Consider the following 226,316-nt stretch of genomic DNA (forward strand, 5'->3'; position numbering starts at 1 on the left):
ACCCTTAAAATGTGCATGACAGGCAGCTGTTAAAGGCAAGATGGGCACGCAGCCCATAGCTTCCAGAGGGACTTGGGCAAAATAGCTGCCAAAAGCAGTAGGACTGGATTTGGAAACCCACTGCACATAGGATCTGAAGGCAGTTGTTATAAAACAAAAGACAGGGGTGTATTCTGCAAATCTTGTAATGGGAAACAAAAAGGGGCAGAAGTGCAGAGGTTTGTTTCTTAAGGTAACACACAGGATGGTCATCAAGTTCTCTTGGTATCCTCTGTTAATGAGGAGCAGGGTGAGGAGACTGGTTTAGCATGTCTGGCAGCTTCATTGTTTTTTGCCTTCAGGTGCTAGGATACTAATCTCCCAACAGAGGGCAATTCTGGGCGGGTGCCTAGTCCTAACAGCTGCTGGGCACCATTTCTTTGAGGGGTCGGCCACTGCCATCATGACAGCCACAGGCAGGCAAAATGCGAAGCACGTTGTTGGCAGGCTTTCCAAACTGGTGTGGTGATGCCAGAAAGGGCCACAAATGACCCCACCCCTTGCTCACTGCAGCTGCTACGGGGTGGTAAGAGAGAGCATTATGGGAGGCAATGCTCCACCATTAGCAAAGTCAGAAGGATGATGGGGCGGAGGTGGCTTGCTTGAAGATCCAGCTCCGAGGGCCTCCTGGTGGTTCCCTCATTGAGAGAGGTGAAGTTTCAGAAAACCAGGTAGAGGCTATTTTCAGTAGTTGTGTCAACCCTGTGGAACGTCCTCCCAGCAGATGTCAAACAGATAAACAGCTATGTGATTTTTAAGAGACATGTGATGGCAGCCCTGCTCAGGGAAGTTTTTAGTTTGTGGTGTTGTATTGTGCTTTTACTGTTTTTTTGTTGGGAGCCGCTCAGAGTGGCTGGGGCAACCCAGACAGATGGGTGGCATATAAATAATAAGTTATTATTATGATTAAAGAGAAAATTATGTAATATTGGAAAAAAAGCAATTTAATTCAACACCTTCTACAAGGGCCTGACCACACTCCATTTCTCTCCTATCATAATGATACCCAAATGCCTGTGCCAAGACACTGGGTGATCTAAGAAGAGCTGAAGAATGCCATGGAAAATTAAGCCACCATGTTTGAGACATCCAGTATTTTACACCCACTGGAAATCAGAAGTTCCATGTATTTTATGCCAATGCCAGTAGTCGACATAGTCAGATACAACAGCAGACCAGAGCCCCTGAAACCAAATGATAGCAACTTCACCACATAGGAAGTTACATCAAACCTAGTCAGACCATCGGCTCATCCGGTTCTGATTGGCAGCTGCTGTCCAGGATGCCAGGGATTGAACATGGGATCTTTTGCAGGCAGAGCAGATGTTCTACCACCAAGCCATCACCCTTCCTACAGTGTGGCACAAACTGACAGCAGCTATGCAGACAAAATGTGCCTGCCCAGTAAATAGCCTCATACAAGTGCACAGAAAGGCCAAAGGCTGCCAGGGCCGCTGGCCTGATGGAGGTGGTGGTGGTGGTATATCCTCCATAATTTTTGAATTCTAATAAGAAAGAGGAAGACTAAGGACCCACATAGTGAAGAAGGGCCATCACAAAGGTGTGCACGCATGGAGAGAGAAGCAGGAATTGGCTGTCGGGAAATGTAGAAATTACATTCAATTGGCTTCAAAGAACTAGTCTTCGGGGCAAAGGCAAGAGCTCCCGAGACAACACTCATTTTTAGAGGGGTTTTTAAAAAACAAAAGACTGAGTTATTGAGGAAAAGGTTAAAGCGACTGAAGTTATAATAATGACCAACACAGGATGGCAAGTCTTTTGTTTTCAAAAGCTTTGCATATGTGGGAGGGTTGCCAAAGGAATTTACTGGGGCCACAGAATCTGGCGCAAGCTCAGATTAAGACCACATCCGTTACATGCATCTTTAGCTTTCCCCGCTCTGCCACAAGTGTTTTGATGACTGCAAAAAGAGAAGGACTTGTTTGCCAACCGCTGTGGAACAGACAAAAAGATATCCCCACCAGGTGTTAAGGTGTCAGGCACAACCACGCAGAGACGGAGCTGTCGAGAGATGTCGTCTTTATGTGTAGCTTTTGCACAGGGCACACAGAACAGAGCAGTGGTGGGCTAAAGCACAGCAGCCCCTCCCCACCCCTGTGACCTCTGAGTGTCCTTGTTGGTCAGTCGTGCTGCTGAAAGGTTGGTCTCCATCAGAATCATGAAACCCATCAATGGCTTTGGATGCTAAAAGCTGATCCTTCTTACTCCATCAGGCACCCCCTCACCCCTCACTTGTTCATGCCTCTCCCTCAGCCTTTTTGCAACCGGGGGGAAGCAGAGGGAGGTCAGCTCTGTCCTCTCGCCATCAAGCATTTTGAACTCCCCTTTCCCCCTACCTCCACCCTCATCTGTGGCCCCTCGTCGGGGTGGGGCCCACCTGCCGTAGACTTTTCCAGACTGGCAGCACCGAAGGGGCAGAGTGAAGAAGTGATTCCATCTCGGTTCAAAGCTCTACTCCTCTTTGAGGCGTTTCTGGAGCAGGGCCCAAGCCTTTTCTACCTGTGAAGAATGGACAGGTGATTGATTATTCGATAAGGTTGACATGGAAGGGGCTCAGAAAAGGGATGCTTATAAGGGAAGCCGTGGGGTGGTCTCTCGAGTAGCGGCAGCGGCAGACTCTTACCAGCTCACAGGTAACTGCTGGCTCCCACAATGTGGAGAGAACCACGTGGGACTGTTTCACGCGCTGGCTATTGGACATTTGGTTTTGCAGACGCAACCTGGCAGATTCCTCACTGAGCCTGTCTCTGGCTACAATGCGTCTTAGGGCCTGAAACAGAGAGAAGACAGAAACTGATTAGAAGCGTATCTTTCTACAGGGAACCAGGCAGAGGGCCTTCTCGGTAATGGCACCCACCCCATGGAACGCCCTCCCATCATATGTCAAGGAGATGAGTAACTATATAACCTTTAGAAGACATCTGAAGGCAGCCTTGGATAGGGAAGCTTTTTAATGTTTTATATATGTTGTAGCTGCCAAGAGTGGCTGGGGCAACCCAATCAGATGAGCAGGGTATTATTATTATTATTATTATTATTATTATTATTATTATTCAGAGTAAACATTCTACATATGGAAAGCATTTCTGCATACACTCATCTATTTCACTGTCATGTACACACAGCAAAGTGCATGTTGTAAAATAAATAAATAAAAGGTTCCCCAACCTATAATCTAAAGGCAGTTTCCATGTTTTCCCTGCATAGAAGTGCTTTCTGCATAAGAAAGCCACAATATTTGATGCAGCCCTCATGGATTATATAAGCTTTGAGGTTCAGGTTTATTACATTTGTAAGTCTCAAAGTGATTTACAACCCACGTAAACACACAATGAGCTTTTGAGTTTGAGACAGTCTTTGCCTAGCTGGGTCCCTGCATACTCCAGCAAGTTTGTCCAACCAAAATAATAATAATAATAAATCACTAAAAAAATCAGTGCGTGTGTGCTACGCTTTTGGTCCAGCATTAAAAAATTCATGTACTAAATTGTTGAAAGAGACAGAAGTGGAATTGTTTTGCTTCAGCTGCAGAAATGACACAGAGAAAAACAGTACGTACCTCATCCTCCGGGATGATAGTCGTCCAGACCTCGTGCACCAAGTCTGCCCAGCCTGCCTCCAACAACATAGCGGCATCCAGCACACACACAACCTTTCCTGCAGAACAGACAGGGGCAGCTTTGAGAAACTTCCAAGGACAGGCAGGAAAAGAATTCCTTCCAATGACAGAAGGGACGCAGGACTCGGGTTTGCCCCACCTTATGTGGGAAAGGCTCAGTGGTAGAGAACTTGCTTTTCATGCAAGACGTCCCTGGTTCAATCCCAGACATTTCCAGGTAGGACTGTACAATACCTTCGTCTGAAACCCCACCAGGATAACCGCTGCCAGTCAGTGTAGGGAGTACTGAGTTATATGAGCCAATGCCCTGACTGGGTGTGAGGTACCATCCTATATTTGTGCTACTATTGTCAGGCTTCAGGGAATCGGCTTCCTCCCCCACGGCAGTAGATAAGCAGAACAAAGGAAAAGGAGTCTTCTTACCAGTTAGAAACTTTAATAACCACAGTGAGAGAACAAAGAGCACATCTCCCAGAATGGCAGTGCTCCCAATTAAGGATCTGTCCCTTCTACATCTTGTAATCTGATCTTGTACCCTCTGTGCTTTGTTCTGCCACTTTCTGAGCTCTCAGTAACTTTGGAGGGGGGGTTGTTGAATGCTTTCCAGAGACTGTGAATCTGTTAACCCTCTCCCAGTGTTTCTTCTCCTAGCTGTTCCCCATCCAGTATTTCCCAGCTTCTGCCTTCTGAACTATGCCCCTCTTCAAACCACTGTTCCAAATCTATACTCTCTCTTGCTCCTGGTAAGATTCAGGATCCGGATCAGGAGCAGTGGGAGGGGGAGGCTCCCACCATTCCTCCTCAGTGCAGCCCTCCCCAGCACGGTCCTTGACAATTATTATTTTAAGCCAGGGGTCAGCAAACCTTTTCAGCAGGGGGCTGGTCCACTGTCCCTCAGACCTCGTGGGGGGGTCGGACTATATTTTTTGTGGGGGGGGGAATGAACAAATTCCTATGCCCCACAAATAACCCAGAGATGCATTTCAAATAAAAGCACACATTCTACTCATGTAAAAACATGCTGATTCCCGGACTGTCTGCAGGCCGGATTTAGATGGCGATTAGGCCGGATCCGTCCCCCGGGCCTTAGTTTGCCTACCCATGTTTTAAGCCATTTCCAAACTGACTGGAGGACAGTATTTTAAAAAGATATGCCAGGAAAAGCTTCTTTGGTGGCTAGGCTCCATGTTAAATTATTGGAAATAGATCTGGTAGATTACCAACACCTGTTTGAAAAAGCCAAGATAGCAGCCCCTTCATGCACCCATTTATCCCTGAGTCCCCACCCACAACTCCTGCCAAGAACCCAAATCACTCCTCACCCTGTGCAGCTGCCTCATCTATCTTTTCTTTTGCTATTCGAGCCATCACTGGCCACATGATATTGTTGAGCCGTGTCAACTGCTCCTGGGGAGAGGGAACAAAAGGGGCTGCAAGTAAGGAACCCGAGGCAAAGGATGGCTGTTGGTCAAGAAACTAATCAGGGTTGTGTGTGTGGTAACAGCCCAAGATAGGACATGGGTGGGCAAGGGGCCAGAGAAAAACATACATCAGTGCAAAAATCCCAGAGCAGAGCACCTTCGGCTAACAGATCAGTGGGCTGTGATACATGGTAAAAGAGAAGAGGTGTCCCAGCATGCACTTGCACTATTTCTCGCACTGAAGTGCCCAGTCTAAGGGTCAAACTGTGCATACTGTACAGTGAGAAATTGTTCCAGCATGCACTACTCCCCAGTGAGTACCTTTCACCCACAAAAGAGGGAAAACATTCTGAGAAGAGAGGTGAAAGGGTTCTGTTAGTTTTGTGGACTGAAGAGGCAAGCTAGCGTCAGCGGCACAAAGGGGAACAAAACAAATGATGGCCAATTGGGAGCAGGAGGGGTGTGGTGGCTGAAGTTAAACATTGATCCCAAACCCAGAGGGCTTTTTTACCTGGTCTCTAAACACTTTGGCCCCCAGGATTTGTCTGTTGATGGTTCCATCTTCTTTCAAAATATCTGCAAAGAAGGAACAGTGTTACTTGTTCTTGGTTCCATACAGCAGGGGATCTCAAACTTTCTACCCAAGGCCCCACTTTACAGGACTGGAAAATTACTGAGGCCCGCAAGTCACAAAAGAGTGGTGCAAGAGTGAATTCAGTCACAACATGGTGACAATGGAAGCAGAGTTTGGCCTAATCAGCAGACAATTATGGACATCATTTTTATTGGTATCTAAACTCTCTTTGGAAATGTTTCAGCATTTTTCTGGTGGCAAGGGGTTCCTTAGCTCAGCTTTCCCAGAGCTAAATGCAGGCATCTGATCAGGAGGTACTGTGACTTAGCCTCCATATTTCAGGCAGAATTTGCTAACCCAGAGGTAATAAATAAAGAATATTTCTATTTTATATTTTTCCTCTTCCCACCCTCCTTCCCTGGCATCTCAAAGTATTTTTACTCATCTTCTGTAATTTCTTCTCCTGTTCTCTTTTCACTTGGCCCTTATTCCCCACCCTAACCTTTCATTCCTCCTTCTAGGTCCTTTCACACTCAAACACTTCCTCTTACAGCAGCTTCCTCCCACCATTCCTTTCTTTTCCCTGGCCCACCATTTTAGAAACACTGCTATACAGTTATTAACATTTTACCTACAGTGGTTCAGTCTGCATATAACATGAAGCCATAGTTTAAAGCAAACCATGGTTTCATGTGACCCAGAAAATTCCTGTGATCCTCTCCCACTCCTCCTGTGCCGCAAACAAAACAAGCCAGAGCCCAACTTGTATTATCCGAACTCCAAGGTTTGCTGCTGGCTTTCTGCTCGTAGTTTGTTTGTGGGAACAAACCATGAGTCCTGGTTCAGACAACATAACAAGCCAGACTCTGTCTTGTTTTGTCTGCAGCACAGCAGCAGTAGGAAAGGAGAGCTGCAGAAAATCATTCACATCAAACCATAGTTTCAATGTTCACAAACTTTCTAATTGTTCGGGGGAAACTGTCAGCAATAACAGGTTGATGAACAATGCAACTTTTGTTAAAAACAAAAAGAAGAGAAATAGAAAAGGGAAAACTAGGTGTGGAATTGGGATGGGGGCACAGGCTGTGGGCTAGTGGACCAAGAGGGAGAGATAACCAAACATTGTTTAGGTGTAATTCCTGAAGCACTACCTATGCAACTTAATCTACTAGTCCCCCTGACTTTAAAAAAATGTTTCCCAGGAAGTCTGAAATACCTGTTCCAAATGTTTCTACCACCTGTGCATACACAGGGCCTCCTGGATGGTAGATGTTGTGTCCAAGACTGTCCATATCCAAGTGGAAAGCACCGAGACGAACCAGATGTTGCGCAATGGAACTCTTGCCACTACCGGACCCGCCTGTCAGCCCAATAACATAGGGGTGGCAAGGGACACCTGGATCTTTCTGGGGGTGGTGAAGGAGAGAGAGTTGTTTGGGGACACAGACACAATTATGCACATCCTGTTATAACTGTTGGTGCTCACTCTGAGCCACTCGAAGACGTTACAGCAGAGACGTGGCAGCCATTGTTCCATGGGCTCGTCCTACAGCACTGCTGTAACACTGAAAGGCCTGTCACAAGACAAACGTCTGCTCATGTTGACTCAGGCGGACATTCCAAGTTCTGCACTCTCTTCTGTGGGCAGCATCCTCTTTATCTGGGGAGTTTGTCTGTCGCTGTCTGTGCTTACTCAAGTACCACACTCAGTGGCGGAGCATATGCCCGGAGCAGTGCACACATCCTGCAGCCAGGGACGGAGCGAGCCGCCCATGGCAGACATTTGGCGAGCCACCCACCCGCGACTCACAAGCCTCCCCCAAGCTGTCAAAACAAAGGGGGAAGGGGGGAATGCCACCAGCAAAGCGGCACAGCTCCCCCCCCTTACCTGGATGGCTCGGGGGAGGCTTGGGAGTCGCGGGCTGGTGGCACACCGAATGTCACCCCCCTCCGGAATGACCCCCAGGGTGGCGGGCCCCCCCGCCCCCCTTCCTACACCCCTGACACTTGATGACACATGAGGACCCTGATCTTGCATGTTTGCTCCCCATCCTTGAGTCCTCTAATCCCTTTTAAGCAGCACACAGAGGAGGAAAGGTGGAAAGGGAGAGACAGAAAGGAAGAAACAGTGGCTAGAGTTCATAAAATGGGGAAGGAAGGAGGTTAAACTAACTCACCTCCAGTCTCTGCCCACTTAGCAGGCCAGACAAAAAGTGGCCTTCCTGGCTGAAAATCAGAATTTGCTCCTTACCCTATATGTGTCATCTTTTCTCCCGCCACCTCGTTATTCTTGCAAGTAAGCCTCCTCCTGGAGATCCAACAACTCCCCCATCTAGCCAACCCATAACCTATCCAATTCATTGCCACAAGATATTACTCACATGTGGGGAGCGTAACAGAGTCCCAAGCAGCCTGTACCGCAGGCTAGAAGAGCTGATCTTCTCTTCCTCATTCCTGCCGTGCTGGGTGTCAAGAGCCAGCTTGATGACGTGGACAGCCAGCTCAGGGAGACCCTGCAAGAGAGCATGGGTCAGTGAGGAAGGAGGAGCAACAGTGAGAAAGGAAACCAGAGGGCATTTTCTCTACCGCAGTTTGGCAACCAGATGCAGGGTGGGTTCTGCTGCTCCTTGAAACACAGCCTGCACCTAAATTTACTCAAACAAAATCAGGCTTGTGTGCTGCACATTAGTGGATTGCTAATTAACTTCCTGGCTCCATCATTCCCGGCAATTAACACAGATGTGAATCTGAAGTTCACCTATAAGCAGGTTTTGAAAATGTGCAAGAATCCCTCCTTTGACCCATCGCTTAGTTATTGTATTTACATCCCACATTTATTACAACAGTCCTATGAGGTAGGTTAAGCTGAAGGATTATGACTGGCCCAAGTGTATTTCATGATGGAGTAAGGATTAGAGCCCGGGTCCCATCAGTCCCAGTCTTGACACTCCCACCACCACACTATACTGCCTCTTCTCTGGTTTCTCTGCCCCAGTGGTGAGAAATTGGTAGCTAAATTATGTTTAATATTTTGTAATGTCTAAGACAACAAACTAGGACAGGAGAGAATTTTTTTAAAAAAAATCAACACCCCCCCCAAAGGCTTGAGATCTGTATAGTTATGCAACTTTGAATGTGCAACAAGACCTTAAGCTCTTTTACATACAGAATGAAAAATACTTCTTCACCCAATACATCTTTGACCTTACGGAATTCATTGCTCAGGATAAAACACAGGGGTTCTTAAGAGAAAGTAGTAAATGCAAGAGCAGCCAATTAGTGGCTACTAAACCCTCATCGTTAGAAACAGAACTTCTATTTTCAGAGGCAATATACAGCCAGCTACCAGTTGCAGTAAATTAACAACATAGGGATGGATGTTGCTTTTGCCCTCTGTTGGATTTATCGAATCAGGGTTGAAAAAGTCTAAAAGGACATCTAGTCCAACTCTGGCAGGGATATCTATGTTCTCAGTTCAGATTGCTACAAGCACAAAGCCGAAAGGAGGCCCTTATACAGAGCAGTTTGAGATTTGTCTCAAGAAAGTGAGCCAGGCCAAAAAATTCCTACTGTAGCCACTTTGATTAAGGGTATTAAATTCCAAACTGGCAGTATTTCTGAGCAGATATGCTGAGGCGTATACACGGCCACTGTTGATAAACAGGAAGCCAAGCCACATCGCTTGTTTGCCTGAACCAGGTGGACCATTCGTATGCCCCAAGAGCAAATCTCTGAGCAAAAATCATTGTGACTCAAAGGAAAATAAACAGAAGCAGTGTCAGAACACTGAGAGACTATGTGTTAGGAATGGAGGTCAGAATTTAGCAGATGGCGCTCTCCATTGCAGGATGCTAGCAAGAATGGATTTAAAAAGAGACGAGATAAATATATGGCTCAGCCTGTCCAGGGCAGAAAAGCCTGTTTATTTCATGCACCCCCAAACTTCTTGATGATCCGATTTGTTTACAAGGCTGGGGCTCCCAGCACACTTACATTTTCCACCCTCTTCCTGTTGACGGCAAGACCACCCTTGAGGGTCTCTTCGCTGACTATGATGCACTTCAGTTTGCAGTCAGTGATGGATGGGCCAAAGTAGTCAAGCAGGGGGGAGATTTCATACCGCAAGGAGGGCTTGATGTCCACCAGGAATTCACTGAGCTGAGCCACACGCTGCTCAAAGGGCAAGATCAGCTCTTTCAGCATCTTAGCTGCAGGTGGCGAAAGAAGGGGAAAAGATGACATTTTTAGGAATGTGCAAAGAACCCGGTAAGTTCTCCCACATGTGCTGCAGAGATGCCTCTCACACACCAGTTAATCTAGCTGCCAACATCCAACATAGTATCTGTCAGGCACAAGGATGTTATCACACCAAGCGACTTACAGAAAAGGGCAAACCATCCATCACAGACGTATTTTGAGCCTGATAAGACCTGCCACCTCACTGTGTCTGCTGCTGTGTGTAAGAGGCACCCAAAGCAATACTGGAAAAACAAAATCCCAGGCTTGTTAAAAATATACAAATTGGGGGGGGGGGGTTGCTTGTTTTGCTGAGCTAGCAATTAAAAGGTTTCTCTTGCTCATAACTTTTCCACATCAGAGTAACATAGGTGCATCTGTGATGAATCCAAAGAAGTATAAGCGAGCTCTGTTATAGCTCCCACTTACAGTTCTCCAGTTTTCCTTTTCCTGTCTTGTTGCCTATATGTGTGCAGGGCTTGGGACAAACAAATGAGAACTAAAGTGCAAGACCTTGACAGGGGCTTTGGCAGGATCCTCTTTGCATGTTCTGTTTTGTGTGTGGCCCGTGAAAGGGGACATGCAGGATTGGAGGTGGTTCTTCCTATAGCTCAGTAACAGATCACATGTATGGCAATGCAGAAGATCCCAAGTTCAATCCTTAGCATCTTCAGGCCTCAGCTTGAGACCCTGTGGAGTTGGTGTCATTCCTAATAGATAATGTTGGTCTAGAGTAGACAAACAAATAGCTCCACTTGCTATAAGGCAGCTTCCTACCTACAGTTCCTGTCCTGTGCAGTAGAGACAGGGAGGCTGAGCTGTTTGCACCGTGGTTTCCTCAAGAGGCTTCTACCCTGTTCTACCTAAATCCTATTCAGATCTGCTTGCTATTCCAACCAAAGCAAACCTGGAGCTTTTGGGCACAGGGACATTCAACAGTTGCAAATGTCACCAAAACAGCCGAGTGCCAAACATATTTTTAAGCATCACTGGACTTTATCTCTTCACCTTTATAAACCATAGCCAAGTGTGGGTAAAAACCAGCAACAAACCCGAGGATCCAACATCACTTTTAAAGACATTACTTTTAACAAGTCTGAAAAAATATTTCAAATTCCTAGATATCAAGCTTTGTATGCCTGGGCAATCATGTGTGTAGGATGTTCAAGTCCTATTTTTAAAAACAAGCCTATCCGTGTTCTTGGTTTACTGCCTGTGGTTGAGCTTGAGTTTAGATGTACGGCTAAGCCAAACTAGCTCTGGGGAGCACAGCAGGACCAGAGGAGGAGCTAAGCAACTGTGATTTTTCCTGTGAGTACCACTGCTGCATGTTCACATTAATCCATGCCTTGGTTTAATGCTGTGTGTGAACTGGGCCTTTATCTTGTGGCTCATCAGCCTCATTTCCAAATTCACATCCTAGCCTCAGAAAAAATAGAAGGATTAAATTTCTGATCTACAAAAAGAGAGAAAACTAAAATTATCCAGCTCATATCAAAACAGAAAAGATGTTGTAGGGTCAAAAACATCCCAGGCATATGAAAGTCTCTGGGTAGTATTTAAGGATTTGGAATATTTCTTCATCCTGTTAGACCAATTCTTAAACATTTGTTGCTAATGTTTAGATAATCTGAATTCTTTTTTCAAGGCCTGAAAATGTAACTAACTGGTAATAAATAGTTCCAGTCAGGGCTAGAAAATGTTTTAAGTTCCTAAGCACCAAAATAAATGTCTAGGCCAGTGTTTCCCAACCTTGTGCCTCCAGATGTTTTCGGACTACAATTCCCATCATTCCTGACCACTGGTCTTGCTAGCTAGGGTTGATGGGAGTTGTAGTCCAAAAACATCTGGAGGCACAAGGTTGGGAAACACTGGTCTAGGCAACAAGGGAATTATCCCACTCACTCTCTCACCCAATTCTGGGCTTTTCCAGCCCTGATTCTAGTCACAGCATTCGCTCATTCAGTGCTCTTGGTTTGTTTAAATGGCATTACATAAGAACCTACGAAGAGCCTGCTGGATCAGGCCACTAGCCCATCTAGTCCAGCATCCTTTTCTTACAATGACCAACCAGATACATGTGGGAAACTTGCAATCATGACAAGGGTGCCCTGCCCTTCTACAGTTTCAGTAGCATTGCCACCTCCAACCGTGGAGAGAGAGCATAGCCATCATGGCTAGTAGCCCTCAATAGCTTTATGGGACCTTGGAGAAAGGGCATACATGGATCAAAGGGACCCACTTTCCAGGAGATCTCTGTCGGAGACGCCCACCAGAAGCCGATTTTCTGCCAACATGCAGCACACACTCAGAAGGATCTTGTGACCGTTGTGAAGTCTATCGAAAGTGCCCCCTACGACGACGTCACTGTAGCTCTGCAGTGGCTCCTCAGCTGCATCGGTCTCATGCTGTGCGGACAGCTCCTCATCGCTGACTTCTAGCTCATACTCAGGGTACAACAAAACAGAGATGAGATTGGGGCGACAGCTGTAGCAGCTGGTAGCGTAACGCTCCAGCCGCTGCTTGACTGGGTTGGATTGCCCTCCATCTCCGGTTTCAAAGTCAGTAAGCACCACTTCAGGAGGCTGGGAGAGGTTCTGCACGGATCCAAGTGCCGGAGGAGCAGCTCCCTGGTTGAGGATGTTGGTGAGCAGCACCCGGACATTGAGGTGGTGATGGATGTCAGCGTTGGCATATAACTTGCTGATAAGGGTGTACACCTCAGATGTAGCAGGGACATACGTGGAACGGGGCTGTGTGGAGCCGGTCAAGCTGAGCCCTGGCTGCAGGTGAATATAGAGTGTGTCTTGTACCAGCCGGGCAGCTGAGGCGAGAATGGGCACCAGGCGCAAGGAAAGTGCTGACAGTGGTGATGTCAGAACCAGCAGGCCTGAGCGGAAAACCGACATGCTGTCCAGCAAACACAGGCACAGGCAGAGGAGGGGGGTGCAAAAGAGAAGAGAGGCAAAGGTAAGTGGGAGGCAGCATGTTATATATAGGGAGACCTTATGCAACAATCCTACCAGAGTCACCATCCCAAAATGAAAAATCAGATCCTGTACCCCAGAAGTACTTTCCCACTAGCAGGGTGGAATTGGAGCCCCCCAAATTGAAATCACTAGCATTGGGCAAGTCACACAGTCTCTCACAGCCTAGTTTACCTTGCAGAGTTGTTGTGAGGCTGCAGTCCTGCTCTGAGTTTATGAAGAGGAAAGGTTGGATAAGCATGCATATAGAATTACCTTCACTACTGCCAAAGAAATGCCAATCCCTGTTTTAATTTCCTTCTCCCCTGTCCTACTTTTTTTTTTGCTTGGTTTTTAACTTCAACGTTTACATTTAGTTAATAGGCAATACAGCATGTGCAAATGAGTAACAGCCAACATTTCTTTCTCGATTCCTCTGTGTGTATTAACTCTCAGCTGGCTGGGAGGAAAGAGGTGAGAGACAGAGAAGTGGAAGGGGAAGGTGTCTTAACAAGTAATCACTTCTGCCTCCTCTTCCCAGCCAGCAGCAGTGTTGCAGTACTAATGTGTTGACTATATCACATATTTTTTTCAACAGCTCAAGCAAGGAAGGCTCCATACAGTTCCCCAATACAAAAATGAAAAATGTGCTTTGCATTTATTACTTAAAACTTTTGATGTGTAGCTCAATCCCATGTTTGTTTGGAAGTAAGGTCCAGTGGTTCTATTTACTCACATAAAACATTTGTAACCTGCTATACTTCCTGAATACTCTCGCTGCTTACTCCTATTTAATTTCACCTGGACTGAGATCTAAACATTATAGTAATAGTAATAAAGATTCCAATAGACATGCCAACTAAAAAAAACCTATTCACACAAAGTAAGAACTGAAATCCTTAGTATTTTAACACAGTATATATAATGTCAGAGGGATGTACTGTTATGCTGTTTACTAATTTCCAAGTTACGGTACTTTGCAATGGGGCATTAAAATTTCAGACAGTTCTTTGAGGAGATCATGCATCATATCTTTACTACCTGGGTGTCTCTCCTTTCAAATGGTTTCCGGCTCCCAAACAAACAAGATACAGTATAGGTACATAGATATCACCTACCCTGTCCATTTTAATTTATATGACTCAGACAGCAATCCTATGAACAGTTACCCAGGAGCAAGATCCAGTGAATATAGTGGGACTTATTTCCTAGCAGACAGGTATAAGGATTTGATGTTATTTGTTTTCTATTCTAGCAAATCTGCAGACTTAATTAATCTCAATGGGTCAGCTCTGGTCAACACTCAGTAAGTAGCCTCTCAAATCTGAGAGTCGGACTAGCCTTGGATAAAACCCCATATATTTATTGGCCCACCTTTCTTCCAGGGGCCTTAAGATGGTTCTCTTCCTTGCCTATTTTATTCTGAAAACAACTCTACGAGGTAAGTTGGGCTGAAATATAGCGACTGGCCTCAAATTGCTAAGAAACCTTTATGGCAGCCTGGAGATTTGGACCAGTTATCACCCTGGACCACTGCCCAACCAGTGGCTCAGCTGGTAGACACTTCATCTCAAGGGTTCATGGGATTATTCCAGCCCCACATTTGGGCAAAAAGATTCCTGCATTGCAGGGGGTTGGACTGGATGATCCTCGTGGTCCCTTCCGACTCTTATGCCACAAGCCCCAAATCTCAGCTGCTTCATGGACTCTGCCTCTCCGTTGCCCCCTGGTTACCTCCCAGATCCACCAACCACCACCTATCGCCTTTCACTCCCTCTGACCTCCATATTCTCACTTGGCTGAAACACCCCAATTTCAAAGATCCTGTCCTTCCCCCAGCCCAGCATCTATGTTTCGGAAACGTAAGAAACATATTTTCAAAAATAGCAAAAACAATAAGCCTCTGCTCTGTGAGGTGGGGACATAATCAACGGGCGACCTGTCAATTAGAGACAGGCTGCTGCCACCTCTGCAAAAGGAGAGTGTGCGGCGGTTATTTCCTTCCCCCGGGTTTGCTCGCTCCCTCCATTACCCAAGCACTTCCCCTGGCACTCCCACCCCGCCCCACGGCTCCCCGAACCGCAGGCCGGCCCCGCCCCATATCCCCCCCTCCCTGGCATGCAAGGAAGAAGGAACGGCGAGGGTCCGGGGTCTCTCACCCACCTGCTGGGAAGCCCCAGCTGAGGCGCCGCGTGATCCGGAAGCGTTTCCTCCCCCAACCGGAAGTGCCCCCTCACTGACGGGAGGGGGAAAAACAAACAAATAAATAAAACCGCAAAAAATAACACTATGTTTTAAAAGGAATAGATAGGTTTAGGCGAGACTGGGTTTCATTTCTGTAACCCGAAAACGTTTAAAAGTGGCTAAAGACAGCTAGCCCGGATTTCTTGAAGAAGAAGGCGGCGCGGGGGCGGGGCGTATCTAACCGGAGAGGGAGGGGTTTAGGGAGAATGGCAGGGGCTGGTTTACATGTGGGAGGAGCCACAGAGGAAGAGTGTCCGCACCCCCCACGTTCGGTTCAGTACTTCCTTGTTTCTGAGGGGGGAAGAATGCGAGGCGCGTTTGAAACAATGCATTGCGTACAGAATTGTTTCCTTTTGTCCCCCCTCTTCCCACGTTCAGCTTCATATGGTCTGATATTGCGATAAAGGAGTGATAAACTTATCCCTGCCCACTTTCTCCAAACCATGCATGATTATGTCTCTTTCTCGTGTTCCCACTTACTAGCCACCTTTTTTTTCTAAACTAAATGGTGTCATCTTCCCTCATAAGGGAGTTGTTCGAGCCCCAGGATTTTATTGTTTGCCTTTCCTCCCCCCAAATTCTATATCCTTTTTGATGTGCATTACCCAAAGTATTCCAAACGTGGCCTCATGTTCCATAATTTGCATAACAGCATCATATTGGCAGTTTTATTTTCAGACACTTTCCTAAAGATCCCTAATAAGGAATTCAGGGTTTGTTTGTTTCCAACTGCTGCACAATAAGTCTATATTTTCATTCCACCACAACTTTCTTTCCTGCTTGGTCACCAACAGTTCAGATTCTATAAGCTGTTATGTGCAAACTCACCATATTTTGCCTCACCTCAATTTTTATTGGAAAAATGTTGGAGGGTATGTTAGCATGATATTTTTGGTGTTCCACACAATCCCTTTTTGTTCCTACTACCTTGAACAAGTTGCTTGTTCCGAAGACCTGCCCATCTCACTGCTCACTCATAATTCAGGCTCATTTATAAACAACTTAAATAGTATGGGTCCTAATACTGGTCCTGAAATGCTTGGTGTCCATATTAATGGGAATGTTTCCAAACACATGTAGAAAGTTTTGTTTTCACCACTGAGCATCCATCCCTAATAATGCCCACCCATTCCCTCACTCTTTGGATCCAGACGTAAAGCATGTCAGCAGATTTAACCCTCTGCCCCCACTCTGCAACATTTGGGGGAAATAATTTCCTCTTTCTCCCCAAAAAAGAAGTGTGATTATTGTGATGCCTGTGTTTGTCCTGTGGGGGTTCATTCACAAAATGCCAGAGAGATCAAACCGAGATGATATGTGAAATAAAGAAAACATTACCTCTGACACTAGACAGAATGCATTTTATAGCCACTATTAATGTGCAAACTACCACGTACATAACTTTTCACAAAGTACAGTTTCCAAACTGTCTTGACCCAGCAAAACTACTTATATGATCGCACTGTGCCAGTCCCCTCCCCTCAGGGGAAGGGCCATAGTTCAGTGGAACAGCATCTGTATTGCATACCCCTGGCATCTCCTGGTAGGAGTGAGAATGTCCACTGTCGGAAATGATGGAGAGCCTTCTATAAGTCAGTGTTGAAAATACTGAGCTAGATGGATCAAACAAAGTGGGAAGGAAGGACAAGCCCCTCTCAGCCAAAGGTACATGGTTTTTAGTACTGATGACAAAGAAGGCAGTTTGTTTAACATTTATACCGTATCTTGCCTTTCCTGCAAAAAGCTCAAGCATATGGTGCTCCCACCTTGTCTCTTGATATTGGCACAGTAAACCTGTGAGACAGGTTAAGGCTACAAAGAACAGTCATTGGCCCAAGGTGACCAAGTGGCCAAGCTTCAGCTGGGATTTGAACCTGTGTCTCTCCACTTTTAATGTGCCTCTCTGATCACTACACCACACTGGCCCTTAGATTCAGCTTAGGCAAAATCTACTGAGGATGTGCCAATACATATGATGAAAATTATCTAACCATCAAAAAGCAATTCTCTGGCAAATGTAAGAAGAATGCAACATCAAAAGCAGCAAATCAGAGATGTTCAGGGGATGACCAGCTGTTTAAAGACAGTATTTCACCTGAATGGATAAAAAGAAATAACAAAGTATTAGCATTTAATTAGCATTAAAATGTATAACTTAGTGAGCAGAGAAGAGAAAGGATGGGAACCAGAATCATTTGTACTTGATTTTAGTGGGCTGTATTATTATAAGTAGTAGTACAGTAAATCTCTATACTGCCCTTCATCCGAGGATCACAGGGTGCTCTACAATGAACTCCCAAACCTTTCTGCTTCTCCCACTTCAACCCTATGTTGTACACTAAGAACTGCTCTCTTTTTTGCCAATTTTTTAAATTGATATTCCATAATTTTAAACAAATTATCACCAAATAAATACAAATTCAATACAAATTTAAAAGCTAACTTCCCACCCACCCCAGGTGCCTCATCTATTTTCCTCCCTCCTTTGCTTCTCCCAATAAAATAACTCTTCCAACTATCATTTCAAAATACCTTCATTCCTTCTCTCTACACATCACCTGTTCAATTACCAATTTCTGCTATGGCTTTTATAAATTGTTATAACCTGATGTTTTAGACGCTGTTATAGACCCTGATGTTGGGAAAGATTGAGGGCACTAGGAGAAGGGGACGACAGAGGATGAGATGGTTGGACAGTGTTCTCAAAGCTACTAACATGAGTCTGACCAAACTGAGGGAGGCAGTGGAAGACAGAACAGGTCTTTTTAAGCAGAGGCCTAAAAGGGGGGGGGGTCTCAGTGGAGAGAATTCCAAAGAATTGACACCACCACTGAGAAGACCCCATCTGATCTCATGTAGCAACAGGCTGAAGAGCAAGGCCTCTGACGTTGGTCTTAAAAGCTAAGGCAGGTCAATATGGATTGGATGAATTAGCAGTCTTTTATATCATTGTCTCCAAAGTTAAGCAAGTTTATTAAAAAGCTAAAATGTAATGTGCTGTGGATCTGCAAATTTGCATCTAACACTCAGGATCTGAATTTTGGATTTGTGCCATGCTTCAACCAACAGACAGTGCACAGTGTTGAACTTAGCAAATGGTAAAACAGAAGTGTGGAAACGTTGCCAGCTATTAAAAATAGAAAGAGATGGGGGTACCCTGATTACTACCCTAGCAAGCCTGTGGGGCAACAACAGGACTGTTGGTTGTAGTTCTGTGTTGAGATGCTCACCTGCTGTTCATGCCTGTTTATTCATTCATCCACCCATCCATCTCAGGCTCCATGATCACCAGGTCTTGCCCTTCCAGCTCCCCATGTGTCCCAGTGTTGTGATCCTTTGAGAGAAGGACAAATGGTGGAGCAGTTCTCTCCACTTGGATACCCTTGGTGCTGAGGTACGACTGCAGGGCGCTGAGAAACTGCGGGGGCAGGAGACAATAACAGATGAATAATGTAAATTTATTGGTCACTCCTGACTGGAGCCTAATTTTTAAAGGGTCCCTTTGTTCCCTTCATGGGACCCAGGTGGCGCTGTGGTTAAACCACTGAGCCTAGGGCTTGCTGATCAGAAGGTTGGCGGTTCGAATCCCTGCAACGGGGTGAGCTCCCGTTCCTCGGTCCCAGCTCCTGCCAACCTAGCAGTTCGAAAGCACGTCAAAATGCAAGTAGATAAATAGGAACCGCTACAGCGGGAAGGTAAACGCCGTTTCCATGTGCTTGTCTGGTTTGCCAGAAGCGGCTTTGTCATGCTGGCCACATGACCTGGAAGCTATACGCCGGCTCCCTCGGCCAATAATGCGAGATGAGCGCGCAACCCCAGAGTCGGTCACGACTGGACCTAATGGTCAGGGGTCCCTTTACCTTTTACCTTTTGTTCCCTTCACAAGCTCACACCAGTTTGTATTTCCTCTTGCAACTGTGGGAGTACCAGATAAATGATCAGGGAATATAGCAAGCTGCCTTATATTAAGTCCTAGTTACAGGTAGGTAGCCGTGTTGGTCTGGCGTAGCCGAAACAATTTTTTAAAAAACAATTTTTTTTATTCCAGTAGCACCTTAGAGACCAACTAAGTTTGTCATTCGTATGAGCTTTCGTGTGCATCCAGTCTAGTGTTGTATACTCTGACTGGCAGCCACTCTCCAGGGTTACAGGCAGGGAAGATTCTTAGCCTAGAATCCGTTGGTTCCTTCCAATGCTACTACAATTCTATTATTCCTGCCTGTCCTTGAACTAGATGGCATCGCTGGGGCATGTCACTTATTCCTCACTTTGAAAAAACAAAGCCTTCTTGTTGGCTAGGCACTGTGTAGAGCCCTCAAAGTCAACCGGTAAGCATTAAGAAGGGCTCTGGGGAAGTGGAGTCTTGACAGCATGCCAAGCTCAGAAAGCTCTTGACTTTTAACTTGAGTATTTCTTGAGAGATCAGAGGAAGAGCAAAAGGGGAAAACAGGGTAGTGAAAGGAGAGTGGCACTCTTACGTTTGAGAGTCAGTTACCTAATGGAACTTTGTGGTAAAAATGGGCCCTGTGAGTGCATGCACAAGGGTGCATGTGTGTGTGTGAGAGTGCACAAGCACAGCAAACCACAAATCCTCCATCACTACAGATGCAGCAGCCAGCATCTTCACTGCGGGTATGACCTGCTCACCCCCACCCTTTTGGGCACTATTTGGAGTAAGATGTGCAGGACTTAATCTAGCGCTGTTCAAAATGTGGTGAAGACATTGATTGGTGACCTGTACGGCAGCCCAACAAAGAACGAACAAACCTGCTTTTTTCAAAACCAGTAGATTTTGTCAGTTTGTGACTCCTCAGTGGGCTGCATTTGGCACAGAATCGGGCTGGCCTGCTTTAACTGTTTTTGTTTTTTTAATGGTAGGTTAATCAGATGACATATTAAGGGACAATTTTTATTTTGCAGTTTTTTTAACCAGTGGGGCTGTAAGTTAAGGGCACCTGCATTCCAGCACCTATCCCCACACCATGCTTCTGGCTCACGAGAAGACTCTCCCTGGAGCGCAAAGAGGACACCCTCTATGGGCACTGGAGAGGGTCTTCTCATGATCCAGAGGTGCAGTGGGGCTTTAATTAGGCTCTTCAGCCTCCCAGGCTAACAGTTGACACATGGAAAGAAGTCTGCCCTGCCTCAGCTCTGCAAGACGTCCTGTTTCTCTGGCTTTTGCAAGCAAGCAGAAGGGAATAAGCTTCTCTGCACTTCAGCTCTGCCCGTTTACGGAGCTGCCCTGTCCTTCCTGCTTGTGTGCGGAAGCAGGAGGGACAAGGCAGCGTTCCTGCACCTTTTTCCCCTAGAAAAAAAGCACTGCTTGAGACTTTGTTTCCAGAAGGACAGCCACATGAATCTTCTGCAGCAAAGTGAATGAGAAGTATTGCAGCGCCTTAAAACAGGGGTGGCAAATCTGTGGCCTGGCCCACAAAACCACCTGCTGTGGCTCACCACCTCTCTGCTTAAAGGCTACGGATTGTACGTTGGTTGGACTCAGAGCAGACCCACTGAAATTAATTGGGCATGACTAATGTAGGTCCATTAATTTCAATTGGTTCACTCTGAGTAAAACTCAGTTGGGTCACGTAATCCTATCAAATTTAAGCTTTTGTGGACCTCAGGCCACTTTATCAAGTGGTGCATCACCACATATTGGGTTTGGTATGTTGCTTCAACAGGGAATGTTGAAGAAAATGCAAACATTGGCCTTTCTGCTTACAAGTGGTAGCTTTTGGTGTTTTCTTCTTATTATTTATTAAATTTGTTAAGCACTTTCATAATATCCAAGACAACCCACAGCAATCTACAAGCTTTTTATGCATTAAATGTATTAAATTGTCCCGCAAGACAGACAGATGTAAACGATGTATTAAATTGTGAGTAATTAGAGGCTTTTTTTGGGGGAAAAGCTTGTTTTCCAGAGTGGGCTGGGGTTATGCTGTGCTCTGCCCATTTTTTTCAAAGGCACTCCTTTTTGCTAACTCTCCGGGTGTTTCAGAGCAAATTCCAAATAAAACCTCGCCTCCCATTCCCCAACAAGAGCCCTCTTACCAGCTCTCTGTTCTGCAAACGGTCCAGCATCTTCCACTGCTCATTCTGGGCGGGTTTCTTAAGGACCCAGCCCTGCACCGGCAGACACAGGAGACTGAGGAAGGTGAATAGCAGAAGCAAGTGCATCCCTCTTCTTGCAATAGCTGCCTTTGAGAAGGAGTAGCTGGGAAAGAAAACATGGCAAGTCACAGCCAGAGAGGCAGGAGGAGTAGAAGATGCCACATCACCAGCTGGAACTGGCAACAGGAAGATCCCTGGGCCAGCTCACAGTTGGGTTTGTGGCAAAGGAGAAGATGCAGCCAAGCTTTTAAATCTGAGCTGGGGCTGACCTGCAGAATGCGCCTAGTCATTTAAAAGTGCCAAGTAAATCGCAATGTCTCTCAGCATGTGCAGAGTGCCCCTCTCCCTTCTCTGAGAATAGCACAAGACTATGGGATAATTTCCAGGCAATCTTGTTAGTCCAATATCTATTCTTTTACATTTCTTAATGCCAAGTCTTGCCCTTGAAGCATGTGGGGTCTTAGTAATTAGTTAATCTACATGTGAAGATGGCATTTCTCTCTCACACCCATTTGATAACAACAGAGGTCTGCTTCAGCCTCAGCGCAGGTCTTGTTAAATAAGAATCAGTCTGCAGTCCCAGGTTCTGTTCTTAAACCAAGAACAAATATGGGGGAAGGGGCAATCCTCAATCAACTCAAATTAAATCTAAACACGTCCAAGCTTAAACAACCAATCACTGCCTCCCTGCTTACTCCTGCCTCCATCTCTGTCCCCTTCCTTGGTTTCCCTTGTGTTGAATTTTAGATTTTGAGCAATTTTGACCTAGCCTCTAGTACGCAGTAAAGTATTGTGTACACTAATGGCAGCATCATAATCTGATCAGGAATTTTAGCAATTTAAATGAAATCACGACGGTGATTTCCATTGATGGAAGTTGCTGTTTGCTTTTTTTAAAAAAAAAATTTGGAGCCTTGCTGGTAGCATTTTCCGGCAACTTTTAGAGAGAAGCACGCATTTTTACCAAAGCAATAGTTCATACTCCCTATTTTCCTTAAATGTTTCAGCAGCTTCCAACACCCCCTTCCCAATGCATTAAGTATGAATTTGAATTTATTGCGAACAAAATCAAATTTAGGTGACCTTGCTTGAGACCGCCCCCCCCCAAAATAAATCATTTCTGCTCTGCTCTGCTTTGCCATTAGGATTCCTGTTGTGCTAACTGACAACGCTCAATGATGGGATCCTTGCAAAAAGAGGAAAAAAAGGGGAGACAGGGAATCCGTACCTCTTTCTCCTGTTTTGTGTTTCAGGATGGAAAGTCTGCGAAGTATGGGGCAAACACCTTTCCCCCCACTCTTTTTATGTAGTTCAGCGGCTAGAGTGGGAGGGGAGCGAAAGAGCAAAGGTATTGCTGTTACCGCTGGCATTCCCTGCGTTTGGAAGTACGTGCCGTACCACTGCTGCCCCCCATCCCCGGTGATTCTGTAGCCCCCTCAATACTTCTTAAAAGCTTCCCTTCGTTTCTGAGCCCTTCGATGGCACTTCACGTCTAATCTCAGAGCAATGCTAATGCATTTTTATTTTATTTTTACGTACTTTTTAAAGATACGACCCTTGAAGGGCTCTTGCCAAGCTGCTTTGCGCAGGCTGGCGTCACAGCCAGGGCCCTCCCCATCACAGACCACCCCACCTGCTGCCCTGTAAACAAAGAGCGCATATTCTCTATCTATATATGCTACAACAGCAGCAAGAATATTAATAGCTAGAAATTGGAAAAGTGAAAAAAGGAATGGCAGGATAAATTATTTGAGTATCTCGAACTGACAAAAATGACGGAAAATAATAATAATAATAATAATAATAATAATAATAATTTATACCCCACCCTTCCCAGTCCAGGGGAAGGGCGGCTAACAACAAATATAAAACATTGATTAAAAACTACTTAAAAACAGCTTAAAAACAACATAAAATACAACATAAATATAGCATCGCCAGGGCTAACTAGTCAAGTTAGTCCTGCTAAGGCCAGCAAGGAGACATGGGAAGTATTTAATTGTGGGGACCCGAAAAGGTTTCTTCATAGAAAAAGGGAAGGGAAAAAGGAATGGAGGATCAGGCTAAATTGAAGGCCAGGCAGAATAGCTCTGTCTTACAGGCCCTGCCGAAGGAGATCAAGGATGCGATTAGGAGACAGTCTAACCAAAAATTCCAAAAGGAATGGGAAATTTACAGAGATTATTTTTTAAAAAAACAGTGTCCCCAAGTCAAAACCTGTCTGGATTTGCTTTGATTAATTTTCGCAACACACAACGTGGATTACAGTACAAGTATTGTATTCGGGAAAACAGTAGAAATGAAGAAAGGATAAAAGGAGCAGTTTTAAAAATAGACAAAATAGACCCGCGTTGAGAAGGACGGAAACCTATTATAGAAGAAAAGGAATTGGGATTAAAGAAAGGGTAACAAGTCCGTATATAAGGACTTACGGATTTATGGTTTTATGTATGCTTTTTGTACTCCCCCCCCCTTTTCTTTTTTGTTTGATGTTGCCATTTTACTATTTTGGTTATTTTATTGTCTGTGTTTGTTCATCAAGTAAGAAAACTAATAAAAAAGCAAAACAAAAACAAGAAACAAAGAGTGCATATTCCAGGCAGGAAATGAGACAGGTTAGAAAAGGTGGTGGAAAGGCCTCTAAGGGGACAGGCAGCCTTCCCCACCCCCAGAATTATTGCACCCACAGCAGCACTGGCTCCAGGTTTGAGGGGCCCTCAGTAAGGCACCTGCCCACCAGTGTGGCTCCCCCTAAATGAGTGCCCCCACCCCTGGCTGGCTGCCCTACCAGTGGCAGCAGGCAGCATTAGCAAAACAATGAAGGCTTGGCAACAGCTGCCATGTTAATTTCCCACAATGCCTTGGAGCCACTCTTCGTCTTGTTGGCTCCACCAAGCTTCTGGTTAACAGCCTGACACACTGACCCATTTTTGCCTTGGTAACAATGGGGCCTAGAAGGGGCCAGCTTCAGCCCAGAGTTTTGAGCAATCAATCATCAATCATCATCATCATCATCATCATGATGCCACCGGGGAGAGCCAGATAGTTGATTGATGCTATGGTAGGATGACTGGATGAGGACATGGTCCTCCCATTGTTAGAGGAGAAAATGTCTGTTTGCATCCTGCCAAATCTGTGCTGGCTTCTGCCTGGCATACAGTCATACCTCGGTTTAAGTACGCTTCGGTTTGAGTACTTTCAGTTTAAGTACTCCGTGGACCCGTCTGGAACGGATTAATCCACTTTCCATTACTTTCAGTGGGAAAGTTCGCTTCAGGTTAATACACTTCAGGTTAAGTACAGACTTCCGGAACCAATTGCACTCATACTTCGGGTTAAGTACGCTTCAAGTTGAGTACTCCGCAGACCCGTCTGGAATGGATTAATCCACTTTCCATTACTTTCAATAGGAAAGTTCGCTTCAGGTTAAGTATATGCTACAGGTTAAGTACTGTACAGACTTCCAGAACCAATTGTGTACTTAAACCGAGGTGTATTCAGGCAGCGGAGCCATTTTGGCTTGTTGAGAACAGAGGCCCTATATAAAGGGAGGCCAGCACACAGCAGACGGCTCAAGCCAATGAGCCAAGCCCCATACTGAATAGAGGGTGAAACAGTCCCAGAGTCACTGCCTCTCTGACTGTGGGTGGGAGAGTTTCCTTTCAAGACCGCTTCCCCACGCCTGATGCTTTAGCTCTTGATCGTGAGGTTTATATTTATTTATTATACAGAAATTCCCAGAGATGTCTGCAAACTAAGAGATTATGGTGAAATGCAGCTCTTTGAACTTAAGCAACGCCCAGTTGTCCATAGGGTGATTGTACTGGGTGCAATTCCACATCACTCAGTTGGGCTGTGCGATACCAGCTTTTCAACATTGCAAGAAGCAGCATTCAATTAAGCCGACCCGTCAGTGCAAGGATTATTGCTAGCACTACATGATTTCCCCTGTCTCCGCCATGTGCTCCTGAAATCTGCTCCAGAGGATCGTGGGAACCCCTAGATTTAGGGGGCCACACATGGGGGAGGGGAAAAGATCTGTGGTACAAGCAATGATCCTTGCATCAATGCAGCTACTGACTTTGTTAAATACAGCCCAGTTGCAATTAAGTGGTTGATGGGGTGGAACAGTGCCAGTGAAGGGCGCAACTTGGGTGGAATCTAAAGGTAAAGGGACCCCTGACCATTAGGTCCAGTCGTGACCGACTCTGGGGTTGCGCGCTCATCTCGCATTATTGGCCGAGGGAGCCGGCGTATAGCTTCCAGGTCATGTGGCCAGCATAACAAAGCCGCTTCTGGCAAACCAGAGCAGCACATAGAAACACCGTTTACCTTCCCGCTGTAGCGGTTCCTATTTATCTACTTGCATTTTTGACGTGCTTTCGAACTGCTAGGTTGGCAGGAGCTGGGACCAAGCAACGGGAGCTCACCCTGTCACAGGGATTTGAACCACCGACCTTCTGATCAGCAAGCCCTAGGCTCAGTGGTTTAACCACAGTGCCACCTGGGTAGAATCTAGACACATATAAAAAAGTCATGAAGATGCTTTTAAAAAATTGTTTTGAAAAATATATATTGAATTTGCCATAGCTCACAATCGCCATCTAGTGTCACATTTGTATAATGCACTTTACAACACACTTAAAACGTTTTATTTGCAAAACCCCAAACCCCGAAACAGCTAATCAGCACGAATTATCCGGAACTCAGGTTGTCTTTTTAATAAAGCGTAATAAAGTACACCGACCCCTCATTTGGCACGAGAGGGCACGTTTTTATACAGGTATTAAACCAGAAATAATTATTCAGAGATCAGACATCTTTGTGAACAAAATATATATACACATACACATGTAAACTTACTCCTGAGTCACTCAGGGACAGTAAAGGCACTGGACAAAGTTAAGACAGGCGGAGGGAGAGAACTCTCCCGAGGGAAAAGGGAATGGTCTGAAGCAGAGCTTTTTCCAGGCAGAACTCAGGTGGCACCTCTCAGGTGGGCACCATTGCCATTCTAAGAGAACAAGGGAGGTGTTCAGAGTGAGTTCTGGCACCTCTTTTTCTAGAAAAGTAGCACTGGTCTTAAGGCACGTGAGGCTACCGCCTTGCTGAAGCTAAGCAGGTCTGGGTCTGGTTGGTGCCTGGAAGGAGGACCACGTGGGAGCCTCGGCTTCCATGTTGGGGTATAAATGTAATGCAGGAAAAGACATGTTTGTTGTTGGCCCTACAGTTTCACTACAGTTTCACAGGAGGTAAAGAACCCCGAAGGGGTGAATGCTCCTTGGGAAATCTGCCCTGGCCGGCTTGGCCTTCCTCCTACATAACTTACCAGAAGGGGCTCACCTTCCCTCTTTCATTGCCACCCATAAGTTTCTGAGGAAGAAGCAAGGCTATTCCCCCAACCCCACTTCATGCTCATCACATCCCCATGATTCCAAAATGACAATGTTACTGATGAGGCCTGTTCCCTTTCCCAAGGATAAATCAACCTTTTCCCTCCCTAGCCAAGCATTTCTGTTAAATGAACCCCAATGAGCAACGGATTTGTTGTCAAGGGTGCCTTGTGCCTTTTTATATGTAGAAAAAGGCACCTAATAAATTCAATAGGCTAAACCAAACCGCAACCAGTGTAGCGCCGTCGCGTTTTCAGTATTTAACCCCATGGGGAGGGTGAGAATCTGGCTGCATTGTGAGGTGGGGTTTATTGCATTAATTTTACTAGGGCTTCTGTTTACTAGGGATTTCTGATGTTCCTAATACCAGCTGCTGTGGCTCTTTGATCGATAGATAGTGCTGCCGTGCCAAGCTAAATGTCAAACAACAGGAAAGACCTGTATGCTAAGGATGCCGCCCCAAATTCCTTCACCTGAAATTGCAACACAACACACTCCCACAAGTTTCCTGGTTAATGGGGCTCCAAGCCAGAAATTTCCTGGAAACAACTAACATGGAAATGAGCACTAAATTGCCACTAGGCCACAACGTTTTCCCACAACTGTCTTTTGCCTCTTATAGGATTATCCCTTAGAAACGCAGAAATTACCTGGTAAACAGGAAAAATGGACTAAAGATGCTGTCTGAATGCAGCCAAAGCCTAGCTTTTTTGGTGGGAAGAGCCCTAAGGATCCTCTAGCGAGTCTAGCCCAACTGCAAGGAATCTGTGGCTCTTCAGGAATAGTCAGGGGTGCTGGGAGTTGGGAGTCCCAACAATGTCTGGAGGGCTACAGGTTCCCTGTCACTTCATCTGGTCTCTTCAATGCTTCAAATGCTTGCTTGCGGAAGGCAGCTGGAGCAATCTCTTCTGTAGCACTTCTGCTTGGGGGTGAGCAGGCGAAAACACAGACCACATCTGAATACGATCCAGCAGTGGTGGCTATCCACTTCAGGGTCCTCCTGTCAAGGTGGGTGTGACCAGTTTTGGATAGTTGATTATTATTTTTAATGGACTTATTGGGAAGTTTTAATGGGGCCACAAAGCGCTTTTTGGCATCATAGAGTCACAGCAGCAGGGCACCTATATGAGTGATCAGTGTATGTGTGTGTGTGTGTGTGTGTGTGTGTGTGTGTGTGTGTGTGTGTGTGTACAGTGGTGCATCGACTTACGAATTTAATCCATTCCGAAGGCACCTTCGTAACTCGAAAAATTCGTAAGTAGAAAAGCGCCATTGGAAACACGATTTCCCATAGGAATGCATTGAAAACGGAAAAATTCGTAAGTCGAAGCAACCCCATCTAAAAATTCGTAAGTCGAAAAATCCCTATCTAAAACCGCCACAGTTTTTTCCAGATGTCGAGACATTCGTAAGCGCACAGCCATTACCCCCATTCAAAGTCGAAAAATTCGGTTGTCGAGTCGTTCGTAAGTCGAGGTACCAGTGTGTGTGTGTGTGTGTGTGTGTGTGTGTGTGTGTGTATATATATATATATAAACTTAATTATTATCTTTTTTGGGGGGAATAATAAGACAAATTGGGGCAGGGGACCTCAGAGGGGCCTTAAAACATTTTGTCCTCAGACTATCACTTTGGAATACCTATGAGAGCAGTTAGTAATAAAAGAATATAATAATTATTTTAAAGGTTTCTTGTTGTTTTTTAAATGGGGAGCCTTGGAAAGCCCCCCCCCCTACACACACACACAATTTTATGGCACCTCAGATTTTTAAATGAAATTATAATTTTTTTAAATGATAAATGTTGGAGTTGCAGAGGCTACACAAAAAAAACCTGGGGGGAGGGGCCTACAAGCCATAGGTTAGCCACCCCTTGCCTGTGTGGAGGGAAGAAGGCTGCGATGCGGGTGGTCTTTTGGCAAGGAGCTGCGTTGCAAAGCCTCGTGACTGTGCGCTTCCGTGCCCAAATTAAGGCAGTGGAGTCCATCTCCACCACACTGCTAACCTTTAGAGCTCAATTTGAGCCAGCTCTGGAACATGTGAAAAACAAGACGTGCCCACCCCCCCTGGAGAACCATGTGCTGAGTCCCTGACAACAATCCCTCAACCACGACTAGCCTCTGCACCCAGGCAGGCTTTATAAACTCTGTCCCCTCTCTTTCTGACCAGAAGTCATTCCCATTCCCACCACCACCAGCTCCTGTGCCACTCGAACAATGGGAAAATGTGCATTGAAGAAGAAGCTGTTCAGTAGTCAGATCTGGAACAGAACACCCAACAAGGGACGAGTGCAGTGGTTGGGACTGACAGCAAGCAGAGAAGGGGGCCTGCCAATAGCGAGTCTCTTCTCACACAGCCCTCAAGCGGTTGTGCTGCACTGCGGAAGGGTAATACTTGAGAAATATCTTCCTGGCTATGTCCAGCGTGTTGCCCGTGGCCTTGGCCGGGTACCGCTTCCCGTTGTAGATAAAGCCCCTCTCCACTTGGAAGACGGCTTGGTTGAAGTGGCTCTGGTGGAAAGGGGTCCCGGTGTTGAGGCACTCCACCAGGGTGGACACAAACAGGCTCCAGCGCACCCCATAATAGTCCAGCACCAGCCCTCCGAACTGCTTGTTGGCGTAGTCCAAGATGTTGCCGTTGGGCCCCCAGAGCGTCAGCTGGTTGCGTGCATTCAGGTCGTAGAGGCCCGCCTCCTGGTCGCTGGTAGCCGACAAGCGGGCGGCTTCCAGCCACCGCCCGAGCAGAAACCGCCTGTCGCTCGACAGGAGGCCGTCCAGCTCCGGGAGGAGGTCGTAGACCAGAATGCCGCCCGCTGTCAGCAGACGGGAGAGCATGTGGCTCTGGAAAGCCTGCTTGATTTCCAAGTAGTACCGGCTCACCAGCTGCTGCATGGCCTGGCGCGTCACGTCAATCAGGTCGTAACAGAAGGTGCTGCTGGCACCGAGCACGTCGACAGAGCTTTGCAGCAGCCGCCAAGCCTCGTAGACGTCGCTCTCGTTGTACCAGAGCGCTGTGGTCATCCGGAAGGAAGGGCGGTGCACCAGCGGGCTGCGGTTGTGGTTGGTGTACGGCCCCGAGCAATTGTAGGCACTCTGGAGAAGCAGCTGCCAGGCCATGGTGACCTGGGCGTTGCTGGCCCCGTAGCGTTGCGTGGCGTAATCGGACACCCACCGCCGGAGGTCCAGGGGCTCCTTGCGCCAGCCCAGGTCGGTCATGAGCTCGTACATCACATCGTTCTGCTCGATGCCTTCGGGGGTCAAGCCGATGCCCACCATGGTGGAGTTGGGGAAGCCCCGGGCAGCAAAGGGGCCCCGGTTGACGCTCTCCGCCGTGCCGAAAAGGCCGTGGTTGCCGCCAAAGTTGTGCAGCATGCACCAGATAAACGGCTGCCCATAGAAGGACTCTGTCCAGGGGTAGACGGGCTTGGATTCAGCAAAGAGGTCCAGCACCACCATCCTGCCAAGGGGCACGCCCTGGAGGAGGGCGCGGACTTGGGCCGGCTGCCAGAAGTCGGGCTGGTGTTGGAAAAGCCAGCCTTGCATCAGCCATACGGCACGGGGGTCAGCTGCGGAGAAAGACATTGCCAATTAGCGCAAGGCAGAGGTGCTGACAGTTGCTTCTGCTTGTGGAACCTCTAATGTACTTCCACCCTGGACTCCTTTCATTCATTCATTGAGGACATTGACTTCAATTAAAATTATATAGGTTACCATCCTGGCTTCCTGCTGCAAAATGCATGCAAAATATGGCTAGCTCTTTGGTGCCAAATTCTCTGCAGGAGATCAAATACTCGCAGAACAACAATGTCTAGGAGATGCAGTGGAAAGCTATGCCTTATCTAGTACATCCCATAAACATAAACTGAGAGGCTACAATGCTGCTGTAGAAGGGCTTGGCTGAGAAGACCAGGGCTCAAACCATGAAATTTGGTGGCCAATGGCAAGTCACCTTCTCTCGGCCTAGACTACCGCAGAGGGTTGTTGGAAGGATATACAGCACAGTGACAGGAAAATGCGAGGCATGCTGCTCTGAGCAACTTGAAAGAAGGATGATATACGAATGTGGTTATAAAGAAAACAAATAAATGCAGCCAACATCTTGTTCCTAAGCATAAAAAATGGGAGATAAGCTAGCCATGGTATGATCAGGATGATATCAACAGTGGATGGCACAAACATGGGGTTTGGAATGATGCAGTTCCCAAGTTTTGAAAAATAGCGTGTTAAAAATAATAATAGATTTTTGAATTTGAAGCCCAATACTTGAGGCTTAGAAAATGTGTAGTGAGTGCCTAGCAAAATCTTTTTTAAAAAGGGTGGGGGGCTTAGCCACAATGTGAAATTCTCTGCAAGACAGAACGGCTCCTTCAGCCTACTAGGTAAAGGTAAAAGTAAAGGACCCCTGGACAGTTAAGTCCAGTTAAAGGCAACTATGGGGTTGTGGCGCTCATCTCGCTTTCAGGCCGAGGGAGCCAGCGTTTGTCCACAGGCAGCTTTCCGGGTCATGTGGCCAGCATGACTAAACTGCTTCTGGTGCAATGGAACACCGTGACGGAAACCTGAGCGCACGGAAAAGCTGTTTACCTTCCCACCGCAGCGGTGCCTATTTATCTACTTGCACTGGTGTGCTTTCAAACTGCTAGGTTGGCAGGAGCTGGGACAGAGCAACAAGAACTCACCCCGTCGCAGGGATTGAACCGCCAACCTTCTGATCGGCAAGCTCACCCCATTGAAGGGATTCAAACTGCTGACCTCCTGACCAGCAAGCCCAAGAGGCTCAGTGGTTTAGACTACAGCGCCACAGATACCCAAATGTGGGCTAAAGTGAGAGCCAGTGTGTCGTCACGGTTAAGAGTGTTGGGCTATGACCTGGGAGACCAGGGTTGGAATCTCCACTCAGCCAAGAAGCTCTCTGGATGACTTTAGGCCAGGCACCTTTAGCCTGACCTACCTCACAGGGTTGGCGTGAGGATGAAAAGGGGGGGGGGAGGAGAACCCCGTACACCACCCACCCTGAGCGCCATGGAAGATAAGCATAGTATATAAATGTCATAAAAAAACGAGGCGCCTAGAGGAGAAACTTGTGTATGTACGGAGGGGAACCAAGAGAACCTGTCACATCCTACCTCCCGTCATGGAGCGGAAGACAGCTGCGCTGACCTGGGACAGGTAGGCGGGATCCGATGAGAGTGGACGCATCTCGTTGAAGGTGTCGGCGCTATACACGTGATCCGTACCAAACTCCCTGGTCAGTTCTTTCAGGAAGAGGGTCCCGATGACCTGGAACATGGGGTCTTCGGGCGACAGGAGGTAGGAGCAGGAGTAGGTGCAATCAAAGTGACTCCAGCTCCCCATTCGTGTGGCGTTGGCCCGGGGGAAAACCCTTAAAGCGCGGGAAAGAAATCCAGGAAGGAATTGTGGCACCGACCACTGTTTCACATTGGATCATGCACTAAACGCTGTACAGCTAAACAGTTTCCGCCAGAGAGCTCAGAGCAGGGGTAGACAACATCGGGCGCCTTTCTGACACAGCTGGACTACAACTCCCATCATCCCTGATCAGTGAGCATGCTTGCTGGGAGTTGGAGTCCACTGACATCCAAAGGGGAATGCAATAGCTCTCTCTGCTTTGAAGGGGGAATAAATGATGATGATAAGGATAAAATCATATTCCGCCCATCTGCCAGGGTGGCCCCAGCCCCCTGGGTGGCTTCCAGCAAATTAAAACATCTAACACAGTCAAGCATCACACATTAAAAAAGATGGGAAGGGAAGGGAAGAAACGCCCCCCCCCAAAAAAAATCCTTCAGGACTGTGCCAAAATCACTGCTGTAGCTGAAGGGCTGTAGCTGAATGGCAGAGTTTCTGCTTTGCATGTATAAGTTCCCAGCATCTCCCGATACAGTGGAACCTTGGTTGTCGAACGCTTTGGAAGCTGAACTATTCAGAACCCAAATGCCGACAACCCAGAAGTGAATGCTTCCATTTTAGAACAATTTTCGAACGGCTTCTGAACCGCGTTTTTCACCCCCCCCCCAATTGACTTTGCCACTAGTCCATTGATCCTAGGTTTTCAAACTTTTCGGAAGCCAAACGGTCTTCCGGAACGGATTAAGTTTGAAAACTGAGGTTCCGCTGCAATGCTGGAAATGTCCCATGTCTGAAACCGTGGAGAGCTGCTGCTGATCAGAGTAGGAAATGCCGAGCTAGGTGGATCAATGGCCTGAATCGGTGTAAAGCAGCTTCCTGTGTCCCAACCTTCTGCCCTCTACCCACCCCACCAACTGCAAACCCTCCTCCATCTCTTTCGTAATGATTTTGCAATCAGCCATACCCTCCATGTGTTCTGATCACAAGTGTGAGAGAACTGGCTGCAGAAGTGAGGAGCAATACACACTTGGCACAGGCTCAGAGGCCTCTCAAAAGTCTCTGGGCTACAGCCTCTTCCACTTCCCATGGAAAGAGGCCATACTTTGGATTCTGAATGTCGGGTGGGAAAGGCCCAGGAGAAACATCCTGGTGGGTCAAATTAAGAGGCCTGGAGGGCCTAATGTGCCCTGTGTCCCTGCAGCTAGAAAGGCATCCCCAAACTGCGGCCCTCCAGATGTTTTGGCCTACAACTCCCATGATCCCTAGCTAACAGGACCAGTGGTCGGGGAAGATGGGAATTGTAGTCTAAAACATTTGGAGGGCTGAAGTTTGGGGGTGCCTGAGCTAGATGATGGCTTGATTTGGTACAGTGGTACCTTGTTAGACAAATGCCTCACAAGACAAAAAACTCGCAAAATGAAAGCGAGAGAGTCGCAAGACAAAGTTTCCTATGGCACGCTTCGCAAGACGATTTTTTTCGTCCCATAGGATGCCTCGCAAGACGAATTTTTCCCCCCGTCTTGCGAGGCACCCTATGGGAAACCGTACTTCAATGCGTTCCTATGGGAGCCACTATGCAAAACGAAATTTTCGCTATACGAAGCGACTCGCGGGACGAAATAAATTCGTCTAGCGAGGCACCACTGTATAATGTGGTTTCCTATGTCCCTTTGCTGCCTGCATTCCATTCCTGCTTGTGAAGCATGACCGACCTTTACCTTAAGATGCCGCGAGGGACATATCCTGAGAAGGCAGGCAGCACTGTCAGCATCCCCAGGCTCCGCATTCTCTCCAGGATCCTGTACTGGGAAGGCAAAGAGGGCAGGATGGAGCAGTGTAACGAGGCCTGGGGAAGGGTCCATACTGTGCCCCGATATTCCCACCCACTAGTCCCAGAATAACGCCCACATTTTAGGTAGGCCTCTGTCGATTCTGTTGGCTCAGCTGCGCATGGTGCCAAAGATTGATGATTTGCTTCCCCCCCCCCATTTCTTTCCCTTCCCTCTCACCTTCTCTTTTTTTAGGTCTCTCCTTTTCTCGTCTTTTCTGCTTTCGGACTTTGCTCTTTTCTAGGTAGCTGTTTCATCTTAGTATATTATAAAAAGTTACTTTGCAATGGGTATGAATTTTGTATATCTATGAACATGTATAAACAAATAAAGGCTTTTAAAAAAAATTATCAGGTGTTTCAAAATTCAAAAATATTGGAATTGTATTAATGAAAAGGCAACTGGCCTTTGGGCTAAAAAGTGTTATACAAATATACAATAATGATGACGGCTTTAAAAAAAAAAGCAAGAAGATTGATGATTTGGTCACCTGAGTTTTCTTTTTACCCAAGTGGTGCCACAAATTAGCTAGGGCACTAGAGAATGGTTGTGTGTGTGTGTGTGTGTGTGTTTCAAACCAGGAATTGGGAACCTGTGGCTCTCCAATTGCTATTGGACTACAATTCCCATCATCCTTGACCAACTGCCATGTTAGCTGGGGCTAATCAGAATTACAGTCCAACAATATCTAGTGGGCCGTAGTCCCTCATTCCTGGTTTAAACCTTTCCCCTTGTAGTTTTCCGAAACTCAACCACCTTCCTGACCCCAATTCCTCTTCTGAAACGGTTGATAGCCCCACAGGCAAAATAATATATAGATTTTAGACCCCACATATCCTGCTTTATAAGTGAATGGGGCAGATAGGTGATTAAACAAACATGGCTGCCCTTGGGTCAAGTTTGGCTCTTTATTAGCACATTACATCATGCTTCTGCCACCTTGGACTGAGACAGCGGTGGATCTTTCTACAACTACAGATGAAGGGGGGAAAACAAGCTCCAAAGGTAAGAACTAGAAAAGGAAATGTAACGTAAGAATATAAGTAAAACCCTACTGGAAAATAAGAAAAGGTCCATGGAGTCATAAAATCATAGAATTGTTATAATAATTTTAAGGTATAAAATATAGAATAAATATTCATAAACGCATACATATCTAAATATATGAACAATGTGTCTGAAATAGTATGGGAGAGCAATCCTGAAGCCATTTTGACTCTCCCATTGACCTCAAATATTCCTCTGCAGTAAAGGAGGCAAATGGGGAAGGCCTTCCCATTGTCTTTTTGCTTGCAAATTCTGCCTTAAGGGCATATTTGTGTATGAACAGGGTGAGCCTGTGACCTGGATTCAGGAACTAAAGCATTACCATCACAAAAGAATGGCCAGACTGCCCAGGTAATGCAATCAGTGACCATTATCAGGTATCCTTCTGTGATGTATGTATGTATGATGTTTTTGGGGTAGGGGTCATCTTGGGCTACAGGATGGGCAATTTCAAAAGTCTATATAAGGGCTTGCGCACCATTGTTCAGGATTCTCCTCCCTCCTGCATGTGGTGGGTGGGGACCCTGTTGCAACAGTTCCTTTAATAAAGATCAGGCTTACTAACCGCTTTGCTTCTCAATATACTGTACTCTGGTTGGCCTCTGTTATTTTCTCCTACCGATAGGGAACACATTTAAGGGCTCTAAAAGGCAGGCTTCCTCAAACTCGGCCCTCCAGATGTTTTTGGCCTACAACTCCCATGATCCCTAGCTAGCAGGACCAGTGGTCAGGGATGATGGGAATTGTAGTCTCAAAACATCTGGAGGGCCAAGTTTGAGGAAGCCTGCTATACGGGCTCTGGAATACCCCATAAGGGAAAAAGGAGCAGTCTTTTTCTTATAACAGAATCATGAAGCTGGAAGGGACCCTGAGGATAATGTAGTAGTCCAACTCCCTGGTAGTCCATCAACCTGTTCTCACAGTGGCCAACCACATGCCTATAGGATGCCTTAAAGAGCAGGACCCGTGTGCCATTGTACTCTCCCCACCTGAGATTCCCACAAATGGTGGAGGTAGGACTCAGCTCACCATGGCTAGTAGCCTTACCCTCCACGATAAGCATAAGCCTGGCGCCGGCGCCGGCGCCACAACAATCAGGCCCAGTTACCTGCAAGTAGAGCTGCTTCAGTTGCCACGAGAGGGGCAGTGGCCCTGCCCAGGTGTGCAAGTTCCCCATCCGGTTCCAAGCCAGAAATGCCGGTCCAGTGAAATACTCGTCAATTTCTGACTGGTTCAGGCCCAGGGACAAATATACCTGGAAACAAGAGAAGGGAGGATGTTGAACTTCAGTTGCCATCAGCTGCGTTGGGCAGGCAATCTTCCGTTCTGAAAAGTGCTTCTAAAATATTATCACGGTTCATGTTTAAACGAGATACTCCACCCGCTGCCAGACGGCTTCCTGCCCGGTGAATGCCAGCGCCATGTTGATGCCGTGGAGCGCCATCCAGTCGATCTCCTGTTCCCAGCGGTCCCAGTTCCACCACACGTAGGAGTAGCTCTGGGTGCAGACATTTTGGTAGAAGCGGAACCTTGGAAGAAAGAACAACGGAACTCTGAAGCACTTGCAAGCTGTTTATTATCTATCCATTCGTTCGTCTTTCTTGTCTTGGGCTTGTCTGAGATCAGGGACTCCTTTGAAGTCATTTTTCTACAAGCAAGCCTCTTTATGTTTAATGGGGCTTACCCCCAGGTAAGTAGGTGCAGTGTCGCACCCCAGGCTTTGCTTTAGGGCCTGCACTGGGGGAAAGCACAGCTATTTCACCTTTAACAGCTGTGCAGCAGGCAGAACTTAATAGGTTCTGTATTTTCTAGTATGGAACTATAATTATAGGGAAAGCATTGCCACTTTGCATTCTGCAAACATTTTATTACATATGTGGCCACCGGTTTACCTTTTGGGGCCTTTCACCCCACCTTCAAACAATGACACCTATTTGCATATAACACAACACAGATATAATAAATGTGTGTCCTCTTTTATGAGTCAGAGGGCCATATAATGTACTGGGGCCATAAAATCCTGTTCTGGGGTTAGGGCAGGGCCGGTCCTACGGCAAGGCTGGGTGGCGCAGGGCGCCAGGGGGGCGTCGCACTGCTGCGCTGCACACTGCGCCCACCAGACAGCCGTGCTGGGAAGTGGGGTGGGGTGGAGCCGCTGGAGGGATCTTCGCACCACGGCGCCAGATATGCTTAAGACGGCCCTGGGTGAGGGAGAAGGCAAGGGAATAACAAGATGCACACAAGTTGCACACAAAGGAGGGATCAACAAAGGAAGCGGTACAGTGGACTCAAAGTCAAGGCAAGTCTCACTGGGCAGCACTTGCTAAAATATCAGAAACTGGGAGGAATATCTTAAGATTGCCAGTAGTCGGGGAAAGCAAATTGGCAGAAGCTGAATAGTGCTACTAATAAATATTAGATTACTAATAAATATTAGATTGCGTTTTAATGCTGACGCTCCTAATTATCACTTCCTGAGAACCAGCAACCCTTTGAAACCTGCACTTCCCCACATTTTGTGTTTTCCAACCAAAAAGAGTGTGCAAAAAAAAAGTAATGCACTATTAGCGAAAATTGCATATAGAACTACATTACATGAAGGGAAAGTGCTTGCATAAACATGCACATCGCAGACAAATATGCAAACACGTTAGGAGAAAGGTACCTCAGAAATGTGTAAGGAATTTCCAAGCAGAGATTTAAAAGGGGGGATTGCACACCGATCCAGAAATGGGGGTGAGCTGCCTGATCTCAAGTTTTTTGGGAGGAGCAAGCAAGCTGAAATGGACACATTTGTCTACCCTTAGTGCCACAAGTCCTTATACAGGTCAGTTGCACTTGCAAGCACGCCACTGCTGCAAAACACAAAGGTACCACGGCGCAAGGACTCCGAATTTACTTTCGTCTGGCGCGGGTTGAGAAACTGGGTGGCAGCAGGAGTGCAAGAGTGCTGCTAACTACGCAGTTGTCGTCCACAGTGCGGTGTGTGTTATGTAAATAACACAGCTATGATCGGTCCAAGTGCTTGAGATTAGCTCCTTGGCTCAGGGGGGGCCAAGTCCCCAGGTTGAAGCTATTCTAGAGTTCTCCCCCATCCTGCCAATTGGGTTTCCTTTTCAAGCGGTACAAACAACCGAGTCACGCAAAGACTCTCCTCACCCTGCCAACCTCTCTCTGTCCTCGCCAGGACCTTTGTCCGCCTACAAGCCAAGGGACAGCTCCTCTAACGAGGCCCCGGGTCATTCCTCCCCCTTCCGCCCACAAAAGAGTGTCAAGATTAATTGAGCTGATCTTCCAAAGAGCGGGACCGACGGTCCCCGACTGACGTGACATCCAACACGCAAAGGAGCACAACTGCACAGATGGAACTGCTGGACCCAATCGAACGGTGTAGAAAGGGAAGGGCAAAAGCAGCCGCCACCCCAAATCCATTTGCTTACCACTGCCATTCAAAGCAGGCAAGGTAATGGACACAGGATGCCCTACAAATGGGGGGAACGGGACGGTTCCTCTCCTCTTTAATTTTAGATTTGCTAATTTAGAAACACTATAAACATCCACAGCTAAGAGTAAGCTAACGCGCTACAAACAGAAGTGATGCTGCTGCCTTCTTTACAAAACATGTCCCAGACTTAGGGTGCAACCCCCCCCCCCCAAGGTCATCTCTGGATTAGGTATGGTCAAGGCATTGTAAAATTTCTGATACAGGTAGGTAGCCGCGTTGGTCTGACGAAGTCGAAACAATAAAATAAAATAAATTCCTTCCAGTAGCACCTTAGAGACCAACTAAGTTTGTCATAGGTATGAGCTTTCGTGTGCATGCACACTTCTTCAGATACACTGAAGCAGAAGTCACCAGAATATACTGAAACAGAAGTCACCATTGGATTCTTATCTCATTATACATGATAAAGCTTTCTTTAGCCATCTCACCAATTGCAATTGCTTGTTAACAGTCATCAACAGGTTTACCACTCCTATCAGCCAATCACCCATTCCCACCACCCTTCTGAGTAATACCCCTCCCCACCCTCTGACTATACATAAGGGTCTGGTGACTTCTGTTTCAGTGTATCTGAAGAAGTGTGCATGCTCACGAAAGCTCATACCTATGGCAAACTTAGTTGGTCTCTAAGGTGCTACTGGAAAGAATTTTATTTTAGTTTTTGTTTTAAAATTTCTGAGCAGTTCATGAGAATGTAGAAGAGCTGTAGCTCTGCATGTAGAATGTCCCCAGGCTCAATCCCCAGCATCTTCGGAGAGGGCCGAGAATGTTCCTTGTCTGAAACTCTGCCAGCTAGGGCAGACAACACTGACCTACATGGCCCAATGGTCTGACTCAGTAAAAGGCAGTATTCCATGTTCCCTGTAGTTATGTTTTAATAGCCACTCCATTAGAAACCAGAAAGATGATAGTTATTTTCTCTTTGAAAACTCGTGGTATGAGTGTGACTTATGACTGTTCTTTCCTCTTTAATGTTTAGAGACATCAGTGTGCATTGCGCTGGAGACAGCAACATTAAGCAAGAACAGGCATCCCCAAACTTCGGCCCTCCAGATGTTTTGGACTACAGTTCCCATCATCCCTGACCACTGGTCCTGTTAGCTAGGGATCATGGGAGTTGTAGGCCAAAACATCTGGAGGGCCGCAGTTTGGGGGTACCTGATTTACAACCTAATAAATCCAGATGTTGCACACCCAACTCCCAACAGCCTTAGCCATCATGGTCATTGGGTGAGGGATGATGGGAGCTGTAGTTTAGCAACACACAGAGAACTGCAGATTTTAAGTCAATGATACACACGAGGGATCTGTGCAGTTGTGATGGCTACCCCCCGCCCCACAAACACAACACATGCACTGGCAACAACCCCTTCACACAGTTAACCAGTGTGTACATCACTTGGGCAGAACCAGGTGGTACCATGCTATGACTCCCTGACGTGTGTTTTCAACACGTGAGGGGTGTTGTGTGAACTCAGACCTAGTGTAGAGTGGTGGCTGAGAAAAGTGAGCAGAAAGTCATCAGGTTTTTTTTAAAAATTAAAAAACTCACTTCCTCCAGAAACCCAATAAGAAACTTAGTCAAGCCACTCTTTCATAGCTCCAGCATTTTCCCCGAAGGTAGGTATAGAGAACCTGCGGCCCTCCAGATGAACTACAGCAGCCCTTAGCAAGCATGGCCAAAGGATGATGAGAGTCGTAGTTCAACAACATTTGGGAGACCAGAGCTCCCCACACCTGCTCTAAGGGGACGCTAATCCTGACCTACCTTACTGGTTTGTCGTAATTACTAAGATCATGTCTGTGAAGCACTTTTGCCATTAGTGCTTTATAATTGCTAAGTATTATTAAAATTTAGGTGAGCACATGCTATGGGAAGACAAGACAGGGAAGAAAAGAAGGAGCATTAAGCAAACGTAACTATTGTACACATATTTAGGCTCCCCCGCCCCCGTTGTGGATGGAGACTAAGGAGGAAAATTATGGAAATTGAGCTAGGATTAGAAGGAAGAGAGCACTTTCCTGGGGAAGGACTTCTTTTCTTTTTAATGTCCGAGCAAACCAATTCAAACACACACAGCCTGGGTATGGCCCCAAGGAGAACTGGGCCAAATGCTTTTCTTTCTAAAATGTTTAATCAGCACCTCCCAAGAATTTTCTGCAAGTGGGCAAGCAAGGTTCTCTTTCATAATGGGAACAGCCGGGAATATAAAAAAGGATTGTGTGTTCCTCCCCCTCCCCCTTTTAAAAAAAATGTAGGTTTTCTAATAGATCAGTTTTATATCTACGTTGCAGTATTTGCCACCTGTAAACACTGCCTTGAAAAAGAGGTTTAGCAGATGGGGCAAGGTGTACAAAATGAAGTTGCAGCTCAGTGGTAGCTTGGTAGAGCATCTGCTTTGCATGCAAATGCTCACAGGTACCAACCTCTCTGCATCCCCAGGTAGGCCTAGGAATGTCTCATCTGAAAGCCTGGAAAGCTGCAGCCAATCTATGTAGACAGCGCTGAGCTAGAAGGACCAACGGTCTAGTGAAGTACAAGGCAGCTATCCCATATCTCTATTTCTTTAAAGAAAATCCGCCGCCCCCAGCACATACAGTTTGTTTGAAAAAGCAGAACTTGAAACTCCAATGTCCCCGTGAAGTTGACCTTGGAAAGCATACTAATATTTATGTAGCAAATATATACAAGCGGAGGGAGAAGTCACTCTGTGCATGCTCAGAGGTACTTCTCTCCCCTCCCTCACTTCAATCAAAGCTGGAACTAGGATTGCCATGTTGTGGATGACAAGACACTCTGTGCCTTAAACAACTACTTAACAGTCAGAAATTCAACAAGTACATCTTTCCCGGTCACTGCATCAAGGAAAGCTGCACCTGTTGGATTTCATTTTTACCTGAAGCTGTTCAAAGGCTCAAAGTTTCAAGTCCGATAAGACCAGAGGCAAATTTAATTGGAACAGAGCTCTGTTTTCTGGACATGCTCAAAGACTTAAAAAAACAACAACACTTCCCACGTGCAAACAGGGAACACAAAATCCTTTGCTCTCCTCCTTCGCCATCGAATCACCTGTTGGGGCTGGTGACGATTATCTCAGTGGGTACCGGCGGCAGACTATCCGGCAGTCGGAGCTGCTTCCCAGACCAGGAGACATGGCAACCGCAGTAGTCCTTTAGGTACTGGTAGATTCCCGAGGCGGCGGCCACGCCGCTGGATCCAGCTACGTTTACAACGCCCGGCGCCCTCGAGCTCAGCCGGTAGGTGTCAAGCCCGCCGGGCCCGGCCAAAGACCGGTTGACCGACACCGAGAAGGCGGAGGCAGCCCTCGGGCCCAGCAGCCGCTCCAGCAGCTCCCGCACCGCCACTGCTTGCCGTGCATCGTCCGTCCGCGGCTGCAAACGGGCAATCGAGTCCCACGGGGGCCGGGATGCAGCAGCAACTGCCGCCACCGTCGCCCAAAGAAACAACAACCGGGGTAGCGCCATCGCAAGGCCCCCGCTGGGAAGCGAAAACGGAGCCAACGTTCCAAAGAACCGTCCTCTCCCGCGCGCTTTAGCCAATCGCCGACCGAGCAGCTGCTGGACGTCCTTCTTATGAGCCAATCGGGAGCCCACGCCACGCCCCTGCCGTAGGCAGACCTGTGTAAACGAAAGTGCCGACATTCGAACTACACAGAGTTCTTCAACTCTCTGTGGAAAGGGCAGCTCTCGGCCTCCTTTTATGTGAGAGGGCAGGACGTGAACTCCAGTTCTGAACGCGAGGAATAAAGGAGGAGGTGCCTCTGAATATTTGCATACTACGTTTCTCTCACCACTGGAGTAATTGCTCTCTCTCACATACAATTCCTGGGTTAGAAAAAATGACTAGCAACTTTAGTAAAAACTGATACTGTCAGTCAGTAGAGCATGAGACTCTTAATCTCAAGGCTGTGTGTTCAAACCCCACATTGGGCAAAATATTCCTACATTGCAGGGGGTTGGACTAGATGATGACCCTTGTGGTTCCTTCCAGCTGTACAATTCTGTGATTAATGACTAGAGAATTAGATAGCAAATGTACTTTGCAAGTGGTAAGAGTTGCTCCCCCCCTTTTTTTTACTGCTCCCCACATTGTGTTCCTCATTTTGGGCTTCCCCAGTTATTTGCTCACGGCAATTTTCCATCAGAGAACATATGAGTAAATGCTCGTGGAATGCAGTCGCCGGATGCTGATCACAGAGGAAGTGGAAAGAACCAGAGAGAGAAGTTCCCCATCCCTCTGAAAATCGGAATCAGCATGAGCAATGTGGAATTCTGCAGCATAACTCTCCCCACACCTTCCCTATAGGGATCTGGGCATGAACTCAGACTTTGCACCAGTCAGATCTGGTATGGCTTTTTGATTTCCCTTCCTTCATGCCTACCCTATTGTAGAAATTTAGATTTCAGGATGTTTAGGGGTAGGGGCCTATCTTAGGAAGATGGGAAACTGCCCAAAAGTCAGACTATTGATCTATCTAGCCAGACAGGGATTGTTGGAGCCGTAGCCTTAACATCTGCAGGGCACCCGATTGGTGAAGTCTGGTTTACACTGACTAGCAGCAGCCTTCCAGGATTACTGGCAGGAGTCTTCCTCTGCTGGGGATTGAACCAGGGTCTGTCTGCATGCAAAGCATGCCACTGAGGTACAGACCTTCCCCACCTGTCTAATGATAGGGCTGGCCAAGATACAGTACCGGATTTGAAAAGGAATTTAGGCCTGGGAACTTGCTATGACGACTGTATGCACCCCAAGAAGTGCTGTAGTAATAAGTGGTTTCAGTCACCATCACATAGACTATGTAAATGCATGTTCAGGTCACAGCAAAGGTCAAATTTCTATATATTCTAAGTGACAGAACAATACAAAATAAGCAAATGTGTGCTATCTACACAGGTGTCAGAATCAAGCCTTACTTTGGATATAATACTTTCTGTATTCACTTATGCAATGTATGTATGCATAGTTTTAAAGGCTCCCCACCCCAAGGTACTATAAACTGCCAGACTTGGCTTTACTTGAAGTCTAGTACTGTCCTCTGCATGTTTACTGCCATTTAATCAAAGTTCTGTGACACTGGCTATTTCAGGATATGAACCAATCCCAAATGCTTTGCATGGTGTGGAAGATGGATTTATTTGCCCTAAATGCTTACAAGCCATGTCCTCTGTAGGTTTCCTCATCTTGAGTAGCTGTGTGAAAACACTAACATTATTGTATTAAGAGTATATAATATATTAGAGAACATGTGTGTGTCCCCCAGCATTATGTAAATATGAAACATATCAGTGCCAGAATTGTTTGTTTCTTTGAGCAATGTTTTAAAAAGCTATCTGTTCTACTTTAGCAAACTACATATGCAAACTGGCCCTAGCTATGACAGGCAAGTTTCCATAAGCTATTTCATAGTCAGCATTGGGAAAAGACCAAGCAGACTCTTTTTCTTAGCATTGTAATTTGTGTTGTGAACCGCCCTGAGATCTATGGATACAAATTATGAACAGATGACCTAGAAAAGAAAGAACCCTGGCTTATTAAATAATTTGGGTATTTAACCAAGCCTGCCCTCCGAAAAGCCAGAGCTAATGAAACATATGCAATCACTTCGCTATTAAGGGTAAAGTTTCCAACAAAACCTACAATAGTTGGTCAAAAAAGAAAGCAACACACCTTTTATATTTCAGACATATTATTTTTTTGTTTCCTTTTATGTATTTAAAAAAATGGAATGGCAACATTATTGAAAGGCCCAGAGTGGTAGAGTCAGGCCCTGCAATTGTACAGGTTAAGCTCACAAATGTGGTGGACATAAGGCAACAGTCACTTAAGAGAAGGCAAGTGGATCGTCACTCAAATGCTTCCCTCCCTCTCTCCACTCCCCTTTTATAAGGTTCCTCAGAGGCTTAAAGGACAAACAACAACTCCTCTGTAATTGAGAGGGGGAAGGGTGATGAGCATGCACAAGGTTGGAGGAAAGGACCGGGATGAAGTGGAAGATCTTTGACTTAACTTCCCACAGCAACCTTTTTTTCTTATTCAAATTTGCAGCTGAGGGGGTTACGTTTTACACCAAATACCCCAGAAAAAGTGTTAACCAGACACACACAGCCCCAACAAAATGATGACACTGACAGCAAGCACTTAAAACAGAGTATATTCCACCTGGGCAAATCCCCCAGTAGCAGGTTGGATAACTGAACACAATCTAGTTGTCCACCCACCCCAACTTTCCAACCCTCCTTTCCCATTACCCTATACCAGGCATCCCCAAACTGCGGCCCTCCAGATGTTTTTGCCTACAACTCCCATGACCCCTAGCTAACAGGACCAGTGGTTGGGGAAGATGGGAATTGTAGTCCAAAACATCTGGAGGGCCGAAGTTTGAGGATGCCTGCCCTATACCTACTGAAATCTGGGGAACCTTCAGATGTTGCTAAACTACAACTCCCATCAGCCCTAGCAAGTATAGTCAACGGCCAGGGATGGTGGGAGGGGGCTAAATGTTCCCCACACCTGTGCTGGAAGGGAAAAAGTGAGTGTGGGTGGGCAGCTCACACTCCCTGTATTAAATATACAGGCCACCAATAAAATGCCACTATTATCTAGGGCAGCATCTCTCAACCTTGGGTCCCCAGATGCTCTCATTATCCCTGACCACTGGCCATGCTGACTAGGAATGATGGGAGTTGCAGTCTATCAATATCTAGGGACCAAGGTTGAGAAAAGCTGGTCTAGGGTGTTACACATTTGTTTTTCTCACCACAAGACCCCAGAAATTATTGCAACAAAGGCCTGCAATTCTTAGTACAGGGGGGGGGGGTGAGTGGGGCTTCCAGATGCTGTTTAACTACAACTCCCATCACCCCCCGACCTTTGGGCCTCGCTGACTAGGGCTGATGGGAACTGGAGTCCAATAAAGTATCGAGGGCCCTGGTTCCCCATGCGTGGCTTAGGGCATTTAATGTCCTCACAATTGTACTCTCATGGCCAAGAGGAAAAACAACTGGGCTATAATTTTGTTGCACCACATGGTGGCACAGATATTAAGCACCACAAAATTTATAGGGCGCCTGAGGAGAGCGGCTGTGCCAACTTGGCAACTTACCGCACGTCATGATCATTTTAATGTATCTGGTTAACAGCAAAACTGACTGCCTCTATTTGAGATCCTCTCTATACCTCCTTTAAACCAAGGCATGGGAAACAGCAAATATGGCAGACACTCACAGATATACGTGTAGGAAAGTGTGTGTTGAAGACAGGCAGGCGGGTGGGTGGAGCTCCAATGAGAGGGACGGAATCATTGACACTACCGATACCGAGTCAGAGTTGTATTCCTGATTATTTCCCCCCACCAAAGCTTGGCTAGTCTTGACAGAGGGGGTGGGAGAGTGTCTGTGTGCAAAAGTTGTTAAGTGCAGAGATGAACACTAAACTCAGATGCAGCAGATCAAATAGGTGTGGGGACGTAAGTGCAGGACAGAAAATAATCAGGAATGGGTCATACGTTGTGGATAGAGAGATCAGACAGCCAAGCCAGGGGTATCCAGCATTGGGGAGGGGGGGTCGCAGACCTGCTAATTCTGGCCTGGTGTGTGGAGAATTTACTACTACCGCCACCAAGCAGAGGGGTGTAAAATTCCAATCCAATTTGAGAGGGCAAAACCTGGCAAGTAAGCAAGGGGGTTATTCCCACCCCCCCTCCGTACCCTTTACTTGTTTGCCTGCCTCCTGCAGCTATATACTGGCTGCATTCGCCTGGCAGTTCATTCAATTTTCATGACATTTTCCTAAAAGTTTACTTTCCACATTGTATTTGCGCTTTCACACAATGTAATATCCACTTCCGGAACCACAGTGGAAAGTATAGGGCAAGTTTAGCACTCATTTCCACATTATCTGCAAATAGCCCCCCCCCCCCCCGTGTGAAGCAAATTACACATAAATGAGCACTAAACTTGCACTAGAGTTCTGGAAGTGGCTTTTTAAGTCAGGTGAAAATTCAGATATAAAGTGGAACTTAACTATTAGGGGAAAGTCGTGAAATCGGAATGAGCTGCCTGGTGAATGCAGTCACAATTTAGCCCAGGCATCCCCAAACTGCGGCCCTACAGATGTTTTGGCCTACAACTCCCATGATTCCGAGCTAGCAGGACCAGTGGTCAGGGAAGATGGGAATTGTAGTCCAAAAATCTGGAGGGCCGAAGTTTGGGGATGCCTGATTTAGCCTAAGGTTCGAAAGGGGTCCTTTCCTCTACAGCAGGGTTTTCCCAAACATGGGTCTCGAGCTGTTTTTGGACTACAACTCCCATCACCCCTAGTTGGCAGGACCAGTGGTCAGGGATGATGGGAACTGTAGTCCAAAAACAGCTGGAGACCCACGTTTGGGAAACACTGCTCTGCAGGACAGGCCAACAGCATTCAAACAGGATAGTGGGAAAGTTGTGAGCTAGCCAAAAACAAAAAGAAGGGCTTCTGTTTTTCATGGTCCCATCAACGACTTTTTTTTTTGGGGGGGGGGGGAGAAACCTCTTTATTACTCGAGTCTGTAATAAAGTCTCCCCCAGTCTCCTGCTCCTCTTCTACCCCTCAAGTGCTCCTTTTCTACATTCATATGTCAAGAAGAAATGGCTGAATTTTAAAGCAAGGATGAAGTGCACGCAGGTGAAAAACTTACCCAACGCATGGAAGCACAAGAAAACCCACAGACATATACGGAAAAATGGGGGCGGGGAAGAGGGCTTCTCACATCCCTCGATACATGTTTCAGATGCATAATGAAAGGATTCAGAATCTTTTTTTCGTGTGATCTCCCAGACTACTCCCACACGACTCTCTTCTAAGAAGGAAGACCCAACAGATGGAGTGATAAGGCTCGGAAATTCAAGAGGGCCGATGGCAGATCCCAGTCTGTTCAGGGGCAAGGAGAAGCATGCAACAGAGATGGCACCCGTGCGCATCCCACGCCCCCTCACATAAAAGGAAAAGCTCTTTTATCCAGCCAACCCCACATGTGGTTTGTGCGTGAGAAGCGGCAAAAGGCAGCAGAGAAGCGGCCAGCTGTTCGCCACAAGCCAGAAGAGAGTTCCCACAAGATGGAAGGACGGAGGTGTGTGTGGGAGGGAATAAGCCCAGATGCTACTACTTGTCGATGAGGCCCCCTTCCTTGAGCTTGAAGTAGAAGAACTTCTCCAGGGTGTTGGCGCACTTGCAGTAATCGCTCTCGGGGGGGTTGTACTCGCGGCAGTTGGTGATTATGCGCTGCAAGTCGGCGATGAACAGCTTCTTGGTGACATAGTAGCGGTTCTTGAGCCGCTCCGTCATCGTCTTGAGGTCTGACGAGGCAGGGGAGGAGGCAAGGGGGTTGGAGGGGAGAAGGTCACTTATGCAGGAAGCATCACCAGTGCAAAAGAGTTTTTTTTTAAAGGGGAGATTCTAGCTGGAAACTGCTAATCACAATTCATCCATTCTGTTGCACATGGCTTGAATCAAGATAGTGGGTTTTTATCACATCTAGCTTACCAGTACACCAGAATGTTTGTGTTATCAACAACACTGCTTTGTCATTTATCACTGGAACCATTTTGCTTTTATATATAATTGCCACTGAGGTTTTGTTTTGTTTTGTTTTTTTGGTACAGTGGTACCTTGGTTCCCGAACTTAATTCGTTCGACTCCCAAAACCATTCGAAAACCAAGGTGCAGCTTTTGATTGGCTGCAGGAGCTTCCTGCACTCAATCGGAAGCCGCATCTGACATTTGGCTTCAGTAAAACATTCGCAAAATGGAACACTTACTTCTGGGTTTGCGGCGTTTGGGAGCCGATTTGTTCGGAAGACAAGCCATTCGAGTACCAAGGTACCACTGTACTTTGATCTCACTCCTCTCCAAACTCAGCAGCCACATGCATATATATGTCTACCAGTTTAGGATCACAGTTGAGATATCTGATGAAATGGTTCAGAAAGCCTTTTCAGTAATAAATGTGATTTGAGCTTTATTCAACAGAGCAGTAATGAAATACAGTGGTACCTCGACTTATGAAGACGATCCGTTCCGTGGCGCTCTTCGTAAGTCGAGGTCTTCGGATGTTGAAGCGCCTGTTCTGCGCATGCGCAAAGCGTGATTTAGCACTTCTGCGCATGCACGTACTGCGTGCGCCACTTCTGCGCAGGCACAGAACGCGCGTGTGGTGAAAAAACTTCCGGGGTTGTCGACTTCGTAAGTCGAAACCTTCGGAAGTCGAAGCATTTGGATGTCGAGGTACCACTGTAGTTCTGTCAGTGCAAGGATTTCTGCTTGTGCAATGAACCCCCCCCCCCGCCAGGAGCCCCCTAAATCTGTTCTAGGGTTTCTCCCAACCCCTGGAACAGATTTGGGGACAGTGAAGAGGGAGGAGAAAGTTCTGTATTGCCAGTGGAAATCCTTGCACACTATTTCGCTGTATACCACCATAAAGGTGCCACAAGACCCTCTGTTGGGTTTGTGGCAACAGATTAATGAAGCTAGCCTTCTGGAATGTCTGCAGGGTATAGTAAAATAAAATGTGGATAATGCATGGCTTCATTGCTCATGAAGCTCTGTTCATCATCAAGAGAAATGGGCAGCAGCTTATGTGACAAATAGACCAGGTGGAGCAGGGGGCACAAGAGGAAAAAGACACAAAAGCAAATTATAACAAGAACAGCAGGGCTGTTTAAGAGATGTCTGTGGCTGTTTGCTCTGAGTTCAGGTGCTAGTCAGATTTATTTGCTACTAGTCATCACAAAAATACAGAAATACAAATAAGTACACTTCAGCACAGGTGTCCCCAGCACAATGGACCCCATGCTGTATCATACAACTATAAACAGCTTCCCCCAAGGCATCCTGGGAACTGTAGTTAGTTAAGGGAGTTGTTACGAGACTCCATTCCCCTCAGAGAACTACAGTTCCCAGAGTTCCCTGGGAAGACGAGTTGATTGTTAAACCACTCTGAGAGCGGCAAGCTCTATGAGGGGAATAGAGGTATCCTACCAACTCTTAAAATCCTTACTAACTACGGTTCCCAGGATGCATTGGGGGTGAAGCTGTAACTGTTTCAAGTGGTATGATAATGCTTAAAATTTATAGTGCAAATATTTACAGCAATAAAAAACGTTATGTAGTGTGTTTATCCCTTTCCATCAGCAAATGACAATTTGTATTCCTGTAAGAAGGAAATTCTCTGAAGTTTTTTTTTTTTGGGGGGGGGGAGAAATCTATCCCTAGGAAGATTATACGGGGACAATGCAGTATGTAATGAACAACAGTTTCCACCTCTTCATAACCACAGATACACAAGTGAATGCAGCCAAAAATGTCAAGATCACACTGAATTTACCTTTCTAAGCTCATTTCTGCCCTCAGCAGAGTTAGGAACTCTTTTAATGCACTCAACAGAAAAGCGGTAAGTCTCAGGAATTTGAAATCCACACCCCTCACCCCTGTGGCACTATTACGATCCATGAACTAATCTCCATCGATTCTGCCATCTGAAATATTTTCACAACAGCCATACTGACTCCATGTTACTTTGATCAATCCTCCCACCAAGAGCCAAGTCAAACTACCTACCAATGGGGAAACGGATGATCTCATAGTAGTCAGGAGCCTCAGATTTCTTCACCGGTTCCATGAACGGCCAGGCGCTGGGATGGGTCTGGCCAGGAGGGAGAAAAAGAGCCAGTTAGCTAGAACATTGATACCACCTTTCCAAAACAGAGAGATTAAAGATGTTTATTAGAACTAACTGAGATTCACAACATGGTGTGCAAGCTTCTCAAGTAACACAGTCCTCTGGCTAGAAGTTAAAAGAAAATTAAAAATAGAAACGGTTATATTGGCAGAGGGCAGGACTCAGCCAGAAACAATTTTTAAAACCCTCTTATCCCTTTTTACCCTTTTAAACATCCAGCCAGAGGAAAAGTTCTGCGTAACTCAAAAGCATGCACACATTATGAACCTCGCTTTTAATAAATGGAATAGATTTATTCTCCCTGTTTAGATTTTTTTTTTAACGGCTTTTAATCTATTTTGGAAACGGTCTCCAGTTCATAAAGTGTTGTTGTTGTTGTTGTTGTTGTTGTTGTTGTTGTTGTTGTTGTTGTTGTTGTTGTTGTTGTTAAAATATGTGTACAAGAGCTAAGCAAGAAGGTTGATCTTTTAAGGCCAGAGAAAAAGCTAGGAAAAACAATAATAAGTGGGCTGGAGCCTGAAAAAGTTTTCAGTTTGCGTTTATAACAAAACAGCTTTTTTTAAATTTATTTTTTTTAAAAAAACCTTAGTGCATCTTGCAAAACTTGTAAAACAAAAGGCCCTTACACCACCCACAATCTGCCTCCATTCACACCGTGAGCCGCGGAAAACCTCCAGCGCAGGAGCCTAATCATCAAGATCAATTTGGTCCCGTTCCAGCCCACAGAGGAAGTGGTTTTGATTCAAACTGCTTCCTTCAAATGCAGTATTCTTTCCTCTGCAGGCTGCTGCAGAGAGCTCCTCTGAAGGTGTGCTCCTAGTGCAGGCATAGGCAAACTCCAGCCCTCCAAGTGTTTTGGGACTACAGTTCCCATCATCCCTAGCTAACAGGACCAGTGGTCAGGGACTACTGACCAGCTGACGCACACTTACAGTGATGCCCTTTGAACTTTGGGAGGTGAGTCAATCACCTGATGCCAGGTGATTGACAGGTGAGCACTCCCACCCACCTCGTCAAAGCTAGCCTTCTGGTGGGCAGGGGAATAAGGGATTCAGTTTGTCACCCCTGTTACGCACAAACCAAAAATGCCCCAAACATATTCTGAAGATGGGCTGGGCAAGGATATATTTCCGCAGTTGAGTGTGGGTTGGGCAAAACAGTGGTACCTCGAGTTACAAATGCCTCAGGTTGCAAACGCTTCAGGTTACAAACTCCACTAACCTGGAAGAGTTACCCCAAGTTGAGAACTTTGCCCCAGGATGAGAATGGAAATCATGTGCTGTCGGCCCAGCGGCAGCAAGAGGCCCCGTTAGCGAAAGCACACCTCTAGTTAAGAACAGTTTCAGGTTAAGAACGGACCTCCAGAATGAATTAAGTTCATAACTAAAGGTACCACTGTACTGAGAAACTAGGACTGTAACATGCAACTATTCCTCTGCTACATCAGCTGGAGAAATCTTCTTGCTTGCACCACCAACTCCCTGCACCGTCCCCCCACCCCAAATTGTCATTCAGACAAGTCACCTTGATTTGCGCTAGGAGGTTTTTCAAGGTTGTATACAGCTGGTCAGGATCCCTGAGCTCCTTCCTGCAAGATAAATTCATAGTCTACAACATCAGCTAATAAGAGAGATTTGAATGACTCTCTTAAGGTAGGGCCAAGTTCTTGCTGCTGCAAGAGAGAGGAAGCATTGCGAGGGGGAGAACATGAAAATTGCCACACGACTTACCCTTTCTCCTTCCCCAATGGCTTCCATCCCGTCTCTCCTGGAAAGGAAGGAGAGTCCCCATATCATTACAAAAGTAACAAATGACCCAGGACCAGCTCAGAAACAAGCAAGCAAGCAAGCAAGCAAGCAAGCAAGCAAGCAAGCAAGCAAGCAAGCAAGCAGCAGTCCCCACAGTGCTAGAGTCAATTTGTAAAAACACCACATTTTCCCACACATAAGATAATGTTTTCCTTTAAAAAGAATTAGGCAAAATTTGGGGTCCGTCTTATATATGGATAGTGAATGCAGAGAGGGGGTTGCGGGCAATTGGCTGCAGCTGTGGAGAGCGGGCGTGCAATTTGTGGCTGCACCGAGGTGGGTGGACAATCAGCAGGGACTGCGGCATGCGATTGGCAGCTGTGGCGAGGCGTGTGGGCGATTGGTCACAGCGACTTCCCCAACAAAAGGGCGACCTCCCTCCAAAAACCTCAACAACTCAGAGTGATCTCCCCCCCCCCCCATATTGATTTTCTTAATTTTGGGTGTGTTATACACAGAAGTGTTGGGCTTCATATTTCCCTGTGTCTTTTATCTTCCAACACAGGCATTCCTCCCATCTTAATCCCAGATGAGTGAGTGCTGGCTGAGGTCACATCCCCAAAAGGTGTCCTTTGCTGAAAATTCACCAGTCTGCAGTGTCACCTGGGGAAAACATTTTCTCCAGTTTTATACTTGGCTGTTGACCAGACTCTGATGAGAAGAAAACACAGCTAAAAAAAGCAAAACACAGCCCATGTGACCCCAAATTAGGGACCTGCTGGGGATCACAAAAGGCCCTCTACCTCCAGCTGCCCCCTTACACACCACACACTCCTTGGCTGGTCTTCTCTGGAGGAGAGGTGATGAAGCCGCTGAAATAGGTACCTCTTTAGAACAGAGGAGTATGGCGCCATCATGGTGGTGGCAATGGGGAGGAGATTATTGGCCTCTTCTGCTAGAGATCTGCCACCATGCCTTCACAAGGATGTACAAAGGGCCCTGCTGGATGAGGCCAATGACCTATCTAGCCCAACGTCCTGTTCTCACAGTGCCCAGCCTGATGCCTGTGGGAACCCCACAAACAGGGCATGAGTGCAACAACACCCTGCCCACCTGCAATTCCCAACAATTGGTATTCAGAGGAATACTGCTTCTGACAGTGGCACAGAACATAGCCATTGTGGCTACTAGCCATTGGCAGCCTTGTCCTCCATTTATTTGTCTAATCCATTGTGTTTCCCAAACTTGGGTCTCCCAGTTTTTTTTGGACTGCAGTTCAGGTCCTGCTAGCTAGGGATGATGGGAGTTGTAGTCCCAAAACGGCTGGAGAGCCAAGTTCAGGAAACACTGGTCTAATCCTCTTATAAGAACCTAACAAGGGCATCTTGTTTGCCCCAAGTCAGAACCCTTTCAACAAGCTTGTCATTGTGGCAATCCCTGATGCCTGAAAGCAGTGAAGGGTTGCAAGGTGAGAAAAAGACACGCCCAAGTTCAACCTTCCCCAACTTGGTGCGCTCCGGATGGTTGTTGCTGGACTACAACTCCCATCACCCTTGACAACTGGAGACATTGGCTGGGCCTTGATGGGAGCTGGGGTCCAGAATACCTGGAAGGCCACAGGTTGGGTGGAAGCTGCCAGAGACCATGCAAGAAGTTGCTCCCATCCCAGCACTATTCACATTTACTTGATACATCGCCACAAGCCATGCCCACTAGGGTGATGACTTTTTCATTTTTTCCCTCAAAAATTATTTCCTGTAGCACAAATGGATGAACTTTTGCCTATTAATGACTAAAATGAGGTATATTCCATTGAAATATTAAAAAAGGTCACGCACAAACCGTTTTTGATTTTTTTTTTGTATGCCGTTTTACCATTTCATAAAATTGTATTAACAATTCTATATATATTTCGTATCAAATTTGGACACAACACCACATTCCACAATGGGGAGTGTTCTTAGCAACATAGGGTATACAAATGTCACACCTGCGCAAGGTAAAAGCCCCTTTTTGGGACCTCAAAACTCAGCCAGCAGACCCTGCCGGGCATGCTGGAAAAAGAACCTACAGGAGAGGTAGCAAAACATCGTCCTCTAGCGGCGTCTATACTGATACTGCAGCTACAAAAAGCTTCCTTGTGTCTTTGATGACCCTATATAATGTTGTATATATGTGACTCTAAAGCTTGGGTTCAATTTTATATCTGCTTACAGTGACTTCAAAAATGGTCAAAAAACTGATAAATAATTTTTTAAAAATCATTTTGTGCGTGAGGGTTTTTTTTTAATCAAATCTCTTTGAAAGTAAGATTTTATCTAATCTTTAATGAAAGCTCATCAAATTATGATACAGGGAAATGAGGTTGTAAAAAAGTCATCACCCTAAATTGCCCACTCTCCCAAATACTACCCAGCTACAACCCAGCTGCACTCACGGATGCCTGGTATGCTTTCGATAGGGATGTGCCGAACACCTTCCTTGAAGCAAGTGAGGCCGGGGTAGACTTTGCGGATCTGGGCCTGCTTCCTCTCTATCAACTTCTTGATGATCTGTAGGGAGAAAAGAGCAGGTGGTGTAGCTTGGACTGCAACCCCCACAGCACACCCCTGCAGGACCAGCTCCAGGGGAAAGGCCGTAATGGACCACCCAACTAAAGGCTTGTTAAACTTGTGTCTTTGCAGAGCAGAGAGCGGGCGACAGGCCAGAATCAAAAAGGCATGTTTCTCTGGGTTGGTGACATTCCGAATTCAACACAAATACAGCACGTGGCGTTTTTTGTTTCATAATAATTTGTACTTCAGGATGGGGTGCACAGGAAACTGCCTTCTACAGCATGAGAGCATTGGGACCTTATAGCTCAGAATTGTCTACACTGGCAGGTAGTGGCTCCTGTAAAGGTCCTTCCCACCTGGGGATGCTGGGGACTGAGCTGAGATGCTCTACCACTGATCTACAGCCCCTCCTCGAAGCAGCCACTGGTAACCTTCTGAATAGTGAATTCTGGGCACAATTGCACATTTCACCTTCCTCCTTTTCTACCTCCTCACCTCCTTCTGCTTCTTGATGATATGAGAGAGCTCTGTGTAAGGGATCCGGGGATTCAGTTCGCACTCCATCAAGGTGGCGCCCTCATAGTCCTTGATATAGCCAAGGTATCGGCTCTTGGGGACTTTGATGTCTTTGGAGAAGCCCTGGAGGCCAGAGATGAAAGGTCCATTCATTTTTCAGAACAAATAATAATAATAATAATAATAATAATAATAATAATAATAATAATAATACCACCTTAGCAAAGAGAGGCACGAACCTATTCATGTACTGAGATGGTGCCCTTCTCTCGCCTGAAAGCTTTGACCCTAGCTCCCTCTTTCCTCCCCAACACAATGGAAGTATCTAGTCCTTATGAGAATGGAATGCTGACTCAAAAGCCAAGGCTCCAGGTTGCTCAATTAGCTCTGTGCAAAACAGCCACCTTTTGCATTGCAAAATGTACGCATGCTGTCTTTGGCATTGAGCACCGAGGAAGTCATACCTAGTCTGGTACACGTTGAGCATGTCAAAGCTCACATTTATATGTATGAGATTCGCAGGCTCAGAGTCAAATACTTGCTTTTGAAAGCTCCGCGGACTTCTCCTGCCCAAAAGCGAATGCCTCGTCTCCCCACAGACATACACGGGCTCTTTTATGTGGAAGAACTCATTGGTATGGAGTATCAACATCTCTTTTTTTGTTGCCCTTGGCAGCCATTTTGTGTTGGTACTCACAACACTCTAACACCACAAGTACCGGCACCTCATAAATATTTTTTTCTAGCAAAAAAAGCACTAGGTCCTCCCAGTCGCCGGCCCTGACTTGTGCCTTTCTGTTCGAGGTTGAAAGTCCTCTGGGGAGCAACTGTGATCTTTCTTTCACCACAGAACTGTGAAGAGCTTCCCAATCCCACAGGCCAGGCATGAAAAGGTTCAGGTGGCAGTTTTTCATTTCACTTAATAGTAACCACTCACTTCTCTCTCTCTCAAAAGGAAACCAAAAAGCAGCTAACAGAAAAGACTGTCAATGCAGCCAACATAACAACAGCTTGGAACCAGGCTAAGGCCCCATCTGCACTATGCATTTAAGGCAGTATCACACCACTTTTAAACTGTCATGGCTGCCCCCTAAGAATCCTGGGAACTGTAGTTTAGATTTGTTAGGATACCCCTATTCCCCTCACAAAACTACCATTCCCAGACTGGTGTAACATTCAATCCCCCTTCCCAAGAAACTCCAGAAATTGTAGCTCCATGAGGGGAACAGGGGTCTTCTAACAACTCTCACCTTTAACAAACTACAGTTCCCAGGAAGTTGTGACTGCTCTAAATGGGGCCTGAGTTAGCTGCACAACACTTTTGCCCTACCAAATTAGCCACTACTTAAGCCCCACTGATTTTAACATGAACCAAAAACAACTGATTAAGTCTGCGTCCAACCTAATACATCAAACTACAGGCGGTAATAAATGCAATTGGCAAACAAAATTGAGTTTCAAAGCAGTACCATGTGGCAATATACCTCATAACATTAATAAGGAATTGCTTGACAGTGCCTCAGTTCAACAACAGAATGAACAAGATTTCAATAACCATGATAAATTCACTGCAAGTCCTGTCACAGAGACTATTGGAGAGCCACTTCTGAATTCTTTATGGAACCATGAAGGCAAAAGCTGGTTCTATATAAATCTTCACCAGCGATTCTGTAGTACCTGCTTCTTGAAATAGCCAATGGCATATTCATCAGCATAGGTAAGGAAGTACAGGATGCTGTGCTTGATGTGGTATTCTTTCAGGTGATTCATCAGGTGGGTCCCATAACCCTGCAAGGAGACATAAGAGAGAATGCGGAAATAATGAGAGTGGCAAACCACTGGGGAGGAAAGAATCTGATGACTTGAGGAGTCATGCAGGAAAACCCAGGGTATCATTAAGCATCACAAAAAATTAAATGAGTTCCATTTAAAATTGATTCTGAGGTAAGTAATGACCGGTAAAGAAATTCTGAGGTAATAAATATGGAACAGTGAATGCCATAAGCATGGGCACATTACGTTACCACTGATTTTCAATTAATTCTGAGGGGGGAATTTTAAAATTCTGAGGAAATTAAATTACTATTCTTCTGGCATTAAGAATCTTTTTTTAAAGGGAGTTATCAGTATAATAGGTAGATAGATACATAACTATCAAACTCGTATGGCATTAAGCCGTCCCTGGGGGCCAGTTGTTAGACTGGACCCACAGAGCATATTGCGATTGCTCTCACAAACGTGAAGCACAACACACACAAGCCAGTAAATAAGGCTTAACTGCTTTATTTACATATAAACAAACTGGGAGCTCTACATTATGGCTCCCTCTCTCTAGCATCACAGCCAGTAAAGAGAAAGAACAAAGGAGACAACAGTCCCACTTAGGAACACAATAAGACAAACATCCTGTCTACGTCACATCCACTTTGTGGGAACAAAACACATACAGTCATATGATATAGAATAAACCTATGACTGCAGACGGGGAATGAATCTCCCAACAGCAGTTACAGGTAGGTAGCCGTGTTGGTCTGACGTAGTCGAAACAAAATTCCTTCCAGTAGCACCTTAGAGACCAACTACGTTTGTCATTGGTATGAGCTTTCGTGTGCATGCACACTTCTTCAGATACCAGATAGGAAACAGTTCAGTGTGGACTGAGCATGCTAAAAGCAATACTTCTGAGCAATCATTGTAATGTTTTCTATTGGGGAAAGAAAACCAGGAAGGGATAGGAGGGGAATCCTGAACAGCAGAATGCCACATAGTAAGTTGCAGGTCCCAGTTGTACAGGTATGTAGAGACAACATGCATATAAGTGAAGTGTGGTTTGCTTGAGCGGGACATTAAAACCCAGCCATTTTTTGGGATAATTCTGGAGTCCCTTGGAATTAAATCATAATTTGTACCCCGCCCATCTGACTGTGTTTGCCCCAGCCACTCTGAACACCTTCCAGCATATATAACCATAATAAAACATTAAACATTAAAAAGCTTCCCTAGACAGGGCCCCCTTCAGGTGTCTTCTAAAAGTTATACAGTGGTACCTCGACTTACGAATTTAATCCGTTCCGAACGGACCTTCGTAAGTTGGAAAATTCGTAAGTCGAAGCCAATGGGGATTAAAAAAAAATTTCGTAAATCGAAAAAATCCTATCTAAACCGCATCCAAAATGGCGGATGGAACTCTGTTCATAACTCGAAACATTCATAAGTCGAGTCATTCATAAGTCGAGGTACCACTGTATAGTTAAATTTATTATTATTATTATTATTATTATTATTATTATTATTATTACTTGTAGGAACCCATTTCTGGCCTATCCCTTTCCCCATATTCCTGCCCAATATGCCCATCCATTCACAGAGCAACCTCTTTATTAACAACGACAGCAATATGGTTAGAGGGGGGAATGGTGAACGCTTTCTAAATTTGCTCACACTTTTCTGGATGCTTTGCACTTGGTTACAATCGACTGCAGGATCTCAAATGTTACTGTAGAGCTCAGTTCCACCCCTTGCCTTGGACTACTGCCCTTCCTGGCCAGGTAGACTCGCACATACACATAACACATAACACACACACACACCCCACATCGCAACACAATCCACCTCCAGCAACCCTACCTTGACTTGCTCATTGGACGTCACAGCACAGAAGACAATCTCTGTGAACCCCTGGGTAGGGAACATTCGGAAGCAGATGCCGCCGATCACTCGGCCATCCTTGATCAGTGCCAGAGTCTTGTGTTTGCTGTGAAGAAAAGAAAAGCAACGAATGGAAGCGTCTGGACTGCAGAAGAGCCGTAGCGCAGGGGCACGGCATCTGCTTTGCGTGCAGAAGGCCCTAGGCCCAAACCCTAGCATCACCAGGTAGGGCCAGGAAAGATTTCTTGTCTGAAATACTGGGAGAGCTGCTGCCAGTCAGCATAGCTAATTCTGGGCAAAATGGGCCTACAGACTAATTCAGTACTGTATAAGGCAGCTTCCTATATTCCTATGAGGGGAATGCTGAGCAGCATCATTATTCTCTCATCCCACTCTATACCTTTCCTGGACTGAATTGAATAAAGGAATATACAGCAGTGTTGCATAGTGGTCAGAGCATTAGACTAGGACGTGGGAGACCAGGGTTCAAAACCCCCACTTGGCCATGAAGCTCACTGGGTGACCCTGGGTCAGCCACTGCCTCTCTGCCTAACCTACCTCACAAGATTGTTGTGGGGACTAGATGAGGAGGGGGAGAAGAATGGACACCACCTTGAGCTCCTTGGAGAAAAAAGTGTATTTTAAATGCACCAAATAAATAAATAAATAAATAAATAGGTGACTGCCCGTAATCTGCAAACAATCTCTCCCCCCCCCCACTTTTAACAGTCCTAGCTTCTCTTATAGAATTCTGGAAATTTGAGGGATCTTATTTTGTTTTCCTTGCTCCACCTGAACAAACTGAAATATCCAGGGAGGCAGGAATGATTGTTACACAAGGTTAAGCCTAAACGCGGATAAACCCTCTGTCCTTTTATTAGAATAGACAAGAGAGGCACTGCCGGCAGTATGGCACAAACACCTCTGCCTACAACCCAGGAAGAGTGAGCTGCTGCAGAATGTTCACAAGCATTCTAACATAGGGATGGGGGGGACCAGTGGCCATCGAGGTGTTTTTGGGGTACAACTCTCAGCAACTCCCTACAGCTCCTGACCACTGGGGCCACGGTGAGTCCTCATCCCTGCTCTAACACCTAAAAATAGCCTTTTGGTTAAGATGGAAACAGCAGTGTCGGGCGCTGGGCTATATATTGCGCCGAACACTAAAAGAAAGGAATTGTGGATTATTATTTTCTGTTTAAGCATGGTTTTCTTCTGTCAATCAGGTGGCATTTCAGCAGGAAGGGTCAACCACAGAACGCTGCGACGGAACTGTGTCCGGTCAACGATGTTGCACAGCACAGCAAGGGGGAAAGAAGAGACTAAGCAAGAGGTTTTCAACCTTTGTGAGTCCACAGCTCCCTTGACCAATTACATTCTTTCTGCGGCACCCCTGTGGGGCTCAGGAGCCCAGTTATGTCACCCCTTGCCTGCAGAGCTGGCAGTCCCACACACACCCCGGGAGTCCTCTGGGCAGCCGCAGCCGCCACCCCTGGTCTCTGAGCTGCCCACCCTGCCCCAAGGAGAGATGCCTCCTCACACTGCCCCACAGGGGCCTGGGAAGCACCCCCTGACCACCGCCAGAGCACCGTTCATCTGGGGAGCTTGTAGCCAGGGCTGCTGCAATGAATTGCTGTGCAAGCCTTTGGGAGTTGCAAGAGGGCATCAGAGGAGGGAGGGAAGGAAAGAGGCACAAAGGACAGTGTTGCCCGCGGCACGCCTGACCATCATTCAAGGCACCCCAGGGTGCTATGGCACACTGGTTGAAAACCACTGGACTAAGCTGTTGAGCAGAGGCTCAGCTCACATCCTGATTTGGTGGCAAACCTTTTGTTGAAAGTTCTGGAAACAAGTCCCTACGTTCATAGCCTTCGAGACTTTTCTTGATAAATCTGCACTGATTTTTAAGTTTCCCCAATTCTAAAGACTCATGATTTTTTTGGGGGGGGCTGGTGTTGTGCTGTTGATACAGCACTTGTCTTTATGACACACCCGTTCCTACCCCCAACCACTGATGAACCAGGGCCGTTGCTCAACCTACGGATCAAAAACCAGACGGGTAATGTACTCCTTGGGCATTCGAGGCAGCTGGTGTGAAAATACATTCTGCAGCCCAACCAGCCACATGAGAATCTTCTTGTTGGATTTCTGCGAGAGTGAGTTGCCGATGACATGGAATTCGATGATGCCGCGGCGCTCCTCTAGGCGGGCAGTCTCATCCCGGGCTGCATTGGCGGAGAGCAGGCTGGTCTGGGAGTGAAGGAAAAACAGAACACTGGCGGAACTTGTTAATGCTAACATGCAAGGTCTGAAGGAAATGGACCATTATATTAAAAAATAATAAAAAAAATTAAAACCTGTATGTGGTCTGTGGATGATGGGGTTAACTTGTGACCTGACTCATGGCTTTGCCTACCTGGGGGAAAAAAACAACTTCGAAGGCGCCACAAACTAATTAAGAGAAGATAAAGTCAGAGAAAATTGTTTTCCTTGAATCTTTGGGAAGTGTATGTGGACTGGAATGCAAATCGAAGGCAACACCAAGCTTTAATTAGCCAAGGAATTCTTGATATGTTTATTCTTTTTCATTATGCTACACTCTTTGCTCTGTGTGTGTATTATCATTCTTAGGTTTAGGCACTTTCCTCCACATATAAAGAAGAGTTTGAACTTGATATTCCGCCTTTCTCAAAGCAGCTAACAATCTCCTTTCCCTTCCTCCCCCACAACAAACACTCTGTGAGGTGAGTGAGGCTGAGAGATTTCAGAGAAGTGTGACTAGCCCAAGGTCACCCAGCAGCTGCATGTGGAGGAGCGGGGAATCAAACCCAGTTCACCAGACTACGAGTCCACCGCTCTTAACCACTACACCACACTGGTGTACGAGGACCAGTACCTCTTGTTGTTGTTTTTAACCAAAAAAGCACTAGTTCAAGATAATGTTATTTCATGTGTCTCAACCCAGGAAGTCTCCCCCTAAAGTTCCATGAGTACTTGGGGCTGAAGAGCTGCTTGGGTTCATGCGACGGGCCGGAACTGAACCATACAATTGGCGTGACAACTGCTGAGATTGGTTTGCTGTATTTTGTGCCAATGTGCCTTACTAAGCCTTTCTATTAGCCTCACACTCTCCCCAGGCCACACCCCTTGCTGAGGGGCCTGCACTCTTCTCAAAAGTCTTTTGTTTGGCTGGAATGTGTCAATGAATGCCCCTTAGCTTCCTGGCATGGAGGATAAAGAGGAGTGAGTTGAGTGCGAGTCAAAACCTAGCGCTGCTGCACAAAGGTAAAATTTACATTCAATGATCTGCTCACTTTTGCCTTTGGCCCTGGCCAGCAGTGGCCTATGAAACCTGAAATGTTGCCCCAAAAAGAACGTGTCCCTCAGACTAATAATTGATTCCCACAAGGTTGGTGAATATCCACTCCTTTATGCCCCTCCTGCTTGCCATACCTCAGGTCCCAGCATGGCTGCTGGATCTGTGATAGTCAACATCACTTCATTTACGAGCTCCATCGGGATGTCGCCCAGCACGCGAATCCGCTTCGCATCCTCCAGCGTCAGGCTCTCTGGGAGCTTCCTCTTCTCACCTGTGCGACAGGGAAAAGGAAACAGGCCTCAGGCTCTATCTACGCCTATGCCAAAAAAAATTATAGTAGGCTGAAGGGATTGATGTAACTCCTAGAAACGTTAACTTCTAACTCTTTTTTAACATACAGCATATGCATAAATCTGATTCTGGATTTTACTCCTACATGACAGGTGGCTTTGAGCCGCAGGGTCAAATTTAAGACACGGTTAAATATAGCTTAGGAATGGATTGCAAGTGAAACAATACTTGGCCTCGTGGGCATTACAGATCCCTTAGATCAGGCATGTCAAACCTGCGGCCCTCCAGATGTTTTGGCCTACAACTCCCATGATCCCTAGCTAGCAGGACCAGAAGTCGGGGAAGATGGGAATTGTAGTCCAAAACATCTGGAGGGCCGAAGTTTGGGGATGCCTGCCTTAGATTATGCCTACCAAGGCCCCCATCCCCCCAATGTTTCTTTATCTTTATTTATTAAAAGGAAGGGTTTTTGGTTGGGGGTGTTACCTGTTTTCTTTTGTCTGTTTTCATTTATTTATTTATTTGGGGTGTGTTTGTGGGTTGCCTCTCACTGGAGTGTGGGTGGGTGGCTTCTGAGCATCACCAGTTTTTCTTCTGTGAAATGGGGATTTCACAGTTTTCACAACTAGCCATGATGGCTATGTTCTCCCTCTACCGCTGGAGGCAGTATGCTTCTGAATGCCGGTTACAGTACTGGGAATTCCCAGGAGCGGGTGGCGCTGTGGTCTAAACCACTGAGCCTCTTGGGCTTGCCAATCAGAAGGTCGGCGGTTTGAATCCCCATGATGGAGTGAGCTCCCGTTGCTCTGTCCCAGCTCCTGCCAACCTAGCAGTTCGAAAGCACGCCAGTGCAAGTAGATAAATAGGTACCGCTATGGCGGGAAGGTAAACGGTGTTTCCGTGCGCTCTGGCACTCATTACGGTGTCCCGTTGCACCAGAAGCGGTTTAGTCATGCTGGCCACATGACCCAGAAAGCTGTCAGTGGACAAATGCCGGCTCCCTCGGCCTGAAAAGCGCCACACTCCATAGTCGCCTTTGACTGGACTTAACCGTCTAGAGGTCCTTTACCTTTACCTACAGGGAATCCTCAAGTGTGGAGTGCTCTTGCACTCAAGTTGCCCTTGCAGGCTTCCCAAAAGGCATCTGGTTGGCCACTGTGAGAACAGAATGCTGGACTAGATGGGTCATTTCCCTGATTTAGCAGGATTTCTTTTCATGTTTCTTGGATTTCCAGCTGTGCCCCCAGGCTCAAGGAGGCTAGGGATGAACCAACAGCTTTCAATTCAGTAGAAAACCTTCTGAGTTCACAAAACTCTTGTGTGGCTGTTCAAGAAACACTTTGGGCAAGGGCTTATTATTAAGCCCTTCACTGAAGATGTTTGGCTTGGACATTCTCCAGATACCTCTACACTACAGGCTTTACCTGGCACAGAATCCAATGAGCTGCCATCCAGGTTAATGGAAGCCAAGGAGGAACTGCAGCTCAGAGATTTGCTGAAAAGCGGAGTGCTGGCTGCAGGAACGGTGCTGATTGCTGCACGGAAAAAACAAGAACACACAGCCCTATTAAGACGCGAAGTAGATGCAGCAGAAAATGCAGGAGGAATCGTTTGACCCACCCACACCTGCCTCAAGTACATAACGTATAGCCACAACAAGCAGCCAACTTACACCGTTACACCTTTATTTTTACCTCATTTTAAGGGGCTCAGGGTGGCATGCATGGTTACCCCTTTTTACTAAGGTTTAGATAGCACCCAGGACCAGGTGGCGCTGTGGTTAAACCACTGAGCCTAGGGCTTGCTGATCAGAAGGTCGGCGGTTCGAATCCCTGCAACGGGGTGAGCTCCCGTTCCTCGGTCCCAGCTCCTGCCAACCTAGCACGTCAAAATGCAAGTAGATAAATAGGAACCGCTACAGCGGGAAGCTAAACGGCGTTTCCATGTGCTGCTCTGGTTTGCCAGAAGCGGCTTTGTCATGCTGGCCACATGACCTGGAAGCTATACGCCGGCTCCCTCGGCCAATAATGCGAGATGAGCGCGCAACCCCAGAGTCGGTCATGACTGGACCTAATGGTCAGGGGTCCCTTTACCTTTAGATAGCACCCACCCACGAGTGCTGAATTGCATCCCTCTCCAGTCATGCTACCTTCGGGTGTCTGTCTATCAGCTTTGAGTGCTTCAGGATCTCCTACAGTGCTGGAGGATATGACTGAATCTTTAAAGAAAGCTAAACCCACAATGGTTGTTTATAGATTCTTATTGGACTGCTGTAATGTGGATGTTCAGGATCTTGAGACAAAATGAATAGGGAATAGAGAGCCCAATCCACACAGCCCAATCAGTAGAAAGCTGCTTTGGAATTTATGGGTTGTCCTACTCAGAGCAGACCTATAGGTGTGGGTTTTTTCCCCCTTTTGATTGCAGCAGGCACCACGTACAAACCACCACTTAATACAACCTTGGGTAGCAAGACTGGGCAAGACACCTGCCTGACACTTTGGAGATCTCCTGCAAGTCGGAGCTTACCAACAAGCCAACTCGGCGTAAGGCTGTGTCACAGGTTTGAATGAGTACAGACGGCTGCCAAAAAAGGGTTCTAAGAGATACATACCTGGCCGGGGAACAAGTGGGGTTCCTTCTGACGCTGGCATAGTAAAGTCAGCCTCCCAGATTGGTGAGCTCTCCCCATAGATTTCTTCCTCGAGCATGGATAGAAACCTGGGCAGGGAGAAATAGAGGGGAATCAGCAGGGCAAAACATATACAGGAGAGTCTCATGAACCCCAGTGTCAATGTAGTGGGGGTGGATTCTTCAAGCTTTAGCCCTGGGTTAAAATCCCACCTGGGTTAAAAACCCCACCTTTAAAAAATGGAGACGATGCTCAACCTTATGCAGCTGTGAGTGAGTCTCCCTCAAGCCTCCATTCTCACATCTTTTTTGAAAACAGGTCAAAAGAGGTCATTGGGGAAAAGCAATGTACCGGCCCCCAGAATTGCCTCACCCCCCAGGAAGCTAAAGAGATGGCTAACCTAGCAGGCCACCAAGTCACCAAAGAATAATCCCATGCATGAGCTGGAGCCAAAGTATCATGAAAGTGAATGAGAAATTGGGACTGGCCACTCCTGCACCAGATTTAGGCCTCATCTGTGGTGTACATTTATACTAGTGCCCAGGGGAGCTGACTTGGACCCCAGGTTACGGGTGCCCATGATGTCATGCTGCGATATGACATCATGTGCACCCCCTGGCCTTGGAACCTGACTTCCGGTGGCACCAGAATTCAGGTTCCGAGACCTTGGACATGACTTCCGGTGCTTTCCGAGGCACCGGACGTTGTGCTGGGGGGGTCCTGCAGTGTGGGTGCTGAGAACTCACAACAATTTTCTGGGTGCTTGGGCACCCAGAGCCCCCTATAGTTGGCGCCCTGTCAGTGCCACACCACTTTAAACAGAGCTACAATTCTCAGAGCAGTTTAACCATCAACCCATCTTCCCAAGGAACTCTGGGAATTGTAACTCTGTGAGGGAAATATGCCTTCAGACTCCTCAGAGCTGCCATTTTTCACCCAAAGTGTTGTATCCAGCTAAATTTTACTCAGAGTAGACCCTACGCTAGCCAAGCCTATTAATTTCAAGTTGGGTACCAACCCGCGGAAGCTGCATGTCCCCCTTTCCTGTAGCTTCATGGAACTGGCCTTACTTGGGGAAGTGGGTGAGGATGAGGGTCCGTTTCTCTGGCACCAGCTTGTCCTTCTCCACGCGGAACTTCTCCAGCAGCTGCCGGCGAGTTACCGTGAAAGTGGACTTGAGGAGGTTGCGCCCAAACACCTGGGTGGTTTCGTAGCGTGGGAGGCTGTCGCAGCTTTGGGGGACATGGCAATAGCACAGCCACCTAGGGTGAGGGGAGGCCAGAGAAGGATCACAGGCAGCGAGGACTTATTAGCACAACAGGGGGAAATGGATTAGGTCACGGCAGTGTTTCCCAATATTTTCTTTCCGAACTTGGGTTTCCTCAAAAACCTCCTCTACCTCCCCAAGCGCACATGCCTCCAGGTGAATGGGCAGAATCCTGACATACAACTGAATCAATGCAGTCCTCCATTCACTCTCTGCCTGTGTGGACTAGGGGACCAATCCAGCACCGTCACGGGTGGAGAACGAGTACAGGCCATCTCAGACGCCCTCTTAAAAATCAGCCGACAGGGGTAGGCGGCAAGAGGGGGGGAGAAAATTTGCTGAGGCCAGAATTTCCCAAATACTCCCTTCCTTCCCTGCAGCTTTCATGATTAAGACAGCGCAGTTTGGGCGGCCGCTATGACTTCTTCCACTGATGAGTGGAAAGTGATTTTGCATGCTGCAGGATCAGCTCCTTCACCTCTGGCTCCCACCTAAGAAGCACTGAGGAGGGTTGTTGTTTTTTTTGCTGTACGGTAGTTATTCAGGAAATAGGGAAATGCAATTGCCCAGAGGCATTCATATTTATAAGTCACCAAACCACACTTGACAATGCAAATGAGTCATTGGAGATTAGCCCTACTACTAGCCCTACTACTAATAGTAGTAGTAGTTGTTGTTGTTGTTGTTGTTGTTGTTATTATTATTATTATTATTATTATTATTATTATTATTATTATTATTATACCCCATTTAGCTGGGTTTCCCCAGCCATTCTGTGTGGCTTCCAGGACATATAAAAACATAATAAAACGTCAAACATTGAAAACTTCCTGACATAAATTAAGACTTGGGCTCTGCTTTCTTCGCTTCCCCCCTTTCCCTCAGCTCACCGGGTGTAGTTAACCTTGTACGTTGCCACATCGTCATTTTGGGAGCGCTGGCGGAACTGAGACGGCGTTTCCAGCTTCCAGTAGTTTAGGCACAGAAGGAACATCTTAGACAACTCAAACATGGTCTGTCGCTCCTTAGGGGGCAGGTGGCTGAACTTGTACTGCACAAAGTTTAAGACGCCCTGAGGGGGAGTACAGAAGGTCAGGTGAGCTTTAGCAGCTTTACACTTCTGTGGGGGTCTCTAGCATATTGGGTTGTCATCTGAGCCCTACCCCGCCCCCAAATTATTATGATTTATAAAGTTGTTAGGAGGCTCCCTAGTTCCCCCACAGAGCAACCATTTCCACAGTTCCCAGTGAAGAGGGATTAGTTAAAACTACTCTGAGAATTGTAGCTCTGTGAGGGGAATATGGTGGCCTTTTTTCCTCTAGGCACAGGGTTAGGGTTAGGGTTTAAGATGCACCCTGGGTTTAAGATGCACCCTGGCATTTTACATCTCTCAAAGCATTTTTTTACCTGTTCAATATTTGGTTTCTCAAAAGGGGGGCTTCCGAGTGAGCCCTCAACAACTGGGCGGCTCATCTGCAGGATGCATTTCCTTAGGAGCTGTGGAGAGGGGGGAAAGAAATCATTTCAACCTCAAGAAAAAAGGAAGGGGAATCACCCATTATTTCCTTGTGGGGTTTTTTTTGGTAATAAACTTTTATTGAATTTTCAAAAGTTTGACATATATATTTCAATAACTAATAGATTTTGTAAGGGGGACTCCCTACAGGGAGCCAGCCCCCATCATCCTAACGTCCACCTCATCAAGTACAGAGAGCACCAGTGGTTCTGGAGCAGCCAGAGGGGGAGGAGGAGACTCGGAGAGGGAGAGAAATCAGAGTGAAGAACAATGGGAAAGCTCGGAGGCGGAGGGATGCAGGCAGACGCTTGGGAACACTGCAGTCAGGGAACCGACTGCTGAGGAAGGAAACTGAAAGGGCATCACTCCTTCCGGCGCCAGAAATGAGGAGAGCACCGCAACGCAGGTCAAGGGGGCGCCGTTTTGGGGTGCCCAGACTACTTTGCTGGTGTAGGAACAGACGTACGCCATTGCCGGATTCTGATTCGGGATGAGGTCATATTTTTAAGCTGTCTCTACACTGTAAATAATTAGCACAATAAACGTCTTTGAAGACAAACTGGACTCAAGCAGAGTTACTCTAGAGTAGCCACGACGACCCTCTGACAGATTTATATTTTCTTGACTTCCCACTCCATTTTCCATGTTGTTTTAATTCCTCCCCCCCCCGCTGTACAATACCTTCTCTCTCTTATACCAACACGTCTATACTATATTCTTCTATTCCTTCCGTCGCTCATATTTCAAATCCTGCTGGCAAGCTCCTTCAGATGGTTTTACTAGTTCTGTCTAAGATACGGTTACCAGATTTTTTTTCCAATGAATCCAGGGACACTTTTCAACTTCAACGGATATTGCATGGGGACTGATCTGTAAATACAGGGACTGTCCCCGGGAAATGGGGACGTCTGGTAACCTTAGTCTAAAACGTTCCAAGGTATGTGGGATGTCCACAATCTGTTCGGAATTGCTTCCATCTAAGGTGCACAACAAGTCCATACCAGTGCATTGCAAGTTCAAACCCTGGCATCTCCTGGTAGGCCCGGGAAAGACTGGAGAGCTGCTGCCAGCCAGTGCTAGGGAACCTGTGCTCTCCAGGTGCTGCTGGGCTCCAACTCCTAGCAACCCCAACTAGCATGTCCAATGGTCAGAGATGACCGGATGGTAGCCCAACGCCAACAGGCGAGCCATAGGCTGCCCAGCCTTGGCATAGAGTAGACAATGCTAAACTCAAGGGACCAGTGGTCTGGCTCAACGCAAGACATCTTCCTAGGCTCCCCCACTTTCCCCCACTAGTCTCCAATTATTTCTGCATTAGTATTTCAGAGCCAACTATTGTCACGATTAAGCAGACAAGGAAATATGGGAATTAATATGACAAGGAAAACAAAACAACAACAAAGTTGGGGGCAGGGGAGTGGAAAGCATAGGATCTTGAGCAAATGTAAAATGGTATCAAGACACAAAGCTCATGCAACCATCTTTGCAAGTCCACACCCTCTGAAATAAAAGCAGGACTTGCCCCTGCTGATCTGCAGAACTGCTAAGACACATTGCAAGGGTGGTGGCTGCAGTCTCCTTTCCATACTTTATGTATTCTGGGAGCACTCTTGCTATTATTACATTTACGAATTTATAATCTGCATTTTCATTTAAAAAAACACAGCAAGGCATAGTACAACATATAAGGATAAAATCAACAACAGATCCCTAAAACATCAACTTACTCCAAGCTTATATATTCAAGGTTTGTTTCTGTGTGTACTTCTTGAAAACAAATTAAAAATGCAGTTTAAAAACCAACAACAAAAGCACTGGTGTGAAACAGCCACTTAAAAGATCTTGAGAACTTCCTTGTAGTCAGCTGAGTTTCTGCTCCCCCCCTACCCCCGCCCCCCCTGAAAACCCCCAACCACCACTGTGGACATTTTGCAATGCACTATTCCTCTTTGAGCTCACCTTAAACAGGTAGAAATAAACTTGCTTGGTGTCTGTGTCCTCTTCCTTGTGCACTGACATGAAAAGGTTCTCCACATCTACCACCATCCCCAGAAGCCGATTGATCTCGTCCTCTGAGACATTCTCCAGGTGAGACACATGGTCAGCTGAGGGCAGGTGAGAGAAATCAGGTCATGGTCAAACCCAAATGGGATGGAGCACAACAAAGGCTCACCATCCATCAACCTCCCACCCCACCACCATCCAGAGACTCTCTTTATCTAGCAACTGGTGGGGCTTTCTACATTATATAAGTCTGCTATGTGCAAGATTCTGTCCAGGAGGGAAGGGGGACCTGTGGCCCTCCAGCTGTTGCTGCACTACAACTCCTTTTGGCCTCCTCCTTTTTCTTCACATGCCATGTCTTTTTAGAACAGGGTTTCCCAAGCTTGGGTCTCCAGCTGTTTGGTTTTTTTCCTACAACTCCCATCATCCCCTAGCTAGCAGGACCAGTGGTCAGAGATGATGGGAATTGTAGTCCCAAAAATAGCTGGGGAACCCAAGTTTGGGAAACTGAGTTTTAGAAACTTCTCCAGCCTGAGGGCCACATTCCGTTGCAGGCAACATTCTGGGGGCCAACATGCCAGCGGTGGGTGTGACTAAAGCCAAATGAAATCTAAGCAATGGGTGGAACTCTTACCTTTGTACAGTACGATACATGCCAGCAATCAGAGATTTCAACACACACACCTCCACTTAGGGAATTCAAGGCCACATTTCTGAGAAGCAAAGCAGTCAAGGAGGGTGTAGAGCAGGACTGGTGAGGGGTGTGACCTAAGGGGGGGGGGCTGGCCCAGGGAGAGTCTCAAGGCCTGGAAGACCGCATCTGGCCACTCTTGGAAGTTCTTGGTCCCGTTTTAAACCGTGAGCAGTGCCAGCACCATATTAGTAATGATTTTTGTAAGCCACTGTGAGAGACTTCTTTTGGCTACAGAACAGGGTATAACTGTCATAAATAGATGATACACACAAACATTTGAACACCACTCACTGTCCACCCCTGCTGTACAGTATAGTGGTCAGAGAAGGCATCCCCAAACTGCGGCCCTCCAGATGTTTTGGCCTACAACTCCCATGATCCCTAGCTAACAGGACCAGGGTTGGGGAAGATGGGAATTGTAGTCCAAAACATCTGGAGGGCTGAAGTTTGGGGGTGCCTGGGTCAGAGTATTGAAGTAGGACAGAGGGCAGTGAGTTCAGTCACAAAACACATTGGATGACTTTTGAGACAGTCACTGCCTCTCATCCTAACCTACTTCATAGGGTTGTCATGAAGATAAAATGAAAGGGGGAACCATGTCCACTGGCCTGGGTTTGCTGGAGATAAGCTGAGATAAAAATGAAACAAACTGGTTTTTTTTAAATTAACCACCAAATTTGTCTGATATCCAATATGGAATTTGGCACCCGAAGAACAGGAGCTCTTCTTTTCTTTTTCTTTTAAATCTTCATATATAATACAAATGTAAGGATGTTGTCATGTAGCAATTCATCATAAGGATAGTGGGGTGATGGTGGGGGAGTGGGGATTTTGCACACCAAGGGGAAAGTAAGTGGGATTGGTGGGCAAAGCGAGCAGGGACACGGTCCCTTTTTTAAAGAGAAGGTTTTTTGTACACTGCTTAGAGACAATCATAACTAAGCAGTACTGTATATAAACTGTCAAAATGAATACTAACAAATAAATAAAAGTAGGAACAGCCAAAAGAAGGCATTCAGAAGTAACAGGGTCCAATCTTATTGGTCAGGGAAAGCCTGGGCAAAAACATATTTCCACGAGATGTCTGAAGCAACTAATAAAGGATGCTTCATATATGGCAGAGGAGAAGGGCATTTTTCACAGTACAGCATCACTTTTGCTGGTGGTAGACTTGATGGGGAAGTCCCCTTCCCGACTCCCAAGTGCCTTCACCTGGGCTGGGAATAAAACAGCCTGTGTGTGAGATAGAGGCTTCCTGAGTTACCTAGCGTGTGCCCACAGCTCCGGCAGGGCTCGCTGAGGTTGGTGACCGTCTGTTGCAGGTCCATACGGGGGGCTGTGGGAGGGTTTGGGTTCTTCCACCCATTGCATTTGCAAGAGTCATTAGCCTGGAGGAGTGGGGAGAAAGAGAGAAAGAGAGAGAGCAAGGCTGCTATGTGTAGAAAAAACTGGGGCAATGCTTACATCCATGAACACCATAACTAACATGTTACAGGTAAAAAGCTGCTTTAATAAAAGCAGAGCCATACTGAATTTTCACTCAAACATGTTTAAGGCAAAAAGAAAAGGTGCTTTCTAGGGATGTGAAATGTACCCTGGAGTGGGTTTCAGGGGAAGCACACAAACTTCACCCCTTTTTGGGCTTCATTTCCCCTGGCTATTTACAGCCATTGTTCTGATCTGCTTCTGCACCATTTTTAAAATTTTATTTAATGTACAGACCTACCTCTTTTCCCTGCACTGCGAGATCCCATCCAATCAGAAATTTATTGCAGCTCAGATGATGACATATCATAGAGCTAGTCAGATTTGACTATTTATTGAGACCAGTGTGAGTAAACAGAGATGCAATAGCATCTCTCTGAAGCCCCTATCAGGCTCCAGTTGTGCCAGAATGTGCTTTGGCAGGTGCAGCATGCACCCCACAGACAGCAACACAGTGCAGACAGGCAGTACCTATACTTGGATGAGCGTCTGAGCAGACACTTACCGCTTCAGTGTGCTGAACTGCTGCAGCATACAGCAGAGTTGGCTCAGGTGGCCAAGGCAATGGGAATGTGTTTCCTCCCTCTTCCTGTGCCCATTTTTGCTTCCCATAAAATCACAGTCACTAAAAATGGGGAGTGGGGGGGGGATTCAAAAATGTTGATGCAACTTAAACTGTTCCCTCATTGTTTTAAGGCAGAACTGTGCCATTCTATGTGGTGCCTGTTACTGAATGCACAGTCGCTTCCCACACATATTACTATGTTGCTGCAAATGACTGCAAAAGGAGGTTTGCAAAGATAGAGTGGGAATGACTTCATCTGCCTGACTGCAGAAAAGAGACACGGGAATCCTTGGGCAGAGATGCACAACTACCAGAAGTGGGAAGCTGAAAAAGCCAAGTTCCATTTCATCACTCACAATTACCAAACTCCAGATACTGATTTCCTTTGATTCATCCACATATTTAGTACTAGATCAGGCATAATGGGTTGTATCCAGTGCTATTCCTACTCAAGAGTAGACCTACTGAAATTAATGAATCTTAGTCAGTCATGCCCATTAACTCCAGTGGGGCCACTCATGATTTGGAGTAGCACTGACCACAATTGGAAGTGCTGCAATAGCTTCACTTTTTGTGGAAATGAATTTCATGATTAGAATTAACAGCTATGACCAAGGGCATGCTTCCTGCCATAAAGCTCAGTACTGTACTGCTCTTTCTGGTGGGGCAGACACAAGGCTTTAGAAGAGTTGGAAGGGAAAACAAGAATCATTTAATCCAACCCCTTGCAATGCAGGACTCTTTTGCCCAACGTGGGGCTCGAACTCATAACCCTAAGATTAAGAGTATCATGCTCTACCAACTGAGCTAGAGATACTGGTACTACATATTTCAAGATTCATTTCATGGTTGTTTTTTAAAAATGCATAATATAACAATAACTGCATTATCATTTTAAAAATGGGGCTATAGCTGAGCAAAATATAATAAACAGAAGATTCCAGGTTCACTCCCTGGCATCAACAGGCAATAGATTTCAGGCAGGCATCATCCAAAAGACTTTGCCTTAAACCATGAAGGCCCGTTACCAGAAAATCAGAGCAGACAGTGTGGGCCACATGGTTTGTTAGGCAGCTCCTTACACCCAAAAACATTTTATTTCCAACTGTTGCTATTTGCCCGTAGAATTCTGGGATATGGGCGATTAAAAACGTAAACGAACATCCTGGGCAAATACAGCATCTATGTCTGCAACATCTTTTCTGGTCCAAAGAAAGGATGCAGCTATGGCTGGACCACGTACACGGGAGGAATTCCCAGTCTTTTGATCCCTCCGGGCCCCCGTACCTTGCAGGCTGAGAACACCCCTAGCTTTTCCAGCTTCTTTGCCCGCGGGAAGCTCCGCGCATGCGCCTTACGCTGGCTCGCGCGCTGCTGCTGGCTCAACCCCGGGCGAACCGGATCGCTGCTGCTTCCTCCGGCTCCGCCTCCACCCACTACCGGCGGAGCCGTGGCTGCAGACACTGTGGAGACCGAGGGAGCGCTAGCCTGCGGGGCCCGGCTAGCCTGCGATGAGACCTCCGGCTCCGCCATGATGCCCGGGACCCCTCCGAGGCGGCGTGGGCGCGTGGGCGCCACTGCGCATGTGCAGGATAGGGGTTCTCTTGTGGCTATTGGCTGGATGCTGCTACGCAGCAGCTCCCCCCGCCACCAGTTGCATGCTGGGTGGTGTAGTTCCGCAGGTATGGGCTACTTGAAAAGGAGAATCAAGGTGCGGTGGGAAAAGGGGAAACGTGACCTCTGTTTCTACTGAAACAAAAAGAATGAAAAAAGAAAAGATGAATGCTGTTTACTTGTGTAGAAATATGGGATAGGTTCACAGGAGTGAAAACACGCAACATAATTTTGTTTAAATTAAAATATGTATGTAATATGTAAAATACTTATCGCGATCTTCGTATATTGCAGGTTGAAGGAAAGGGGTTTTCCTCTCAGAAGGCTAAGTTTAAGGGGACTGCTAATAGCTTTGAAATGACCAGGTGAAAAAAATTGTTACTGAAATGGGGTACTTTTATGTGGCAGGGCTCGGAGCCTCCACAGGTTGACTGCAGCTCCTGTCTCACACAAACAGGCAATAATAGCTTGGGGTTGATGGGAGTTGGGAGTCTCAAGAACCAAGTTTGTTTTATTAATGGGATCATCGCTATTACTGCCTTGAATTAAATGAATGCATGTTTTGTTACAATAAAACTTACAAAATCTAAGAAAGTCACAGGAAAAGATGCTTATAGAAAGTGACAACCCTCTTGCATTTTGGGATGGCTCTGAACTTGTGTTGAGTGACCTAGAATTCCTTTTTAAAAAAATGTTACCTGCAAAGGTCAAAATGCCTCAGAACACATGCCAAATGCTGCTTCTCATGAAAAGAACCAAACGTTGAGTCTTTTGTACATTGCTGCCCAGGAGTGAAGCCTAATAATAATAATAATAATAATAATAATAATAATAATTTATTATTTATACCCCTCCCATCTGGCTGGGTTTCCCCAGCCACTCTGGGTGGCTTCCAACAAAATATTAAAATACAATAGACCGTAAAACATTAAAAGCTTCCCTAAACAGGGCTGGCTTCAGGTGTCTTCTAAGAGTCTGGTAGTTGTTTTTCTCTTTGACATCAGGTGGGTGGGTGTTCCACAGGGCGGGTGCCACTACCGAGAAGGCCCTCTGCCTGGTTCCCTGTAACTTGGCTTCTCGCAGCGAGGGAACTGCCAGAAGGCCCTTGGCGCTGGACCTCAGTGTCTGGGCAGAACGATGAGGCCGTTTAGGGATTTAAAGGTCAGCACCAACACTTTGAATTGTGCTCAGAAACGTAGTGGGAGCCAATGTAGGTCTTTCAAGACCGGTGTTATGTGGTCTCGGCGGCCGCTCCCAGTCACCAGCCTAGCTGCTGCATTCTGGATTAGTTGTAGTTTCCGGGTCACCTTCAAAGGTAGCCCCACATAGAGCATGTTGCAGTAGTCCAAGAAGAGATAACTAGAGCATGTACCACTCTGGTGAGACAGTGCGTGGGCAGATAGGGTCTCAGCCTGCGTACCAAATGGAGCTGTTAAACAGCTGCCCTGGACAGCTGCGAGTCCAAAATGACTCCCAAGCTGCACACTTAGTCCTTCAGGGGCACCGTTACCCCATTCAGGACCAGGGAGTCCTCCACACCTGCCCGCCTCCTGTCCCCTCAAAACAGTACTTTTGTCTTGTCAGGATGCAACCGCAATCCGTTAGCCGCCATCCATCCTCCAACCGCCTCCAGACACTCACATAGGACCTTCATAGAGAGGTAGAGCTGGGTATCACCCACATACTGATGAACACCCAGCCCCAACCCCCTAATGATCTCTCCCAGTGGCTGCATGTAATGTTAAAAAGCATGGGGGAGAGGACAGAACCCTGAGGCACGCCATAAGTCTGAACAGTCATCCCCCACCACCACTTTCTTAACATGCCCCAGGAGGAAGGAGCGGAACCACTGTATAACATTGCCCCCAGCTCCCAGCCCCTCTAGACAGTCCAGAAGGATGTTATGGTCGATGGTATCAAAAGCCGCTGAGAGATCTAGCAGAACTAGGAAACAGCTCCCACCTTTGTCCCTAGCCCGCCGGAGATCGACCAGTGTGACCAAGGCAGAAGAATGCCTCTCACCTTTACGGCTGAACCACTCCTACCTGGCTCTTAAAAGTACAAATATACAGTGAATGAAAGAATGCCTTCAGTCTGACTAGATACAGGATTGCAAAACTACAAGCACAAAAGGCCTTCTTTGTGGAAACTGACTTCCTGGATCTACTGGCTTTCCTAGAGAAACAATGAGTAAAAATGAGACTAACAGTTTAGCTGAGATTTTGGCTCTCAGTTCTGGAAACTGATCAAGATCTGGGGGTAGGTGGCAACACTATTCAAGGAAGGCAAATGAAGTTGCCTTTTACTAAACCACCACCAGCCCAATGCTGTCCGGTAGTAAATTTCAGGTCTTTTGCAGTCATACTACCAGAGATGAAGGCTGCTGAGCCCTCAGAGTATATGCTCTTTTACTGACCTCAATGGAGCATAAGATTTAATATAGTGTGAACACCATCCCATGTTTTTAACCTATTACATACTGGAGGTAGGCATGCTTTCCCAATGGAAAGCCATATTAACCAACATTGGTGTTTAGTTCTGGGAATAGTCTATACATCTATATTTGAATTCTGACTGATAAGTCGCAGATCTATTTTAATTTGTAAACAATATTTTTCTTTCTTTGAAACACCCTCTCCCCCCGCAATCACTTGTTGCAACCATTTCCAAGGGGAGGAGGAGGATTCCATTCCTAATATCAAAAACTTCACTCAGCATTATGTAAAGATTCTTTACCAGGCAAACTGACCTTTTACTTCCCTTACAGAAATGGCACTACTAACGCTTTCTTTACAGAAGCTTTCTCCTGGACAATTTGGATGCTCACAAACATTCCATGATGTCACAGCAGCTCAGTCCACAACTCAAGGGCACCTACAGGCAACAAGCCATGTTTCACCCACCCACCCACCCAAGTAGTCCCTTGTTTCCTTTTCCAGATACAGATTCATTCTTGGAAGAATATTTGTGATCCAAGGATAAAGAACTACAATACTTGAAAATCTAAGAATATTAGCAGTGTAAGCCCAACAATTGGGAGTGTAACCATCTGAATTCATCCGAGCAATTTGTAAAATGCCCCCCAAATTTTGGAGTAAAGAGTTATCTTACTCCCAGGTGGGGAGTTTAGTGGAGATGCCAGACATTAATGTGGCTGATTTATACAAAGACAGAAGCTGCTTTTCTGGTCAGTATCTGATTTATAAAAAATTTATTTTTCAAATCATACACAACTGGAGCTTTGCATTGAAGAGACTGACAGACTCCTCCCTTTAAATACCAATATGAGTTAAGACAAAATTGCCTCAGGCACTAGATCAGAAACAAAATCTGTGATCTCCCTTCTGCAGTTTTATTTAGTGGAATTACCAATATTTCATCTGCATGTGAATACATATTATTGCCCCCCTCCCCACATCATGTTCATCCTCCCCACCCCCCCGCATCTATACATCCACCAACATCATACTATAGGGTTATTAACAATGGCATCGCGTTGCTCAAAAGAAGTGATAATTTTAATACAATTTTTCTTCAACAGGCTGAATTAGTGCATTATATCCAAAATGTAAATAGGGAAAAAAAATATTAATGCAGAGTTGGTATACCCAAAGCCCAATGCAAACTTAGGTGGGTGCAAGGCTAGTTGGTATATGTGATTAAAGAGATACTGATTGGTTATATGTTGAAAACTAGAATACAAAATACAGAAGAAAATCAGTTCCCTGCCCCCCCCCCCACAATCCCTGGCAATACTCATAATTGTGATTTGGTCAAAACAAGGCTTAAAGGCCAGAAGTTCTTCCTCAATCTAGCATTACTGCTACCGTTTCATTGAGTGGTTACCTGTGTGTTTCGTTACAGTACTTGCTTTTTTATAAGAGCAAGTCTATACTGTATCTAAACCAGGCTCCTGGCCAAGGAACCCCGGGAGTTGTCGTTCTGCCAGCATACAACTCTCAGCGCCTTCCCCGGCTTACGGCAACCACATTTTCTTTAGGGTTAAGCCCTACTGGTGGAAGTGACTTAGAATCACCAAGCAGGTGTTCCAAAAGTCACTTCTGGTTGAAGTAAGGCATGTCTTCCTTCCAAGCGGCTGCGAGCAAATACGAGGCTGTAAGAACCCTTCAGAAAAGGAAAAGGAAAAGGAAAGGCAGAGATAGGAGAGGCCAAAGCTCTGGAAATGCACATCACCTACCCATGAAGAGTGGTTGAAGAGGTGTGCCACAGTTCCTTTGTGTGTTTGTGCTCTCTCTTTTTTTTAAAAAAAAGAAAAAGGTGACTAAGACTTTTTTTAAAAATATGAATTCATCATTTGTACAGAAGAGGGGGAAGGTGGTTTCTTGCTCCCTCCATTCTGCAACCAGAGGGAAAGAGAGGGGAGGAGACACAGCAGCAAAAAAAGGGGGGGATTGGGAAGAGGTGGGAAGAAGAGGGATCCTGGCAGCTGTTCTTCCGTAAGTGCGATTGGTTCAGGCGCATTCCAGTTGGGGCCGCCCAGAGGGGCAGGCAGTGTGGCCCCTTCAGTTGCAACACGGCCCCTTGCTGGGTTGGCTACTCTCCTGGAGGTCGACACCTCGGTTCCTGCCTGCTGTTCCCGTTGGGCACTGCGGTTCGTTTTTGGGGAGCTTCTTGGCTGAAGGGGGGGGGGGAAGGAAGAGGCACATCCAAGTGAACTGGTTTGTAAGATTCACCCTGTGGCAGGAGCAGGGGATTAAGAACATGCCCATCCCAGCTCCTGGAAGCTAGCATCCTCTCAATTTCTTGCTGCTTTCAAAGGGGTGACTGGCACCACTATATTCAGCTGGTCAGTCAAGATGGGTATATTCAGCTTCTCTGTCTCTAGACTCTCGTACCTTTCTACTCCACACACTCCTTGCCCCCAGCTGCCTTGCTTAACCACTGCCTCCTGCCCACCACTCTGGCCTTTCTACCGTACTTCTTTCTCACATCTCTCTCTCCCCCGCCCCGCCCCCCAATTTCTCAGCACACTACCCACTCTGTAGGCCCTTATTTCAGCTCCCCTCCCTTGGGACCTCCTTCCACCTGATCTTCCGAAGCCTGTATTCCTCCTACCCAGCACTTTTGGCAACAGAGAGTCAAGGTGCTGTAGTGGTTAAGAGTGCCAGACTAGGACCTGAGAGGCCAAATACCACCTTGGACATAAAGCTCACTGGGTGACCTTGGGTCAGTCACTGCCTCTCAGCCTAACCTACCTCAAAGGCTTGTTGTGAGGATCAAATGACCAAGGGTGGGGGAAGAATCAAGCACACCACCTTGAGCTCCTTGGAGAAAAAGGTGGGATAGAAACTGAATGAATCCCCACATGGCCTTTCCTGGACCTAGGCCTGCAAGTTTCCTCAAGTCTGAACTGGCCAACTCTGCAGCTAACTGCCCCCCCAAGCTGTTCAGGAACCCAAGATTGTGATGTGTGTGTCTATTTATTTAACATCACTTTGTCCCCAATATATGACAGTGTGGAGGGTGACTCACCACCCTGCGTCTCCCCACCACTTTACTAACCTATCGCCATGAAGGTCTCATTCACATTCATTGCCGTCTTTGCGGACGTCTCCATAAACAGCAAGCTGTTGTCATCTGCATAGGACTGGGCTTCCTGCAAGGGAATGTGTCAAGCCAAATCAGAGTCTGTGCAGAGACATGCACTCAGCCAACCTTTTGGCGGCCTGATCTGGTGCTTCCTAGAACCACAACTCAGTAGCAGAAAGGAAGGGACATGGCAGAAGTGGAAGACTGCTCAGCGTGAGAAAAGAGCTATGATTGGAGCAGGCCTGGCAAGGGGCGTCATGTTCGTTGGGTGTCCCAGCTGTGCTTGAAAAACAGAGTTCGCTTAATGGGGGAATAACGACAGCCTTGGCCACTGCCAGCATCATCCCAGGGGGTGGCACGGTGGAGACACTCCAGTCTCCCAGGACGGCATGACTCAATGGTAACTGAACCTGGCATGACAGCTGTGGGGCAGCCATTGATGCCTCCAAGAAGCGAGAGCCTCCCCACCGCGCCACACACTCTTAAGATCAGGCAATCCCAAACTTTGGCCATCCAGATGTTTTGGACTACAATTCCCATCAACCCCAACCACTGGTACTGTTAGCTAGGGATCATGGGAGTTGTAGGCCAAAACATCTGGAGGGCCGCAGGTTGGGGATGCCTGCTTAAGATCTACTCATGAGGCCCTTTCTCCAGAACTCCATAATATTGGAGAACTATTACTCTCTACCAGGATCTTTTTTGTTGGCGCCCCAATACCTCTGGATCCCCCTTCCAAAGGAGATTATAACAGCCCCCTCTCTGCTGTAAAACCTGGCTGTTTCAGTTGGTCTTTAATAATTAACTACTACTCTGCCCTGTTTTATTTTGATGATAGCATTGTCTTCAGTTCACATTGTGGTTTTTCCAATGGTTGCCTCTACTGCAACACACTATGGAACTTGACTGAATGACTGTCTGTCTAATATGACACCATCCGTCCTGTGGGAAGAACATACGACGCTGGTTCTTGTTTGAGTGCGGCTGGTTGTTTTGGGGGGTATCTGTTGTGTTTTAGAAATGTCATTAGCCACTTTAGCGAAAAAACAAGACGTTAATCTACTAAATAATTACAAGTATTTTTAAAAATAATAATACATAGTAGCATCTATTACAAGATACTTGACAATCCCCAGAATTTTGCTCACACTGTCATGATCACTTAGCATTTATAACACATCCCTAAGACTTTCAAAGCTATACAGAGTAGTTGTACAGATTACCAAGCAACTGTAAGATAGTTCAGCATCTGCTACGGTATATATGTTGTAAAGTTGTATGTCTGACTATCTGTCTGTTTTCTATAGGTTTTGGCCACCTCTCAAGGTATCAACATGGGGGTCCATGAGGCGTGAGTTCCGCCATTTTGAATCAAGACAGTGGACAGAAATGTGACTTTGGCATGACTTCACCCCCCTCAAGTTGATTCAGGCCAGGTCACGTTGAATTCCTGGGTTGGTTGGATGGTTGGTGTGTGTGTGTGTGTGCATGCAGCCCTGAAATTCACTAATTAAACTATCAATTTAAAAATCACAATATTTATTGGTTTCTTTAAATTCCCATGCCACGCCAAGCACTTCCCACTAGTTACATATACATTGGATGAACAGGAGAGGAAAGCTGTTGGCCTAGCCATGTTAGCAAGTTCATGACAGCAGCTTCCTGCAGTCACAGGACGACTACAAGGAGGTTTATTTCCCAAATCAATGAATGCCACTCACCTGGAAGTCAACAGCTCGCTTGCTGGCCAAGTCAGCCTTGTTCCCTGCCAGGGCAATGACTATGTTAGAGCTGGCTTGCCGCTGCAGTTCCTTCACCCAGTTCTTGGCTCGTACAAAGGTGTCCTACAAGAAGGAAGCAGGCAAGGAAAGGGGGAAGTCAGCTCAGCAGTCAGTTCAGTGCAAGAAGAATACCAGCTCTTTCTCACTGGAATGCCAACACACTCTTCCCAACAGGCAGAACAACATGTTTACTGGCCTGTCACATCCACCTTAGTTTTGCATATCCAAGGCTGGGCAAAGATTGACAGCGGGGGAGGAAAAATTGCTAGCAAAATTGACCTTTTTATAACATTCAGAGTTATGGGTGCTGCTGGATTTTACATGTAAATGAGTGTGTTGGACAGGTTTATGCTTAACAAACATTGCATGGGGACATTAAACTGCTGTATTAAGACCAGACTTCAAAATTCCTCAACATCCAATTTGAATCCCAAGATTTTAAAATGTTAGGATTTGGCTAAGGTTCAACAGCTCACAGAACTGTGTCTTTTGGGGCTATCGCCACATGCCTTAGTATATGGAAATGAAATGAAATTGACACAAGAACAGTAAGCATGGAAGTGTTCCAACATAAGGCAGCAGTTGAGTCTGCTGTACTACTACAGGCTGCAGGCCAGCGCTTCTAGCTTCCCCCAACATGCTACTTTTCCAGATGCAGAGATTATTATTTTTATGGAAGAATGTTGCATCATGGAGACGATGCCATCCAAAGTGGTGAAGCCCAGACAATAGATTTACAGCCTCGCTTACTAGACTCAACAGTAAATTCCAATTGCAACTAAGGTCTAAAGAGCCCAGCCTGTTTTCATACCACCAAGGAAAACCAAGCTTTTTTAGTCTTAAAGCAAGCCCAAGGGGCTTGGTTTTTATTCAAAGTTACACCCTGGGCATTCGTCAAATGGATTCACACACGCCCAGGACTTCAGGCATTCAAGATTATCGGAACAACAGAAGAGGCTCTCCTGGGTCTAAGCTGACAAGACAGAGTCAAAAATCCTCACCATGTTGGTGATGTCATAGACAACAATGGCGGCTTGGGCACCCCGGTAATACATGGGTGCCAGACTGTGGTAGCGCTCCTGCCCAGCTGTATCCCAAATCTCAAACTTGACCGTTGTGTCATCTAGGCAAATGGTCTGTGTGAGGAAAGCCGCTGGAAAAGAAACATTAGCTCAGAGTTACAGGAAGGTGCAACAAAATCTTGGTTTGAACTCTGCACATGTTCTGATACATTTCCTAGGTACCATTGTTTTACTTGCACATTCAAGTACAAGTTTTACTTGTAATTTTGGAGATGATTAATTTTTGCTATGATCGCTATTATGTTTTTGTCTCTTTACTGTTAAACGTCACTATCAATTATCTATGGATTGTTTAACTTTATTGTATACTTTGAGATATTGTTGTTTATGGCTACTTAATTCAAATTCTGTTGTATTTTTTGTAATTATATAAAACTTTTATAACCCCAACTTTCCTCCAAAGAGCTCAAGGTAGTGTAAATAGCTCTCCTCCTCCCCATTTTATCATCGCAATAAGATGGGTTAGGCTTAAGAGTGAGCAACTAGCCGAAGGCCACTCAGAGGGCATCATGGCTGAGTGGGGATTTGAACTCAGGTCCTAGTCTGACATGCTAACCCATGGGTAGGCAAACTAAATCCGGCCCAATCGCCTTCTAAATCCGGCCCGCAGATGGTAAAAACAGCATGTTTTTACATGAGTAGAATGTGTCCTTTTATTTAAAATGCATTTCTGGGTTATTTGTGTGGCATAGGAATTCGTTCATTCCCCCCCACAAAAAAGTATAGTCCGGCCCCCCACAAGGTCTGAGGGACAGTGGACCAGTCCCCTGATGGAAAAGTTTGCTGACCCCTGCAGCAGCTAACCACGACACCATACTGGTTCCTGCAAATGACACTGATGTTGTAAGCCACTCTGAGCTACCTCTGGGAAGGTGGCATACAGGCAGAAGATGCTGTGTGATGTGGCTCATTCGCTGGGGTTGCTAATTTGTGACTTTCCAGACTAAAACTTCCATCTGTCTCCAGCAGCACACGGATAATGGGAGTTGTAGTCCAAATCAAACATCTGAAGGGCCACATTTAGCCCTGCTGCAAGTGATTAAGATACCGGTACTATGGTACTTTGCTGCAAAAAGAGCAATGTTAGCCATTTGAGGGTGGGGGGAATTTGTTAAGTAGAAGCCCTCCTTTTGTGCAGAGCTTGGACAGAAGATCAGTTCACACGTCCCTTTGGCTTGTGTGCAGGAGTTAAGCTTTGGGCTGATGTGATCCACACCAAGGGATGCATGCCCAGTTCAAACAGGAAGGGCACAGGACAGCTGCCCTCACATTTGTGCAACTGCCTTCTTCTTCTAGATGCCAGGTTCAGAACCCAAAATGCTTTCTGGAAGAACTGCAAAGCTTTCCGTTTTCGGACTGGCATTTGACAACTGGGGTAAAGCCAAATGTGGGTTAGCTAGCAGAGAATTTTGTTGCGGCACCTGCATCCCTGTTTGTTCTTACCCATCCCAAGCCTGCAAAACAGGCAAAGCAGAATATGAACTAAAGAACGTTAAGGTGAACCAGGTATTCTATCTGTAAGCAAGTAGGCTCCACCTGTCCATACCTTTTGCAGCATGAAGTGCAGCGGGTCTACAAAGCACACACACACACACACACCCCACACATACAAGGCAGAGGTCAGGTCAGTCCACACTGAGTCCTATGCCCCACAGCATATATACAACAACATGTACCTGGCAGGCTGTGGGCAAACCAGCTCCTAAGCAGCCACTGCTCTATTCAGATTCTGTAGTCTGATGAAATCAAATAGGACTTGACATCACTGACTCCAATCAAGCCAGAAGTCCCCACTTTGCAAAAATTGCACCAGAACTGCCAAGGTCGATCTTGACAGAGGGGCATTGTAAGAGGTGAAGCAAGAACTTGGCGTCAGGCTGGCTAATCTGCTCAGGGCAGAGAAGACGCTTTTTCCAAACTGACATTTTTGCAAGGATAGACAAATGCATAGCCTTCTCTTCCTTTTGCCGTTTCGTCTGCAAGTTTCAGCCAGAAGTGGCATTGTGGCTCTAAAAAAAAGTCTAGAAGGAACTGTTGAAACAGATTAACCCCCGTTAGCCCCCACAGACAACTGCATCCTTCTGCCAGTTTGCCTCTGTTTGGAAATATTGCTGGGTAGGAAAACACTGTCAGAAGAGCAGTGAGAATTAGCAATGGCAGAAGAGCTTCTTTAATGACAACTTGGTCTCTGCTGCCAACTTCCTCCGGTAGTTTAAACCAGGCTTTTAGTGTTGCAGCCCCAGCTCTCTGGAACGAATTACCAGCTGAAACCAGATAAGCAGCTAATGAAGACATTTTTGTTTAGGAAGGCTTTCCCTGTCGTTTATGGAAGATTAATTATACATCTGATTAAATTGTATTGTTGTTTCAGAGTATAAATGGTTTTATTGTTTTAGAGCTTGCCGAACTGATTTTATTAGTCTTGGAGCTTGCGCTTTATTCCATTTTGTACCATGTATGTCTATAAATCTATTTAGTAATTTTAATAGTTTACAGCTGTAAGTGACACTGTTTAGATATGTAGGGAATGCATAATGTCCTAGGTGGGAAAAACAGGGCCGACCAACAGGCCTGGCTAGTGCTTCACTTTGAAATGGAACGGGCGCCTTATTAGGCTCACTGAGAATTCTTTGCACCATATCGGTGTGGAAAGAGCTCCCTAATCACAGAAAGTTTGCAAGCTAGGGGGGGGGGGGGAATCCTGCAAAGGCCTGGGACTCTTCTGTAACTTAACCCACAGCTGGAGTCCACCAATACTCACCTCCGATTGTGCTCTCCTGGTACTCATGGAACTGTCCTTTCACGAAGCGCAAGACTAGGCTGGACTTCCCAACAGCTGACTCGCCCAGAAGAACCAATTTGAACTGACAGATCTTGTTCCCGGCAGCTGGCCCGTTTGGCCGTGCAGCTCCACCGCGGCTTGCCATGGCCTGTTCCAAGGGCACAGGCTCCAATGAGGTGGGACTGTTGGCGAGGAACACAAATCTCCAACTGAAAGAGAGAGACATTTCAGTGATGTGAAACCGACTTTTGAGCTAGCACAGAGGTGGGGAAACCCGTGGCCCTCCGAGTATTCTTGAACTCCACCTCCTGTCAGTCCCAGCCGGCACAGGTGCCTTGCCCCTGCCCTGATCCAGCAGCTCAAATGTGGAACTGGAAGCTTCACTCCTGCCACAAGCTCTCCTGGGTGGCTTCAGGTGAACTGCTCCCCTGTCGTTCCAATGTACAGAGCATCTTACCTGAAGTGGCTTCTTAGTCCTTCTAATAAGCGCATGCACTGTATTGTTCGCCACCATTACAACAGCATTAGTCTGCAGCATTAAAACTTCCGACATGATCAGCTGGGTTGAGGGGTGCTCCAGCCCAGTGGATCAAATATCAAGCTATAAATTAGGACGTCTCAATCTCACATCTTCCATAACCCACTGGGTGGCCTTAGGAAAATAGTTTATTCTTTGTGTCTACCAACAGGGGGACAATACTGATACAATTTGTGGGGTTTTTTTTTGTAAGGATTATAACAAGGTAGCTCTATGTTGAATAGAGGTGTAATATGCTATACAGAGTACTACATTTAGGCATCAAGGGTTAGTATGCCCAGAGCAAAAGAGACTGTGGACCCCATCTTACTTTTTTTACTTAGGTAAAAAGTTACATTAGCCTTCCACACTACACTTCTCTGTGCCTCCCTAATATGGGAGGAGAAGATATAGGGGAAGGATTAAAATAAACAAGGTAAATAAGGAATTAGGAATATAGTTGAAGCGTATGCTGATCTCGTGATTTCGGACATGATTGAATAATTGAATGAGTGTTTATTTTTGTTTGTTGATTGTATTCTCTTTATTTATTATGTTTATGATTATTATAATTATTATCATTTACATTATATTATTTGTAGTAGAAGCTATACGGTATTATTTTATATGCCTTATTATGGTTATTTATATATGATTTTGTATATTATGATTTCTATATTATTGTTTTGCTTTTTTGTATGTCATTATTTCTATATATAGTTTTGTTTTTGTGTGTAAATGTATTTTAATTTAAATTCCAATAAAGTTAAATTAAAAAAAACTTTCTTTTTAAACATAATTTTTATTAAGCACTTTCTTTGGTTACAAAAGTAGGTGTGCTATCTCTTTTTTCAGGTCGTAGAGTCTTTTTAACCGAGCAGTTACACTGGATGTGCGACATTAAGTATTGAATACAATATAAGATTGGGGGAGGAGAAATTGGGGGTGGGGTGGTTAAACTTATATTCTTTTAGTTAGTGTATGCGTGGAGCTTTTGTGTCAGCATCACTTGGGTATGTTCTCTTTCTATTCATTTATTGTTTTTCTTAGGCAGTGAGAGAGGTCGGTGGGGTGTGTGTGTGCGTGAGAATTGTTTGCTTGGATTGTTGGGGGCAGCCGGATTGGTGATGCCCCTAACTTTCTCTGCCTAAGGATGCTAAATATTCAAACCAGCTGATCTTTAGGCAAGGCACTCAGCATTTTACAATTTATACTGTACTGAGTATACTGAGCAGTAACTCAAAAGTGAAAGAGAAACGAGTTACTGTTAATCAGTAGTCCCTGATATATCTGGGAACAACCATCCTGACTTGGTTACTGCATTTATAGAGTTAAGCTATTGAAACGAGATGCTTCTTTTCACTGCTACACGTTTAAAGCAATAAGATGGGTCTGTCAGGTTACTTTGTGTACTGACTGCACACACTGTTATTTAGTGTTTTGACTGTGGCATGTGTGTGTTTTTACTAAATACTGCACAGGCTAACCCTGAATAAATATAAACAGAAATCGTTACCGGCAACTTCTCACGTCACAACCAACAGCACAACAACCAGACAGGGGGACCTTCCTCAGCCTGGATATGGATTGTGAGAAACCATGTAGCATTTTACAGACACACAAGAGTCTTCTTAAGGCACTGAGGTCTGGGGGATATGATCTAACTTCAATATGAATCGCATATGTACTCCATTGTGCCCTAAACCTTTGCCAGAGAAAAACCTCTGGTGCCTTGCTATAATACTAGCACAGGGCCCACCGATATGTTCATGGAAGGAGGGCTTGTGAATTAAAAGAATCTCATGGGGATGCATGACCCCAATGTTGCATCCAAAATAGGAAACTTCTCCTGTGATCCTTGACCATCGACCATGCTAGCTGGGGCTGATGGGAATTGGGAGTCCAAAGGTTTCCTCATCCCTCCCCTACATAATCCCTATCAGTGACGGACTGGCGACCTGCAGCAGGGGTGGAGCACAGGTTTTGCTTTGAGAAAGCCAAATGTAGCACCTGCTCTGCATACAGAAGGCCCCGGGTTCAATCCCTGGCATCTCCAGCTAGGGCTGGGAAGGCTTCCCTATCTGAAACCCTAGAGACCTACCTACTACCAGTTAGCATAGACAATACTGACTGAAGATATAAAGCAGTTTACTGTGTTTCATCGCTATGTCAGTGTTCCTAAACACAGCATTTCCATGAAAGTGAATGCCCACCATTCACTTACACAAGAGAGAGAAGAATTGCACTCACACTCCAATATTAAGAATTAAGCATGCTCCCATCTGCATAGTTTGCTTCTTGGCATGCTGGAGTGTAACAGAATGCTGGGAGCTAGCTACCCCTCCCATCTGGCCATGTAGAAGGGTAGACCGTTAAAGACACATATCCATATATTCAGGAAAATGGTCAAAGGAATTACATTATACATCAGCTTCCTGAACTGTGGCACAACTAACATTTAACAAGGATTTAGAGCATGGGGGGGGGGGAGGAGAGAAAGATATTGCTGAACTACAACTTCCATCCTCTGTGGCCATTGGCCATACTTCCTGGGGCTGATGGGAGTTGTAGTTTTGTAACATCTGGAAGGCCAAATGTTCTCAACACCCGGTAGAAGGGCAGGCACAGGAAAGAGGAAAGGTGCCTTAAGTTTGGGGACAGCAAACATAACTTTGACAAGTACTGTACTGTAAGTCTTTTACATTCAAGCAATGCAGAATGTTCAGGCAACATTGTTCCTGCATACAGGCTTAAGAGAATCTGCAATAGAGAGGCAAGGGGTGGGGGTGGGGCAGGGCTGCAGTGATGACCAGGGATTGAGATAAAATGGTGGGAGTGGGGAGAAGCCAAATGGCAAAAGGTGGGGCAAGAAAGAGAATAGGGAAATTGTTACACAAAGGAGGGGCCTGTCCCCTTTGGTAACAATAATATGAACTTTCATTCACATATACAGTAATCCATCAGCATTTTTACAGGCTTCAAGAGGCAAACCAGATCCTTATATGTACTGTATTGCCAAACACCGAATGGACTCATGTGGGAGTGAAAATTTGAGTCACAGTCCACTTTCTTAATCACTACACTAACTTCGGAGATGTCTTTCAAAGAATTCCATGCAATATAATGGTAGTAGTAAGAAAAGGGATTTGTCATAAAACTGCTGGTTATTATCATGTTGGTTTTGTCTGATGAGGAAAGTACTGAACCTGTTAAGTTCAGACGACATACAAAGTTCACAAATTATTGACTCTCAAGATAGCTCCCTGAAAAAAAGGCCCATAACCAAGTCATTTTTATTACAATCCTACAGGCTGATTGTTTTAAATGCAGCCTTTATTTGCAGCAACTATGATCACAGATAGAATATGTATACTCATAGTCCAAGATACAGTAGGACAGAAAGAGAGTCTGATAACCCCCTCTGCTAGAATCCACACCCTAGGTTAGAATATCATAGCTTTAGGGATAGGATATCTTATACAGGAAATGTCACACCTGTTGAACTTCTGCCCGACAAAGCTGATAAACGTTCACTCATCCCCTTAAGAGGAAATTAACTGGCATCTCCAGTTAGCAGCGCACCAGTACTGTAAAGAGCTCCTCTGTCCAAACGCACATATTCAATGTTTTTCGTGAACACCCAATCCTCTGGGAGCCTTGCATACGAAATGTGACTACTACCGCTCTTAGACTGCAAGCCTCAAAGGGCAATGAGAACCGTTTCTCCTTAAGGCGCTTCCACAAAGCGCCGTGCAGGGCGGAGCAAACAACAACCCTGCTGGGTCGGCCACAGCGGTCCTCCTAGTCCAGCATCCTGTTTCCAAGAGCGGCACACGGCATGCCTCCAGGAAGCCCGCAGGCGGGGCTCGAAGACAACAGGTGCTCGAGAGAGGTGCACTGCCCCTAGCCATGGAGGCTCTATCCTTGCTCGCCACGGCCGAGCCAGCCCCGCTATGGCCAGCAACGCCCATCTGCGAGGAAGGCGAAGCCGCGGGGCTCCTTCTCCGAAGGCAGGACAGCCTGCGCTTCCCCAAGCCCAGCCCAGGCCAGCCTCCTCCGGACCCGATCCCCATCACTCACCCGCTCCCGCCTGCGGGACCGCCGCCGCCGCCACCAGTCCTCCCGCTGCTCGGTATCCCCCTTTACCCACCACTCCAAAAATCTCAAACGGCGCCACTTCCGCCCTCGGCTCCTTTCCAGCTTCTTCCGCTTCCGCTAAAGGCTCCTCCTGGCAGCGGGGGCGGATTTTCTTTTTGCTTTTCTACTTCCGCTCACCTTGTGACAGGCTGCTCCTTCCACCAATCGAGAGGGGGAAAAAAAAAAAACCACCAGCAGCAGCAGCCCCGCCTTCTTATCCTGCCGTAGCTGCGTTTTAGGGCACAGGGAGGGAAGGTAAATTGGTGGGGTGATATCCTCCAAAGGGGCTGCTGTTCTTTTTCTGCGTTCTCTCCGTTAATTACCCCAGGGTTTATTTGTTGCTTTATATATATGTCATAAAAGTTATACGCCGCTCGATTGTTTAAAGAACAAGAAAAAAGCTACCTCAAAGCGGTTTACGAAAGTGAAGTCAATTTGAAAACACAACCCTGTTTTTTAAACATACAAAAGTTAACTCACGGAAACCGATTTTTAAAAATCACCTCAACTTTTGAAGGGGTTAGTGATAGAACCAGAAATTCAGCAGTAGTAACAATAGCTAATGCCTTTGAGGGTCATACATCGAAGGAGTAAACTTGCACAGGATCGGGCAGCAAACGCAATTATTATTTGAAGACATTCACATTTTCAGATTCCTTGAAGACGTCACTTCTAATTTCTCTCTCTCTCTCTCTCTCTCTCACACACACACACACACACACACTGGTGTTGGGTTGTTGTTTTTTTGTTATTTTACTTAAGTAAATTGTTTCTATAATTAATCAAAATGGTTTTTTTTCTTCTTTAACAATTCTGGTCCCCGGGGGACTTCCGGCGAGGCAAGATGGCGACGGGCACGCTGGCACGGAGCTCCTAAAGACGACCAACGTGCCAGCGCCGCCAAAACAGCCCCCGGACACCGAAAAGCCACCAAGACTGCAGCAGCTGCTGCACAAGAACCCAGTGGTCCCGGTGGACCACCTGGAAAGCCGACATCCCTCCCCAGCGACCACGTCGGATCGGCCCCAAGGACACCCGGCCACCGGCGGAGCAAAGCTCCGTGGCGCTCAGGGAAAGCTACACCGCGGAGCGCCGACGCTCCGGCGAAAAGGAGAGCGCTGAAACCTGCATCCCGGAGCGCCGACGCTCCGGTGTAAAAGGAAAAACCCCCGAGCGCGCTGCCGCCGCCGCCACTACTCTCTCCCCCCTGGGACATAGGGAGGAGAGAGAGAGAAAAAAACATACCGGAGGGGAAGGAGAGTCCCCACGTGCACCGCCGCGGCTGCGGCTGCAGCCGCCCTCTCCCCCACCGGGACGGAGGGAGAAGAAGGAGAAAGGACCCGTCCTGCTGTCCCCACCATCGCGCTCTGGACTAGCAGCCCTACCGAGGGATCCCCCACCACTAACAAGGGAGAAGAGGCGAGGTAGGAGGACAAAGGCCGTGGGGGAAACACGAGGCCAAAAAACCCAGGCCCCAGCCCAGCTCTCATCCCACCAACGAGGCCCGTCGGAAAAGACATTGCGTTTGCAATTTCTTGAATTTATTTTTATTTTTATTTTTCATTTTATTTTTTCACTCTTTTTTTTTCTTTATAAATATTTTTCCTCCAATTTTTTACTACTATTACTATTATTTCCCCCTATTTTTTCTATTTAAAAAAAAACACTCTTTAAAACCTGATTTTTGTCGTTGCTGTCGTTTTACATATATACATATATTAATTGCTGCTCTCAACGGGCGAGACCCAGAGAGAGGCAGCGGGAGATAGGACTCCCGAAGGGAGAAAGAACACTGCTTGAGATCACCCAAGGAGATCTCTGCTTATTTTTTGTCTTCGTTTTTGTTTTGTATTGCTTCTCCCATTTTTACCAACTATCTTTTTTAGCTTTTCAATTTTTATATAACTCCCATTTTGCAATCTCTATTGTTACATTAGCCCCCCCCCCCCAGCACTCTCTAGTCCTTCTAATTTGGAAAACAAAATAAAAACAGGAAAGGCCCCCCCATTTCCCCCCTCCTTTTCCTCTTCCCCCCTTTTTTTTTCTAGTATCCCCCTTTTTAAGGGAGGCGCTGCCATTGCAGCCACCTCCTCCACAGAATTTTGCTTTTTTTACCCCCTTTTTGGCTCTGTCTTGTGTGTGTGTGTGCGTGTGTGTGTGTGTGTGTGTGTGACCTATAATTTTTATCTCCATTTTACCTTTTAAACCCACCTTACTCTTCTCCCCCCCACACCAGCATCTTTACACCACCTATAACATCCCACTCCCACCCTTAACATACAGAACCCCCCCCCTTAGTTACTAATACCCAATCCCCCCCTTTATGCATTTCCCTTAACTCTCCCTCCCACCACCCCAGCCACCCCGCTTCCCGCCCCCCACATGCTTGCACGACCACTTTATTTTATTTCTTAAATCCACCCCATACCTAACCCCAGCACCTCTCTGTTTAAAAGGGGACCTCTGCCACTGCAGTCATCCCTACTTTGATTTATTGCTAATACCCCATCCCTCACACTTTCAAATACACTGTTCTCCACCCCAGCCCCAGCCCCCAACCTATACCTCACCTAAAGTGTGCCTGCTCCCCGCTCCCTCCCCCCTGATCCCCAACAACTACATACCTATACCCCCACCCACTTTCATCAACAACCCCCCAGCAAACCCTTACCCCACATCAAACCTAAAAGCACCAATACAATATACCACCACTGCTACTACTTTCCCTCCTTCCTCCCTTCCTTCCTCCCTCTCTCTCTACCGCCCTTTCACCCCTTCCCTCCTCCCCACTCCCCCACTTCCCTCCAACCCCCATTTACCTTCCAGTCTCCTCCCCCTCCCCCTTCTTTTTCCCTCCTCCTAAATCCCCTCTCCATCCTCTTTCCCACCCTCTGACACTATACAGTTCTGCTTAAATCTACCTGAAAACGACCCTGCCAAGCTCAAACCCTTTAATTACCTGTTGTGGCTCCACAACTCCACCTTCCACCCCCAACTGGACCCCAACACACACACCCTGAACACACGAGGGCGCACCACTGAGGAGAACGCGAGAACTCCAGAGAAGCCTGCAATACACAACCCAGGCGACACACAAATGACCGCCTAATTCAAACGCTCTGAATAGCCACCAATCAACGCCTGATCAATCCAACAACCTAACACCACGACTCCCAATCACAACAAACCCCACTCCAAGAAGTCACCAAGCAGACCCCAAACCGAAAACCCCAGGGAAACCACGACAACACCAACCGGGAAAATGGCAAACAGCGCTGAGAACGCAACGCCCCTCCAAAAAGACGACCACCCAATGACTAAAAAAGATCAGAGGGACCTGGAAACAAGACTAATAGAGAGAATAACGAAAGAATTAACAAAACAGTTCACAAAGCAACTGGAGGACACAGTGGCCCCCCTACAGGCACAAATCAATGAACTAACATCCAAACTGGTAGCTCTGGAGAATGAGAACCAAACACAAAAAAGGGCAATAGAGCAACACCAGGAGGAAAACACACATATAAAAAAGAAACTGAACGAACTGGAAACAGAAAACGAAGAGCTGAAAATCAAACAAGCGGACCTTGAAGACCGGAATAGACGCTGCAACATCCGCTTTCGCAACTTTCCGGAAAAAGCGGAAGAGAAAAGCCCAGCGAACCTAATAGTAAGCTGGCTAAAAGACACAGTGCCAAACCTGAAAATTGAGATAGACGACCTGGAAAGGGCGCACAGAGCTCTAAGACCCATGCCAAAACCCAACGACCCCCCAAGGGACATCATCGTGTGCTTCGCACGCTACAAAAAGAAGGAAGAAATCTGGAACTACCTTAGAAATTCGACCAACCTTCAATACAAAAACAATCACATACTGGCCTTACAAGACCTGTCCCAAGATACCCTAAACCGGAGGAAAACCTTACGCCCATGCACCCGAAGCCTCCAAGAAGCAGGGATCAAATACCGTTGGGGCTTCCCCTTCCGCCTCATTGCAACAAAAAACACAGAACAATACACAGCTACCAACAAAACAGAAGCCAGGCAACTACTGAAGGACCTCGGACTCAGCACCCCACCGGAATGGCTCCAAGAGGACCCACCAAGCGTCAGCCAAGACCAAGACAATGAAACAACAGCAAATGGCTGGACAAAAGTCCAAAACAACAAGAAGAAAAAGGCAAAGAATCGAGAGCAACACAAAGCGCGCCAATACAGCCAAACAACACCATCAGGCGCGAAACCTTCCGGCCGACCGTACGACACGAGGAGCCTGACCAAGACCGACCAAGACAACACAGCACAGAGGAACGACCTTACTGCAACAACAACCGCAGCAAAATGAAGCAGCCGGAAGACATCCCAAACTGAAGGACTGGTGACTCTCCCCTCCCCCCCCTCCCCCCTAGGCTATGAACAACACTGACACCAACAACATTCTCCCCCCAGCCCCACACCCCCACAGAAACTGCCACTCCAACACCAGTCCAAACAACCTCAACCACACCCCCCATCACCCAACAACTCACAACACACACCCTCAACACACACACCCCACCCATTCTAAGGAAAAATAACAAATGCAACCTACACTACCCAACCTACGATCAGGCTAAAAGATAAAACCCAATCAGCACAATGGTGGCACCAGAGAGCGCACCAACACTCACACCTACACCCTAACACAAAAATGATGTTGCTATTAATACTGGCAACATTGTTCCCAAACCTTATACCCGACATCCATGTCGCAAAGACGCTTTACATTGTCTCGCTGATCACCCCCCATCGTAAACGACAAGGGGGAAGGCCTGTCTCTGAACACGGCTCTCCACATCAGTTGAGACCCAGGGCCAACCGGCCAAGGGCCGGACGGCCCAAAATACCCCAGATGAACACCCATAAGACTACACATAGGAAACTCTATACAACTTACTCCCTACTCTCTAACCCAAATCTAACTCTAACCCCACTAGCCCCCTACCCACCACACCCTAGGTCAGCGAAACCCCAATGGTTCAGTAAACAACACATAGTGAGAGACACAGGACAACCTGGACGGGTTGGCAAGGAATCGCCTTACACAACAGATAGACGTGATGGCTAGCTTAAAAGCGATTACACTAAATGTGAGGGGGTTGGGAAACCCCATTAAAAGAAAACGCATTACCTCATACATAAACACCATGAAACCACACATCACCTTCCTACAAGAAGTACACAACCCCCCCAAAGGGAACAAACTTCTGAGCGACCCCCGCTTCAGTCAACAATGGGTGGCACAAGGCTCAGGAAAGGCCCGCGGAGTAGCTGTAATACTTAATAAAGACCTAAACTTCAAAGCCACAACAGTCCTGAAGGACAAAAAGGGCAGATTCATTTTCATCAAAGGAACACTAGATGGCAAAATTAAACTGACAATCGGCTCTATATATGCCCCAAATTCAAAACAACTAGAATTCTTCCAGAAGACACTGAACAAACTTCTCTCCTTCATGGAAGGGGAAGCAATCCTAGGAGGCGACCTCAACCTAAATATGAAAGGCATATCCCTAAAAAACATCCAATCTACAACCCCATGGGCAACTTTCCTTCGTGGAAAACCCCCAATAACTAGGGACTCTTACAAGTTAATAAAACTGCTAAAAGACAGGGGTCTCTACGACATTTGGAGTGAACAAAACCCGGGAGACACTACCCACACATTCCAATCTGGACGGCATGGCACAACGTCCAGATTGGACAGCATTCTGCTCACACAGAGTCTAATCCCTTGGGTAGAATCATCAAACATAGGCAACATTAAAATCACAGATCATGCCCCAGTAGAAGTCACTATTAAAATAGGAGAGAGAACACATAATACCCCATCATGGTCCTTTAACCCCATCCTAACCACAAACAAACAAATTAGAGAAAGTCTCACAAAAACCCTCCAAAATTACTTCAAAGAAAATGATGTAGACAACATAACAACCCCCCTCCTATGGGACGCAATGAAAGCAGTCACCAGAGGAGCTTGCATAAAAGAGAAAACACTCCTTAAAAAACAAACCACCACAAAGATTAGTAAACTGGAACAAGAAATTACAACCCTCTCATCACGCTACAAACAAACAGGATCCAAAAAACTTCTTAAACTTATAGAACAAAAGAGAAGAGAAATAGATTCCCTAGAAATTAATAAAACAATGATCAACATTCTATATTCTAAACAACGCTTCTACGAATATGGAGGGAAGAACTCCAAACTATTAGCGAATAGATGCAGGAAAAGAACACTCAAAACAAGAATACACTGTATCACCAAAAAAGACGGCAACACAACATTCTCCCCCAAAGAAATAACTTCAGAATTTGCAGAATTTTACTCTAGTCTATACACATCCCACAACCCACCTGAGAAGGGAATAAAAGAATTCATAGCAGGGCTGACCATGCCTACCTTAACAGATGAAGAACAGGAATACATGGACAGGCCCATCACCCCAGAGGAAATAGACACGGTCCTAAAAAACCTGAAACCACACAAAGCCCCAGGCCCAGACGGCTTCACAGCAGAATTCTATAAGAAATTCAAAGAACCCCTAATGCCACACATGACTCGCCTATTTAACGACATCATGAAAGGGGGGCCCATCCCCCAAACCTGGACCCACTCCAAAATAGTCTCCATCCCAAAACCACTGAAGGACAATCTCAAAGTCGAATCATATCGCCCAATCTCATTAATAAACCAAGACTACAAGATATTCACATCAATCCTGGCCAACCGCTTAAAAAACTTCTTATGCAATTTAGTAGCCCCAGATCAGACTGGCTTCGTCCCTGGTCGCAATATCACAGACCCCATCAGGAAACTGCTGAACCTAATCGAACACAGCAAGGCAACCAAAACCCCACTGACAATCATGTCTCTAGACATCCTCAAGGCCTTTGATTGCCTAGAATGGAAATACCTGTTAGCAGTATTAACTAGCATGAAATTTGGCCCAAACTTTCTACAAGTCCTCAAACAAATATACTCCCAAGCCTCAGCAAAATGCAGAATCAACAACATAGACTCCAATAGCATAAAAATCCAAAGGGGCACAAAACAAGGATGCCCACTATCACCCTTCCTATTTATACTGGCCCTAGAACCGCTAGCAATCCGAATCCGTGCAGCCACAGACATCAAAGGAGTGGAAATAAAAGGCAGAACATATAAAATAGGGCTCTTTGCAGATGACCTAATGGTCACAACATCAGACCCCTTAAACACAGCAATCTCCCTAACCAGAGAACTCAACACATTCGCAACGGTGTCAGGCCTGCGAGTAAACTTTGCAAAATCAGAAGCCATGTGCTTCAACACTCCTCCCCACACCCAGAAAGAACTCACTAATATCACCAAAATAAAACTCTGCCACACCAAGTTCAGATACCTAGGGGTACAAATAACCAAAAATCTCAACAAATTATACCTACACAACTATAAACCCTTGTGGCGACAAATAAACAAAGACCTGAAGAGATGGGACACCATGAATTTCACCCTCTCAGATAAAATGGCAATGATCAAAATGATCACCCTCCCAAAATTAACCTACTTATTCCAAACCCTCCCAGTCTGGATCCCCCCAATTCAACTCCGCAGATGGCAGAGAAAACTGCACTCCTTCATCTTCTCACATAAAAAACCAAGAATAAGCACCAAATACCTGCACCTCCCCACCTCACAAGGAGGATGGGGAATCCCTAACATAGAAACATATTACAGGGCCAATCAAATACGACATATAATCCCGTATATACTGGAAGATGAGACAAAACAATGGATACACTTAGAGAGAGACACAATTGAGAATATCAGCACCACAGCATACCCATTCCTCCCAAACAAACTAAGAAGGATCCCCACAACACTTAATAGGTACACACAAACCATGTTCAAAGCATGGAAAACAGAAACGGACAAACTAACCCCAACCACATCCCCACTACTCCCCCTGGTCTACCATCCATTATTCCACCAGGCAGCACAAAACATCCAAACTAAAACTTGGCAAACCAAAGGCCTATATCGCCTAACAGACTTCTATAAAAATAACATACCTCTGACAACACGAGAAATACAGGATAAACTAGAAGACACCCAAATACCCTGGTTAGCACAACACCAATTACATGCCCTCTTAAACAAGCCAGTAATAAAATCAGCAGCAACAAGACCCCTGACACCTTTTGAAAACCTCCTTCTAACGACAAAGGGTCACGGCAAAGGTATGGTATCTGCAATATATAAAATACTGCACCAAAATTCCACAAACTCAGACGCAATAAAAAAACAATGGGAAGAAGATATAGGCTATGAAATCAACCCCACTCAATGGACCAGAATGTGGTCTAAACCCCCATTTAAATCCATATCAGCAAAAAGGAAAGAACTCACTCTGAAAACCATCTACAGGTGGTACCTAACACCACGAAAACTAGCACTAATACGCCCAGGAACCTCATCAAAATGCTGGAGAGGATGCACATCAACAGGCACATATTTCCACATGTGGTGGGAATGCCCCAAAGCCCAACAATTCTGGAGAACAACCGTAAGAGAAGTAGGTAAAATAACCCAACAAACATTAGAACTTACCCCAGAACTGGCCTTGCTAAACATCTTCCAGGACAATAATGCCCACCTACATCACAAAGAACTCATAACCCACTTACTCTCAGCTACCAGAAACACCATAACCAGACACTGGAAAGACCTGGCAGGAGTAAACATGGACCAATGGTACCAGACGGTATGGGAAATAGCCCTATTAGAAAAATTAACCAATAAGTTGAAATTGACACGGGGTCAAATAGAAGAAGACGGCTTCACCCCAGTATGGTTCCCCTTTATCACATACACAGCGCAACACGACAACGACAGAAATCCACCAACAGCATACAAATCAATATGGCTAACCTGACCCGCCCACCCTACTCACATAAAACAGACCACCACAGCCAACCACAAAAAAAAACTATATCCTAGGCCAACCCCAACAACTCTCACCATCAAAGGAAAACAAATGCACAACAAAGAACCTGCACAACCAATGCTGACAACCCCCCCCAGCACACTTTAAGTAAACTAGAAACATTGTCACACTACCCCCACCCCCTTCCCTTATCTACCGCTCTCCCCCTTTTCCTCCCCAATGTCTCAACAATTGAAACTGATCTGTAAAAATGCTATGAGAGACACTGCCCATGTCTTTGTAAACTGAGAAAACCTTTAATAAAAAAAAAAAGAGAGAGAACCAAAAAAAAAAAAAAAAAAAAAAAACAATTCTGGTCCCCTTAGTGCAAACTTGCTCCCACACGTAAAAAAATATAAAGGACCCCTAGACAGTTAAGTCCAGTCAAAGGCGACTATTGGGTTGTGGCGCTCATCTGGCTTTTAGGCTGAGGGAGCAGGAGGTGGTGATGGTCACCGACTTGGGTGGCTTTAAAAAAAGGATTGGACAAATTTGAGGAGGAGAGGGCTATCGGTAGCCTACAAGCCATGATGGCTATTCTTCTGCCATAATTCAGCTGGAGGATATTATGCTTCTGAATACCAGTTGCTGGAAACCATGGGAGAGGAGGTGGCTCTTGTGATGCTCTGTTCGCCCACAAGCATCCGGCTGACCACTTTGAGAACAGGATGCTGGACTAGATGGGCCATGGGCCGCATCCAGCAGGGATACTCTTTTGTTCTTATCTATGTGCTGAGTTTCCACAGCACAGAGTACAACTAATCTTTTCCTCTTCCTTCCATTTGTATGTTGCAAGTGCCTGGAAAGCCTATGGTGGGTTCTCTCCTATTCAAATGGAAGCAGAAAGTACTCCCAGGCTGGTGAGTACTTTCAGTGCATTCCTTTCTTAACATACACAACTGAACCATCATTTTCAGGGCAACCCTCGCCCTTTAAACTAGGCTGCTGTTCTCAGGTGTGGTGGAAGATGCTGTCTGCTGGCCATACCCGCACCATAAACAGAAACCACATGGCTTCCCTCAAAGAATCATGGGAGCTCCAGTTTGTTCAGGGCTCTGTGAGAGGTAACCTACATTTCCCAGGGTTCTGCGGTGGTGAACGCATATGCTTTTAAATATATGGTGTGGAAGTGACCGAGTTAAGAGTCAGCTATCACACTGGTCAACTTTTGTGCAACTCAACACAGCATCATCCTTTTGCGTCAGCACTGAAATGACTTTTACTCGCCCTGTTCTTAATATACTGCCAATGAAGCAGGTTATCAAAAATAGATAACTCCCATCCCTTACGGGGGTGCAATTAGTGGCGGCACCTTCCTCAGGAGCTACAGCTATAACAAAGGCAGCATTTTTTCATCTCCGCCAAGCTAAGCTGTTGGTCCCTTACCTCTCTCGCCCCGACCTCGCCACTGTGATCCATGCGATGGTCACCGCCAGGCTTGATTATTACGGTATAACTCACTCTATGTGGGGCTGCCCTTGAAACGGACCCAGAAACTCCAGCGGGTGCAGAATGCTGCAGTGAGACTCCTTATGGGGTCCGCGCCGCAGGATCACATTCACCCAGTGCTATACCAGCTGCACTGGCTCCCACTGGAGTACAGGATCAGGTTTAAGGTGCTGGTTTTAACCTTTAAAGCCCTCCCTATACGGCCTAGGACCCTCGTACCTACGGGGCCGCCTGTCCTGGTATGCCCCACAGAGGACCTTACGGTCTGCAAATAACAACATCCTAAAGATTCCGGGCCCCAGAGAGATCAGACTGGCCTCAACCGGAGCCAGGGCCTTTTCAGCCATGGCCCCGGCCTGGTGGAACGCTCTCTCACAAGAGACTAGGGCCCTGCAGGATTTGATATCTTCCCGCAGGGCCTGCAAGACGGAGCTGTTCCGCCAGGCCTTTGGTCAGGGTTCAGTCTGACTCATTTTCTCCTTGTATAAGAACAAGCACGAAGGAGGTTCCCAGATTGCTCACAGGTGCTCATAATATCAGTGGAAACAGTTAGTAACCACCTTCAATTTTAACCTGAAGATTGCCACTTGTCCTGTTTTAATTTTAATTTGCTTATGCATTGTCTTACTTGTATGATGTTAGCCGTTCTGAGCCTAGCTTTGGCCAGGGAGGGTGGGATATAAATAAATATTTTAATAATAATAATAATAATAATAATAATAATAATAATAATAATGGGGAAGGCACTGCTCACATGGGTTTACATCACCTACGAAAAAGGATTATTAGTAAGCATTTGCAGAGCCCTCATGGGTGCTAGGTTGTAACTGACCAGTAGAGGACGCCTCAGGCCAAGGAAAAGCAGACAGGCAAACACATTTCCCTCTACGGTATTACAGTACCATAGCTGCCAAGTTTTCCCTTTTCTCGCGAGGAAGCCTATTCAGCATAAGGGAAAATCCCTTAAAAAAAGGGATAACTTGGCAGCTATGCAGTACTGTACTGTATATCCAAACTAGGAGGTGCTGAGGCTTTAGCCAGCTTGCCATACCTTATGACCTAGAAGCTCTCCCTCCCCGCCCCTGACCCCCCCCCCCGTCCCTTTCCAAGGATGTAGTGACTACCCGCTGAGAGGTGAAAGGTCCTTTGCACAAAATCAGAGGCATGATTTCCTCTTGATTTAAAAAAACCAAAAGCATACAGACACACTAGGAGAATTAATATTCTAAATTAATGCAAGGAAATTAACAAAATGCAAGGAAATTAACTTATGTGTATGGTACAACCTATTTCATATAGTTTTTGTTCTTTCCCAGTTGTTGCTTTTTTTAAAAAAAAAAGATGTAAATATAACTTTGGACTGTTCTCTCTTTTCTAAGGAAAGAAGGAGCTGGGTTTTCCCCCCAAACAAACAAACAAACAAATATGTGTTTACATCCAACTTATCATCCCTTTGGAAAACTGCTGGCGGGTTGGGTCATAGCAGGCTGTTGTCGTCACCTAACTGCGCAGAGTCCATTCTCCGGGGTAGGTGATGAAATGCCCCTTCAGGTCTTGTTTGGAAAGAAAGCAGGGCAGCGTTGTCAAGGTGGAGGCAGCTGTGCTGCTGGTTGCTAGGAGACACGGGCCCCATCATGACAACAGGACCAAATCCCAGGGAAGAGGTAATCAAGGGGCCTGGCATGAGGAAGGAAGGCTGCAGTGGGACATTTGCCCTGCCACCCAACCCTCACTTCCGACTCAGTCTCTATGCAACACAGTAGTGACCACCAAAGCAGTGGCAACAGTTGCCGTAGCAACAAACCTGCAATCCAAGATGCTCAGCTAGGCAGGGTTTCAATGGTACCTACTCAAACAAGGAAGAAAGAGGGATGAGTGTGGAGATGTTGGGAGTTTCTGTTAAGGAGATGCTGCTAGTTCCTCCTTCAACATAGTCGAACCCAGGATTTATAGCTTGTGATATCCCTGTGTCATGTCATATCTAAACCATCAGAATTGAGACATAATAATAATAATAATAACAACAACAACAACAATAATAATAATAATAAAGGTGAAGGGGCCCCTGACCATCAGGTCCAGTCGTGTCCGACTCTGGGGTTGCGGCGCTCATCTCGCTCTATAGGCCGAGGGAGCCGGCGTTTGTCCACAGACAGCTTCCAGGTCATGTGGCCAGCATGACAAAGCTGCTTCTGGCGAACCAGAGCAGCGCACGGAAATGCCGTTTACTTTCCCACCAGAGCGGTCCCTATTTAACTACTTGCACTTTGATGAGCTTTCGAACTGCTAGCTGGGCAGGAGCTGGGACCGAGCAACGGGAGCTCACCCCCTTGCAGGGATTCGAACCGCCAACCTTCTGATCAGCAAGCCCTAGACTCTTTGGTTTAACCCACAGCGCCACCTGGGTCCAATAATAATAATAATAATAATAATAATAATAATAATTTATTTATACACCGCCCATCTGGGTTCCCCCAGCCACTCTGGGCGGCTTCCAACAAAATATAAAAACACAGAAATCCATCAGACATTAAAAGCTTCCCTAAACAGGGCTGCCTTAAGATGCCAAAATCAGCTGGAGTCTGCCATGCACAAGAGCAGACAGCCCCAAACTTCGGCCCTCCAGATGTTTTGGACTACAATTCCCATCTTCCCCGACCACTGGTCCTGTTAGCTAGGGATCATGGGAGTTGTAGGCCAAAACATCTGGAGGGCCGCAGTTTGGGGATGCCTGCACAAGAGTTTGCAAAAGAACAGCCTGCCACCCTTCAGATCACCAGTCTGCAGATCACCTCAGAGAGGTGGAATCTGTTTTCAGTGTCCTGGAAAAGAAGTGACTCTGTGCATATGCAGAACACACAGTCTTCAGTGAGAGCACACACACTTACTGAAAAGCAGACAGAGGGTTATTTCCTTTGCTAGGAAATGATCACAAAAAAACTTACTCCCTGACATCTAGGATTTGGCAGGCAGGACATCACATGTGTACCATCACCATCACCTCCCATGTTAGAACATTCACAATGGCCAGTTGTGTATTCCAAAGCACATTTCAGTTCCTCTTTCTGAAAATCAGCACCCAGTTTCATACTGCCAGCTAGCTGGAGGTCTTGGCACTGCACATAAGGCTTCATGTGAAGGCATTTTGGATTGGTTCACAGAAACGGAGGCCAGACTAATTTATTGCTCCAGAGCAGGCCAGGCCTTACATTCTATGTAACATAGCAGTTGACATTTGCTCCATAGAACAACAGTGGTGTGTAGACTTTTCTCAGGATGGCAATTGGTTTAAACAAGGCGGAACTCAAATGGTACATTAAGCCCTTAAGCAAATCCACTTGCAAATGAGTCCCATTGGTATCCAGGGGCTTAACTTCCAGATAAATGCAAGTTTAACTGAGATGCTGCAGCAGAACAGATTGTTTTGAGGAACTGAGAAGAGATTGGGTGGAACAATGTGGAGGTTTTGTGTAGCTATGTCCTTGAAGTTTTGTTCTGAAGAATACCACATCAGACCCTCCAAGTGTCCCTGTTTTCCAGGGATGGTCCCAGATTTACAGAAGCCTCCCTGGTTCCTTATTTGATCCCAGAATGTCCTGCTTTTCCTTAAAGGTAAAGAGACCCCTGACCATTAGGTCCAGTCATGACTGACTCTGAGGTTGCGGCGCTCATCTCACTCTATTAGCCGAGGGAGCCAGCGTACAGCTTCCAGGTCATGTGGCCAGCATGACAAAGCCGCTTCTGGCGAACCGAGCAACAGGAGCTCACCCCGTCGTGGGGATTCGAACCGCCGACCTTCTGATCAGCAAGCCCTAGGCTCTGTGGTTTAACCCACAGCACCACCTTAGGGACATTCCTTAGGATGTCCCTATTTTCATCGGGGAAATGTTGGAGGGTATGGAGTTATGCAACCCCCGAGCCAAAGAGATAAGTAACTGCACAACCTTTAGATGACCTCTGAAGGCAGCCCTGTATAGGGTAGTTTTTTAAAAATGTTGTATTATGTTTTTATATATTTTGGAAGCTGCCCAGAGTACCTGGGGCAACCCAGTCAGATGGGTGGGTTGGGTTGTTGTTGTTGTTGTTGTTATTGTTAATATTGAATAGGATGCCCCTATTTTCATCGGAGAAATGTTGGAGGCTATGCCACATGCACACTTACCTGGGAGTAAGTCCCACTGGGCCTAATGGGGCTTACTTCTGAGAAGACTCTCCAAGAGTGGGATTCCACAAGAGGAGGGAGAAGATGGCACTGTATATTTTATTGTTTGTAAGCCACTTTGAGACCTATGGTGTGAAAAGACCTACGGTTATGATTTTTAAATAAATAAATCCAGACTTTCAGCTTTGTGATGCTAGAGAGAGTGGGACTTTCAGATTGTTGACACCACTCTGTTGGGCTTCTATTGATTTGTGTGCCAAAGGTGTTTTCTAAAATTGATTCCCTGTTTTGCTAATGTAAAGAAAGACTTCCTCAGCTTCCATCTGCTGCTTCCCTGTGGCACAATCCCAAGCAGTTCAGGAGTGTGTATTTGTGTGTGTGAATGAAGAATCCAGTTGGCCAATGCCAATTGTAGGTGGGGAGCTTTTTCATGCCAGACCTTGTACATCACTCCCTCTCTATATCAGACTGGCAGCTGACTGGGTGAGCCAATACTGCTGAAGCACTATTCACTTCTCCCCCATCCCCTACACAAAATTATCATTAACAAGGGAATGAATTTTGCAGCAGGAGCCAGTCCTACTCAAGCAAGCTCTGTGTGCAATTGAGAATCCTGGAGGATCAGGGTTTTTACCTTGTACTGAAGGCCTTTAAGGATTTCATTAAAAAATAACCTGTCCACGTTGTTGCTTTTGCTATTTGGCTGCACCTTGAAGCACTTAGTAGTAATACTTAACATATACGGTGTTTCCTGCGTGTTCAGAACGTGCATTCTATTGTTGCAATCCTCACAATAGCCTTAAGAGGTCACCAATATGCTGCTCATGGGCGCCCACAGAGGCCTTCCCAAAAGCCATAAGGCTCCATTCTTCCAACTGTCCACAAGCTGAAATTAGGTTTGAAAGCAGCATTCTTGTGGCTGATAGAATCGGTTGTGCTTTGTGCTTGATCATGGTGTATATGTGGTGTCCACCAGTTTCTCCAGTTTGCAAATGTACCCAAGGGCCCCCAAATATTGGGAACCTATGCTTAAGGTAGATCAGTTTTATAACTCCCATGTTGCAGATTAGGGAAAGGGTGCTGAGTATGAGCTGGAGCAGCTTGCCAAAGACCATGGCCGTCTTTACCTGGGGGTGCAATGGGTGCGGGGCACCCGGACACGGAACTCTGGGGGGCGCCAGGCGCCCGCTGCTGAAGCCGCCTAAGCTCTTAACTATCTACCTCAGGGATGTCCAACCGGTCGACCAGGATGTATCCAGCGCCACCCCCTAGTGTCTTTCATTTTCGCATGATCACAAAAAGGAACGCGGAGTTATCGCTGCTGCTCCCCCCTTCATGTCAGCGTTTTTCAACTTTTGCTGCCGCTTTCCCCCCTAAAAAAGGCTCAACAACTTTGACCCGCCCCCCCAAAAAATAAGGTGGGGGGTGGGGTGCTGGGCGGATCTTTGCACCTCGGCAGCACATATGCTAAAAACGGCCCTGCTGAAGACTATCTAGAGCAGGCATCCCCAAACTGCGGCCCTCCAGATGTTTTGGCCTACAACTCCCATGATCCCTAGCTAACAGGACCAGTGGTCGGGGAAGATGGGAATTGTAGTCCAAAACATCTGGAGGGCCGAAGTTTGGGGATGCCTGATCTAAAGAGTTCAGGCTAGGCAGAAGGTAAGGATTAAACCACAACCTTCCTGACTCATAGCTCTCTTGGAGACTAGATTGCATCAATTCTGATAGTTTAAGTCAGCCTATCAAATTTTTTAAAAGGTAGTTTAAATTTTTTATTGTGTTTTTATTATTATTGGTTTTTTAAAAAATGATCGGTTGCATTGAATTAATTCATGGTAATTTGTGTCAAGCGCTTCTGAAAAGTAAGCAGTGATGAATTATAAGCAACCATTGGGATTGTTTAGTCGTTTAGTCGTGTCCGACTCTTCGTGACCCCATGGACCATAGCACGCCAGGCACTCCTGTCTTGCACTGCCTCCCGCAGTTTGGTCAAACTCATGTTCGTAGCTTCGAGAACACTGTCCAACCATCTTGTCCTCTGTCGTCCCCTTCTCCTAGTGCCCTCAATCTTTCCCAACATCAGGGTCTTTTTCAAGGATTCTTCTCTTCTCATGAGGTGGCCAAAGTATTGGAGCCTCAGCTTCACGATCTGTCCTTCCAGGGAGCACTCAGGGCTGATTTCCTTAAGAATTGATAGGTTTGATCTTCTTGCAGTCCATGGGACTCTCAAGAGTCTCCTCCAGCACCATAATTCAAAAGCATCAATTCTTCGGCGATCATTGGGATACAATTGAACAAAAATTAGTCTCAACAGATCCCTGTTGCAAGCAGTTGAATGGAATGGGATATCAGTCTGATCCAATATGTGTGCTATCATAGCACATGCATGCAGACAGGCTATAGGTCATCCCTCACCCTGGCTGCGTTTCACCCGATGCACATTACCTGTTTGGCTCACCAACACCACCAAACCCCCCTTCTAACTCCTGTTCATGCGCTGTCATCCGCACATGTGCAATGGCTGTCTCAAGTGTACACACCTCAGCTTAACAGTCAAATGAATCTGGCTTAAGTTGCCCTTTCGGATCGAAGGCCATTTGAGGAAAAACACAGCAGGACTGATCCACACTTATAGCTCTTTCCAGCCACAGTCCCTGCATGCTTTAAAGTTCTGTAGCGGAGTATCCTTTTTTGCAGGCACTGCTTGAGCTCTGACACCTTTGGGCTTAGAAATCAAGAACCAGGTTTTGCAAATGGAAATGGTTCAAGCTGTCAGGATATATTAGCCTCCAGGGAGGACAAGAAAGAGATTGGCTAATTAGAGAAAGTCAGTCAATCTACGTTCTTTAGATTGGAAAAAAGAGGACAAATGCTGCAGCTTTTACCCAGAGGTCTCTCTCCTCTGGGTTGTTGTTTTTTTTAGGTTACCCCCCACGCCACCCCAGCTGTCAGGAAGTGCTAGAACAGAATAGAAAAACAAATTCTTTAATTTGTCAGACATTTCACGGAAGGATAACATATCCCCCTCCTGCACCCCTTTTCACCATAAATATTAAAAGAAAGAAAACAATAATTTAGTATAGGGGGGTTGGCTCTGTGGCAGGATTGAAAAGCAATCGGTGGGTCAGAGAAAAGGCTGTGTACACACTGTAGTTTCTTAAGGGTTGCTAGGAATTGTAACTCTGAGAGGGGTAAGCTTGGAGGGGGAATTCTTGGAGGGGGAAAATGTGCTTCCAGGGTGCATTAAAAGTACAGTGTGTACACTGATTCTGAAGGTTTTAGGGGGAGGAAAGAAAAAAGTAAAGATGAAATGAATTTGAAGAAAATTTCCCTAGTCGTTTGCTCTTAACATGTTCCTGTTTGAAGAAATATGCACATATATTCTGCTCCAGAAAGAACTCTGTCATGGGGTGTCTGCTACAAATAATGGAATCTGAGCCTCATTAAATGTGGCAGAGGGGAGATGGGCAGAGCCAACCTATAGGATAACATCTACTGGAAATTCTTCTGTGCAAGCTTAACTGAAACAGGAAGATAGCAAGCTGCCTTATCCCAAATCGGACCATTAGTCCAGTATTGTCTACACTGGCCGGCAGCAGGTCTCTAGGAGCCTTTCCCAGACCTACCCGGAGATGCCAGAAATTGAAGCAGGGACTTTTTGCATGCAAGCATGTGCTCTGCCACCAAGCTAGGGTGTTATTCAGAACTATTGCTCTTGCACAGCTCCCATTCATTTCAATGAGGCTTGCACATATAAACTTCCTGATAGATTGTGCTCATATTAACTCACAGGAGGCCTACTTTCCCTCTGTAGCACCAAAATGATTTGAACCAGCCTTGTGCATCTGCATATTTAGTGCTATGAGTTTGCAGATGCCAGACTCTTCTGCGTTCCTGGATCCAGTAAGTGTTAGAATTTAATCAAAGCTTGGAAAGCTAAACTGGGTGCCAGAGCCATTCTAATCCTTGGACCAGCAAGTGTTAAAATATAAGCCAGGCTAGTTTCCTGTGATCAGGTAATCATCGCCTGGGTGATGGGTCATTAAGAGTTATGACAGACACCACAGTCTCTGCTGTGCCTCATTCCCAAAAGGAAACACGAACTCTGGGTGAACACCTAGAATCTCTGGAATCTCGCACTGTTTGGAGATTAAGGTGGTGTGCAACAATATACAGTATTGCAACATGCCATTTGATGCTGTTAGGCAGACTTCCCCAGCCTGCTGCCTTCCAGATGGTTTGGACTACAACTCCCATCATCCCATGCTGACAGGGTCCAAATCTGTGAGTGTTGTTGGACTCCAACTCCTATTCAGCCCCAGATAGCATAGCCAGTGCTTGGGGATGATGGGAGTTATAGTCCAGCCACATCTTCCTCATCCCTGGTTCATAGCTTCAAAGCAAGCTGGGCTTGAAGCCATGATTTGAAGCTGGTTTAATATACTGGCTTGCTTCAAAGCCATTGGCCAGAATTTCCAAGTTTGCACGTAGCAGGAAGCTATGGATTAAGTGCTGAATCATAATGTGTTCAGCTTCTTGGGACAATGAAAAGCACTGTATGCAAACACAGTCGCTGCCTTCAAAATGCACCGGCAAGATTCACGATTCAGCTGCCTGTGTTTTTTCTTTTAAAAATGCCTTTTAAAAACATTGAAAACCCAAATGTTCACTTAAATCTGGAACCCAAAATTTATCTTCATTTTGGCTCTCATGGGAATAGTTGCCTCCCGCATGGAGAAATTTTAAAAAATATATCTACTGGTTACAAAAGAAAAAAAATAAACAACCAACAAGCCAAATCTTGGGGCCCAGCTTGCTCGGCTTCTCTGCAGAGTCCTGAGCCCCGAGCAACCATCAGGAAGAAGGTGTGGTGGCAGGAGGCTACTTGGCATCAGTGAAAGGTCTCTGAGCTTGACCGGAAGTGGAAGCGTGCTGGTGGCGGGCAGCCCTGCCCCGAGCAAGTGGAGAAAGAGTTCCTTGGGGAGAGAGAACTAAGGGGGCACGGCGTGGGCGAGCTCGACCGGGAAGAAGTCCCCTTGGCTGCCTGGCCACAGTGGTGGCTTCCGTGTCCCGTGTCCGCCCATAGGGAGTGATATTGGTATGTGGGGCTTGTGGGGCCACAGGAAGTGGAACCCCTCTGCTCCCCGGGTCCCAAGTGCTCTATGCACGAGGCAGAAGGCGGCAGGGAGTTGGTGAAGGCTGAAAAGTCTGCGCTCGAGGAGGCCGGGAGGCCGAGGGGCGGCATGCTCTGGGACGAAGGCAGCCTGCTGGTGGGAGGCGGGGAAGGCGAGGTCTGGCCACAGTTGTGGGGGCAGCTCGCGGCAGGGGCGTAGGAAGGCTGGATGGCAAGCTGACTCTGAAGGAGGCTCATCAGATGCTGCAGCTCTCGACTGAGTTGGGAGACTTCCCGGTTCAGGTTGTTGATCTGGGGGAAACCAGAAAAAAAAATCAGTACCTAGCATTTATATAGAGTACGTTGAGAGTGTCATGCCTGCTTATTTATTTGATTTATATCCCACCTTTCCTCCAAGGCGGCATACATCGTCCTGATTTTATCCCTACATAAACACTGTGAGGCAACTTAAGCTGTGAGAAAGTGACTGGCCCAAGGTCACCCAGTGAGCTTTATGGCTAAGTGGGTATTTGAACCCTGGTCTCGCCAGGTCCTAGTCCTGCACGCTAACCACTACATCCTTGCGACGAGCATGTACGCACTGTGTGATAATGTGCATCAATGCAGGCGGCTTTCTGAGGTGGTCCACACACACAGCGACATCATCCCCATGCTGCCCCTGTCCCACACTATTTGTCAATCTGAAGTTCATTCTGCTGCAATGACTATAATCCATTTGGTGCCGAGAATGCCCTCTGCAAGGGCCTGATGCCTCCATGTGTCCACACAGAAAGACACGGCTACTGGCTGTGGACCTCTTATTTCTGATCTGATCCATTTCAACGTCTTTGAGGCTTTTCTGTAGCAGCTGGGAAAAGGGGAGGAGCCAGGACATTGGGGCGGGGACTGTGTGTGTGTGTGTGTGTGTGTGTGTAAAAAAGCTTTGCCTCAGATGGGCTCCTATGAAGAATGAGGAGCAGAACACACAGGCAACTTGTTTTCGGGGGGGGGGGGGGAGAGGAGAAGAAGAAAGAGAAGGCTGGCTTTGTTGCTATGAAATTGTCACCAACCCGGTGCTAATTTTAAACCCTGACACCCTGAGTCAGAAACGCCAACACCACGGATGCACAGAAAAATCAACCCCCTCATCCCTTTCCTTCCCCCATGGGTGAGTGGGGGGTGGGGGCAGGAATAAATGCAGTCGAGCCAAACAAACAAACTAAACTAAACTAACCTGGCATTTGCAGCTAGTGGTGATGTTTTGGCAGCTATGCATCTCCCCAACACGCTTTGTTTTCAGGGTTAAAGAGACACCTGCAAACAGCACCTCCTGATCTAGAGTTTCCCCTGGTCCTTGATGTCTTGTGCGTGCTGTGCTGACTTGGTGGCAAGGCAAATGCACTTTGCCCATGCTCAGAGGCACCCCAGCAGGGAAAACTGATGCCAGGACTGCGCCCTAGTGACTCACAAATTAAAGCCCTGCTGCTTCCTACCTCTTGATTCAGCCTTCGGATGTTCTGCTTTACTTCGTCAGCTTCTGCAGTTGAGACAGGGTTGGCTTGCTCCGTCCCTGCAAGGAAATTCAAGGGGTGGGAGGGGGAGATGAGAGGGTTAGAGAAAATACTTGCGGCAATTTGCCTTCTGCCCGATCCTCTGACACTGTGTGTGCTTGTATGAGCAAGGGGTCGTCACAATGGAGCAAACCCCTAAAAAAGGAGGGTGACTTTTTGTAGCCCAAGGGTGGTGGGTGGGGCCAGAAGCAAAAGTGGACAGAGCAACGAATATAAATATTAGCTTTTTGCAACAGGCTAGTTTCTCCACAACCTCCACAACCTCCAGGCAGGCAAGAGGCATTATCCAAGGACACTTTCCAGCTGGGCAAAAATATTCAAGGAGGGTGTAAAGCAAGGCCACTGAGGAGTGAGGGCCACACAGAGAGGTACTGAGGGCCACATCAGACCCCTGGACCTGAGGTTCCCCACTGTCGCCCTAAAAACTGAACTGTGCATATTTCGTTCTAAAATAGCTATTTTTAAATAATGAAGCTTCAGTACTGCTAGCTAGAACAAAGGACTACTTCTCACCAAAGTGGTAAGCCTGCATTTGGACTATACCATGTCAGATATAGATTTCGGGGGTGCATAGGATATTACATATTACAATGTGGGCAGAAGCCATTCATAAATAAGTGGATGTTGCGGAGAAGGCTTCTGGCCTATCTCTTTCCCCTGCCATACAGTTTTTGTTATGTACTGAGCTGAATCCTAGAACAATAGGATTCAGAATCAGCGGGAGCTACCCAATCCAACTCCAGGTGGAAGTGAATCCGCAACCTGATTGGCCTGCTGGAGCAGCCAATCAGGCGGCTGGCAGAAGTGAATCTGCTACCTGATTGGCCTGTAGGAGCAGCCAATCAGGCTGCAGGCAGAAGTCAATCCACAATATAATTGGCCCACAGGTGTAGCCCTGAAGTAGCCAATCACGCAAGGCCCATTGTGTAAATAATGTATATAAGCAGATGGTTTTGGGAAAAGAGCCATTCGTCTTCTCTTCTTCTCCTTGATGAATATGAGCTGAATAAAGAGCATGAAATTCACTCTCGACTCCGAGTATATTTCACTGGCGACGAAGGTGGGATCCTGCTGAGCTGACCGCCACCACGCACTGCACCGCAGCACCGCCACCTGCTGCACCGCTGCATCGCACCGTGCATCCAGGCTTCAGCTCCAGGACCCAAGGAACCCAGAATGGCAACCGACAGCAGCTTCTTGCCATTCAAACCAGCATCGGGAGACTGGGAAGGGTACGCCGCCCGTTTCAACTTCCTCCTGCAAGCGAAAGAAGTCACCAACGATGCCATGAAGAGGGCGACATTCTTCAGCGTCTGTGGAGAGGAGACGTTTGAAATCGCCCGGGCTCTCCTTGCACCTAGAGATGTCGCTACCGTCTCTTACAAAACAATAATGGAACGGCTGAAGGAGCACTTTTCACCACAGCCCTCGGTGGTAGCTTGCCGAAATGCCTTCTACGCAAAGCGGCAAGCCCCGGGGGAAACCATAACTGGGTTTGTGACCTCCCTCCGCCAAGCCGCCCGGTTATGCAACTTCTCAGAGTTGGAGAACATGCTTCGTGACCGCCTCGTCGGTGGCCTGAGGGACGAGATGTTGCAACGACGCCTCTACGCCAAAAAAGACCTCACGTTCCAGATTGCTCTGGAGGAAGCCCTGGCAACCGAAGCCGCCGAGAGGTCAACGCAAGAGGCACGACCGGCCCCACCATCCCAACCGAGGGTCTACCACGAAGACCTCACTGACGAATCCGAATCTGACAGGGAGGAAGTACACCGAGTACAGCGGCGCACTCAAGCAGCACACACACCACAGCAGCCTCGACGAGAAGGAGGGAACTGTGCAAGCTGCGGGGAGAACCACGAGAGGAGGACCTGTCGTTTCCGCAACGTAGAGTGCAGGCAGTGCAGAAAATTGGGACACATCGCCCGGGTGTGTCGGGCTCGACTCACCCGTCGACAAGCATCAGATGACCGACCCAGGAGCCCCAGGTCACACGGCACCATGCACCAAGGCAACTCGACGGAGATCACGGACTACCAGGTATTCCAGTTGCCCCATCCCAGCACAGAGAAAATTTATATAGAGGTACAGATAGAGGGAGCCCCATGCCGCATGGAGCTGGACACGGGTTCAACTCTATCCATAATCTCGGCCCGAACATTAAGGGAACTGTGCCCTAATGGGGGTCCCAAACTAAGGCCGGCCCCATTCACCCTCCGGGACTTCCAGAAACATAAGGTCCCTACAATGGGGGTGGGGACCTTCAGGGTGCAATATCGAGGGCGAAAGCAACAATTGGACTTGCTGGTAGTTAAGGGCCCCTACGTCAGCTTACTGGGACTGGCATGGTTTGGACCTCTGGGGCTAGCCGTTACCGGGGTGAACCGCACTAGCTTACAAGTGGACGTGGACGCCATATGCAAAGAGTTTCCAGGGGTTTTCGATGGGGCATTGGGACGATATACAGGACCCCCCATTGCCCTACAGCTAGACCCCGCTGTACGACCCATCAGGCACAAGGCCCGCCGGGTCCCGTTCGCCCTGAAACCCCGCATAGACGAGGAATTGGACCAGCTCGTGGAGCAAGGAGTGCTGGAGCCGGTGCCCAACGCCCCCTGGGAAACTCCAATTGTCACACCCGTCAAGCCTAACGGTTCGGTCCGCATCTGTGCAGACTACAAATGCACCATAAACAAGGCTCTCACGGCCCATGCATACCCAGTGCCAGTGGTCAGCCATGTCCTCGCCACCCTGGCTGGGTCAAAAATCTTTGGCAAACTGGACTTGGCCCAAGCGTATCAACAGTTGCCTGTGGACGAAGCCACAGCAGAGGCTCAGACGATTGTGACGCACAGAGGGGCATTCAGAGTAAAGCGGCTGCAATTTGGCGTTAGCGTGGCACCAGGCATATTCCAGAATCTAATGGACTCTCTCCTTAAAGGGATTCCTGGCGTCACCCCCTTCTTCGATGATGTACTGATCGCCGGGCCCACACCAGAGGAATTTGAGGACCGCCTCCGCTCCGTCCTGCACCGTTTCCAGATGGCGGGCCTCAAGGTGAAGCGGGAAAAGTGTTTACTGGGAGTGCCGCAGGTGGACTTTCTGGGATTTAAGGTGGACGCAGAAGGGGTCCATCCAACCGGTGACAAGGTACGGGCCATTTGTGAGGCCCCAGCGCCCAAGAGCAAGCCCGAACTTCAGTCATTCTTGGGACTATTGAACTTTTACCATGCCTTCCTTCCCCATAAGGCAGCGGTAGCGGAGCCCCTACACAGACTCCTAGATAAAAGGGCCCCTTGGGTGTGGGGCCAGCGACAAAGGGCCGCATTCCAGGCAGTCAAGGACTTGCTCGTCTCGAACTCGGTCTTGGCACACTTCGACGAGAGGCTGCCAGTGGTGCTGGCATGCGACGCCTCTCCCTATGGCATCGGCGCTGTCCTGGGACACCAACTCCCGGATGGAAGAGAGGTGCCGGTGGCATACTTCTCCCACACGCTTGCTGCAGCCGAACGAAACTACTCACAGATTGACAAGGAGGGTCTGGCAATCGTGAAGGGCGTAAAAAAATTCCATGATTTCTTGTACGGGCGGCCCTTTACCATAGTGACTGACCACAAGCCGTTGCTTGGCCTGTTTGCCCCCGAGAAGCAGACCCCCCAAGTGTTGTCTCCACGTGTCCTCAGGTGGTCAATTTTCCTTGCCGGCTACCAGTATGCACTAATCCACCGCCCTGGGAAGGCGATGGGCCACGCAGACGCACTCAGCAGGCTACCACTACCAGAAACAGGCCCCGACCCAGCGCCTGCGCAAGAGGTTATGACCCTGGAGCTGCTTCCCGACCGACCCATTCAGGCACAAGAAGTTGCGCACCATTCCACAAAAGATAGGGTCATCTCCCGGGTCCTGGACTGGGTGTGGCGAGGATGGCCCAGCAGCAGCCCCGGGCCAGAATTCGCTGGCTACACAAACCGCAAACATGAACTGTCGGCCCACAAGGGGTGCCTGTTATGGGGAAGCAGGGTTGTTGTTCCCCAGCCCCTCCGCAAAAGGGTCCTCACAGCCCTACACGAGACACACCCAGGGGTAGTGAGGATGAAGGCCCTTGCCAGGAGTTATGTGTGGTGGCCGGGGATTGACAGAGAGATAGAGGCCTGGGTCCAACACTGCCAGACCTGCCAAGAATCCCGCCCGGATCCCCCAAGGGCCCCAGTCCAGCCCTGGGAGTCCGCCCGACATCCATGGTCACGCTTGCACGTGGACTTCGCTGGCCCCTTCCAGGGAAAAACATTCTTCATAGTGGTGGATTCCTACACCAAATGGCTGGAGGTCGCACTGGTACCGTCCACTTCTACGGCGGCAGCCATCCGGGTACTACGTAAGCTGTTTGCAACCCACGGGCTCCCTGACACCCTCGTCTCGGACAATGGAACCGCATTCACGTCAGAGGAGTTCCAGACCTTCACAGCGCAGAACGCCATCCGCCACATCCGCTCAGCACCATTCCACCCTGCCACCAATGGCCAAGCGGAGCGCATGGTGCGGACCACCAAGGACAGCCTCCGCCGCATAACACAAGGGGACTGGGAGTACCGCCTTGCCGCATTTCTTCTAGCACAGCACAGCACCCCAAGCACAACGACGGGCCGGAGCCCAGCTGAACTACTTATGGGCCGGCGCCTTGCAACTAGACTGGACCGACTTCACCCCGACAGAGCTCAGGATGAGGTAGTGGTGGGGAAAGGCAGGAACCCCCGGACATTTGTGGCCCAGGACCCAGTGTATGCAAAGAATTTTGGGGCAGGCCCAGCATGGGTACCCGCCACAGTCACCAAGGTGACCGGTCCCGTGTCGTACGAGGTACTAACGGAAGGGGGGCAATGTTGGCGCCGCCACTGCGACCAGCTACGGCGACGATTCCCAGGAGGAACCCGGGAGGAGAGCGGGACAGAGGGGTCCCAAGGGGACAGCAGGGCAGTGAGGCCTGTAGAGTGAGAGGGGTGGGCAGGGGAAGCAGAAGCAGTAGGCACAGAGGGGCGCCCCGAGGCTGGAAGGACACCGGAACCAGAGTCACAACCTAGTGGTTCAGTGGCGCCAGACCAGACAGCCCCGGCACAGCCAGCAGCCTCGGAACACGAGCCAGAACCAGAACCCCTGACCAAGGAACACCCCAGGCCACAACGCACACGGAGGCGGCCAGCAGACCTTGGGGACTACGAATGCAACTTCCCGGGCAGGACTGGAACTTAGAGGGGAGGGGTGTTATGTACTGAGCTGAATCCTAGAACAATAGGATTCAGAATCAGCGGGAGCTACCCAATCCAACTCCAGGTGGAAGTGAATCCGCAACCTGATTGGCCTGCTGGAGCAGCCAATCAGGCGGCTGGCAGAAGTGAATCTGCTACCTGATTGGCCTGTAGGAGCAGCCAATCAGGCTGCAGGCAGAAGTCAATCCACAATATAATTGGCCCACAGGTGTAGCCCTGAAGTAGCCAATCACGCAAGGCCCATTGTGTAAATAATGTATATAAGCAGATGGTTTTGGGAAAAGAGCCATTCGTCTTCTCTTCTTCTCCTTGATGAATATGAGCTGAATAAAGAGCATGAAATTCACTCTCGACTCCGAGTATATTTCAGTTTTCTACCTGCAGAGGGACCTGTGGGAGCAGGGTCTGCAGTCAAAAGTCTGCAGTCAAAAGTGGTATAGTCCAAATCTAGCTTTATCACTTCGGGGAGGGGGGAACCCGGCCTAATTCTGCCCCAAGAAAAGCTGACTGCTGCAACCTATGTCAATTGCACAATTTTCTTTATTATAAATCATTTTACTTCTTCTAGTCACAAGATGGGGGTCAAGATCTAGCCATATAGAAATGAAGCCCCCACAGAAGCAGTTAGCTCGGGGGCAGCTAACATGGGGCCTTCCAGATGTCATTGAACTGCAGCTCCCATCATCCTCAGACACCATGGTCCACAATTGGGGATGATGGGAGTTGGAGTCCAATAAGAACCGGAGAGTGCCATGTGGGCTTCCCCTTCCTCTGGCTCTTTTTACCCTCCCCACTTTGGCCTGTTAGGAAATCCAGCCACAATACTGGAGGGGGCCTTAGACCCAGCCATTCTGCAACATCCCATGGTTCCCAACTCATTCTCTGAGTGAGCCGTCGCATGTTAACTATTTTAAGAGAAATACGATCATGGCGGGTCAACTGAAGAGATGGCCAGTCTTAACTTGACGGCTCACTAATGAGCGCTGAATCTGCTTGCTCAATGGTGTGCGAGGCATTTCTTTAATGAGCACTGAATGGTGGATGGCTAAGTGGCTTCTTGCTCTCTAAGGCAGGTGGAAGGACCCATCTCCTCCGTTGCCATCGCTACCTGACACTGGAGGCTCCTGCGCCGAGCTCTGCGTGGGCTGATCCACATTGAAACTAAAGGTTTGTGTCTCTGATGCGCCACCATCATCTTCAATTCCATCCACGACTCTAGGGAGGTGGGAGACAGATTAGTTTATGCGGCGGGGTGGAGTCCAAAAGTGGTAAGGCAGGGTCAAACAGCGGCGATTGAATATCGAATTTAGAACCTCCATATTCAGAGGCAGTCTATACCTCCGAGGAAGTGGAGCACTGGATGGAAAACAGACCCCCCCCACTGTCAGGGGCCGGATGGATGAGGAGGAGTGATGGGTGTCTGACTCCCAAGAACTCTCCAGGGCGGGCTCTGAAGATGACACCTTAGAGCAGGCATCCCCAAACTTCGGCCCTCCAGATGTTTTGGACTACAATTCCCATCTTCCCCGGCCACTGGTCCTGTTAGCTAGGGATCATGGGAGTTGTAGGCCAAAACATCTGGAGGGCCGCAGTTTGGGGATGCCTGCCTTAGAGCCTGGAGCCTGGTGGTGGGACACTGAGGAGCAGTCAGCAGAAAGGATAAGCTGGGAGCTGATAGAAGCAGGAGACTTGAGAGATCAAGGGGGGGTCAGGAGAAGGGGGGCCTTCCGGGACAGGATTAGAAGCTGAGAGTCGCAGCGTGCATGCAGACAGTCCCAGTCCTCCTGACCCCTCTCCCACTCTGACCCCCTGCTTGAGGAGTGCCAGACAGGCCTGCAGGAGGAGCTCACCCCCTTGATGCACCTTCCATCTGCTTCGGAGCGACCCAGAGAGAGAGACTAGAGTCAGGAAGAGGCATGGCTAGAGCTAAGTTTCAGCAAAGCCTTCGTTGAGTTGAGACGAACCAAGGACATTGCTGTGTTGTTGTTTTTCTGCTAATAAAAAGCTAATCGCATTCCATGCCTTCTGTGTGCGCGCCTGCCCTGTGGATGACCTGGCTTGCTGACACCTACCTGACTGACACCCACCTTACACCCCAGTGCTAGGAAGTTCTTCAACCTAAATCTACGTTAAATGGAAAGAAGCTACAGAAAACCACGGCTTCATTCTTGAAAGTATCCTATACATTTAATTGAGGCTTTCGCAGGAGAACTTCCCAGCAGATCATACCCCACGAGCCAAATCCGTTTGTCTGCTATGGCCATTCAGGAACGCAATGAGGACCCTTACCTGGGGCTGAGGTTTGGGGTTCCATAGTTCATGAGGGAGGGAATGAGGAGCTTGCCAGGTTTCCGGCCATTGCTGCCCTCATCAGAGAGATGCACCTCCCGGCGACACTGGGGAGAGGGGCTACGGCCTCGGTTGCAGTGGGCTGGGGAGCGACAATTTCGCCGCAGGGCGGAGAACTGCCGCAGGTCATCTCCTAGCAGGCTGCTGAAGGAGCCGCGCCTCACAGGGCTGTTGAGGTTGGGCAAGAGGAGTTTGCGGCGGGTGATGGTGGCTGGCGAGGGCTGGAAAAAGTCCTCAGAGTCCTCGCCATACTCCTGGATGGAGGGCAAGGGCTTCTCGGGGGCAGCACCACTTTCAAGGTGAGGCTAAACAAGAGGGAAGGGAGGAAGAAGATTCAGAAGATGGAAAGGCAGCTTTCTTATAGGTGAGGCTTAAATCAAATTTAATAAACTCAGATGTGATCATTGTTTAGGTGGAGGGTATCAATTTGTCATGCAAATAAGCATTTCAAACTAGTTCATATTTGCACCGCAAGCCAGGGTGAAAATGCTCTTAGCCCTCAGGCTTTCAGGTGTAGGGGAAATAATTCAGGAGAGTACAAACTCAAGTTTTTGCAAGCAACTTAAGAACAAAGTTAAGATATTATTATTATTATTATTATTATTATTATTATTATTATTATTATTTCCTGAGATCCCACCCACCCAGCCAAATTCATGTTGGCTGTAATCAATGCAGTTTCTCCCACCCCTGTGCCCTTCTGTTCCTGCAGCAAAAAAGTTACCTGGGATAAACGTGGGGACCTGGAGAATCGGAGAAGTCCCTAGAAAGGAAAACAGCAACAACACAATCAAACAAGAAAGACTGGGTAGCTCTTTCAGAGTCTATCAGGGTTGTTGCCTCAAAGCTGACCATTCTTGGTTGCCAGACTGACGACCACCCAACCAAAAGCTGAAGAAACAGATGCCATTTCACCTTGGTTCTGGCCCCTCTAGGAAGCCTCTCTTGCACCATCTTGGCACAAACTGACAACCATTCATTGTTTTTAGCAGGAGCTAGAGCACACTCCTCTCCTGAGGGTGCCAGCAACTGGTATTTGTTGTGTCCCTGGTCCCTGGTCCCTAGAGATAGGGCACAATCTCCAGCCATCACGGCAAGTAGCTATTTGACAGACTTGGGCAGAATGAAGCTTGCAATGGATGGCTCTGCCTCCCTCCTTATGTGTGTCCATTACAACATATGCAGAGAACCCCCGTGCTCTACTGAACACACGCAGGGCAGACTAGAGTCCACCTCTCCTCTTATTCCCATGCACATTCATTCTACCAGTCTTCATTCTACCTATATTTTCCTTCTCTGCTCATGGTGCGCCCTTTCTGTCTATTTGCACTCCACCACCCACACCATTCTAGGGATGGACAAACTTCCATGTGCTACAGCAAAGTGTCAGGAGGGCAGGCAGGGATAGGGGGAGAAAGTTCAGGGGAATGAGGGGGGGCATTGTGATGACAGATGGGAGCAATGAGGTATGGCAGTGGGTGAGGGAGGGCAGGATTGTATCGGGAGGCGGGGTGGGCACACGACCTTTCACCTCTAGGTCACTGGTTCGAATGTAGCCCAGGCCGGTAGTGCCCAAAGCATGTTACCATCCGACGGCTGTTGGAGAGCCTACGGGCGTTTACTGGCTGGTCACGGTCTTGGTCCTAGTGGACAAAAACCACCATCACAATCAGCAGGGTGGGTAGGTGGGTAAGTTCAGCCGAGGGGAAAGTGTAGACGGAGGAGGACACAAACAGGAGGAGAAGTGAGCTGGTGCATTGAACCAAGGGTGGACTGTACCGGAGGAGAGGATGGGGGCAAAACTGGAATGAGTTGGCTCTGCCTGTTGTTGGTTCTGCTTGCAATGGGTACAATGGGCACCAGACGCTGTTGCCTCTAGGCGTATTTTCTCTTGCTTGAAAACACCTTATGGGGTATGCTACATTCTGTTCTTAGCAATGTCCATATATGACAAGAGTTGAAGCACTGCTTCCTGGGAGGTGTGAAGTCTAACAGCAGAGGAAACGGAAAGTAAGGGGAGGCAATGTGGCCTCAGCCTAAAATGAGTTACTGAGCGATGCAGTCAGCAGTTGTTCATGTTTACCAGGTCTTAAAAATAAACCTCTGTTGGACTTGTGGCTTAGTAAACAGGTGGGCAAGTGCGATCAGAGCCATGGTAGGGAGGGGAGGATGGTCAACCTATTCTTCGGCACTGTTTACTTATTTAAATCCTCTCCACCCCCTCACTGAAGATATTATTAACCACGGGCAGGAGGGGGAGCGAGAGACAGGAACTTGTATTGCACCTGCCTTTCCCCCCACTGCTTGTAGCTAACAGCAACTTTGGAATGATGAGTAGTTTCCATCGGGGAACAGTGGAAAAGAGGGGTTTAATTCTATGGGCTGCATATTTTCTATGCATAATAATTCTATGCATATGTAAAGGGTTAATTGCAAGAGTTGTAGAACTCTATGACATCATATGCTCTGTGGCAGTTATGGCAGTTGCTTCAGTTATGGCAGTTAGTTGAGCAGTCTTAACAGAACAGCATATTTGTTGTGCTGCTGTCTGCTTCTGAGTCTGTAAATGTTAGCTAGTCTGTAACAGTTTAATCTATGTAAGATGTTTTAGCTACTTAAGAAACACCCACCTGCATTGTACATTTGATCTGCAACTGCAAAGCACACTAAGTTATACAGCATGTTCTTTTAAACTTTAATCTCTCTTGCGTAGTTTTTATAGGAGGGAAAGAAAGAGAACTAATTAAAGGGTCAAACCACCCAGGGCTGTCTTGCACACACTCTGCAAATGGGAACTAGAGTCTAATTCCCACAAATCCCCCCGCCCAGCTGCCCAGCCCTGGTCCAAATCAGTTTATATATGCATACACTGAGAGAGCTATTTTCCAGGCAAAGAAAAGATGTCTGCTTTGGCCCTCAGGCAGAAGAGAGGGAAGCTGTGGCCAGGACTTAAATGGCAACTTCAATTCATGCGCACCAGGACTCATAGGTCTTTCAAGTTTTAGATTGTTGGCCGTGGGCGTCAGTTAGCGACCAATATTTGGTGGTGGTGGGGAATCTCCCAGGGTCTAAGACATTATGCTGCCTGAGACAAGGGACCCCACCTTCACATATAGGTCAACTGGGCTGGAAGCTGCATACTTCTACACTGAGGGCAGAAGGTTGGCAGGCAGGGATGCAGGGCCAGCCATGTGTACAGTTTTGGCCTTCAGCCCCTCACTGAAGCTCCCACTGCCTCCAGTATCTACCGTACTGCCTGAGGTAGCGGTCATATTCTGCCTCATGGCTCCACTGTCCTCACTCTCCTTTCTTGACCTCACCACCAATACAAACACATCCAAGATATCACTGTTCCATATAGGACTCTTGAGCTTTGGTGACACCTCAGGAGAAGCACATTTGGGAGAGGCCAGGGATGGGGAATCTTATATGGAGATATTGATATAAGAGGTATCGAGAGCAGAAAATATATTGTTTCCTCCATTAAAAACGAAGGCAGTTTTTTGTGGTGTTTTTTTTAAATCTGTGGGGAGAAAGCTTGGCAAAAATAACTGCTGCTATTTTCTGCAAGCTTGATAACAAGGAGTCAGAAGAAGGAACGATCCAACTTGTCAAACCTCCCTGCACTTAAGAAGAGGCAAAAGTTTTCTTAACACCCAAGGGTGGGGTGGGTGTGCACTGCATTTTTGCAAGCACTTTCCCCATACTAAAACACATTTTGGTACCTTTTTGCACCAATGTGCATTTGTGTGTGCACTTTTCACCAACAGGCCCATTTTGCTATGCGTTCTTTGGCAGCGCAAACTTTAGGCAAGTGCAAATTTCAGAGGAGTGTGCATATTAATTCAGGAAGGGTGAATTAATACAAACCAAATGAATTTATATTGCACCCCTCATGCTGGCTTTATGCTACCTCTGGGATCAGAGGCGCCATGCCTCCTAATGCCAGTTGCTAGGGAACAAGGGCAGGAGACAGCTATGGCACTCTTGCCCTGCTTGTCCCGGAGGCATCTGATTGGCCACTGTGGGAAATGGGATGCAGGACCGGCTAGGCATTTGCTTTGATCCATCGGGGCTCTTCTTGTTCTGCAGTGTTCAATGAGCATGAGTCCTATTGAATGACTGGACTATTCTCCTTCTGCAAGGAGTCTTTTCAGACCTCAGCATGCCATACTTCAAGTGCATCCTGCAAATAACTGAGTTTTGAGCTCTGTTCTAGCGGCATGAGGTGCTCCAATGAGAGGGACAGTTAGACTTGGCTTTGGGCTGTGTGCAATGAACCTTGCAGGTAAAATTCTACCACCTGCTTCAGTTGTGCATATATTGTATTTGATGAGTTTGCAGCATTTATTCTTCTATTATAGTCAAGCGCATAGCTATTCAGGGCACTGAAGTCCCGTCCCCCCCCCCGCATTTCTGAGATTTTACCATTGTTCTCACACCTTCAAGCTTCTCTCTGCAGCGACAACAGGCTGAAATTTGCCATTTGAAAAGAAGCAGGCTGTTGTTCATAGAATGTTGAATTATGTGTCTATATACCCAATTCATGTGCTTAAATGGAATCACTGAATACATCAGCCCCACTTGGGGAAAGCCTTGTTTGGGATTGCTATCATTGTAAAGTAAAGGGACCCCTGACCATTAGGTCATCTCGCATTATTGGCCAAGGGAGCCGACGTATAGCTTCCAGGTCATGTGGCCAGCATGACAAAGCCGCTTCTGGCAAACCAGAGCAGCACATGGAAACGCCGTTTACCTTCCCGCTGTAGTGGTACCTATTTATCTACTTGCACTTTGACGTGCTTTCGAACTGCTAGGTTGGCAGGAGCTGGGACCAAGCAACGGGAGCTCACCCCATCACAGGGATTCGAACCGCCGACCTTCTGATCAGCAAGCCCTAGGCTCAGTGGTTTAACCACAGCGCCACCTGGGGAAAGCCTTGTTTGGGATTGCTATCATTGTATAGGTTGCTAATTGCGTAACCTAGACTTATGAAGTCAGCCAATGCCAACCTGTGGCATTTTGCTGCCTAAAAGAACTCACAAACACACAAACTGCTGCAGCTAACACTTTAAAACAGGTCTGGGCAATCTGTGGCCCTCCAGATGTTGTTCAATTAAAAACCCCATCACCACTGACTGGAGTTCAAGAATATCTGAGGAGACACTGGTTGGCCATCCCTGCTTAAAAAAATTATTGCTGCACCATTCAAACCCCAATTCCTGCTTTTATCTCCCACCACCACAGTGCCTTATAGAATCATAGAATGATAGAGTTCGAAGGTATCACAAGGGTCATCTAGTCCAACCCCCTGCAATGCAGGTGGAACAATGCGCGATGCCAAATGCAGGCTTGAACCCATGCCCCTGAAATTAAGAGTCTCACAGGGTACTGACCGAATGAAGACCACTTCCCCTTCCTTCCTTGCATGCTAGCACTGGCCTGTCACCAGCCATGTATGGTGGCCCCCTAGGGTCATAGTTAACCTCCTGAACTCTTTGCCTGCCTGGGCCTGCAGCCATGTTGAGGACCTAGCAAGGTATGATGCAAAGCTGCATTCAAATGGGGGTGGGAGAGAGGGGCAGTCAAGCTGTGTTAGGCCCTGCCATAACCCCTTCTCCACCTGAACATCCGTAAATAAGAGTTTCCCAGGCAGACAGCCCCACAAATGCCTCCGGCACTCTCCCCTCTGAAAAAACACACACCCAGAAGAGGCTTTTTTCATTTTGCGGAAATGAGGATGCCATCGTCTGTGCTGTGTACAGCACTTCAGAAACATGCAAGATACATTTGACGAGAGGCAACAGCAGTGCAAAAGGCATGAGTGTGCAGAGATTCTGGGAACAGATGCTTAAAACGCCACAGAAACAGTTGCCTGTCTCTATCTGAAAAGCCACAGCTCAATAGTTTGCTCTGTTCCCAGGTTTGATCCGTGGCTCCTCCAGGTAGGGCTGGTGGAGAACCCTGTCTGAAACCTAGCAGAGTTGCTGCCAGTCAGTGTAGACAACACTGAGCTCAATGGATTGTCGGTCTGGCTTAGTATAAGGCAGTTTCCTATGTTCCTATGAAAGCTATCTGGATCTGGGGAACAGGTGGGGGAAGTAGGTCAGACTGGATGGGACGCTTTTCACATTGTTTGCCCTTGACTGCTGTTTCTTTCACAGGTTGACAGCACACACACTCTTATTGCATGATGGCAGGGGCTAGGGCAGATTTAACTCTTTGCTTCCTCCTTCCCATGCTGGCAATTAATTTTTTAAAAAAGATCTTTTCACTCAGGACAAGCCACATGATAAATGTGGCCCTAGTCTCTCTCTCTCTCTCTCTCTCTGCCTGCTCAGGGAAAGCGGCAAGATGCAAATGATGGAAGGGTGCTGATGAAGTCGGAAGCTCTGGAAACATGGATTCTCATGGTCTGGGAGCGATGATGGTGGATGTGGTGTTTTTAGCAGGGGATGTGAATGATTCCTGGGGAAGCGGAAGGGTCTGGTCTTGGTGGGAACTGGCCCTGTACGGTCAAATGGCTAGAAGTACAAGTAGAAAGGGGGCAAGATAGGTGGGGATCAGGGTCACCTGCAGCATACAAACAGCCCTACCTCAATCTCGCTGCCCTCCCGCAAGTTGAAGGTGAGGTCCTGGTGGATGTCGGCCATGAACTTGGCGGAATATTCGGGGTACAGCTCCAGCACTTCAAAGAGCCCGCGCAGGCTGATGTACTGGAGGTCGCAGTAGGTCAGTGCCTTGACGTCTGCATTGGTCTTGATTACTTGGTCTTTATTGGGCAGGTCAGCCCCAATTAGGTCCCCTTTACCTAAGGAAGACGAGTCAGGATTTGGGGAGCGCCTGAACGGGGTTAGAAGCAGGGAGGCCACTCATGTGGCCCCTCATCTCCCCCTGTCTTCAGATGGAGAGGCTCGAACTGGGAGTCCCATGGGCTGGGGTTGAGGCTGGGACTAGCCTATTGAGCTGTGCGTGCTTTCAGGTCTCGGAGCCTTTTCCAGGCTCACAAGGGGTGTCCCTTGTGTCAGCAACATGTCTCTGGACTGGACAGCAGGAACCTGGATTTCCCTGTCATCAAACCAAGAGCTGTTGCCTGCTGGGCTTCAGCCCTCAGCTGCCCAGCCCTTTATGCCAATGGCGTATTCCAGAGCAGGATTAATATAGCGCAGGGAACTTGTGGACCTCCAGGTACAGTCATACCTCATGTTGCATCTGCTTCAGGATGCGTCTTTTTGGGATATGGAAGCGCTGAACCTGGAAGTCCCAGAACAGGTCAGTTCCAGGTTTGGCACGCGCGCATGCGCAGGAACACTAAATCGCACTTTGTGCATGCGCAGAAGTGCCGAATTATGTCATGCGCCTGCACAGATGCAACGTTTTAGGATGCTGCCTTTTCATGTTGTGAACGGGCCTCTGGAACGGATCCCTTTCGCAACCAGAGGTACCATTGTATTGTTTGTCTCCAACTCTCCATCAGCCCTGGCCAGCACTGCTAATGGTCAGGAATAGATTAATTTGTCAATTTTGGTTTGTCTCAGGACAGATCCATGCTATACACTTAAAGCACATTTAATGCATGTGGCCTCCCCTAAAGAATCATGGGAGCTGTAGTTTGCTGGGAATTGCATCTCTTTGAGGGTGAAACTACACTTCCCACGATATCTGTTAATGTACAGTAGTACCTCGATTTACGAACTTAATCTGTTCCGGAAGTCCGTTCTTAAACCGAAACCGTTCTTAAACCAAGGCACGCTTTCCCTAATGAGGCCTCCCACTGCCGGTGCCCATCCACCATTTGGATTCTGTTCTTAGACTGAGGTAAAGTTCGCAAACCGGGGCACTACTTCTGGTTTTATGGAGTTCGTAAACCGAATCGTTCGTAAACAGGACTGTTCTTAAACCGAGGTACTACTGTACTTCCTGGGGTGGATCTGCCCTCAGTTTCTCAGTTTTCATATCTTAAATTCAGTTTTGCACATTTCCTCAGCAATTTGCAGATTCAACAGAAATCCTCAAGAAAATCCACCAGCATTTTAGTGCAAATTTCTTGTAATAAATGTACTTTTGTATGCAGTTTTGTCTAATGCACACATTCTTGTAATCAAGTTCCTCTAATACAGGGGTTCCCAAACTAAGGCCCGGGGGCCGGATGCGGCCCAATCGCCTTCTAAATCCGGCCCACAGACGGTCCAGGAATCAGCATGTTTTTACATGAGTAGAATGTGTCCTTTTATTTAAAATGCATCTCTGGGTTATTTGTGGGGCATAGGAATTCGTTCATATTTCCCCCCAAAATATAGTCCAGTCCTCCACCAGGTCTGAGGGACAATGGGCCGCCCCCCTGCTGAAAAGGTTTGCTGACCCCTCCTCTAACATAATGATTTTTTGCAGTTAGTTTCACCAATATATGCATTTCTGTGCACATTTCCCCCTAACATACACATTGCTTTACAAACTGCTTGACCAGAGAACTGCATCACAAAATTTGGAGAAGTGCAGATTTCATGTATTAGTTTTAGAAGCGCAGATCAGATAGTTTCTCATTAAAATGCAAACAAAACTGAATTTTGCCCTAGCTCCGACGCAGAGCCTACGTGTGGTCCCAGCCTGGCCCTAATACAGAGACCAGCCCCACATCCCCAAAGAGACACAGATTGCACTGTGCGGCTCTCCCAGAGTCTTACCTAAAATGGCCAGTACAATGTTGTCCTTGAGGACTTCAAGGGAGCCTGAGCAGACAAAGTAATTTGCTTGCAGGGCGTCTCCCTGGCGGAGGAGATATTCCCCGGGGGCGCAGAAGGATGTCTTGATGTGCAGGGAAAGGGCGCGGAGGCAGCCGCGGCTGGCGCTCTCAAAGAGCGGCAGCTGCAAAATGTCCTTGTTCAAGTGCATGGCAATGTCTGCTCGTAGTTCATCTGGGAAGTCCCGCAGGAGCTGAAGGGAAAGGAGGAGCCGAGAGCGTCAGATGACCTGTTCCATTGAGCATCCTTCCTGATTTGTATTCACAAAGATTGCAGAAAATTTGGACAATATTGGCTAATTATCCATTCTGTTTTGTTTGTGGGAAGGTTAGACAACCTCATCTCAAATATTCCTTATCTCACACTTTCCTAGTATATTTCCCCATCACTTTCCTTACTGCAGAAAGTCAGATTTTGGGGGGATCTCCCAAATCATCGTGACCATTAGAAGGGGGTTAATAGTAAAATTCAGTCCTATGAACATCTGGTCAGAAGTCAGTTTCATTCAGTTCAGTTGTGCTTATTCTATAATAAGGGGGCACAGGAATCCAGCCTAAAACTGACAGAGAGCAAGACGCCCTTACCTCATTGGCATCAATGCCGTTGTTGACAGACCATGTGGTCTGAAAGTACTCCAGCATGCGCTGCTTGAGCTGCTGGGGCAGGCGGTGGACGCGGATGAAGTCCTTGAGATCCTTCATGCGGGTATGATAGAGGGAGCGGCGTGAGTACATGCGCTGGATGATAGCTGTCACGTTGCCAAAGACCACGGCATGCATCAAAGCTGGGGCAGAGAGGAGGAAAGGGGTGTGAGAGAAGAAGAGCCCTCTAGGGCTTATCTAGATTGGTATCCTATTCCCAACAGATGGAACACAAGTCACTGTGGAGTAGTGGTTAGTGGAATACGCTCGGCGTCCCGTGCCATCCCTATGGGCACCGCCGTGCCCCTCGTCCCTATGGGTGCCGCTGCATGCCCCGTCCCGTCCCTATGGGCGCTGTGTACCAGATGGTGCGCAGCACCCATAGGGACAAGACTGCGTCCCTAGGGATGAGATGGGGCACGTGGCGCCCATAGGGATGGGGTGCACAGTGGGGCCTCAGCTGCCCTACAGCTGGGGGGGACAGCAGGCGGACAGCTAACTATCAAAGCTCACCTCTCAAATCACTTCAAAAAGGTGAAGATCACACCCTCACATTCATCCCTGGACTCTGGGCAACTAACAGCACCACTCAAAACCCCACCCGATTAAGTTATGAGCCGAGGTAGCCCCAATGTTGCATTGCATGGGGTGGGTACAGGGTTTTTTTGTGTGCATAATTTATTCTACTTCTGCTTATCTTTAGGAGGGGCAAAGCACTCTGCACCAAACGCATGCCCTACTTTTAGCATGTGAAAAAAATCCTGCCTAGTAGTCCCCCATCTCAACCTTGTCTTTCAAGACTTCGCTAGGCCCTGCCCACATTTGCGAACGATAAGGACTAGAAACTTGCTTTCTGGCAAAATGGAAACCAAGTTTCTCTGGATGCTGGACACCAGCGCCAAGACCCTATGCTTATTTTTTTTTTCACGGGGCGCTTGTTGTTACGAGAGATATGTAGCCCTGCCTGTGACGGACTTACCGCCAATGAGCATGGTGCAGATGGAGAAGATTTTCTCGGCGTCTGTGTTGGCACACACGTTGCCAAAGCCCACGCTGGTCAGGCTGCTGAGGGTGAAGTAGAGGGAAGCGATGTAGGCGCTGCGGATGGAGGGTCCTCCCACAGAGCTGTTGATGTAGGGGGCCTCGATCCGCTTGCCCAGTTCGTGGAGCCAGCCTGCAGGGCACAGTAAAGGGTTAATCCTGTTAGGAGCAGACGGTGCAGATACCAGGGCCCTCCCCCTCACTCCAGAGAGTTTCTCAGAAAAAGCTCCCACAGAAGGGGAATCCCAGAAGCCAGCATTGCCCTCAACAGCCTGCCAAAGCACGGATGAGGAATATGTGGCCCTCCACGTTTTGCTGGACTCCAACTCCCATCAGACCCAGTCAGCATAGCCAGTAGTTGGGGATGAAGGGAGTTGGAGTCTAACAAAACATGGAGGGCCATAGGCTCCATTCCCCCGGCTTACGCATTCATGTTTGAAAATGTAAACATTTGCTTAAAAGTTAGTAAACTGCTCCAGAGATTGGGGAAGAGGAGGTGTTGGTGGTGTTACAGATACTAGCCCTTCTGTCCCTTCCAACATCAGCTCTCTACTGGGTCAAACTGAACCATGCTGTAAACATGCAGATCTATTCGATTTTCTTCTTCTTCAAAGGTTGCCCAAGGAGTAGAAAAGAGAGCATGCTTGTTTAAGCCCTCTTGCTCAGCGCCCACTCCTTTCCCAGGATGCACAGCAGCCTTGCTATGGGTTCCCACAAGGAGACGCATGTTGCTCCACTCAGAGCCACACACTCAGGGTTTCCATGAGGAGGGCTGCCCACTCATTCCTTAAGCTCACCAATGTCCCAGGTCACTGGATCGTTGCTCTCCTGCCGGCCGATGACATACCAGATGCAAGCCATCCAATGGGCCAGGAGGGCGAACATGGACATGAGCAAAGTCAGGACCATAGCACTGTACTGAGAGTAGCGGTCCAACTTTTGGAGGAGACGGAGCAGGCGCAGAAGGCGCACTGTCTTCAGCAGGTGCACCAGATAGGTCTGGGGAAGGAGAAGGGAGAAAAATTAATCAGAGTGGGTCATGGATATTACATGCTCCCCAGTTGGCATTGACTTGTGACGGGGCCTTCTCAGTGGTGGCTCCCTGTTTACAGAATGCTCTCCCTGGTGAGGTGTGTCTCCTTCCCTCACTATTAACTTTCAGGAGGAATTTAAAAACATTCCTGTTTACCCAGGCATTTGATGACTGAAAGATACTGTCCATGACATACTTGAAAGTATTAGTTTGAGATGGTTTTACGTGCTTTTAAAAAGGTAAAGGAACCCCTGAACGTTAGGTCCAGTCGCGGATGACTCTGGGGTTGCGGCGCTCATCTCACTTTACTGGCTGAGGGAGCCAGCATACAGCTTCTGGGTCGAGGCCAGCATGACTAAGCCGCTTCTGGCGAACCAGAGCAGCGCATGGAAACGCCGTTTACCTTCCTGCTGTACCTGTACCTATTTATCTACTTGCACTTTGATGTGCTTTTGAACTGCTAGGTGGGCAGGAGCTGGGACCAAGCAACGGGAGCTCACCCCGTTGCAGGGATTCGAACCACCGACCTTCTGATCGGCAAGTCCTAGGCTCAGTGGTATAGACCACAGCTTTTTAGATGTATTTAATTGTTTAAAATCTATTTTGTTTTTAATTGTATTGTTTGGCCACTGCTATGTTTGCCACACAGGGCTCCTTTGGGAGCAAGGGTGGGATATAAACTTAGCTACTAACTAAATAAAACCTTGCTTTTTGCCTGTTAGACTATTAAGCAAGAGTGGTATAGGACTTATCCAATGAAGTAGTCCACAACTGGAAGGAACCTGGATTTGTATACAAGGAGCAAGTTTGATCTTTCCTGCTGATTATACCAGGTGCTCCCTTTTGTGTTTGTCTTTGCCGTCTAATTTGTTTATTCTATTAGGCCAACTAAGTACTGATAGGGCATGCACTCAGCTTCACAGGAACCTTGCCTTTTCCTTTTTAAATCCCATCCAAGAAGTGTGCAAATGCACACACTCAGGCAACTGCAAAATTTCAGCATGCAATTTTTAGCATGCAGTTTTCTGGGAGTGTGTGTGTGTGTGTTTGTTGCAAATCTTAGGGATCGAAAGGAATATATATATATATATATATATATATATATATATATATAGCCACACTCCATTTAGGAGTGCACCACAAATAATTACAAGCATGGCGGGGGGGGGGGGGAGAGAACCTGAGAGCATTGAGGAAGCAGTGAGTGTGGAAAGGGGAGTAGCAGAAAGTGACAATTGATCCACCCACCTAAAAACACCAAAACAAATCCTCTGTGATGCTGAGTGGAACCCAATTTTCCACTATTTATCAGATTACTCCTGCATTGGGCAATTCTTGTGTGGGCAAGTGTGGGTAACAGTGTTAGGCTAGAACTGCAAAGACCTAGGTTCAAATCCCATCTCAGGGCTTAATTGTACTTCATAGTAACAACATGGTTAGAGTTTTCTTTTTAAAAATAGATAGGCAAGGCAAGTGACTGGAGGTGGGGGTAGTCACCAACAGCACAGCACACGGGAGGGAGGTTTAAGCCAGGCATCCCCAAACTGCGGCCCTCCAGATGTTTTGGCCTACAACTCCCATGATCCCTAGCTAACAGGACCAGTGGTCAGGGATGATGGAAATTGTAGTCCAAAACATCTGGAGGGCCGAAGTTTGGGGATGCCCTGTTTAAGCCTTTCCTCCCCAGCTATAATCTTGGCAAGCATCATACCACTCCAATGGAAATTAGTATTAGGGTGGCAGGACTCTCATCGGTGCCAATACTGATTTCTGCAGTACTTCCCCCCCCCCCTCTGATGATTATGGCTGGGTGGGGAAAGAAAGGATTCAACTTGCTCTTGTACTGTAGTGACATTGACTATCCCACTCCCCGTACCTGATATTTTAATTTAGAAAGCCTGCAATGTGATTGCTCACCACAGCATTAACATACCATGCATTTAGACCTGAAGCTGAATGCGTGATCAGCCTGGCTTACATCATAGGGCTGATATGAGGATAAATGGGTGGGGAAGAAAGGTTTTTCCCTCGGGGGGCTATAAATGGAATAAATAAATAAATCATAGTCTGCACTTGGACTCTTTCCCAACACTCACGACAAGCGTCTTTCCCTAGTCTTATTCTTCTTAGTCCTTTAAATTAAGAGGTGCTGGTGGTGGGCATTAAATCTGAAATCTTATTCTGCCACTGAGCTATGGCTGTGATTGGAGCTTGAGAACAATGATTAAGGTAACTGGGGCTTACAGGAGGGGCCTGAGACAGATGCCCTTCACCTCACCTCACCTCACCCCACCAAATTGTGCAACTTTTCCAGAGCTTAAACCACATGAAGAATGGTTGTATCAAGACAAAGTTCCCCTCTGCACATGCAGAGTGGACCCCCATCACAACTGAGTAGCCACAGCCAGCCCCCATTGCACTTCCAGAAATTAGATTTTGTGACTTCAAAGCAGGCTAAGGCTGCATACACATATTGTGACTTTAAAGCACATTTGAAGCATATTCAGTCCCTCAAAGAATTCTGGGCACTGTAGTTTGTTTCTGGGAATTGTAGCTCTGTGAGGGTAGACTAAGGTGCCCAGAATTCTTTGAGGGAAAGAATGTGATTCAAATGTGCTTTAAAAGTATAGTGTGCACACAGCCTTGGGTTCTGCAGTTTGTTCTTATTTCAGAAGCCGATTATTGCAGTTCTGAGAATGGAAGAGTTGCCGTTTGCCAGGTCTCTGGAGGTCTTGGTTCAAACTCCCACTGTTGCAGGACTGAGGTGAAGTCACTGTTACTTTGAAAAGCAGGTGGAATCTGACAAGATTAAATTTGGAAGCAAGGAGTTCAAACCTAGTGACCTCCATTTGCTCAGCACGCTGCCAGGAGAAAGCAATGGCTGGCTAGCAACTGCATAAGTTTCCTCATTAGTTGAAGGCCTCATGTTAGCATGAGACACTTCGCCAAGCTGCTTAATGAGCCCCCCGGGAAAGCGAGGCTAAGAAATAAAGGTGCATCCAATAGCAAGAAGCAGCAGAGACAGGGTATGGGATTAGCTACAGGGGAAGGAGCCTTGCAGCAGCAGGGCAGAGAGAGAACAGGCTTCATTTAGTTCAGCGATGGAGAGCCTGTAGCGCTCAAGGTGGTACTGGACTACAACTCCCATCAGCCCCAGCCTGCAGGGCCAATGGTCAGGAATGATGGGAATTGCAGTGCAACAACATGTGGAGTGCTATGGGCTCTTCTACACCCCTGATTTAGTTGATTTAAAAACAAAATTTGGAGCCACTCTGAAATCAGCTACTGGCGTGTGTGTGTGTGTGTGTGTGTGTGTGTGTGTGTGTGTGGAGAAAGCCAATGGGGAGGGGGAAAGGAACGGCATATCTTTCAGAAGGCATGACTGGCTGATTGGAGCCCTGAAAATGAGCACTCTATAGTGCCACTCCCCCCCCCCCGGTACAGTGGTACCTTGACTTACGAAGGTGATCCGTTCCGTGGTGCTCTTTGGGAGTCGAATCCTTCGTAAGTTGAAGCGTCCATTTTGCGCATGCGCAAAGCACGATTTTGCGCTTTGCGCATGCACAGACCGCGCACGCCGCTTCTGCGCATGAGCAGAACGCATGCGCGGCGAAAATACTTCCGGGTTTGTGGACTTCAGAAGTCGAAACCTTCAGAAGTCGAGGCATTCGTAAGTCGAGGTACCACTGTAATACTTATGAAAATAATACTGACCTACCCTTTAATATCACTGTGAGACCTGTTGAGATAATAAAGTGCTATAAAAATTATGTTTTTACCATTGTTATTATATTAACTGTGCCCCTGAGGACGTGCAAAGTTATCTTCTGATACTGCTCGGTGGCCAAGTCACCTTGCACCCATTAGGGGTGATGATGTGTGGGGCATTTCTCGAAGTTGCGTATCATTTCTGTGGCGCTTCATCATGTGTGAATCACTTCTTGTAATGAGCACACTCCTCCTTGCAAGAGCAGAAGGGACCTGCTTCAGATCAGGCAGTTCAGAGGGTGGCACCTCCAGGCAGGCATCTCTTTTTAGAAAGAGGCAGCTCAGCAATTCCAGCCGAAAAGGCCCGAGGGCCGCTTCTCAGCGTTCCCCTCTTGCTGATTCAGAGGGGCAGATTTAAAGGCAGACTCACCACAGGGACGTTGAAGGCATAGAGGAGGTCAAAGGGCAAGGCTGCAATCAAGTCCACAAAGAACCAAGTCGCCACATAGTGGAGGCAGATCGAACGGGTGTCATAGACCACCTGGCCCGACTGGCTGACGTACGTGGTGCGAAAGTTCAGAATAATGTCTATCGGAAAAAAAGAGGCAGTAAGTTCACAAACCATATGTGTGCTCCTGGTCATGTCCCCCAACCCAGGCAGTGCCAAGACCACGTCTTCCACATGAAGAGGGACATGTGGAAGCCTTATGTCAAATCAAATGTGCGAGCACAACGTGACACCTTAACAACAACAACAACAACAACAACAACAACAACAACAACAATGCAAAGGCATACATCAGGCATCCCCAAACTTCAGCCCTTCAGATGTTTTGGACTACAATTCCCATCATCCCTGACCACTGGTCCTGTTAGCTAGGGATCATGGGAGTTGTAGGCGAAAACATCTGGAGGGCCGCAGTTTGGGGATGCTTGGCATACATAGATCACTTCCTAGTTCAGGTGTAGGGAACCTTTTGCCTGCCAGATGTTCCTGAACTACAACTCCCACCATCCCTGGCCAACGGCTGGTGGGAGTTGTGGTTCTGGAACATCTGGCAGGCAAAAGGTTCCCCACACCTGTCCTGCATCAAGCGAAAGGGCCACGCAGCCCCAGGCTCTGCCTCCAAAGGAAGCTCACAAGCAGGGCAGCAAGCTGGAGATAGTCCCGCACAGTTTCTTCTCCCTAGCATACAGTACAGGTGTGGGGAACCCTCTAGATCCTGCTGAACTACAACTCCCATCAGCCTCAGCCACCATGGTCAATGGCCAAGAGATGATGGGAGTTGTAGTTCAGCAATCTCTGGAGGGCCAGCAGTTCCCCACCATCTATTAATCACAATTAATAATACCTGAAGACACATCGGAAGTTCAATTCTGCTGCACATCGAAATCCATTTTGAGTCACCCTCTATCTCTCCCCATCAGGTCACTTTGGAAACTTGCAGATTCGGGAGCCTGAGATTCTCTAACACAGTATTTGCAGTAGCACCGCGAACTATGATTCCCAGAATTCACTGGGGGAAGCCAGGCATGTACCAGGTGTGATTAGTAGAAATCTAAGAGTCGCACGGTCCCAATTTTCTCCTTGCCTGCCCACCAGTATCCAGTATAGCTGGATATACTCTACTGTGTTATGCTGCCGATATGGAGCCAATGAAAAGCTGTAAGGAGGCTGCTGTTCCTGACCTACCCACTCACTAAACCCATGTAGATATGTGGCATCTCATCTAACACCTCAAAGGCAAGTCTAATGCAACCCCCCATCCCAGGGAAGGGAACTCCTTTCGGATGTTCTCAGAATCCCCACCCAGCATGACCAATGGTCAGGGCTGCCCTTTGACAACTTGGAAGTTGCAAAAAGGATATTGGTAGGCAAGAGGATTTGCTCAGCTGATTCAGCTGGTTGTTGTTGTTATGGCATGTATTTTTGTGTTTAAATTATAAACTGCCATGTGATCTTCGGATGAAGGGTGGTATAGAAAGAGGAGGAGGAGGAGGAGGTGGAGTTATAGGAGTAATAATAGGAATTGTAGTCCAGCAATATCTGGAAGGCCACATATTCCCAATCCTGGCTATAAATGGAGTGAGCCCCATTTAATTCAGTGAGGAATCACTTCTGAACAGACATGACTGTAACTGCCCTGTAATTGTTGTAAATGGGAGAGGAAACACGGCATAATTTAATAACAATTGAGGGTCTTTGAGAATTAAGCATTTTCTTTATTTTGCATCATATTTGTTACATGAACTTTGACACCGGTGGTAGTTTAGTAGAGCAGGGACAAAGCACCAGGACTTTATTTCACAGCAGCATCAATGACGTCATAATCTGGGCATTCTCTGCATGCCAAATTAATAAGCTTTTCTCAGAATGAAACCCTCCAAATCAGCTAAATGGAGGAAGAGGTACGTTATGCTAGTATGGATGGCAAAGAGTTGAGGCCCGGGGCTTATCCACACTTGTTCTGATGCTTTCCCCAAGGGAAAACCACTTTTTGACGCTCAATCAGAGCATTTCGGAATTTAGCACTTAAAGAGTGGGTTTTCCCTGGGGAAAAAGTGAGGCAAGGGGAAAACCACTCGGACACACGCCTAGAAAGTGCAGGTCAAGTGGGAAACTGCTCAGACCCATGTTTTCTAGGCACAGAACAAGTGGAAGTGTGGTGCAGTGGTTAGGGTACTGGGATAAAACCTGGGAGACCAGAGTTCAAATCCTCACTCAGCCATGAGGTTCACTAAGTGGCCTTGGGCTAGACACTGTCTCTAGGCCTAACCTACCTCACACAGTTGTCGTGTGGGTAAAATGGAGAGGGAAAGAACCACGTATGGCTCAGACAGAGATATATATAACCTATGGATAATAATTGTAACCATAATAAACCAAAAACTGTCATCTAGAAAATTCCAAGTCCCTTTACTAGACCAACCAACATGTCAGAAAACAGCAAGCAAGCTTTTGCAATCAACAGAACTCTTAATCAGGCTGGATGTTAAAGCAGGTACAGAAGGAGTAAAAAAAAACCTGGCTTGGCGCTGAAGCCTCAATACCGTCAATGGTGAAAAGTTTGTGTTTGTTGTATAGCCTTAGACTGTGCACACATCTTACATTAAAAAAACCCCCAGAGAATCCTGGGAACTGTAGTTCACCTCTCACAGAGCTACAATGCCCAGCACCTGTAGCAAACTACAGTTCCCAGGATTCAAGGGTTTTTTAAAAAAAATATATGGTGTGTATGCAAAAGGCAGTGTGGCTAACAGAGACTGCAATGAAGGGGATCTCCACTGCAGCATTGTTTGACACCCACTTCACATCCCTGTGCAGGTTTCACCAGAGCTAGATCTCCCCTATTGCCCACCAGCAGCAGCCCCAACCCAATGGCACCCAGGTAAAGCACAACTTTGCAATCCTCACCAACAATGAAGAGCATCTCGACAACAATGTCGCTGACGATGGTGCTGCGGGCGGCCGCCAAGCTATCCTCCGTGTCAGTGAAGCAGACGTTGTACGGAACAGTCACGGCCACGTAGAAAGTGGCCAGGAGGATGAGCCAGTCCCACAGGGCCTTGAAGATGCTGTAGTGGAGGAGGATGAAGCGTGATTTCTGCACCGAGGCTACTTTGTACTCTGGCACGGAGGGCTTGTTCTCAAAGACGTTCTGGAGGGCGCAGGAAACAAGAAACCCCTTTTGAGAACCCTGCACCTTAGACCTTGGAGCCACGGGGGTGGTGACAAGACCTTCATCACCCAAGGGTCACATTCCCATTGCAGGCATCGCTTTGGGGGCTGCATGCTAGTAGTGGGCACGGGCTCCAGAATCAGTGCAACTCATCGAGGCCGTGAGCCCTGCGGGTTGGACAATGGCTGACACACTGCCTCTACATGTGTAGGCTTCATTTAGCTATCCTGGAAATTGGAATTTCCAGTAACAGCTAAATAGCTGTGGGAGGTGTGGTGGAATCTATTAATATGGTTTGGAAATGCAGGGCCTACCTTTAACCCCAACTTGGAATATGGGACCCATATTATATACGTCTTTCTCCTCCTCCTTTCTCCTCCCAACTCCTCCTCCTCTTAAAACAACAACAACAACAACCCTACAACCTTGAGACAAAAGAAGAAAATGATGATGGGTCCCCACCCTCAGTTGGGGCTTGTGGGTCAGGACCCACCAGTGATCTATGCCTGTGTCAGAGAGACACAGAGAAGCCTTGAGGAATGCCAAAAGAATGCCAGCAGTGCAGATCACAAGCTACAGACGTAACTTGGATCCCAAATGCCTTTGTTCTTGGATGTTTTGGCTCCCGAATGCCACAAACCCGGAAGTGAGTGTTCCGGTTTGCGAATGTTCTTTGGAAGCCGAATGTCCAGCGGTGCTTCTGCGGCTTCTGATTGGCTGCAGGAGCTTTCTGCATCCAATTGGAAGCCGTGCCTTGGTTTCCGAAGGTTTTGGAAGTCAAACGCACTTCCAGAATAGATTACGTTCGATTTCCAAGGTACAACTGTATTGTACAAAATTCTGTCTTCTCTTACTGCTTTGTTTTCCAAATACAGTGGTACTTCGGTTTATGAACACAATTGGTTCCGGAAGTCTGTTCATAAACTGAAGCGTTCATAAACTGAAGCGGACTTTCCCATTGAAAGTAATGGAAAGTGAATTAATCCGTTCCAGATGGGTCCGCGGCATTTGTAAACCGAAAATTCGTAAACCGAGGTGTTCATAAACTGAGGTTCCACTGTAGTAGCCAGTTCTGGAAATCAGAAGGCAGAAGGCTTTTTGCCTTCCCCCTATACTTTGCACTGTCTTTACCCATTGGGATAATCCTCTGCGATCCCTTTGGGATCACTTTGTTTGTAGGCATATTCCGCCCCCCCCCCCAAGCTCCTTAGGACACACACACACTCCATCCCAAGTGTGGATGAGGAATAGGAAGCCAGGCTCCTGCAAGGCTTGGCAACCATTATCAGCTTTGTGTTAAGTAAAGTCTCTGGATTTGCTCGTGGCAGGGAAGGGGTTTGTTTTGACCCAGCCTGTATCTGGATTGTGTGGTTTGCAAGAGCAGCTGCTGTGGCTGCTGTTCAACAGTGTCTCCCCTGCAGACCGCCAGCCCCCAACCACTACCACCCTCCTTCCCTCAAACAGACCAAAGCCCTTTAATCTGCACTGGCGTTGGGTCATTGCCGGGAGGGGGCACGGGGAACAGCTGTCAAGGGATGAAGAGCACCAGAGGAAAAGAACTGGCTGGTAAGGTTTGGGCTCGCAATAGGGTTGGCTTTTGCAGCTACTGCCAACCCCCCCAACCCCCCTATATCACCCCCAATATGCACAGGTAACAAACTTCACCAAGTCCTACAGCAAAATCAAGCAAACAGCTCTCGCATAAACAATCTAGGAAGGGGTTAAAACCCCGACGACTGGTTTCAAAATCAGAACAAGCCACAAATCAAACAGGCCTCTCTCCCCAAAGCAGAAGACCATTACCTGTGCTGCTTATGCAACGAAAGTGTCTTGAAATAGACTAAGACTGAGCAGATGCCATACATTTAAATATGCCCCCCCCCAATACTGGGAACTGTAGTTCTGTTGGGGGATGAACTGGTGGTAAGAATGTGCTTTAAATGTAAGGTGTGTGCAAAACCTTATGTAGGCTAGAATGCACAGCAACTACTGCCTTACTGCACCCTAGTGTAACAATGGATTAGGCAGCACCAAGAGCAGCAGTAATAAAACAAGCTAATTCTCTCTTTGCCTTTTGCAACCCGGCAATAAAGACACCAGACCCCAACCTTAGTCCTCAGTCCACCAAGTAAGTAACCCTCACTCTGTCCCTGCTATGAAACAAAGAATCTATGTTGAGTCTCAAGATCAGGTTCCACCTGTTATCCTTCACCCTAACAAGACCTTGTACTAGACCTTGTGGTTTACAGAGCATCTCTGAGCATGCCTAGAGCTCTTTCTCTTCGTCTCAGGGGTGGGGAAACTGTGGCCTTCCAGGGGTTACTAGTTACTAGGTGACTACAGCTCACATCATCCACAGTCATTCTCCATGCTGACTGGGGGTGGGGGGTGGAAGTTGGGAGTCCAACAATATTTGGAGGGCCACAGATTACCCAACCGCTATGGTACAGAAATAGCTTGGATAGCAGTAGTGGTCGGTGACATAGACAAAAATGGATGAAGCAATTTAATTTTACCTTCATTAAGCACTCAGTTATACAGCTGCAAATAAAACAATTTAAGTGTGTTGTAAGGTGCATTATACAAATGTGGCACTAGATGGCGATGGTGAGCTATGGCAAATTCAATATATATTTTTTCAAAACATTTTTTAAAAAAAGCATTTTCCACAACTTTTTTTTAATGTGTGTGTAGATTCCACCTAAGTAGGATAGTTTCTAGGCACACACACACACACACACACACACACACCCCTTCATCTAGGAAAACATTATTCACTATCAGAATTCAATGACATATTCCAGCCAGGCAAGAACACTCAAGGAGGGCGTGAAGCAATGCAGGCGAGGGGGCGTGGCCTGGAGAGAGAGGTGTGGCCTGAGGAGAGTCCCAAGGGCCTGAGAGAGAGGCATGGAGGAATTCATTTGGTCCGCAGCCCAGCCCCACCTCTGCTGCAGCCAATCCAGCTCCTGGGTTTATAGACTTCCTGACAGATCTGACTCCTTGCATCTCTTTCTATTATGATGCAATACCACACACACTTTTAAATCCAGGGTGCGTAACCTCAGACTCAGGGGCCCTTCCAGCCTCTCCATCTGGTGCTTGAAACTCTCTCCAGACCACACCCTCTCACTGCCCTTATTTTTCTCCCCCCAAGTGTTTTGAACTGGCTGGAAAGTGTCCTTGAACTCTATGCCTCTTGCATTACCATACAACCATAGAGTTGGAGGGGACCCCGAGGGCCATCTAGTCCAACCCCCTGCAATGCAGGAATCTCAGCTAAAGCATCCGTGGCAGGTGGCCATCCAACCTCTGCTTAAAAACCTCCAAGGAAGGAGAGCCCACCCCCAGAATGTTCTTCCTGATGTTTAGTTGGAATCTCTAAAAAAACTCCACAAGGCCCCAAATCAGGCGGTGGGCAGACCTTGCCTCGTTTTGCTCTGCTTGGGCTGCTCTTTGCTGCTCTGGGTCTTGAGGACACGTGCCTGTTGGGTTGCACTCACTGCTGGGAGAAATCGCAGAGATACCACACAGGGTGACCCTCCGCAAAGGCCTACAAAGTGATGGGCTTAATGCTATTAACACTGGCGGCTGCCCAAATTCATATCTGTGGGCTGCACATCTCTGCGTTTTTTTAGCTCTGCTAAGAGAGAGCACGTGAATGACCCCACAACACCATCAGTTAATCCACAGGGGGGGAAAATTTAAGCCTCTAAGGGCCCCTCCAGAATGGTGTTTTTTGTGAGAGTGCACTATTGCAATCGATGCAATAATAACAGTGGCTCTTGTGCAATGCTTCCTCAATGCAACTGCAGCATTGCCACCTGGAGGGGCAGCCTTGCACTACAGAGTACACCATGGTGTAGAGGTTAGAGTGTCAGACTAGGGCCTGGGAGACCAGCGTTCAAATTCCCTACCTGCCTGCAGACTGTCTCGCCAGAGTGGTGCATGCTCTAGTTATCTCCCGCTTGGACTACTGCAATGCGCTCTACGTGGAGCTACCTTTGAAGGTGACCCGGAAACTACAACTAATCCAGAATGTGGCAGAATGGTGACTGGGAGCGGCCGCCAAGACCACATAACACCGGTCTTGAAAGATCTACATTGGCTCCCAGTACGTTTCCGAGCACAATTCAAAGTGTTGGTGCTGACCTTTAAAGCCCTAAACGGCCCCGGCCCAGTATACCTGAAGGAGCGTCTCCACCCCCATCGTTCTGCCCGGACACTGAGGTCCAATGCCGAGGGGCTTCTGGTGGTTCCCTCGTTGCGAGAAGCCAAGTTGCAGGGAACCAGGCAGAGGGCCTTCTCGGTAGTGGCGCCGCCCTGTGGAACGCCCTCCCATCAGATGTCAAAGAGAAAAACAGCTACCAGATTTTTAGAAGACATCTGAAGGCAGCCCTGTTTAGAGAGGCTTTTAATCTTTAATCAATTATTTTATTCTGCTGTTGGAAGCCTCCCAGAGTGGCTGGGGAAACCCAGCCAGATATGCGGGGTATAAATTTATTATTATTATTATTATTATTATTATTATTATTATTATTATTATTATTATTCCCACTCGGTCGTGAAGCTCACTGGATGACCTTGGGCCAGGCACTGCCTCTCAGCCTAACCTACCTCACAGGGTTGTTCTGAGGAGAACATGAAACTGGGGGAAAGCTATTCCCTTCCCAGAGTTACAATTTTCAGAGTAGTTTAGCAGTCAGTCCGTCTTCACAGGGAACACTGGGAAAGGTTGCCCCGTGAGGAGAATTAGGGGGTCTCCTAAGAAACTCTCAGCTCCTTTAGTAAACTACAGCTCCCATAATACCCTGGGGGAAGCCGCGGCAACATAGTGCTTTAAATGTATGGTGCTGTGGCCTCAGTCTTTTCCGTGCACACCCATCCTTAAAAGGTCCCTCGTTCAGAACGGAACAATGGCCTCTCAGAATAAGGTGTTTGTGGGGAGCAGGGACAGAGGTGTATGGCTGCTAGTATGCAGACAGTTGCATAGTTAGGGCCGCAACGATCAACCAGTCACCACCATCCCCTCCTCAAAGGGCAAAACAAGCAAATCATCTTTACGCTGTTGATCTTCATCTCTGTCCGTTCCTTCTTGGTGAATTGGCTGGCGATGTGGTGCAAGGCTGTGCGGCCTTGTCTCCTGGCTGCCCGCAGATGGGAGCTCCCTGCCTTCTTACAGCGGTGCTTTTCTGGAAGAAGAGAAAGAGTGGGACAGGATAGGGTCAAAAAAATTCCGATCTTAGAGAGAATACCTTGTTTATATGGATTCTGACATTGCCATGCTGTAATCCATCCCCCTTGGCTTTGCTTCCTGTTCCTGCTTTTCAGGCTCCGTACCTCCAACCTGAAATGCTGACCTCAGAATCATATGTGTGGTTGGGCAAAAAACAAAAGTGGCAGCTAGTTGTGGAGTGTTGACAAACCTGTCAGCTATAGGGTACTCATAAACAGGGCAGTTTCAAAAGCGAAGTGCTAGGTTGGCTACAGGTCCCTAACCATAGGAAAAGAGCTAAATGGAACCCTGTGGGCTGATTCCGTCCAATAGGTTGTTAATGACAGAAAGTCTAATTACGTCACTCTGAATGCCGTGCAACATGCTAGATGCAACAAGCAGTGAGCCAGCATGTGATATCACCTCCACCTCGTTCTGTTGGGGGACTGAGCCCTGTCATTATGACACAGTAAAGCAGGTGGAAGAGGAGAGGTGTAGAGAGGCCAGACAAAGGCCTGCAAATGGAGAGGTGTCCTGTTTGTCATCCTTTGCCCCCCCCTCCCGGGAAACTCACCAAACCAAACCTTCTGTAGCCTGGAACCAGGTGTGTGGATGCACCCGAATAGGATGCAGCTATGGGCAACCTGAAGAAGCTCCATCACCCTTAAAAGCAAGCCCAGAAAAGCAAGCCGAGAGTGATAGAGAACGTTCCAGGAACACCCTCTTCACTGTGAGATTTATTTTTTATTTTTTGGGGGGGGTGTGCATGTGATCTGTGAGTTTGTTTGGGCCCTGGCTGAGAGCCAGGATGAACGAGTGGAGGTCGAAAGTTGTTGTGCAGGGAGGTGCGTTTACAAGAAGAAGGAACTGATACCCGTATGGATGGTTTTATTGTGTCCTTTTTCTAAATTTGTGGCACATTGCTTGGAAATACGTTTTCATGTTAAGCAGTACTGAAATGGTCTAAATAGAATAATAATGTTTTTTTAAAAAAAAAATCTTTCCCGAAGCTATTTCGGTCAAAGAATTACCCGCCCTGTTCTGTAGTGATGGAACATCTCTGGATGTAAGGATAGTGGTGACCTTAATATAAGAACAGCTGCTCTTCTAACCCCATGGAGTCTTCCTCAGCTAATCCAAACAAACGCTTCTACAGCTTGCTTTCAGTCCAACAGTGATGAAGGAAAACCTCACAGGAACCTCCAGCAGCCTTCCAAAAGGGTCTTCCTACTCCCATTCATGGGACGTTTTTCCGGCAGCAGTTTGAGCAATGGCCAGCCATCGGGTGCCTGGGGGACCCTGACTGCAACAGCAACTCTTTCCCCACTTGTGATTCCCAGTGACAGTTGCCTCTCAAAGTGGAGGCAGAACCTGGAACGAGGATGGAGACTGCAGCTCCCGTCACCAAGGACCATGCAGCTAGAATGCTGGCAGCTGGAGTTCTGACAATACTGGGAAGGCCGCAGGCTCTTGCTGAAAGGGGGCGAGCATCTCCTGGTGCAGGGATAGACTATGCCTTTGACTCTGAGAGAGAGATATGCATGCACACATCCCAGATGAAGCCTTGCAGAGTGGGGAAGGAGATGCCCAAACCAGCTTGGAGCCAACAGCTGCTCTCTTAAGGCGTACCCCTCGCTCGGTGTGTTGTTCTGCCAAGGTGTACCCATCTGCTCTATCCTGGGTCTCGTGACCCTGTTTCCAGAGCCCAGCCTACCTCCCCCACCAAGGCCTTACCCTCCTTCTTTTCGCTCGACTGGCTCTTTCCATGGCTCTCGGTGATGTCCTTGAAGGAGAAGAGAAAAAGGACCACCTCGCCTTTCTCGTTCTTGATAGGTACGATGTCCAGCAGGCACCAGAAGGCTGTTCCTGCACCAGGGAGAAAAGGGAAAGGGCAGCATCACTATCTGCACCGAGGAGGAACCTGGATAGCTCAGTCGGTTAGAGTGTAGTGCTGATAACGCCAAGGTTGCAGGTTCAATCCCCGTAATGGGACAGCTGCAGATTCCCACATTGCAGGGAGCCTTCCAACTCTACAATTCTATGATTCTATTAATTTCTTCCTGGTGGTTTCCTTCAAACGTGCCTTCATGCCTAAACTGCCTTTGATCAGCTTAGAATGGCTCTACGTCAGGCATCCCCAATCTGCGGCCCTCAAGATGTTTTGGCCTACAACTCCCATGATCCCTAGCTAACAGGACCAGTGGTCAGGGAAGATGGGGATTGTAGTCCAAAACATCTGGAGGGCCGAAGTTTGGGGATGCCTGCTCTACGTTTTGGATGCTTCTTCTTACAAGGAAAAAGCAGCCTGCACGTGCTCAAAGGCACTCTGTCCAAGTTTTTTTTTGGGGGGGAGGGGAAATAAATTGTATCCTTCTTGGCAGTGGGCACAGGAAGGTACTTTGCACATGCTCAAAGGCGCTTTCTAAAACAAAAAAGGACAACCCTATAGAAATGCCCTCGTATTGGCTTGATCACAGCTGCTATGATCTGACCCAAACAAGGTTGGGGAGGAAGGTGTAGCAATCTGACATCTGGTGCCTGGGCTTGAGAGGGACTATCAGGGGTCAGCAAACTTGTTTAACAGGGGGCCAGTCCACTGTCCTTCAGACCTTGTGGGGGACCGGACTATATTTTGAAAAAAATAATCAATGAATTTCTATGCCCCACAGGGCCGTTTCAAGCCTGTTGGGCGCCCTGGCGCGGAGATCGCTCTGGCGCCCCCGCCCTGCGCCACCAAGACTACCCCTAGAGCCGGGCCTGATGCCCCACAAATAACCCAGAGATGCATTTTAAATAAAAGGACACATTCTACTCATGTAAAAACACGCTGATTCCAAGACCGTCCGCGGGCTGGATTTAGAAGGCGATTGGGCCGGATCCAGCCCCTGGGCCTTAGTTTGCCTACCCCTGGACTATATGGTGCAGTAGTAGCTTTAAAAAGTTAACGCTCAAGTCTCAAGCTGATGTTGCAAGAGAATCAGTGAATGTCACAACACATCTGAACAAATGCTTCCAAGAAGCGACAGTAAATATCAACAGGCAAAAAGCTGTACGATCAGCATAAAAACAGCAACACCATTCTAGCAGATTAGAATAGCATTTGTACAAGAAACCATCAGAGTGCAAGAGGGATAAAACTAGAAACTACTAATAATACCCATTTCATCAGCACTATTCAGATCTTTTCTAGCTTGGTGATATGGTTCTTACACCGTTTTTACTTTTTGATATCCCTCTGATGAGGACATTTGTTGAAATGTGCTGGATGATTAATTTTTATAAATACATCCTTTGGCAGCTGCTTGAGAATGACCTCTCTTTTCTTCTGTTTGGGCTATTTTAGGAGGATCGCCATTGTTTTTTAAAATGCAGTGGCAGCTAAGCCTTATTTGCTTAAGTAATTATAGGTAAAACATAAAAATATTAATATTTCCTTGCGAGTGCGGCTCGCATCTTTTCTAGAATGGAGGTATACCATTTTTCCATTGGTATTTGATGTCTAGCCATGACACTGCAAGCGATAGGTTATGTGATGGCCTAGCCTCTAGCCTTCAGCAACTGAGAAAGCTGTTATTTATTATCTTGTGGTGGGCAGCTGACAAACTCACAGAGCCCAGGTTTAGAGAGAGAAAAGGGCTGCCCTGAAAAAACAACTCTCTGTCTGTCTATATCCCCACACATTCCAAATATAGGATATAGAACAAGCTCCACACTCTTCACACCTGAAAGATTTGGAAGAGCTAAATGTGGAGGTAGTTTCAGAAGTTTGCCAAGCTCAAGCTGTTTCAACCAGGCGATATGAAGCAGTCTGCTTCGGTGGCAAGATCCACGATGGTGGAAGATCTCACTCCCAACAGATCACCTGCTGCCAGCGCCACTAGAGGCAAGAAGCTATGGCAGTGGGTTCTGGGTCCCGGCAAGATCTCACAGAGCTCTCATGAGATCTTGTGAGGCTCTTGCCACATCTACCCAGAAGCTACTTCCTTGGAGCTGCCACAAGTAGCCCCCTCAACCCCCTGCTGGCACTGCCATTGAAGAAGTGGCAGTGGCTTCCAGCAAGATCTCACGAGAGTTCCACAAGATCTCGCTGGAAACCAGAAGCCATACTACCCCGGTAAACGAGGCTTTGGCAGCAGGAAAGAACCTTCCCATTTCTTCGGTCACTGAAACAGGAGAGGCAGTACCTCTGTTAAGGGGTTTGTTGCTGAAAACAGCCCAGCATCTTAAACCATGTCCAGGGGGAAAATGCCAGTGGAACCCTGGAGATATGAGATGCCCCACCCCTCACTGAGGAAGCAAGTGTCACTCTGGACAAATTATTTCCCTTGGGCTCTCCAGAGGACCCATGACCCCGGCATTGTCTGCTATGTGCCAACAGCACTTCATCAGTCTGTACCAAAGAAACCCAAATTCTACGTGTATAAATGACACAAACCAGCCTATTCTAAGAATAAATTAACAACCTTAGAAAAAGCCAGCTTAGTCCAGCAGCCTGTTCTCACAGGGACCAATCAGCTGCCAGCGCGCAGGATCTGAATGCAGCACCACTCTTCCCCACCAGTGACGCCCAGCAACCCTCAGCCCCTGAGCTTAAATTGTGCTTAGCCCAACTCTGGCTTTTTTTTTAAAGATTTCACATGCTTTTAAGCCTGACCAGGGCTGGCCCAAGACATTATGGCCACAACAACATTATGGACCATTTGGATCCTTTCCAGTCTAGAGGGGCTGGGAGCTGGGGGCACTGTCATACAGTGGTTCCGCTCCTTCCTCCTGGGCCGTGTTCAGAAAGTGGTGTGGGGGGGATGAGTGCTCAGACCCCTGGGCACTCACTTGTGGGGTGCCTCAGGGTTCCGTTCTCTCCCCCATGCTTTTTAATATCTATATGAGGCCCCTGGGAGAGATCATCAGGGGGTTTGGGCTGGGTGTTCATCAGTATGCAGATGACACCCAGCTCTACCTCTCTTTCAAATCAGAACCAGTGAAGGCGGTGAAGGTCCTGTGTGAGTGCCTGGAGGCCGTTGGAGGATGGATGGCGGCTAACAGATTGAGGTTGAATCCTGACAAGACAAAAGTACTATTTTGGGGGGACAGGAGGCGGGCAGGTGTGGAGGACTCCCTGGTCTTGAATGGGGTAACTGTGCCCCTGAAGGACCAGGTGCGCAGCCTAGGAGTCATTTTGGACTCACAGCTGTCCATCGAGGCACAGGTTAATTCTGTGTCCAGGGCGGCTGTCTACCAGCTCCATCTGGTACGCAGGCTGAGACCCTACCTGCCCGCGGACTGTCTCGCCAGAGTGGTGCATGCTCTGGTTATCTCCCGCTTGGACTACTGCAATGCGCTCTACATGGGGCTACCTTTGAAGGTGACCCGGAAACTGCAATTAATCCAGAATGCGGCAGCTAGACTAGTGACTGGGAGTGGCCGCCGGGACCACATAACACCGGTCCTGAGAGAGCTACACTGGCTCCCAGTACGTTTCCGAGCACAATTCAAAGTGTTGGTACTGACCTTTAAAGCCCTAAACAGCCTCGGTCCTGTATACCTGAAGGAGCGTCTCCACCCCCATCATTCAGCCCAGACACTGAGATCCAGCACCGAGGGCCTTCTGGCGGTTCCCTCATTGCGAGAAGTGAGGTTACAGGGAACCAGATAGAGGGCCTTCTCGGTAGTGGCACCCGTCCTGTGGAACGCCCTCCCAGCAGATGTCAAGGCAATAAGTAACTATTTTACTTTTAGAAGACAACTGAAGGCGGCCCTGTTTAGGGAAGTTTTTAATGTTTAATGCTGTACTGTTTTAATATTCGGTTGGAAGCCGCCCAGAGTGGCTGGGGAAACCCAGCCAGATGGGCGGGGTATAAATAAATAATAATAATAATAATTATTATTATTATTACAATAAAAAACAATTGCCGTCAACCAAGCACTATCAAAAAGGGGCCAGCATGGATGCAACCTCAGCAGAGTCACCAATGGCTCAGGATGCGGAAAGTGTCCTAACCACAAAGCAAAATCCCGACAGTGTCCAAGCAGCCCGTGGCTCTAGGGCAGGGGGCATTTTACACACCAGGGGCCACATTTCCTTTTGGACAACCTTCCACGTGCCAGGGATGGGCAGGGCCAGAGTGCTGATGTCAGGAGCAGGTGTCAGGAACAGGTTGGCAATGCCTCACACAGCGTCAGTGCACTTAGCTCTTTACAGTGGTACCTTGGTTCTCAAACTTAATCCGTTCCAGAAGTCCGTCCCAAAACAAAAGCATTCTAAAACCAAGGCACGCTTTCCCATAGAAAGTAATGCAAAACGGATTAATATGTTCCTAAAATAGCAACCCCTAAAATAGCAATTTAACATGAATTTTAGTATCTAACGAGACCATTGATACATAAAATGATAGCAATAATCAATGTACTATAAAATAAATAAGCCAGTATTGTAGATGATAAAAATAAAAATTATTATTTTTTCTTATTTGCACTGATGATAGTTATTGTTTGGATTGGGGGGGCGGGGCGGGCTTTGATCCATTTCCGCAGTCACACAATCAATCAGTAGCTAAACTGGGTTCCACACAGTCACAACAACAAGTTAACCCAAAAAACCTCAAAAACGAAAACGCAAAATAAATAGCAAGAACAAAAGCGCCGAACTTAATCCGTTCTGGAAGTTCGTTTGACTTCCGAAATGTTTGAAAACCAAGGCACAGCTTCTGATTGGTGCAGGCACCCTGGAAACAATAGCCGACAGCCGCAGCGGACGTTCGGCTTCCAAAAAACATTCAGAAACCGGAACACTCAGGGGCGTAGCCAGGATGAAAATCAGGGGGGGGCAAGGGGCGGGAAGCAAGGGGCGGGGCCAAGGGGCGGGGGCGGGGCCACACCGGAGCAGCCCGAAATCGGGCTGCTCCGACTCCCTCCTCCCCCTCCACGATCGGAAGGGACGAGGGGGAGCCAGGATCAGCCCGAAATCGGGCTGCTCTGACTCCCTACTCCCCCTCCACGATAGGAAGGGACGAGGGGGAGCCAGGATCACCCCGAAATCGGGCTGCTCCGACTCCCTCCTCCCCCTCCGCGATCGGAAGGGACGAGGGGGAGCCAGGATCAGCCCGAAATCGGGCTGCTCCGACTCCCTCCTCCCCCTCCGCGATAGGAAGGGACGAGGGGGAGCCAGGATCAGCCCGAAATCGGGCTGCTCCGACTCCCTCCTCCCCCTCCGCGATCGGAAGGGACGAGGGGGAGCCAGGATCAGCCCGAAATCGGGCTGCTCCGATCCCCTCCTCCCCCTCTGCAATCGCTGGGGCAGGTGGAGGGAAAGCCCCAGAGCCGCGCAAAGCGGTTGCCTGGCTTTCCCTCCGCCCGCCCCACAGCCAGCCGGCTAGAAGGGACGTCTCCCTTCTCCCTTGCTGGCTGTGGGGCGGAGGGAGGGAAAGCCAGCCAAACGCTTTGCGCGGCTCTGGTGCTTTCCCGCCGCTCGCCCCACAGCCAGCCAGGGAGAAGGGAGACGGCACCGGGCGGGCAGTGGGGCAGGCTGGCCAGTGGCCCTGCTTCTAGGGGGGGGCAATTGCCCCCCCTGCCCCCCCTGCCCACGCCCATGGGAACACTTACTTTCAGGTTTTCAGCGTTTGAGAACCAAGGCATTTGAGTACCAAGGCATTTGAGAACCAAGGTACCACTGTATTTAATGAAACAAGCAGCTCATGAGGCCAGGCCTAGTGAGCACAGTAACTCTTCCAAGTAGACCCTGCCCCAATAAAGCAGTTGTGGGGACTGAAGTCCCCCCCCTTACCCACAGTTCCCTAAGAGTCCTCCTCCCCTGGGTCCTTTCCAAGCAATCTGAGACTAGGCCAACAAGCCTGTCCCTGCTCCTCCCTCTTCATAAATCTTCTGGTCTTGGGAGACCAGGAGGGAGAGGAGCTGGTTGCAGCAGCAGCAGGAGCCCCCCTGGTTTCTTCACCAGCCTGACTCATCGCTGCCTCTTGACCCTGCTCCTCTCCAGCCTCTGATTCTGCCCTGCTCACTGCCACAGACTCTTCCTGCTCACTAAACCACTGCTCACTTAACTTCCTGCTCACTAAGTGGAGCAGTAAAAGTAATCTTTCCCTCTTCACAGCAGGCTTCTATTTTCTTCACACTCATACAACCCTCTCTATCCTCTAACCAGGCAAGGAACAGGTATGGTCAGAGCCCCAGGGCATGCATTGCAACCAGTCAAAAACACTCCAGGAGGGTGAAAAGCAGGGAAGTCCCTAACTGGGGCCCGGCTCCATGTCCCTGTGGAGTCATTTCCATTCACCCACAGGACTACAAGCAAGCTTCCCACACCCCAGTTGCTGGCTAATCTCCAGAACCAAGCTGGCTCACATGGGTAGAGGTGCTCCAGCAAATGACTAGCTCCCAAGCTGCTAATATGTTAAAGTTAGCACCTTGAATTAGGCCCAGCAGCACACAAATAGCCTGCAGTGCCCGGAGGGGAAGGGAATTGTTATGTACTGAGCTGAAGTCCTCCCAGGGGGCTCCCCCAAACTCACCACTCTTCTTGTAAAAGCAGACTTCGGCCTGGTACTCCTGCTTCCCCTCCAGCACTTTCTCGATTCGCTGCAGGACGGCTTCGCAGGTCTCGCTGCCGTAGAGGAAGCGGCAGCTGCAGTTCTTTTGCATGACTTCTGTCCGGGCGAAGCCAGTAAGGTCACAGAATCCGTCAGAGCAGTAGACGATGGGGAAGCCGCGATGCACCTGAGCGTTGGCCAGCAGGAAGTTGCTATCTGCGAGTGGGTGGAGAAGAGAGACCCTGAGTTGTTACGCTGGCATTGGCGGGTGGGCAGAGGAGAAGGAATTGCTGTGCTGATTTCACAGCCTAAATCAGCCTTAAGGGCTTAAGAAGAGCCTGCTGGGTCAGGCCAATGGCCCATCTAGCCCAGCATCCTTTTCTCAACCAGATGCCCGTGGGAAGCCTGCAAGCAGGATTCGAACACAAGAGCACTCTCCTCCCCGTTGGTTCCCAGCAACTGGTTTTCAGAAGCATTTCTGCCTTTTGGCTGTGGAAGCAGAGCATAGCCTTGACAGCCCTCTCCTCCAGACTTTGCCAAGCTGGTGGCCTCCAGCTGGTGGGCTACAGCTCCCATCAACCAGGCAATCATGTTGGCTGGAGTCGATGGGAGATTTAGTCCGACTGGAAGACACCAGCTGGGTGAAGGCTGGCCTGAACGGGCAAGCCTGATTTAGGGAATGCCTCCTTTGGTGGTATAACCAGGACAAAGATTTCATGCAGATGTTGTTGATTCTGCAGCTCAGCTCTCGTCCTCTGAGCAGGCCCCTTTGAGGATCCCATCATTGGCCAGGCCTCTTCTCTGAAGTAACAGAAGCTGGAGGCAGACAATAGGCTTTTTATTCCCTGGTGGTGGAAGGTAACTTTGAGATTGCTGTTTATGGAATCTATGCTTCTCCCATTTTTGCTTTTAGGTGGGCTTCCCAAACTTGGGTTTCCAGCTGTTCTTGGACTACAACTCCCATCATCCCCAGCTAGCAGGACCAGTGGTCAGGGATAATGGGAACTGTAGTCCAAAAACAGCTGGAGACCCAAGTTTGGGAAACCCTGCTCTAGGTTTGTTAGGTTTTGGTACTTTTTTAAAGCCTGAAAAACTTGTCTGACCAGAAGAGAGACAATTCCATCAAAGGGGTGTGTGTGTGTGTGTGTGTGTGTGTGTGTGTGTGTGTGTGTGTGTAAAACTTGTGGTCCTCCAGGTGTTGTTTTGGACTACAACTCCTATCATCTCAGGCTGTTGGCCATGTTGGTTGGGGCTGATGGGAATTATTGCCGGACAATATATGGAGGGCCACATTTTCCCCATTCCTGGTACACACATACAGAGTGAAGCCTCTCTCAAACTACTGTCAACCTTTTTAAGAATGATTGCCTGTCCTCAAGTCAATATGAAGTAATACTACATAATTGAGAAAAGCGCCTTTGAGCCACTGCAACCCGCTTCCCATAACGTTAGCATTAAAGAGCTGAACATCTCTCCAGGGAACATGTCAGGGCTCCCATACATGACTTCTCTTTCTAAAAATAAAATAAGCACTGCCTTCGGACTTTAGGTGTATTCACACATTACATTTGGCGTACAAACTGAGTACAGTGGTACCTCGGGTTACAAACACTTCGGGTTACAAACACTTCAGGTTACAAATTCCGCTAACCCGGAAGTAGTACCTTGGGTTGCGAACTTTGCCCCAGGATGAGAATGGAAATCATGCGCCGGTGGCACAGCAGCAGCAGGAGGCCCCATTAGTGAAAGCATGCCTCAGGTTAAGAACGGACCTCCAGAACGAATTAAGTTCATAACCTGAGGTACCACTGAATATGGGTACACAAATAGCTGAGCTATATGCTCATACAGTTAGTCACATACAGTGTTCAATGTTCAATGCATGTACTGCCTGCGTACCCAATAGCAGAGCTATACAAAGCAGGCATCCTACTTTCCCACAAACACCTGCACAAGTGCGCAGGCAGTGTGTGCCTGCGTTCAGCACAACTTGCAAACAAGCCTTCTTCCTCATGAAGGTAGAGACAAGTTGTACACAGGTACAAGCTAACATGTGTGAACACCCGTCAAAGCCCATTGCAACACTAGAAAAGGTGCCAAATCACTAGACGTGATGCCCAACCCTGCAGTTTCACTGTGGGCCTCTTTCCATAGGAAGATCAGAGGCAGAAGGAAAATAAACAAAACCCTCCTGCTTTGTGTTTCCCTGTTGCAAGGAGAATCTGGGCTGTTGTTGTTATGCCACCGACCAAGTGGAAGGAACTCCTTGTCTAGGGAGGCTTGCTTGTGTGTGCGCGCACACTTCTGTCTCGGAGGGCCTTCTGAACGCCGGCTAAATCTCCTTTGTTTACCTTGGGCCTTCAGTATCTGCTTTTTCATGATGTTGTGCTCCAGGCCTGGCACCAGCATGCGGGACCCTTGGGCAGCTGCCAGCACCCCCAGCACCCTGCAGGGCCCACTGCTGAAACTCTCAGCACTGCCCACTGGCTGCTGTTGTAATTTCCCACAATGCCTTGGGAGGGTTTTGCACCAGAGGCATTGTGGGAAATTAAAACGGCATTGGCCCCGCTCTGATTGGAATACTGCAATTGCCATGCATATACCACCACCACCACCCACTGTCTGGGAATCACACCTGGGCACCAACAATGTAACAAAAAGCACATTGGGGTGTGTGTCTTTGCTAAAGGCCACCAAGCTGCCATTCCTTGACGTAGTGTCCTCAATATGCAGGGTGGGCACTGCAAAGTATAAGAGGATAGCACCGTGCTGCAAAGAGCTTACAAGCGAAAAAATTGAAACGGAGGCTGCAACAGAGGAAGGGCTAAGGTTTTATTACAGGCTGTTAGGCTTTATCGCTGTTACAAATTTCAGCAGAGATGTTGCAAATCACTTTGATTTCTAGCAGATGTGGTGCTACAAACAGGCAAGGGTGGAGCAGAGAATAAGACTTCCAACACTGTTCAGGGGTAGCAAATTTGACCCATGGAACTCCAATCGCATGGGAAGTTCTCTTGCACCACTGACAGATTCCCTCCTGGGGAAATAAGCAATTTGTTGATGATGGTGGGGACTTCATGCTAGAGCTATCCTTAAGTTCTCCTTCCAGAAGATTCCCTGTTCCATCTCCAAAACCAGACACTGCGCGTGCTGCCTGCCCACCCCTCCTCCTAGCACAAATCACTCTGGATCTGAAGGCTGACGATGCACTTTGCTTCCCAGAGACTCAGCAACCGCTAGGACCAAAGACACACCTGTCCCCTGAGGTGCTGATGGTGGGAAGAGATCTGCCCTGAGCTGACTTGATCCCTGTCAGAAGCCTTGAAGAGAAATCGGGATAATGAATGAACTCGTGTTATTACATGTGGGGTGGGGGTGGGGAGTTCTGGCAGAGATCCTTTCCCTTTCCCCTCCTCCCTGAACATGAGGGTTAAATGTTAAGGCTGTGAGGCAAAATTTGCCAAAGGGAAGCTGCTGCGCTTAGTCAGGCAAATGTGCATCTATTTTAAATAACATATAGTTTGCATCTGGAACAGGAGATTATACAAATAACCGAGGCACCTTCCCTACAGAAAACGAGAGCTTTGCTCAGCTGCAACCCTCTCCGTTTCTGAGAACTCACCAGGCACTGCTCACTTGTTTCGATGCATAGTTTATTGGGCATCAAAAGGGGCTAGAAACTTGCTTTTTTGAAGAAACCAAACCAAACCGTATGGTATGATTGCAGATGCACGGAACACACAACACAGAGCCTTGTCCAAGAGAGAACAGCAGGAGAGTTGGGACTCAGGAGATAAAGAGGGTAAGGTGGAGGTAGACAAATTGTGGGAGGGGGGTCACAGCTGAGTCAGCTGAGGATTGGCAAGAGAGACCATAAAAAGCATCCCTAGTAAAAGATAAAAACTGGGTGGAGAGATGTGCCTAAATCTCCTCACCCACACCCTTGGGTTTTTTTGCACTGCTGCCAGAACTGTAACATTTTCCTGAGACTGCCACAGGCCCGTATTTCCTGGGGTGCTCTTGAGAAAGGAAGGCTTATCAGCCCCTGCATGGCGCAGTCTATTTTTGCTTCCTTCGCTGCATGGCTTTCCTGATCCTTGCACGAAGGGTTGCCGGTGGAGGATACTGAAGTGGCAGCACGTTCTGCCTTCCGACCGGCTCTCCCTGCCCTGCTTGATTAGATGCTTTGCAGAGTGTTGATCAGGATGTTGCCACCTTGCTCCTTGGCATGGCCCCAAGGCAGACAGATGGCCCTCTGCGGGGAAGGTGCCAAATTGGGACATTTGGGCTACGGATTTCCATCCAGCAAGGTCAAAGTGTTACCCCCTCAAATGGCACCCAAGTCTGTGTCCTCAGAGAGGGCCAAGAACCGCAGAAGAGCTATGAAGCCCAACCCTAATGAATAAGGTCCCCGTGTCCCCTTCCCTCTGGATCAATCCTGGCCATGCTGCGCATATTGCCTTTGAAGCAAATCTCTCCAGGTGATCTGAATCGAGATGAGGTGGCATCCTCAAAGGGTGGATCTGGGACAGCATTCAGGGCAACAGAGTAGGAAACAGGCATATATGACCTGTGGGTTGATCAATCCACCAGAAAGTATTCTTGCATAAGCAGCACTGGAATGAACAGGAGCCAAACAAGGATATAGTGGGCACAGTTTATTTCAATGAAGCTTCTGCACAAGATCTTGCCTGTAGATTTTGTGGTGTGTGTGTGTGTGTGTGTGGAGGGGGGAGACTTTAATTTTCTGCACCAGACATTAAAATGCCTTGAAGCAGCTCAGAGCTGGAGAATGTCTGGAACCAGTGGCACATAGATGCTTAATGCTGTAATGGCTTTAATGGAAGAAATTCAGTCCTGCTACTATCACACCAGGGCTTAATTTGAGCAGGACACAGCTCTCCGTCCCATTTTCTATACTGGTATTCAGATTTGGGGCATGACTTTTAAAAAATATATTAAAAATATATTTATATACTGCCAACTCATATAACATATGAAAAAAGCAGTGTAGAAAATTAGGTGCAAGTATAATAAAACATAAGATATCCGAATAACAATACAAAATAGTCGTGAAAGTGACTGGCTCGCCTTGAAAAACTTTAACAACGGAATAGGTCTGCCAAAAGCGAGGGCACGTGGTTCACCTCTGCTGGAACACCATTCCACAGCATGGGACCAGTAAAACATAATGCCCAACTTCTAGCTGAAGCCAGTCAGGCCTCTGTATGACGGGAAACAGCTAGCAGTGGTCTTCTAGATGGTCTAATACCCTAAACTTGGGTCACCAGAAGTTTTTGGATTACAATTCCTATCATCCTTAACCACTGGTCCTGCTAGTGAGGGATGATGGGAATTGTAGTCCAACAAGAGCTGGGGACCCAAGTTTGAGAAACCCTGATCAAGCTGGGATATAAGGGCTCAGGCAGTCCTCAAGGTGACCTGGACCCAAGTTGTTCAGGGCTTTCAGCCCCCAACATCAGCCTAGCCGTGGCCTATCAAAATAAGGATTGATGTGCCTTTGCACATACGCAGAGTGCTTTGTCCTCCTTACTGAAATCCAAGCTTTACAACCGAGGGCTGGGGTGGGTGAGTATGACTTACAGGCATCATTGAGCCTTGATCTCTTTTTCATTATGAACCAGAATTGCCTTTGGAGACAACGGGATAATGGCCCAGTTGACCAGGACTTCAGTTTGTGGCCTCCCCCCTTCCCCCAGGCTGGCTTGAGGGCTTTGTCATCTCCCTAAGGTAAAGGTAAAGGGACCCCTGACCGTTAGGTCCAGTCATGGATGACTCTGGGGTTGCGGCGCTCATCTCGCTTTACTGGCCAAGGGAGCCGGCGTACAGCTTCTGGGTCATGACTAAGCCGCTTCTGGCGAACCAGAGCAGCACATGAAAACACCGTTTACCTTCCCGCTGGAGTGGTACCTATTTATCTACTTGCACTTTGATGTGCTTTCGAACTGCTAGGTGGGCAGGAGCTGGAACCGAGCAATGAGAGCTCACCCCATCGTGGGGATTCGAACCGCCGACCTTTTGATCGGCAAGCCCAATAGGCTTAGTGGTTTAGACCACAGTGCCATCCGCGTCCCTATTCTCATCCCCCTACCCCAACCCAATTGTTTAACTCTCGGTCACCTCAGGTCACTGCTTGGATTAACTTGGGAGGGGCTTGTGTGTGTGTGTGTGTGCGTGAAAAATAGTTTGCATCTGTAGCTAAGTCCAGTTTTTGGCTTCTGGGATGCAGGATTAGGGGGCTGCTTAGAAGGGCTGTGTATTAAAATGTGCACTCTCTGCGGTTCTGAACAGCTCTCCCTCTAGCCTGAGAGGCTGGCCGGCTGGCTGGAACCACATCCTGTAAGCTGCCCACCCTGAGAGGACACAAATGAACTTTTAGATGGAGCATCAGCAGAAGAGAAGCTCAGGAGAGGAGCCTCCCACCAGCCTGGAAGTATGATTTGGGAGCAGTCCAAAAGTTGTTTTACCAGCGCAGATCTATTCAAATACTTATGCAGGCTGCCTTTTCAGCTCGGATTTTACTAGGAAGCTCTGATTTTACTAAGGGACTGGGAAGGGCAAATGCAGGAGGAGCAAAATTCAGTCTCGTTGGGTAGTGAACTTCATAAAATCAAGCCCCTCCACACTCTACAGCAGCGGCAGGAAACCTATGGTGCTTTGGAGTTGATCTCCAACTCCCATCAGCCCAGCCAGCATAGGCAATGGTCAGGGGTGGTGGGTGTCTGGGTTTGGCCATATCTGAATGCAGCAGTTTCCCCAACACTGCACTAAAGTAATCTATTCCACACTGGAAGGTTGTGGGAGAACAGCAGCAAAAGTCTGACTAAATGTGCATATCTTTTTTTTGCTTTTGCTTTGATTTTCAAAACAGCAAACAACAAATTAAACAGAAACAACAGAAAATAAATAAAAATAAATAAATCAGAGTGTCTGCAAGACACCACAAAAATCTAAGATATGCATGCAAAATACTATCAATAATGTAATTGGCGCTACTCCTTTGTCAGTTAATTTGAAAGCAAAGATGTAGACTAGGCACTGCTAAATTAAGGCTAGAAAGTTCCATTAATGGTGCCTCATTAGTCATTAATTTTCTTTCCTTTTTTTGCTTGTATTGCATATCTTATTGGCAGCAGGCCTATAAGCAGACACGGCTCAGGATTTCCCCAAAGTGTGGGGTTTTGACCCCGTTGAGGTTGCTGAAAGGGGCTACTGAGAAGGAGGAGTGGGCATATGAGTTTGCATGTGCTTGGGGTCCAGTTAACAGCAGGCTGCAGATTAAGGATTGAGAAAAACGGGGGAAGGGAGACTAGAGAAATAGGTTGGGTGGGCTTAGAACAGAGTAAGACAACTCTGTCTGCGTTCCTTTGTGGGTTTTCTTCTGGGGGCCGCACGCCAGTGCAAGGCCAATACACAGACACCCACCCACATACAGGCACTCATACATACCAGCACATCACATTTCCATTCTTACGCATAACATCCACTCATTTTCTCTCTTCATTTTAGATGCTAGGGGTCCACCCACAATGAAATGTTCTTTAACGTCAGCTGAATTTACTTTTTACACTTGTACACCACACTTCCTTCAAAGAGCTTTTGGTGCATACGCCTGTGGATTCTATTGCCTTTCCCGTTCAGAGTGATGAGCAGTTCTGTGGAACTCAGAAGCTTGCCTACACTCACACCAACCTAGGTATCTTCCAGTATAGCATTTCCTTTGCCTCCTTTGCACTAGGACTCACATGCCTGCTTGCTGCCATTGGTGGAACTCCCTCAGAAAGACAGAGCCCTGTTCAGAATGGGGCTCAGAGATGCAGGCAAGCAAGACTGCCTCCAAAACACACAAGGATGGACATGAGGACATGAGGTTGCTGTGATGGGGATAATCCACCTTCAGCCATTCATGTGGGAGGCAAGGAAGGATGTGAATTGAAAATCCAAAGCAATTGAGCCAAAGGATGAATGAGCTTTGCAACCGATGGGGAATTGTGGCTCTGTAGATTTGATGTTAATCTCCCAGTTAAAAGCCTCGTGGAACATGCTGCAGCCAAGCGTGATCCATGAGAGGGTTCCCCGATTACAGCTGAAGAGGGAACTCCGGAGTGACTTCCTGCATCTTCTGCTGTAACCACTGAGCAGCACAGCGCGCACAAGCTGGTGATGGAAATTGGGAGTCCTGCTTCCCAGCTCTCCTTGTGCTATGCCAATATTTATTTTATTTTATGTATTTATTGTGTTTATAGTCCAACTTTTTCTCCAGAAAGCTCAAAAGCGATTTACATTGTTTTCCCCTCACTTAATCCCCGCAACAACCCTGTAAAGTAGGTTAGGATGAGACGTAACGACTGGCCCAAGGCCACCCAGTTATCAAACCCTGGTCTCTCAGGTCCTAGCCCAACACCATTGCACCACCACAGGTTCTCAGACACCGGACCCCTCCTGGAAAAGGAAGGAACCCAAGAGTCCTGGCTCCCACAACATTTTTGCTTCCAAAATTGGATAACCCTACCACACTCCTCCCTGCCCAAACTTAGATGTGTGGGGACTGGCTGCTGTGACTTGATTACATCCTGTACATGCTCAGGGGTCCTCTTGATACTGTAATTGCCTTTTGCGCTTGGCATGAAGTTAGTCAAGAGGACATGTGATGTAAGATAGATACGGTAGGTGCCTCTGAGCACTTGCAGAGTGCTTTCTCTCACAGCTGAGCAATCACCACAAAAAGCCCACAATTCTGAGATTTGGGCATAAGGAGCTTCAAGACAATTTCAAAAGAAACGTGAGCCTTGTCTCTTCACAGTTTTGAAGCGGATTCCCTGCCTCCAATATAACCAGCTGCTTCTAGTAAGCGCCTATCTAGTAAGGAGAGCTGGACTGCCACTGATGTGGCTCTTTTTTCTTGCGCCACAAGGGCGTCAGAAGCAGCCGCGGTCTAAGCCCCCTAGGAGGAGTTCAGGAGCTGTCCGAAGTGCTGATCTAGCGTCCTGCCTACCGAGAGCAACGCGGAATTCCTCGACGCGTGGCGCGCTTAAAACAACAACAACAACAACTCGGATAACTAAGGGGCTCGCAAACGAGATTCCTAAATCCACAACATGGCTTAAAAAGAAAAAAGAAATAGGCCAGCCAAAATGTTACAAAACGGTATGCAAGCTTTCCAGTTCTCCAGAACGCTTCATCCGACTAGATGGTAAACAAAACTGGGGGAAAGGGGGGGGGGGAATTGGCTGATATTGAAGACTCGCTTAAATCTCAGAGAAGCGCGTGTCCCCAGCCTCAGGAGAACGATATTGGGTTTAATCCCGTTTTATATCACCGGGAACATGGGTAGAGATGGGAGTACAGGGAAAGGGCGTTCCCCTCTTTTCCTTCCCCCTTCCTCAAGTGTTCAGTAAAAACTTCTATTTTCAGGTATTGTGCGCCAGCTCGCTGTGGCTCCCCTAGGAATAAGGGGAGCGCTGCTTGGCTCGCGCGGGAGGGGGGAGGGAAACGCTCATTACGAAAGCTTCTCCCGGACATCCCCAAAGGAAAATGCTAAATTAGTTTTCATTGATCTTTCTGGAAGCATTTAAATCCTCCCCCACCCCCCACGTCCGGAATCCTCTTAAAGAGAAAATCCTCGAGCCACAATATGGCATTTTAGTTGTTGTTTGTGGGGGTTTTTAAAAAACACACACACAAACGATTACTACACCTTCCGTCCCCACCCATGTATCCTTTTCCCTCCCGCAGGGCTAAGCAGGTAGTGAGAGTGAGAGTGAAAGCGAGTGTGTCTAAGAGAGGGAGGCAGGGAGGGAGGGAGATCGAGTCGAGTTTAATTGGCACCGACACCCCAGCCGTAGTGCAGTTAGGTAATTTTAGATTCCGGGCTTAATGGTCTTATCCAACTGCCCCTCTTTAGACGGTAATCCAAGCCGTGCTGCGTTTGGGGGCCTCATTCTGCTGAGTGGGGCTCTGGACGTCTGCCTTACAAGTCCTGCCCTGACGGCACCACTGCGTCTCCAGCCCCGGAAACTAGGCTGAATGTCTTAAGCTGGACTACATGACCCTTCCGGGGGGGGTCCCCTTCTAACTCTACAATTCTATAATAAAATAAATCATGAACCGACACTTCGAGCGCGGGAAGAATGCATTTCAGATTGCGCCGAGCGCACGCAGCCTCCTTCAAACCGCAAACATTTCTCTGGGATTGAGAAGGAGGACTTTCCCATCCTCTGGCTCGGCTCGCTCTTCCCTTTTCGGTCTCGCCTGGAAAGTGCCATAGAATCGTAGAGCTGGAGGAGAACCCGAGGGGCATTTAGTCCAACCCCCTGTAATGCAGGGGATCACAGCTAAAGAATCCCTGACAGATGTCCCCCAGCCTTTTCTCCCTTTTAACTAGCTGTGTGTGAGGTTGTTTTTTTTCTCACGGGTGAAGGTGAAAAAGAACTCTGCATGTGGGCAGAGAGTCTGCAGCAAGCACGCCTTCCTTCTGACCTAGCCTAGCTTCATTTCTAAAACGAGAAATGCTGGGGCTTCTTCCTGGCACACAGGAGGTTGTTTGGTCATGGTAAAGGGGGAAATGCTCTTTGCACGTGCTCAGGGTTGTTCCTTCTTATGGCTCCATAGGATTAGTTCTCCTGGCATCCCAAAGAGCTTCTGACTGGGTCTGGGTGAGTCTTGGAGCAAACAGTGATGCAGTTAGGTAGTTAATTTAAAACTCTAGACTTAAAGGCGTCGCGATGCCCCTCACTTTGAATGGTAATCCAGTCTAAATAGCTCATTGCGCTGAATGCCCCCCCCCACTTCCACTGCGAAGTCCTTCTGCACCACTGCAGACATGATGCTCACGGGGTGACCCCGGGCCAGTTACACGGACATGTTCAGCTCACAGGGTTGTTGTGAAGATACTATGGAAAGGCCATTTGCATCACCCTCAGCTCTTTGGAAGAACGATTGGGCTCAAATGTAATAATCGAATAAATGTGTTCAAGTCGAAATCGGGAGGTGCCCAGGGACGGGCTCACCAAAGTTGCACAGGGATCGCGCAGCTATTGCTCAGTGGGCTTCGCGCAAGAGAGAACTGCCTACCCCCCCTCGTCGGATGCCCTTAAAAGCACCCCAAATTCCACAGCCCTCGCTTCACTTCGCCTCTAGGAGATCGGAAAGGGAAAGGTTTTCCTAGCCACACGCATAGAGAGGCACCGTGTCGAAAAAGTTTCCGAAAAGTAGCAATGCATGCAACTCATGCTCCCTTATATACAGCCCTGACTTCCTCCTCGCTATTGTGGTCTCACCACCAATATAAATAGTGTCGTCGTCGTCGTCCCCCCACACCCGCAAAAGCAAGCAAGACAGGTGCCTGCCGCGAGGAGCTTCCAATCTAAACGCAGATCTCAGAGGAGACAATGAAGGAGGGAGAAGGAGGGGCGAAGAAAACTTCTAATCCCAGACGCATGAGGAGTCTCCTTAAGGGGTGAGGAAGGGAGAGAAAACCCTTTCGCACATGCTCAGAGAAACTCTTCTCTTCTAGGCATGTTGAGGAGCCCAGTGAGGCATGCCCAAGACTGAGCACTTGCGGACAGGCGACTCTTCCCCCCCCCCCCCGGCTGCCTAGCCTACAGACACCCTTGGTGAAGCTGTTCCGCCGCACCCGGTCTCTTTTCACACGTGCACACAGGAAAGTCTGCTAACTCTCCTAAGGAAGCCTGCGAGGGCTCAACAAGACCGGAGTTGGTGGCGCAGCTAAACATCAGAAGATGGGGAGAGGGTGAGCAGAAGAAGAAGAAACCCAAACAGTGGACTCCCCTTAAAGAGAATGGAGGGGGGTCTCAGTCCCTGGGCGATCGGAAAACGAGAGAGATCAACCCACCCAGCCCGATCTTCTCGATCTCCAGTGGGTGCTGTCTGTGCAGAGACAAAGAGCGTCTCTCTTTGTTAACTCTGGAGATGCAAAGTGGGGGGGGGGGCTCGAGAGACCCACTGCAAAGCGGGCTTGGGGCAGGGGGGTGGGGTGGGGGTGGGGAGAGAGAGGCAGGCAGGGAAGGGGTGGTGTGGGTTTCGTTACTGTCCAGGACTTGGGGCAGATAATACTGAATCTGCACCCCCCTCCACCCGGATTTAGGACCGCGGGGCAGAAAGAGAAATAAGGCAGAAGGGAAGGGGGAGCGAGCGCCCAAGGCGACCCCTTTCTCAGACGCCCCAAGAGTCAAGCGCCCATCCCTGGGGCGTCAGGGCGCCTCCATCCTCGGGGGAGAAGAACTTTTAGGTGGAGGAGAAGGAGAGGAGAGGAGAGGAGAGAGAGGGCTGTTGGTGAGGAGAGAGGGTGGAGGAGAGGCTAGCACGACCCCCCCCACACACACACACAACATACCCCGTTCAGTCCCATGGACCAGACGTGGATTCATGCCCACGGGACTCTTCCCCCCGCGGTGTCCCCAAGGCCACTTACGTGTCCCATCGAACCTGTTGGCGATGTTGTCCAGGAAGGTGTTCTGCGGCGCCAGCAAGCCTTTCATCACCGGCATGGCGGCGGCACCATGGGCGCCCCCCGCCGCCCCCGCGGGGAGGGTGCGCGTGTGAAGGTGGCGGCGGAGCGGGCGTGGGGCGCCTAGGCGTCTCCCCCTGCTCTTTTTCCTCCGGCTCCGCCGCCGCCGCCGCGCGGCTCAGGCAGGGCGCTGCTGCGCGGCATCCCGGCCGGGGCTGGCGGCGCAAGGCGAGGCAGCTGCCCGAGCCTCCCTCGCTGTCTCCCTGCCTCCCTCCCTCTCTCCCGGCTGTCAGCTCCCTCTTGCTAATCCCAGCCGTACAATTAGCGCCGAGCGGCGCTGGGGAGAGGGGAGAGGAGGGATCCGGAGGGATCCCGCCCAGATTGCAGGCGCGCGCGCGCACACACACACACACACACGCACACAAAAAATTGGCGCCTAACAAGCCCCGGCCTTGTCCGAACGGGCACAGTCCGAGGCCTAGTGTGAGGGACGCGGGAAAAAGCTGATGGGAGACTCTAAAACTTCTGTACACAGACACACACAAATGTGAGCCCTCCCTCCCTTCCTCTCTCTCTCTCTCTCTCTCTCTCTCTCTCTCTCTCTCTCTCTCTCCCTTCCGTCCCTCTTTCAACTTGAATAAAATATGAGGTAAGCCCCACCTCATATAATTGATCACAAGACAAAGTGCAGGCAACTATTTGAATGGCAATGCCTATCAACATGGGGGGGGCACTCCCTCAAATATTTGGTGGAGGGTGAAGGCACCTAGGCTTCTAGGAGTTGGTTGCTATGCCTAGAACAATTCAGGAAAGCAAAATGGTGCATCCATAAAATTATAGCAAATAGAAAAAATGTACATTTTTAAAAAATCCATTTTTAATGCCTGGGAGAATTCAAATAATGTCTTTGCCTGGGGCTGCAAGAGTACAGGTGTTGGCTACAGGTGGGTCTCTCTGCGGAAGGAATGTCGCCACTGGGAAGCCATAGCTTAGAGACGTTGTTTCTCCCGCCTTGTGTTGAGGCTGCACCTTAGGCAGGTTGGTGTGCAAGCAGGTGCTCCTTCCTAGCTGAGTGGACTCGGCCGATCAGCAAATGGCTTATATCACCATAAAATCTGTTCACCTTTAATGTGCTATCAAGACTCTTGGATAGGGGTTTTCACGCAGAAGCTGGAGGGTCACTTCTCTGGGATGCTGTAGCAGCAGATTTCCCTGCACAAGGGGCTGGAGTCGGACTATGTGTCCTTTAAAGCCCCTTTCCGCTGTTGAGTCTATGATTTTGCTGCAACAGGGGTTGCTAGCACTTTGCAATAGTAGTCATAGTCTTGTATACCTGCTAAACTGGAAGGATACTTGCCCTCTCCTTTCCGTTTGTCTCCTTTCCCGTAGCAGGGATTGGGAACCTGCCAGCTTTCGGATGCCACTGGACTACAACAACTCCTATTATCTCTGTCCATTGCCCAAGCTGGCTAGGGCAAGAGTGCAACAACCTCCCTACCCTGAAGAGCTGCCTTTCTCAACCAAGGGTGAGGGGCTACAGTTAAGAAGAAAGTGCCTTTGGCCACATGCAGAATTCAGAGGGTGCTCTAAGCCAGGGCTTAATTCTGAACCTGTTTCAAATGCCCAACCTTACATGCTGATGTGTGACCCCATTACACAACCTTTGTGTACAGCATTTGGTCAAAGGAGAGTCCCCAATTTTTGATATATTGGTTCAGAAGGCAAAATCGAGGTGAAAATTGGCAATGAGGTGGAATTGGACCTAAACAGATTAATAAGCCCAAGAAGAATCAGTGTTTAGCTTGAGATATGGCCGCCCTAGCTATTTCTTCTTCTTGGGATTCAGCCTCAGATAATGCATATGAAAGTATGTCTGGACACAAACAAATTCCTTTCTTTTGCTGCAACCTTTTGTTTTGTTGTCTGATTTACTTGTGTTTTATTCTGTGAACCACCCTGAGATCTTTTGATGAAGGGCAGAATATACATTTAATAAACAATATTAATCTTAATAATCCCTGGCCCTCATAAAGGGGAACTTGCTTTAATGAAGCTGAGATTTGTGCAGCAGCTGTTCCAGGATCAAAGGAGTGGCTTTCAAGTAGTGTTGAACTCCAGCTCCTTGCTTGTTAAAACGATAAACTTCTTAATTAGCCACATTGAGGACAGTGGAGGTGTTTTGGAGGAAACGATAAACTTCTTAATTAGCAACATTGAGGACAGTGGAGGTGTTTTGGAGGAAGACAGAGAAGAATTTCAGGTTGAGATTCACACAGAACTTAATTTGTGTCAGGGCTCAGCTCGGTAATGTGTGGAGAAATAAGGAAGAGACTACCTCTGAGCATGCGCAAAGTTTTGGTTGTCAAGCGGGGAGGCAGAGAAAGAGAATAACTCCAGGTGGGGCAATTTAGATTCACCCAGAATTTAATTTGTGTCAGGGCTCGGTCATACAATGTGTGAAGCTGTAAAGAACAGAGTACCGCTGAGCGCATGCAAAGTGTCCTCCCCTTACTGCTAAACACAAAGAGCCCCTGAAAGGTAGGGGGTTACAAGTTCCAGAGGTCAGGCTGTGTACAAACAAAGAGCGCCTAACCTTTCCTTTTTTGAGAGATGAAGCCCTAACACAACAAACAAAAGAATCGTCCAAACAAAGAGATTCGTTGCAGCCGGAGCTGCCAGCTTTCTTTGCCAACACTGCCCCCTGGCTGCCGACCAATGCCAAGCCAGTGAATTTGCCCAAGCAGCGTGGACACAGGGCGAGACAGCGATGGATGGATAGAAGCATCTGTTTAATAGATAGGTTATCCGAGGTGAGGTTATGCTCCTGGCCCGTTAGGGCAGAGCGGCCTATTATGGAGCATCAAAGGTGATTAAAGGAGCACTTGCTAAGAAAATGACATTGGCTTAAAAAAAAACCAAAAGCACCTTTGGCAAGTGCTTCTGGTTCAACCCAGGTAGTGATGGAAGAACTCTTATCATCCTAGTCAGGTTCCCAGCAGCCAAGGAATAAGCAGTTCGAAGAGGAACTGCCCCCCCCCCCCGAGAGCTGCCTCTGACTGTAGACTTCAATAAAGGGGTAGGCAAGTACAGGCCTTGAGATCGAATTTGGCTGGAAAAGTCGCCTCAAGTAATTTACTACTGAGCTCATTTAAACCACAGCTTTCCTGCCACTTTCCCTTCAGTTTGAAGCCTTGCACACTCCTCGAAGCACACTCAGCTTCTCACAGGAGTGTGGTGGAGTCTCCTTTGGCGGTCTTTAAGCGGAGGCTTGACAGCCATATGTCAGGAATGCTCTGGTGGTGTTTCCTGCTTGGCAGGGGGTTGGACTGGATGACCCTTGTGGTCTCTTCCAACTCTATGATTCTATGACCCTCTTTACTTTTTTGGTGATGACCCCTCTTAGGTGATGACCCCTCTTAGGTGGGGAGTGGGGCTAAATTAACTAAAATTGAGAAGAGTCAGGGCTGGGGCTCGTGGGTTTATTAAAGAGCCCCCCTAGACGTATGGCAACTCTTGGGTTTAGTCATTTGGTAAAATGCAGTTCCAGCCCCCAGACCATTGTCTAGATAGGCAATAATGCTGTAGCTCAGGAGAATACAGGCCTTCCACAAATTAGATGAGGTATATATATATGCTACTAATTTCCCCTTCTATTGTGCCATGATAATCTCTGCAACTTGTCCAGATGAAAGTCATCAGGATAATTCAGACCCTCCAAGTGTCCCTATTTTCCAGAGACAGTCCCAGAATTAGAGAAGTCGTCCCTGTTTCTGATTTGATCCCAAAATGTCCCGCTTTTCCTTAGGAAGTCTCTATTTTCATTGGAGAAATGTTGGAGGGTATGGAGTTATGTGACCCCTGAACCAAGGAGATAAGTAACTTTGCAACCTTTAGAAGACATCTGAAGGCAACCCAGTCAGATGGGTGGGGAATAATAATAATAATAATAATAATAATAATAATAATAATAATAATAATAATGGTTAGTTAGTTACAGGTAGGTAGGCGTGTTGGTCTGCCATAGTCGAAACAATAATAATAGAATAGGATGTCCCTATTTTCATCAGAGAAATGTTGGAGGGTATGTATAATAATATCTGATCTAAGTGGGGCTTTTCTTTTCAAACACAGTGAACATTCATCTCTTGAGCATGATCAACACCTACTCAAAAACATCTGTCCACCCACTAGCCTGTTTCTAGTTCTGGAGGTCCTTGATGTCCTAGGACCTATGGGAAGGTGAAGGAAGGAGATGCCTTAAATCAGGAGTGAGGAAACTTTGGTCTGCAGGATGTTGCGGAACTCCAACTCCCATCAGCCCTAGCAAGCATGGTCAATGGCCACAGAGGATGGAAGTTGTAGTTCAACAACACCTGGAGGACCATAGGCTACACACACCTGCCTTGGGCTATTTGTCTCTCTAGCCCAGAGATGCCCTAAACCTGAGACCTTCTGCAAGCAAAGCAGATGTTCTACCACTGAGATAAGCCACACATCATTTTTCTCTCTCACAGGAAGGCATGATAAAGGCAAAGGAATCACCAGCACTTTCTCTGCCAGTGTGAGCAGCCAACAGCAGCTTTGCAAACCGAGATGCTGATGAGCATCAAGGAGCGTTTGAGGTGCCTGATAGGAGGAGAGCTCTGGCAAGTACCTTTGATGCTGTTCACATTTGGGAAGGGAGAGTTCAAAGCATACAGTACTTTGCCTGTCTGATCTCAGGTGGAAATCAGGCAGGGCGCGGAGTCCTTTGATAATAACAAACAATATGATTCAGCATGAATACAGCTCTTCAAAATGTTAAAAGTGTTTCATAGGCATTATCTTGCAGCAATAATTACAACAACCCTGTAAGGTGGGTCAGGGTTATTATAAACACTGCAGATTGGGGAGGTTGAGGGGGGGGGGGGACAATGAGGCTTCTCTAGGATGAGCTAGTGAGTTTATGACCGGCGGGGTTTCAGTCACAGCTTTTCAGATTTATAGCTCTGCTGTAGGGAACCTTTGGCAACCACACGTTGCTGAACTACAACTCCCATCATTCCCAGCAAGCATGGCCAGTGGCCAGGGATGACGGGAGTTGGAGTTCAGCAACATCTGGAGGGCCACACTCAACTCAAACCCCCTCCCCCCTGTTTGAATGTTTCCTGCTCCTGGACTAGAGAGACTAGAGAGGGCATCCTTCCGTTCTTCACGCCGGCAACATCTCTCTCACACAGAAACTGACAGAGCGGCTATGAACACGATAGCTGGCTTTATTTGGAAAAGAACACAAGAGCGTGAGGTTGACAGAAGTTTGAAAAGAGCTATTTACACAAGGGGAAGAACCGCATCGCTGCCACCTCCGGGACAGCACCTAGCAGCTGCCTGGCATTAAAGGACAGATGACAGCGGCGAAGATAGAAAGCAGAAGGTGTTCAGGTGAATTTCACCCCCTGCTGAGACATATGCACAACCTTAGTAAATGGTATCTGAAGCACCCATCTTTGGGCTGGGTGGCAAGTCCCTCTCAAGGGGTGCTAGGCAGCCCAAGGCTGGATCAGGCCCCGCAGAGTATGGCGCTGGCGTTACTTGCTTGCTGCCATGCACATCCTCTGGGTTTCCCAGCCCCGACCCGCTTGCTCGTTTGCCCATGGTGAGGATCCCGGCGGCCTGGTTATCCGAACTGTGCAGGAGTTGATAGAGCCGGCTCTGGAAGGCCTTGGTGGCCGTGGTGCTGCTCCGCTTGCCAAGGGTGAGGATGCCGGCGGCGTGGTTGCCCGTGCCGTACAGCAGCTCAAAGAGGTGGCACGAGCAGCTCTTTTGACGGCAGCAGTCTGGCACGGCTTGCTTGGTCACGGCGGAGGAGCAGAGCAAGGAGAAGAGGAGCAGCAAGGTGGCTCTCTGGACCTGGAGGGGTATAAAGATGAGTCAGCAATTTTCAGTAGGAGAGGAAGATTTGAACCTCCAGAGTAAACTTAACAGCAGCCGCAGCCAGGCCGGCTCTAACATTAGGCAGAGTGAGGCAGCAGCCTTGAGCAGCAGATTTTGGCATGGCTATGAAAAGGCAGCAAATTGTTAGCAACTTCATGCATCATAATTATAATTCATTGTTATATTTTTATTGCCGGGGGCAGGGAGGAAGAAGTGCTTGTAGGAGTTTTCTGCCTCAGGCGTCAAAATAATTTGGGTGGCCTCAGGTACTGCTTTGCAAAATGTCTTGAGCCAGTCATGCCCCCTTCCCAGAAGGCAGCTTAATCACTAAACCAGAACTATGAGGTGGGTAGGAAGAGCCAAATAAGTTTAAATTATACTTTGGGCTTAAAAAAAATGCATTGGAATTTGCCACATTTTTATTAGGGTTCTCCTAATTAAACTCCCCCCCCCTCATCTGTGACGATAGAGAGTTTTAGAATAACAGTGCTATGTTTTTTGGGAGATTAACATGACTTTAAATGTGTATTAAAATAGCAACCCTATCATCTTAAGGAAATTAAATACAGTGGTACCTCGGGTTAAGAACTTAATTTGTTCTGGAGGTCCGTTCTTAACCTGAAACTGTTCTTAACCTGAGGTACAACTTTAGCTAATGGGGCCTCCTGCTGCCGCCGCCGCACCTCCAGAGCACGATTTCTGTTCTCATCCTGAAGCAAAGTTCTTAACCCGAGGTACTGTTTCTGGGTTAGCGGAGTTTGTAACCTGAAGCATTTGTAACCTGAAGCGTTTGTAACCCGAGGTACCACTGTACATATTATAATGCCAGAAATGAGGATACTCCCCCCCAAAAAATATCCACCTTACTGCAAACGTATTAAAGTTTCTTTAACTTTCTTTAAATCCCCCTGTCTCACCTGCACTTCTATGAGTTCATTGGTAGAGCATCAACTTTGCACCCTAAAGTCCCTAAGTTCAATCCCCAGCACCATCCCATCTGAAATCCTGGAGAGCTGCTGCTGCCAGTCAGTGAAGACAATACTGAACTAGTTGGCCCAGTGGTCTGACTTGGTACAAGTCAGCTTCCTAAACCATACCTTCCAACATGCTGAGTCCCAAAACTGAGGCATGTGTATTCTTGTCTGTGCTCCTGCATAAATCACATGACCCACGTGAGTGTTACAAGAGTGTCCTACACATGAGTAGAACCTTGGTAAAGACACATGCCTGACTGGCATGTTTTCTCCCTCCTGGTTGATCGTTTGGAAGCTTCAAAAGCTTTCTCCAGCCCAAACATCACAGCGACTGATGCCTTGGAGACATCAGCACACTTAGGGATCTGCAGAGCCTTCGCAGTTGTGCAACAGACCTCAGCAACTCAGCATTTGGCTAATCTATTTTATTTACATATAAACACACACGGAGCACTGCAACATGGCTCCCTCTCTCTCTAGCATCAGACAGCAAAGAGAAAGAACAAAGGACAATAGTCCCACTTCAAGGAACACAGTAACACAAACATCCTCTCTCCATCACTTCCCACTCTGTGGAATGTAAACATACACCATCATGTGATAGACAACAATCCCATGACTGCAGACACGGGGAATGAATCTCCAACAGTGAGATCACAGAGCCCAAAGACACTTTTTTGGGGAGGGCACTCTCATGGTGCCCAAAACCATGCATTTTAGGGTGCTGCATGAGATTACAGCCCTGAAAAAAGTGCAGGGTGGATTAATGATTAATGGGAAGACATAGGAACATCCCCACACAGAAACAAATCAGGATGAATGCTCATTGTCATAAAACCACCCCACACACACCAGAACAAAGCTAAATGAAGACCAGGAATAGTTTAATCTCTCTGCAAGCTTTGGGCAAGCAAATCAAAGCAAACTCTCAATAAAAAGGCCTAGAGAAGCCCTCTGAAATTTGGATTTGGTAATCACTGGACAAGGGGAGCCTGTACTGAACAGAAAGGCATCACTTGAACTAAAGCTGAACAAGGCTTTTGGCATTTCAAAACAGAACAAGATTGCAGAGCGGCTTTAAAACTAGGGGAAATTAAGAGGCACTATGCTTTTCTTGAGGACTCATCCCTCTGAGATGATGCTCTAAATATTCAAATACCCTCAAAGCGGGGGCTGAATAGAAGCTGGTAACAAAACATAAAAATGAATGAATGCAAATCAGAAAGTCCAACAAGGGTCATAGAAAATATTACACACATGCGGCATTTAAAAAGGGAAGCAATATATAAGGTTTGGATTCTAATGCGAAAAGCCTGAAAGCAAAGATTAGGTGAATTAGCACCAAGTTATCTTCTGGGATAACTTTCATACGCAGCTACAAATTAACATATGAGGGCCAAACTAAGTGAAAACGTGTCTTTGCATTTAATGGGGATGGTGGCTGCTGCTGTTTTTAAATGCAAATAGTATCATCTTGGTGCCAATGGGAGATTTCCTCCCAATGCAAATACAAGCTTCAGAGGAGGGATTTTTTTTTGCCTGGCACTAAAAGAGAATGCAGATATATTATCAGAAACCCGGTCTATCAAGCGGAATCAGTAGACTGCAATTACCCCTCCATATCATGTGTGACAGAGAGGGCAAGGCAAGGCAAGTCGTGCTTGCAGGTGGGAGTAGTGCTCTGTTCATAAAAGAGGGCGCAGAGTCCAATAAACCAGAAATCTTTTAAGGAAACAAAGCTCTTCAGAGAGTCAGTCTCTGCAGAAATAACAAGCAAACATAAGCAGTAGAGTGGTAGGGATGTTATTATAATCCTCCCTCCTGCCTGGATGCAAACTCTTGATGGTGATCTTTGAGATGCAGAAAGACAGCAAGGAGGCAGCCAGAGATGAAAACGTTGTCATAATGGGTCACTTCAGTTATCCAAAGTTTGTCTAGGAAAACATACGTTTAGCAGAGACAACAGATCGAGCAGTGGAGGCAGGACTTAATAGGGCAAATGGGGCACTGCCCCACCAGCCTCAGGTCTGCCCTTATCCAGTGCCCACCTGCCTGCCTTACCAGGAGGTGGCACTGCCCTGACATCTCCCCCCTCCTCCTCCTTAGTCTCAGTGTTGCCTTTGTAGAAATCAGCTGGGAAGAAGAGGATGGGGATAAAACTAAAGGGAGGTGATTGTGCCTGCCCTTGGCTCTGGCTTCCCCTACTGTCAGCCTCCCTATCTTGCACCCTACCAGCCCCACGGGGCACCAGCCACTCGAATCGATGGGAGAGCTCTGCTGCAGTTACGTTGGTAGCCTATCATATTTCTTACTTGTAAGTCGTATTGAATTTTTCTTACTGTGGGTTAAACCACAGAGCCTAGGGCTTGCTGATCAGAAGGTCGGCGGTTTGAATCCCTGCAACGGGGTGAGCTCCCGTTGCTCGGTCCCAGCTCCTGCCAACCTAGCAGTTCAAAAGCACGTCGAAGTGCAAGTAGATAAATAGGTACCACTCCAAGCAGGAAGGTAAACGGTGTTTCCGTGTGCTGCTCTGGTTCGCCAGAAGCGGCTTTGTCATGCTGGCCACGACCTGGAAGCTGTATGCCGACTCCCTCGGCCAAAAACATAAGATGAGCGCCGCAACCTCAAAGTCAGTCACGACTGGACCTAATGGTCAGGGGTCCCTTTACCTTCCCTCCATGGAGCTCAAGGTGGCGTATATGGTTCATCTTCCTCTCTTCATTTAATCCTCACAACAACCCTGTGAGGTAGATTAGGCTGAGAGGCAGTGACTGGGCCCAAGGTCACCCAGTGGGCTTCATAGCTGAGTGGGGATTTGAACCCTGGTTTCCCAGGTCCTAGTCCAACCCTCTGACCACTACACTATACTGACCTTCACCCGCTCAGTGCAAAAATGCACAATTATAAGTGGGTTATATATTATTTAAGTAACTAAGTATGTCATCACTTGCAGCTGCAGTGTTCCCCACATACAAATTATGGATACTTTAAAATCAGATCATTGGGCAGCCCTGCTGCCCAATTTCAAATGTTGGTTTAGAGAGCATTGAAACATAATGTCACTGCTGAGCCAGGTCAAAGGTCCAGCATCCTGTTTTTACAGTGGCCAACCAAGTACAATATACTTAGGGAAAGTCCAAAAGCAGCGCCTGAGCTCAACCGCACTCTTCCCACCTCCCCACAATTCCCAGGAAATGGCATTCAGAGACATATTGCCTCTGCCTGTGGAGGTGGGTGTCAGGTTTTCTTTTCTCAAGTCATTCAAGGCCAAGCTAAACATGATGTCCAATGTGTCTTTGAATTTATCAACGTCGTGCAGGTTTGTTTGTTTTTTGAAAAATGCAAATTGCATCAGCTGCCCAAGAAAATATTTATTGGGATTTCAGCAGGCGTATGAAGAGAATGCAGCCCTCCTTTGCCCCTTTGCAGATCAGAGGAAAATGCTTCCTCTGAAGCTTGGATTTGCATTGAAAATGCACACACACACACACACAGAGCAATGAAGGATTTATCCCTGAAGTAAAATAGCACCATAGGAAGAGAGACTTTCCTCAGGACAACCAGAGGGAGGAAAGGGTTAAATCCCATAAATCGACAGGGCTTACCTGTGAACAAACACAGGTTTGGTCTCACTGTAACCTGTTTGGGGCTTGTTAATACTAAATAAACTAACGGCAGACAAAGAGGATAAAATTACACAAAGTGTGAGAAAGTGTCCATTATCCCTTACACGCAATATGAAAACACAAGCTCACCTAGTAAATCTGATTGGCAGCCATTCAGGACAGATGAAATGAAACAAATCGCACGGAACGATGTGTAAGCCACCGATGGAATTTTATCACCAAAAGGGGTTCTTTTTAAACCGAACCTGGGACCTTTTGCATGAAAAAGTATATGCTCTGCTGCTGAGCTACAGCTCTCCCCACCCCACCCCACCCCACCCCGTGGACAAGAGGTCTGTCAACAGCTAGTAGCCATGAGAAATGGGATCTCATGCTCAGAACCAGTAAACCTCACTGAATCAGATGCCAATGACAGTCCACATAGAGCTTTTGTCTTCACGACTATTTGTGAACTTCATACCGTAGGTGCATCGGAACAGCCGCTGTTGAGAGATGCAGTGCTTGACTGGTGGACCGGCGATTCTTATTTACAGCACATCCTTGTACTTATACATGTTCAACTCAAGCACACTGGTTGTGCTCCCATTTTGATGCTTTTCTTCCGTCCCACTACCCCTGCAGCTTCCCCTCTCTACACCCAGGGCATTTTCACCTTCACCGTCCCATAGTGCAAGCTGCCAGAGAAAACCACCCTCTACCTCACAAAGTCCTTCCTGAAATCATCCAAACTTCCCCAGACTTTTTACTCCACCACCACTTTTAACTTGTCCCTTTTACCCATTTTCCCAACCTGGACCTTCCCTCCTTCCCGTCCCTTTAAACTAGTCTGAAGTCCTCTGGGAAAAGTAGCATTGTTTTTCTTTAATTTTGCATGCAGCTCCTAATACTCTCGAACAGCAGAAGTAGAAAATCGTGAACGGGAAACCTCACATTGGTGACAAGATGGTGTCTTCTATTGCACCATTAGCTTGATGGAAGCTTTTGTTTTTGTTTTTTCCCAATGTGTTTTTTATTGCGTTTTTAATAATATTACAAAGTATTAATATTTCAGAATATTCAAATATTCAAACAAAGAGAACAGCGAAACAGAAACCAAAAGGACAAACACATACACTATAACATAATTTTTATATACATACATCGTTTCCCATTCTCCTTTATCCCCCGTGCATTCCTCCACTTACAATTTCCCCTTTGTGCTTTTCCCTATTTACTTCTTACTTCCCCTTTTGACTTCCTTTCTTCCTTCATCTGTCTTTTCTTGTATTTATATACTCTACATTTTCTGCACGTTTTTCTGTCATTTTTTTCGTTTTGTTATTCTATTTTTCCATATCTTTTCTTGTCTAAATAGCTATATCTTATATCTTTAAATTTACTCACTTTACACGTTTACAGCACCCCCATTTTTCAACCTATTTCTCTACATAATCCATGAATTTCCTCCACTCCTTCTCGAATTTTGATGGAAGCTTTTGAGCTCCACAGCACTCTTCTGTGACACTCAAGTTTGAAATGGAGTCCTCTATTTTTAAATGGTTTTGTACATCTATCTGTATAACAATGTTTTATTGACCATTGCCACTGGCTCCCTTCTAAGAGTGTTTCCTAGCTTCACCCCAGATTCACATCATCTTCCAAGGCTTGGCCCAACTAGAGAGGAACATGATACCCCAGATTTGCATCTCCAGCTCAACATTATGCCACCCTCCCAGGTTGGCCCATCTAAAGAGAGGGATAGGGCAGTTACCTTAATCTTCCGGCTCTCCATAATCTTGGTTGTCTTCAAGGCGACAAGTGGGCTTGTGTCATGACCTTCCAGGGGTGATGCTGTAAGGAAAAACTGGAGGAAGCAGTCAATTTATAGGGCCACGTTCTACGTAGACACTAGGTACCTCACTTGCTTCCATGATACGTGACACAGACACACATATCCTCTCCAAGGGCAATGCCAAAAATAACCATCTCCCCACCAACCCCTCAGAAAGGATCAGAAAAGAGAGGAAGGATCCTTTTGTACCCCGTCTCTTGGAGACCGGACAAGACATCCACCCGCCTTTGTCGTTTCCCCTCCGGTAATGAACCCACGGCCGTCTGAGGAACCGGACAGTCGCTTACGAGCCACAAAGGCAGCCGACGGCTAGGCCGAGATAATGAGAGGAGCCGCACTTGTTAGCACAGGACCATTAGGCTAATTACCTCAAAAACAGGGAGCCAGAAGCTAGCGGTGCCCTTTTCGCTGGCATGTGGCTTTGGCACACTTCCTTCCACAGGGGGCACATGCCTCAGAGAGAGTGGCACCCGCAATCCGCACACATACACAGCACCAGTACTTGGGTTTCAGGGGGCGGTGAGCACCCCGATGTCACCCGTCCTCCTAGCCCAGAGGTGAGGAATCCAATTCCTGGTTGGTGGGTGGCTTGGAAGTGATGGGCAGGCACCAAAGTCCCTTTCAGCTAAACTCCACCCTTACCTGTAGGACGTCAGGTGTAGGGCAGGTGGGGAGGCTTGCCTGAAGCAGCCTCACAGAGCAAACGGGGAGGCCAAATTTGGCCCCGGGGGGTTGCAGGCTCCCACCTGCCACCCTCACCAGCTTTATGCATACCTCTCAGATCCCAAAATGAAGGAGGAAAGCCTTCGAAAGAAGAGAGGCCTCACACGGGACTTTCAGGGAACATGAAGCCAAAGTGAGATTTGTGGACTAAATTATTGTGTCTCAGACTGCTCTTAATGGTACAGGAATCCTCTCAGGGGAAAAAGCTGGCAATCCCATTTTACGGTCCTCTCCATTTCAGGTAGCCCCATTAACATTCTGCATCTGTTTAAGGCAAAGGTTGGGGAACCTCCAGCCTGCAGGCATCATGAAGCCTAGCACAGGCCCCAGTTTTGACCATACAACTGTTTCTCCCAAACCGTGTCCAACTGCCCCACATCAGAACTCATACATAATACAGTCACACCTCGGTTTAAGTACGCTTCGGTTTGAGTACTTTCAGTTTAAGTACTCCGCGGACCCGTCTGGAACGGATTAATCCACTTTCCATTACTTTCAATGGGAAAGTTCGCTTCAGGTTAAGTACGCTTCAGGTTAAGTACGGACTTCCGGAACCAATTGTGTACTTAAACCGAGGTACCACTGTATCAGGTGTGGAGCTGGAAAAGGGGAGACCTCAGGGAAACTATTGGGCGCTTAAAGTGAGCTCTCGGTTGTTCCTTTGCAAATGGGACTTGTAGCAAAAACAGGGATCAGCTGCATTGTAGCTAGCAGGACTTGCTGTCAGTGCCGATCACCAGACTGGCAAGCTCCTTTGAGCAGAGGTGGGCAGTCTCACCCAACCATCATAGCAGACCCGTGTGGAATCAGGAATCTGGCCCACTGGCCAGATCCGGTCCCTCTAAGCCTTATTGTACTAGAAGCCATACCCACACTGAGCAAGATTCAGGTATGTTTGGAAGTTGCAAATTCATCAATGGGGAGATGTGAGGAGAGGTGAGATGCCCCTCAAAGAGAGATCCAAAAAAGGCACTGATCCTGATAAGAGATAGTATGGAAACAGGGGGTATATCCAGGCACAATGGCAGCATGCCTGACCCATGTAGGCTACTACTAGAGGACACAGGTCCTCCTTGGTAGACACCTGGGTTACCCGGAGATAAGTGCTTATGTATGGGACAGAAATTTTAAAGAGAGGGAAGTGGTGGGTGCGGAAGGTATGCTGAGCCCTTTCCTCTCGCCATTTTCCTTACCCCCGTTGTTTTTCTCCAAGTGCTGTGAGGGCATGATTAAAAGAGACAGATAGAACAGAAGAGAAGCTCAGGTTTTATTGTCAAGAGAATCCATCCCTCACAGTCCTAGAGGAAGCCTTCCAGGTCTGGCATGAGGGGAACAGGGCCCAGCCGGGGAATCATCAGTCTATGCCCCCCCACTCAGCAACACCCCAAAAACAAGGAAAAGTGAGAGAGATATATCAATGTAAGGAACCAGAAGACACCATTGCACAAATATCTGTGAGACTGGCAAAATATTTCAAATTTCAACATTTTCAAATGTGAATTCAAGGGACACTTTGAAAACCCAAGCTTTAAGGTCTGCGATGTTATTTTTCAAGATGGTATGATCTTCTTGTTAGATTTACAATCTTACAGCCTTGATTTCTTTTTGACCAACAAACAAACAAACCCCACAACCCTGAATCCAACAATAATCCATAACTTGGGAACAATTGGGGGGGGGGGTGGAGGGATCCAGTCAGGAGAGGATAAAATTTGGGTTGCATCCAGCTATATCATACTCAAAGTAGACCCACAGAAATCAACTGGCACGCTTCAATTAAATCTGTTGATTTCAGTGGATCCACTCTGGGTGTGACTTAACTTGATGCAACCATTTGAAGTTTTACAACCAGATTCTAGAGAGGAAAATTCAAGATGTACTCCTCCCTGTCATTTCAGCTCTAACTAGGAGCCTCAAAGCATGGTGCAGGAGAACAAGACATACTGAGATGTCTTTTAGCCCTCTATCCTCTCCACTGCCACCTTGCCCTGAGGAAGATCTGTGTCCAGCAAACAACAGAACTGTATAATATTACAAGTTGGAAGGAAGCAACCTGGAGATCATTCAGACCACCTCAACAATCCTGGAATCTCAGTGTCACAGCATCCCTGACAGTTGGTTCTCTGCTTAAATACTACAAGCCTTGCTCTGCAGCTGTGCGCCACTCAATTCCCAGGGGGTTCTGTACCCAAAATCTGAGTTTGGCCTTCCTCTTGCTAGTGAATTTAGCTCCAAGGGTGGAGAGAAAGAGAAGCTGTTTTTATTTTAGTCCCAGCCCAAATAACATGCCAATGGCAGCCTCCTCCCACTCACCAACAGGGGGTGCTACATAGGATCAGAGGTGAGCCTACACACAGCTCTTAGTGCCTTGTGCTTCTAGCAGACCTTGACCCAAGACCTCGAGAAATGTCAGGCAGGAGATTCAGCCTCTGAGGTGCCACCCGCCTCCGTCCAAAAGGATGAAATTCCAGCAGGGCCGGCCCTACCATTGAGCAGCCACCTGAGCTGATTTCAGGTGTCAGGAAAAGGACAGCAGATTGTTTGGTTTATGATGGTTGTATTTTTACTGACAGGGAGGGGGGAGAGATTCATGTGGGAATTTCTGGCTCAGGTGCCAAAGAAAACAGCAGCACTTGACTAGCTTTGGGTACTGCTCAACTCTGTTCTGGAAGCAGCTGACATTCGCTGCTCTGCCTCCAGAAGCAAAATGACTTGACTGCAGAAGGCCAGCCGAACAACCACGTCTTTACACTGATAGGCCACAGCAGGTCAGCTGACACCTACCCGAGCCCCTATAGAAAAGCTTCTTGGCCAGGCTTGGTTATTGGTCCAATGAATGAAGAGGCCTCTGCTGATGCTGGAGCCTCAGTAAACTGAATAGGAGCACCCTAAGGAACATGGAGGCTCCTGTTTGTTTCAGTGATCACATCAACACCATACATTTAGAGCATGTGGCTTCCTTCAAAGTCTTGAGGACTGTAGTTCGCCCCTACCAGAGCTGCAATTGCCAGCACCCTTAACAAACTAGAGTTCCCAGGATTCTTTGGGGGAAGCCGCACGACTTCAATGCGGACATGACCAAAGAGGCTGGTGAAGGAGAGGTTTTCCCACAGGTTACGGTCAAATCTGTTTGTCACTGCCATCCGAAATCTGCTGTCTGGGGTTGGCCATCCTGTTTACGAAAAGATTTGGAAGTTGACTGGTGGGAACCTCAAGCTACTTCCCCACGCTGGAGACAAAACTGTGCTTCATGTCGATTTTTTGAAAAATAAAAATAGAAATCCGCCACGCTTCATTCATCCCGAGTCTCTGTGTGTGTCCATAAGTCCGCTGCCCTCCCTAGGTCTCGGGGCCACCCCAAGTCAGCAAGATCCGGTGTCGCTGCCTCCTTCGGTTTCCGGGATGGGATCGAGGAGAGCTCGGCCGCGGAAGAGGTCGGGGGAGGCGGCGCCATTCCGGCCAATGCCACAGGACTGTGCGGCGTTGTGGATCTGCCAGAGTGTGTCGAGTGCCTCCGCCTTAGAGTGTTTCAGTAGGTCGGCCTGGCCCTGTGGGTGAAGGAAGAGTTGAAGAGGGGATGAAAGGTGGTCACATAGTCAAGGAAAGAAAAAGAAAAACACACACCCAGAGGTCCAATGGCGAACTACGGTGTGGAAGGTAACCTGACAAATTCAGCTGCTTAATAATTCTCCTTCTGGGGAGGGAGGAAGCCAACTTGCCCGCAATGTATTATCGGTGGGCAACGTCACTGAAATAAACACAAAGGGTGCCCATCATATGCAGAAGGAGTTGTTATAAAATAATAATGCACAAAGAGAACGAAACATACTGGTTCTATATGTGATGCAAACTGAAGTTGTATCGAAGTTTACCTCAACCTGTTTTTTTTAAAAAAAGTATTTCCCTTTGTTGACACATTTTGGTAAAGGGGCAAATCTTTCCTCCCATTCTGACACAACAAAGACTTCAGCCATCACAACAGAGACTTAGTTCACTGCTTTTGCTTTTCTTACGCCGCTTTAATGAGAAAAGTGCAAATAAACTTAAACAAAAAGCTGCCCATTATAGTTGCAACACACACACACACATAACATTAGCAGAAATCAGAGCAACTTAGTGGCATAGGAAGCTTCCTTATACAGTGGTACCTCGACATCCGAATGACTCGACTTCCGAAGGTTTTGACTTCTGAAGTCGGCAAACCCAGAAGTTTTGTCGCTGTGTGCGTGTTCTGCGCCTGCGCAGAAGCGGTCCACGCAGAAGCGCAGAAGCGCAAAATCTTCGGCAACCGAAGACTTCGACTTACGAAGAGTGCTGCGGAATGGATCATCTTCATAAGTCGAGGTACCACTGTACCAAGTCAGAACATTGGTCCGTCTAGGTTAGTACTGTCTACACTGACTGGCCGTGCCTCTCCAGGGTTTCAGACAGGGGGATATTCCCTGTTCCACCTGAAGATGCCAGGGATTGATTGTGGGACCTGGGTAGCTCAGTTGGTTATGAGTATACTGTTGATAATGCCAAGGTTGCAGGTTCGGTCCCTGCATAGGACAGTTGCATATTCCTGCTTTGCAGTGGGTTGGGCTAGATGATCCTCAGGTCCCTCCTGACTCTACAATTCTATGATTCTACGACTGTCAGTCTCATAACAAAAATTAAGAGACCAGGAGAAGTCAGTGTTAAGTGAGGAGTGGAACCCTTTCGTAGAGCATTTGAAGAAATGTAACAGCCAGATAAGTTTGCAAGTAGGATTTGAACTGTGAATGGCAGTGAAGAACCATCTAGATATTAAGCTAAGCTGAAGAAGGGTGTTAGGTATGATATGCAGCAAGATAAGGGGAAATAAGGAAACCATGGAGGGAAAGTTCAAATGTATTAGAAAGGATGGTGGTAATCAAAGATGTATTAAAGCTCTGGAAAAACTTGGAGGAGGAGGAGGAGGAGGAGGAGGAGGAGGAGGAGGAGGAGGAGGAGGAGGAGAAGAAGAAGAAGAAGAAGAAGAAGAAGAAGAAGAAGAAGAAGAAGAAGAAGCCATTGGATTTTAAGCAGCAATGTCATACACTGAGGGAAATCAGCAGCAAGGAAGCCGTCTGGAGAGAAGCCTTCCCTTCTCTAAGCAGCCCTCGTGTTTTTCAAAAGAGCAACAGCCAGTCAAGATGCAAGGCCATGGAACATGCAGCGCCCACCAGGTGGCAGTGTGACCACGGCCACTTTAGATTCTTTACAAAGACTGCGGCCCAAACGAACGGCCCAGCATTCAATGCACAAATGCTTTTGATACCCTCCCCCCCCAAAAAAACTAGAGCTGTAGCTTGAAATGCATGGGGAGGGAGAGATCATTCCATTTCCTGAATGCTGCGAGCCCAGCGAAAATCTCCCAGGAAGAAAACGTCTGCAGGGCCACAGTATTTTGTTTACTTATTTGTTATGGCCCACCTTTCCTTCAAAAAGCTTAGAGTGGGATACTGTACATGGTTCTCCCTTTCCCCATTTTATCCTTAGAACAACCCTGGGCGGTAGGTCCATGCTCTGGTTTATCTCCCGCTTGGACCACTGCAATGCGCTCTACCTTTGAAAGTGACTCAGAAACTACATCTAATCCACTGGCTCCCAGTACATTTCCAAGCACAATTCAAAGTGTTGGTGCTGACTTTAATGCCCGAAACAGCCTTGGCCCTGTATACCTGAAGGAGCATCTCCACCCCCATCGTTGAGCTTGGACACTGAGCTCCAGCTCCGAGGGCCTTTTGGCAGTTCCCTCACTGCGAGAGAAGTTACAGGGAACCAAGTAGAGGGCATTCTAGGTAATGCCGCCTGCCCTGTGGAACGCCCTCCTATCAGACGTCAAAGAGATAAACAATGATACGACTTTCTGAAGAGACCTGAAGGCAGCCCTGTATTGGGATGTTTTTTACGCTTGATGTTTTGTGCCCAGAGTGGCTGGGACAACCCAGAGATGGGCAGGGTAAGGGTAATAATAATAATAATAATAATAATAATAATAATAATAATAATAATAATAATAAGTTAGGCTGAGAGGTAATGGCTACCCCAAGATCCCCCAGTGAGCTTTTTGGCTGACTGGGGATTTGTGCGTGTTCAAACTTCTCTTTTCTCACATCCCAAGGCTGAAGTCCTGGCCCTGAGACCCTGTCCCAGAAAATCCAACCTCGCAGCAAGTGCTGCTCCTAATTACCTTCAGGACAGTGATGTTCCAGGCAAAACTCTCCAGAGCTTTCTGCAGCTTCCGCCCTTTCAGGCCTTCCTTGGCCTCCAAACGGTGCAGCTCCTTGTGAAACCCCATCCCTGGAGAAATGTGGAGAGCGAGGCAAAGGAGACAACCTGTCACAGGCCTGCTGACTTCTGGACAAGGTAGGACTGCGCTCCTGAAGGCTGGAAGAGCACACACACACACCGACACACACACCCTAAGGGTCAAACGCGGCTGTGCGTTCATCCCACTATGGAACCTGGTCATCAGCTTTTGCGGGTTTTTCGAAGTGATTCGAAAAACCCTTTCGGAGCGCTCCAAAACCATTGCCCATCTATGTGCACAGAAAACAGTGTGATGGACTCTCAGAACTTTGGGATTGTTGAAATATATACCACAACAAATCAATTGATTTGAGTCGTGTGACTCAAATTGCGTAAACTGGACCCATTAAAAAAAAAAAGCAATGTGGACTAAGCTTGCTTCTGGGCCCCCTCTGAGATTAGGGCCCCTGAAGCTTTAAGCTTCGTTAGTTTCATAGCAGATCCTCCGCTGCCTTACCTGCTTGTTGCACCTGAATGATCTTGGCGTGAACGGCATCGGCTGACTCAATTAGTGTGCGGCCTGTTTGGATCATCTGATGGTGGGGAAAGTAAAAGAGAGAAAAGGTGTAAATAGTGGGGTGGGGGCTGAGCAAGCCAACAAAGCACCCCACCTTACAGGAGGCCCTTGGCCCCACTGCCCCCTTGCAATGTCTCAGCACCTGTGGAGAGATATTTGTAGCCAATTGCACAGATTCCGGGGCTTCTCTCTGCGCTACTCTTTCTCACTGCGACAAAGTCTTTGCAGTTCTAGCTGCTAGGGCCAAAGAGCACGTTGGCACAATGCTCTGCGCCGATCCAGATCTGGAGTCTAGTGGGGGGGTGTCTTTAGCCCTTTGTCCTCTGCTGTAGGCCCAATCCACATCAGGGGGTCCTATGGCTATCATGAGCATTGCCCAAGAAAAGATCTATGGGTTGCTGCACTTCAAACAAAAGAGCCTGGCAGATAGCTCCGTTGGTACAGCATGAGTCATGGGTTCGAGTCCCACATCTGGCAAAACATTCCTGCATTGCAGGGTGTTGGACACTACGATTCTATGAATCTACCAGTAATCAGCTATCCAGGAAGCTGCTGGAGGCAGGGGCTCAAGCAGTGAAGCCACAGAGCACCTGAACGGTGCAGCTGCATATGGCATTGGCTTGAGTAGCACAGTCAATCTGCCACTCAAGACAAGAGGCTTGGCATGCCTAATAGTAGGGCTGGCCCTGCTGCCGGGGCTGCAGCAGCTGGGTGATGATGCCACGTGCTGGCGCCAGGTCTGGTACAGTCGTACCTTGGAAGTCAAACGGAATCTGTTCCCGAAGTCTGTCCGACTTCCAAAACATTCGGAAACCAAAGCGTGGCTTCTGATTGGCTGCAGGAAGCTCCTGCAGCCAATCGGAAGCCCTGTCGGATGTTCAGCTTTCAAAACAATGTTCCAAAACCGGAACACTCACTTCCGGGTTTCCATCGTTCGGGGGCCAATTTGTTTGGGAACCAAGGCGTTCGAGATCCAAGGTACGACTGTACTAAAATCCCCTTGAGGATAGAATAGGAAGGGAGTTTTCACACAATGCTAAAGCGGCTCTTGCTCCAGGCATCTGGAGGGGGAAACAGCACAGGAGAACCTAAAATTCCACGTAAGCTTTATACATGGAAAAGAGGCCCATTAACTGGCACAACCCAGGTGCCAGGGATGGCCGCTCTATCCCTGTATCTCTATGGTGCAGGCCCCATGACTGGGCCTAGTCTTGGCTGCTGCTTCAAGAGCTGTGCATTATTGAATCTCTCCTCCATCTGAGTTTCAAGGCGAACATGTGTTGCGCTGAGAGAATGGGGGTGGTGGGGGCAGGAGCCCTTGGTTAAGATTTGCACCACAAATGTGTGCCCCACCCCACCCCAGATTGATTTTTTTTTTTTTGCTGGGCCTCGAAACAAAACCAGGAGATCAGAAAAGAGGGGCCAACAACCCTGTTATGGAGAGGAAACAGCAGCTGATATCTCATGGACTGCAGGAAGATCAAACCTATCCATTCTGAAGGAAATCAGCCCTGAGTGCTCACTGGAAGGACAGATCGTGAAGCTGAGGCTCCAATACTTTGGCCACCTCATGAGAAAAGAAGACTCACTGGAAAAGACCTTGGTGTTGGGAAAGATTGAGGGCACTAGGAGAAGGGGACGACAGAGGACGAGATGGTTGGACAGTGTTCTCGAAGCTACGAACATGAGTCTGACCAAACTGCGGGAGGCAGTGCAAGACAGGAGTGCCTGGCGTGCTCTGGTCCATGGGGTCACAAAGAGTCGGACACTACTAAACGACTAAACAACAACAACCCCTGGCAAAGGCCCAGGGTACGTTTCCACTCACGGTGTCGTAGGCAGCAAGCACTTTCCGCAGGAGCTCTGGGACCGGCCCCTGGGCCTCCATGGAGGGGTATTCCTCGCTCAGGTTGAGGGTGACAGCTGGGGGGCTCTCCTTCTCGCTGGGCTGCAGCCACGTGGCCAGCTTTAAGATGCACTGCTTGATGTTGGCTGCCGGCGTCAGGCCACACAATTCCTTAAAGGAGACCAGAGCATTCTAGGGGAAGGAAAAGAGGGTGAGGGATGGGGGATGCCAACATGCCAGGATGCCATGCCCCCCCATACATTTCTGGCTGCTCCCCTTGGACTACAGGTTCCCCCCCCAAAAAAAAACGACCCAAAGGGAGCAAAACCTTTGGTGGTCCTCGACTTTTTTCTGGGGGTGGATGTGGTAGCAAAAAGCTTCGGAGGCACTCAGAGCAACTGTGGGGCCTGCTCCTCACTTTTCTCCCCAGCTCCTAGCTTTGGGGAAGGGCAGAGGCTCACCGTAAGCACGGCATGGGGAGCTATTCATGATGGGAATGTGGCAACCCCCTGCCAATCCCATTCTTAGCCAGCAGACGCAGGGGGCAATCCTGTAGCTGAGAGTTAAAGATGTAGCTACCTAGCAGCACTGAGTTTCATCCTATGGCTGTGGGCTTGTTGCTTTCCCTCGGTCGCATTTCTCGCAGCCTTTAAAATGGGCATAAGATCTCAGGCGGCACAGTGGGGCAGTGCGTCTGGCTGTTAACCAGAAGGCTGCTGGTTCAAGCCCACCCAGGGATGGCTGTGAGCAGGATTCCTGCATTGCCGGGGGCTGGACTAGATGGTCCTTGGGGTCCCTTCCAACTCAGTTCTATGATTCTAAGAAGATATGGCAAGGCTGTGGACACGTGGGTAGCAGCAATCAGAATGATACTTAGCCTTTCACTTTGCGGAGATTTCCGAACTGCTCAATGCACTCCGGCTAAGTTGTCTTTTTTTTTTTTTGAATAGATATTTATTGATTTTCACAATAGAAAAGGGATTTACAAAGGTTTAGAAGGGATGGGGGATATACAAAAAAGCAAAAATACAAAAGTCAAGAAAAACAGAAAAAACCAAAAAATAAAAAAGAAAAAATAGAAAACTATATAACTTATCTTTATCACAGTGTATATTGGGACCTCCTCGGGTTCCCGTCCCTGTGTTTCTCAAACACACTTCCAATTTAGCAAATTCTACCTCTAAATATTCACTTTTAATACTAAATTCTTATTTTCTATTCTAAAATAACCTCTTTTACCTAATCCACAGATTTATTTACCACTTAATTTCTATTCTTAAAATATTACTTTAGCGTATTTTTTTAAATACAATTTAAAATCTTTCCACTCTTCTTCAATTGCTTGTTCTCCCTGGTTGCGGATTCGTCCGGTCATCTCTGCCAATTCCATAAATTCCATCATCTTCATCTGCCATTCATCAATCGTTGGTAACGTTTGCTGCTTCCAGTATTTAGCGATCAACAGTCTCGCAGCTGCAGTGGCATACATGAAAAAGGATACCTTTCTCTTGGGAATCTCCTTCCCTACAATGCCCACTAGGAATGCCTCTGGTCTCTTCACCAATGTGCCTTTTAGCACTTTCTTAAGTTCATTATAAATCTTATTCCAGAAGTCATTCACCAGTGGACATGTCCACCACATGTGGTAAAATGAACCTATTTCTTTCTTACATTTCCAACATTTATTGTCATTGTTGTGGTAAATCTTTGCTAGCTTTTCTGGTGTAAGGTACCATCTGTACATCATTTTCATTATATTCTCCTTTAATAAACTACACGCAGTAAATCTAATATTTTCCTTCCACAACTTTTCCCAATCCTCTATCATAATATTATGTCCCACATCCTTTGCCCACAAAATCATAGCATTTTTAGTTTGTTCATCTTTTGTATGCCATTCTAGCAGCAATTTATACATTCTCGAGAGTATTTTCGTCTTAGGTTCTAACAATTCTGTTTCCACCTTTGACCTCTCAATTTGAAAGCCAATTACTCTATCCGGCTAAGTTGTCTTAATTGCCCCTCATACCAGTCTTGAACAAGGGAACTCTGGGTGGAGATTGAGTGTGAATGGTGGTTAGGTGAGGGGCGGGAAGAGGCAGATTCCTGGCTTACAGCTCATTATTTTAACCGCAGAGGACTGCATTTACATGTTCTCCTCTTTAGGAGGAATGCTGAGTCAGAGATAGCTGGGCAGCCTCTCCAACACATCCCCACTCTCAAAAAAAGAGGATTGCAGGTTTGCATCAAATTTGCACATGCTAATTTATATTGTGTAGATGCAAAACAGAAATATGATACATCTCACAGTATTGGGGGAGACTTTGCCCAGGTGATGTGCTGTGTGTCCCCTCCTGCCCAGGTGTTGCCAACTGTTGATGGGCAATGCCGAGTGCCCCCACCTCTACTGGTTCTCCCTTCTTAGGGTTATTTTATCATCCAGCAGGACCAGAGGAGGAGTGTCCTCCTAGCCCTTCAGACGGAGCAAGAGAGGAAAACCTCAATTTGCAGGCCTGCTCCAGGTCTCCAAGTAAATTCTAATCCATTTCCAAGACTCCACTGATTTTGGAAGAGGAAACAATATTGGGGGGGGGGGAGAGGTAGAGTTCAGGGTCCTGATGAAGTTGCAAACAACCTTCTCCCCAGAGCAACCCTTGGAAGAGCAGAGAGGAGTTACGCTTGTAGGACTGCAAGAAGTTTTGTAAGGAGGACTACAGTATATGAAATATTGCAGGCGGGGGGGATTAAGAAATGGATTATTAGTTATGGATTGTAAAAAGTAATAGTGAAAAGAATGAAATGCAAGATCAGTAAGGAAGATTGAAAATCATTAGACGTGGTTGATGGAAGTCCAAGGCTTATAGCCAAAATGATGTAAAAATGTGAAAAGATGTTATGTGGTGTATGGAGATTATATGCTATATATATATATATATACACACACACACACACACACACACACACACACACACACACCGGTGTGTGTATGTGTGTGTGTGTGTATATATATAAAAATAAATAAAAATAAAGCTCACTTCCACCAGCTGATCTGCACATAACCTGTGTGACCTCTGAGTGTATGTGTGCATTGTGTGTAAGAGTGTGGCTCCCAGAGGATTGGCTAAAGGTGAGTGTGGCTCTCAAGGTAGATGATATAGATGACAGATAGATAGCCAGCCTTGAAATAGAGGACTGCCCTCTGTAAAGCAAGACACATGGCCACTCTGCACCTCCAAGCACTCACATCCCTTTCTCCCTTGCCTTCTCCAATGCTCCGGGAAGGAGAAAACTATTGCTGCTTGTTTGCGCTTGGCTGGAGCAGCCCAGAGGAAAACACAGCCGGGATGGGGAGGTGCTGCTTTGCTTGAATCAAGCCAGCTTTTTCTGTTGCAAATGGGAGGGTGAGGGTGGCAGCTCCGCCCTTGGCAGAGAAGGCAATGTGGGGATTAGAGAAACCAGAGGGCTCTCCAGCTGTTCATGGCTGTGACGGCTACAAAGCGAAGGCAGGTGGGAGCGAGATTCGTTATATCATAGGGACACAGGAAGTTGCCTTATGCCGAATTAAACCACTGGTTCTCTAGCTTAGCATTGACTGACTGGAAGCAGCTCTCCAGGGTTTCAGGAAGAGGATACTACTGACTAGCTTTTCTGATTGTCTCTGTGTCTTGAGTGCCGACCTGCATTTGAACCAGCCCTGACACTAAGGTTTATAGGACTCTTCGAATAATTCCTGGCACACTCCCTACAAAATGACGATCTCCTGCTAGTGTGGAAGTGGAGGCCTGTGGGACATTATTGTAATCAAACCAACAATTCATGTTTTGCCAGGTAAGTGCATGAAGAAGCTGAGGCTCACAGAGCTTTCCTGTAAAATTTGCTACAGAGAACTCTGTGAGATCACTTCTTTTGCCTGCCTGGGCAGAAAGCTGTAACATAGCATAATTCCCTCCTCCCAGGGCATCTCTCTTTTTCTTCATCATGCTTCCAAGCCATCTCCACATATGTGTTTAGAGCTCTGCAGCTCAGACACCATTTTGAACTTAGATTTTGTATTTTTGTAACTTAGATAGTAGTTATAAACCTGTCTTCATTTTGCTACAGTAACTGCTGCTTCAAGATCTAGATTAAGTAAGTAAATACTACTTGTACTTCTTCACAAGGTACTCTGCTGATCTCACTCACAAGAGCAAGGATAACAACTAAATAATATATTCCCTCCTTGTGCCTAAACCCATTCCTACAAAGCCATGAGCATTAAACAAGCTCCAAACCCCTGTTTCTAAGAATACCCTCGTATCTCGGAAATTGAAAAGAAACTGTTCTGGAAGTCTGTTCGACTTTTGAAACTTTCGACTTTCAAAGCACAGCTTCTGATTTGCTGCAGGAAGCTCCTGCAGCAAATCAGAAGCCGCAGAAGCCCCATTGGACGGTCAGCTTCCAAAAGAATGTTCGAAAACCGGAACACTCACTTCCGGTTTCCAATCATTCGGGAGCCGGAATGTTCAACTCCTAAGGCGTTCGGAGCCGAGGTACGACTGTACTCCATATTTTAAAAGTAGACAGGCATTCAGACAATTCAAAGACCCAGAGGACACCCTCCTCCTCCCCATCTCCAAGCCAAGCCCAGAAGGCCCCATCCCCCATCTCCCACTACCTGGGTACCTGCATGTTCTCCCGCAGGTCTGTGGCCTCCCGCAGTGGCTGAGTGGCAGTGCGGAACACCTCGTCAATAGCCTTAATGCCTGTGGCCTTGGTGGAGGTGTATTCCCGCATGCGCCGGCCCTTGCGTCCTGAGAGCCCCCTCCGGTGTGCTTTGCCTCCGCCTCGCCGGTTGGTGATGGCAACGTGGACAAACAAGGTGGTGTTGGCAAGGGGCTCGCCGGCCAGGGACTGGAGGGGCACGTGGCGGTACCCCACTTGGAGGCACTCGAAAGGAATCGTGTACTGCGCAATGAACTCGTCCCCGATGTAGTCGTCATCGAGCACCATGAATCGCAGAATTGCCAGCTCTGGGAGGTTCACCTGGAACTCCAGGGTCTCCTCAAAGATAGGGTTGTCTCCACTCTGTAGCACCGTCTTGGTGCGTTTCTCGGCGCAGTCGGCAGGAATGCCGTGCATCTCGGCGCAAACGTACGGCTCCACCACGTCACCCTTGGCCCCGGAGCCCTTGGGTTTGGGCAGATTCTGGCCACTGATCACCTTGAGGTGCAGGAGCTGGGCTGAGATGCCCGGCAAGGTGTCCCGGGTGTTTGCGCTGAAGTAGGACACTTCCTCACGCATGATGGCAGGCCGAAGGACATAGCCGCAGCCCCCGTTCTGGCGGAACCAGCCAGCGTTCAAGTCCATCATGAGGCCTGGCGTCTGGTAGTTCATGGCCACCATCTGGCAGCCGCACTTCCAGAAGTCCTGGGGGTTCATGTTGCTGGCGTCGATGCGCATGGGGCTAGGGTAGACCCGGGAGAGGAAGCGCTTGTTGTACTCCACAAAATCCTCCGGTTCTTCATTGGCGTAGCGCCCAGCCTCCACCTCGCTGAAGGAGCAGGTTTCCCAATAGCACTGGTTCCGCCGAGATGCCTCAAAGCCCTGGAAGGACACCGCCTGGCACAGGCTCACCAGGTCCGAGAGCTCGCGGCACAAGGCCCGCCGGCAACGTGGCCGCTCCCGGTCCTCCTCGCTGAGAGGCAGGCTGAGCTCCAGGGTCTCCTCATCATCCGACACGTCCCCTTCGCTGGCCTGGCAGCTGATGAGCAGCTTCCGGCTCTTGACGAGGATGCAGTTCTTGAGCTTTTCCGGGGAGGGGAGGTAGGACTCGCTGGGGTTTGGAGGCACCAGGTACAGCTTGTCCCCAAATGTCTTCCTCAGGTGCTCGGCCACCAGGTGCTGCTGGGCGATGCAGCAGCGCACCGAGAGGCACAGGATGAGCGGGAAGTCCGAGGCCTCAAATGCATGCTCGGCAACTGCGCCCACTACTCTAGAGAAGGCCAAGCGGGTGCCAGCACCAACTACTGGCTCCCCAGACGAGCCGTCGCAGACCACGAGTTCCAGGCTGCGGCAGCCGGCCTTGAGCGCCGCCACATAGCCCCCAATGTCCGAAGTGGAGCCACCCCAGAAGCAGCTGTCCTCAGCCAGGCACGCTCCGTGCGCAGAGCTAATGAAGTAGTGGGACAACGGCTGGGTCATGTCCTGGCACACCTTGCGGTGCTGGGGGTCGAAGATGTCGCAGTCAGCAGAGAGGAGGTAGCGAGTGAAGCCGTCAATGGCCAAGTAGCCCCTTTCCCGGCCTTCCTTGGAGGGCTCGTACTTCCGGACGATCTCCAGGCACATCTCCTCTGTCACACCCTCCATGCCCTGCTCGGCCTCCAAGAAGCTCATGAGGTCCTTCAGGCCCATGTACTCCTTGTTGCTGGAGAACTGGACCAAGAGGAAGAAGACCTCCGGCCTGGTGCACAGCTCACAGTAGGCCTCCACGAAGACTTCACAGCCCACCTCCTCCCCGAGCCGCTCGCTTGCCGCTTTCTGGAGCTCCTTGAACTTCAGCTCTATGGTGGAAGTCTTCATGCCGGGGTTGAGGGCCCGGATGAGCTGCACGGCGCGGGAAACCGGGATCCGGCCTTCCTTCTCCAGGTCCGCGATGTCGAAGACGGAGGCGATCCAGGAAGTGCGGGGGTTCGGGTGGCTGGTCTCGGGAGCCCCCTCCAGGGTGTGCTTCCCATAGGAGGCCAAGTACCGCAGCCCCATCACCCAGGCGTTCACCACGTCAGCAGAGCCGGCGACCAGGTCCAGGGACTCGTAGTTGTCCCCGTAGATGATCGAGAAGGCGCATTCATCCGGGAACTGGTCCGAGAGGCCGTTGGAGCGCAGCACCGGCGTCTTCTTCCCGACTCGCACCTCCTTGACCGACTTGATTTCAATCTTGGCCTTCTCGGAGTCTTTCTTGGAAGGCTCCCAGTGCATAAAGCGCAAGTCTGGGTCCAGCACAAAGAACCGGCTGTACATGCGGGAGTTGGAGCGCACTTTCTTCATCTCGCAGCCCTCCAGCATGAAGGAGATGCAGGCGGCGGTGCTGCTGAGCTTGCGGTTGCTGGGCATGGTGCTGAAGGAGACCGTCTTCTTCTTGTGTTGCAGGGGGCGCTGGCGGGACCCGTCCTAGGAGAAGGGAAAGGAGGAATAAGACAAGAGCGGTCAGGGGTGCAGTGGGATTCAGGCCAGGGCTTTCGAGTTAGGGCAGACACACAGGGCCCCCACTCCGCAGAATGAAGAGGAGGGCGCCCCACTCACCCACAAACACAGCAGGGCTGGCTTAGCAGATACGGAAGTATGTGAAGAAGACCATAAAGTCCACAGCCCGGAACAACCTTTCCTAACCAGGTGCCCTCCAGCTGTTGCTGCACTCCCATGAGCCTCAACTAAAGTGGCTGTGGCAGCCCAGGCCTGAATCCTGCTTGCCCACGGCAAGGCCACTTGTTTTGTTTTATTTGTATTCATTGCATTTAGGGGCAGATGGGGCTTGTGAACCTGGGAAGGCAGCCCATCTAGGAGAAGGAAAACCCTGATCCTAAAGCTCCACTGCCTTGGGGGAGAAGAAAAGGCTCAGGTGTAAACCCTACACAAATCCGAAGCGGAGCCCCTAAAGATGGTTGGGTGGCGCCTTGTTCGCCTCCTGTAGTCAAGCTGGTGCTAAACGTATTGCTCTGCTTTCCTTTGGACCAGTGAGACCGAGAGAGTGGGGGGGGGAGGGGCGTGTCTTGTCGTCTAGGCAGCCCAGGACTTCCATACACACTGCCCAGGCTTGTGTCCTGAGAAAGGGTGGGTGGAGGACCTGAAGGAAAACTGTGAAGGGTTTGTAAGATGGGAGAACGCTAAAGAAACAAGGGCCGGGATGCTGAATGAAAAAAACTTTGGGCTGCATCTACACAACAGGGGACGGCAAGACCCTTGACACCTAGGTAGCTGCTGCTATTATTAATACCTTATTATTATTATTATTATTATTATTATTATTATTATTTTGTTCAGCTTCAAGAAACCAAAGACCAACCAGTCGCAGCTGGAAGGTGGGGGACGGACCATTCTTCTAAAATGATCAGGCTTGACCTGAACTCTGAAAACGTAGCTCTCCACTCCCCATCCTCCAGCCCCGGTGCAGGGGCCAGATAAGACCAAACTGGCTCCAGGAACTCAGAGCCAAACCCCCAATGCTAAAAATAGTTACATCCGACCATTCTGTTGATTCTTTCCTTCCCCTATTCCCTCACCCCCACACACACAATGCTTCCTGATAGGGGGTGGGATAAGAAAGAGGGAAGAATAGCAGAGGATGGAAGAGGGAAGAGGCAGGCAAACATACTGGGAATTCACAAATGCAATTACTGGTAACTGGAGGTACAGTGCGAAAATGTTTAAATCTATTTCCCATGAAGATGCTTGCTTAAGCCATGTTCTGAAGGCCTTGACTAATTACTTGGCTAACACATCACCCTCTGCACCCCAGTTGGCTCCCTTGGGTCTACAAAATGGCAAAAACTATAGGGATGTCAGCAGCATCCCCCACAAAAGTTAATTTCTCAACAGGTTAAAAGCTGCAACCCCAAACACACTTGCTGGTGAGCAATTCCCATTAAACTTAGTGTGATTTGCTTCCAAACAAATACATAGGAGGATTGTGCCCTTGTGTTAAAAATAAAAAAGGTAAAGGACCCCTGGACGGTTAAGTTCAGTCAAAGGCGACTATGGCGTTGTGGCGCTCATCTTGCTTTCAGGCCGAGGGAGCTGGTGTTTGTCCACAGACAACTTTCAGAGTCATGTGGCCAGCATGACTAAACCGCTTTTGGTGCAATGGAACACCATGACGGAAACCAGAGCGCACAGAAATGCCATTTACCTCCCCCCCCAAGTGTTACCTATTTATCTACTTGCACTGATGTGCTTTCAAACTGCTAGGCTGGCAGAGCAATGGGAGCTCACTCCGTCGCGGGGATTAAAATCGCTGACCTTCTGATCAGCAAACCCAAGAGGCTCGGTGGTTTAGACCACAGTGCCACCTGTGTGTTAGTGTTAGCCCCAGACCTGGTAGTGTTTCATTGCTTGGTAAATATACAGTTGGGTTTTATTGGGACAGTATTGTTATCCTGTAAGCTGCACAGAACTAAATAATAATAATCAGGAAGGTATTTTAAATTTTTAAAAGTCATTTCTCTCTGTGCAAGCTCAGAGCTACTCAGTTGACTTTATGTGTTCCAGGATTTTGAACTGAGCCCCGGTGAAGCTTCCAACCCCTCGCAATGAACACCAAAAGAAACAACAGAAATAGGAATAGCTTATGCTTAGCAATTTTATAAATTCATTCCCAGGGATGAGGTGAAGTATACCATGGTTAGGACCCCAAAAACCTTTCCTTAGCTAAGTCCTGGTACAGTTTCAAGGCAAAAACCATTTTAGGTTCTTCCTGGGCTTGCACTGCAAACAAGGAAACCCATCTTGGTGTAATGGTTAGAGTGTTGGGTTAGGACCTGGGCAGCCAGGGTTCAAATCACCACTCAGCTATGAAGCTCACTGGGTGACCCTGGGCCAGCCACTGTCTTCACCTAACCTACCTCACAGGGTTGTTGTGAGGATAAAACGGAGATAGGGAACAATGTAATCTAATATACACATTTTTGAAGAAAACTTTCTCCTAATATAATGCATTTCCGTATGTTTTTTCCACCAACATATATATGCCCTTTTATGCACACTTTACTCCAGAATGTGTGTGGTTTTTTGGGGGGGGAGTTGTGAGAGGGAGGTACACACTACAGTACTTGCCTAGAGAATTGCACTGCGCAGTTCCAAGACTTGTGTATTTCAAATGATGGTTGTGTTTTGGTTTGCATCTTGTTTCAAAGAGTTCTAATTTAAGTGGGATTGTCTTGAAATGCAAGCTGAACATAATTTTTCACCCATGTACCGTACTACCACGTGTGTGCAAATCTACTGCTATGGGCAAAGATTTGTAGCTGGGAATGCTAAGCCAAATACCAGTGTTAGAATGAAAAACCAAGCGCCTTATGAAGGCTGCATGCACACACCATACATTCAAAGGAATGTGCTTCCCAGGAAGGGTCCCTGAAACTGCAGAATACCCTTCATAGAGCTACAATTCCCAGCACCCTTTACAAATTATAGCTCCCAGGGTTCCTCCGCCACATTTATTGTTTCACGGGCCTCAAGCAACTTTCTCTCCAAGCCTCAGTTTTCCCCATCTGCAAAATGGGAACAGTTAAGTGATGCATGCCTCGTAGGACTGGTGCAAAGGCCAGATGCAATAGTAAAACTTGTGAAGAACTCTACCAATGCAAAGTGCCACACACAAACAGCCTTCGGCCACTATCAGCAGGACCAAGGACAAATCTGGCTGCTGACCAGGAAGCCTTGCCAACACCAGCACTCCATCTCCTGGGCACAATGAAAAAGGATAAGCTCACTGCCAGGAGACTGCAGGAAGCAGGGTAGGGAAGGTCACAAACAGCAGAACTCCCCTTGTGGGGGAGTGCCAACATTTCAAGGGTCCCAGAAGGGATTCCCATGTTGTTGTTGTTTTGAAGATTGCCACCCTCCCTCATTTTGCCAAGCCACTGTGACTGCAGCTAGCTTTTGGAGGCCACCTCTCTGATGGGCCAGGGAAATGTGCCCTTTCTGGGTCCTGGGCTGGTGAAGCTTGCCTGTGCATCTGGAAACAGAAAGGGCATCTGTGCTGGAAAGTCAAGTAACTTGCACCCCAGGGGTTAAATCTTTGCCAGCTCTGCTCCACTGGCATAAAATTGCTGCTGGATGTAGCCACCTCATCCTCTTGCCTAGGGATGCTACCTGAGGATCCAACCCCAAGCCTCCCTCACGCACACTAAGCGAGTGCTCCTTTCCCATTCTGCCTAGAATGGGCAGCTGGAAAAATGACAGCCTACTAGTACAATGCAACAATTAAGACTTTTAGACTGGGCTCAAATGCCCATCAGCTCACTGGGTGACTTTGAACCATTCTCCCTCTCTGCCTAACCTACCTTTCAGAGCTGTCATGGGGACAAACGGGTGAGAACCATGTGTACGACCCCTTGAGCTCTGTTACAAGGAAAGGCAGAGCTTAAATATAATGAATTGATGCCACCCTATGTCTTCTGAAAGCACACGGGTCAAACTCATGAAGCCTAATCCAAGTACCAGAATCTGTACAGTGGTACCTCTTAATTCGTTCTGGAGGTCCGTTCTTAACCTGAAACCATTCTCAACCTGAGGTACCGCTTTAGCTAATGGGGCCTCCTACTGCCACCGCGCGATTTCTGTTCTCATCCTGAGGTAAAGTTCTTAACCCGAGGTACTACTTCTGGGTTAGCGGAGTCTGTAACCCGAAGTGTTTGTAATCCGAGGTGTTTGTAACCCGAGGTACCACTGTAGTTGTGTCCTTTCCTTGGACGGATAAAACTGGGTTTCTTCCAAACCAGAACCAAAGCGGACACCCCCTCTCTCCTTTCACCGGCCCTTACGGTTGTGAAGACATGCCTGAAAGGCTGTGTGTAGGCTGAGAGCCAGGACAGGAAAGGTAACCTGAGAGGGGTATCACCACCACAGTTGCCAACCTGGAGGCAAAATAAATGTGGAGGAGAAGCACAGTCATAAATGCACTGTGGGCAGAGCTGTCAGCTCAGCAGCAAGGGAAAGTAACTCTGCACGGGATCAGAGGCAATCTTGACAGTCCTAATAGGAAACATATTGCTGGGTGGTGCTTTGGTGCAGAGAAACAGTTCCAGGTTATAAGGTCTGACCTTGGAACTTGAGGGCTTTGAGCCCACCCATCACCCACCCTGCATGTAGGGACCTTTTCCTTGCATGCCGCTCCCTTGGCAAGAGCCACAGAAAGCACATGAGCAAGAAGGAATGGGGTTCTTGGGACCTGACTGCCCCTGAGACGTTTCCATGCCCTGCCATGGGAACTCTACGGAGGCTGAATCCTCTTTTTTTACTTTCCTGGGCCACGCGGAGATGCAGGTGGGTCCCAGATCCGAGGAACGTAGGGGAGGATGGTTACCTTACCACCCTGAGCTGGGCAGAGACAAAAATCGACAGCGAGGGGGTGGAGATGAGTCAGACATCAAAGTTACATAATGTACCGTCTCTACGGTTACCACAGGAAGGAGGGGAAATTGATGGTTCCTAAATTGACACAGATCAGAAGATTGGGATGGAGCGGGAGATGTTTATTCAAAGTCATTATTGGGTTTTGGCAGCTGCAGGAGGGCGTGGGAGAGAAAAGGTGAGGTGCGGAGTTTGGGGGTAAATGTGGGTCAAAATTCCTGGCCTGAACACAAAAAACCGAATCCAATAGATTTTAGACACCAGAACCTGTTCTCAGTGCCAGCGGTTCATTCTTGGAGCATGTGAAGTCGCCCGGAGCGTAAAAGTCCAGAACTCTCTCCTTGCCAAGAGAACGTCATCCCTAAGTGAGTTTTGACAGCCAGATCTCACACACCTGAGCCTCACCTGCCGGTCTCTCAACCTAATTTTATTAACAGCACCCAAGATCTCAGGCAACCCCTTCATTACAAGCTAAGGATAAGGTAGAGTGTATAACTCAATGGCAGAGCACATGCTTTGAATACAGAAGGCCCCAGGTTCAATGCCTGCTGTCTCCTGGTGTGTCTGGGAAAGGCGCCTGAGGCGATGTCTGAAACAGCCATAGGTTTCTTTTGGGAAAACCATGGCAGTTCAAAATGCAATCCTAGTGCTTTATGTTGCATATGTGGTCTGAATAGCAGGATGAAGGCAGCCTCGTCTTATGACATGGTCTTATATGAATCTGCCTCGTGCTAAATCTAAAGCAATTAGGCATGTTCTGTCAACCTTTCAACGACAAGTTTACGGAGGACAGATGGATGGATGGCAATGAGCCCATTTGTGTCCTGTCGCTCTAGAGCAGGCATGGCCAAACTTGCCCCCCCCCCGCAGCTGTTTTGGGACTACAATTCTCATCATCCCTAGCTAACAGTACCAGTGGTCAGGGATGGTGGGAATTGTAGTCCCGAAACAGCTGGGGGGGGCCAAGTTTGGGCATGCCTGCTCTAGAGGGTAGGACACGACCTGTGGGCTCAAATTAAAAGAAAAGGGATCCAGACTAAGCATTAGGAAGAACGCCCTGATGACTTGAGCTTCCCTACAGTGGAAGAGATTGCCTTGGAAGGGAGCTGACCTCCCCTTCACTAAGAGGTTTTTAAAGTAGAAGGTAGATTGCTTGCCAGTGCCACTTGTCAGGGACACTGTACAGTCGTACGGTGGAAGTCCGCTCGACTTCCAAAACGCTTGGAAACCAAAGCTCCTGCAGCCAATTGGAAGCCCCGCCGGACGTTCGGCTTCCAAAAATAGTTCGCAAACCAGAACACCCACTTCCGGTTGTCGATTGTTCGGGTACCGAAACGTTTGGCAACTAAGCCATTTGAGATCCAAGGTACGACTGTAGTAGATTTCTGTGGGGTTTTTGTTAGTGGAGGCCCAGTTCTATTCTGACTTCAGTAGCACTGGCTACCCCTCCCAGTTTGAGGCCATCAGCAAATTTGATGAGCATGCCCTCAATCCCTTCATCCACGTTGTTTATAAAGATGTTGAACAATAATGGGCCCAGGAAAGATCCCTGCGGCACCCCACTTGTCACTTTTTCCCAAAAGGATGAGGAACCACTAGTGAGTACTTTTTGGGTTCGGCCGGACCTTAGTAGCCTTCCTTATGTTTCACCCATGTATGAAGTATTTGCAAGACCTCACAATTTGTGCAGCATCCTTTTTTTTAAAGGCAAAACAGAGAGGGCCTTCAGCTGGTTACAAAAGCAATGGATTTTGAAAAAAGAAAGAAGGGGGGGGGAATGCACGTCAGGCAGCTCCGTCTTAATGAGAGAAGGAGCAAGATCTTCCGGGAAATACTCTTATTAATTTGTTTATATGCTGCTTAGTGCCAATAAGTGGTTTACAAAATATAAAAAGCCAATTACACAGACATTAAAATAAGAATATCCGTAATTAAAATGCACAAGAGAATAATCCAATTAAAATGACGCAGCCGTTAAAACAGGAGAGTCGTGGTTACGCAGTATCCACTTAGGGTACATTTAGTACCGTGTTTCTCATATTATAAGACATGTCTTATATTTATTTTTTCCTCAAAAAAACACACTATGGCTTATTTTCAAGGGATGTCTTATTTTTTCCCTCCTCCTCCTGCCGTGGCCGACATTGCTGCTGCGCCTATCACTATGTCTTATTTTCGGGGTATGGCTTATATTCCTTGAATGCTTAAAAATCCTGCTATGGCTTATTTTATGGGTATGTCTTAAAATATGAGAAACAGGGTAGGAGAAGGAATGATTATTTATTCAATACATATTATGTTATATTATAATCATAACAATCATTTGGTTGGTTCTTATGTTCATGATTATAATAAGCAATAAAGGTAAAGGTAAAGGGACCCCTGACCATAAGGTCCAGTCATGACCGACTCTGGGGTTGCGCGCTCATCTCGCATTATTGGCCAAGGGAGCCGGCGTATAGTTTCCAGGTCATGTGGCCAGCATGACAAAGCTGCTTCTGGCAAACCAGAGCAGCACATGGAAACGCCTTTTACCTTCCCGCTGTAGCGGTTCCTATTTATCTACTTGCATTTTGACGTGCTTTCAAACTGCTAGGTTGGCAGGAGCTGGGACCAAGCAACGGGAGCTCACCCCGTCACAGGAATTCGAACCGCCAACCTTCTGATCAGCAAGCTCTAGGCTCAGTGGTTTAACCCACAGCGCCACCTGGGTCCATAATAAGCAATATCTCACTTCAACTCTTACAAGCATTTGAAATCTCCATTCTAAATGAATGAATCTTGGAGCAGTCTTATGCATGTTTACTCCAAAGTAAGTCTGAGTGAAGTACAACAACAAAACTGCCTTTAGAGGGTACTGGACCCAACAATTCCTCTTCCAGAAAAGGATGTCAAGCACAGGAAAGTATTCAGAGGCAACCGACCACATAAAGGTGGTTTTGGGCCACCACCACCCCAAGTTTCAAAGATATCAACAACTTGTTGAATAGGGTACCAACCCTTTGGAATGGTGACTGCCTACTGCTGGCACTCACAGTGCCTAAACGCTTATCACTTTAACAAGGAAGGGAAGATACTCTTCCCCCAAGCAAACAATGGACGGAAGGCATGACCCAACCCAGTCCCTTGTGAGAAAGTTACCTTCCACAAGTGGGGAAAGAATAGAATACTTTCGGAGATATGAGGCCTCTGCATATTCTTGTTTGCATAAGCAACAGGCAGCAGACAAGTTTGGACCAATAGTCAAATCCTACTTCGTGCTCCTCTACCCATAATTGTTTCGTTGCAAAAAGAATTATTTCCTTAATCGTTGTTTACTGCATTTGCACATGTATGTGTTTGTCTCTTGTGGTTTGTCTCTTTTCATTTTGTACACGAAATATTCAAAATCTAATGAATGAAACCCTGTAAATTAAAAAAAGACGCCTTTTGTACATAAATGACGAGTTGTATTGCGGCCAGGCTGTCCTATCTGAGCCCCACCAAAATGAACAAGAGCTGCTTGTTTGTTCCAATGGGGTTTTTGCACGGAAGAACTTCCTAGAGGATTGTGTGTCTGCCCAAAGGTTCTGTAACATTCAGAGAGGAGTAGCCGTGGGGAGTAGCTGTGAGTTTATAACAGAGCGTCCGAGAGTCCAAGGTTACCATGTGGCTCACTGTTCTTCATCTTAAGCAAGGTTATGAAAACACAGAGGCTGAGGACGCTGAGTTTTTAGAAACCAGAGAAGGAAACAGAGTGGGAAACAGCCCCATTGCTGGAGAAAATAGCTTTTTTTTCTGTCCCATGCATGGTTCTCAGTCCTCTGCCTCCTTCCCCCTACAACTACTGGTAATAGCCCAGCTCAATGCTTCCCTTCTTCCTTAGCCTAAGCTGTCACAACAGCCTGGGTTCTGCAATAAACAAGCAAACAGTGCCTCATAGATTTGCTGTAAGAAGTGATGTTTGGTTTTGGCTAGACATGCATTAAGTTATATTTAGAGCTTTGGGTACTCTACACTAAAAAAAAAAAGCAAGAAAAATCTCTGCCTAGGAAATCCCAATTCTGCCAGCAAGAAAAAAGGTAGGTTCTGCAACCTGCATAATTATGCAAATCGGAACTATTTCAATAATCTCTTATTTTGCACGCTTCGATCCAGATTGCCTAGAGAAGGGCCAGGAGCTATGATTAAACCTAGCCTGGACCCAGAAAATAAAAACTGCAGACCAGTTGCCAACATCCCCTTTCTGGGCATGGTGCTTGAGCAAGATTGTCACCAGCCAGCTCCAGGTACTGTACTCTTGGATGAAGCTGACTTTCTAGATCCATTTCAACTGGGCTTCAGGCCTGGTTTTTGGAATGGAAACTGCCTCGGTTGCCCTGGGGGATGACCTTTGCTGAGAGGAGGAGGACAGTGATCCTATTGATTCTCCTGTATCTCTTAGAGCCTTTCTGTACCACGTGGTATCCTACTGGTTAGGCGGTCTGGGCTGGGAGTTGGAATAACCTCAGTGATCCTGCTCCTATTGGATGGCTGATTCCAGAATGTGGTGCTGGCAAGGTCAGCGCTCTGCTCCTTTGCAGCTAGGCAATTGGGTTTCCTATATAGTGGTACCTCACTAGATGAATGCCCTGCTAGACGAATTTTTCGCTAGACGAATGGGTTTTGCGATCGGAGGTTGCCTTGCAAGACGAATTCGTTTTGTGAAAAATTCATCTAGCGAATCACGGTTTCCCATAGGAATGCACTGAAATTCAATTAATGCGTTCCGGGGGGGGGGAATTCAATGCATTCCTATGGGATTCACTAGACAATTTTTTCCCAAAACGAATTGACTCGCAGAATGAATTAAATTCGTCTTGCGAGGCACCACTGTATATAGATCCCCTATTTCATGGGTCATCAAAGCAGTGCCCTGGATCCCCTGGCACCCTTAAAGTCTTCCCCTGGCACTCACAAAGCCATTGAAGCCTCCCTCCCATCGTGTCCTTGGTCGTGAGCAGGGGTAGTTACTTTTTTCCCTCCCTTGAGAAGTACACAGAATAGGAGGAGGAAGTTGGAAGAATGACGTTCTTGCCTACTTCTTTCAACTCTATGTCCTTTTCGTGGCTCAGCTTAATTCTGCTCTGTCAGCTCCTCGGGAAAGTAAGGTCAGCGCATAAGCACTTTCTTTGGGGATGGGGGACTGATCCATAGGAGGAGGGGGGAGAAAAGCGACCAGAAAGGGTGGCAGCACCCACACACAGCGTTTACTCAAAAATCAAAATGTGCCCATGGCCTAGGTTGGCGACCTCTGCCCTATGCTGTTTAACATCTGTATGAAACTACGGACAGATGCTATCTGGAGTTATGGACTACTGTGCCATTCTGGAGATGCATGTGACATGCGGGTCTCCCTCTCCTTTTCATGAAATCAAGGTGAGGCATTGTGTAATCTGAATCAATGCCTGGGCACTGTAATGAACTGGGTAAACTTGACACCGAATTTAGACAAGAAAAAGGTACTATTATCGGGTAGCTTGTCTACCCCACTGAGCAGCATTCAACCTCTATTTTTGCAGGGTGGGGGCAGGGGCTTGGGCCCCCGGGGAGATTTATGGACAACTGTGGGTTTAAGCTGAGTTCTCCCTAGTCCCGGACCAAAACCACTACCCAACACACATTATACATTTAAAGCAGTTTTAAACAGCATCACACCTGCTGACAGAAGCCCACAAACTGCTTCAAACAGCACTTTTAAGAAGTGCTTTAATCCCTGCTCATCAGCTGATGACGACACAGAAGGAAAGGGTTGAGCAAGGTCAGGGAGGGGTATGGCCTAGGAAGAGTCCCAAGGGCCGGCCAGAGAGACTGTGAGGGCCACATTCAGGTCATGGGCCTACCCCTCGCCTTAGCACAAGTGCTTCTGTGTGTGCATTTGCTTGTGTCACATCTAGTGCAAAGTGTCACACCTAGTGCTGGTGGACCAACAGCCATGTAAAGCGCTTCTCCCTCTAGCTATCCCGCTGCGGGATCAACAGCTATGAATATCTTTGAATGCCCCCACCCAAAAGCAGCCCCAGATGGTGCCTCAGGTTGCTTTGAATGGTGCAAATGTTTGCAAGAGGCTCTGCTTCTCTCTCTTTAATGCGCTAAGCAGATGGACACCAGGCTGCGGCAAGGGGGGGGGCGGGGGGAAGGGACTCAGAAACTGACTAAACCTCTTCCCAGCATGAGATGCACTTCCTCCCTATAAGGCACAGCTGAAGAGCCGGATCTGGACCTCCTCAGGAAGTTTGTACTAGAAGAATAACTTTTCCTGCCTTTGGGATCTGAACAGGTGTTTTGGCTTGGGCTGGCTTGGGGACAGGGAGAATAAAATAGGAATGCAAAGCCAGGAAGGAAGGAAAGAAGGAATGACTCCCTTAATAAAGCAGACTGTAGGGCTGCCCAGCGCCAGCTAGGCAGGGCTTAATTTAGGCTCTTCACAGCTTTGCTGTGAATTAATGCTCCCCTTGCACAGGCGACTCTCAAGCACTGCCTTGTTGGCCAAAAGTCACGTCTGCATTCCTTGGCTCATCAGAGCACCAGACCTCAAGCCAGAACCTCCAAAGGAGGGGAGAGAATGGCTCTGAGCGTGTACAAAGTGAATGCCCGGAATTTCTCAGAGTGGTTGAACAATCCATCCCTCTTCCCAAGGAATTCTGGGGATTGGAAATACGGGCCTTGCAACAACTCACAGCACCCTTGACTAACTACAGTTCCCAGGAAGCTTTGGGGGAAACCATATCTGCTTAAAGTGGTATGATAGCGCTTTATAGTACAGATGTGGTCCATGTTGGAGAAGGTCAGTCTTAGGCAGCTCTGCATGTTCATAGAATCACAGACTTGTAGAGTTGGAAAGGACCTTGAGGGTCATGTAGTCCAACCCCCTTGGCAATACAGGAATCTCAATGCGCGGTCTCCCATCCAATTTGAAACCATACCGGACCCTGCTTAGCTTTGCAAATGTGCTAGCAGTTTTATTGCTGCCCCACTAGGAGGATCCTATTAGTACCACGGCAGCAAGACCAAAACGATGCCAGCAAAGACTGCAGCACAGAATGAACTAAGATTCTGAAGAAAGCTTTCCAGCCTCCCCCAGTTGCTGTGGTGGATCCGGTTGCCAAACTGGGCAGACTCCTCCCCCCCTCCCACCGCGAGAATAGCCCTCTGGCACCAGAAGATTATTTGCTTTCTTGGTCCATTAACCTCCAGTGATTAAAACGCGTCCTGCCAGGCCCTAATCTCAAAAGTCCCAGTGAGCTGCTTTGCTGTCCAAGTGGAATTAATTTGCTAACGAATTTTTTGGGGGAGGGGGTGGAATTCGCACCTTCCTTGCTAAAAGCTCCTTCTCATCCCCATCTGCATTCCTCCTCTGGGGCAGCCTGGTCAGGGTAGCAAAAACCCAAGCAAAAAAATTGTCAGTAAATAGCTGAACAACAGATGGGCAGCCAACTGCATCGCTAGCCAGGCAGGTGGAAAGCAGAAAAGGAATTGCAGCATTGCACCAGGCATCGCCTCCTCCCCACATCCCACTGCAGCCTCTCAGATCCACCGGGGGAACCTTTTCCCCCTTGGCAGAAGGTATCCCATGCCAAAGGCTCATTTGAAAATTGATTGAGGGCTCAGCCAGAGACTGGAGGAGCTGCATTCATGTTAGATACCCGAAACACTTTTTGAGGCACCTGTGAATTCTCTCTGAAGTGCAACCTCTGTCCCTTCTAGCTTTTTCCAATCTGGGACTCTCCAGATGTTTTGGGCTATAGCTACCGCTTGAAGTCCAAAACATCTGGAGGGCATGGGATTGGGGTCAGATGGTGTGTTCTCTCCCCCCCCCCCGCTCAGTCCCCTGTCCCAGAGAGATGCATCCTTTGGCAGTGGACACGTGGTCTGTGTTTCTTCTGCAACAGATGAAGGGGGTGGGTGGGATTTCTGCACCAGGACTTCTTCAGCTGTCACTTGGAGGCAGATGTAACCTGCGTCAGTCAGTCAGTGTGGTGACGACAATGAAAAGGAAGCATTTTTGTTTTATTTTTGGCCATTTGTTTAATTAGTTCCGTCCATGCATCACACCTGAATAATGGAGGTACACAGACAAGTGCTCATGGAGGGAGGGGGGACTGCCCATAAATGGGCAACACTTTCCCCCTCCAGTACTTGACAAAGATGGCCTTTGTGTGCACCTTTCAAAAGGATCCTGAACTACCTTATCTAGAAGACCTTTCTGTTCCGGTGCCCTACCGTGCAACTAAGCTTGCAATGTTAATTCTAAGTGCATACTTCTTCCCTGTTTACCTTGCCTCCATTTCCCTTCTACTGCCCTGATGTTGTCCTCTGTGTCAAATTTTAGATTGTATGTTCCTTGGGGGCAGAGACATGTCCTCTTACACTCTCTAAAAACGCGGGATGAAACCTGGAGACCAGAGTTCAAAGCCCAATTCTGTTCAAGTCTCACTGGGTGACCTCAGGGCAGGGTGCTATCTTTCAGCCTCAGTTTTCCTATCTGCGAAATGGGAAGACTAAGAGCTCATTGTACAGCTCAAAGACAGGGGTGGGGGGAGTCTTTGCAGTACTTTGCTCTATGCTTCACTGTAGCTTGGACCACATAGGCCACTGAGTGGGCGTTCCATATCTTTTCTCACCCCTTCCAGATTGGTCAAATTTGTACCCAAGCCATCCTCCGCAGCACTCAGACCACATACAGAGGGAATTAACCCACTCCATCATCACAACAACCCGGTTAAAGCTGGCAGGAAGCTATCTCAAGGTCGACTAGTGGGCTGCATAGCCAAACAGAGATTTTATTTCCCTAGCCATGCCCTTGCCCCATACCAGGTCTCAGGATTCCATGAGTTTAGCTACCAAGGTAACAGGGCTTTGGCACTTCTTGCTGTGCCTTTCCAGATCTTCCCGTGCACTTGCAAAAAATAACGTGTTCTATCACCGCCATGGGCACATCCCAGGGAATTCGCCTCAATCTGCATGCACCCAAACCCCCAGGTGATTTTTTTTTCCTTTAGAAAGGCTACTGGAGGAATGGTGAGCTTGTTCCGTCACCCGCACTCTGTGCACGAGCTCCATTTAGCCTTTTCAAAACACGCTCCAGACTGCAGGGCAAGCTAATTCCTTCTCCTCCAAGGTGCATGAGAAAGGCCTAACAAGCTGGGGGGGTGGCAGAGGGGCTGGAATGCAGCCCACACGCCCTGTATTAATAGCACCGGAGCAATCAGCGCTTAAAATAGGCTGCGAGGAGCAAGGAGGCGGGTCTCGGGTGACAGCAACCTATTCTGGAGATGAACAACCGTGACGCAAAAACATTTAAAAGGCCGCTTTTAGAAACACCCACACACCCACCTACCAAGGGCACCTCCATCAGAACCCCGCAATAAACACCCACAGTGAGATTCATGCCCCATAGATGGGGGAAATAAAGGAGGGGAAGCAGGGGGGAGTCAGTAATATCAAGATTGGACACCTGGAGCAGAGCCACACCTTGAGGGTTTGGCACATGGTGTTTGCTACAGCTCAGCCCTACCGCTGCCGTGCAGGAAAGTGTCCAGTGCAAAGAATTCTGGGAGGAACCAGGTTCAACCCTCGGTTAAAAGGATCAAGAGAGCGGGTGACGGGAACGACTTTTCGCCCAGTTCCCTAGGAGAGCTGCTGCCTATCAAGGGCAGACAACACCAACATAGCTCAGTTGGTACTGCTTCTGAGAGACTCTTCATCTCAGGGTTGCGGGTTCGAGTCCCACGCTGGGCAAAAGATTTCTGCATTGCAAGGGGTTGGAATGGACGGTCCTTGTGGTCCCTTCCAACTCTACGATTCCATGAACGTTGGGACACGTGAGACAACTAGCCAGTCCTGGGAATAAGGTCACTTTCAAAGTTTATTTCACAGGCTGGGAATGATGCTCTGCACATGCTGCCAAACAGCTGCTGCCAGTTGGGGTAAGCAGCAGATCTCTGGTGACTGGTCAGATGCAAAAGAAGGCTGGGTTCTTGCATCTTTAATAGTCAAAATGCTCTACCTGCTGAAATTCTCCATGCAAAAATTAAAGGCACAGGAGCCCCCATGTCCCCAGTTCTTTCTTTTTAAAAATCTGGCTGCCCTAAGCAGATGCAGAAGCCCAAACTCCACCCAAGTGCAGCAGAGTTTTGAGTGCCAGAGTTGCAAATTTCATTTTGAAATAGTAATTTGAGTGACACTCAAGAAACACAGCTCACACTGCGCGTGCATAAAATCTGACAAGCTTAAAGGATACCGTGAAGCAGGGATCTCTGCTTGAGACCTGGGAAAGTCACTACCAGTCGGAGTACGTGGCTGCTGGTTAGACGGACCAGCGGAAGCTTTGTTTGGTTCTATTCAAACTTAAATACTGTCAATGCATTTTTAGGTAGTAAGTATTAGGGTGGCCAGCTGCAAAAGGGGAACAGGACCCCTGCACCTTTAAGATCTGCGCAGAAGAGGAAATTTAATTTAGCCAATGTACGCAACTGTTAAAGTAGTAGGAACCCTGTCCCCTTATGCAGTGGTGTCCAAACTTTTTTCAAAGAGGGCCAGATTTGATGAAGTGAAGGGCCGTGGGGGCCGACCAAAGTTGATGAGCTTTTTTTGGGATTGAAGTTGTTTTTAGGATTTTACCCCAGGACATATACTGCCACGGGGGCTGGATTAAATCGACCGGCAGGCCGGATTAGGCCCCCCAAACGGACTTTGGACATCCCTGCCCTTATGCATTGGGCCACCCTTGTAACTGCAGTGCTATTTTTCTAGAAAAAGAGGTGACGGAACTCACCATGAACACATCCCTTGTTCTCTTATAATGACAATGGTGCCCACCTGAGAGATGCCGGAACAGAGTTCTGGCCGGGGGGGGAGGGGTTTAGCCCTGAAGCAATTTCAATATTTTGCACCGGTTATTTTTTTCCCTTCCCTGCCACAAGACTTCTCAAAAGCATAATTGTAAATGTTGCAATGCATACATCTTCAATTAGACTCCGTCGATAGCCATACCATTAGACTTGCTCACACCAACAGCATCTCATCGTTGAGGATTAAAGACACAGACCTTGTGGGTTCCCTTCCATAGGCATGCACACTACTAAGGGGAGATGGGGTGCAGCCAGGATCCCACCTCCCGAAAAACTCATTCTCAGAACCCATTTTCAGAGCCGAAACCCTGTGAACATGTGAAAAAATAATAATGTCAGGTGAGCCCTGCAACAAAACATTATGGGGTGACGTTCTCCTGACCTCCAAGCCAGATATGCCCTTCTCCCCTTTTTCCCATTAAAAAAAAGGCTTAGCTTAGAGTTTTTCTCCCTAAGTCTTTTGTATGCGCTTCTGCATAACTTGAGGTGTCCCCCCACCCCCACCCCAAGCCTGCTGGCACTTCCCCCTCAGGTATGAGTTTTGGCTACATGAAGATTGGCACCACAATATAACATGGAGCGCTTCTGCCCCTGAAAGTCACCTGCTGCTTGACTTGAAAGCTCTCACACCAATCTCAGGGCTGGCATTAGGGCAGAGTCCATAATTGACAACTGCATTGGGGATCCCTTGAGGTGGTGGTTGGGGTTTCCCAACCCAGAACTCTGAGCAGTGCTAGCGGCTGCAACGAGATGCCTTTCAAATTTCCCACAATGCCCAGTGAGCAATGCACTGCCTAGAGAAGCTTGCCTGGTGCCTTCATTACAAAACTTTAGGCACCAGGTGAAAACATTTCTCTATAACCAGGCTTTAAATGTGTTTGTGGAAGAGGGATTGGTGTTATTAATTAATTAAATTTGTATCTGTAGGGCAGTTCACAACACAAAGTACATAATAATAAAAATAAGAACAAAAACAAATTGATAATGCTCCCTCCTACAACTCATTTAAAAGGGCATTGGATGTCAATCTGCCAAAGGCATGGTGGAAGAAGAATGTTTTTGCCTGGTGTCTAAAGGTAAATAATGAAGGCACCAGCCAAACCTCCCTGGGGAGAGCATTCCACAAACAGGGAGCCACTGCAGAAAAAGGCCCATTCTAGGGTTGCAACCCTCCGGACATCTCATGGAGAAGGTTATTGGTTTTGCTATTTACAGGTGAAACTCGGAAAATTAGAATATCGTCGAAAAGTGCATTTAGTTCAGTAATGCAACTTATTATTTTTTATGTTTCTTTTAATTTTTACAAATGCCTTCTTTTGGAAATTCCACAGTAATAAAACAAAGTTACAATAATACAAAAATAAACGTTGCTATTACATTTCACTAATTACATTCCATTTACAATTGACCCGTCGAATGACAAATAATTACAATTGCAACAAATAAAAGCTTGACATATCTTGCTTTGCATGTCATGCATCTATCTCATATATTGGTTTCACCTTTTAAGTTGCATTACTGAAATAAATGCACCTGTATGTTCTCATTTTGTACTTCCATGCTGTGAACCACGATGTGGTCTTCGTGTGAAGGGCGGTATACAAATTTAATAAATAATAAATAAAACGATAACTAGATTCAACGGTCCATAAACCCTGCGAATGCAATCGGCAGGTGAGCGCTGTCTCCACCCAGGATTCCCAGCAACAGGCATTCAGAGGCACACTCCGACAGGAGGGTAGAACGTAGCCACCCCAGTGGGCAGCCACTCAAATTCAGCTTTTCATATGGAGCGGCCCAACTGGATATTTAAAACAAAAACAATCCACATAGCATCTGTGGCCCTACCGCCCCTTAATCTTCCCTCTCTGACGCCCAAGGAAGTTGCCATTCCCAGAGGGCCCCCAAATACTTTCGTCACGAAAACAGCAGCACAAGGAAGGTCACGTCACAGCCAAACAAGTGACCACGTGATTCTGCTTCCTTGGATCGTCCTCCAGGCCAAGGAATGGCCTTGGCCGTTTGGATTCTGGTAAACAAGACATAAATAACCCAAGGGAACCCGAGAACCCCTTCACAGCAGGCGATGATGGAGGGGTGGGGGAGATGACAGCAACATCCTTCCAAGGATACATGCACTAACAAGTTCACTGGCTCTCCCCTTGCCCCGCCCCCCCCCCCGGCGGCATAAGGCTTGGCTCATTTGCAGGAGTGATCAGCAACTACCTGCTGTGTGTGTGTGTGCCTTTCTGCTTGCTCCCTAGCACCTCCCTCAGCCTGGTGAAGGAACTCAGCCGGGGAATGGAGTGAAAGAGCTGGCGCCACTTGTGGCTGCATATGCACCATGAACTTAAAGCACATTCCCTCCCTGCTTCCAAAGAATCTTAGGAACTGTAATTACCCTTCAAAAGGAGTTGCCATTCCCAGCACCCTTGACAAGCTTCCATTTCCCAGCGTTCTTCTTTTGTTTTGGACAGGCGGAGGGCTTTAAATGTGCTTTGAATATACGGCATGTGCACAGCCAACAGTAGATAACATCCGGGCTCAACTGGCAAGCAGGAGCTTCGTTTGCATGCAAATGTTGCGGCCAATGTGACACAGTGATCTGGCCAGCCTTGGTTTGCAACAGGGATTGGACCAGGCATAGGCAAACTCAGCCCTCCAGATGTTTTGGGACTACAACTCCCATCATCCCTGACCACTGGTCCTGTTAGCTAGGGATGATGGGAGTTGTAGTCCCAAAACATCTGGAGGGCTGAGTTTGCCTATGCCTGGACTGGCCCGTTGCGGAAAATGTCAGAGACACCCTCCTAGGATTTCTGTATGAACTTCAACCAGAACTGACTGTGTGTGTGTGTGTGTGTGTGTGTGTGTGTGTGTGTGTGTGTGTTTTGCTACTGCAGGCTCTTTAGGGAAAGGCCGTAGCTTAGAGGTAAGGCATCTGCCTTGCATGCAGAAGGTCCCTGGGTCAAAGCCTGCCATCTCCAGGTAGGGTTGGGAGAGAATCCTGCCTGACACCTTAGAACAGGGGTCAGCAACCTTTTCCAGCCATGGGCCGGTCCACCGTCCCTCAGACCATGTGGTGGGCTGGACTGTATTTTGGGGGGGAAATAGGAACGAATTCCTATGCCCCACAAATAACCCAGAGATGCATTTTAAATAAAAGGACACATTCTACTCATGTAAAAACAAGCTGATTCTCAGACCATCCGCGGGCTGGATTTAGAAGGTGATTGGGCCGGATTTAGAAGGCGATTGGGCCGGATTTAGAAGGCGATTGGGCCGCATTCGGCCCCCGGGCTTAGGTTGCCTACCCCTGCCTTAGAGAGGCACTGCCAGGCAGTGTAGAGCTGGGTGGGTTAGTGGTCTGACTCAGAATAAGGCAGGTTCCTATATTCCAGTGGGAAGAGGCTCTGCTTAGAAATTCTGATTAGGCTCCCCTTTTTCAGTGTTGGAAATTAGCCAGGCGCCAGGAGCATTTTGCGACTGGCACAGGTTCAACTGCGACCACCTGGAGATCTCTGGGTGCCAGGTTGGTGACTGACGTCTCCATCTGGCTGGTTCCTCCAGCTTTCTTAAGCGAGTAAGCAGAAGGGATTATTTATTGCATTTATATTTTACCTTTTTCTCCATGGAGTACATAGTTCTCCCTCCCCCCCCCCCCGCTTTCTCAGTTACGGTAATCCCTACAATGACCCTGTGAGGTATCTGAAGAAGTGTTAACAGGCAGTAACTGGCCCAAGGTCACCCAGTGAGATTCATGACTGAGTGGGGATTTGAACCTTGTTCTCCCAGGTCCTCGCCTAACCACTACACCACACTGGCTTCCCAGAGTTCTTCTGCTATGTGGAAGCTCTATAAATTAAGTAGGTAAATAAATAAATAAATATGAGGAAAGCAAAATGTCACTTAGAGAAGGACCGAAGGGAGTTGTAGTCCACATCATCTGAAGGGCACCAGATTGGGGAAGGCTGGACTACAGCTCCTGAGCAAGTTGTTAAAAGCACGCAGTAACCAAGAGATGTAACGGAATGCATGAAGCAGACCAAAGTTGGGAGAAAAACTACCATTTGTACCACTTTCGACCCTCTCTCATTCATATACATTTTATGGCTGGAACGTTTTAGAAATGACCAGCCTGTGCGGATGGACCACTGCCTATGCGGACATTGTAGATGCAACATGCATGTTGCTTCAGACATGAAGTTATTCCGTGGAACCAGGTCACACATTCCAGAAATACCCATGCATACCCTGCATGTTCATTCATTCACACTAATCCTTGGTTTGTCTCAGTGCTATGTACCAAGTGGGTCTGCATAAAGTGCGTTTTGAATATGCCTCCTTGAGAAAGCAAAAAAAAAAAAGATTTGCATCTACGGAGTTGGAACGCTGTTTTTGTTGTTGCTGGTATAGGGGCTCAAATGTTTCCTTTTGCAGGAGCGGTTCACAAAGGGCAGAAACTCCAACTTCAGGGGACAGAGTGTGGATTTACAAAGGTGAAGGCTGACCTTTACAAAGGTGAAGGCTGATGATCTGGAGTATTGGGAGGGGGGGCGTCTCCAGAGGAGAGCAGCTTACTCTGAACCCCAGAAGCAGTTTTCAACATCACACCATCCCAGCCTTGAAGGTCTCAAACTACAATGAAGATCAGAGCACCTCTGGGCATATGCAGAGTGCCTTTCTTTGTTGCCAGTGAAAAACCCCAACCAGGAACCCCAGCACCTGTTGTTTCTGAAAAGGGATGAAGTTGGAAGGGGGGGGTACTGAGACGGGGTGGGACGGGGATGCTCTTGCGGGGGCGCTCTCGGCGCGGAGAGGGCAAGGCAAAGCTGCTGCGTTTGGAATCTCTCCTGGATCCCTAGGTTAGATTTAGAAGGTCAGATGAGGACAGAAAGGGGGGCACGCGGTGGCGGCGGCGGCGACCGGGGAAAGGAGGTGATTAGCTGCCGCTGTTATGGGGCTCAGTAAAGATGTCCTTAAGGAGGGGAAATCCCTGCGGGGATTCCAGATTAAATGGGGTGGTGGGAACGAACCTTACACACACGTGCCAAAGGAGTCGGAGGGCGGTACGGGAGGCTTACAAAGAGGGTGGAAGCCGAGCGAGCAGCACCCACCTTCATGATGCCGGCGGCGGGGGCGGTCCTGGCCAGGCCGGGGGTGTCCCTCTCGGCCGAGTTGTCGCGGCTGCTGCAAGCGGAGCCTCCGGAACCGGAGCGCAGCGGACTCAGGTCGCCGGGGGCTCCTGCGGCGGTAGCGGTGGCTGCAGGTCCTTCTTTCTGCGGGGCGCGGGGGGGCCCGGGCCGGGGCGAGCCCGAGGGGGGACCACCGGGGGCTCCGTCCGCCATCCCCCCGCGGGGCTCCCAGCAGCCGCACCGGCCCGGCCCAGACGGGGTCCTCAGCTCCTGCCCCAGCGGCGCTTGCCCGCCTTTTGGCGCGCGCCCCTGACCCCCGGCTTTGCAATGCCGGCTCCCCTTTGCCGGGGAAGGAAGGAGGGACACAGCGAGCGAGCGAGCGAGCGAGCAAACGCTGCCGCCGGGGGTGGAGGGATGGTGGGACGGCCTGGGCGGGGCCAGGCGCAGCACAGCCCCTACCCCAAACCGCGGCGCGGCCCCACGAGCGAGGGACCCGCGTAACCGCGCGCCCCGCTGGCTCCTCCTCCCCGCACCCCTCCTCCCACTAAGGCGCTCTTTGGAGCCCCGGAACCTTTCCCCCCCTCTTGCCGGCACTGCAATCAAAGGAGAGAATTCGCCCCTGCGCGTGCTGCGCTCGGGAGGCCCTGGAGCTCACCCCGGAGGGCTGCTCGGCACACCCGCCCCCGCCTGTTGGATGCCTTGGCGGCAGGGTTAATGCAAAGGACGCAAATGCAGGGCTTTTCTCCGTTCACACGTTCAGCCGCGTGCCCATGATTGTTATGGCCATGTCGGGGCGCTTCAGTGCCTGCGTGGATAAGCCTCCTCGAACGCGCAGCGGGACACCCCCCCCCCAGGTTGCCATCCAAACGGGGCTTGGCGGGAGAAGGGCAGCCAGTTCTCACTCAGCAGGACCTCGCCACGTTTTCAAATACGGCTGCATCAACACAATACACAGTTAAAGCCACCGCCCAAAGAATCCAGGGAACTGTAGTTTGCAGAGAGCGTTGGGAATTGTAGCTCTGTGAGGGGGGGCAAACTACAGTTCCCAGGATTCATTGAGGGCGGGGAATAGGCGTTAAATGTATGGTGTGCGCGTGCACTGTAGTAATTAGCACCGTAAGATCCCAATGCCATGAAGTCCAGAGCCTAACATTACCTAGCTGAATCCAGCCACCCCAATCCATTATGCATTTGACTGCTTTCTAACCATCAGGTCCTCCTGGTCACACGACTGTTACCAAGCAGGCTTTAGAACCCTATTTATATATTATACATCTATTCCACCCTTACTGGATAGGGAATGTGCCTTATTTTTCCTTCCCTATGCTTACCACAACCCTGTGATGTAAATTAGGCTGAGAGTCAAGAAGATGAGAGGTGGGAAATCTCTGATCAGTACTGTATCCACCATGCTTATTTATTTTTTATTTAAAAAGTTATTTACTGTACTGCAATTGGTTGTGAATCAGATTAGAATGGTGATACTGGAGAAAGGTTTATGTGGGTGTTTTTTTCTTGGGTGTTTTTTAATGGCCTTCTTATGCCATTACACCCCAGAGCAGCTAACTGCCAAATAGCAGAAGAGGGGGTGGGTACTCCCCCCCCCTTTTGGGGCAAATAGCAATTTATTTGGTGGGGGGATTATATTGAAAATATGACAACAGTTGGAGGATTAAAATATCCCTTTGGGGTTGTCAGTGGAGGCCCTTTTGCACTTGACCATTCAACCTCAGGTTTGGAAGGTGCCTGCAAGGGAGAAAGCCTCTTCAGTGGTGGCCCCCTGATAGTGCAATGCTCTCTCTAGAAAAGCTTGTCAGGTGCCTCCATTACCCTTTTCAGTGGCCAGGCTAATAATTTTCTGTTCTCCAGGCCTTTTAAAAACATATATACTCACTGCTTCGTCATAGCTGGTTGTTTTTAACTGTTGATAATAAGTAAACTGACTGTGGCTGCTACTGGATTTTGTTCTCTGTGCCGAGAAGCACCATTCAAACAGTGGCACCTTAAGAGCAGGATTTGGGGCAGATGTCCAGCAGAATGAACAGGAAGCGCTCCCCAACTGGTTTTGCTATATTCAATACATCTCGCTCTCTTAAGGGCTTCCTCACCACCACCAGTGAGACCATGGTAAGTCCAGCATCCAATTTTACCGAACTGAACCACTGAAACTAAACATAACTATTGATTCTCTCATACCCTTTTTATACCAGCGTGCCTGTGTTTCCATTCCATCTCCAATCCATCCATTGGGTCAAGCTCAAGAAAGAATTCTGTGTGACATGGAAATTTGCTTTTAGGATTTTATGCACTTGTTGATTCTGGAAGTTTATTTGTGTGTGTATTGTTGTTGTTATAAACTACATACCATTTGTGGGAAAGACACTCTTTTATAATAACCCTTCTAAGTTGATAAATCACTTAATCTTTACCAGAGGGAACAAACTTGCAAATAAATCTAGTTAGTTACTAGACCATAAAATGTTAGCAGTCTACTTACTGAGACATCCTAATGTCAGCTACTTAGAATGCACCAGTGACCTACAAGAAAAAAAGACCATCAACAAATTATTTTGTAGCTTGCAAAAACACGGCCTAAACTTCTTACTGTATATTGGTCGCCTTGAGATGGTTCTTTATTACCACAGGTAACCAGGCAACCCAGTGTAACAGAGACAACTCTCTACAAGAATCTAGAGTAGGATAATATTGAGTGTTTGATTGGGAGTGAGAAGACCTCAGTTCAAATCCTTGCTCCCCTGTGATGGTTAAAAAAGTTAATCTCTCTCAGCCTAACCTACCTCACCAGGCTGTTGTGATAAATTAAATTAACCCTTCATATGCTGCCTAGCGCTCCTCGGAGGAAAGTTGGGGTGCCAAATTAATCTCTCAGGCAAGTAGCTTAAAGGTCAAAAGTACATGGCAGAGGCAAGCTCACCATGAACCAACTCAAAATAGCTGATTGGGACAAAAGAGGCCAAATCTGGTGCCACGTCCTTGCCTGCAATTACATCAAAATGGTGTAAATTTTATTATTAAAAAAACACTCTAGTTCAGAGCAAGGGGACATTGTTTCGTTGTCAACATGTCGGAACTCAGCACTGACTCCTAGACTGGATGTCAGAAGCTGCTGTGATCATCCCCCAATAACTGCCTCATCTAATCCAGAATGATCCAATTGTTTTCCAGAGCAGCTGGTTCCCAGCAATTTCAGGCTGGAAAAATTGCCTATTGCAGCTAACACGCCCCCACCCCACCCCCACCTCATCCTCTCTGCACCTGCCTTAGAAGGGCTGCTATCCCTGACTCTCCATTGATCATTCAGAGAGCTAGAGCAGCGTTAATGAGATCCTGGAGGTTGGGCGCTCTATAATTGGCAGTGCAGCTTTGCAAGGCTCCAGCTACCCAGACCAGCACTGGTGAAAGATGCTGGCCTTAGTAGTGGGGTAGCAATTAGTGTGGAGCAGAAGGAACCCCCTACCTGGCCCTGCTGAGCACCAGCTGCTGGCATCAAAGCTGGAAGGCCAGCGTCTAGTTGCATGTCCATGCAGAAAAGGGCAGAGGATGGGATGATATTGTTGGTAGAGAAGAGGTGGCAGGGAATAGATTATTGCCCATTTTCCATATTGTTTTCTGGTCCCCATTTATTGAGCTGAGGGAAGGGATGTTGGTATGGAAATTAAGTTCCTGGTAGTCTTTTCAAGAAAAAGTTTCTTTTGCAGAAAGACTTTGTCTTTTTAAAGGTTTATGCGATAAAATATTAAACAACAGCAATTGTTGAATTTCATGGTTTCCTATACAAGATAAATCTCCTTATGTGCCACAATGACATGGTTATCATTATCAGTAATAATAATATCATTATAGTTATGATTAAGTAGCTTTTAAATGCACCACAGTACATTGTTGTTTTCAGTATCCATTACATTAATGATTAAGTTCATGGTAGCATTTGCAAGATGATTTTTCGTTTGCAGCAAGGCTTTTGTTTTGTCATCATTTGTTTATTCACAAATAGGCAGCCTAGAGCAGGCCTAGAGCAGGTTCAGACCGAGGTAGACAGTACTAGTCTTAAAGTGACATCATCAGTTCAGCAGGATGGTCGAACCAACTCTTCAGCTGTTGCCCTTTAGCTCTCCTTGCAGCACTCCTTGCCAAGAAAACGGGTCTTCGTTTTGTCATCCTCCTTTCATCCTGCAGGTGAGTGTGAACTCCAGGAATGTTTTGATGCAGCTTGGGCCAAAAGGACACCCTAATTGCCCCTTAAATGCCCGTTGTCCCCAACAACAGGCTAGCTAGGACGAAAGCTATTTCTCTGCTCTGCTGCACACAACAGCACGTCCACAGCACTCTTTCGAAAACAGCACTGAAGCTGTGCATACCCTGCATGATTCTCTGCTGGCAACAAGATGGTCCTAAACAATGGCACATTTTGTACAGAACCTAGCACACTAGAGATGTGAAATGATGACTAGGAACAGATGGGAGTGATGAATTTCTGACGAGGTGCTGGAAGGCCCAAAGGAAAGTGCTTAGAGACGCCCGCCTCCAATTCCGCCTTAAATCTACTGGCACCGGCAGCGAGGCAGGGCTTTGGGGCAGAAATCCAGGCTGCATCCAACAGAATGAGCTGGAGGGCCCCTGAATGCAAGCGGGGCTGCTGGCTTTCCACAATTTGAAGCAAAACAATACATGACATCATCTAAAGACCATTTTAAGTAAATGAATATATATGGCCATTTGAGACCATTAAGGCCAGAATCTAAAATGACCCAGCTGTTTGAAACTTAAGCCCTGGACTTTGGATAAGTGGTGTAGCCCTGCATGGAAAGGAAGCTTCCTCTGACCCTAAAACTCAGCCTGCCCCCTAATTCCAGATGCGCATAGAGCTGGATGGGGCAGGCATGTTGGAGAAACATACTTTGTACATGACCATAATTTCCATCCGAGGTAGTGGGGAGGGCCTCCAGCCCGTGGGTGAATCTTGGGTTCTAGTTTGGCCTTTCTCTAAACCATGCCCACTTTGGGCATCACCTGAAGTCACCTGTCAATCACCTGAGCCATAGCCCCCTCCCCAGGCTAACAATCGAGCCTAATTGCGCCTGGGAGAGAGACTGTGCCAGAAGGCACCTTTGAAACTCCCGCCAGACAGCCTGTCACTAAGGTGGCTGCCAAGGGCTCTTTAGGCAACTAGCAAATGACTTTATTTCCAACTAAGTAACTCCTTCGTTCCTCCTTTCCTCTCCTTTCACTGGTCAGAGAAAGCAGCGTTTGGAAAGGTTGTTTGTTATTGTTTGCTTTCTTTTGTAGGTGGGGGGGGGGGAATCCTTTTTTCTTTGTAAACGTCATGGGGGCTATGTTTCACGTGCTCTGGAAACGGCATCTGTTTTTCCAGAGGCTTTTAAAATACTTTTTTAAAAGGGCGTGTATGTGTCATTTTTGTTGTTTTGAAAGCTGTGTTTGCATTTACTTCTTATTTGGGGTAGTGATTGTGTGCTGCAGTTTGTTTTACTAAACTGCTCTCACCCCTTGGTACCTAATCTTAAAGAAATAATTGTTGTTGTTGTTCCCATACTTCTCAGGCGTTCATTGTGGATTTAGAGACTAACCCCGTGTACCCAAATGAGTAGCAAATTTATCTGTCCTCCAAACAAAAACAGGGGCTGTCAGCCTTTTGGGACCTTTTGAATTTTGAGAGTGCCAGAGCACCAGTCACAAAATGGCACAAAATGTGTTACCGTATGTCAAAAATATGTTGAGGCTGTTATAGGAATGATAAGGTCTCAAATATAGAATAAGGTAAAGGGACCTCTGACCATTAGGTCCAGTCGTGACCGACTCTGGAGTTGCGCGCTCATCTCACATTATTGGCCGAGGGAGCCGGCGTATAGCTTCCAGGTCATGTGGCCAGCATGACAAAGCCGCTTCTGGCAAACCAGAGCAGCACATGGAAACGCCGTTTACCTTCCCGCTGTAGCGGTTCCCATTTATCTACTTGCATTTTGATGTGCTTTCGAACTGCTAGGTTGGCAGGAGCTGGGACCAAGCAACGGGAGCTCACAGCGCCACCTATATGTTGATAATTGCACAAGGTAAACACACATACATAAGCATATAAACCACATGTCTAAAATAGTACAGGAGAGCAATCCAAAAGCCAACCCTAAAGACTCTAAATCAGGGGTCCCCAAACTAAGGCCCGGGGGCCGGATGCGGCCCAATCGCCTTCTCAATGCGGCCCGCGGAAGGTCCAGGAATCAGCTTGTTTTTACATGAGTAGAATGTGTCCTTTTATTTAAAATGCATCTCTGGGTTATTTGTGGGGCATAGGAATTCGTTCATTTTAAAAAAACAAAAAACAGTCCGGCCCCCCACAAGGTCTGAGAGACAGTGGACTGGCCCCCTGCTGAAAAAGTTTGCTGACCACTGCTCTAAATATATCCTCTGCCTCCTTAATCCCCCTTGGCTGAGAACAGGCAGGCAGATAGCAATCAGGGGAAGTACCTGGCAAGATTCCTCTCCTATAGCTATTAACCTCCTTTGTATTCATTGTCATTGTTTGCCCAGATGCTCTGCATTGAGGAATGTCTGACAGGGCATCCTGATTCTTTATCAAATGCTAATGTTTTGTGTAAACTGTGTTTGGAACTATGTACCGTAAAACTTGCTAAATCCTCAGGAATATCACACCCCGGCCTGCCTGAGCTACAGTAACCCCACCTTATGTGTGATGTTTGTAGAGGGGATGTCCTTCTTCTCCACACCAAAATGCAAACCCTTCAAAGAAATGCTTCTTCTTGGTTCTGGGTCTCTCTTGCCTCCTTGCTAGGAGGGGAGGGAACTCTATTGCAGCGGAATAATAAAGATCTGCCATGCTTTCACTGCACCATGCCTCCATCCATTCATCTCTGACCGAAGGGGAGTTGGGCAGCAAAAGCCAACCACCCCCAATTTTCCTATATCAAGGATAATTTAAAATGGGCTCATACTTCACTGCTGGCAGCCCTCCAGGTATGGAAGAGGCATAAAGGAAGTGTGATGCCAGGTCTCACCCCACTCATACCCCTGCAGCCCCACCCAGACTCTTTCAGTGCAAAATAAAAAAAATTCCTTCAGTAGCACCTTAAAGACCGACTAAGTTTTTATTTTGGTATGAGCTTTCGTGTGCATGCACACTTCATCAGATACACTGAAACAGAAGCCACCAGACCCTTATGTATATTTGGAGGGTGGGGGTGATGGGAATGGGTGATGGGTTGATAGGAATGGTAAACCTGTTGATGACTGTTAACGACTGTTAAAGACTGCAATTGGTCTTGCGGGGGGGGGAGCAAGGGCTGAGGTGCTAAGGAAAGCTTGATCATGTATAATGAGATAAGAATCCTATGTCTTTGTTCATTCCAGGTGGCTCCATGGTTTTAATCTTGCTAATTAGTTGCAATTCAGCAACTTCTCTTTCCAGTCTGTTTCTGATTTTTTTCTGTAATAAAACAGCTGCTTTGAGATCTTGTATAGAATGTCCTGGGAGATTGAAGTGTTCTCCTACTGGTTTCTCTGTCTTGTGGTTCCTGATGTCAGATTTGTGTCCATGTGGATATTTTATTTTCTTTCAGTGCAGATAGGCAATTTGATAGTGCAGCTTTTAAACAATTCAATATCTACCATTTGAGAGATTTTTTATACAGGTAGAGAGACCCCTGCAGAGGGATTTATGGAGAACTAATTCTTAGCAACCTACGGTACCTAAGATTCCCTGTGGTTAATAATGTGCTTTAAATGTATGGAGTGTATGCCGCCTATATGTCTTTTGCACTTTGGTAGATTTTTGAAGTTCTTATAAAACAGCAACAACCCAGAGTAGATCTGAGAAGCCTGAAGGTCTGCCCACCTAGACTGAGAGGCATTTTCAGATCTAGGATTCCTGACTGCACTGTGGTTGCCCCTGTTGGAAGTGTCAGGATGCAACTCATCTTCCACTATAGGATGATGTTTCTGCATTAGAAGGAACACTAACAGGATACTCCACACACACACAAAAAAAACACAATGGGATACTGAGTTCTCCATTCCAAGAAAATCAGTGAGAGCTCACATCAACCGGAAGGAACACCTTTTCAGTGAAAGGCTATCAAAGGTGGTGAACCAGATGTGCTGGTTTGCAGCATGGAGGGCAACAAAGGCCGCAGTTCCAGAGGAAGATGCACAGCCGGAAGGGGCACTAGGATGCTCAGCCCACCCAGAAGCATGCCAGCATTACCTTGCAAGGGAAGATGACATTCCCAAACCAACACCACGGGGAGAAGTTGAAACCTTGGCCAGGGAAGAAGCAGACAAATGGAAGAAAACAGCTAAAGCACTGGATGCTGTCCTTGTGCAACTCAGATTGCATGGTAGGCTGACGCGTCGGCACGAGAAAAGGTACCTCCAAGCTTCCTAGACTGCCCTTCTTGTGCTTACCTGCATGGCCCTTAATTCACTTAGTTGGTCTTTAAGGTGCTGCTGGAAGGAATTTTTTAATTTTGTTTCAACTACGTCAGAAAAACACGGCTACCTACCTGTAACCTTAATTCAGTGTTAGATTGATACTCTCAGGGTTGCTTCCTCACTTCCCGCTTCCCTCCTATTCCTTCATTCCTCTCTTGAGAGCAGGCATACTTTGGCTCTCTCTTCTCTTGAGATGCAAGATCATCTCCACCTCAGGGATCTTTCCTATCAAACAATGTGTGTACTGTATTTCCTGCAGTGAGTATTAGCTTTCTGGTTTTCTTAAATGCAGATCTTCCGTGTGACTGTAACAAGGGAAACTGTGCTCCTTCAACGGGGATTCTGCCTAGGTTCAGCTTCTTCCAGCATTCAGCTCCAAATGCTAGCAGCCCCTGTCCTCCCCATCTCTGGGTAGCAGCTGTCCCCACAGTAGGTTCCCTCCACAGGAAGGCCTAGCCTCTTCGCTTGAAGCCTGCATGTGTCCACGGAAACCAGCTGGTCCCAGCCAGCTGTGGAAGTGACTCGATATTCAAAGCGGCTTTGCCAGGAACCAAAGTTATACTGCAAAAGATTTTTTTTAAAAAAAGGAAAATCAAAACGGAAAGTCGGCCTCCAATCACACACACAAATCTCTTAATGGGGATTAAAGGAGATTCATTCGTAGCCACAAAGCAAAAGAGATAATCCCGCTTCCTTGTGCTTCATCTTTTAAACACACACGCAGATACACAATCGTTTCTATTTCTCCTAAACCAAAGCAGAACACAGCTTAAGAGGCATTTTGGAATGGGCAGTTCTAAAAGGAGAAGTCCCAAGTCTCAGATCAGCCCGAAAGCCACAGACTTTGAGCTGAAAAGCCCCCCTCCCCACTTATGAGGTCAGGTTATGGTTCCATTGTGCAGAGAAAAGGCACTGTACTTTCCCAGGGCTCTATCTCATTGCTTTAGATACATTCTCTGGATCAGCCTTAAAGTTGAAAAGTAAAGTCACACCCACACCATATGTTTAAAGCACTCTTATACAGTCAAGAAGAATCTTGGGAACTGTAGTTGGTAAGGGTACTGGAAATTGTAGGCCCGCACCCTTAAAAGGTAAAGTCCAGTCGTTAAGTCCAGTCGTGAATGACTCTGGGGTTGTGGCGCTCATCTCGCTTTACTGGCCGAGGGAGCCAGCGTTTGTCTGCAAACAGCTTCCGGGTCATGTGGCCAGCATGACTAAGCCGCTTCTGACGAACCAGAGCAGCGCACGGAAACGCCATTTACCTTCCTGCTGGAGCGGTACCTATTTATCTACTTGCACTTTGACATGCTTTCGAACTGCTAGGTTGGCAGGAGCTGGGACAGAGCAATGGGAGCTCTCCCTGTCATGGGGATTCGAACTGCCGACCTTCTGATCGGCAAGCCCTAGGCTCAGTGGTTTAGACCACAGCACCACCCGCGTCCCGCACCCTTAAGAAACTACTATTTGGGGAATCCATGACTGTTATAAAGTGGTAAGATACTGCTTTAAATGTCTGGTGTGAATGTGAGTCAAGTTTGGGAATTGAGCCATATAAAGCCATAGGCTGATTCTTGCTTCTATATGCAAAGGATCACATCTCTCAAAACAATGCTGCGGGTGGCCCTGCTTCTCTGCAACGCTGACAGACGCATTCAAATGATAAGAGAGCAAAATGAATGCTGTGCAAGAGAAGGAAGAGTGGGGATTAGGTTGGGAAAAGAGGTTATGTTTATTGGGAGATGGCCACCAAGTTCCTGTGGCCCTCCAGACTGTGTGGGACTCTAAATCCCATCAGCCCCAGCCAGCTTGGCCAGGAATGATGGGAGTTGTAGTCCAGCAACACATGGAGGGCTACAGGTTTCCCACCCCTACCTTAAACATTTGCAGGAAAGGCGACAGTTGAACAGACGAGCCTTTCCCCTGCTGTGATGTGGAAACTTCCATCTGTTGAATTGCTGTCTGTTCCACAGCTGTTGAACAAAGGGGTAATGGGTGGGTGGAATCCTGCCAAAGAGCCAGAGTTGGCTTCTGCTCCATCTCCTTGTAAGGGGACAGATTCGTGATTTGGAGGCCTACCTGCAAATCCATCCTAACCTCTTTTTGGAGTATGCAGGCACACTTTACACTCTCCAGTGGAATGATTTCAGATAGATAGGGCTTAATTTGGGCTTTTTACTCACGCAGAATCACCCAACTTGAATACAAGTGTTGGGGGGAACCAGGTAAGCCCTGCACCACATAACTGAGTACATTGAGCACACACACACACACACACACACGAATGGCAGTGCCTATCAACTTTGGGGGGAGGGGGCAGCCCACTCAAATATGTTAATGGGGGCCGAAGCTCCCTTGGCCCCTAGGAGTTGGCTCCTGTGCACAGAACAGCGGAACTGGATGGCAGTCTCCTTTCTGAATGTAAGAGCCAAGGGAAGAGCTTAGGTCCAATTTGGCCACATTCACCTTTTCCAAGCTGAAAAACCTGATTTCCAAGCACCCTCTGGTGGCCGCATTGTGCTTAATCCAGAAGAACAGGTAACAGCAAAGCATCCAGGATGGAGTGGGAATAGGGCCCTCCATATACCCTGCACATTCATGATTATTTGTGCTCATGATGCTAACAGGGCAGTCATACACAATCCCACTTTTGAATCTGTCGATATTTTGAGGGGGACTTACTGCTTCGTTCCTAACTGGAAATTCGGAGATTCAACTAATGCTCTCTCATTCATATTTTCGAAGCACAGGGAATCTCTGTATTCAGGGAGGAGGAAGTGTAGGACGGCAGTAGTTGGAGGAGAATGCCCCATCGGTGAAGGGGGGAATTAAAGGAGACACAAGGGGTTCACAATCTACATTAAGCCAAAATATGTATGGACTCTTGTTTAATTTGCAGTCGTATAACTTGGACTTAAATGGTCTTGGAGATGAGGGTGCTTTTGATGGCATGCATAATCCCACTTATTCCAAAATGCAGTAAGACAGCTCTGCTACACTTAGGCCCTTTCTGCTAAGTGAGTCCACGGACGTCTGCTTCCAAAGGCCTGCCCTGACAGCACCGCTACTTTTTGGAGCATTGGGATGCCGATTGTCTTCTGTGGGAGATAAGCTGCCTTATACGGCTGTAGGGCAAACTATTTGTCCAAGTAACCCAGGCAGCGGGGGTCAGCGAGAGTGTGACTGAGTTTTAACATCACCTGCCACGTTGCCTTATTAACTGGAGTTGCAAAGCTTGCAAGATCCTTCCCATAGGTTACTCCTTTCCTTGGAGTGATCCAACACTCTCACCTACATATGCAAGGACCAGCTCAGCTGGGAGGATAGGCAGCTGCCTGGGATGGAAAAAATCAAGAGGGACTCAGCTACTCGCCCTCAAGGAGAGGACAGGCATAACTGCCTCACTGCAGATCATTAGGGCCAGGAATGGGCATGGCTGTGTGGGAGAGCACCTGCTTTGCAAGCATGTTTCCTGGTTCAATCTCTGGCATCTCCAGGTAGGGCTGGGAATGTCCTCTGCCTGAAACACTGGAGAGCTGTTTGCCGTCGTCGGTGTCAATACTGAGCTAGATGGACCACAGGTCTAAACAAGCATAAGGCAGCTTCCTATGTCCTTAAGTGTGTTTTACAGCATCCCATTCACTTTGCATCCCATTCACTTTGCATGGGGCAAGGGAAAGCAGGGTGTCAGGGAGTACCTGTAGGAGCAAGGTGATTTGGTTACTTCGGAGGTCTCCTGGGTAAATGCCATCATCCACCCTGGAAGGCCTCAACTGCTTTTAGATACATGTGTCCCCTTTCACACAGATTGCTAGCCGGATTGGATTTGTTTGTTCACTGTATCCTCCCACACCTTTGTGTTTTATTGAATACAAGAAGCTGCCGCATGCCGACAGCTTCTAGGAGCCACAGGTGAGAGCTGAGTGAAGGGTGGGGACCAAAAGTGGACAGAAGGAGCATGCATGCCCCCCCACCAGGGGTACTACATCATCATCAGTCAGTGGTAATGAGGCATGCCTTAAAATGAAGAGTCAGGAAGCACTCTGCAGATCAGTTAAGATTAACTTTGTGCTTCCAGTTCAAAAGGTTAAAGGTTGTGGCAAAATGCACTGGGATGAAGACACAATGACCAGTCTCCTTTTCAACACATAAAAGAC

General features: G+C 47.7%; 7 protein-coding genes and 2 long non-coding RNA genes across 14 annotated transcripts; 1 reads left to right on the forward strand and 8 right to left on the reverse strand.

Moving 5' to 3' along the window:
• Nucleotides 1-2,062: 2,062 nt before the first annotated feature.
• COASY (Coenzyme A synthase) lies at nucleotides 2,063-15,075 on the reverse strand. Of its 3 annotated transcripts, none has more exons than XM_035134898.3 (10): nucleotides 15,040-15,075; nucleotides 12,153-12,820; nucleotides 9,668-9,882; nucleotides 8,056-8,187; nucleotides 6,891-7,080; nucleotides 5,612-5,676; nucleotides 5,002-5,086; nucleotides 3,620-3,717; nucleotides 2,684-2,830; nucleotides 2,063-2,559 (listed from the first exon to the last, which is right to left on the reverse strand). In XM_035134898.3, the coding sequence occupies exons 2-10, from the start codon at nucleotides 12,817-12,819 to the stop codon at nucleotides 2,512-2,514; spliced, it is 1,647 nt and encodes a 548-aa protein (XP_034990789.3). In that variant the 5' UTR covers nucleotide 12,820; nucleotides 15,040-15,075; the 3' UTR covers nucleotides 2,063-2,511. The 3 variants fall into 3 exon arrangements, with proteins under 3 accessions (XP_034990789.3, XP_034990790.3, XP_088511766.1); XM_035134899.3 differs by having other exon boundaries at nucleotides 13,995-15,075; XM_088655640.1 differs by lacking the exon at nucleotides 15,040-15,075 and adding an exon at nucleotides 13,072-13,157.
• Nucleotides 15,076-16,467: 1,392 nt separating this feature from the next.
• On the reverse strand, nucleotides 16,468-25,614 carry LOC118095320 (uncharacterized). Its single transcript, XR_004693815.3, has 5 exons — nucleotides 25,567-25,614; nucleotides 22,463-22,552; nucleotides 21,175-21,337; nucleotides 18,351-18,538; nucleotides 16,468-17,215 (listed from the first exon to the last, which is right to left on the reverse strand). It is a non-coding gene; the product is annotated as an uncharacterized LOC118095320 (long non-coding RNA).
• A 249-nt stretch (nucleotides 25,615-25,863) lies between these two features.
• Nucleotides 25,864-43,410, reverse strand: NAGLU (N-acetyl-alpha-glucosaminidase). Its single transcript, XM_035137038.3, has 6 exons — nucleotides 41,447-43,410; nucleotides 36,253-36,400; nucleotides 35,980-36,126; nucleotides 33,714-33,799; nucleotides 31,752-32,008; nucleotides 25,864-30,191 (listed from the first exon to the last, which is right to left on the reverse strand). The coding sequence occupies exons 1-6, from the start codon at nucleotides 42,037-42,039 to the stop codon at nucleotides 28,975-28,977; spliced, it is 2,448 nt and encodes an 815-aa protein (XP_034992929.3). The 5' UTR covers nucleotides 42,040-43,410; the 3' UTR covers nucleotides 25,864-28,974.
• Nucleotides 43,411-47,086: 3,676 nt separating this feature from the next.
• On the reverse strand, nucleotides 47,087-73,914 carry KAT2A (lysine acetyltransferase 2A). Its single transcript, XM_035136327.3, has 18 exons — nucleotides 73,639-73,914; nucleotides 71,566-71,689; nucleotides 69,563-69,708; nucleotides 67,495-67,584; nucleotides 66,978-67,159; nucleotides 65,891-66,082; nucleotides 64,803-64,909; nucleotides 63,613-63,723; nucleotides 62,032-62,168; nucleotides 60,620-60,828; nucleotides 58,558-58,684; nucleotides 56,608-56,718; nucleotides 54,910-55,053; nucleotides 54,297-54,411; nucleotides 51,842-51,878; nucleotides 51,636-51,699; nucleotides 49,991-50,075; nucleotides 47,087-47,730 (listed from the first exon to the last, which is right to left on the reverse strand). Exons 1-18 carry the CDS (start codon nucleotides 73,882-73,884, stop codon nucleotides 47,537-47,539), a joined length of 2,421 nt encoding a protein of 806 aa, XP_034992218.1. The 5' UTR covers nucleotides 73,885-73,914; the 3' UTR covers nucleotides 47,087-47,536.
• A 3,245-nt stretch (nucleotides 73,915-77,159) lies between these two features.
• On the reverse strand, nucleotides 77,160-90,002 carry RAB5C (RAB5C, member RAS oncogene family). Of its 2 annotated transcripts, none has more exons than XM_035136228.3 (6): nucleotides 89,828-90,002; nucleotides 85,140-85,369; nucleotides 82,298-82,449; nucleotides 81,237-81,359; nucleotides 79,489-79,582; nucleotides 77,160-78,601 (listed from the first exon to the last, which is right to left on the reverse strand). In XM_035136228.3, exons 2-6 carry the CDS (start codon nucleotides 85,303-85,305, stop codon nucleotides 78,489-78,491), a joined length of 648 nt encoding a protein of 215 aa, XP_034992119.1. In that variant the 5' UTR covers nucleotides 85,306-85,369; nucleotides 89,828-90,002; the 3' UTR covers nucleotides 77,160-78,488. The 2 variants fall into 2 exon arrangements, with proteins under 2 accessions (XP_034992119.1, XP_034992118.1); XM_035136227.3 differs by having other exon boundaries at nucleotides 89,758-89,921.
• Nucleotides 90,003-90,021: 19 nt separating this feature from the next.
• On the forward strand, nucleotides 90,022-104,732 carry LOC148683822 (uncharacterized). Of its 2 annotated transcripts, none has more exons than XR_015946494.1 (3): nucleotides 90,022-90,069; nucleotides 99,622-99,685; nucleotides 103,887-104,732. It is a non-coding gene; the product is annotated as an uncharacterized LOC148683822 (long non-coding RNA). The 2 variants fall into 2 exon arrangements; XR_015946495.1 differs by having other exon boundaries at nucleotides 90,041-90,069; nucleotides 99,622-99,889.
• A 2,683-nt stretch (nucleotides 104,733-107,415) lies between these two features.
• On the reverse strand, nucleotides 107,416-163,865 carry KCNH4 (potassium voltage-gated channel subfamily H member 4). Its single transcript, XM_035135492.3, has 16 exons — nucleotides 163,790-163,865; nucleotides 151,318-151,551; nucleotides 144,530-144,661; nucleotides 142,645-142,772; nucleotides 137,316-137,559; nucleotides 134,331-134,488; nucleotides 129,957-130,158; nucleotides 129,098-129,292; nucleotides 128,062-128,261; nucleotides 127,421-127,670; nucleotides 125,333-125,547; nucleotides 119,461-119,499; nucleotides 118,677-119,041; nucleotides 117,496-117,602; nucleotides 111,046-111,122; nucleotides 107,416-109,864 (listed from the first exon to the last, which is right to left on the reverse strand). The coding sequence occupies exons 1-16, from the start codon at nucleotides 163,863-163,865 to the stop codon at nucleotides 109,331-109,333; spliced, it is 3,156 nt and encodes a 1,051-aa protein (XP_034991383.3). The 3' UTR covers nucleotides 107,416-109,330.
• A 5,226-nt stretch (nucleotides 163,866-169,091) lies between these two features.
• On the reverse strand, nucleotides 169,092-176,124 carry HCRT (hypocretin neuropeptide precursor). Its single transcript, XM_035134258.3, has 2 exons — nucleotides 176,089-176,124; nucleotides 169,092-169,714 (listed from the first exon to the last, which is right to left on the reverse strand). Exons 1-2 carry the CDS (start codon nucleotides 176,107-176,109, stop codon nucleotides 169,283-169,285), a joined length of 453 nt encoding a protein of 150 aa, XP_034990149.2. The 5' UTR covers nucleotides 176,110-176,124; the 3' UTR covers nucleotides 169,092-169,282.
• A 2,013-nt stretch (nucleotides 176,125-178,137) lies between these two features.
• LOC118095211 (inactive phospholipase C-like protein 2) lies at nucleotides 178,138-214,082 on the reverse strand. Of its 2 annotated transcripts, none has more exons than XR_015946573.1 (6): nucleotides 213,664-214,082; nucleotides 190,225-192,716; nucleotides 185,553-185,762; nucleotides 183,665-183,740; nucleotides 183,089-183,198; nucleotides 178,138-180,440 (listed from the first exon to the last, which is right to left on the reverse strand). XR_015946573.1 is itself a non-coding variant. In XM_060281455.2 (6 exons), exons 1-6 carry the CDS (start codon nucleotides 213,892-213,894, stop codon nucleotides 180,255-180,257), a joined length of 3,297 nt encoding a protein of 1,098 aa, XP_060137438.1. In that variant the 5' UTR covers nucleotides 213,895-214,080; the 3' UTR covers nucleotides 178,138-180,254. The 2 variants fall into 2 exon arrangements, 1 of the variants encoding a protein (XP_060137438.1); XM_060281455.2 differs by having other exon boundaries at nucleotides 190,233-192,716; nucleotides 213,664-214,080.
• Nucleotides 214,083-226,316: the final 12,234 nt, after the last annotated feature.

This window comes from Zootoca vivipara, chromosome 12 (genome assembly GCF_965207765.1).
Source record: "Zootoca vivipara chromosome 12, rZooViv2.hap1.1, whole genome shotgun sequence".
NCBI classification, from domain to species: domain Eukaryota; kingdom Metazoa; phylum Chordata; class Lepidosauria; order Squamata; family Lacertidae; genus Zootoca; species Zootoca vivipara.

Excerpts from the sequence above, each read along its gene's own strand:
- COASY (XM_088655640.1), bottom strand. The coding sequence starts at position 13,142 with ATGCATGCTTATCCAACCTTTCCTCTTCATAAACTCAGAGCAGGACTG. Across the intron at positions 3,718-5,001 it reads AGATGAGGCAGCTGCACAGG|GAAAGGTTGTGTGTGTGCTG; the intron begins GTGAGGAGTGAT and ends TCTGTTCTGCAG. Across the intron at positions 2,831-3,619 it reads CTATCATCCCGGAGGATGAG|GCCCTAAGACGCATTGTAGC; the intron begins GTACGTACTGTT and ends TCTCTGTTTCAG.
- NAGLU (XM_035137038.3), bottom strand. The coding sequence starts at position 42,039 with ATGTCGGCACTTTCGTTTACACAGGTCTGCCTACGGCAGGGGCGTGGC. Across the intron at positions 36,401-41,446 it reads ATCGTCACCAGCCCCAACAG|GTTCCGCTTCTACCAAAATG; the intron begins GTGATTCGATGG and ends CTTTCTTCCAAG. Across the intron at positions 30,192-31,751 it reads CTTCCGCTCCATGACGGGAG|CTGACCCCCGTGCCGTATGG; the intron begins GTAGGATGTGAC and ends CTTTCTCCGCAG.
- KAT2A (XM_035136327.3), bottom strand. The coding sequence starts at position 73,884 with ATGGCGGAGCCGGAGGTCTCATCGCAGGCTAGCCGGGCCCCGCAGGCT. Across the intron at positions 69,709-71,565 it reads GAGCTGTGGGCACACGCTAG|CTGACCATGTGTCTCACCTG; the intron begins GTAACTCAGGAA and ends ACCTGCCCTCAG. Across the intron at positions 55,054-56,607 it reads TTGGCTATTTCAAGAAGCAG|GGCTTCTCCAAAGACATCAA; the intron begins GTACTACAGAAT and ends TCTGGCCTCCAG.
- RAB5C (XM_035136228.3), bottom strand. The coding sequence starts at position 85,305 with ATGGCAAGCCGCGGTGGAGCTGCACGGCCAAACGGGCCAGCTGCCGGG. Across the intron at positions 82,450-85,139 it reads CCAGGAGAGCACAATCGGAG|CGGCTTTCCTCACACAGACC; the intron begins GTGAGTATTGGT and ends TTTCTTTTCCAG. Across the intron at positions 79,583-81,236 it reads AGCGAGCTGTTGACTTCCAG|GAAGCCCAGTCCTATGCAGA; the intron begins GTGAGTGGCATT and ends ATTCCCTTGCAG.
- KCNH4 (XM_035135492.3), bottom strand. The coding sequence starts at position 163,865 with ATGCCGGTGATGAAAGGCTTGCTGGCGCCGCAGAACACCTTCCTGGAC. Across the intron at positions 119,500-125,332 it reads GGGAGGGCAGCGAGATTGAG|GGACTTCTCCGATTCTCCAG; the intron begins GTAGGGCTGTTT and ends TTTCCTTTCTAG. Across the intron at positions 109,865-111,045 it reads TCCGAAGGCTGAATCAAGAG|ATCAACAACCTGAACCGGGA; the intron begins GTAGGAAGCAGC and ends GGTTTCCCCCAG.
- HCRT (XM_035134258.3), bottom strand. The coding sequence starts at position 176,109 with ATGGAGAGCCGGAAGATTAAG. Across the intron at positions 169,715-176,088 it reads TGGAGAGCCGGAAGATTAAG|GTCCAGAGAGCCACCTTGCT; the intron begins GTAACTGCCCTA and ends ATACCCCTCCAG.
- LOC118095211 (XM_060281455.2), bottom strand. The coding sequence starts at position 213,894 with ATGGCGGACGGAGCCCCCGGTGGTCCCCCCTCGGGCTCGCCCCGGCCC. Across the intron at positions 185,763-190,232 it reads ACCTGCGGGAGAACATGCAG|AATGCTCTGGTCTCCTTTAA; the intron begins GTACCCAGGTAG and ends TCCTTCCCCTAG. Across the intron at positions 180,441-183,088 it reads GGAACATCACTGTCCTGAAG|GGCCAGGCCGACCTACTGAA; the intron begins GTAATTAGGAGC and ends CTTCACCCACAG.